The sequence below is a fragment of the Hemicordylus capensis genome, chromosome 4 (assembly GCF_027244095.1).
Source record: "Hemicordylus capensis ecotype Gifberg chromosome 4, rHemCap1.1.pri, whole genome shotgun sequence".
Lineage (NCBI taxonomy): Eukaryota > Metazoa > Chordata > Lepidosauria > Squamata > Cordylidae > Hemicordylus > Hemicordylus capensis.
The window spans coordinates 80,497,954-80,786,311 of record NC_069660.1 but is presented as its reverse complement, the minus strand read 5'-3'; the positions used below and the strand labels follow the sequence as shown (position 1 = coordinate 80,786,311).

The window sequence follows — 288,358 nt, the reverse complement described above, 5'->3', positions numbered from 1 at the left end:
TTATTTAGCAGGGGGAGAGTAACTGGCCCTATTCACCCCCAGCACAGTACTTCCAGTGACTGTTGCTGGTGTCTATCTTACGTTTCTTTTTAGATTGTGAGCCCTTTGGGGACAGGGAGCCATCTTTCTTTATTCTCTATGTAAACCGCTTTGGAAACTCTTGTTGAAAAGCAGTATATAAATATTTGTTGGCTGGTTGTTTGTTTGTTTAGGTAGACCGCCTAAACAAACAACATTTTTAAACAAGGAGATTTTTCAACCAATACCCTTCTAAGCACATATCTGTATAATGAGATGATATGGTGATATGAAGCATGCTTGCTGCCATCCAAAGATTTTCAGGCAAACATGGAAGGTGGCAGGAAGGAAGTGGCTTGGAGGGCTCAGGACTGTGGGCCAAGGAGGCATACCGGGTCTAGAACAGGGGTCAGCCACTTGTAGCATGCATGCAAAAAGCAGCGCATGAAATGATTTTGAGTGGCACTCACACTGTTAGGAAGTCCAGTTGCTACAGTGCCCACTGCCTGCTTCCAGCTGGTGTGTCACTGCTTGATGTAGCAGGCAGTTTCAAATTATAAGTTATTAGTAAAAAGCTAAAAACTAAGAACTAAAAAATTAAAAAGCTTTTAAAAAACCCTACCAGATATAAGCAGCAGATAAAACATTTAAAAACTTCTCTAAAAAGATGTGTCTTTAATTCTTTTTTTAAATCATTGTGGGAGGGTGCATGGCAAAGCGCTTCCAGGAGGGTGTTCCAAAGTTGAGGGGTCACAATAAGAAAAGGCCCTGTCTCTAATCCCCTCTAATTGGCTCTCTATTACTGGTGGGGTCCTGAGCAGGTCCTGAGTTGCCGAACAGAGGGCCCTGGCAGGTTCATATGGGCAAATGAGGTGTGACAAGTACCCGGGCCCCAAGCCATGTACACCTTTGAAGGTCAAGACCGGCACCTTGAATCTAGCCCAGAAGTGGTCCAGTAACCAGTGAAGCTGCCACCGGATGGGTGTAACACATGTAAAGTGAATTGCACCCATGAGCATCCTTGCAGCAGCATTCTGGATCAGCTGAAGCTTCCAGCCCATCTTCAAGGGCAGCCTGACATACAGCACATTGCAGTAACCAATCTGGACATCACCAAAGTATGGGTGACAGAGCTCAGGTCTGACGTCTCCAATTAGGGTTGCAGTTGGCATACCAGCCATAGCTGGTAAAAAGCACCTCTACACACCGCCACCATCTGTGCCTCCAAGGACAGTATCGGGTCCAGAAGCACCCCCCAAGGGGAAGTGTTACCCCGTCCAAGACCAGATTTACTTCACTACTCAGATGATCAGTTCCACGAACTCAGAACACTTCTAACTTAACTGGATTAAGTTTAACTTGTTTGCCCCCATCCTGTCCAGAACAGCCTCCAAACCCCGGTTTAGAGCATCCACTGCCTCCCTGGTGTCTGCTGAGTTAAATGATAGGTAGAGCTGGGTGTCATCAGTATATTGATGGCACTGCAGCCCACACCCATTGATGTCCTCTCCAAGAGGTTTCATGTAAATTTTAAACAGCATAGGGGACAGAATAGATCTCTGTGGCACCCACAGTCCAAAGGCCAAGGGGTGGAACACGTGTTCCCCAGCACCACCTTCTGAGTATGACCCAACAGGTAGGAGCGGAACCACTATTTAACCATGCCCCCAAGTCCCAACATGGAGAGATGACCCAGAAAGATACTATGGTTGATGGTATCGAAAGCTGCTGAGAGGTCCAGGAGAATCAACTGAGTCACATTCCCTCTGTCTATCTCCCAACATCCACCAGGGTGACCAAGGCAATTTCTGTTCCATATCCAGTTTGGAAGCCAGATTGGAGAGGATCTAAGTAATCAGATTCATCCAGGGCAGCCTGGAGCTGAGATGCCACCACACTCTCCAACACTTTGCCCAAGAAGAGATTAGAAACTGGTTGGAAGTTATTTCAATCATCTGGGTCCAATGAGGGGTTTTTGAGAGGGGCCTAATGACTGCCTCCTTCAGCTGAGGGGGCACCACACTTTGCTTCAGAGAGGCTTTTATACCTGCTTCCCTTGTAAACACAAAGAAATATTGTGCAGGTTTAACTAAGGCTTTATTTAGAAGCAACTTCATTTTTTTATCCTTCATCTTTCCCTCCTTTTTCTTTCTGACTCTACTCCACACACTCTCTACAGGATCCACCATGGGACAAATGTCCAAACAACAAAACACAACAGATTACTAGACAGAATACAACAGAAGCATTCACCACCCCCGCCACCGATTGACTCAGTCCCTCCCTAGCAGACTTCACAAACTATGAAGGCAGGGGTGTATCTAGGGTAGGGCAGGCAAGGCACGTGCCCCAGGTGCCACTTGAAGGGGGGCGCCATTTTGTAAAATTAATTTTTTTTAAAGGCTGCTGAAAACAAAATGGCCACCGCGCATGCTCAAATGGCCTCTGTGAGGCCCTAGGCCATGCCAGGCCTTGCAGAGGTCATTTGAGCATGCACGGTGGCCATTTTGTTTTCAGCAGTCTTTTTTTAAAAAAAAATACTATTTTTAAAAATGGCCACCGCACATGCTCAAATGGTCCCTATGAGGCCCTAGAGGCCAGCGGGGGGAGGGCAGACCCCCCATGGCCTTTAGGAAGCCCATTGAAGGGGCTACAGGTAATTTTTTTAAAAAGACACTGTACATATATTCAGATTGGCACTATGTACAGAGAATCAGGGCTTGAGAATAATGAGCTGAAGTTTATGAGCTAGGATTGTATTCATTTGCTCTTACTTTGCTTCTTATGATAAGTGAGTTAAATGTGAAGTCTTAATAATATGGTTATTAATGGTGAGTTTGTCTTTGAATCAGTGTGAAATCTGTCGTATTATGGCCAACTGGGAGTTTCTTGCTCTCTTTCTCTCATTTTAACTGTCTTTCTGAAATACTAGAATATATTCCAAGCAGTGACACAGTTTACTCTGCATATCCTTTAATTATTTTCAGAGTATCTGGGAAAAGTCAAATTCTCCATTTATTTTTAACTTATGTAATGGTGATGCTACAATACATAGTAGAGAATTAGACAGGCACTTCTGTTTAGTTTTCCAAGTACACCTCCACATAGTATTAGGGTATTTAATGAGCCCCAGCATACTGAAATTTGTAGTTCTCCAGCATTTTTTGGTCTGGCTACATCCACTGCTAAATAGTTTTTGAAATATTAAAAGATTAACAATTTTCACTTGTATTTTTCAGCTGATATTATGGTGAAGTTATCTGAAAGATGGGCGTCAGAAGTTTGGACAGGGAGTGCAATTTCAGTGTGTGCCCTAGGCACTATTTTCCCTAGATACGCCTCTGTATGAAGGACATGCATCAAGCATGCACGATAGGTCTCAGCCTTCCAAGCAGCTTGTCCACCTCCTCAGGCAACACAGTGTGAAAACCATCCAATATAACAAGGCCAGATGATGTTTTGGTAACATCCAGTTCTGGTGCTGCAAAAACCTTAGCATCCAAGTCAGATCGGATATGAGCGATTTTATCCACAAAATGTCACTGCAGCATTGTGACCTGACAATCCTAACAGGGGACAAGAAGAACCCCAAAACAGTGGCTGACATGATGCCCAGGGTTACAGAGTTGTAGCGCTGTGCCTAGATTGCTGTGATCTCAGAACTCAGCACCAATGATGGGAAGAATGGGCAGTAGCACAAGTAGCTCTTCTGCGGGTTGTGTTTGGGTTTGTGATTATTTAGCAAAGCACCAAGGAAGCTACCACTCCAGTTGCAGAGTGCAGAGTTTAGTTGTTGCAGCTATTTAAGTAACACACATGGAGATCACTGTAGAGCCTAAACAAAATAGGCTTATTAGTGAATATATTTGGGATAGGAAAGACCTGTCCTATCTATCAGCTACATAATGAATAGGTAGGGAGAAAGAGAGATTTTCCCACTTTCTCTCTAGGAGTAAAGGAAGAGAACTGACTCATTACAGAAAGTACCTGAGAAGTCAAGGCAGGGGTCATAGAGCAGAGGAAAGCAGGGACAGGTAAGGAGAACCTGTGGTCATTAGGATAGTTGGTGCAAAAGGTCGATGCACTGGAACTCTGTCTCCAACACCCCTTCTCATCGCCTGTTGCACCGGCTCATGACTCTCATGTTCTCACGAAGTTCTGGAATCTGTCTCCGGGCAGTGGCTTAGTCAATCCATCTTCCACCATCTCTTCTGCTGGGCAGTACTCCAACTGGACTACCCCTTTTTCTTGCATGTCTTGAACACAGTGATACTTTATAGGAATGTGTTCAGTTCAAGACTTCATCTCTCCATCTGGGAGGTCTGGATACAACTTTTGTTATCCTCAAACATTGCTGTGGGCTTTGGTTCCTCAATCCCAGGCTGATAGTAGCTGGTGTATCCTTTCCACACTGCTTCCTTGCATGCTTCAGCTGTGGGCATCCTTTCCATATCTTGCCATGTGGTGGGTTCTTGAATCTCTCCTCCTTTGGTCATGAGTGAGAGTCTTTTGGGTGGAACCCCTTTGTTGGGCCTCTGTGAGCAGAGGCGGATTAACATAGTAGCAAATGTAGCATTTGCTACGGGCCCCGCGTTTTTGAGGGCCCTGCATGCCCAGCTTCCAACTGGGAATTAAAGTTAAAGCTTTACCTGTTTTATTTGGTCCATATTAGATCAAATATCCCTTTTCTGCTAAATGCGCCTTTTAAGAGAAGGCCCAGCACAGCATCTGTGCAGTGGCTGTGGCTGGTGCCTACCACATTTTTCTTTTTAGAGTGTGAGCCCTTCGGAGACAGAGAAGCATCTATCCACTCTTTATTTTTCACTTTGAGAATTTTGATTGAAAATCACTTTGAGAATTTTGATTGAAAAACGGTATATAAATGTTCAGTGTTGTTATAGTAAGTGTGAGTTTGTGGCTTGGTCTCTCATACTCCAAAATATAGCAAATGAAAAAAATTGAATTACTTTACTATGCAAGTAAATAATTTACGTTTTAATATTTATGTGCATTTTTTTAAAAAAATTAGGGCCCCTTTATAACATATGCTACAGGCCCCGCACTGGCTTAATCCGGCCCTGTCTGTGAGCACCTTGGTTCCAGCTCAGGCTGTGCAGCCCCTTCTGAACCTGCTTCTGGTTCTGGCACAGATTCCGTGGGTTCAGTGTCTGGCTCTAGCTTCATGAGGGTCCACTCACATGGCTTCTCTTTCACCTGGAACAAGTTTATTTATTTATTTGATTTAAATATCGCCCTTCCAAAAATGGCTCAGGGCGGTTTACATCAGTTCCAGTACATCATCTCTAGTTGGCCCTTATCTCTCATCAAAATAAACCACATTGCAAATTCTGACCTTTCCACTCAGAGGTCAGGATCAAGGATTCTGTATCCCTTTTGGCATATCCGACCAACACTCCCAGTTTGCATCTGCAATTGAGTTTGGTTCTCCTGGCCTTTGGGGTGTATGCAAAAGCCTTTGATTCAAATACTAACTAATATGGTTTATAGAGGGTTTGCGCTAATGCCATAGTTCAAAAGGTCTTTTGTCTATTGCTTTGATTGTCAATCTGTTTTGCAAGTAATTTGCAGTCATCACTACTTCAACCCAGAATTTATTTGCCAAGTAACATGCATCATGTAACATGCATCTGGTCATTTCTAGTAGAGAGTGATTTTTCCTTTCTGCCACACCATTAAGTTCAGGTGTGTATGTGGGAGTAGGTTCATGTGAAATCATGTGTTCCTTTAGGAATCTTTTCATGTCATTTGACGTGTATACACCTCTATTGTCTGACCTTAGTCTCTGAGGTTTTCTTCCAAATTTGTTATTGACCAGTGCAATATATTCCTTAAATCTTTCAAACACTTGACTTTTCTCTCTCAGAGGATATACATCTTGAAAAATTATTTTAAAATGTATGTAACGATTGCCACCCATATTATTTTGGGTGTGCATGGAACCGTCTGGCCCGGTTTGGTTCGAGGCTGGACCGGCCTCAAACAGAACCGGGCCAGTTTGGTCCGGCCCCCATTGAAACCCCTCCCCGGTCTGGTCCCGGACTGGTCCATGAACTTAAAAAAAATTTTTTTTAAAGGTAAAAAGGAACTACCTGTAGCCCCTTCAGGGGGCTTGCTGTAGCCGCGGCGGGGGTGTGTGTGTGTTCCGCATGGGTTCCCTCTACCCCCGCTGGCCTCCCTCATTACCGCTGTGACCAGGTAAATGTAGACTTTTGGGCCTCCGTAAAAGCGAGTGGCCACCATTTTGGCCACCACCATGCATGCGCAAATGCCCTCTGCGAGGTCGTAGGCCATGCCATGCCATTTTTTCTCATATGTTGCCTCTCGGGCTCGGGGGTCTCTCCAAGATGCCCCCTGTGCTTAAACGGGGCATCCTGGAAGTTCTGGGGGTCGTGCAGCCCCCAATCCCCGCAGCCCCTGCTGGATCCATGATGGAGCCAGCAGTCGTGTGGGTGGCCGATCCGGCTGCCCAGGTCTGCCTGTTGATCATCTGCGGGGAGAGCAGGCTAAGCCCACTCTCCCTGCAGAACCCCTCTGGTGCTTCACACCGTGTGAAACACCTCTCTGCCATATAGCTTTTTTAGTTTTTTCAACACCTCTGAAGCAATTTTAGTCTCTTTGAAATGTATTAGAAGAATGAAACCATATGCTCTGTAGTTCTGTGAATCCCATTTCTTTTGGGCAATCGCCCCATTCGTTGGTCTTGGTTCTGTGAGGGCTTTTGCCTTCAGGAGGGCTTCCATTTTCATAACCCATTGTTCATAATTCCTTCCATTTAGCTTGGAAAAGACAGGGTTGCTGGAACTCCATCTACAACAGGTTTCCCCCTCATTGCAAATGGGGGGAAATGCAGAAGTGCTCCTGCCCTACTGCCCATTCGTACCGGCATCAGGGCTGCCTTATGAGATCGCAGCAGTCCTTGGCATAGCATTACAACTCTGTAGCACTGCACATCATGTCAGCTAGTGTGTGTGTTTGCGGGGCAGGGTGGAATTAAGGGCACTTTATATGAACTAGCCAGCCAGTTCTTTGGCTATAAGCTTTTAGCTGAAACATCAAGATTTAGAATTTTCATGTATTTTGTATGCAGATCATGGTCCAAATTCATTTCAGAGCTGGGTGTATAGAAACTTTCTTCTATTTTTTTAAATTAGATAATGCTATCCCTTTTCAACATAACACATTGCATTTAGTATAAGCCATACCTCCTTCTTAATAAAGCATCAAGTGCATCTACACTTACTCTTTAAAGACAGAGGTAGAAAAGGCTGCTCTAGTGATTATACCGTGGCATAAAGTCCTTCTTTGGTTTTCTTTACTTGTGACAAGTTATGGCAAGCTGTGACAACCAATGAAGGAACTGTAGGAATTGATTCATGCATCACTCCTCTCTCCATCCTGTCAATAAATCAGGTTTTAAGTGCATGTAGTGTTGGTGCCTTCCTGATTTATGACACTTTCTACTTACACCAGTGTATGTATTAAACTTAATAAAGGAAAAGAAATCTCTTGGTACAGTTTCTATTTGTCACTCTGGGATCCCGAGGAAAGGTAAAATGAGGGGAATTCTATGAAGCATATGCAAAAGTGTGATGCTTAAGAACAGCCCTGCTGGATCAGGCACAAGGCCCATCTAGTCAGGCATCCTGTTTCACACAGTGGCCCTCCAGATGCCCCTGGAGAGCCCACAGGCAAGAGGTATGTGCATGCCCTCTCTCTTGCTGTTGCTCCTCTGCAACTGGTATTGAGAGGCATTGTGCCTTTAAGGCTAAAGGTAGCCTACAGCTACCAGACTAGTAGCTATTGACTGACCTGTCCACAATGAATCTGTCTAAGCCCCTTTTAAAGCCATCCAAACTGGTGGCCATCACCACATCCCATGGCAAGGAACTCCATAGATTAATTGTGCACTGTGTGAAAAAGCACAATGCTTCATTGTACTCATACACAGCTAAAGGTCACATGCAGCTTGAAATAACAGTTATTTTGCAGTTGTTTTTACTTTTGGCAATAGAAATTAACTTTTAAAAACTATAAAGTGGTGGTGTAAGTAGAAAAAAGATTGAGTGGAGCCAAAAGGCCATGAAATGTAAGAGTACAGTAGGTCCATGACTTTCTATGAAAAACCTGGGTGTATACAAGACAAGAGGAGCGTATACATGATAAGGATGCCTGTTCTCATCTTACAAATACAAATATGATGAATATTTACATACTGCTTTTCAACAAAAGTTCCCAAAGTTTCCATAGATAGATAGATAGATAGATAGATAGATAGATAGATAGATAGATAGATAGATCAGATTAGATATAAACAAGTTGTTCTAGTAAGAACTAATCAGCCTACTTTCCTTTCACTGTATCTTCATCTGGACTAAATTTGGTTCAAATTGAGGTCCACAAGTTAGATCTCTTGCACCTCAAATGTTCATGTGTCTGCCATCTTGGATTGTGTGTCACTCACTACAGCTGTTCCAAATTTGGTTCAAATCGATTACAGTCCTTAAGTTAGCACACTTGTGCCTTAAAAGTTTACACGTTAAACTATATCACTCAGGTGTCCCTGTGTGACACTCACTACAACTGTATGTAATTTGGTTCAAATAAGTTAGACAGTACACAGGTTAGCCCACTTGAACCTCAAATGTTCACGCATCCACCATCTTGGATTGGGGTAGATGACATCATCACAAACTATGCCATTGAGGTGCCCCTATGTGTCCCTACAGCTGCAGCAAATTTGATTCAAATTGGTTAAGAGATTCACAAGTTAGCCCATGTGCCTAAAAAGTTTACACATCCACCATCTTGAACTGGCATGGATGACATCATCACAAACTATGCCATTGAGGTGTCCGTGTGTGTCACTCACTGCAAATGTACCCAATTTGGTTCAAATAGGTTAGGCAGTCCACAAATTAGCCTGCTTGCACCTCAGATGTTCACATGGCCACCATCTTGAACTGGAGTGAATGAAATCATCACACACCAAACCATTAGGGCATCCCTCTGTGTCCCTACAGCTGTAGCAAATTTGGTTCAAATCAGTTAAGCGGTTCGCAAGTTAGCCCACTTGCGCCTCAAAAGTTTATGCATCTGCCATCTTGGATCAGGGTGGATGACATCATCACAAACGACACTGTTGAGGTGTCCCTACAACTCTACTCGATTTGGCTCATATTGGTCCAGGCATTGAGAAGTTGGCACACAGGACGGGACACACGGACGGACACAAGGACACACACACGGAATGCTGGGTGATCTCATAAGCCTACTGGAAAGTAGGCTAATAAAAAGGCTCCCTGTCCCCAAAGGACTTGCAATCAAAAAAAGAAACATACAGTAAGATAGCCACCAGCAACAGTCACGAGAGGGAATATTGCATACATTCACACTTTGCCTGGGAATGCCACAGACCTACTGTACCTCTTACTTTTTCATGTTTTTTTCATTTACTTATTCAGTCTTTCCCTTTGCAACAGAGTCCCAACACAAATGCCCCTCCCAACTTCTATAAGATAATACAACTGGCACCTATGAAAGTTCTTCTCCTCCAGGGCTCATAGCAGCTTTGTGTGTGTGTGGGGGGGTGCATTTTCATCAGGATCATACTGGAAGAGAGAGTTGATGGTTTAACTCTCTCCTTTCTGTCCCAAGGCTCTGAGACGGCCATCATTGACAATGGTCGAGAACTAGGAGATACTCTGTCTTTCGCCACTTTGCCATTTCCTCTCTCTTGCCTTGTCCCATATAAATAGTGCACAATCATAATGACACATAGTGTTATGGCTCCATAAATCTGCACCCAGGGCTGGTGTAGACCTGGAATGCAGCCCTGAAACTGGTAAAAATGGGCAGTTGCAGAAGCAGCATTTCTGCAGGTTTCCCCATATGTGACAAAGTGGGAAACCTGTGGAACTTCTGCTTCCACAACTGCTGCATCTGAACAGCATCAGGACTACCTTAGAAGTCCACAGCTGCATGATAAAACTGTAACACTGCATGTCATGTTAGCCAATTTCCCTACCTCCAAAGATTCAAAAAGTTGTTAGTGAAGGCAACACTGAGCCTTCCCCAGAGATAAGGCTGGTTCACATGACCATTAAAACCAGGATAGGAGCTGGATTACCCTGTTTTGCAGGATTGTAAGAACTCATGCATATCCCTCCAGGTTTTTCTAAGCAGGATAACCCAGCTTTTCTGCCCAGCTCTTAAGTGAGGGTGGATTCTCTGGTCGTGATAATTCATGCAGCTCTTCTATTCAGCCATTGGATGGAGCATGCCCTTCCACCTCACGGGAACCATAGAGTGTTGTGGCTATAATGGCTGCTATCCATGGATGTGCAACTCTGCAAAGCACACTCTATGATCTTGAAGTTGGAGCCACCAGCAGGGCTGTCTCCCCCACCTGCTCCTTTGTGGCCAGAGGGCATTCACTGACATTATAATTATAATTTCAGTTTCTATACCGCCCTTCCAAAAATGGCTCAGGGTGGTTTACACAGAGAAATAATACATAAATAAGATGTATGATTATGAAGCTTTCCTAATCTGCTGGCACTGCAAAGCATGTTGGGAAGGCAGAGAAGCCTTTGGATAACTTTCCAGGGAGGAGTAGAGCTTGTAGCTGCCAATTTCAACAACGAACACCACAGCTGCCTTGCTTGTGCACCCAAACAGAGGTTCTGGTCATGTGCTGCTAATGGGATAGGAGTTCTCCAACCCATGCCCCAAAAGGTCATATGAACAAGCCTGTAGTCTTCTTCTTTACTCAGGTGACTTCCAGAGGGGGTGTTTCACCCAAGATTGTCAAGCTTTCTTCACTTATTCTTTACGGGGGTTCATACAACATTATTATCCATCCGCTATTAGCCTGTACTTTCCCCATGCTTAAATCATTGCATTGTTTAACAGAGTTTTTCTGAATGTTTTCAAAACAGTGGCACAGCTCAAGGGTGTAGCTACAACTGAACAAGGGGTGACAAATATCCCGGGTCCCTAAGGGAGAGAGGCCTACTGAATGGGTGACAGCTTACTGTTTGCTCTTCCCCTTGAAGAGGAAGGTAGCAGGGTTAGTGCCCATTTTCACTTTTTGTCCCAGGGCCCTCCCAAACCTTGCTACAGCCCTGGTTCAGCTACACAGTGACGACTACATGTATGGTTTGGGGCACTACATTTCCCCCTTTATATGCAAGCAGTATGTTTTTTGGATAGTACTAAAATGCACACAAAAACACACTGGTGTGAAAGTAGCAATTCTACTTCCATCTCAAAACAGAACAAGGACTGGGACAATAAGATCAATAAAGAGTAGGTCTAGAAGTACCCTCAAAGAGAGAGCGTAGTCAATAGATGGTTTACATTATGTGTTGTAGTTAGAGCTTAATGTTTAGCATGTTGTACATAGAGTGTTATCTGTTGTATGTGCACACACAGTGGCAAGTACTTGCTTTATATCAAGCAGATCTTTGTTGTGTTGATAAAGTGTGAGTTTCTATGCACAAGATGAAATTAAGCATCTATGTCTCTATCTCTCTAGCTAGTTGTTGTTCTTACTACATTTGTATGTTGTGCACCGCCCAGAGGCATTTGGATGGGGTAGTATATAAATGTAATAAATACATACATACATAATAAATAAATACATACATACAATTCCACTTTTCTTAAAACTCATGGGATTCCTAGGTGGTTACCCACACTGACCAGACTAGGTACTGACCCAATTAGCTTCCGCAAAGTTCTGCATCATGTGCCCTCAGACCAAGCCCTGGGTAACTAGTGTGCATACTGTATATGGTGTATTATCATAGATGTTTGTCAATAATACAAGCTGAAGGAACTTGCTTCCAGTGCTGCCTAGTTCTCCAATGGATTCCTGCTTCTCTAGCATAATGGGAAAAAGTTTCTCTGTTGCTCAGAGTTCCATGTCCACAGAATGATAAACCTTCCCCACCCCCCGCCAAGTAATTCAGAGGACTTCTCACCCAGGGCTTATGTTGCTATGACAGATGGAGTTATGCTCATCTCACATTCCTGCTGGTGATTGGAAGTACCAAGAGAGACATTACTCTTTTTGCTTCGGACTTTCTCATCAGGGAAAGAGTGCTGATGCACCAGAATGAACTGACATTTGATTTAATATGCAGAATCCAGTACTCAATTCCAATCATTACATATGGCTTCAGGGCCAGTCAACTGAGACTGTACAGGACTAAGGGTTGCAGCCTAGTTCTGCAAGATTGTTTGTTTTTGGCAAATCAGCACAGGTCTCCTAGCTTTAAAAGCAATGAACTCCACAGCACTGTACCTAATATTTCTCTGTTTCAGATCAGAAATCCAGACCACTTCTTTTTTTTTTAAGGTCTGCCATTATATTTCAGCATGCCTGGCTCACAGAGGGATATGGCATGGCCATTTAATTCACAGTAATTTTTCTAAAAAAGGTTAATTTGATTAATTCAATTTCCTTTTTGACATTAATTTTCTAAAATGTATTTGAATATGTATATTTTGTTATATGTTCATAGGTGAGTTAATGGGAATCCTCTGTGTCATAACAGAGCTTTGGACTAGACATGCTGTTAAGCCAAATTGCAGGCAATATTCTTTTGGAGGTATGTCTCAGGTGACCTCTCCCACTTTATTAGTGTAAGGCTTAATAGTGTGAGCTGTGTGTGAGGCAAAGTCTATTGCCTCTCTTTTAGATTGTGAGCCCTTTGGGGACAGGGATCCATCTTATTTATTTATTATTTCTCTATGTAAACCGCCCTGAGCCATTTTTGGAAGGGCGGTATAGAAATCGAATTATTATTATTATTATTATTATTATTATTGTTGTTGTTCAAATTTCACATTAGTCAGGCATTAATTACGTCACTGTGTAAGCTACCATCTCTCAGCACTGCCCTCTTCCCTACCAGATGGGATAACAAATACTGGCCTACCTTACAAGCCTGTTGTAAGGATTGCTGGGACTGTATGTGAAATACTTTGAATCCTTGGAATGTGCTACATAAATGCTAATTATTATTTTATTATTAAATTGACACCTCCCCTGAACCTAAACGTGTTTATTCAGAAGCAAGCTCCATTGATTGAATGGGTCTCACTCCCAAGTAAGCATGATTTATCACCCTGTCTCTATGAACAACACAGCAGGGAGAGCTGGGGTCAGGAGAGCTACTCAGAAAGGGGGTGTATAAGCCAGAGAACCACTGTCTCCTCTCACGTGCCCATTCTCTTTCTAGGCAGCATCACAGGGAGGACTGAGCCCCACTGCACTGCCCAGAGAGACAGAGGCGCAAGCAGCCCTCTCAGTCACAAACCCACACTCTATCTCTGGGCAGCAAAACAATAAGTATTGCATCCACTGGGGTCAACATCTCCCCCCCCCCATGGTACCCAAGGAGAAAACAGGCATGAAAGTGGAAAGAAGTGGCTGCTAGTACGAGGTCACGCATGCTTGTGTCATTTTCCATTCTCCATATGGGCGACACAGTGATAGGGAGGATTGGACACCACCACCAAGCACCCAGAGAAGGTGAATGAGCTGGCAGAGAGAATACCACACAGAGCAGAAACAGCAGCAGCTCCTGTAAGCAGTCAAGGAATCTTTCTTCCAGCTCAGTTGCTTGTTCACCCTAAAAGCAACCAGGTAAAGAAGGAGAAGGAAGGGACAAGCAAATAATCAGAAGCAGCCAGAGGAGCTTCCTACAACCAGTGTTCCTTCTAACAGGGATCCCCAGATGTTGTTGACTACAACTCCCATAATTTCCAAGCAACAGCTATTTCAGCTAGGGATTCTGGGAGTTTTAGTCAACATCTGGGAATCCCTGTTCGAGGGAAAATTGCCTACAACCATCACTCAAGCATTCCTTGCCATGCTGCTGCTGAGAGACACAAGTTGAGCAAATGTGCAGAGCTAAGTAATTGCTCACTAATCTCCTTTTCTTCTGTACTGGCCATCTCCTCTTCCTCCATATTGGTGCTCCCTTTGGGTGGTACAACATCAGAATCCACACTACTGTGTCATCCAGAGGGAGAACACAGGCTGTTGCTGCCAACTCTTGGTTATTCACCTCGTAACACCTCAGGGTGGTGCAGAAGAGTGAGCAAACGATGCTTCGGATCACTCACCTGCCCAAATCCCCACTGCCACATCACCCAGAAAGAAGAGAATAAATGAGTGAGCAAAAGGATGTAGGTTTAGCCACACCTCTGTCCACCTGGGAATTCTCTCTGGATAAGCCACCTAATGGTGCAGTGGGGAAATGGCTTGACTAGCAAACCAGAAGTTGCGGGTCCGAATCCCCACTGATATGTTTCTCAGACTATGGGGAACACCTATGTCGGGCAGCAGTGATATAGGAAGATGCTGAAAGGCACAATCTCATACTGCTTGGGAGATGGCAATGAGAAACCCCTCCTGTATTCTACCAAAGACAACCACAGCGGTCTGTGGGCGCCAAGAGCCAACACCAACTCGATGAGACACACACAGCAGTGTGGAATGGAGACAGAGTGAATGCAAGCAGAGCAAACACCTTCCAGGAGCAACCACAGCCTTTGCCCACTAGCTCACAGGGCAGTCCTGCTGGACCCAAACATCCTCTCCATTGCGGGAGGCCACACCGGGCCTAATCCTACTCCCTGTTACCTGACCCAGGGAGGGAGAAGACGAGAGAGTCTGCAGGGTGGCGGCGGCTCATGCTATTCTGGGCAGCGCCACTGGAGATGAATGAACCCTCTCTACTAAATTGCCCAGGGGACGGCTCCAGGGGCGCACGCCCCAGAAAAGTGCTTGCCGCGCCGCTCTCTGTTTCAGAAATCTAATATGTGGTGCACAACTGGCCCATCCATAAAAGGACTTGCCCCTTTTGTACGCCCCCCCCCCTCGCCCCCCTTCTTCCAGTGCCGCAACTGAGAGCATGCCAGGCAGCTGCCGGCGCCAGCACAGTCCACTTGCCGGGGCGAGGGGGGAAATGGGGAGACCAGCAGAGGCACAGCGCCGAGCACCCCGCCCCCTAAACTATGGCAGAAGTCAAGTAAAGCCTAATCTTCGCTCTCCCTCTGTATTGGGAAATTCGAAGAATCGTGATCCTACTGAGCCGCCGTCCAACTTTCCCTCATCCTCCACCCACCCTCTTATCACGTGAATACAGATCAGCTGACAAAAAATCTCGTGGATGCGGAAGAGGCTGTAGATCAGGGCAACATGGAAGGTGCACTGGAGCATCATTTGGAAGATACGTAAGTCCTGGGAATGTGTGCATGAAGGGCTTCTCTTGCCGTTGCTGCTTGAGCAACTCGGGGGGCAGAGGGGAATGATAATGTTGATATGGTTTTCTCCTTTGCTGTGTTTCTTCATAGTAAGTTTCTGATCTCTGCCTTCCCCTCTTTCTCTAGAATGAAGAATCCGTCCATTGCAGGGGTCCTGTGCACCGATTCTCAGGGACTAAATATGGGCTGTACGTAATATAGAAATTCTATTATTACCAAGTGCGTTCTCTTTGTGCTTTCAGGGATACTGTCAGGATTTAAAAGCATATTAGCTCCGGCTTTCCTTTCCTTGGTTACCACTTCCTTTTACTTTCTCTCTTAGCACCCGAAAATCTCTCTCTTCCTGCTTAAGCAGCTGACTGCCATGCTGTTTAACTGTCATTTTCACAACAGCAACAGAAATTCAAATCTATGAAGAATTGTCTCAACCCTGTCCTAAACCATGTGGCAACTGCTCCAGATTTCAGGCCAGCCTACCTGAATTGTATGGCATGCACAACTAATATTTATTTATTTTTATTTAGTGCATACTGTTATCTCCCTGAGCCTTTTTGTAAGGGCAGTATATAAATCGAATTGAATAAACAAAATCTCTTTTGTAAGTTTGCAGTGTTTCCTTATCTTACACAGTTCTAAAATGCATAATTACGAGTTGTTTGTATTATGCAGGCCAAACTTACCTGAAGTCAAACAATGATGAGCACTATTGTTCCCATGCCTTCCAAATGCTCTTGTGTGTGTTCAGTTCAAGGTTTAGTACAGTCTATGACCAGCACAACACGGAAGCTCTTGTGCATGAGAAGTGTGAAGAAAGGGCAAATAAAAGGTCGTTGCCAGCTGATCATCACTAATATAGGGCTACAGAAATCTCACTGCCACTTTTTCAATTGACCTGGAATTACTCCAGGAAAAGGCAGGAAGTCATACTTCTTGGCTCTTGTTTGTGCCAATATGTACATACTCTTTCTCATCCAGCAGCCTCTTCTCCATTGCCTATTTCTCACCCAGCAATCTTTTCTCCATTCCAGATCTAGAATATGTATTTCCTCCTTCACTTTCCCTTCTGTTGTTGCCTGAGATGTACAGAAACAAACTTGTGTCTGTCCATCCCAAGGAACTAGCTGGTACTCCCTTTATTTGACACCTATTCCTTCCCAGCTAGTTCTATTGTTGCCATTCTTTGGCAACAAGAAATAAGGCAAGCTAGGCAGTCTTGCAGGAGTGGGGAGAAAAGAGGTTAAAAAAATTGCAAAAGGGCATGAGTATAGAATGAGAATGAGGAAAGTGGAATGGTGAAAGGACAGAGGATTAGATCAAAGAAGGGAAAATGAAGCAGATGGAAGTACTAGAAAAGAGCCTTTTACAGCACAGCTTTATTTATTTATACACTTATATCCTGCTATTCCTCCAAGGAGCTTAGAGCAGTGTGCATGCTTGTTTATCCTCACAACAACCCTGTGAGGTAGGTTAGGCTGAGAGATACATGACTGGCCCAGAGTCACCCAGTGAGTTTCATGGTTGAATGGGGATTTGAACTTGGGTTTTCCCGGTTCCTAGTCCAACGCACTAGCCACTATGCTATACTGGTTCTCCTGAGCCAGGCTTAGTCCTGTTTCATATATTTGTAATAAAACGTGCTTCATATATTTGTAATAAAATGAGCACTTCTGAACATGGCTTTTGCACTGAGTACTATTGTCAACACCCACAAACTAAAGCTTCATGTGTAAAGAGGAGTGTGAAAAGTAGGGAAACTTTCTGCTGCTATTACAGTATTTCTGCTGCAGCCAGAAATAGCATAATGACACCAAATAAGTGTCCTGCTCTAAGCTATGGGGCAGGTGGGATGTAATATAATACAATACTTGTATTCTTACATTTCTAAGCTACTTTAAGGACATGATGGCTGAAAAGTGGGACATAAACTTAATAATCCATTTCTTTTGTTTCCAATAGTAGCCAGTTAGATGACCCTAGGAAATTTATTCATGAAGGTGTCAAACCTTTCATTATTTGTTCACAGTATCTGGAAATTGAAAAGAACTGCCTTTTGGACTTGGAGGTTCCACCTAGCCTTTGACAGACTTATCATCCATGAATATCTTGCTCTATTCTTAAGATTTTAAGATTTCTTTTTTAAGATTCTTCAAATTTTGTAGCTGTGAATTTTAGTTGTGTTATATGAAATAGTACTCTTCTATTTAAAATATAGTGAGACTCAATCAACACTTCTGTTACATATACTTCCGTTATAGATTTAAAGTATAGGATTTGGGTGAGAGCTCTTACTTGTGCACTATGGCTTACTTTAAGCTGGCGTTTTTAAAAAGTGGAGTGGGGTTAGAGGAAGGTCTTGCAAGTCAAGCTTCCAGTTTTCTTTCCTCTGGGTTAATCTGTGTGAGTGTGTTTTGGGTTGGTTGTGTTTTACTAAAAATATTCATAGTAGTAGTGCTAAATATAGTGCTAAATACACCAGGTGAAAAGAGAATCTTGGCTTCGGTTCCTACATTTTATTTAAAAAGTTGCATTCTGAACTATTTATTTATTTGATTTCTATACTACTCTTCCAAAAATGGCTTAGGGCAGTTCACACAGAGAAATAATAAATAAAATTGAACCCTGTCCCCAAAGGGCTCACAATCTAAAATGAAACATAAGATAGGCACCAGCAACAGTCACTGGAGGTACTGTGCTGTGGGTGGATAGGGCCAGTTACTCTCCCCCTGCTAAGTAAAAGAGAATCACCACGTTAAAAAGGTGCCTCTTTGCCAAGTTAGCAGGGGCATTTGGTATTACATTTGCTATTCATTTAAAATGATACCTGATTGCCTTCTAGGTCGTGGCACCCTTTCAGATGAACATGCAGGTGTGATATCTGTTCTAGCACAGCAGGCAGCCAAACTAACATCTGATCCAACAGATATTCCTGTGGTGTGCCTGGAGTCAGATACTGGGTAAGCATGTACACTTGGATCTGTTACTTTTAATTTCTTAATATCCCATCACTGGATACTGTGTGCTACTGTATTGTATCTTCTTGAAGGCATTCTTTAAAGTTATTTCTTTTGTGTAAAATAGCTCAATAGGACCACTGCTTAAGTTGCTTTCTGATGCTTAAATAAGCTGGTAAACTGGTTTGCTGCTTCTGGGATAGTGTCTTCTGCATATTTGGAAAAGACTGCTTAACTTCCTGCTTGTTGCACTAGAAATTTGACAAACGGAGCAGATAATTTTGCAAGCCTGGATTTTTAAAAAATCATTGATTTTGTATCCATCCTGTATAGCACACTTAGCCAGGAAAGCACAAATTGTTTGCCATAAAAATGTTAAATAATAATAAAATAGTAATAATTCTGAATGAGCTGGGCTCCTGTAATATGGATATTGTGACTGGAGGATTCTTCCTTCGTGCATGTGGCTTGATTCATGATAGTTCTACAAAACTAATTCTAGCTTTTAAATGTACACTTCAAAAGCTAGAAGGGGGAAAACTTCTGTAGGAGGGAAGAGCTAATAATTGCAAAATGCATAGGTATAACATCCAGACAATAGAGCTACAGTATTAATATTTTGAAGCTTGGAACCTTCCTCCTGAATGTCTCTAGTAAGAAGTAGTCGAATATGGGGCAGCACCCACAGCTACTGAATGTTGCTTGGGTTTCAAACTTTCTATAAAAGTGTCTTAATTATAATTTATCTCCAATCAGAAAAGTCTTGTTTGATATGAAAACAAGGCTATCTGGGTATAAGATATTAGGTCACCATCCAAGGCCCTAATATAGCATAGAACTCCTTTAACCCTTCAGAGCTGTTGATATTAGATTCAACATGATCAAGCACTTTAAAAAGGGGGGAATGCTGAGCTGCGATAAATTCCTGCTATTTTGGTTGTTTAGGACCAGTTTCAAATTATGAATTTTTTTGTGTGTGTTAACACACATTCCCTTTCCCCCCTCAGGAATATCATGATCCAGAAACATGATGGCATCACAGTGGCAGTACACAAAATGGCATCCTAACCTCATACACCTACAACATTTTCTGCTGTTTAACAACTTGCCTTTGTGGAACATTCTAAAGATCTAACATGCCTTGAATGGCCATTGTCACTAGGCAGTCTGACTGTAAAGATTCTCTTGTGAAAGTTGGCAGGGAATTTGGTTACTCTTATTTTTTTGGAACCTCATACTATTAAGCCTGGAATGCTTTCGTGTCTTGTAGCTGTAGAAACAGGACTTTAGGAGGTATCATCAATCCTAGAAATCAAATAAAACAAAATGTATTGTGCAACTTGGCTGAATGCTGTTTTTTTTTAATCTTGTATCTCTGGCTGTGCTCTGGGGTCTGAATGTAGTGTAGTGCTCTTCAGAGTGGGGTCCTTCCTTGGTAGACTGGAATCCCTGATGCTTTGAGCTTTCACAGCACAAGTTATCTGATATTAAAAAGGGATGTTAACAGCTGTGTAACTTCTATGCAGTTGTTGGTCTTGATAGCTGTACAAACAATCTGGATAGTTCTGTTACCCATTTTCTAATTTGAGTTTCTTCCTTTGAAGGTTTTTGAGTTGTCCCGACATAGATATATGAATAGATTTGGCACTAAACCAGGACACCAAGTGCTAATTCCTGAAATCTATGATGACAGTAAAAAAGCACTCAATCCTGAACTTAGAAGATAGCTCAAAACTGTTATTTCCTTGGGTCATAATTCTCTGGGGACTACCCATCAAGCACATAAGCAAGACCTGGGCCTTGGGATAGACACTGTATCTGCCAAGATAGAAGCAGACTGGCAAAATAGCAGCTTCAGGATGAAGCATTTGCAATACTTGAGCTTGTGGTGACCAAGCTCCAAAAACTTCTGGATGACATTATCTCCATTTCATTCTGGCTTCCAACCTTGTTCTGGGGCTGAAAATGCCTTAGAAATGAAGAATGTGCCATTGTTGTTCATGCCCTGGCAGCTTCAAACACTAGACTTCTACAATATACTCCATGGGATTGCTTCTGAAAAAGACATGGAGATGACAAACACAGCAGTCAGCTACATAAGCAGGATTTGCTCCAGTGAACTTGCCATGCCTGTGTGCTTAACTTCTCTTTCAGTTGGTCAAAGTGCTGGTATTTATCTTCAAAGCCCTTAACGGCTTCAGACCAGGATATCTAAAGGGCTGCCTATTGTAGCCAGATGCCCTTGCTGTCAGAGAGACAGGCAGCGAGCAGCAACAGGGCCTTTTCTGTAGTGGCATTAGACTCTTCTCTCTGGAAAATTCTGTTCACCCCCTTCTCATTTAGAGGGCAAGGGAAAACTAGTTTTATTTAAGCAGGCCTTTTGAAGGAATAAGGAAAAGCAGCAAACAATGTATTTTGTCTTCCTTGTGTGATATCCACCTTGGGAAGGGGATAAATACTTGTTAAAAGTATTTTAACAAGTATTTATCCTCTACTGAAATACAATCCTCCCCATCTCTGAACATTTTTTAAAAGCACTTGAAAATTCCCATCTTCACCCAAGCCTTTTCAGCTTTTTAAATTTAAGTTTTAATCTGTTTGATTATTAGATTGCCTAAATTAAGATTTGTGTGTTAACTTGTTTTATGTTATTGTTAACCACCCAGACACAAGTTTGGGGTGGTGTACAAATTTGACAAATAAATAAAATAAAAGTACTGCTTCCCACAAAAGGTCAGGAAGTTGCATGCCTGTAAGATGAGAGAGGGGAGAGAATGTGCATGCTTATCCAAGTGATATCTAAGGTTTTTGTACACCCTTTCCCAACCTTTTGGGAAAGGGTTATAACAGAAAGGCATTGAATTATTGGTGGAACTTGATAACTAGCCCCTACTGAAATTTCAGTGGGACTACTTTTGAGTAATTCTGCATATTGGCCAGTATTTTGATTCATGGACAAATGGTTGTTTAGAATGGCTATATTCTACTCTATTCTCCCTCTATATTCTGAGGGAGGGCAGGATGCCTCCTTGTTTTAAGGAGGCAATTATTAGACTCTTCTAAAGAAGCCTGCATTAGATCCCTCAGTTGAGCAGTTATAGGCCTGTTTCCAACCTCCCATGGCTGGGTTTCCCCGAAAATAAGACAGTGTCTTATATTAATTTTAGCCCCAAAAAATGCACTAGGGCAATTAGCGGTACATCAGAAATTACTGCTAGGTCTTACTTTCGGGGTAGGTCTTACTTTCGGGGAAACAGGGTAATTGAGAAGGTGGTGGCCTCTCAGCTCCAGACGGTCTTGGAGGAAACTGATTATCTAGACCCATTTCAAACTGGTTTTCGGGCTGGCTATGGCGTGGAGACTGCCTTGGTCGGCCTGATGGATGATCTCCAATTGGCAATTGACAGAGGAAGTGTGACTCTGTTGGTCCTTTTGGATCTCTCGGCAGCTTTCGATATGATCGACAATAGTATCCTTCTGGAAAGTCTGAGGGTGTTGGGGGTAGGAGGCACTGTTTTACAGTGGTTGCACTCCTACCTCTCAGACAGATTCCAGATGGTGTCGATTGGAGATTGTTGCTCTTCAAAATCTGATCTTAAGTATGGTGTCCCTCAAGGCTCCATACTTCCTCCAATGCTTTTTAACATCTACATGAAACCGCTGGGAGAGATCATCAGGGGATTTGGAGCTGGGTGTTCAACTTCGGCCCTCCTGCAGATGTTGGCCTACAACTCCCATAATTCCTGGCTATTGTCCACTGTGACTGGGGATTATGGGAATTGTAGTCCAAAAACAGCTGGGGGGCCTAAGTTTAGCAGGCCTGGTCTAGATAATCAGTTTCCTCCAAGACCGTCTGGAGCTGAGAGGCCACCACCTTCTCAATTACCTTGCCCAGCCATGGGAGGTTGGAAACAGGCCTATAATTGCTCAACTCTGAGGGATCTAATGCAGGCTTCTTAAGGAGGCAATCATTAGACCTCTTCTAAAGACAAGGAGGCATCCTGCCCTCCCTCAGAGAAGCATTTATGATTTCTACCAGACTGTCTACAACAGCCTCCCTGCTGGATCGAACAAGCCATGTTGGACAAGGGTCAAGAGAACAAGTGCTAGGCCTCACCTCCCCAAGCAGCTTGTCCACATCATCAGGAGTCACAAACTGAAACCGATCTAGTCGAATCGCATAAGAGGAGTTGCTGACACCCAGATCTACTCCTCCATGTCAACTTCTTCAGGAGCTGGCATATCCTCCCTAAATGCCTGCCTAGAAGCAGTAATGGGCTGGATGAGGGAGAATAAACTGAAGCTGAATCCAGATATGACAGAGGTACTTATTGTGCGGGGTCAGAACTCCAGAGACGATTTTGATCTCCCTGTTCTAGATGGGGTCACACTTCCTCAAAAGGAACAGGTTTACAGTGTGGGAGTACTTCTGGATTCACACCTCTCCCTGGTTTCTCAGGTTGAGGTGGTGGCCAGGGGTGCTTTATATCAGCTCCGGCTGATACGCCAGCTGCGCCCATTTCTCGAGATCAATGACATCAAAACAGTAGTGCATCTGTTAGTAACCTCCAGATTTGACTTCTGTAATGCACTCTAAGTGGGGCTGCCTTTGTACGTAGTCCGGAAACTTCAGTTGGTTCAGAAAGCAGCAGCCAAGTTGGTCTCTGGATCATTTCGGAGAGACCACATTACTCCTTTACTGATGGAGCTACACTGGCTGCCAATAGGTTTCCAGACAAAATACGAAGTGCTAGTTATAACATATAAAGCCCTAAACGGCTTAGGCCTTGAGTATTTAAGAGAGCATCTTCTTCGCTATGAGCCCCAACGCCCATTGAGGTCATCTGAGGAGGTCTGCCTCCAGTTACTGCCAACTCATTTGGTGGCTACACAGAGAGTCGCTGCCCCGTGATTGTGGAATGTACTGTCTGCTGAGATACGATCCTCCCTATCTCTGGCAATTTTTAAAAAACACCTGAAAACCCATCTTTTCACCCAGGCTTTCCCAGCTTTAAAAAATTGTCTGTTTTAATATTATGATCTAGGCTTGAGCCCAAAATATTTTGGAGGACATTATAAGGCCTCCGAAATATTTTGGCGCCGGCAGGGGTGGTACTTTAAGGGTGGGGGAGGGTGTATTCACCCTTCCCACCGCATTTCTCCCGCCAGCGCTCCATTATTTTTAAGCCCCTCTGAGCGGCAGCGTTCCTCCCTGCCGCCCCATTTCCCTCATCGGCCAGAAGTAGTGACTGCGAGTGTGCCCGTGCATGGCAGACGGGCGTGTGCACGCAATGGGCAAACACGTGGTCGCTACTTCCGGCCACTTCTGGATGATGAGGGAAATGGGGTGGCAGGGAGGAACGCTGCTGCCCAGAGGGGCTTAAAAATAACAGTGTGGTGGGAGGGGTGAGTACACCCTCCCCCACCCTTAAAGTACCACCCCTGCTGGCGCCGAATAACATTTGGCCACATCCCTATTATGGTCTGTTGAACTGATTTTAAGGTTTTAAAATGTGTTTATGGAATCTTACTGTATTTTAACTTTTGTAAACCGCCTTGGGATGCCATATGAGTCAACCTTGAGCCCCTGGTGGCACAGTGGTAAAACTGCCGCCCTGTAACCAGAAGGTTACAAGTTCGATCCTGACCAGGGGCTCAAGGTTGACTCAGCCTTCCATCCTTCCGAGGTTGGTAAAATGAGTACCCAGAATGTTGGGGGCAATATGCTAAATCATTGTAAACCGCTTAGAGAGCTCCGGCTATAGAGCGGTATATAAATGTAAGTGCTATTGCTATATGAAAGGTGGTATAAAAATTGAAAAGAAATAAAATAACTTAGGAGCCAGATCGAATGGAGAGCTGAATATCTGTGAGAGGATTCTTGTTGCTGTGATCTGGTCCCCTTATCGCTACATCCGCCCCCCAGCTGTACTTGAAAGGAACTAGAGTATAGGGCTGTCTCAAAATCATAGCTAGCAACGTGGGACCTCAAAAATAAACTCTAAAATCTCACATTGACAGTAGTATGCCTAGCTAGTTCTGAAAGCTATGTTACTAAGCTAGGAGACTATTTACTTGCATCTATTCCTGGAAATGGATGAATGCTGACAATTTTATAGATAGTCTCCTTTAAGGGGGGTGGGGTGGAGGGTGTACATGCTAAATTAGCTGCATAAATTCAGTCTTTAGAAACTGTTTCTGCTCCAGAGGCAATTCTAGAACGCTTGATTAGCTTCTAGGGGCTGGCCTTATTTAAGAGGCTTAGTTTCAGCCAATGGCAATAACTCTCCAAGCCCTGACCCTGGGGAGTCTATCTTAATGGAACTTTAGGCTTCTAAGCAAAAAGGTTTTCAAATTTCGGTGTTTACCACTTCAAAGTTACAGAAGGGCTATTAAGAGAAGAGAAAGGTAAATACATTTTGGCCTGGAATTGTCATCTTGCAATTACTAGCATTATAAAACAAGTGATTTCTGTACCAAAGGCCATTTATTTTGAAATGCTTCCTAGGAGCATTTGCAATTCCCTTGGCTTCTCCTTATGGCCTCCATGATAAAAAGCTTCCATTAAGCTCCCTTTAGCAGTGCTGCTGATGGGATCTACCTGGACTGGAGAGCAGGAAAGGAACAGGAGATAGTTAGGCCTCTGGTGCTAGCCCACATCTGTCTCTGTTTTGAGAGCACAGTAAGGCAAGCAGCGCAGAAAGTTTGAAGAGCTGAGTCAGGAAAAGAATGAAGTATTCTTGGTTTTCAAAAGTCTCTGCCATTCAAGGTAGCTTAATGACTAAACCAAAATAAACCACCCAAAGAACAGATGGGTGTGGAAAAAGTAACAGTAACAGCACATCAGTACACAAATACAACCAATACACAATACTCTGGATATTGACTTCAAATGCCTACCTTTGTAGGGTAAAAATTTGTTTGCACTGCAGAAGGTAGTGGGACAGAGTTAGCTTGTAAACTGAGCCTTTTACTTTCAGCACAGGGGAAGATCAAGACAAAGCAACCTCAACTCTGACATTCCTTTTATGAAAAAGGAATCTACAACTGCCAAGGACAACAATTAAGAGGCCCATCTTGGTGACAGTTGTCCCCTTAGTCAGTTGCCTCCAGTACCTAATTCTTAAGGGCAGAATACTTCCCAAGTTTAAGAAACTTGTGGTTAATCGTTAAGAAGGGTACAGGGTACAGATCATGTTAAAGCAACAGTGGAAGCTTTTTTTTTGTGAGAGTACGCCTGTGCTGAGAAACAACTAGGCTTTGCATTTAAGGGGACTTTGACAATGCCAACTGCAGCTGCTTGCAAGAGCCCAGAATGTGCCACAACAAGAACAAAGAGGCCAGAAAGTCAGCCAACAGTGCTAAACAGCAGCAAAGACGACAATAGTATGGATATTCCTGACGGAGGGTGGGGATGGATGATTGTACTTAACTTTTTTCTGGTAAGTAGGAAATGGGGACAAAGCTGTAACTTCTTGTGGGTTGCTTTTGTTTGCCCGAAAATCTAAATGGTCTTATTCAGGCTGTATGTAATCATCTGACTGGTCAGAATCCTTGTTTATTTATACTGCCCTTCCAAAAATGGCTCAGGGCAGTTTACTCAGAAACATTTCTGAAATATGTGCAAGCAAGTTGATCTCTTTATAGTTCATTTGTATCTTGAAAGCCCTAATTTCTAGCACTAGGAGACACGTTCCAGAGGTTTTTATGCTAGCTGTAGCAAGTTACCAGTCTACCCAACAGGCAGGGGCAAGTGTGGGCTGTACAGTACTCATGCCCAACTCCCTTGTGATGAATGTGGGAGCATTTGACCTTCCCGGAGATTTCTTCTGTGCTCTTGATTGTGTGGTACAACCATTTGGGGGCATGGGAAGCTACCATCTGAAAGAACTTAGCCACCTCACACATGACATGTTTTGGGTATACAAGCAGGGCTCGCCTTAGGGCAGGGCAAGCAGGGTGACCATCCAGGGCCCTGCTCTGTGGAGGCCCCTCATGCACTTGTTGCAGCCATTAAAAGTAGCTGGAAGGGGTCCCTGCACCCCACAAGCGCTCTATAAGGACAGTCCTGTATAGACATTTCCCTTCATATGTTTCCTGATGGAACCAAACAGATGGCTGCACACCTGTGTCTTAAGGGAGGTCACTGCTAACAGTAGTAAAGCAGCATAGGGGATACAGCAAGTGGGAAGAGGTGCTGAACCCCTTTCTCTGGCCATCACCCTACTGCTCGCCAAGCCACTTCTCAGAGATAAGATTTCTGATTTTGGAGACCAACTGGCATCTGCTGCATTATACAATTTTGCCCTCTCTCAAAACAGTTACAAATATACAGGGAAAAGCCCACCTGCCCCAATTGCAACACAAATGGTTTTCTAAAGAAAGTAATGGGTTATTTATGCTGGCCAGGAACAAGTGGCGGCCAGCAGTCCATTTTATGGTGCAGTTCTTTACTGATATGTCTTGTTCGGTTTAAGGTAAATGTGGCTGTCATGGGAACACTGAAAAGCTTTGCTATTTTCTTTGTGGTCTTTCAAGAAGATGTTGGTGGCTCTTCTGAACACATCAGTTGGATTGGCTCTACTATGTCCGCTCTTCGATTCCTAGCAGGTCAGCATAAATATATTTCTTTAAACAGATGCTGCAAAGATCAGTTCTGAAGTCTTAAGGAAGTGTTGGTACCAAGACAATCTGAGGATGCTTGAATAACTAGTAACATTAAGTTACCCATGCAGCACTCCTAAATACATTTGAATGTTTATAAGATGTAATGGCAGGTGAGGAAGAAATCATTGTTTACTACAACCACACAATCTAGTATTGCCAATATCTACAATGCAGCATTTTCCTGCTAATATTTCTTGGGAGCCATTGCAAAGCAGCAGAATTCATATATTCACTTAGCCAATAAAATTTACTTGCTGACCTTGGACCAGTCACTTTTCTCAGCCTGGGAGAGGATAAAATGGGAGAAATATTGTGTATGCCATTCTGAGTTCTTTGTGGAAAGATGTTATACAAATGTGATAAGGACACCACCTTCCCATCTGTCCTTGGTCTTGTCCCAGTAAGCATTTCATCTTCCCAGTTGTTTACACAGCACAAGTTCTCCATGTAGTCCTACTACAGCTACAACAAATTCCCATATATTTAACACAGGGGTTTCAAAATACAGCTCTCCAGCTGTTGTTGGACTACAACTCCCATCACGCCAATCACAATGGCCAGTAGCCAAGAATGATGAGAGTTGTAGGCCATTTGCAAGAGGGCTGCAGCTTGAGACCCAATTTAGTACTATGTTAAATTCAATATTCCTGTAAAACCAGCAGTAATATCATTTTTCCACAACAGCCTCCCCTACCAACTGCTTCCACGCTTTCACAAGCTATGACAGTGTCATTTTTCTGAAGTTATGTTTTTCACCTACCTGTGTTCTAGCTCCACTGGTAACCACAGCATGTGAAATACTAGGGGAACGGAAGATAGCACTGATTGGGTCATGCCTGGTTGGTGCTGGCTATCTTATCAGCACATTGGCCACTAGCATCTCCTTCCTTTGTGTGTCTATGGGATTTCTAGCAGGTGAGTGTTCCCTGCTAACGCGACTGGAAAGAAGCCAGTGACAGACTTCCTCTCTAGTGAAAATGTATGTGAAGATTATCTGCTTAACTGTTTATGTTGTTACTAACTGGCTACTACAGAGATAAGGAGTGGGGAGGCTTATGGTTTTTTTCTTTGCATGTTTCCTTCAGAAAGGATTATCTCCTTCTGCTCTAATGTCTGAAAAACAAAGCAGTGTTCTGAGACAGTTAAGCATGCATGGGTCCAAAAGGACAAAAATTGTGTGCATTTTCCCTGCCAGAGTTGACACGGGGGGGGGGGGGCACTTTAGATCTTTCCCATTGTTCCTAACAGCTTTTAAAGAATATTTGCAAACTGAACTTGCATAGTGAAAAACCATAAATAAAGGACCCAGTAAAGTTACAGAACACATTGCTATCTTACCTCACTTTGTTGCTTATTGCAACATTTGATTTGCCCCTTGATTACATAAACCAGGTTAATGCAAGATAAGGGATTGTTACCTCCAGGATAAGACAGAATATGCAGTATTGCCAAATCCTAAGTGAGCTACTATACTGCCACCTGCTGGAGATCCTAGAAAGTAGGGTAGAGTGTGTCAAGTTCATACCCTCCTATTGCAATCCATATATTGATGCTTTTAAAGAGAGAAATAACCTTGCAATAAGCACATACATTGACGGAATGTGATTACAGTAACCCCCAAGAATAAAAGGTTCTGCTTATTCATTATGCTGCTTCTCCACTTCAGGACTGGGATTTGCTATCTTATATCAGATAGCAGCTGTGATGATTGTCAAGTACTTCAAGAAGCGGCTGGCTCTAGCCAATGCCATTGGTCGCTCAGGAATGGGACTGAGTGTTGCGCTAGCACCTCTTGTTCAATTTCTGATAGATGTTTATGGTTGGCAAGGTTAGTAAGCCTTCACTTCCCTCATCTCACTTTCATTATCGACAAAACCATGTCAGGACAAAATTGTCTCCTGGCTTTTTAGCTTCTGCCATCTTATTTTTGCTTTAGCTCTAAAGTGTTGCATCCAAAGGCATCTTATGGGAGCAGAAAGGCGTCTCCACTAGTGCAAGCCCCCCCCCCCCGCCCGCAACCCACCCATGCACCATCCTACACTATTCTGGAGGGACCATCAACCCTTGAGAGTGATTTAGGAAAGAATACAAGGGACAGTCGTAGGGAGAAGGGGACAGGAAAGCAGAACTCTTTGCTCTTTTGAATATAAACTGTCATCTGGATTGTTCTCCACTGGCATTCATAAGGACCGGGTTCTGCACCGGGACCTCATGGATGGATTACACATCACCACTTTGTGGGAAAAACTGTGTGTATAGTACAGCATTTCTCAAAGCTTGCTCATCCTTAGCAGTAGTGATTGCTATCAAGAATACCACTTTCAGAGTAACCATCTTTTAACGTTGCCTCTTCTAAGGATGTGCACAAACCGATTCGGAGGTCCAGAGTTTGGGCTGGTTCGGCGGCAGCGGGGGGCAGGGCAGGCTTACCTTTAAGGAGCCAGGGAGGGTGCTTATCTCCCCCAGCCACATTTCCCCCACCAGCGATGTCTCCAAAACTGCCAGTGTGAGGTGGCAGCATACCTCCATGCCACCCTGGTCAGTGTCAGGCTGGAAGTGGCCGGTGCACGTGCACATGTCAAGGATGCGCATGCGCACGTACACGGCCACTTCTGGTCCAATGCTAACCAAGGCGGCAAGGAGATATGCTGCTGCCCCATGCCAATGTTTTTGGAGACAGCGCTGACAGGAGGAGGGATGAGCACCCTCCCTGCTCCTTAAACGGTAACACCCCACTGCTGAACTGGCCAAGCATTGGTTTGTGCACATCCCTAGCCTCTTCTAGAGGTTCAAAAGGACTCTGTCAGGGAAGACAGAACTAGCAACAGACTCCATTGTTCAATGGGTTTATGTATAGGTGGGTAGAGATTGTTCAGACCTTTGAGAAATCTTTTGCAGGCAGACTGAGAGAACTGTCTATCCCATCCTGTGTGCCTTGAAGATATAGCCACAAGATGAATCTTTAGTGACACATTAAAAACCTGCAGATTGCTAAGCCTGCAATCTTCAAAGATGTCATATACAGCAGAGCTTGATGTAAAGATGCTTTGTGTTCTACTAAAAAGAACTGAGGAGGGGTTTGCTCCTTCCTGACTTAAAACCTAGGCTAATCATCATAGTCCTGCTTCGGAGTCACGTGGGTCGCATAACCCCACACGTGAGATGCCCTTGAACCCCCTGCAGCAAAGAGGCTTTGTGTTCTAATGCTGCCCGCAATCACATACACACTTAAAACGTTCCCACTTACACCCTTTTTCCTAGTAGATGGCTTCCTGATGTTCAATCTCTTTTAGAAGCCTATTCTCCACACTGTCAATCTTGGCGTTTTCACATCTGGGTGTAGTATTGCCCCCTAGCTCCTTGCGGCATCTAGTCTGGGTTGTTTTGCCTGTTTCTGAATTGCCCTTTTTAGCAGAGCAGTTTACAGAACCAAGAGATTGGCACAAGTTTGGCAGTACTCCTTTTTTTCACCTCTGATTATCTTATCATAGGATGTCACTGGAAAATAAATACCATCACAAGAATAAAAATAGTTGAAATGGAAAAAAATCAGGCTTTTATAAGAACTAATCTTTTTGCCAATTATAAATATTAAAAATGTTAACTATTTTACTTTCTCTGATTTGTTTTGAATGGTAAATCACTTTAGTCTCTTTCCATTCAATTAGGTTCCCTAGTGATATATGGTGGTTTGATGTTGAACCTTGTACCTTCTAGCATGCTACTCCGACCAATTAATCTGAAACAAATGAAATATGTAGCTCCAAAAAATGAAGACAACCAGAAATGCATACATGGTACATTTCCACAGAACAGCTCAAATGAAGTATGTGCTATGGTGGAATTCCCTAATCAAGAATGCTCAGATACTAACAAGCTGCAACTGGCTGGAGAAGTCCAACAGGTAGCCCCAGTAAACTACAACTGTTTGGAAGCAACAGAGAAAGATAACATGACAATCAGCTATCCAAGTAGGAATGAGAACCAAGCTAATAGTCCAAGCTATTTTCCTCCAAGCAAGGGTGGAAATTCCAAGCCACAGCCTTTTTTCTGCAAGTGGTGTCATTTAGATTTTTCGGAGCTGAAAAACCCCTTCTTCTACATTTTCACATGGTCTTTTATGTTCAGCCAGCTAGCCTACTTTATTCCCACCTTTCACCTTGCAGCCAGAGCCAAAACACTGGGCATAAACCCAATGGACTCCGCTTATATCATTTCAGTGGCTGGTAAGAAACACTCTTTTAATGTCTTTTTCCCCTTATGTGGCTTTAAAAACCTCATTGTATACAATTTACCTATCCAATGTATTGGGGGGGGTCACACCCAATACATCAGTCACACCCACCCAATAGAGGAATGGGGCACTTAATTATAATCCCTGTAGATAAGAAACTAGCATAAGATACAACCCTAATACTAAACAGCTGCTTACGGTTCAAGACACATCACTTTATAAAAGAAGCCCTGAAACCTGTTGATCATAAGTTTGACAGCAGCTTACAAAAGATCTGAGAAATATAGGAGTGGGCAAAATTAGATGAAATTTGATTTGAAAAAATGAACCTGAATTCTGGAGTACTAGACAGCTCCCTAAAAACATCAATCCAAGTGCTAAAACACTAAGAGCAAGAACATTAGGAAAGAGAATAGTGAACCCACACAGAGCATCTGTGCAGTAGTTTACTTTTTTGGGGGGTTTGCTGACCCCACACAGAGCATCTGTGCAGTAGTGCACTGAGCCTGTGGCATCCCCCCACCACCACTCTCTCTCATTCTCCCCTCCCCACCACTCTCACTCACACTCTCCCCACACCACTCGCTCTCTTCTTCCCACCACTCTCTCGCTCGCACTCTCCCCACCTCTCTCTCGCTTCCCCCCCCCACTCTCTCGCTTGCACTCTCCCCACCACGACCACTCACCCGACTCCGGCTGTTGTCCTTCTCCCCCCACACTCTGCCTGTCCTCCTTTCCTCCCCCCCCCCACTCTGCCTTTCCTCCTTTCTTCCTCCATCCTCCACCCCTCAATTCTGCCTCCCTCCCTCACTGCCGCTTCCTCCCTAGGCAATGGTTCCAGGCATCCAGATGCTCTGGACACATCCGGACATAGTTCTCTTTCAGGTTGGCCGTAAGAGAATCATATATATATAGATAGACATATTACTACTACTACTACTACTGTCTCAAATTACATATTGACTAGTATATAAAGTGCTGACAACCCATACAGAAAAACAAAAATATATATACTAGTTTATAATGTCTTTAAGATAAAATTGTGCTCAACAAAATCTGTTCCCTCCTCCTTTGACTTTTAATTATAAAATAAGAAACCAACTCAAATAATTAAAATGGCTTTATTGAACAAAATATTGATTCTCAGTGAAATCAATTCTTCAGATTTTCACTTGCAGACATGAATACAGAATAGGAATTGGCAACTTGAGGTCCCAGAACTAACCTAGTCCACCTGAAAATGATACTTGTCTCCCTCCCTTCTGCCCAACTGCCACATAAAAGGTGAGTGAGACACATGAAGAATGGCATCTGTGACAAGGACTTACCCACAGGCCATTCTGGGATTCCGTCCTAACCGCTCATTACATTCACAGAACAGCTCTTCAAGAAATCTAGTTGTTGAACAGGGATCTAGAATAAAGGGAGTAACTTAAAGCGGATGTTAATTAAAAGCAGCCAAAATCCTGAAATGTAAAATTCACCAGATATGCATATGCAGCTGAGGTTTTCCTTGCAAAAAACATTCTTTGCATGCGTGCAATCTTCTACACCCAGGAAAATGAATTTCCGCAGCTGCATGCAGTCTTTTCTATTTCAGAGAAATAAGAGTCAAGGCTTTTGGGAGCTTGATATTGGTTCATAAAATGTTTCCTAAATTGTGATTGAGTTGGTGATTGCTGAGACCTTTATGGGTGTATCACCAGGTAATCAGTATTGGCCAATGATGAAATATAAAATAATGGATAGATGACTTAGTCAAATTAGAACAAATGAATCCTGAACAAAAAACAAAGGTCTGGGAGCTAATGAGATATATCCTAAAAATAAAGGTATGCAAATTGTGAAGTGCATAAGAAGGACATTGTTTAAATTGCTGGAGGTTTTTTGTTTTCCTTTCCTTTGGATAGTTTAGCCTCCCATGAGTTTTAATCTGTTCCCCCCCCCCATTTCACTAACAATCTAAGGGGATTCTGACTGTTTTAATATTCTACTTTACATTAACAAGCAGTCTATCCTCCACCACCACAAGTATTGGATCTGCACGGGAGAAAAGCAAACATTAAGGGAGGGGAAAAGTTCTTCAATTAACATCCCCTTCTATGATGTGTATTATCAGCCTTTTTGAATGCCATTTAAAATTTTTACATGCACTTTATAGCGCTTGTATACAATATACCCTCAATAGGTACAGTCCCTCATCAATTGCAGATTTCCCAATCACGCGATAGGGAAATTGTCACCGCCCTCGCCAATCACAACCTGAGTATTTGCAGTTTAGCACCTTTTTTCAAAAATTTGGGTGGTTTCGGGGGGGTCATTTCTGAGGGTCAAGGGGTGGTTTTTCTATTTTTTCTTCTTTTTAGGTACTTTCCCTGATCACGATTCCCCTAACCCGTTTCCCATTCATGTCAATGTCTCGCCTAACGCACATTCGCCAACCGCAAGGGTTTTCAGGAACGGAACCTTCACGGTTGGTGAGGGACAATTAATGGGTACAAAGTTCTCTCCAGCCCTTTGTTAATTTTAACAATTCTAAGGAGATTTTTGTTTAGACATTCATGAGTGTCTTTCCCTCCCCTTTAGCAATAATAGAGACAATCTGCCTATTGCTCTCTGGATGGATTGCAGATCAGAACTGGATCAAGAAGTATCATTATCATAAGGCATACCTCATTCTTTGTGGTATTACTAACCTGCTGTGCCCCCTGGCCACAACCTTCCCACTACTTATGGCCTATTCTGTAACTTTTGCTGTTTTCAGTGGCGGCTACATGGCTCTGTTGCTTCCTGTGCTGGTAAGTAGGGAAAAGGTCGTTAAAAGCCATAATAGTGGGGCAGCACTTCTCTACACAGAAAACTCTGGTCTACTTTTTTAAAAGCACGGAGTATCCAAGACTCTCATTTACTTCTATACTCAAAGATGAAATAATAAATTGAAGATGACATATTTTAGTCCATCTTCAGATGTAAGTGTTATTTTAAGCTTTAGCTCATACTTCACAGCATTCCTGTGCCATACTGGGGACACACTTAAAGAGCTGCTGCAGCAACAGTTTGGTTGCAAACAGTAATGTGTAAAGGCAAAAGCACAACAAATCAGAAATGTTTGGGAGGAAAAAGAGTGAGAACATTCCCATTTAGAGTTATTCTGGTGATATTAACGAGGTACAGGTTGAGTGTCCAGCATATGCTCAGCCTCCGCAATCCACATATACTGGGAACTTTGGAGAGATCACACTGGTTACTTCGAGCTCAAGATGCTGCAGACAAAAAGGCAACTGCAGAAGCAGCAAAGGCCATGCAATTTGCAGGATAGGATGAATATTCCTGATGCAGGAAAAAAGCAACAGCTTTTCTCACTTGTTGCTCTTCCAGTTCCAGATGACAGTGCCAAACAACTCAGAAGCGGTTGGGTTAGATGTACTACCAAATCAAGCAGGTCTATACATGCATTTATCAGTGAAAGACTTGTAGAAAATGTAACATTCTATGGAGCCATTCACACGAGCAGGCGAGCGGGAGTAGAGCACCACGAAGATTACTTCCCCCCACAGACAAGCCAGGGACTATTGCTGGGAGCGTGAACTAGGCTCCCAGACTATCTACTGCTGCACCAGGCAGCGTAGAGCTCTGGGAGGACACTTCACGGCCTCCAGGTATCCCACAATGCACAGTACATTGGATTCCCCCAGGAGACAGGCACTCTAGGCACCCGTCTATGTCTCCTAGGGCTAAACATAGCCCAAGGAGACACATGATTCCAGAGTCTGGGTTAATGACAGGCTGGCACCATTAACCCAGGCTAACAGCTGCCATGCCAGGACCCTGCCCGATCCCAGCAGTTCTCACACACAGCCTAACCCAGGCTGGGCCTCTGTATCTTCTTGCCTGTGACATAATTAAATGTGCTTAAATAAGAGTAATTTTGCATCTTCCAGTATGTATATTCTCATAATTCTGCAACTTACCTTGGTACAATTAAAGCATCTTACCTTTCAATTGGATCCATAGTTTAAAACAAAATTGCTTTACAAAATATGTCTGACCAATAGGTACTATCCAGACCTTTAGCAGAGTGGTGCTCCATCAGCAGAAGCTCCTTCTGTTCACAGAAAGGGACATTGTGCTCACCAAAGGGGTCCTTGCACGAGGGGTACATTTGTGAATGGAAGGAGCTCCAACTGATGAGAACTATCCTGCTAAAAGTCTGGATGCTATCCACTGCTAATTTTAGATTGCTTACATCAGTGATAGTCAACACTTTTGGCAAGTCCAACATATGAGAAAGTACCACTCTAATCCAAGCTACATGTATCTGCAACTCTCTGTACCTTGGACTGGTTTCTCCTCTGGTCTACTGAGCTGGGGAAACTGGTAACAGTAGGATACTGGAGAAGCATGCTTGGCTATTAGCCACAGAGCCAGAAGTTCTGAATTGAAAATCCTGGTGTCAAAATTCCAATTTTCAAACTGGAAGTGAATGAAATACTCAAATTAGTTTGGAAAGGAATGATGATGAGTGACCATAGCATTTATAAGCAACACTATAATGTGCACAAGGAACAACAAACACTGGTCTTTTCAACAGGTAGATCTCGTAGGTGCCCCTCAATTCCACACAGCTTTGGGACTTGCCTCATTCATTGCTGGATTTGGAGTCATCGCTGGGCCTCCCATTGCAGGTAACACAAGCAGCAATCTTTTTCTCCTTCCCTTGAACTAATGCTACTGATTCCACTCTGCCAAAAGTAAGCCGGAGAGCAAAACTGAGAAGCATCTTGTATTGTATTGCATTTTTTTCAAAATGTAACCCACTGTATAGGGCACTCTCTCTCTAGACTTTGATTCACCTATCAGTAAGAGTCACCACAAAAAGGATTTTAAAAAGATCTGCAAAATGTCCAGGGAGGGAGAAAATAGAATATGCATTAGAGTTCTCCATATTTTCTTCTGCCCTGTAGCATACAGACAAGCATTCTGGGAGGGGGGGGAAACCCTAGGAAGTAAGAATGAACTTCAGCCTAGCCAGTAGAGACAGGAGCAAGAGCAACTGCATACTATCACCTACTTAATATTTAAATATTGTCCACTACAGACTAGGCATCTGCTTGCTACCCCAGTCTTCAGTCCCTCTTTCACACTTATATTCTCTCCTCAGCTTTCTTAAATTGTATATCCCTTTTCTTATTCTGTCTCTTCCTTTTGTCTTATTCCTGTCTTTCTTAAAAAGGAACTGAAATCTGTCTACTGCTTGGCAAATTAGGGCCTCATTCTTTTAGTGATCATAATTTGTCCTAACTTCCTTCTCTCAGTCCCATGAGAGGCAAAAAAGAAGAAATCTGTAGCATAACCTGCACACCATCAAGAAAAATAGATATACCAGTTGGTCTAATTGGCATCAAACTGAAAAGGTGACTAGATAATCCAGGAATGTTAGGCAGAGAAAACAAGCTTAGCTTCTATTTTTGTGCATTAACTGTGGTACTTCTTTGACATTCAATATATCTGGTTAAAAATGTAAAATGTAAAAATGCTAAACCACTTGGGAACACACTATCTATCTATCTATCTATCTATCTATATGAATGAGAGACAGAGAGAAAGAAAGGAAGAGAAAGAGAATGTGTGTAAATGTTCAGGAAGTTGAATTATTTAAAAGCTTAGAGAAAAGTATTTATATTTGGATGCAAGATATACAATGTTATATTTTTAAAAAGTTTAGATAAATTGTATACTACTGATCAGAAAGGGTATGACCAAGTCCAAGAATATGTATGCAAAATGTATTTAAATATATCAAAAATGTATACAAAAATGTATTTAAATATATCAAGAGTAGGAAATCAGCCAGGAAGGTACCTTTAGGTGTCAATTGTGCAAATGAGTACAGGAAGCTTGCAGAGAGGGTAAGTATTGATCTTCTTTGTACTGATCTTCATTTTTGAAGAAACTGTAGAGACACCCACATCTGAAAAGTTGCTTTTGGAGAGGAGCTATGTCTAACAGAGACAATAAAGGATCAAGTTTTAGAGCCAACTGACAAATTACAAATCTACAAGTCACTGGAACCAAAAGGCATCCACCCAAGAGTTTTTAAAGAAGTCCAATGTGAAACTGCTCAACTTAATTAAAACATTTGTTTAAAACATTGGTATTTTGCCTTTTAGTAGAATTTTCAATCGAGAATAAATTCAATTCAGATAACTTAACACACTTTAATATTTATAAATAAATTTATATTTATAAATAAATATTTATAAATAAAAATAACATACAAAAACCAATAAAATAGCGAGAAGCAAAAACAAACCATTAGAACACTAGATCAGCAAGTAAGATTAGAGATATACCAACAATTAAAAGCTCAGGGAAATAAAGTTGTACTGTCTTGGCACTTAAAAGTTAGCAAAGTAGACCCTGTACAAGTGTCTCTGGGGAGGCACTTCCACAACTGGAGCACCACTACAGAAATATTATGCTCCTATCATTACTTCCCTAACCCTTTAATGTGGGGGCACCTACAGTGCTGCTGCTCTCAAGCAGTGGCCAAGTTCATATGGAAGGAGGTGGCTTACCAAATTGGGAGCAGTCAATCCAACATCAGTTTTTAAAGAGAGGTGGAACCTGGAAATGAGACTTTAACTTAACCTCTGCCCTAGCTTAACTGGCAGAAAGCACTGTTAAAGCTGGAAACGATAAACATACAGAACAAGTCTTGCTGAAGGAAATCAGCATGGCTTCTGCAAATGGAAGTGCTTCCTTCAACTTTTAGAATTATTTGAGGATGTCGTCAAACATGTAGGCGGGGTGATCAAAACAGACTTTATGTACTTCCAAAAAGCTTTTGAAAATGTCCAGCAAAGAGGACAGATTGTTAGGATTAATATTCAAACAAGAAGTAGTAGAGGGCAGGAGTATATGGATGTTTGAATAATGGAAAGAAGCTGTGAATTTTCTCAAGAACCTGTAAAAATATTAGCATTAAACATGCTGTTTAACTTATTTATAAATGGGTATAAATGGGTATTTAAGAGAGCGTCTTCTTCGCTATGAGCCCCACCGCCCATTGAGGTCACTTGAGGAGGTCCGTCTCTAGTTGCCGCCAACTCATTTGGTGGCTACACAGAGACGGGCCTTCTCGGCTGCTGCCCAGAGATTGTGGAATGCGCTCCCTGCTGAGATACGATCCTCTCTCTCTGGCATTTTTTTTAAAAAACACCTGAAAACACCTCTCTTCAACCAGACTTTTTCAGCTTTTTAAAAGTTGTTTTTAAATGCTTCTGATTATTTAATTGTTGTTTTACGGTGTTTTTAATTGTTAATTATTGTTTTTATGCTTTATAATTTTTGTTTTAATTATTAATTGAATTTAATGGTGTTTTAATGTAAACCGCCCTGAGCCTTTTGGAAGGGCGGTATAAAAGTTTTAATACAAATAAATAAATAAATAAATAAATAAATAAATAAATGAATGAATGAATGATCTGAAGTCAGGGATGAGCTGTGAGTTAACCAAGTTCATGGACAACAAATTATTCAGGATAGCAAAATCCAAAGCAGACTGAAGTTTTTCAGAAAGATCTCTTTAAACTCGACAAATGAGAATCAATCTATTAAATCCCAAAGTGATGAATGGTAGGGCAAAATATCTTAACTTCATATATACAGTACACTGATGGGTTTTGAATTTGCTGTGACTGTAGCTACTAGGAAGGCTATGTTGGGTTGTGGTGGGCAAGTGAATGCAAATATCTCAGTATAAAGCAGCAGTGAAAAAGGCAAAAACTACTGGGCATCATTAGGAATGGGACTGTAGTCTTGTCACATCTCAGAGTAGACCACCACTGAAAAAGGTACAGAACAGAGCAACTATAATGATCAGGAGGCTTCAGTGGTTGTTGTTTTTTTAAGACAAATAGGGGGACTATAAACAGGTTTATAAAAGCATGCATGGTGTGGACATGCATAAGGTATACAGAAAGATGTTTCTCCCTCTCATATTATTAGAAGTTGCGGTCAAGCCAGTGAAATTGGCGGATAGTACTTTTCCCATTCTGATTCTACTGCTTCACAAAATGCATAGTGAATGTATGGAATACCACAGGAAGTGGTAATGGACTCTAGCTTAGCCTTTTAAAAAGTTTAGATAAATTCATGGGGGCAGGCTTTTCAATGGGCATTAGCTATGATAGCTAAATGTAAGCTGCATATTCAGAGGCAGTATATTTCTCAATGCCAATCATCTGATATTGAGACATACTACAGGGGAGGGCTGCTGCCTTCATGCTGTGTGTAGGCTCCCTGGAGGCATCAAGCTGGCCACAAGAGACTTCAGTCTAATCCAACAGGTCTCGTCTTATGTTCTCCTTTGTTGTGATTTGATGATTGACACATGGAAGCACCCCATGAACATCAACCAGATGTTGTCCTGTCTGGAGCCCATTAAGACTACATCGAAACAGATTCCTACCATTGCCACGTAGAAACAGTAAGATATGAGCCCTCTGGTGGTACATTTTAAAACAGTTTGCCAGAATATGGAAATACCATCATGCAAAGAAATAAACCTCTGCTCTTACCAAACACGGCCATGGGGATTCGTTTGTGTACACCAAAGAACATATTTCACTCACTACAATGCAGTAAGCTTGGCATGTCATGAGAACTAACTGCAAAAATTAGAAAATGTTAGGGGTGGGATGAGACAATCATTTTTATGAAGGCATGCAGTCTTGCAGAAGAGGAGGAAGTATCGCATATTTCTTTGCCTTTTTCCCATTTCTGTTAATATTAACATTCTATGAAGTATCACATTAGAAATGTCACAAATATGGCCCCTGACCTGTTACCATATCGTTAACAATGCTCACTAGAAGAGAATTTGGTTGCTAAGCAGCAGGTTGTTTCTATGAGTTCTGAAGTAGTAATACCATGGAAGAGGTAACAAAACAGATGGTTGTTAATGGGAATATTTTCAAGGTTTTCATCTTGAGTGAAAATCCAAATGCGTTAATAACTGAACCCTAGTCTCTTCCTTACAGGTTGGCTGTATGATTACACTCAGACTTATGCCTGCTCCTTCATTTTTGCTGGCACCTGCTTCCTTGTTTCCCCTGTGTCACTGTTCCTTGAACCTTTAGCCCAAAAATGGAAGCTAAGGAGAGACTGAACAGACTACTTAAGCAAGCAAAACCTTGCAGCAATGAGAAAACAGATCTTGCAGAGTTTGTAATAAATGTAGGACTGTAATAAATGTAAGACAACTGTTTGGACCTGTTGTATCTAAACTCTTCCACATGATAATAAATTTATACATTATGCTTCAAATCAAAATAAGTCTATTTCATTTCCTAAACCCATACCTGAGTTACAGACTAAAATGCCTCTATCACTACTAGACTCTTCCCTACAGTTAGTATAAATCAAAATACAGGCTAAAATATTTTTATGTTCAGGCAGCTGGCCTAACAAGCCCTGCTTCTCACCCTTCCACAGATCCTGAGAGCTGATTGATCACTTGTTAACATCCTGAAAACATTAAACTTCTCTCTGAAGACCCAAACTCTTTTATCCTAGAAATGACAATGTTTAATAGCACAAAAGGCATGCAAGAAAACAGGACAGAAATTTTACCGAAGAGGATGAAGAAATTTAAAATGCAAAATAATAGTACCTCCACTTAAAGGATATCGGCCAAGCACAAATCTCTGGAGAATGTGGACAGAAGACAACACTGCTGGTTTTTATCATGCTGCCTCCTAGAAGGGACTGTACAAAAATGTTAATAGGACATCAATATTCACATTTAAAACCACCACCACATTTTAATGCACTGGGTATTTTCATTACAGAGAATGGCATAGAGGCCTTTTGGGTCATCTAAAAATGTAAATATGGAAAGAACGGTGGAAGAAAACAAACAAGCTTTCATATATGAACCAGTTTGTAAAAAGGAGGCAAAAAACCCTACTTTGCAGAAAAGCATCTTCTTTGGCTTAATAAACAAGGATGATGCAAAAAGAAACAAAGCTGGAGCAGGGGGAATCCAGCACTTTTATCTGTTAGGATTGTTCACACAAAAACTGGAAAACCTGTGAACAATTATAAGCTGTTTAGTTTATAGGTTACAACATTTGTGCTATGTCTGCAAGTAGACTGTCATATTTCATGACAGCATGTAGAAGTGTTTCATTGTATATGTACATACTGAGTGCCACTTCCCAACATATGTATAAAGTGAAACACTCATATAGGATTACACATGACGACCTATATGTATAGCAGATATTACTTTGCACATAGGAAATAAGTGCCTTTCATGTCAGGAATCTTGTTACATGTGAGGTATCTCTTTCTAGCTGGTGAATAGAAGCATTTTCATATTGGTCAAGGATAAAGCACCTAACTAGTTCTGGAATTTTACCACCTGTTAATCATTGCTGTGAATATTCCACAGCAAAAACTCAGTTAAATGCCACCTGCATTAAAACAACCGGCAATCCACTCTTATTACAAAATATATTTCATGGGGAATGGTATACACGGAGAGGTGGCTGTTTTTCACTAAACTTTACGTGAATGTTAAAACTGCCAACTTCCTAGCAATGAGGATAAAAACATGTTACCAAAATATGAGGACAAATATATTTAAACCTTGCCAGGTGACAACCTTAACTATGTATCCATATTCAGGTGGTTCAAGTCAATGCTAGAGCATTTCCTTTCTGTAGAAGAGATCCCTGGCAATTCCTATTAAGGATCAAATGCAGCCTTCCAGCCATATACTGTGGCTTGTGATGTGCTCGACAAGCTATTTTTACAACCCCAGGCAGGCAATTTCAGTCCCTGGTGTGCCACCAGGCCTAGTAGGTCTTGCATTGTGTAGGGTCAGCCACAGATGGACAATACTGAGCTAGATGGTCCACTGATCATCATTTCCCTCATGTAGTTCTGGCTAATTGTATTGCACAAGCTGTGTGCTGCTCAGGCCATTCCTTTTCCCAAGCATGAATGTACAACTAACTTATACAAAAGAAATGAGAGGTATAGGTATTTGTCTACTGTTCGAATGGCAGGTTTCAAATCTTCTTTACAGGTTAACTTTGAATTGGTCAACTTCACCCGCCCCCCACCAACTTTGAATTTGGATTTATCTAAGTGATGGTGGAGTGATATAAAGCTAGTGGTAGGAAGGCACACAGAAGGGGACCTCATTATCAGCAATCCCCAGCAAAGGGGAAGAATTCCTGACTCAATACCATTGGAATAGTTTTAGTTTCACAAGAACGCCAAGATACATCTCCCCATTTTTTTGCTGTAATAGTGGGTCTTGGTTTTTATTCAAGATGTATGCTCTAGGAAGACTCCTTAATCCCAGATTTTCAGCTGAAATGTGGCAACACAGAGCAGTCATTATGGTCAAATATCCTGCTTCACTTAAAAGGTATACCACTTCTATAAGTCTCCCACTTGAGCATTTAGTAGCTGTAACACAGCAGGACCTGTTTTTTAGTCGTCATTCATGCTTATATATAAATACACACACCTCCCAAAGTTCAGAGGCAAACCCTCAAAAACATAGGGTCTAGTACTGCTTTTTGGAATTTCATCACAACAGAAAAGGCTCTGGCTCATTAATTAACATACTACCAGCTATTTCCAGAGCTGTCCATAGCTTAGGTATCCAGGGAATCACCAATTCCTTATTGTCACCGCAGAGAAATTCAGATCAGCAGATTAGTTTGTTTGCTTCCTGAGCTGCCAGCAATAATTGCATGAGAAAGTGCAGTCCAAATAGTAAATCACCCTTTTTTCTACACTTTGCTTCACTTCTAGAAAGCTTGGGTTAAAGAGGTTCAAATGTTCCCACATCGGGTATAAAATAAAACCTCCTTCCTGGCCACTGCAACCAGCAGTCTCATGTTGTCAAGACTATACTGCATTATTGAATTTGCCATAGATACCATGCCTATTTGTTTTACCAGGTACTCATCTGGCTGCTTTACAATGCTGAAAGCCAGCTGCTTCAGTCTTGCCTAAAGCCCCCATGGCCTCTCTTTTGGCTTATTTCATTTAGTTCAGAGCAGCCTGGATAGGTGCAATTGCACAAAATCACTGTTATTTTAACAGAGAGAAAACCCAAGGATGCAACTGGAAACATGAAAGAACACAAAAAAGGTGATATTATGCTTGGATCACATTATTTACATTCTCTCAGATCTGCCTGACCTGAGGCTATGTAAAAAGTCACTTGCTAGTTGGACTCGAGCATTTTGTAGCATGAAGCATTATTAAAGCTAGAGTTGTTAAACGTACAGAAAAGCAAGCTTGTGAAGAAAAGTCAGCATCACTAAGGGAATGTTGTATGCTTATGCTAAACCGACTGAGGTTACAACAAAACCATGGGAAAGTGTGTGGTTTAAACACTACTGTGGGAGCTAATATACCAAAAGATTTTTTGAGTAAAGCCCACATGCAGTTACAAATGGGTGCGATTTTCATCAAGACAGCAAGATCAGGAGAGCTTTTCCAGCAATGGTAGATTATGAACTTCACAGCAAGGTAGATACCAATATGAATATGGTCCTGTAGAAGCACATCTCAAAGCTGGTCTCTGCATTAAGAGCCAATTCAGTCTCTCATCTACACACAGCATTGGGCACATGCAACCCCCTATGCTGCTGGTACAGGAGGGACCACTGAAGGGGATTCCCATGTATATAGCTACGGGGGAGTGGCTCATATCCTATACGTTTTATCTACAGCAGCAGACATGATGCTCAGCCCACCGTTGTCTTAATACTCCAGCCTGGGGCTGCTGCAGACACATAAGCAGTCTCGATGCTGTTCAGAGCCAGCAGTTGTGCAAGCAGCTCCACCACACTTCCCTCCATTTGCTGCAATGGGGGAAACTGCAGCAATGCTACTTGCGTAAGTACGGGTTTGGAATAGCCCTGGGGGCAAAGCATTACCAGTGACAGTGGACTGCACATCATGTTGGCCAGCATTTGTAAACACTGACTATTCCCTTTTAATAGGGGATAGTTTTTAATGTGTTAAATTTTAACTTGTTTTAACATTTTAATTTTGTTTTAATTTCTATTGTTTTATTTGTAAACCGCCCAGAGAGATAAGTTTTGGGTGGTATACAAATATGTTAAATAAATAAAAGTACTCCAGTTTAAAAAATACATTCAAAATCCTTGTGATTTGCTTCTATTTCCTGAACTCATACACTAAATTTTCATAATAAATATAACAGAGTTATCTGAACTCAAATGTTGCTTCTCTCTTGATTGTCCAGTATTTTGAAGGCCTCAACTATTTTCTTCCACCACCAATAGTGGAGCAAAAAGGGTATATCCACAACCAAGAAGCAAGGACATCTATAGTATCTGTGCCACTCAAATGGGTTCATTCTTGCTAGATTTTACCTTGCTTTCTGATTGTAATTGTTGAGTTCTTTTGCAAGCATCTTAATTCTGCAATAGTTTCCCTTACTTGGTGTAATTGTGCCTCCAAAAGCCATTGCAAACACAACACACTGGTCTTCCTTTAACAATCCTTAACTATGGTTAAGGCTATGTCTGCACTGACATTAAGGCTAACCAGATCCCATTGTTATCAGAGTTTGAAAAGCTGCTTCAAACCTTGCTTAAAAGGAATGCTGATTAGTGTTCTACCAGGTTAAGGATGGCACAGACATAACCTTTAACCATAGCTAAGGCTACTGGGTGAAAGGCATTGGGCTACATCAGAGACAGAACTGCAGTTAGATACTACAGGTCTGTAATGTCCTAAATCTCCCATGTATTCCTTTTTGTTGTAAATTGATGTTACAATGGATACTTTGCAGTCCTCTGGTTAAAGAGGATTAGCTTAGTGATGTTAGGCACTGGCTCTTTAGGCTAATTTATTAACAATGATAGGAGAACTACCTGCTCTCTTTCTTTCTTTCTTTGAGATGGAGAAAGGGAACTAGAGGGTAGAATAGTTATAATATAGCCTTAGCAAGCAGAAGAGTCCCAGTTATCTGTACTGGGACTAGTGCTATTCAGTTTATTCGTGGATGATCTGGAATTGTGGATCTGGGCAGCCAAGACAAGAAGATAACTCAATTTATTCTGAATAGGAAGTAGGTCGCAAAGAAGTCCAGAATGATCTTGCTAAATGGGGTGAATGGGCAAGGAATGCAAAGACTATTCAACATAGGATTTTTGCCACCACATGCATCACCTAATAGGCTGAGGGGCTATCACTACTCAGGAAACTCCATGGAGACACATTAGAGATGTCACTGAAGATCTCAGCTCTGTGCACTACAATACTGAAAAAGCAAGATTAGAGTAAGAAATAATTAGGAAAGGTTTGAAAATAAAATTAAAATTAAATACATATTAAGAATAGTGTGTAATTCTAACCTTAACTAAAAAAAGATAAATGTTTCGCTGGAAGTAGTACAGAAGACAACTGAAATGATTTAATGGTTAGGAAGTCTTCACCTAAAAAGAAATGCTAACATATCTGTGGCTTTATAGTTTAAAAGGAAATAAGCAACGGGGAAGAGATGAGAGAGAACAGGTCCATGATGGATGTTCATAAAATTATGAACTTTGTTGAGCCAGTAGATACCGTGAACTGCTTCTCTCCTTCCTCATGAGAACTTGGAACCACCTAATGAAGCTCTCTGGAAGGACAGACATAAGGAATATTAGATTAGAAAGACAGTTTAAAGATTTAGGACAAACATAAGGAAATGTTTCTTCACACAATGTATATTTAAATTATGGATGTTTTGTGGTAAGATATTACGACCACTAAATAGAATTTTTTTCAAGAGCATTGGACAATTTTATAAGCATCCTAGGTATGGCAGCACTGCAGATATATACCATGGCATAATACTCAACTATTTAATTTCAATCATTTTTAAATAGTTAACACACAATTTACTTTTTCACTTCAGTATGATTTCAGTAGTGTATGTGTAAAGTTAGAATTTGTGTTTATCCCAATGTATATCACCATTGCACTTACAGAGGATCTCATCTGCCACTTTACTGCTAATTTCATTATCATGAATAATTTGGTGTCATCAAACTTGGCTTCCTAACTGCCCCAACTCCAGATCATGCTCCAACCTGAGTTGTTCGGTACTCACTATTATTTCAGTCTTGTTTGCTGAAGAATTTGCTTCTCAATGACCCTTTTTGACCAGTGTGAGCACTGGAAACTGTATCTAGGCTGAATGAGGAGAAGAAATAGGGTTTCTATATACAGGTGGCACCAAACACCATGCAACCTTGCCCAGCAGCAAAGATGGTGAAGGAACTAGAAACCAAGACCTATGAGGAACATCTGAAGGAGCTGGGTATGTTTAGCTTGGAAACAAGAAGACTAAGCGGATATATGACTGCCCCTTTTAACATCTGAAACATAAGAGCAGGAGCAGACTTGTTCTCTTAAAGGCAAGACTAGAATCTAGGGCAGGGCTGCTCAACTTCAGCCCTCCTGCAGATGTTGGCCTACAATTCCCATAATCCATGGCATTGGGCATTGTGGCTGGGGATTAGTTAAAAAAGAGCTGGGGGGGGGGATGTGGTAAGCAGGCCTGATGTAGGGATTGAAATTACACGGAAACAAATTCCACCTAGACCAGGGGTTCTCTGAGACCACCTAAAATAAATAAAGTTATGTGACACCCCTTGCCCCCAATGATTAAAGCTACTCATAAGAACAGCCCTGCTGAATCAAGACCAAGGCCTATCTAGTCCAGCATCCTGCTTCACACAGTGGCCCACCAAATGCCACTGGAAGCCTACAGGCAGTTGAGGACATGCCCTCTTTCCTGCTGTTACTCCCCTGCAACTGGTACTCAGAGGCATTCTGCTTTTGAGGCTGAAGGTGGCCTATAGCCCTCCAACTAGTAGCCATTGATAGACCTCTCCTCCATAAAGTTATCAAAACCCTTCTTAAAGCCATCCAGGTTGTTGGCTGTCACCACATCCTGTGGCAGAGAATTCCACAAGTTGATTATGCATTGTGTGAAAAAGTACTTCTGTTTGCTGGTCCTAAATTTCCTGGTAATCAATTTCATGGGATGACCCCTAGTTCTAGTGCTATGTGAGAGGGAGAAGAATTTCTCTCTATCCACTTTCTCCACACCATGCATGATTTTATAGACCTATCATGGCTCCCCACAGTAATCTTTTTTCTAAACTAAATAGCCTCAGGTGTTGTAGCCTTGCCTCATAAGAAAGGTGCTCTAGGCCCCTTATTTTGTTTGCCCTCTTCTGCACCTTTTCCAGTTCTACAATGTCCTTCTTTAGATACTCACTCACATAGTGTGCAGCGCAACACAGATGGTTGGAGTACTATCTGTGCTGCCATGCACATGTAAACACAGTCAATCTTGTTACATCCCATGGCAGCTCCATTCCAGCATTAAGTTGTGCAGTTGCACAACAGGGCACCCGTTAGAAATAATGTCCTGTTGCGCAAAGTTTTGCACTTGCAAAACTTTGCACCGAGAGGAGCAACTGATTTGATTAGGTAGGTATAGTAAATAAAGCACATTTGCCTTTTCAATGGGAAGGGCGCCTGCTAAGTTTTTCAAACCTGGGCTTCATATTTGTGACTGCCAATCTAATTGCAAGCTCCAAGTTCCACTTGTTTTTATTAAAAAAAAAAATTTATATTAACAATGCTGAAAACCAATTCACACTATTAGGATGTTACGAAAGGAATTTCATAGCTTTGTACTCAGCTTGGATTCTAATCCAAAATTCAGGAAGCTACATCATCAGGAACTTAAAGCAGTCCCAAAGAGCAGCTTCAGTGTCTCCAAGGCATGGGGAGGTAGACAAGAAGAAAAGGCTTACAACTACTCAGCTTATCCACCACACACAATGCCGAGTGCAGGCACAACAGTGGTGTTTCTTTGGCTGACAGGCCAGAAAAGAGCCTTTTGGAAGGGCGGTATAAATTTTTTAATAATAAATAAAAGAGCTTCCTCTCAGGAAACACTCACTGGCACCAATTCCCCAAGAGTGAATTCTCTTCTGACTTTTTGGCAAAAGAAGCATCACTGCTGTGCCTGTCCTCATCTTTGTGAGCAACAGGAGTCAGGTGGTTGTTGGTCCCTGTCTTCCTCTTGTCACCCCTGACTGTCCCCGTGCCTTGAAGTCATCCAAGGAGGCCCTAATTCCAGACATCTCCCTCCTGACCCTCAAGCCCTTTTAAAAGTTACTTACAAAGCCACAGTCTGAGAACCCCTGGGGTAGATATTTGGAAGAGCTACAATTCTAAGAGTTGTTCAACTGTGGAACAGCCTGCCTTATGCAGCTGTGGACTCTCCTTTGCTGAAGGTTCTCAAACAGAGCTGGGCAGCCATTTGACAGGGATGCTGGAGCAGTTTCCTGCATTGGGCAGGTGGTTAAACTAGATTACCCCTAAAGTCCCTTTAAACTCAAAAAGTATATGATTCTAATCTCATCAACACACTGAAAAAAGCGATGGCACAGGATAGAAACCAGGACGACTTCACAGGAAAAGTCCCAGGCAGGTGATGAGCAACTGCCCATCACTCTCTTGGACTTTCCCAACACATTAGCTTCAAGTTATAGAACCCAGCTTCTTCTTATTGACTTTTGTCAGCCAGGATGGGCAGTAGGCCAATTGGCAAGAAACCTCTGACATACCTTCAAATCCTGAATAGCCAAACAAATCCAAGAACAGGACGAAACTAAATTACCAATATTCTGTATTGAAAATATATGCCCTCGTGCCAAGCTGAATGACATATTTTCTTCTGCATTATATCACATTATGATTAGAATGGCTCAGTTCCTGGTAGGTAAAACTCAAGATTCACTCTAACCATTTAGTAACTGAAACTTTCTGCCAGATGATACTTAGCAGAGAAAAGCAGCAGAAGAGGCCTCCTGTTGCCATTATTCAGCGCTGGTCTTAAACAACTGCTTGGCTTCAACCCAACGCGTACTCTCTCGTCTCCCTTCTCAGTAATTTAGATCCTCCATAAACCAGAACCATCTATATATAACTGGTGTTAAAGAATGCCTCCCCCACCACAAAATTACACTGATGACCCATGTTGATTCTACATATCAGCAAAGTAAGTGGGAATATTCCCCTAGAATTCTGAGACCAACTCCTTTTCAAGTCTTTAGGCAATGATCAGCCTAGTTTGTTTGTCCCACAATTGGGACTGAGGAGTGGCAGCGGCGTGTGTGTGTGTGAGAAAAAACAAATGAACAGATAATGGTGTCACCTCAATATCTGTCACCAGATTACCCATTCATGCAAGGATAAGATACAGATTTCTAGTGTATGTGATGGGCCAATCTGCTTGTGATGGGCCAATCAAGTAGGAGGGACAGATCAAGGCTGTCATGAGGCCCAAGGAGCCCCGAGTCTTCACTGCCTTACCATTTATTGAAACCATCCAAAGCAGCGAGTCTGGAAAATTTCTAAAATCAAGACAGCTCGGACGATGACACACAAAGCAATTTCTAGTCTATTCAGATCTCTTCTATGGCCAAAGCATCTTTAAATACCACTTGTATTTCCCCCCATTTTTGGTTGCGTATCGACCTGACACCACTAGGGCAATGATTACCCCTTACACAACCAGGTCTTGTAATAAATAGTTTCATTCTTCACTCACAGATGGCTGTTTTTTGTTCACCACTGATCCAAGTTAACCAAAGCAGCAATAAAATAAAATTCAAAGATGGTTCAGTATCACCTGTGCCACGGCATGTGTTTAAAACACAGTCAGGTGCCGTGGAACAGGGCTATAGGCAATATTTTAGACACATGCAGGGACATGGTCTTGGGTCCAAGGTATTTAAGAGAACACCTTCTTTATAGACCCCGCCACCTATTAAGAGCGGCCCCACTGCAGTTGCTACCGGCTCAGTTGGTGCAACTCAAAACTGGACCTTTTATAGGGTTGCACTGGGACTCCAGAACGCACTCCCTAACAAGATAAGAGCATCCCCTTCTTTGGATGTTTTAAAGAAAAATCTAACATACCTGTTTAATCAGACTTTTAATTTATAGTTTTAGTTTTTATCTGTATTTAAAATTGTGTTGATGTTTTTATTAGGGATGTGTAAAATGTTTTGAGCTCGAAATGGGCCATTGTGAGTGTTCTGAGCTCAAAACAAAACACCCTTCAAATGAAGGACCTGCTTCGAGTTCAAAACAAAACAACCGTTTGGATCGGAACATTTTGAGTGTTCCGGGTGCCATTTTGGAGGGCTGTTTTTCCAGCGAGAGCTGGTCTAGTGATTGGGGTTGGCTGGTAGACAGGGCCACTGCTCTGGACATAGAGCGTCAGCTCACCTCAGAGGACCTGTCTTCCTGCTGATTCCAATTGGTAGATCAGCTCTCCCTGGAAAAACAGCCCTCCAAAAATGGTGCTCAGAATGCCTGAAACGTTTCAAGTTTGTTTTGTCAGAACAGCCAGCTTGGCCACTGTTTCAACAAAATGTTTCAAGGATTTTGCATTTTATTTCAAGCTCGAAACAAAAAACAAAATCCATTTCGTACACATCCCTAGTTTTGACTGTTGCATTTTATATTGTAAACTGCCCAGAGATTTGTATATGAGGCAGTATAGAAATGTGCCAAACAAGCCCGTTTGTATGTCAGCCACTGACAGGCTGCTAAACACTTCAAAGCAGGGAACTAGGTCGACAAGACCTCTTTCTCTGCCCTGTGTCCTCAAAGTGTTTTCCTCCCTATGCTGCCATGTCTCCCATTACAACCGCAAGTGGCTAATTCCCTTCCACTCTCCACAAAAGCCATTTGTCCTCCTGGGTCAGTCATCCTCATAAAATCAGCAAGATTACTGTAGTGTTATTGGATGGAAAGAGGGTATCAAGCTGTGGTTCTATGGCAAAGCAGGTTATGAAGTGCCTAGGGATGAGTTTAGCCCCCCACCCACTTCCTATTCTCCATGCACTGCCTATTATCCTTCACCCTTCAACAGGCTGACTACCAAAGAGAGATGGCGCTCTTCCTGAAGTGCTGTACCTGGAAAGGCAGAAAACTACCAATTTTGTGCTGTATTAATTTCCAAAATGGGATGCTACTCAGTTCACCAAATCGTTGGTGTTCAAAACACAAAGCATAAAGGAGAAATGCAACATATTGCTAGTGAAATGCAGGCATGAGGACTCCTTCAAAACTACAGTATAAAAACCAGCCAGAGATCAGAGGAACCCACCCGGTCGGAATCAGAAAGTCTTGCCCTGAGCTACAAAGCTCAACAGCTTTGCAACTAGTTCAAGTTTGGCTATTAGCCAGGGCATAACACAGTTCAGCTGCAGTCAGCATCCCATCTGCCACAGTCTGATGACAGAGGGACTAGCTTTCCCCCACCTTTCTTCTTCAATTAGATTTTTATTCTTAACTTCAGAAATTGAACCACTGCAACTACAAGTTTACTTCAAGTATGCAAGGCAGTCTGGAATGCAGAAATAGATATGCAGGGTTAACTATGCAAGACTTCTTCATAAGTGAATCTGAACTGTACCCTTGTACCTGAAAGGATGACTGCCAAGCACTTTTCATATCCTGACCCATTTTATACTTTTCATTTGATGTGAAACCACATTACAAATCTCCCAAGTCAACAACCAGCCAACAACTCTGATCACTGGCCACTGTGGCAGAAGATGACGGGAACTATAGACCAACAGAGCTGAAAGAGCAAAGTTGCCCTGTCCTAAGTGGTGGAAGATTCTTATACCTACAACCTATAGCATCAGAAGCTATATCCATCTGACTTGTTTTTGAAGACTAAACACCAACGTGTTCAAGGCAGGCTCCTGAAAACAGGCACTTGCTGATTCACGCTTCCAATTACACCACAGGTCCATCTAAAATGCAGAAGCTGGTCAGGAAGTATAACAAGCTGACCAAAAAATAAAGTGTTTTATTTTCTTTATAATGGCTGACATACTGCACAATGTTATATATGCTGTGGAACATAAAGTTTGTGCAGTTGTGCAAAAGTAGAAATTTCACAAACTGAATTGAGTAACAGTACAATCCACACACACACAAAATTTATATACGGTAACAGAAGATATCATTATATATAATGGTTACACTGTCACAGAGCTCCATTTGTGCAATTTCTGCCCTTGCACAACAGCACTCTGCCCAACTGTGTCCCACTGAATGAGTAATGTTGCACAGCATGCTAGCCACTTTCTTGTATCACAAGGCTGTTCAACTTCAGCTCTCCTGCAGATGTTGGCCTACAACTCTCATAATCCCTAACTATTGGCCACTGTGGTTGGGGATGATGCGAGTTGTAGTCCATAAACAGCTAGAGTGGCAAAGCTGAGCAGCCCTGTAATGTAACCTCTGCTGCCATAGACAGTAATTTCTGACTAGGTGTAAATGAAAGACTTTTTTTTTAATTTCACCAATTAAAAATAAACCAGAATAATATAGCAGGAAAATTAAGTGTTCCTACCCAATAAATTATACACATACACAGTGCTTTGATTAGTCATGAGAACATAAGAGCCCTGTTGGATCAGTCCAAAGATTCATCTAGTCCAGCATCCTGCCTCCTTGTGCTCAACTAGATGCCTCTTGAAAGCCCACAAGCAGAATATATAGCCATATATAGCAATCTCCTGCTGTTGCTTCTCAGCAACTGGTATTCAGAGGCATGCCACTTCTGAACCTGGCATCATGACTTGTAGTCTTTGATAAAACTTGCACTCATTTATAGACTTCTATAAAGGATAGAATTTATCTTCACTTCTTTTAAAGCTATCTAGGTTAGTGGCCATCACATTCTAGGACTGAATTCCACAAATTAATTTTGCGCTGTCTGAAGTAGTACTTTTGGCTCATCCTGAATCTCCTTGCAGCTATCCATTGGATGACTCTGGGTTCTAGTATTATGGAAGAGAAAGAAACTCTCTATCCACTTTCTCCACACTTTGTATAATTTCATAAACCTCTATCACGTTCCCTCTTAGTCACCATTTTTCTAAACAAAAAAGCTCCAAATATTGCAGCCTTTCCTGGTAGAGAAGATGCTCCAGTCCCGGTCGTTTTGGTTGTTATGAAGAGCTACACAGGCCACCAACATCCCACCTACTTATCAGTGGAAAGTCTATTCTCCACCCCCTGCAAAACCAAAATACTCTAAAGGTTGTGGCAGCACTGCCCAAGCACTTTCTAGTCCAACTTCAGTCCCACAAGGGTAGAAACCATTTTTTTTTTTAAGTTAGAGGTTCTCAGGATACTGCCTTCTGCACTCAATACCCAAATTTTGCAATTGTGCAGAATCACAGCATGCACAAAGCCCTGAATACATTTTCTGTTGGCCATTAAGACAGCAACAACACGGATGCAGCATTTTTTGTAAGACATTGCATATAATATAGACAGTAATTGGGTGCAGTTACCCTCCTAGGTTTTAAAAAGATATCTGTAATTTAAATGATTTCATTATGAATCCTAACATTCAGGTTTGATTTCTGACTGAAAGCCACTTAGTTACATGAGGCCGAGCAAGGCTTGCACCACCACCCACAGGTAATCCCAGCTAGTTCATGTTTGGTATGTCCTTGAAGCAAGAAACCTGGCATACCTTATCAGTGCTCCCTCTAACAGGAATTCCCAGATATTGTTGCTTACAACTCCCATAATCCCCAGCCAAAGGCCACTGCAGCTGAGGATCAGTGTTCCCTCTAAGGCATGTGCTTGCACTCACACATTTTTTTGATGTCTGCTCAGTTAATTTTAGATCCCGCTCAGGTTGAATCAGGAAGGCCTCATTCTGAATACATGTGCGCGCACACTGCCTGCATACTGCCACCAAGAACAAATCTAATTCCGCAAACAGACAAGAAAGATTAGAGAGAACACTGTTGGGGATCCTGGGAGTTTCAGTGAACAACATCTGGGAATCCCTGTTAGAGGGAACACTGTATCCTATGCACCCATTCTGGCTGCCTCTAAAGATTTATTAAATAGAGATGTGCACAAATCATTTTGGGCAGCCACAGGGTGGACATGGGGTAGTTTTAAGAATGAGGCACGCAGGTCCTTTCCTGCTCCTCCGCTGCCCCACCAGTTTTGGTCATGGTGCTGTCCTTCCCAAAAGGCCATGCGTGGACAGTGCGGCAACCAGCACAGTGACATGGCAGCAGAGGAGCAGGAAAGGACCTGCATGCATCATTCTTAAAGCTACCGCTCCCCACCAGCCACAGAAACATTTCGGATGCAGAAACAATTCGAGCACATCCCTAATACTAAAGGAATCCCATTCATTTGCCAACTCAGATCACCAAATCAAGCTGCATCTAGTATAAAGTCCTCACACTGTCAACCTGCCTAAAACTGAATCCTTAAAGAGTTTGATGAATCTTCAGTGGTTAGCCTAACACTGACACCAATTAATGGAATTGTATCCAATAGGTGGGTCAACTTCAGTCTTGCACAGGCTTAGCTACTTATTTTAAAACGTGATTTTAAATATGCAAAGGAAGAGTGTGCACTCAGGTTATCTTAACAGAGAGCATAAATGCCTTGCTGGATCAAGACCAAGGCTTATGCTGAGTCCAGCATTCTTGGCAAAAATTTCAGTAGCCATAGTGACTCATCAATACACCTCAGACTATCTTCTTCTATAGTTAATTGATCAACTTCTTCATGGTTAACTAGTTTTTAATATCTCTAGGACTTTCTTTTTGACATCTAAAACATTCAACAATAAATTTGGGACATAATTACATAGGAGAACCCTACTTACACTCATACCTCTAAAATGTTCCCATGGTTAAAACTGTTTAATTTAAATACATGGGCTGACATCCTACACAGGTGATATAGACCTTCCCACATTGCTCTGTGCATCTAAACCGAGTGTTACAAGGTACAGGGCTGATGCCATTACGTGTTCCCTCTATGTGCATGTCCTCACATGTTTTTTTAATGTCTGCTCAGTTCATTTTAGATCCCACTCAGGTTGAATTAGAAGGGCCCCACTCTAAATGCATGTGCGCACAAACTGCCTTGAATCTGCCACCCAGAACAAAACTCATTCCGCGCACAGATGAAAAAACATTAGAGAGAACACTGCCTGTTACTTAAAATGGAATTGCAGTTGTGCAATAACAGTTAAGTATGTTGTCAAGTCAATTTCGACTCCTGGCACCCACAGAGCCCTGTGGTTTTCTTTTGGTAGAATACAGGAGGGGTTTACCATTGCCTTCTCCTGCACAGTATGAGATGATGCCTTTCAGCATCTTCCTATATCGCTGCTGCCCGATATAAGTGTACCAGTGGGGATTTGAACCGGCAACCTCCTGCTTGTTAGTCAAGCATGTGCCCGCTGCACCACTTAAAGTAACTAGCTGTGCAATACCAAGTCTATTATTTTCAATTCATGTAGCATCGTGCAACTACAATTGCGCAATCCTCCTTTCATGTTTACCAGTTTACTGCAAAGCCTATAGTTCTCTGTAGGTACACAGTAAGCTATTTTGCACTCCATTTGCTATTGTTGCAAATGAGTAACAGAAAACCTAACTCTCCTCTGGTGTAAATTCTACAGAGATCTAAAGGATAAATTGATCCATCCTATAATTGAAATTTTTTCTTTCCCCAGTTCTTCCTCAAAGACATACCTATTGGGGAAAACAAATAAATATTATTTTTGCTTATTTGGCAAATATTCAGAGATAGGAGAATGGAAAAGTAACAGTGTTTTGTACAACTGTTAACCATCTCTTATTGAGGCAGCAGTATTTGAGGTTGTTTGCTATGTAATATATATTGTTGGTCCATATTTTAATGAAATGTTTACAGTATGACGATTTAAAACCCAGAATTTGTTAGTTGTATCTTAGTCATATTTTTGAATTTATTGTATTTTATAAATGAGTTTCCCCCTTTATTACAAAATAGCTAAACACAGGGAATGATTTTAAGACCCACTGATTTCAATAAGTCAGATGTAACAGCAAACCAGAGTTTGCTATTACAAAAATAAGCAGCCTGGAGCCTTAGGCTTGCACACTTCCCCCTTTGTCCCTTGTGAGGGGAGATAAGATATGTCTGTTCCTGGTTTATGGTTTTTATTCTTTCACCCCAAACCAACAAACTATTGTTTGCAAAACCAAGATTTGATTAGATTACAATGTGGTTTGCAGGGTGTGGTTTATACAAGTCATAGCTTGCCAGGTTTAACAAAACAGCAAACTATGGTTTGCTGCAAACCAGGAACAGAAGCTTATCTTCTTCCCTGCAGGTGAAAAGAGGGAGTAAGCCCAAGGTTTGTGTCCATTCATGGCAAACCAGAATTTGCCAATATGTCTGAATGCAGCCAATGGAAAAGCTAAGAATATGCTGTTCTCCCCGCCCCCTCTGAATTAAATAGGCCTTGACTACCTTTGGTTGGTCACACCTTAAATACATGAATGACAACAACATTGTGCTTTTCAGCATGAGTAACAAATCTCAAAGATTCTTAGCATATAAAAGACATAGCTCTAAAGAAACAGGCATAGCTCTCAAAGAATTCCCTACACCTGGTCAGCATACTTACACTTGCATCCGTCCCCCCCCCCCAAATATTCTGATACCCCAACAGCCCAAGCCAACTTAAGCAGCAACATCTTGGTATTTTAAGAAAAGCATACAGTTACCTTTCTGACAAAGATGTCCCTCTAACCAATCGAGAGGGGCTGACCAATCCTGCGAAGAAACAACTCACTATTATGGAACAGCCACTAGAGCATCCCCAGCACCACACAAAATTGCAGTTAAAAATTACTGGGGTAAACAGTAAGAGGGAAAATACAATTAACTGTACAATTCTGATTCAAAGTGAATCTGCTCAATTCACGTAAAGGATCCTCTGAAAAGTAGATTCCAGAGGAAAGCTGCATGTACATCCAAAAGTGAATATCTCCAATTTGCTAGATCAGTTATACCATTCACTCCATCAAAATCTTCTAGAGGCCCTAATTAATTTGGACTGTCACGAAGATGATATTTACTCCTTTCATTCCTTCATTAAAATTAGCTTTTTTCTTACCATATTAAAATACACTTGAAGGAGAATTCCAGTTACTTGCTAAAAATACAACAGTGGCAAGAGAAATTAGAACTATGCCTGCTTATATTTAGTTTCATCCTAATTCATTCCAGGATTCCACAAGCAGATCTGGTGTGTCACTAGTCAGATTTTCATATGCTCAATTTTAAAAAGCTCTAAATCATTTAAGATTGAAAATCTGCCTATTCACATACAAGGATCCTCCTATCTCTATTCTCCATGCAGTAAAGTCCACAATCATGTGAACACGTGTGTTTTGCTATGTACTGTACATACACAGCAACACACACACCTCTTCACATGATGATACACAGTTTTCCTATATTAAAGGCGGCACCCATGTATGAAGTCATCATGGTGAAGCAGCCCTTTGGCAAGGCTAAACAGCAGTGCTCAGAGTTGCCCAACAGAAATGTCAACATTATTGGAATTGATATCTGTCCCCAACTATTTACATGATTATTAAAAACGAAAAAAACTTCAGGAACCAACTAAAAAGCAACATTAAACAACAAGTTCAAATTAGTACTCAATCAAGCTGCAGTCATATGGGGTAAAAGTGAGTTAGTAAGAGCTAATCATCTAAGGGCATGGAAAGGCTGTAATTAAGGTGATCAAGCTTAAAAACAGTAAATCCAGCTCCCTAGAATTACAATGTAGTTTGACCTCTTAAAATCCCCTTACCTGTTTCAAGAGTTTTATACAGCAGTTTGCCATGGGAACACATAATTTGCAGAACAATCGTTGCTTCTTTGGTTGATAAGCACCTGCTGCCTAGCAATCATCCTGCAAGCATACAGGACTGTGCTAGTGTTCTTTATCCACAATAGGTTAAACATTTCAAGGCAACCAGGGCAAGCTTGCATTTCAAGGTGTCTTCCATCTGTTTGTCAAATGGCAACTAGTTAATTCTAAGACAGACTGGCAAACAAATGCGGTTTCTGCAGCCACGGTGCAGGTGCAGCACTGTTCGCTTCCTCTTGACCTCTGGTGGCGTGTGGTCAGCTGTGCCCCGAAGTCTCCTGCAGCAAAGAACTGTACTCCTGCACAGTGGGACCAGCTTTCCAAAGCTCAAGAGCCCCAAATGCAGGAATTATGCACATTTTTTCAAAGTGTCACCACTTTTTCCTCATCATCTGTACTACAAACTACAAGTTTGCAGTGGTACCTACGAAACGATCAAGGTTGCATGCACATCCAAGGTGTGTAGAGCATTTGCTTCAAAACTGGTCAAGTAAGAGCACCAATGACAATGGTACAGGTTTTAATGACAGCACTCTAGCTCTCAGGAACTCTTCATCCATTCAGAACTATACCCAGGACTGCATAACTCTGGTGAAAAGCCCCTGGAGGTGGAGGAGCTCTTCAAGTGTGTCTGGAAACGTGCTATCACTTAACTTTATGAGTTACTTTTTCTTTTTTTCAATTTGGTGAAAAGGTGTTATGCGCAAGATGCAAAGCAATTTCACACTTTCTTCAAACTAAAATCAGAACTAAGGCCAAACAAGTTAGGTGAACAAAACAAATCAAGAACTTAAAATTCAGGAACTCCAGCTCTTCAAAATCAACAAAGTCCCAGATTTGTACATTGTTCTGAGACTTAAGATGCTTTCCCTGCTTCTTGCATGCCAGCAACAGCACCATTTCCTCGTAAAGCTGAGGAGATAGCAGCCATTGATCCCCATTCACTGTAAACAAGGGGACACAGCAACACAACAGACTAGAGATTCTTCAGATCTGATACAACAGGATGGTCAATATCAAAGCGAAGGTCTCCCTGCTTCTTGTTTTGAGACCCACAACTATCACATCGATGAGGAGGAGGAGGAGCAGCAGCAGCAGCAGCAGCAAAGTACCCCCACAGCTGCAAACAAAGGGGTCAAAGGTTTGTAGTCAATTCATTTCCAGGCAGAAAAACCATTTTCCTCAAAAGAAACAATTTATTTAGAATGAAACAAAATCAGCTCGACTGTGAGCGCATGTTTTGAGTGACAGCTACTTTAAGCTGTGTGAGCCATAAAAAGGTTTTTTTTCCCTTTACTTTTGCAGAAATCTTGTGTACACAGCACAAAGCAAAGAGGTCAATTTTCCACTTAAAACACGGGCATTGGCATCACAATAGCAGATACACAACTTTTTTTTAAAGCTGCCATTTTAGTAAAATGCACAAATACTAAACAGATAAGCTTTCTTCCATGAGGCCCATGTAAATTCCACACAAGCCAAAGCTTTTCTTCGCAAAGGTCCATTAGAACTTGGAATCCCTTGTCATCTTCGGCAGTTCACCAGCTTTGCTTTCAGGAGGAAAGAAGAGGTTATTCAGTACAAATACTTACAACAGATTTGTCCTCCCCCTATGTTACAGATATTTTTTTAGAATTACAAGGCTTTTTACTCCATATTCTAGGTAGAGTCTGAAAGCACCAATCACCCCTCACTGACACAAATCCTGAAATGAATCAATGTCTGGGTACAGATACACAATAAGCAGTTTAGGGGTTTCAAAACGCAAGTTACAGACTGAAAGTTTTTCACTGAATTGATAAAAAAGGTAAAAACCCAGGAGAAAAAGCAATAGAATTATTTCACAATTCATGCCATTTCTCTCATTTCAAAAAAGCAATTCAAACTAGAACATGTAATTGAATGTTCCATTTGTGTATTTCTTTTCCTTACTTTGCTGTGTATCTCCAGCAGAGCTCAATAGTTACTGGAGAACAAAAAAAAAAAAAAAAAAAAGCCAATGATGTACACTGGATTTCCCCCAATCCCTCTGCATTTTTTGGGGGGGGGAAATTCCAGCTTTTCCAAAATACTGTCATTTTGATAAGCATAACTGGAAATATTTATCATCAATTTACATATCCGGAATATCAATCCTTATTTTTATCTACAGAAAATAAATGGAAGCCAAGGGAAATTATACATATCTAGGTATTTTTACAATGACTTTTTCACTTCCAATTACTTTTCAAGTTAAAACATAATGTTTTAGTTGAACCCCTAGCTTTTCCATTTATCATCCAACACCAAGAGGTCTTTGGATGTATTCTCTATAACCTTTTATTCTAAATCATGGCCACACTCCCGCTATTTAAGCTGTCCAAGGAAGTTGCTTCTTTTCTCCACTGACCTCCTTGGGGGGAAAAAGATCCACATTTAAGATTGCTTTAAAAATGCAAGCCTTGCCTCTAGTTTCAATGTTCCCCTTTAGACTTCTCAAAATAGGAAGTCACTATTATAGAACACAGAAGCGGCTCTCACAGTAATGAGGTAGCCTTAAGTTCATGCCATACTGCCAGCCAACAGCAGTCCACACACTGAACTTCCAAGCATGCGCCGTCACTGGTTAACAGTCAAAACAGCTGTTTAAACTTTCCAATTGTAAAACTGAAATCTTATTGACAATATGCCACTTAAGTTTTTTCCCCCAAGCAGCAAAAAGAGTGGCTATTAAATGATATTTCCAGGGTGGGCATGGGGGTAGGTTGGCCATTCTAATGCAATACACTCTAATGGATGGGAAAGAGACGTGTGAATACATGCAACATTCAAGTATTTCTTGCTTCTACTAAAGCTCCATAATGCCATGTACAGAAAACAATTCTCTGTTTTCATCTGTGTAGAAGTGGCATTAAACTCTTTTTTTTTTTTTTTTGCTAGTGCTGAACTCTTGCCAGGATTGCTTAAGTGGATACCTGCATGTGTTTGCACATTTGGAGCAGATACAGCCCCTCCCCACCCCACAAAAACATGTTTTTGTTTACGGCAGCTGTGGCTAAGTGCTGTGTCACAGAATGTTGCTTGTCAATCATTTTACCTTATAGAGGGCTCTTACAATTCTAATGTTCCTCTTTTAGCTACAAATTGACCATATTTTTTAACCGAAGCAAATAATTTGAAATAAGTATCTGGAAAATCTTAAACTGCCCATTCCATTTGACCATTGTACACTTCAAGTCATGAAGATAAGCAGCAAACAAACATAATTTGTTTCTGTTTTCTAGGAGGAAAAAATTTATGGTGTGGCAATTTCCTAACACCAGCTGCCAGCATATATATTCAGACAATTGACCTCAAGCTCAAGTTCTGTAGGGCTCTTAACAGGGAGGACTCCATATCAGAATTAATATACACTATTGTTGACAAACCTGACTTTTGAATTTGAAAACACAAAAATATAATATTTTTTTTTAAAGAACAGCTATGCAAGTGGTCATCTCTAAATGGTTCATCAGTCCAACATAGAGATCAGACCTCTTCCTCAAATACATACAGTGAGGGAACATGTGCCACTGGTGCTTGAAAAATGAAGTGACACAGAAAACCCAGCAATATTGTTACATAGTAACATGTGGCATACACCTGTCCTTACATTGTTTAGAAGCAGGTAGCTTATGAAACACTTCCCTTAGGTTAGTGTTACTATTTCAAATTACACAACTCTCATTGTTAATAAGAAAAATGGCTGGACTCTGTATTTAAATTGAAGTGATTAAGTCCACAATTTGAAGTATTCTTCCCTCAAGCAAATATGTTCAATTATGCACTAACAATTATTCCAAAGAGTATGGAGCTTCTTCTTGCAGGCTGCTATAGCCATGTTTTTTTTTTTTAAAAAAGGAAAGAACAAGCTTGTTTGAGAAGTGGGGCACCACTCTAAAAAGCAACTTTTAAGAGTAGTAACTGCTTCTCAACATACTGCACATTGTTTTTACATCACAGTTTAATCCTTTAAACCTGGGCAGAACTGTTTTACACACTGTGGAAAATAACATTGTTACCCAGAAACTGATACAATGTCTGAGAGGACTAATATAAATTTGGACCAGTGAAGAGATGAGGCAAACAAAGCCACACATTTGAATAGCGATTTTTTCCTAGGCTTATCGGGGAATTTTTGTGGAGCTATTAAAATAATGCTCGTTTTCAAAAAAATTATGTTCTTTGAACAAAGTGAACTGCTTCCTTAACATTTGGAACAAGATGATTACAAAAATGTCAAGATTAAAACAGTGCAATCCAGACGACTATAAAACCTTGCATAATGCCCATTATACTTTACCAGAAAAATATCTAGCAGGTAGCATTCCTTTCTGTTATCAAGGGCATAAAACAATATTGAAAGGGTTGTGTGGCAGAACAAGAATTAAAAGTCATCTCTGAAAGTTATGGTTTTCAACATAACTTTTGGAATTTACTGTACCTACCACACTTAGTAAAGGGCAATAAAGAACAAAAATGCAAGTAATCACAGTTGTCTTAAAAGCACCTGCTTCTTGCATATTGAAGCACAAGATGTTCATGGATTGTAGTAAAGCTCTCAGCTCTTTTATCACATAACTACAACCCCAAAATGCATATAAGGTTCAAGCAAACAGAATAGACCTGTTAAAAGCATTCTTTGTGGGCATGCATTTCTGTGAACTTGGCAAAAAAACTAATACCCAGTGAAAGAAGTCTACAGTATACCACAAAGGCTTAAGTGTCAGCTGCCTCAGGGAAGTCCACCTTGAGTCAATTCAACTCTAATTTTAAAATCTCTCAAGTTGTTCATGGAGGGGTTTTGATTTTAAATCTCAAGGCCTTCACTGAAGCCAAGGGCTCAGAATGGGCTTTTGCTCATCTTTTTAGGCATGCAACTCTATATGAGCACGGATACTTTAAATCTGGCCATTTAGATTTGAAAATGTAGGGAAGAAATTTTCATCTGCTTTAAAGTTATGAAATGAAAAAGGACAAAAGCTAAAAAAAGAAGCAAACTTGTTCTGGGTTTCATATTGTAGTTGAAGCAGACCTTTCTCTCCTGCTACCTACACATATGTGAGATAGTCAAAGTTAACCTAGTCATCCTAACAAATACCTAACACATTTGCCTTCTAAAGTGTTTATAGAAAATGAGGGTGGGGATGGGAAGGTAACAGCTACAAATCTAATTAAAAATTATACTCAGGGAGCTGGCTAAGGCTTATCGCATAGCACCTGGCAGACACTGGATCAAGGGGGCTGTGTGAAGCAGCAGGGCAGAGCACAGAAAGCATTCGGGCTTTAAGATGCACCGCGGACAATGATCATGACCAAATAGTCATCCTCTGATTTAGCCAGGGCCTTGGCTGTAGAATCCAGGAACTGCTGAGAAAAATCACAGGGTGGGAAAGCATGCAAGACCCCGCTGTTTTCTTTGTCTTTGTTGCCCCCTACAGGGAGGCTTATCACCCCAGCTGCCTGTTTTTGTTTAAGATAGGACACCAGGTTTCTGAGTGGCCGCTGTGTAGAGGTGGTGTTAGCTTCACCAGCCCCAGATGAGGCACGGTTGTCTGTGGTACCAGGCACAGCCAGGAGAATGGCATATCCATTGGGCCCCGCCACTTTGATACGCCGGGTAACCTCATCCAGCTTAGGCTGGTCCAAACGGAGACGCTGAGTGATCTTTAACTGGGCCACTTTGCCACCAGTTGCTCCTTCCACCAGGAGACTGCTGGCCACACTCAGATCCCCTTGAAGTAAATGCATGTTAGATGGAAAGTTGCTGTTCTTCAGTAGAAGCATTCCCTGCCAGGCCAGGCACAGTTTGGGGGATGAGCCAGACTTTGAGGTTCCATCCTGCTGCTGCTGTTGCTTTTGGGGTGGCGGTTTCAGTCGAGCACCACCACCACTGCTTCCTTCAGAAGCATGCTCATCCTTTTTAGCTGGGCTCTTGCACTCTTGGGTGGCAGCTGATGTGAGCGTGCGATGTTTTCTTTCCCTTTCTGCTGAACTCTTGTGGTCCCGCTTCTCACTCTGGCCTCTCTCCAAGCTACCCCTTCGTGGCTCTCTAATGGGCGAAGGGCGTTCAAGTAGGAGCAAACGGGAGGATGGTCGTTCCGTATCGCTACTGTAGCGGTCTCTGCCCATGCCTGGCTCAGGACTACGGTCTTGTGGAGAGGCTGCTGCTGGGCAGTGCCGCTTTCGGGATGAAGATGACCGCTCACTGTCTGGTGAACGGTCCAAATGCCGCCCCCCATCTTCCACTAGTCTCCGCTTCCTGGGGGGATCCCTACTGCTGCTGCCCAGCTCCCTCTCCCCTCGAGTTCTTTCTAGAGACCAACCATCTCGTCGGCGTTCCAGACTTTCAAGTGCATCATAAATGGTTGCTCTGTTACCTCTGTCTCGAACTGGAGGTGGGGGAGGCACCCACTCTGTCTCAGGGTAGAGATCTCTGTCACGATCACCATACAACAGTGGTGGGGTCCTATCTCGAGCACTTCGGAGTGGATCTGAAGGAGCTCCCCGATGTGCCCCAAAAGCAGATGTTTCTGCTACCAAGTCATAGTGGGTAGGAGGGGGAAGTGGCAAAGGCTGCAAATAGGGCTGCTGATAGCGATGTTCAGTGTCAGCAAAGTCCACCCGCAGACGGCGATCTGGCCCACCCAAAGGAAAGCCACGCATATGGGTACAAGCAGCCTGTGCAGCATCCAAGCTCTCATACTGGATGTAAGCCCATGAGTCACCTTTACGATAATCAATGGTGCGAATAGTGCCAAAACGATCAAACTCCCTGGCAAGGGCAGCCAATGGCACCCAAGGCCCCAAGCCACCCACCCAGAGTCTTGTGGTAGGGGTTGCCTTACCATAGCCAATCTTGATAGGATTACGCAGCAGCACTTTACCAGACATAGCTAGTTTAGCCCGATGGGCCATATCCAGGTTCTCAAACTTGAGAAATCCATAGGTGCTAGTCTGACCTCGGGCTGACCGCTTGATGTCCACCTCAGTGATAACCCCAAAGCGGTCAAAAGCCCGGCGGAGGTCTGACTCACTCACAGATATATCCAAGTTGCCTAAGAAAAGTGTGCGATTGGCTCTCTGGTCATCCTCCGGGCTGATTTCCTCCTCACTGGCAGTTCCTGTGCTGCCAACCCCACGAAACCCAGCTGCTGCTGCAGCCACCCCAGCCACTCGATCCAAGCTGTAAGCAGGCCTTACGCGGTCATAGAAGCCCCCATAATCCCGTTCTCTTTCCAACTCCCTAGGCAGTGGAGGCGGTGGCAGGCGGCCCAGGGCGAGCTGCTGCAGCCTGAAGTCTCTGTATCCCAAGCCTGCTCCTCCCCCAGCTGGGGAGAGCGCCCGCTGGGTAGCCCCTGCGGGAGGATGCCGGAGGGCTGCGGCGGCCACGCCTGCTACGCCTACCGCGGTGGTGCCGTAGGGAGATTCCTTATCCAGAAGAGCCGGGGAACGACTGCTGCGCCGCCGGCCGCTCCCCCCTCCTCCGCTGCTGACCCCCACGTAGACAGCCTCGATCTTCAACGGCCGGTCGTAGAGGACCAAGCGGCCGCGAGCATGCTTGGCGGCGCGGGCGTCCTCAGGGCGGCGAAAGTTGACGAAGGCCACCCGCTCGTCGCCCGCCCCGGTGCCGGGTGGCAAGCGGCTGATTTTGACACTCACGTCTCCGAAGCGCTTGAACTCGTGGAAAAGCCCGTCCTCGATGGCCTCGTCGCTGAGCGCCGAGCCCAGCTCGCTGATCTTGAGCGTCTTGTACTCACTGCTGCTGCCGGAGTCGGAGGGGGGCGCCCGGGAATCCCCGCCTCCACGGCTGCCGCTTCCCCGCGAAGTCGAGGAGGACTCCGCATTCTTGCTGCTGCTGTTGCTGTAGCCGTGACGGCTGCTGCTCCCGCCGCCCCCGGAGCTGCCCACCGTGGCGGACTCATACTCGCGGCTACCCGCCCGGCCGCTCTTCTCCAAGTGAAGGCTCCGCCGGCTGCTGCTACTGCCGCCGCCGCCGCCGCCCTCTCCGGAGCCGCCACCCGCCGATTTGCTGCCGCCGTTACTGCCGCTGCTCGGCTTCTTGCTGCTCCGCTCGCCCCGCGCCGACGAAGAGTCCTCGCCACCCCGGGATCGTTTGGCCTTGGCAGGAGAACGCTCCTTGCCCTTCATGGCGGCGAGCGCCAGCGAGAGGGAATCGCGCGCTGAGTATCGCGCCTCACGCACCCACCGCCATCTTGGAACCGCCTCCAGTTCCGAACTCCGCCCACCCGGCCTCCATTGGACAGCTTAATCGAAGCCTATCATTCTCATTGCACCAAGCGTCTGTCAGTGTAAAAAGGGGGAAAAAGTTATCTTGCAATTTAGAGCCCCGGAAGCGGAAAACCCGCCTTTTTAATCGCTCAAGTTATATGATTAGAGCAGGCGCCAGTCGCTCGAAATATTCTCGCGCTCCGATGGATGGAGTGGCAAGACCGCCACCGCATAGGTCTGCTGTAGGGAGGGTAAAAGCGAGAGCTGGGTTGGAATTGGACAGGAATTCTATCAATCCCATCTATTTCTCGCTCCGTCATAGTCCAAGTCATGCGAGCATCCATTGGCCATTCTCTCTGCATCTGCGAATCCACCTCCCCTGCTCGGATTAGCCAGCTTTAAAAAAAGGTCTCCCGCAGCATATTTGATTTGATTGGATGATGGCGATGCCTATCGCAACCGTCTCAACGGGCGGCTGTGATGACTCCGTAGCCACGCGCTCATTGGATGGATCGCCGACGGTTCTCGCTAGAGATTAGGCGAGGCCTTCGTTTGTCTTGGCTGAGGCGTGCAGGGAGCGACGCAGCGCAGGCTCGGCTAAGGGCGTGCATTGCCTAGTTTGAGAGCTCTGAGAGTCTCTGACAAGAGGAATTCAGAGGAAGGACGGGGAGGCTGGAGAAAATGGAAAGAACAGCGAAGAAAGGGCTTCACAGCAGCACAAACCTCTGCGTGGTTACCCGGGAGTAAGCCCCACTGTGTCCAGGCTACAGATGAGAAAGACTTTCCGAACCCCTTGTCTCCTATTTCATCATCCACACTTGTCCAGTGGGGCTTTCTTCCTGATAAATGTGAAGAGGATTGTCGGCCCGTCCTGGTGCGCAGTTTGTGCACAGACCGACCAGTTGAGAAGAACAGCGCCTCGGACCCTTGACAGGCCATGGAGCTCCTCAAAAAACATGCCTAAATCTTCCACACGACATATCCTCCTTCCGCCAAAGGAGGATATGTCATTGACACTTCGGAAGGCTGCTTGCATGACCACCCCACTGCATCTTTCACATGTGGGTTAAAAAAAAAATCTGTCTTGGTGAATCAGTTGGGGGTCGGGATAGAAGGGCCATTTCCCCCACAACCTCACCTGTACACCGCCGCCCCCCCCCACACACCTTACTTTGGGTTATCAATAAGTAATGTAGCTTGCAGCCCAACACTTTTCTTGGTGGCATCTCACTGGCTTACATGATCTGCATGGCTTCTAGTTAGACTATGTAATTCTAGAATTATGGACACCAACAAAAAGACTAACAGTAATATTAACCTGGCTTGCTACATTGCATGCATACTAGACCTGTAATGCTGTTGAGGCAGCACAAGCCCCAAAGAAAATTGGCATAAAATGTAAATCACATATAATAAAACAAGTGTGAAAAACAATTTAAATAATTTTAAATAGTTTGTTTTTCTCCAAAGTTGCTACAAATGCTTTATACAATAGTTCCATGCAGAAGTCCCCATAAACCAAGAAAATAAATGTAACAAGGGAATGACAGTGAAAAGGGAATGTGTTAAAAGTGACACAAATTCACCAAACAAAACTACAAATTTTAAGAGGTAGATTGCTTTTTAAGTCAATATAAATCTTTTAAGACAAAATAAGATGAAAAATTTAAAAATAGGGTGCACAAATGAAAAGTAGCTGCTTTTTACCAGTTGAGTGTATTTTGTGGGGTGGGGAAATTGCTGTACAATGAGGAAAATTGAAGCTCCTATTATTTGATACCTATACATCAACTAATTAGCAGTAATTTCATTGGTGTAAACTCATTTGCACTGTACAAGATCATATGGTGAACAGTTAATTCACAATAAACTGGTCAACATGAACTTAGATATTTCAGAAATGGATGCCAGAAGTAGTGACTGGAATAAATCTTTCTCCCATGTATAGACCTGGGACAAACAATGCTAACATCCAAGCCTGCTTCCATGACCCTCCCCACCAAACTCAAGTGTGGAAGTGAGTGCAGGAGTGGCAGAGGAAGGAATCCCCCCTCTTTAATCAGAGAGTCTGACTGGCTGGTTTAACACAACAACTTTAAAGAGACTGGATGTGTGACCTAAATATTTTGGGTGCAGTAACATTTTGTCATCCCTGAATATACTGGGGGTTTCTGATGAGAGAATGAACCTGCTTTTCATATATTTTGGTTACATCATCTCTCATTTTCAAGCACTTCCAGTAAAGGAGTCTTAAAGGCAGACTAGGGGAGGAATGTGGTCCTGGCCCCACCCAGAACTTTAGAGAGAGAAGCTCTTGGGACACATCCAAAGGAGGTATACATTTGCAATGGGCATTTTCTAAAGCAGATTCTCTTCAACAACTCTCTGAAAAATAGGGTTGAATGTGCAAAGATCATTGCTTCTGTTGTTCCTGAGGAATGAAAAAGAAATTAGGAGTAGATCAATGGAAGATGTCCCAAGGAAAGTCTCCAAACTAGTTTCTGGATCAGAGCAAAGGAGGGAAATGGACATCTTTCCATCTCCAGAGAAGTGGGTCCTCCAGAGGGGACAGGCCAGCATAGAAGCCAGGTGGCCTACCTCCTTACACAGCCTAAAATTGCATGACACCCTCCCTCCTATATAGAGGAATAAGAGACAGTGTTCTGTGTAAGAGGGATTCCCAGATGTTGTTGACTGCAATTCCCATAATTGCAGAGAGCCAGCGTGGTGTGGCTAGAGTGCTAGACTAGGACCAGGGAGACCTGTGTTCAAATCCCCATTCAGCCATGATACTAGCTGGGTGGCTGGGCCAGTCACTTCTCTCTCAGCCTAACCTACTTCACAGGGTTGTTGTGATGAGAAACCTAAGTATGTAGTACACCGCTCTGAGCTCCTTGGAGGAAGAGCAGAACATAAAATATAAAAATAAATAAATTAATTAAATAAATAAAATAATTCCCAGCCAAAGGCCATTGCAGCTGGGAATGCTGGGAGATGTCAACACAGCTGGGAATCCCTCTTACAGGGAACACTGATAAGGGAGCTGAGAGAGACAGAAATAGCAATGGGGAAGGGAGTGAACAAAGAACTCCCTGACCTGATCCACACTCTGGAGATTATTTTCACTGGGCAGTATCTGCGGTGGAGAGGCACTAGTTCCATCGACAGAGGGTGAGAAAGGCTATTCCCCATTGCCTGTGTCACTTCCTCCTTGGCAGATTTGAAATCTTTCAATTGCTTCAGCTGGGAATTTGGGGGACAACAATAGAAGTATTTAATATTTAGTGTTCTGTTTTCAGTATACCATGGCATCAACTAGAATACATGGGAAGAGGAGAGAGAGTTAATTATTCCCTATTTAATTTCACTTCAGAAAAGCAGGCATCATCTATATATATAACAAGTATTTTTCAGCCCGTTAATTTAACGGGCGCTAGTCTCTGCCCTCAACCGCCGCCTCCTCCCACCCGGGCCCACCGCCTCCTTCGGCCAGGGCCGGTGCCATCCGGGGCCGCTGCCGGCCTCCGGGGCCGCTGTCGGCCTCCCCGGCCGAGCCAGGCCCCCCACCACCTCAGGCCTCCCACCTCAGGCCCCCCGCCACCTCAGGGCTCCCTTACCCTCCCCGCGGCCAGGTTGGTTCTGCGGCCGCCGCCTCTGGGCTTCCCGCGGCGGCCACCGCCGCCAGCGGGCTCAGTCTCCCTGCTGCGGCCGCAGCGTGCTCTCTGGCCGAGGCCGCGGCTCTGCCGTCGCCTTGGCCAGCTTCCCCCGCCGCCTCCCCCCCCCCCCCCCGGCTTCGGCAGAGGCCGGGCTGGTCCCACTGCTGCCGCCTCTGCCCTTCCCGGTCCCCGCTTCTCCTGCTCCCAGACCGGGAGCCAACATGGCCGCCGTGTCCCTGCGGCCGTATCTTTCACGGTCGTTCTGGGCATGCGCTCCGCGCATGCCCAGAACAGCCGAGAAAGACACAGGCAGAGACACGGGCGCACACCTTACCACTTTATTATAGAGGATTCTCCTGGGTGTGCCTTGGAATGTGCGTCCCAGCACCCAGCTGATTGGCTGGGCAGCGGATGTGCCTAATTGGCTGAGGCGCACCCAGGAGGATTGGTTGCCACTGCTGCAGTGGGCCTGGCCCCGGAGGCCAGAGGTGGCGGCGGGCCCGGACGCGGAGGCAAGGCACAGGAGTGCGAAAGAAAGGGGGGGGCAGAAGTGGTAGTGGGGAGGAGAGACGGCTGGGCCCGGAAGCGGAGACTGGGGCAGAAGGTGGGGGGGAAGAGGTAACCGCCAGCCCCAAAGAGCGCACTGATGCTCTGTGCGGGTCGGCTAGTATTTATTTATTTATCAATCATATTTCTATACTGCCTGATACAGAAACCTCCAGTGTAAGACAGGACTTAGCCAAACAAAACCATATATGTGGTTTAATATATGTGTAATTAGCCAAACCATATATGTGGTTTAATGTGTGATATTGTAACTTCTCTCCTCTGCCCACTCCTTTTCAAACCCAGACCCATATCTCTTTGCTGAAACAGATCACCTTTTGATTTTGTAACTGCTGTTCCCCAACCATCCCGCTGCGTTTCCCCCGCTGGCGCTCCCTTGAAAACTGGACCGGCGGGGCAGCAGTGTACCTTGCCACCCCATCCCCTCATCCTTGCCGCCCCGTCCCCTCATCGGTCTGGAAGTAGCGTGCGTATGCCGATGTGTGCACGCTACTTCTGGTCACTTCCGGATGGGGCAGCAGGGAGGTACGCTGCCACCCCGCCAGTCTGGTTTTCAAGGGAGCGCCGGCGGAGGGGGGAGTGCACCCTCCCTCATCCTTAAAGGTGTTCCTGCCCACGCGCTCAAACCGGTTCAAATGCAGGGTTCCGAACCTGTTTGGCATTCTAGGAATAGAACACCGAACAGATTCGTGCACATCCCTATTGACATGTGCCTCCTGACATCTGTTTCTGAAGCATGTACTAAATTCCACTGGGCATTTAAATTTGATTTTATATATTGAGGAAGATCAAGGGTTCTTCTAGTTCTAGTGGTTCATGCATGTTCACACTTTTGGGTTGACAAAGAAGTCTCCTTTAGGAACATTCTAAAGTTTAATATGCAGTTAAAGTTTAACTGCAGCGTGGAGGTAGGGTGAGTCATGTGAATATACATGAACTACTAGAAGAACTACATTTACAGGTAAGAAACCTGGCTTTCTTTTGCATGGTTCATGTGATATTCACACTCATGCGATCATACTATGCAAACACAACTGGATGGAGGGAGCAGAAGTACCAAACTTGGCATGTGCCCTGGATATAAGATCCAATGCATAATCTTTAAACCCCTGCTAACAAAGCAAAGAGGCACCTTTTAAAAGTGGTGTTTCTCTTTATTTAGCAGGAGGAAAGCAACTGGCCCTATCCATCCCCAGCACAGCATCCTTCCAGTGGCTGTTGCTGGTGTCTCTTATGTTTCTTTTTTAGATTGTGAGCCCTTTGGGGGCAGAGAGCCACTTTTAAAAATGTATTTATATCTATGTAAACCACTTTGGGAACTTTGTTGAAAAGGGGTATATAAATATCAGGGGTGGGCATGGAACCGACTGGTCCGGTCTGAGTCCAAACTGGATCTGAACCGGACAAGCCCAGTTCGGTCCGGCACCCCCTCAAACCCCTCACCGGTCCAGTCCCAGGATAGGGATGGGCCCGGACTGGTCTGGAGGCCATTAAAATAGCCTCCGGACTGGTCCGGACCTGGGCGGTCCGGTTTGGGTGGGGGGATCCCTTTAAAAGCGGCAGGAGGGTTTCCTTACCCCTCCCGCCGCTTTCCCGATCTTTCGCCCGTAAATCGTAGAGTAATTGGGGCGGCAGGACACCTCCCTGCCGCCCCTTCCCCGACGTTGTTTCAAAAGACTCCCAGGAGTCCTTTGCGTGCTCCTCCTGGGAGTCTTTTGAAACAACGTCGGGGAAGGGGCGGCAGGGAGGTGTCCTGCCGCCCCAATTACTCTACGATTTATGGGCGAAAGATCGGGAAAGCGGGAGGGGTAAGGAAACCCTCCCGCCGCTCTTAAAGGGACCCCCCCACCCCAGTGCTGGACCGCAATTGGCGGTTCCGTGCACACCCCTATCCCAGGGGTGGTGGTTCACGAATATTTTGTTTTTCATTTCAATTTTTTTAAACATTTACCCTCTCCAGGGGAGTTGTCCAAGGCAGCGGGGGGGGGGGGGGTCCGTGTAGGTTCCCCTCCCCCCGCTGGCCTCCCTTATTCAAGGAATCAGCCGGGTTTTGGCCTTCTCCCCCTCGACACGGTGGCCATTTTGGAGGCCGCCACACCTGCACAATAGGCCTCTGTGTGGCCTGGGTGCACAGGGCACGCCTCCACAATAGGCTTCTGTGTGTCCGCTGTGTGGCCTTTCAATCCCTGGAGATGCCAGAGATTGAAACTGGGACTACCTGCTTGCAAAGCAGGCCTGGAGGGATGCATGGAAACAGGAGGGGATGTAAACTAGGATGTAAACTTGCTGGGTAGCAATACTACTCACTGCTCTCAACCACTGTGTCCTTGTTATTTTCTGCTGCTACTGTCACCACTGGACCTCCTCCCACTGAAAGTTTCAGCACCAAATCTGTTACTGGAGGGTCAAGTGTCTGCTTTTACTCAGAATATGTCACCATGTCAGAGATGAAAAGCAATCTTGACCCAAATGCTTATGTTCCTTACTTGCAAAGAACAGCTACCTCATGGGAATACTCAGTGTTTGCTCAGAACAGCCTTTTGGCATAACAATCACCCTCTACAGTAACTGCAAGCCAGCTTATACCTGTTTACATTACCAACCAATATCATTTTTAGCCTACTTTCCAGTAGGCGTATGAGATCACCCAGCATTCTGTGTGTGTGTCTGTGTGTCCCTCACTATCAACTTCGCAATGCCTGGACCAAATCGGGTTCAGTTGTAGGGACACATAGGGACACCTCAACGGCATAGCTTGTGATTATGTTATGTACCCCAATCCAAGATGGTGGATTCGTAAATATTTGAGGCGCAGCTGGATTAACTTGAGAACCACTTAACCAATTTGAACCAAATTTGCTACAGCTGTAGGGATGCAGGGATGCCCAAATGGTGTGGTGTGTGATGATGTCATCCACTCCAATTCAAGATGGTATCCCCGTGAACATCTGAGGCACAAGTGGACTAATTTGAGGACTGTCTAACCAATTTAAACCAAATTAGGTACAGTTGCAGTGAGTGACACACAGGGACACCTTAATGGTGTAGTTTGTGATGATGTCATCCACCCCAATCCAAGATGGCGGATGTGTAAACTTTGGAAGCGCAAGTGGTCTAACTTGTGAACTGCTTAACCAATTTGAACCAAATATGCTACAGCTGTAGGGACACATAGGGAAGCCCTAATGGTGTGGTGTGTGATGATGTAATCCACTCTGATTCATAATGGTGGCTGCATGAACATCTGAGGCACAAGTGGGCTAATTTGTGGACTGTCTAACGCATTTTAACCAAATTGGGTACAGTTGCAGTGAGTAACACATGGACACCTCATTGGCATAGTTTGTGATGATGTCATCCACACTGATTCAAGATGGCAGACAGGTTAACTTTTGAGGCACAAGTGAGCTAACTCATAAACCGCTTAACCAATTTCAACTAAATTTGGTACAGTTGTAGGGACACATAGGGACACCTCAATGGCATAGTTTGTGATGATGTCATCCACCCCAATCCAAGATGGTGGTCACTTGAATTTCTGAGGCACAAGCTGGCTAATTTGTGGACTGTCTAACCCATTTGAACCAAATTGGGTACAGTTGCAGTGAGTGACACACAGGGACACCTCAATGGCATAGTTTGTGATGATGTCATCCATACTGATTCAAGTTGGCGGACGCATAAACTTTGGAGGTGCAAGTGGGCTAACTTGTGGACAGTCTAACCAATTTGAACCAAATTTGCTACAGCTGTATGGACACATAGGGTTGCCCCAATGGTGTAGTTTGTGGTGATGTCATCCACCCCGATCCAAGGTGGTAGACGTGTGAACCTTTGAGGCGTAAGTGCACTAACTTGAGGACTGTCTAACCAATTTGAATCAAATCTGGTACAGTTGTAGTGAGTGACGCTCAGGGACACCTCAATGGTGTAGTTTGTAATGATGTCATCCACCCCAATCCAAGATGGTGGATGCATGAACATAGGAGGTGCAAGAGATCTAATTTGTGGAACTCAATTTGAACCAAATTTAGTCCAGTTCTAGAGATGGTGAAAGGCAAGTAGGCTGATTAGTTCTTACTAGAACAACTTGTTAGATCAATTGAAACTCGGTGGATGGTTTCCCCTGGAATTCCTGAGAATGATTGTTTGCTGGTGGTGCTGTGAGTTCTTCATTAGGAATCCATTATTATTTAGTCCTTGTGCTGCAGGTACTGGGGGTGGGCTGATTAGACCTGGCCTTGGATTCACTGATTCTTTATTTCAGTTGTTTAGTATGAACTCCTTGCCACTTTTTGCAATTTGTGTTTTAAATGCCCTTTGAAAGAGAAGTTAGGACTTTTCTTGATGATTTTTTCCTACTGGGTTGAAACTGTAGCTTAGTGGGGAAACATGTTTTTCAGGCTCCAGGATCTCAGGCTCAATTGCTGGCATCACTAGATAGGGCTGTGAAAAAAGCCCATCTGGAACACGGGGAAGCTGCTGCCAGTCAGAGCAGGCAACACTGAGCTAGATGGACCAATGTATGACTCAGTAGAAGGCAGCTTCTTATTTTAATGTGTCCTGTATAGCGATCAGGTCTGTTTACAAACAAGATGTACACAATGTGGGAAAATTATACAAGGATCTATTTGGATGTAATGGTACTAAGTGAGGGCTAATGAAAACATACCAGACTTGGCCTCTGAGGGAGGAAAAGACCCATTCATTCCAAACATTATTTGGGGAGGGGGGATCCCACTGAGTGTAGTGACATTAATAATGTAATATCCTTGGGGCAAAGACATGCCTTTGGAAGAGTCACCCCCCAAAAACTTAGGTCACATTCACATATAACGTGGACCCAAGGTTCCATGCCCCTGCTCTCCGGTCCGAATTTGGACGTTCTTCAGTCAGCAAGACTACAGGGAAGCAGAGGAACTGGCTGTGCAGGCTCCCTTCTTGACAGACAATTGGTTGGAGTTGAGGGAGGAGGTTCCTCTCTTGACTCCAGTTCCAAGGCCATTACAGCCTGCAGTTCTGAATTCAGACGTGCTGAATTCAGGCTTCTTAAAGCCTCGAGTTGAGCCAACAAAGCTTAATTCAACCTGAGGGTTCAGATTGGAGTCCCAATCGTGAACCCTCAGTTTCATTGCTGTGCCTGACCATGGTTCCCCACATTCGGATGTAACGTTCCCTGGAACTGCCTATTCACCCTATTCAACTGCGGATCCACGTTATGTGCAAATGCGGCCATACACCTTTCATCCCAAGAGGTTCTCACTTCCTCAATTCACAGCATAGCCATTGCAAATGGGGTGATTGCTGCTCATGGTCTTGCAAGAGAAAGGTTCAATTCCTAGTCAGTAATTGTAGGGTTGAATTTGCATTCGCTCTAAACACATCACCATTCCAGGGATGGTACCCGAATTAGGATCGGCAGCTTCTCCCATCCTAATGCTGATCACGAGAACAGCCCTACAGGGCTGTCCCTGGACTAAATGGCAGAGGGACATGGTACCCAAAGCAAGGCTAAAGTGTTGTGGCGGGGGGGGGGAGGTCAACCTTGTGGTTATTATCCCATTCTGCTCCATAAACATTATACCCTTTCCCCAGTTTGGGGGGAAATATTCACTGGCAAACACCATTCTATGCTAGTGTCTTAATATGCTGTGGATTATGGGCTGGTTTTTAGCTAGTACACTGTGGATAATGTCTGTCTCAGTTATGTCTTTCATTGCTGTTTTGGATCTTCTGTTGTTTGTCTAATCTACCATTGCTGTGCTGGAACTGGTAAGCTCTAAATAAACTTTTAAAATTTTATTTCTGTTCTTCATCTCCCATTCAGTTGGACAACTGGCTAGGACAGGTTCCATCCCAACAGCCAAGCCCTGTGGCTAGTCAAGGCTGAGAGAGAAAACTAATTTATTAAATAAGGGAATTAACACAAAGTCCCTATAGATAGAGATTAAGACGCAAGGCTGGCATAAAACCAATGCCCCATTTGCCAGCACGAGAGCATTGGTCCCTTGGAAGGGAGCAGAAAAAATAACAGAGTCCCCACCACCACCCAGAGTCTGAAGTTCAGTCCCTGAAATATCTCATTAAATGATTTCAGGCAAGAAATCTAAGAAAGCACCCTGCCTGAGAATTTCAAGATGTGCTGCCACCCAGGTAGGATCTTTCTTATCCCTTGCTAATTCTGCTTTTCATCCCCCATTGTTAAAGTGAAGAATGTAACCACCTTGGTGTTGGAGATAGGGTTGTACACGAACCTGTTAGGTGTTCTATTCTTAGAATGCCGAACAGGTTCTGGATCCCTGCGTTCGAACCAGTTTGAACGCGGGGGCAGGGGTGGCTTTAAGGATGGAGGAGGTACACTTTACCCCCCACACACACCACCATGTTTCCCCCTCCGGTGTTCTGTGGGTAAATAGTCCGGCGGGGTGGCAGCGTACCTCCCCCATCCTTAAAGCCACTCCCTCCCCACCATCGGTTTGAAGGGAGCCGGTTCTGTGCACATCCCTAGTTGGAGATGCAGCTCCTGATGGCATCGATTCTTTGCACCAGCAACCCTATTGATCACTAGGGCCATTAGGGGTAGAGATATCCAGAAAGGGCATTTCCCCTCTGACCATGCTTTCTCTACTCTGATTCCCCTTTGTTAGTCTCAGGTTTCATTCTCTCACCTGAGAGAGGGACTTCCTTCTTCTCCCTTCCCCCTCTTCCTGAATATAACTAGCAATTAGGCATGTAGGTCTCAGTCTATCTCCCTGGTGGATTTCCTGAACAAACTACTTTACTTGGAATTTTAACTCCATGTCTCCAGACAATATTAATTAGCAGTACTCTCCTTACCTGTGCACTTCTACTGTACTGGGACAGACAAAGAAATTTCCTCTCTTGAGCTCTCTAATACTTGCAGCAGAGGAGTGTCTTTGGAAGGCTTACATGCAGAAGCTTTAGGAGCTCCTGCTGGTGTTGCTGGGCTCCAGTTCTGGGCACTTAGAGCCCCAGTGCCTGTTGCTGTCGCTGCCACCATTGGACCTGCAGCAGAAAGATTCAGCACCGGGTCTGTAACAGGAGGGTCAATTCTACATTTATTTAGAATTACTACAATTCCTGGATGGAAGAGGAAAGAAATCTGGGCCCACATTCTTTTAGGTTCCTAGAAGGCTCCAACTTGTGGCATTCTAGTGGCATCTTGGGCATAGGAAACTTTCCTTCTGTTTCTTCATTTCATGCAGCAAATCCCCATAGGGAAGGCATAGTAGCCACTGGACTCTCTCCCCTGACAGGAGCCAGGCAGTTGGGCTTGGACTCTGTGATCAGAAACACTGGGACACCAGCATCCCTAATCTCAGGAAGGATCTCTCTTGGGGTATCATGCTTGTTTCTTCAGACAGCCATTGTAATCATGATTGGTGCAGGGCACTTGCCTTCAGCTGGTGTGACTGTATATACTGTTGTCTATTACTGTATACGATTGCAAGAATACCTGTACAGGGCTAGTGTGCTGAGAAAATAGAACAGAGTGTAGGGAACTGATACATACAGGGGTGTAGCTATAATTGAACAAAAGGGTTCAAAGAACACAGGCCCCTAGCTCCTGAGGGCCCTCCAGCTCCACCCCTCCCTATTTTCTTCATCATCTTCCTCACTCTGGAGGGGCCGCCAGAGAGAGGGATGAACACAGGCCCCCTCTCCCCTAGCTACGCCCCTGGATACATATATATTGCTGTGTGTCTGAAGTAGTTAGCTGTCTGGAAATTCTTTTGTGACTAAATCTCTGGTTGATGGGCCAGAAGGCAACATGAATGATTCATTAACTATTCTGAATGATCTGGAATGCCTTCCGTTCTGGAAAAGGAGGCCAAGAGAAAACCTGTGAGTGTCGCATACTTCCCATCTTCTGGCAGAGACCCATGGGACAGTATAGGATAGGATTGCCTCACCCCCTTTCCCCCCTCCCCTGAATGTATCCGTGGCTTACTGAAAGAAACACAGGCATTTTCTATCAGAGGCAGACTCAAGGAAGATTCTAGAGAGAACTTGGAATGGTGCCGCCAAGGCAGGGAGCTGCAGTACCTCAGGATGTAGAGTTTAGCCTCTGATATCATCTGCTACTGACTTCTGTATCTTCCCAACTTCATCCAATGCTCAACCTGTATGTCTATGTAAATAAACCAAATGATATGAAGATACCATATGTCTGCAGGGGCTCCCTTTCCCCCAAGAATCTTAGAATAGCAAATGACCTCTATGACAAATGTGGCTGATAGTAGGTTGGGCTGATGAGCAACCATGACTTGTCCTAGGCTAGCCAATGAACTCATTGAGCAGAGAGCTGAACCTGGGTTTCCCATAGCCTGACCATTGAATACTGGTACCAGTTTAGATGGCCATGTTCAGCATTAACTTGTAGTTGTACTGTTGCCACCTATACTGAAACTGAAAATATCTGCTGGTGACTGCGATTCACAGCTAAGTGAAGTCTGAGTAGTGGGACTGAAATATAATAATATGCTGGTTTTACATGTGTAATATCACAAAGGAAAGAAAAACTCCCATTGGAATTAATGGGGAAATTGTATCCAATTTAGTATTGGGTGCAAGGGTCCCACTGGGATTCTTGGACCCTTTAACTAAAGTAAAGGTATTCTACTTTAACTGGTTAGTGGATTGGCTTATAAGTTTGTATTGAAGTCTTACTCTGTATTACTCTATTGGGGTTAGAAATCAGTACCAATAATTTCACATTTCAACATAGGTTACTTTCTTGCAGATAAAGCTCTAACAGGCTGTGTGGGAGACAAGCAGAAGAACACACTCAGTTACACTGGGTGTCATAGAAACGAATTAATGGTTAGCATGAATCTATTTTCAAATCACATTGACAGATCCTCCATTAATTTCTATTTTGAGCTACTTTACTGGATTTGGAGAAGGATGACATAGCAGAAGAACACACACAGCTTGCTTTGATCATAATGGAATTTAGACCAGAGTCTCATCTCCTGTAAACGGTTAGTTATACATTCCTTTTGAACAGTATACAATAATCTTACTGAATACTGTGCAGAATCTGTCAATGGAACAACCATTTCTCTCTGTCATCTTTTTCTTTTAGTTGAAAATGAAAATGCAGGTAATTACCTAAGTCTTGAAAGATGTTAGATGACAATCAGTCACTGAAAATTTCAAAACAGATTAGCTGAATCAATTTCTTTCAATTCACAAGATAATGCAACATTCAATATGATTTGATTTTTTAAAATTAATTTGACATCTTCATCCAGGATAACTTCTGTCAAAACCATAACTGAACATTTATTCTTCCCTTTTGTCTAGTGCTAACACATGTTCTAGTACATTTTGTCATCAGGGCCATGTTGAAAATAATGAAGATTTCCACCAATCCTTCAGTGTCCCAACAGGAAAGAGATATGGAACTATAGCTTGCCTTGCCTCAACATCCACTGATACCTTGTAATGCTGTCATAGACTGAAGGATGGATCTAGCTGAACTGCTTCTTATGTCTTGACAGTTTGGCTTTTGATAAAGTAGTTAGACATTACCAAAAATTTTCTGAATGTTGAAATGCACCAGATTCACTTGCTTTCTTGTGGTCACTGCCATTGATAAGTGAATCTAATATATTCCAACATTCACAAAATCTGGTAAAATCTAACTACTTTAATCAAAAGCTAAGTTGTCAGGACATAAGCAGGAGTTCAACTAGATTAGTCTTTACATTTGTGACAGCATCTCAAGGCATTCATGGAGGTTGAGGCTTTGAGTATTCCCTCTTTGTCCTCTATGATATGTGGATGCTAATTGTTGCATGGTTTCTCCCTTGTGATTTCTTTTGGGTGAGGGAATCCTGCTGTACTCTGACAACCCTATCTGGGAAATGTGAGTCAGTATTTCTTGTGTATTTACCTAATGGATTAGTATCACCATTTTACCTGCAGAACATCCTTTAGGAAAAAACATCCAGAACAGCTATGATTGCAGAGATTTATCCAAATAACTTGCTGTGTTCCCCTTTTTTTAGTATGGTAGCCAGAATTCAAATTACTTAAAGCAAAAGAGAAAAAAGAGGGCACCAAGACCAAAGCCAAAATAGAAGTAATCCGCTGGTGCTTAATTATCATCATGGTCCTTTGAAACAGTGTTATGTCTTCATTCTTTTCCCCTGATGAAGAACATATATTGTTTTATTACTTAAAGCAAACCTTAGTTTTCCATCTGTGTATACCTAACCTCATTGGCCACATTCAGACATAATGGCTAACCAGAAGTAAACTGGTTGCACACAGACATAATGGCTAATCAGAGGTAAACTTGGCTAAGGTTTCAATTTGAAACTCCAAATCACACCACAGACAGTCACCAAACCATGGCCCGCCAAATTCCAGTTGCAGGAGAGGTGAGCCCCTCCCTGCTGCTCAGCCTCTGAGGCTGATCCCAGCCAGCAACATGGCCAGACTGTCCCAGACTCCACAATTACTGCAGTGTCTGATGTGGAGGTGTCTAGTGACTCTTCTTGTGTATTTAGGCTGGATCAATTCCAGTTTGTGACTCTTGAGGAAGTGGGCAAGCTGCTTGGAATGGTATGGCCTACCACCTGTTCTCTTGACCCTTGCCCAACATGGCTTTTACTATCTGGGGGGTTGTTTAAGAAGACTTGGTAGAGATTATGAATGCTTTTCTGAGAGAGGGCAGGATGCCTCCTTGTCTTAAGGAGGCAATTATTAGACCTCTTCTAAAGAAGACTGTGTTGGATCCCCTTAAAGTTAAGCAAATATAGGCCTATCTCTAACCTTCCGTGGTTGGGGAAGATGATTGAGCGGGTGGTAGCCTCCCAGCTCCAGGCAGTCTTGGAGGAAACTTATCATCTAGACCCATTTCAGGGTGGAGAGTGCCTTGGTTGGCCTGACAGATGATCTCCAATTGGGAATCAACAGAGGGAGTGTGACTCTGTCGGTCCTTTTGGATCTCTCAGCAGCTTTAAATAATATCAACCACAGTATCTTTCTGGAGCGTCTGAGGGGATTGGGGGTGGGAGGCACTGCTTTGCAGTGGTTCCTCTACTACCTTTCAGGCAGGTTCCAGATGGTATCACTTGGAGACTGTTGTTCTACAAAATCTGAACTTTTGTATGATGTCCCTCAAGGCTCCATATTGTCTCCAATGTTGCTTAACACCTACATGAAACCGCTGGGAGAGATCATAAGGGGATTTGGTGCAGGGTGTTATCAGTATGCTGATGACACCCAAATCTATTTCTCTATGTCAACATTGTTGGGAGAAGGCATAATTACCCTAAATGCCTGCCTGGAGACAGTAGTGGGCTGGATATGGGATAACAAACTGAGGCTTAATCCAGATAAAACGGAGGTACTTATTGTGTGAGGTCGGAACTCGGGAGATTTGATCTTCCTGCTCTGGATGGGTCACACTTCCCCAGAAGATACAGGAACGCAGTCTGGGGGTGCTTCTGGATTCTAACCTCTCTCTGGTTCCCCAGGTTGAGGCAATGGCCAGAGGTGCCTTCTATCAGCTTTGGCTGATACGTCAGCTGTGTCCATTTCTTGAGATAAATGACCACAAAACTGGTACATCTGCTGGTCATCTCCAGACTTGACTACTGCAATGCGCACTATGTGGGGCTGCCTTTGTACGTAGTCCAGAAACTGCAGTTGGTACAGAATGTGGCAGCCAGGTTGGTCTCTGGGTCATCTCGGAGAGACCATATTACCCCTATATTGAAAGAGCTACACTGGCTGCTGATAAGTTTCCAGGCAAAATAGGTGGTGCTGGTTATCCTCTATAATAAAAGGCTTGATTGTGATCCCGTGTCATTTCTCGGCCCGTGTCTTTCTCGGCCGTTCTGGGCATGTGCAGAGCGCATGCCCAGAACGTCCGTGAAAGATACAGCCGCCCAGACATGGGCGGCCATGTTCAGCGACAGCAGGAGGACCAGGAGGACAGAGGCAGCAGCGGGAACCTTGCCGGACGGGAGGAGGCAGCGGCGGGGGAAGCCAGCCGAGGTGGTGGCTCTGCCGCCACTTCGGCCAGAGAACACGGTACAGCCGAGCAGCCGCGAGACTGGGCCTGCTGGCGGCCGCCGGCGGGGAGACGGGCCCCGCTGGCGGCAGTGGCCGCTGCAGGGCAACTGGGGTCAATGGCGGCGGAGGCAGGGAGAGGACTGGGCCTGGCCCGCTGGCAGCGGCAGCCGCGGCGGTGGGCTGAGCCCACTGGCGGCGGCGGCCACACTCGGCCCCGCCAGAGACGGAGGGAACGGGAGGTGTGTGTGTGTGGGGAAACGCTAGCGCCCGTTATTTTAACGGGCTAAAAAACACTAGTAATCTATAAAGCCCTAAACAGCTTAGGCCCTGGGTATTTAAGAGAATGTCTCTTTGCCATGATTCCCACCACCCATTAAGATCATCTTGAGAGGTTCATCTACAGTTGTCACCAGCTCGTCTGGTGGCTGCTCAGGGATGGGCCTTCTCTGTTGCTGCCCCAAGGCTTTGGAATACACTCCCTGTTGAAATGAGAGCTTCCTCATCTCTGACAACTTTTCAAAAGTCTATCAAGACATATCTGTTCACCCAGGCTTTTAATTAGATTTACAGTTTTAATACTTTTAACTTGTTTTAAATTGTTTTCATGTTTAAATTTTGGCTTTTTTGGTGTTTTTATTTTGAACCGCCCCGAGACGTAAGTTTTGGGCAGTATAGAAATTTGTTAAATAAAGTAAATTAATAAAGTGTCATGACATTAGCAGGGTGGCCACAATTGGCCATGATCTCAAAGGGGGCATGTCAAGTGTAATAGTGCATTTTTGGAGTGCTCCACCCACCCTTGGCAGGGAATGGCCATTTAAAGCCTTTTAAATGCCCTGCAATGCCAGCACTTCTTCTGCCAGTGATGGCACCACCACCACTCCAAGTAGCCCTGCACCCTGAAAGCACCACACAAGCATGAATTCTCCGGTGGTTTTGGTCCCGGGGTTAAGGTAGAATTCTGATTTCATTACAGCAGGGGAGGGTAAAAAACATTTGCTAGTATGGAATATGCATATGGGGGAGGGCAAAAGATGCTAGCAGGGTCTGTCTCACCATAACCAGGGAAGATGTCACAAGGAGTGACCCTAGCAAAGTGGGCCACGCAGACCCATTCAAAATCTGCTATCTGGCAGCTTGCTGCCGAGGGGCTAGACTTCTCATGAGAGGGCCAGTCTACTGGGAATATGGCTGTGCTCTGCCCATAGAAGGACAATTCCCAACCCATGGACTGCGAGCTCACGAGTATAGCCAGCCCACTTACCCATCAATGAGCCCAAGGGCCCCCCACTTTAGTATGGCCCCCAACTCTCTATGTTAAAAATCAGAATTGATTCTCTACTACCTCTTTCCCCCCCGAATCCCTCTGAAGCCTTGCATGCACCCCAGAGGAGATTTTGTCACCTTGTGTGTCCTAGACTGGCCATGTGTACAGTTGTGGAGTGAGCCAACAGAATGTACATTTACACAAATTCATAATTCCCAGATCCGGTCCATCTTTGTGCTATATGCAGATAAGCGGGCATGGGGAATCATGGGAGAGAGCACTTTCCTCTTCTCCCCCGACCCTGGGGCAGTGGGGTTGACTGCAAGGGCCACAGGTGAGAGTGCACCTCTGCACAGGTGTGGATGGCCAGGCAGGGGGCATGTTTCCACAGCAGCTTGGCCGCTGTCCCAGGGATCAGGAAAGCAGTCTCTGGGATACCCCTGCCCACTACTTCCTAACACACATCAACACAGCTCTACTTCGAGCACCCATGGACTAACACTCTTGTGAGCGGGCACAGACTGTGTGGGCTTTGGTACCCGTTGTTATAGCAGAGGAAGAATTGTTTCGAAACCTGGATCGATCCTGATCCTGCTGGCCCTGCGCATGAGTAAGCCTGGGTTGTAAACACCCCACCTGCAGTGGGAACTAGCTGGGCCCCACTTCCCCACCCTTTCTTTGGAAAACATAGAACAGATTCCCCTAAACCTCCCCACCCTCTTCCCCTGTGCAGATCTCATGCACCCAAAGGACATCCAGACACTCCATGGGTCATTGCCTTGATGCGTTTGCGGAGGGGAAGGGGAGACACTGGGATGGACCTTTAAACCCAATCATTGTCCTGGGTCCTGGTTCATCATTGCAACATCTGCCAATCTGCTGGCATGGGGAGCCCCCATTTTAAAGCCACCCCGGGATAGCGGGGTGGCCATCCAGGGCGGTGGCAATGGTGTACATGTACATATGGGTGTGTGGGCTGGCAGGGGACACAATTTCTCAGCAGCTTGTCTGCAGTCCCCAAGACAAGGAAAGCAGTCTCCAGGGTTCCCCACCCCCATGACTCACCTACACACAGAGACCTGGCTTTATTTAGAGAACTTGTGGCCTGACACTCTTGTGAGGGAGGTGTTAGTGGGAGAAGGGGATGTTCTGCCATCTGTATTCATTTCAAATGTTTCTGGGCAATTCTTTCCCCTCCCCTCTGAAGGTCCATCTCATGAGTTGTCTGAGGTGTCCCCATGGCCTTTCCCTCGCCTGCCTGGCTAGTGTGCCCTGGGTTGAGTGGCTGTATCTTTGAAGGTTTTCCATTTACGCAGTACTGACTCAGGTGACTGGCCTTGATCATGAGTAGGCCTGGGGGACACAAATACCCCAAAGGGCAAGCAGCTGGGCTCCTCTTCCCCAGCCTTTCTGTGAAAATAATAGAACTTGGTGCTCAGGAATCCGTGCTGGGGGCTACCTTTCAAACCTTGCCAATAGCACCCCACCCAAACTATTTGCATGGAGAGTGTGGACATTGCACTTTGGCATGAACCCTTAAACCCATTCTATATTTCTGGGTCCGACCCAGCATGCCACCATATGCAGATCTCCCGGTGTGGGTATTGGTGGGGGAGGGGATGCCCGGTTTCCATCTGCCTTGGGAGAGCTTCACCACCCCTGGGGGGTGTGGGCAGGGGTGCACATCTCCACATGGGCTGGCTAGCAGGTGGCGCATTTTTTGCAGCAGCTTGGCCACAGTCCCCAAGATGTGGAAAGCTGTCTCCAGGGTACCTCTCCCGACAGCTGCCATCCACAAAGCAATCTTGCTCTATTTAGAGCCCCAATGGCCTGACACTCTTGTGAGAGGGCTGTCTGTGGGAGAAGGGGGTGTTTTGCCACCTGGCATCAGTTGTGATTTATCCCTGCAATTCTTTCTCCTCCCCTCTGATGGTTCTTCTCATGAGTTGTGCCCCATGGCCTTTCACTCTCATGATTGAGCACTGTGCCCCGAGTTGGGTGGCCCGTTCCTCATGGTAGTGAGATAGTCTCGCCTGGTACTGGGGCACTACTGACCCTGGCGACTGGCCTTGATCATGAGTAAGCCTGGAGAGCAAGAACCCCCCAAGCAGAAGGGACTGGGCCCCATTTCCCCAACTTTTCAGTGACAAAGATAGAACTTGGCAGCTCCAGAATCCCCACTTGTGGCAGCCCCTTAAACCCAGACAGGAGTGCCCCCCCTCAAAAAATATATATATTTGCTCCCCCGGCCAGAGACGGGATGCCCTGCTCCTGCTGGCTATCCCTGCCTTGAGGGGGCCCTTTGCCAGGGCATACCTGCTTGAGTAGAAGGTGTAGACACAGGGGTTGGGCACAGACCTTTAAACCGGTTCAAAGTTCCCGAGCTGGGTCAGGTGTGGCACCGAATGCAGATCTCCCCAAGTGGGGATTCCCAAGAGAGAAGAGCCCTGGTTTCCAGCTGGCCTGTGACATTGGCTTCACCCTCCAGGGCCATGGGCAGGGGTGCACATCCAAACATGGGCATGCGGGCTGGCAGGGTGCCGGGTTTGACAGCAGCCTGGCAGTAGCCACCAACAAAACCAGGACAGCACCCGCCAAAGTGCCCATCCGTGCAGCTTTCCTGCATAAAGCATCCTTGCTCCCCTTAGTCTGACACTCTCGTGAGAGAATGGTCTGTGGGATAATAGGCTAATGAGAATACCACCGCATACATTTGAAATTAGTGCCCATAGATGGTTCTTTTCATGAGCAAGACTAGGGAGCAATTATCCCCACCCAGGGAAGGGGCTGGGGCTCCCTTGCCCAACCTATCTGTGGAAAAAAAACCAGAACTTTGCTGCTCCAGGTTCCCAGATTGGGTCTGCCTTTTATATCCTAACACGGGTCCCCACCTCCTGAAAAATATTCCCCTACCAGCACTGTGATGGGGTACCCCGCTTATGTTGCCACTTGGAGTATTTGTGCTTGTGGACATACATGACTGTTGCTCTCTTCTCAGGGAGCAAAGCACTTAGTGCCCATCCTGTCATCCTGTGCCCTTTCCCTACCGCTTGCCAGGTGGGGGGGAGCAAGGGGCAGAGTGGGAAGTGGGGATGCCCCAACATGACAATGCAGATTTACAGGCTGAGCAGTCAGGATGGGGCATGGCGGTATTCCTGTAGCCTGTCAACTCCATAGCTGCATAGACAGGAGGGCCGGGGCTGGTTTTCCACGAGGCAGCCAGCGAAAAGTGCCAAAAGCATGAAGCAGACTCGTCCTCAGGCAGGTCTGTGCTGCCACCTCTATGATTGCGGTTTGAAAATTGACACAAAACCATGGTTATAGCTGCACCACGTGTTTGGCATTTCGGTGGCAAAACCTCAGGTCTCAGCAGCGAACCTTAGAGATAACCAAAGGAGTTTGGCAAGGCAAACTGGAGGTCACTTTCACGCATCTGGGCTTAATGGAGTTACAACCTCGTCCACATTTAACTGGTTATCCGTTATGTCTGAATGCGGCCATTGTAAATCAGCAGTATGTCTACGGGGCAGATTTCCATTGACAAACTAGTCCTGAGCTACTAATATAATAGTATGGGAACAACCTACATGTTCTCTTTACCATAGACCAGCAGAGGGCAGAAACTGTGTAGGAATCTCCATGATGATTTTCTGAATGTGCAGTTCCATCTCTTGTCAGTATCTGACCTTAGATAATAGCAGTAACAGCCTCTAGAATCAGAACTGTTGAAATTCTCTTCATAGCAGAGTAATTCACTCTGATTGTATCAGTCCCAGCAATGTTTTTCAATCAAATGGTTTATTTTAAATAAACAATGAGGATAAATAATGAGGGAACATTTACACCCATTAGTGCAATAATTGGTCACTTTCCTTCTAACATTCTGAGACTAATGGGGAAGAATTCAAGAGTGGCAAGCTAGCTAACCACAAGAGCTGGGGAAATTGGCCCCAAAGCAGCTGGAAAGATTGTGCAAGTTCCTTTCCTAAGAAAGTACTGAAGAATGGGGTGGTGACTGACTACAGCATCTGTCTAGAATGTGTTGCTGGATTTCCCTGTATCATTCTGTAAGCACATTTAAATAAAACTACAAGTAAGAACTCTCCTATTGTGTCTGTACTAACAACATTATTATTACTGTTGTTGTTGTTAGCTTACTTATATTAAGCTTATGACATTACCCAGGTGTGTGTCTTCACAATGCCTGGACTGATTTGAACCAAATTGGGTACAGTTGCAGGCACAAATAGGGACACCTCAATGACATAGTTTGTGATATCATCCACCTCAATTAAAGATGGTAGATGTGTGAATGTTTGTGACATAGGTGGTCTAACTTGTGAACCATCCAACTGATTTGAACCAATTTGGATACAGTTGTAGGGACACATAGGGGCACCTCAATGGTGTAGTTTGTGATGATGTCATCCACCCCAATTCAAGTTGGTGGATGCATGAACATTTGAGGCACAAGTGGGCTAACCTGTGAACCACTTAATTTGATTTGAAATGATTTGAACCAAATAGGGTACAATTTTAGGGACATATAGAGGTCATTCTCAGAACCAAAAATTGTGTTCTACCTGGGTTTGGAAGCTGTGTTCTCCCAGCTTTTGGTTTTGTGGAAGCAAGGTAAGAGGAAAACCTGGGTAGAAGTGATAGTGTGGAAGCAAGGTAGGAGGAAAAGCTACCCAGGTTTTCCTCCTACCTTGCTTCTACACAATCACTTCTACCTAGATCTTCCTCTAAACTTGCTTCCACACAACCAAAAACTGGAAGCACACACAGCTCCCAAGCCTGGGTAGAACAGTTTTTGATTGTGTGAATAACCTCATTGGGGCATCTCAACAACATAGTTTGTGATGACATCATCCACTCCAATTAAAGATGGTGGATGCCTAAACATTTGAGGCATAAGTGGGTGAACTTGTGAAGATGGTAATTATCAGTTAAGATTAAAGTGTAAGGAAAGTAGGCAGATTAGTTCTTACTAGAACTTCTTGAGCCTTTTCTCAGAAGCAGTGAGAAAAGACTGCAGGGTTTGCAGGGAGGAAGCCCTGGAGAGCTTACCTCCCCCGCAGACGATCCAATGGCTTCCCTTGGGTGAGCAGATCGCTTGCCCAGACGAGCACCAGCTCCTGCCAGTAGCTCCAAGGGTCGGAGTGCCGGGGCACATTGCCTCACATCACCCCACCGCCTGGAGCTCCAATAGTGCACCGCGCAAGTGGGCGCTGCATTATGGAGATCCCCCTCCCCAAGTCTGTCAGCTGTGGCTGACACACAATCAGATAAACTGGGTTAGGCGAGTGCTCGCTCTCTTAACCCCCTTTAGAAGGGTGGCTGCACAAGTGGGTTTGCCACTGTGGTGCCACCGGGATTGCTTCCGATCCCAGTAGTTCATGCACGTGTACAAAACCAGGCTAGACTCCCTTAACCCAGTTTTGCACACGTGTGTGAATAGCCTCCTTGTTTGCTCTGATTCTGCTGTTCTCAGATCTGCTGCCTAAAACCATAACCACATAGTAAAGCTGCCTTTGTGCCAAGCCTTATAACCTGGAGGGTTGGTTTTTGTTTGTTTGTTTGTTTGTTTTAATATATATGCCAGTTTGATTTTCTTTTCATTGCAATGTTAAAGTTTGAGGATTACTTAAGCTGGAATTGTAAAATTCTTTTGATACCAAAACAAGATTTGTTTTAACAGTGTTACTTGGGGCTTGATTGGACACATTGATATGCATTTCAGAATTGAAAGGTTATTTTAAAATTTCTGACAGATTACAAAAAAATGTACTGAAATTTTTCAGGCATGACATCACTACAACTAATGTCTCTTGGTTTAATTTTGTTGCCTTAATTGAGTGTTTTCCTGGAGATGCAGATCAGTTTCTTCCATTTATTTTCTCATTAGGGCTGAGCTTGAATCTTGCTAAGTCTACATTTATGCTGAAGTATTTCTGTCATAGGTCACTCTTAAGGTGGGCATTTGCCATTAAATACAAGTGGCACAACGGGGAAATGTTTGACTGACAAGCAGAACGTTGCTGGTTCGAATCCCCGCTGGTACTATATCGGGCAGCAGCGATATAGGAAGATGCTGAAAGGCATTGTCTCATACTGCATGGGAGATGGCAATGGTAAATTTGGCATTTCTGGCCAGGGAAGAAGCATAACAAGACCACTGTCCAGTCTCCTCCTCCCCTGCCATCAAAAGCAGTAACTTCTGTTTTGGGACTGGCCTGTGCTAATGCTGATAGAGCTAGATATGGAGGAAGGAAGAGAGAAAGAATATGCCTATATGAGTATGGTAGAGATGTAGACAATACAGCTGTTCACATGAGCAGCCCTACCCAGACTTGCACAGCCTTAACTGGATAGGGTTGCTTGTGTGAAGCACCGGGATCAAAGCTGATCCCAGCCCTACCAGGTTTCCGCCAGCCTTTTACCCAGGAACCCCTTCTCCCTGGGTTCCTGGTCGTGTGTCTGCTCGGGCTGCTTGCAGGGAAATCCCTCATTTGAGGGGATTATCCAATGAGGGATAACCAGAGGCCAGGCTGCGTTCACCCAGCCTCCAAAACACCACACTGCCAGGAGCGGTGCAGCTTGTGTGGGCACACGATCTGCGCAATCCACAAGAGTAGGAAAATTTTCTGGGGCGGAAAGGTAGGTTCAACCTTGCCTGCCCCCCTGCTCCACGTAAAGGTCATGTGAATGTCCTTAATGTATAGATAGGACTGTGGGTTTTGGTGAAGGTTGCCAATCAATTAAAGAGCAGCTTCACACATTATACAGCAGTCTTGTTTGCTGCAGTTATATTGGTGTTTCCCACTGCAAATGCATAGAGTCTGAAAAGAAGAATGTGTCTTTTAACATCCACATACATATGCCTAGGAGCCTTGACTGAGCTACAGCTCCATGATGCATGCAGATGGCTAGTTCAGTTTTATCTGTTGTGCACACTTTGTGTCTTTTTGTGGGAAACACCAGCAGAACAATGGACAACAAGATGGCTGCTTAAAGTATGGAGATGAGAACTAGTCTTGTGCTAGTGAGCATGAACTGTTCCCTCTGCTAACCAGGTTCTGCCCTAATTTGCATTTGGATGGGTGACAACACGTGAGCTCTTTCTGCTGTAAGATATTCTTTTTAGGTTATGGTGCTGTAGCCCAGTAGTAGAGCATCTGCTTTGCATGCAGAAGGTCCCAGGTTCAATTCCTGACAGCTCCAGGTAGGACTGGGAAATTCCTGCCTGAAACTTTGGAGAGCCATGACTAGTCAGCATAGACAATACTGAGCTAGATGGACCAATGGTCTGATTTGGTATAAAGTAGCTTCCTATGGAGTGTTAGAAGTCTTTCCTGTCACATGGATTCCAAAACAATGTCACAGTCAGGGGCGTAGCTATAATTGAACAAAAGGGTTCAAAGAACACGGGCCCTCAGCTCCTGAGGGCCCTCCACCTCCACCTCTCCGTATTATCTTCATTATCTCCCTCACTCTGGGGGACTGCCAGAGAGAGGGATGAACACGGGCCCCCTCTCCACTAGCTACGCCCATGGTCACAGTAACTATCAGATAGGTACATCATACTGAAGTCACAGTTGCCACAGTGATAGAAACAGCTGGTTGGTCTGTGAGAGAGGGGTGAATGTCCCATGGCTGCACACAGACAGCTACTTATGGAGATCGTGATGCAGAGCTATGGCTCAGTCATGACATAAACTTTGCTCTGTAAGCCTTCCATAGCATCTGTCCATGCTTCGTCAGGGAACTGTTGTTCTGTATTCTTATAGGTAACTCCACACCAACCAGATCAAAACGTGTTCTAAGCAGAGAAGAGGAAGAGTGTGCCACACTGGAAGTACCTATAGGACAAGGAGCATGCCAACCAAATAAAAATGACTCAAGCAAATGTGACATAAGATGTCATGAACATCAACAGTTGAAACAACTCTTGGGTTCTAATTGCTGGTTTGCATGTTACAGCCCCTTTGGGGACACCACAATAAATCATTCCACATGGTGGCTCCATCACAGCATCACATCAGACTGAGCAATGATCCTGAATATCATGGCAAAGATCTAAAAGAGAAAGGGTTTGCGGACATTTGGAGAACAATTGGTCAACCTGCATGATGAGCCACTATACATAAATGGTCTACCATATGGTAAGAGCCATATGACAAAATTTGTGACATGAACTGTGTGTTATCCATAATATGCAAATCAGCCTTACATCAAGGCATCCAAGGGAAAGGAAATTTCCAACTAAAACCTTATCCAGAAGGCTGACTGCAATGGCACTTGTTTCAAAGTGCCTGCACTAAACAAAGAAGTCTGGACTAACAATTAAAAATAATACAAGAACATGGTGATGATGCTTAATGCAGTTTGAAAGGAAAAGACATTTTAGACATTGTTTCTCTGAAAAATTTGTTTGAGCTTAATGTAAACAGATGATTATCTTTTTATTTGCTTTGTTGAGTGAAAGTGCATCAAAATTAAATATGTCCCCTAGTCAGCATTAGAAATTGCAAGCACAGAAAGACATTTTGAGCTATATTGACTATGAGTATTACAGCTGTTTTAAGGCTTCTGTTCTTCAGTTGCAGTTTCTCCCCCTGAAATACACTTTGCTCGTGTGACTGAGTTCAGCAGTGTGCTTGTATTTCCTTCCCTCCCAATCAAATTCAAGTTCCCTCCAGCTTCGTCTAATTATCCTTTACACCCCAACTTCAATCCATCTGTTTCCATTCCAGTTACATGCTAGGATACCGGAAGGTTGTTCACTCTCCTATCAACGCAGAGCAGCTGCTTTGAAAAGTAGCCCTTGGCAGGAAGTAGTGGAGTTTATGGGCAGCCAGCAGGTCTTCCGTTCACTCTCAGTTCTTGTGACATGTCCCTGGACTGGATCTGGGATGTGAAGAAACCATGTGAGAAAATTCCATGGACATTTCTTCTTGGGAAGAACTCTTGACATTAATTCCAGTTTCTCCTTGCAAACAACCCTGAAACACTTTTCAAATTTCTTTGGAAGAGAAATTTCAATTCCAGCCCTGTACACCCACCTGCAGCGCCAAGCTTATGGCAGCAAGAGGAGTTCGCTAATCCCCCTGAGAACCATCCCTAGCCAGAAGCAATAGATTCCTCCCTTTAGTACCATGCAAGAGCAGTATAAGGAGAGGAAAGCCTGGTTTTTTTCCATGCACCAATATTCCTAAACTATTGGGACACACTGGCATTCAAAATAGAATCTATCTATTCTGCAAGAAAACATACTAAGATTGTTCACACAACCAGACCTACCTAGGATTGCATAGCCCTACCTGGCTAAGGCTGGTCGTGGGGAGCACCAGGATTGGTGCTGATCCTGGTGCTCTTCAACCAGGTATTTTACCTGGGCTAGAAGTGAGGTAGAAGGGTGTGTGCACCCTTCGACCCCACCCCTCCCAGTCCTGTGGATGCTTGAACTGCCTGCCATCTATAGAGCTGGGCAGCAGGAGCACCCAACAGTGGGAAAATCCCCCAGTGTATCTCACACAGTGCATTGTGGGATGCCAGAGGAGGAAGTCCTCCAGATCCTGGCTCTGTCGCTTGCCATCCCAGTGCTCGTGTGGGCATGCGAGCAGCAGAGGGATGAGGAGTGGCAGGATCGTCTGAGGGGAGGCAGGTAGGAGCCTGCCTCCCCGCCAGCCCTCCCCAGCAGCAGAGAAAATGTTCACAACCTTGTTATCTCCACCAGACATGTGTAAGTAGCCAGATCATTTTCTCAGTTCAAACCAGGAGGCAGTTAAGTTTGGTACTTAATTGCATTTGAGGACCAACGATTTTGGGCCCCAGAATATTTTTTCAGTGGTGTCAGGCTGCAGAAAATGGCTGTTCTAATTTTGTGCATTAACAGGAATTCAGTTTCTCTGTACTCAGGTCTAACTGAAGAAAAGTACAATTGAGTATGTTCACAGTGCTTTTCCTCATCCCAGATCAACCAGCCATATGCATACTGCATAAAGGGCTTAGTGGAACATTGTGTATGGGTCAAATGTTATTGCTTCTATGCTAGCTTGTGCTCCAGTCTAGTTCATTGTATAAATAAATGCTAGAGATTACTACCTAGGAATGCTCAGCAAGAAAGGGCACCTTGGTCTAGTTCAGATAGATACAAGGAAAGCAGACCAAAAGTAACTAGCATTACAATACCAGTCTGAGTGTATTCACACTTACCTTTTCAAAATGGCAGTTGTTTACTTCAACAGTGAAGCACTTCCGTTTTGTAGTGTTTACACTAGACTTGTAAAAGAATATTCTCTTGCATTGTTTAGCATTATGAGAGAAGATTTCAGAGAATTATTCTACCCATTCTATTAAATGTGTTGAATATTCTTTTACAAGTCCAGTTTACACCATCACCACTTCAGTGAAGAATAAACAGTGGGTATTCTACTCTGCTTTGTCTCTAAGCTGAATGGGAAAAAAGCAGTTGGTATCCCGTGTTTGATTGCACTGAGTTAAGGAGAACAGGTCCTGCTTTTTTACATCCTACCCATCTACAGTATTTCTCGCAAAGAGGATCGAAAGTTATACTCAGTTCCCGAAAAACTCATTAAGGTTGTTCTCACAACCGTTGGTTGGGTGTGGCAGGCAGGCAGTGGGTAAGGCAGGGTTGCATCTACCTTCCCTCCAGATGATCGTCCTGTTGCTCTGAGCAGCATGGATTGTCAGAGGCTGGGAAAATAAGTCCCGGCCTTCAGGTATCCCACAATGCACCACATGACATGTGTGGTAAATTGGGGGAATCCCCCGTGGGTTGGGCGCTCTACGTGCTCAACTCTGTGTGCACTCGGGCACACAGAGCACACACACAACCCCAGCCCTGGAGTTGAGGGCGCACTCATACCCTCTAACTCTGGTTGGGGTGAAAAGTCAGGCGAGTGGTGATGGAAATGGCAGGATCGGGAGCAATTTTGGTGCTCCACACAAGCAGCCCAACCCAGGTTGGGCTGCCCTAACCTGGGTTGGTCTACTTGTGTGAATAGCTTTGGCGTCTTTCATGAGGGTTGGAAAAATAGCAGGAAACCCCCTCTGGATCTGCCTCCAGTAATGTGACACCAAACCACCAATGATGAACATAGGAAGCCAAGACAAATTATTGGTCCATCGAGCTCAATATTAGGCTCGTTCACATGACTGCCAGCAAGGTAGAAGCAGCATCCATCCTGGATAGGAGAGCCAACACAATCCCAGTTTTTGGTTGTGTGCCAGCAAACATCAAGGTAGGAGGAGAGGCGTATGATTATATACAAGGCAGTACCTGGGTAGGACAGTTCTTCCTATCAGTAAAATGCTGGGAACAGCATCAGGATAGGGTGTGCTCATCTTAACCAGCTGCCTCCTACACAACCATGCTCTCTTCCTCCTCCCTTGATGTTTACAACCATACACCTGAAAATTGGGAGCATGCCAAGCTCTCCTACCCAAGCTGGGTGCTTCTCTTACCCTGCTGGCAGCCATGTGAACAAGCTTAGTGTCTACACTGAGTAGCAGCAGCTACTCAGGCAGAAATCTTTTCCAGCCCTGCCCAGAGGTGCTAGGGATTGAACATGGAACCTTCTGCATACTAAGCAGATGCTCTGTCACTGAACTACAGTCCCATCCTAGAACTGCAAAGAAACTACTCCTATAGCAGTCCGAACACATCCAGCAGTGGATAAAATGCCAGTGTGAATGCACTTATAAAAGGCTTCCTTTCCGATCCCCACTTCAAGAGCATGCATGGAGATGATTAAGGATCTGCCCAGCTTATCCATGAAATCCTGGATAGATCTCTTGACATTTTGCTCTTCCAGTCAGGAAGAACTGTACTGAGGTCCATTTTACCTGGACTAGCTGCTTTCCCCAGTCTTCTGATAGGAGACCAACCAATGTTCAACATGGATTGGATCTGAACAGAGAGCAATATTTTCCCCAGTCAGTGAACCAGGATGTAGAAAATGGCTCTCATAATCTAAGCGCATAGCTGCACCACTCTGTTTTTCCTCGTTGCTCTCCTGCAGCATCAACCCTCGTTCATGTCTCTATCCCAGAGGCTTGTGCCACATGCACTAAGTTTGCCTACGTTGCTAGGAAACCATGGTGCAGATCCATAACTAGCTCTGAGGTCATCCCATCATTGCTGTTCGAAAAGCTGCTCTCATGACAAACAACATGCTTATGATCTTAACAGAAGGACGGCATTGGAAAGTAGTTGGCCTAGTACAAGATATGCAGAGGTTCCCACCCCCTCTTCTTTGTCAGCCTGCATCCTCTTTTTATTTTCTTGTCATTTCTGGTCCTCCTTGCTTTCTTGCCAGTCTTACTGGGGCTGAACATTATCTCCTTGAACAACCAGATTGCTTCAGCTCCTATCTTTGGCTGACAATTCACTGGAGACAACAAATGTATAGTTGGTTGTATGTATCCAATCAGAAATCAAGTTTTCCTCTGTCAGATAACAAAGGTTAAAATGATAGGTTGGACTAACTAGCCAGCTAGTAGCTATCCATTCCTTTCAGACTCCCTTTTCTTTGCGGGGGGGGGGATGGGGGGATGGACAGGGTTACTAAGATCATCCAGTGTAGAGGTCTGCCTAGGATTACTAAGGTCATCCTGGGAGGTTCGCCTACAATTGCCATCAGCTCATCTAGTGGCAACCCAGGACTGGGCCTTCTCTATAGATGCCCCAAGATTTTTGAACACACTCCTGGTTGGAATTAGAGTTTCAGCATCCCTGACAGCTTTTAGAAAGAACCTCAAGATACACCTGTTTAGCCAGGCTTTAGGTTTGTTAAATAATTTTTAAATGCTTGTAATTATTTTGCTTGTTTTAATCATTGTGCCTTTATTTTGAGTTGTGTAAACCTCCTAGATACACAGGTTTTGGGCAGTATGTCATTTTTAAAGATAGTCATAGAAGATAGATATAGAGAGATATAAAGGGAGAAGTCTTATTCTCCCTTTATAGCTCTCTCTAGAAGTGCTACTTGGATGATGCCATCCTGGAGAACAGGAGGCCTGTGAGGACTGAATGCCAATTGAAATTTTATTTATTTAACACATTTTTATACTACCCAAAATGCAAGTTCTCTGGACAGTTTACAAGAAGACCATAAAAGCAACCAATAAAAAAATTTAAAACATTAAAACTATTAAAAACACAATTAAAATAGCATCTAATTAAAAGCCTGGATGAACATATGCATCTTGACTGCCTTTTTAAAAGCTGTAAGACATGGAGAGGCTCTTATTTCAGCAGGAAGCGTGTTCCAAAGCTTCGGGGGCCTGTCCCCGAGTAGCCACCAGACGAGCCGGTGACAACTGTCGATGAAATCTTGGAGATGCTTCTCTACCACTGCTGCTTCTTGCAGAGAAGGAAGTTGAGCAAGTACAGAAGAGGAAACTGAGGAGAGAGACAAGATGAAGAGACCAAAACAGGAAGTGGCTATGACTTTGCCTTTTCACCTCAGGCATCAAAACGTCTAGGGTCAATCTTTCCTAGTGCCTTCATGTTGCCTGTGACAGTTCATTTCAAATAGCTGAGTTTCAAATGGCCTCTAAACCACCACAGCAGTTTGTGTCTTCTTGCTGCTGTTACAATTTAACATGACTTCTTTGAAATGTGTTTGTTGTCTGCACACACAGCCTCCTTCAGAAAAGAAATAACACCATTTCCTAAACTGATATTCTCACCTTTCGCCAAAAAAAGAAAAAACAAACAAACCCGCAACCACACAACAAAAAAACCCCACAGCCGTTCTTGTTAGCATATACTTTTGATGAGTCTGAAATGCCACCACCATCCTCAGCCTCAGATGATGAAATGTGAAAACAGCAGGAATTGTGAGCTTATTGTCTGAGTGCAAATGACAGCATTTGAGCTAAAATGCATGGTCCCCACAGCTGCAACTGTCCTGAGGCAATAGGAAGTTACAACAATGAAAACTGAAAACAGTTCTTTACATTCTGTTGACACTGCAGTCCAGTAGAATTTTGAGATGGCAATGCTGGAGAAACGACCCCCTGCCCAATGTTCATGATGTGGTGCAAGTGAAAGACAGGGTAGTATTCTGAGCAGGTGAGAGGCAGGAGGGGTGGCAGAGGTGGAGTGGGAAAACATTAACAGGAAATTAGAAGAGACTAATGATGGAATCAGAAATATTTCAAAGGTGAGGCTCCCAATCTGATTTTGTTTCTTCTTCTCATCAACATAATGTCTATTATGCCTGGATTTATAGCTGGCTGAGGACCAATTCATACATGCATGAACATCACCTTGTTAGGGGTAATTACTTATATAGCAGGAGCTAACTCACTCCCATTACAGCAGAAGTTAACAGGGTCTGGGGCAACAACTTGTAAATGATAAGCATGGAGATTCATGTAAGGTTAAACTAATCTACTTTATTCAGAAGTACATGATGATATTTATTTATTTGTCAAATTTGTACACCACCTCAAACTTTCATCTCTGGGCAGTTAACAACAAATTAAAACATACACAAAAATCTTAAAATAATTAAAGCGATCTAAAAATTAAAAACAGGTTAAAACTTAAAAATCTGGAAAAGCTTCGTGGAAGAGGTGGGTTTTCAAGTGCTTTTTAAAAATTGTCAGAGATGGGGAGGATCGTATTTCAGTAGGGAGCTCATTCCAGAGTCTCAGGGCAGCAACCGAGAAAGCCCGTCCCCATGTAGCCACCAACTGAGCTGGTGACAACTAGAGACGAACTTCTCCAGACGACCTCAATGGGCGGTGGGGGTCATAATGAAGAAGACGTTCTCTTAAATATAAGATATTTAATTAAATATGATAAGATATTGATAGGAAAAGACCTATATCTAACAGCGGGCTACATGTTGGTCAGAGAGAGACCTATAGAAGCATGGTGCTCAGAGAGAGAGCTAGAAGCATTGTGAAGAGAAGGAGGAGGAAGTCTTCCAGGAAGTTCCTGAGTACATTCTATCTATGGAGAGGGGTCACAGAAGCAGAGATAAACAGGAAAGAGAAGGAGACCCTATCTATCTATCTCTACTCCCAATGCCCCTAGTGGTCATTAGGGTTACTGGTGCAAAAGGTCAATGCCATCTGGAACTGGATCTCCAACACACCTGATGTCTCATCACCTGCTTACACTGAAGCAGGTGATGAGCACCTGACTTTCCCCTGAATGTCAGAGCTGCCTCTGTTGAAAAGCATGTATTTAAGGGAAATTTTAAAATTCTGTGCTTTATCATTTGTGATGGCTCTTTCACATGTGCAGGTTATCAGCTGATGACATAATCAGCAAGTGATGCATGTAAGAACACTATGAGGTATTTTTTAAAAAAATTGTATTTAAAATTTCAACAACAGTCTACAAAATGAGTTACGTAGCAAAAAGAATGAGAAGATGGTTCCCTGTCCCCAAGGGCTTACAATGTAAAAAAGAAATTAAATGGGAGACACCAGTAACAACCATTGGGAGGGACGCTATGTCGGAATGAACAGGAACAGTTGCTCTTCCTCTGCTAAATATAAGCAAGCCACCACTCCATTAGGTGCCTCTTTGCCCAATGTATTAGTAGAGGTATGTCCACACCACCTGAATTTTTGTGGATTTGTGCTAGAAATAAAAAGATCTTCAGTCCTTTGAGTATTTCACACTGGACGCAATAGCTTCTGGTTAGCACTCCCATGTTTCTTTGCACAAAAAAGCAGTGGCTGACATCTAGTGCAATGAACTGTTTGTGGAATAAGCAAATTTGTGGTACTCCAAGAAGTTAACATAGTTGCCCCAAAATGGAGATTAGTTCTCTCACACATTAAGCAATAGCACTATGGTGCTCTTGCACAGAAGTTCCCATTGAAATAAATGAGGTGTGCTGCAGCTGCAGAAATATTGCATAACGACTTGTGGTAGTGTAACACTAGTCTGGAGTGCAATCTCCAGACTTAGCGCTACTAGCTAACACAACAGTTTTTTTGCTAGTGTAAAGTCCTTCTACAATTGTTTTATTGCTCTGAATGTCAGCCAATATTTATGAACCATTTACCAACCTTACACCACCAACTGTGGTGTCTTGCATGATTACTTGGGTGAATATCTCATAATGCCTCTAATCTTTGCCACTGTTACACTCCTCATGCTCCTTTAATTAAGCTTCGCTGATAGATGCACATTTCATTGTGTTTTATATGTCGTTCCATCTTTTTGATCCAAAAGGAGGAAGCGCATTTGAACTCGCATAGGAATATCAAGCAACAATGGAAAGGAACTCAAATTAAGTAGTAAGAACTGTGACAGAGGGGCACCAAATATACCTTCACTCAGACCACACCCAAACTCATTGTCATGGATCCCACTGTGCTGTTACCATATGTCACAGCCTGGTCTCAAAAAGCTCCGTGATCCTAAGTTTCACCACTGCCACCAACAGACTTTTGTTTTTGTTTTGTTTTTCTGATTGGGTCTACTAAAACAGCTTTCCAAACCTCTGTCTTATTTAAACTTAGGTAGGGTGGAAAGGCTTCCAAGCATGGGATGGAGAAAAACAGATAGCAGCTACAATTATCATATTTTTATACTGCCTGATATGTAAATCTCTAGGCGGTGTACAAATCCCAACATTAAAACCACAGGTTAAAATATATAATACACGATTAAAAAAACATAAAACAAATTATTAAAATTCTAATTAAAAGCTTGCAAGAACAGGAAAGTCTTGAGGGGGTTCCTGAAAACAGAGAAGAAGATGCTCTTAGTTCAGCAGGGAGCATATTCCAAAGCTCTGGGGCAGCCACAGAGGAAGCTCAGTCCTGAGTCGCCACCAGACAAGCTGGTGGCAACCACAACCGGACCTCTCCAGAAGATCGTAAATGGCAGGTGGGTGTATGACAAAGGAGGCACTCTCTTAAATAGCCTGGTCCCAAGCCGTTAAGGACTTTAAAGGTAATAACTAGCACTTTGTATTGTAAGGCCTGCTCGGCTCAATTTTATATTAAATAGATGTATGGATAGATTAACCACATTGTATTGAATAGATGCTTGACATGAGTTTTGGTTGACACAATTTAGGCCCTGGTCTTGGCTCCTATGAGTGAAGGCCAGGTTCCTCTGTTGCAGCAAACTTTCCATGCTGTCAAAGGCGGCCCCCACCTAGTGCCTTTGTCTAATATTAGTGAAAGTCGGCCTGTCGGCTCGGACACACTTCCTCATTTTCCGATATCTCAGATCGAAACTGGCCAGGGCTTGATGTTCCATTGGGAGGAGGGGTCGTTTGGCACGCACCTTGTTCCTCTTTCGCATCTCCCCTGGCCTATGACATCTTCCCTAGCCAATGGTGTAAAATGTCAAATGGAACGGGTTAGCCATGGGTCATCAATGGTCAGGACCCCTCTCTCTGGCCAATCACCATCGGGTGCGTGGGCAGATAGGGTGGGATACTTAGGGCCCTGATTTGGAGCTCAGAGGGGGTGAGAGGGGTGAACGCTGAAGCCGAAGAGAATAGAGGAAGATTGCCCAACTCGACACACCCGAAAACTTTGACAAGAAGGGAAACATCAGTTTCTCTCTTGGTAAGCTCAGAGGGTAAGCCAAAAAGAGTGAAGTGAAAGCTCTGATTATCTATAGGGTGTCAGTTAGATTTTAATTTAGTTGCTGTGAGAGAAAGGAAAGCCAATGTGTGTATGTACTGCAGTTCATCTGAATATTGGTAAGAAAATAAATCTGCTTTGATTAAATATAATCTCTTCACTTCTCCTCGTGTCTTCTTGGATCTTGGGGTTCTTGACAGTCAGCACCATAAAAAGAACCCATTGGTAATGTGAGGATTTTTGGAGTCTTCAATTATTCCTGGTTGCAGGGATTTTGGAGGGTCAAAAATCTCTTACAGTATTTCACCCGGAAACATATCAGCAACCAATGCAGTTCTTTCAAAACTGGTGTTATATGGTCCCTTCGTGTTGTCCCAGAGACCAATCTGGCTGCTGCATTCTGCACCAATTGTAGTTTCCAGACTACGTACAAAGGCAGCCCCACATAGAGCGCATTACAGTAGTCAAGTCTGGTGGTTACCAACATATGTACCACTGTTTTAAGGTCATTCACCTCTAGAAATGGACGTAGCTGACGAATCAACCGAAGCTGGAAAAAAGTGCTCCTGACTACTGCCTCAACCTGAGAAACCAGAGAAAGCTTGGGGTCCAGTAGCACTCCCAAGCTACCTACCTAAACTTTCAGGGTGAGTGCAATCCCATCCAGAACAGGCAGTTCTAAACCATCTCTTGGGTCCCGACCCCCCAGTCAGTACTTCCGTCTTATTTGGATTCAGCTTCAGTTTGTTATCCCTCATCCAGCCCATTACCGCCTCCAAGCAGGCATTTAAGGAAGATAAGCCATTTCCTGATGAGGTTAACATGGAGAAGTAAATCTGGGTGTCATCAGCATATTGATAACACCCTGCACCAAACCTCCTCATGATCTCTCCCAGCAGTTTCATGTAGATGTTAAAAAGCATTGGAGACGGTATCGAGCCTTGTGGAACTCCATACTTCAGTTCTCGCTTTGCAGAGCAACAGTCTCCAAGCAACACCATCTGGAATCTACCAGAGAGGTAGGAGTGGAACCACTGTAAAACAATGCCACCCAATCCCAACCCCCTCAGGCAACCCAGAAGGATACCATGGTTGATGGTACTGAAAGCCACGGAAAGATCCAAGAGGATCAGCAGAGTCACAATCCCTCTGTCGATAGCCGACTGGAGCTCCTTTATCAGGCCGACCAAGGCAGTCTTTGCCCCCCCATAGCCCACACAACCCCATAGCACACACAAAAGCCAGTTTGAAATGGGTCTAGATAATCTGCATCATCCAAAACCGCCTGGAGCTGAGAGGCCACCATCCGATCAATCGTGCCCAACCATGAAAGTTGAGAAACAGGTCTGTAATTAGCTCTGAGGGATCCAGTGCAGGTTTCTTCAAGAGTGGACAGATAATAGCCTCCTTAAGACAAGGAGGCATCCTGCCCTCCCTCAGAGACACATTTATAATATTTACCAGACCCTCTCTGATAATATAGTTACCAGATGAAATAAGCCAAGTTGGGCAAGGGCCAGGAGAACAGATTGTAGGGCACGCAGTCCGAAGCAGTTTGTCCACTTCCTCAGGAGTCACAAACTGAAAATGATCCAATCTAATCCCATAAGAGGAGTTGCTGGGCACCTCCACAGTAGACTCTGCAATAACAGTGGAATCCAGCTCGTCCTGAATACGAGAAATTTTATCCACAAAAAAGATGTTTAAAATGTCACAGCAATTAACTGATGGTTCCAAGTTTAAATTCAAGAGGGAGGGGGTACATACTAGCCCCCTCACAACCCTAGACAACTCAGCTGGACGGGAGTTTGCGGAAGCAATGCGGACAGAAAAGAACTGCTTCTTTGCCACCCGCACTGCCAGAGCATAGATCTTTAAGTGTGCTCTGTGTTGTACCAGATCAGACTACCGCCGAGTCTTCCTCCACTTGTGCTCTAGTCATCTACCTCGCTGCTTCAGCTTGCAGAAATCATCCGTATACCACGGGGCTGTCTTTAAAGCAGGTTGGAGAAGATGCTTAGGAGCTATTGTGTCTACTGCTCTAGTGAGTTCATTATTCCATGTTTGCACCAGAGCATCAACAGAATCACTAGCAGAGCCAACCCTAAACCCTTCCAAGGCTTCTTGGAATCCTATTGGATCCAATAACCTCCTCGGCTGGACCAACCTAATAGGTCCTTGCCCCCTGCAGAGGTGGGCAGAGCCTGTAAGTTCTACCTTAACCAGATGGTGATCCATCCATGACAAAGGGGAGATGACAGGAGTCCCCATCCACAGAACACCACCCTGATCAGAGCAAAATACTAAATCGAGCATGTGACCAGCATCATGTATTGGTCCAGAGACCAATTGGGATAGGCCTAGAGTTGTCATGGCTGCTATGAACCCTTGGGCTGCTCCCAACAACCTGGTTCCAAAATGATCATTGAAGTCCCCCACCAACAACAACCTGGGCCACTCCAAAGCCAACTCAGCAACAAGGTCTGTCAGCCCAGTTAGGGACTCCACTGGGCAGTGGGGTGATTGGTACAGCAGCAGAAGTCCCAATCTATCCCTGGTCCCCAGACTTAGGTACACACATTCAATATAGGCCAAATCTCTGACAGGGATCCTGATAAAGGAGATGGTATTCTTATAGACCACAGCTACCCCACCTCCCCGTCCACATTCTCTTACCTGCTCTACCATAGAGTACCCCTCTGGGAGAAGCTGGAACCAAACCGAACCACTAGCCTCTCCCGACCAGGTCTCAGTAGTACATACCAAGTCAGCTTCTTCATCCATGATCAAGTCATGCATTACTTCAGGTTTATTGTGAACCAACCTGGCATTACAGAGTAATAAGGTGAGATTCTGTAAGTGGTTGGCATTGCTCTCCAAGGTCAGAGAGGTAGTAGGCCTGCTGGAAGGGGCAATAGCAATAAAAATTCTAAATTCCCTTCCCCTATAATGACCCACTAGCCTACCAACACCATATCTTCGTCAATTACCCATCACCACTGGTATAACTTTCCCATGGTCATTCCCCACATCCCCATCTCTGTTCAACAACTTCAAAACAATAGAACTTTGCTTTAAAATAGTACAGTTCAAAACAATAGTTCTTGTACAAAACAGCAACCAAATAAAGACAAGGAAGAAATAAAATATGAGGAAAACACATCTAGTGTATCCTGCACTAATACTGGGCCACAGTTCTGAGTCCTTACCAACTACCAAGCATCCTCTTGCAACCACTCCTAGTTAGCTTCTGCAGCAAGCCTGGCTTGTCCCTTGCTCATCTTCAGGTCTTGCTCTTCCTTCCCAGTTCTGGGGGTTCTTCAGTGGCTTTAGGAATGATTTGGTCCTCAGAGAGTCACAGCTTTCCCAGTGATTTCTCAGCTCTCTTTCCAGCACCAGTTCTGATACTCTCTTAGGCTATGACAGCAACTCTTTCTCTTGAACTCTCTTCAGCTCTCCAACTTACACTACACTAAACTCTGCTGAAGGCAGCCTCCTTATATTCTCTTTTACCCTACAATTCTTTTCAAACAAACCAATCAACAGAACTGAAGTTCCCTCCATTATTTAAAAACATACCCAATCAAATCAAACTCTCTCTTCCCTCCAAAACAAACCAGTATATTTCTTCTCCCTCCAGAACCAAACTGCAGAACAGGAGCTATGAACTTTTGACCCCTGCTCAGCATTTTAACATAGGGAGTGAGTAATGCAATTAAGTAATGCAAAAAACCCAGAAATCTTATATACAACAAGAGGAGGTTCAAGCCTCGTTCCTTCACACACCCATTTTGTTTCTTTCAGTGGAACACCTGTTAACATCATCATGTTGTATCGCGGCCTGTGAGGTCTTCTCAGTTGGCCCTCCTTAGTGTCCCAGGCCCTCGTGTAGTGTGTGGTGCCTGGGCCAGTAAGAGGATCTTCTCTGTGAGTGCCCTCTTCTTTGGAACACTCTTCCCCACCCCAGATTCATTCAGCCCCCTCCCCAGCTGCTTTTAAGGCCCTTCTTAAGATGCATCTGTTTCACCAGGTGTTTGCCCTTTAATTATTATTTTATTTTATTTTAATTAATTCTTATTGGTATTGTTGTTGTTCACCACCTAGGGTCTTTGGAGGAGGCGGTATATAAGAAAATTTTAATAAATAAATAAGAATGAATGAATGAATGAATGAATGAATAATTTATAGAAAGGGATAATAATGCTGCATCATCACAGCTGCTTTCTTTTCCTTAGAAATACATAGAGGGCATCTGTACCTGCACAGAAAACTCTCCAGTAAGTTGTCACTATCAAGAGTCTGATGTCTCTTGCCCATGTTTATGAAGCCTGGTCTATACTCACAGCAGAATAAGATGATGAATCTGTGAAGACTGCACCACTTCGGAATGAAATGAGATATGCTATGTTAAATGCTTCCCCACACTGGGGGAAAAAATCCTGCAAGTAGAACACTAGCATTGAAGAAGCAGACCAAGCTACCTCACTTTCAGATGGGCTTGTTCTTTACTTGCAGGGATTCTTTTCTATAGGGGAGTATTTAAACATCTGAGCCCCGCCACCTGCAACTGCAAGTGGTGCAGTCTATTGTACCGCTTCACTGTCCTGCATGTGTAGACGAGGCCTCCTCTGAAGCACCCCAAGGGCTAATTCCGACAACATGGTTTCCAAGAATAGAATAATTTTGAAAGGATTTAGTTCAAAACAAGGTTGCAGCTCACAACGTTATCCAAGGAGCAATGTTTGTGTATAAACATCCACATTCATACAGCAGGTATTCAGTCAAAGGAATCACTTGCAGCAGCTGTCCTTTGTCTGAATATCTTGCTTGTATAAATTAGCTTTAACCTTGCCTCACTTGTGAGCTCTGATAAGGCCATAGAACCAAGAAGGCTTTGGTTGCTGCAGATTAAACCATGTCTAATATGAAAAATGCAGGCAGCAACCTCAAGGCTGATACAAGACCCAGTGCCTTTGAGACAGCCACTTCAGCATGCTTCCATATGTCCAGTAGCCTGGGTTATTGCTCTGTTGGAGACACATTTGTTGTGTAACAAAAGCTAAGCATTGTCTCTGTAAGGATAGTGTCAATCCTGTCACTTTAGAGGCAAATGCTTTTTAGACTTCAGTATCCAGTTTGATGGTTTCCAAAGAAAAGGGGAAATCTTTAATTAGATGAAAGCAACCTTTTAGGGAATGGCATGTGGTCCCCCCACCCAATTTATTTTCCTTTCCTTTTATTAAGTCATGCCCACACATTGTTTGATATCACACTCTTTTCATTTGGAAGCAAGCACAGAACCGACGAACACTGGCAGGCTTAATTCAAGATGCAACTATAGAAGTTTCTTATCCTGCTCTTGAAATGTTTTCTTTGTAATGTGAAATGTTTCAAAGCTACTCTGTTGCTTAAATATTTTTAATGATGTGTGCCTTGTCACCTCCGCTTAGAAGTGAAGGCCTTTAATGTCTGAGTTCTATTTTATTACACTGTGGGAATAAGGTGAGTGCTCCCCACTCTTCCAAAATAAAGGAGCTAAATTTAGCACAAGGCAGAGACAGTATGAACTGCAGGAGGAGGACGTGGAAAAGAGAAAGTACAGAAAACCAAAAATGTTTCACTTTCTGAAATCACAGGGAAATGCAGCTTATTAGCAAACTTGTTCTAAGTGCACTTATTCATGAAGTTCCCTTTCATGAGTACTGTTGTAATCTTTGTGCCTAAACTACAGTTTAGAGCCAAACCACATTAAATGTATCAATTTCCTTGATGGGCAGGTCCACCCTTTACTGGTGGAGGTGGATGGTGATGGTGGGGAATTGGGGCCATTGCCTGAGCCTGGGGCCATTATCGAGTCTCATCCGGGGTGCTCCCCACTGCTCAGTGGGACCAGCAGTGACAGCACAGAGATTCCTGCCTGGAGTCTCCCCACAGTGGCTGGCCCCAGAGCGTGGCTCTTGCTGCAGCAGGTGCAACCCAGCTGGGTGCCCACGATGCATTCTACTCAGCTGTGTGCAGTAGTGGCTCTGTCCGTGTGCCGTGGCAGCTCCTTTCCATGCAAAATTGGCTTCCATGTTTGCCCAGAGTGCAGCCCAGCTAGAGCCACCATTTCATGTGGCCAAACAAATGCATTCTGGGGGCACTGTGGACCAGAGTGCAGCTGCTATAGTGGAAATCATGCTCCAGGGCCGACTGCAGTGGGGATACTCCAGTCAGGAATCTCTGTGCCGCCTCCTTTTCATCTGGAGGAGGTTGCTCTGGATGGGGAAGGGGTGATGGTGTGGGGCCCTTTATATTTGGAATGGCCCGTGTGACAACCCCCCCATACACACCCCATTTGTCCTAGGCCCCACAGACCCCTAAGGACAGCCTGCTGATGGGCTTAGTTGTCTTTAGGCAATACCAGTTATGGGGCCTCCAGTCTTAATTAGGACCATGACATGGGGGGAGTGAGGCTTCAGCCCTTTGCCCCTGCCACAATTATGATCTAGATTGCACACACACACACACACACACACACACACACACACACACACACCTGCTTTTGCTGCATGAGGGAAGTGCTCATTGGTGCTACATCTGCATACTTCCTACTGCGCCAGACCTTACACAGAGACACTCCTACCCCAAAGGAAAGGGCCTTTAGATCATACTCATCACCTCAAAAGCAGCAATCACCACATGCAACCCCCAGGAACAGTACCTTGTCTGTCATGTGCACTAGAATTCTGTTTGTCAACAATCCTCATTTTGATGACATCACTGCTTTAATCTCTCCAGTTTGTTTGCCTGAAATGGGAGAGCTGCCTGCTTCCTCAGTGGAGTCTGTATGCCAGAGAGAGGTTTGGCGGCCTCTGAGCTGAGAGCTCAAGATGCCATGCTTCCATCATTTCCATGCCAGAATCCTGATGATATTGATCTCCTGTCTCAGTCTGATGCATCGCCGGAAGTACAGCTGGAATTAGCAGCAGGAGAACCCACCCGAGAGACTATCTCCCTTGACTGTCTGGCTCCCTGCATCTAACCCATCACTACTCCATTGGGAATTCCTACACTGGCCCTTGCCAATATCACTACAAACTGACATCCAAAAGACCAACATAAGGTCTCCCTCCTGTCCTGGAATGTGGCCGGCTGGAACTCCAGCTGTAGGGATGCCTCCTTCATAAACTACATCTCCACGCATGACATCATAATGGTGCAGGAAACCTGGACATCCGCAGACCTAGCACTTAACAGCTACAGCTCACACTCAATGGGAGTAGAAACCAGTGTGGGCAGGGGCAGACCCAGGTGTGGACTGGAAGTGTTAGTTTCTTCCACCCCATGTGCATCATCAACAAGACTTCCCCCATTCATGCAACATGCTATGGTGGTATCAATTCACTTCAGACACTGCATCTTACAAGTAATTAATATCTGTCTACCCCTGCAGAGACAGAAATCTCTGGTCAGGAAACTGTGGCATGAACTAGAACACCACCTGATTGACCTTCTCTCCTCTCTCACCAATGCCTACATCATGATAGGAGGTGACTTTAATGTCAGGCTGGGTTCCAACAATGCTGCCTGCCCCACACCAAAGCACACCGTTCAAAGGACAAGAAGTCAAATTTTGCTGATTTTTGTCTAGCCCAAATGTCTAGCATGCTTAATCTACACATCCTTAACAACTCCATTGAAAACGACCACCCTGCAGAATTTACCTTCTGGGCTGGGACTAAAATGAGTGTTATTGACTATGTAATTGTCTCTGGGAACCTGCTCCACTCTACAGACCACTTCAAGGTTACACCTCAGTTTGACAGTGACCACTTTCCAGTCACCCTACACCCGGCAGCTCCATGCAGAGGCTTTTTACCAATTTCATATCCTACCAGCAGGAAAAGCCTGCTGCATCAAATGGTCCACCACAACACAATAATGGAACAACTCTCCTCAGAACACTTTTGATCCATTTGCCTCTCCCTGCTCTCTGCAGATTCCTCTAATTTAATCCTTGAAAGCTATAGCAACCTAGTACAAGAACCATAAAAGCACCTACCCCACAGAAACAACAGCCACCCCAAGCCACACCTGCATTGCTCCAAACTATGGTTTGAATGCATTGAAGCAAAAGAAAAAAAGAAGAAAAAAAGCTCATCGCTAACTGCAACATCTACAAAGTCAACACAAGTCTAATGATGGTGCAGGACCTCCTCAAGCAGAAGAGTCAATAGAAACAACTACTCAAACACAAGAAAAGAGACACTATGAAAGTCACTTGGTCACACGTTATCCAAGCAGTCAGGACCAAAGGCTCGGCCCTATTCTGATGTATCATGGTAGATTACCCTAGCAATGGCGTGACACACCTGGACAGCTTCATTTCACCTGAGGCTTGGGAATGGCATTTCAATGAACTGTATAAAGGCAAAGAGGTGGATCATGTGTGCTCTCAACAAGATGCAGAGGATTTGCCTCCCTGGCCACCGGTGGCACCCGCTGAGATAATGGACCTGATCTCCCAGCTAAGAACTGGGAAGGCTCCTGGTAATGACCAAATTCCCACTAAGCTTATAAAAATAACCCAGCATGGTGGGCTCCCATTCTGGCTGTGCTGTTCACATCCAGCAACAAGCACAGACATATCCCTAAGGACTAGGGGCTTGCAGTCATAGTTCCCATCTTCAAAAAAGGAAGGAAGGATGACGCAGCCAATTATAGACCTATCAGCACAGAGGTGCACTAACCCCCAGACCTTGGGGACCCAGTCCTGTCCTCCAAGGTCCGGGGGGCGGGCGCTCCAAATGGCCAGGACTGGGGACCTCCGGCAGCCACCTTGTGTCTGCCCCACCAAACCTCCGCTGTTTTGTTTTGTTTTACATTGTTCTTATTCTTACTGTGGCCGAGGGGTGGCTGTGGGAGCGGGAGAGCAGAGCAGTCCTTCTCCCTTCTCCCCCACTCCCCTGGTGATGGAGAGACTGGAATGACACTGGTCCCTTCCATGTGGGCCAGCATCTTTAACAAATTGAGAGGTGTACCTGCGCAGCTTAGAACTCATTGCAAGTCCATGACATCATGGGCTTGCAATGATCTCAACTGTGTGCAGGCGTGCCTCGCAGTTTGTTAAAGATGCTGGCCCACATGGAAGGGACCAGCATCACTCTGGTTCCAACTGCTGCCGGGGGAGCGGGAGAGATGGGAGAAGGACTGCTCCACTCCCCTCACCTACAGCCACCACTCAGCCGTGGTAAGAATAAAAATAAAACAAAACAGCAAAGGTTTGGTGAGGACGGGCCCCCCAAAAGGTGGTTTTGCGTGTGGGGTGGGGGAGCTCGTGGCTGGGTGGTCCAGATGCCCAAATTACCTTGGTGTGCCCCTGAGCACAGTCAGCAAACCTTTTGCCAGACAACTATACTGTCCATTCCAGACAGCTATACTGGAAACTAAGGGACTGGCTGAAACAAGAAAACATCCTGGCAGAGGAGCAGGCTGGATTCAGGAAGAGATGGCCCACAATTAAGCAGTGTCTTGTACTTCAGCACCTAATAGAAAAATACTCCACTCACAACTCAGTCTCCCTGTATGCAGCCTTCATTGATCTCAAGTCTGCTTTTGACTCCATCTCATGACCCAAACTATGGGAAAAACTAGAAGCATCCTCAACCCCTGCTAACTTGGCAAGAGGGACCTTTTAATGTGGTGATTCTTTTGATTTAGCAGAGGGAAAGTAATTGGCCCTATCCACCCCCAGCACAGTACCTCCAGTGACTGTTGCTGGTGTCTATCTTATGTTTCTTTTTAGACTGTGAGCCCCTTGGGGACAGGGATCCATCTTTCTTACTTACTTACTTACTTACTTACTTACTTACTTACTTACTTACTTATTATTCCTCTGTTTAAACTGCCCTGAGCCATTTTTGGAAGGGCAGTATAGGAATCTATCTATCTATCTATCTATATATCTATCTATTGACCAACACACACACTTTCTCATTTGTACTTTGCATGATGACACATCCCTGAGAGTTAGATGCAACTCAGCCCCCAAGGACACTTATCTAACACCATCCCAACCCATAAGGGCATCAAATAAGGTTGCATACTTGCTCCTCTCCTGTTCAACGTCTATATACATGGTGTGCCACCTAAACAACCCAGACTTCCACCCTCTGAAGCTGGCAGAGAAACACATCTCTACCCTGCTCTGTGCTGATGATGTGGCAATCCTCTCAATAAACTGCATAGGACTCAAAAAAGCACTGAGAGCCCTCATCCAATACTGCAAGGAAGACCTTCTGGAAATGAATTACCATAAAACTAAAATCGTGGTCTTACTAAGAGACCAAAGACACACTCTGGAGACTGAGTATAAACTGGAACAATATTAACCAGTTCTCATGCTTCAAATACCTGGGGGTGGTCTTCCACACTTCTGGGACTAGAAAAGCCCATGGCAGCTATGTTGCCCCAAACACCCAGAGAACAGCTGCTGCCATCTTAAAAATTTTCCAGTCAAAATGGGACCAATAAATACCTGCAGTCCTTAAGCTATCTGAAGCTAAGTCGATGGCACAACTTCTATACGGTGCCCAGCTAGGCCCCTTTTCCAACTTTGCCTAGAGTTCGTCCAATCCAAATTCCTAAGAGCAGTTCTGCAAATCCCCTGTTGTGTCTCTAACGCTGGTCTACAACTGGAAGCAGGCCTGGTGAAAGTGGAGGCCAGAGTATGGCTGTCTATACTCAACTACTGGCTGATACTATCCCACCTCCCAACGGGCCTAGCCCCCTCAACATTGGTAGATGCCTTCCAGTCTACATGGAAGTGTTCTGTATCTGTGTAACTATCCTCACTTGGACTCTTCCCTTCCCACCAACTTTCTTTGGGTTATGAGAGGGCCAGAACATTTAACGAATAGCACATAATGGACACAGAACTCCAAACTGACTTAGATAGGTCCCCGAACTCTCTTTTCTCTGAAAGTTTAAGGTATATAACACAATGCTGGATACCTTACACAGCTAGAAGTACCTAACCACAGAAGGGCCTTTACCCTGGCTCACTGTGACTGCCTTCCCTCAGCTGTCCTTGAAGGAATATACAGGAAGACCCTTTACCTGGAACGTCTGTATCCCTGTGACTCAGGGCAAGTTGAAACTATTGAACATGTCCTCCTTCACTGCCTATTTTATAGAGGCATTGGTAATGCCCTTATTCTCCCACTGCCTGACAAGTCACCAAGACACTTAGGCCAATCCTACATCTTCCTGTTATTTTCAGACTGTAATCTCTCGGTAACATACAATGTTGTCAAGTTCTGCATGGCAGTGTGCACAATTCGCTGGGCTCTGACCACCAGCAAGAACCAATTATTCAATTATTCAGCCCTACTGCTTTTACCATCTCAGTTTATCTTTCAATATTTTATAGACATTGTTGTACGGGTTCTAGCGTTGCAGCAGTTTTATAGCATGTAACATTTAACAGCATCTTATAGATCTTAGCCCCATTGCGACTTTATAGTTCTCATACTATAATTTTAGCAATTTTACAGTTCCTTTACAGTCACCCACAGACTTTAGCCTTAGAGCAATCTCACATAAATTGTATAGTAACCTCACAGTTTGTATGCCAATAGGCATAGGCTCTATTGTTTTTAATCATTTTTAATTGCTTTAATTTAATAGCACCTGTTACTGTGACTCTATAGTTCTCATACTTCTGTTTTAGCAATTGCACAGTTCCTTTTTGCTTTTAATACCACCTGTTATGTGTTCCTTTTACTTTATTCTGGTCTAAGACCATAATAAAGATTGATTGATTGATTAGTAATGCCTTCTCCCTCCATACTGCAATTCCAATCCTCCCTCTGTGGTTGCTATTGATTAAAGAAAAACTAAGACCTTCAGGATCAAAGATGCATTTAATGTCACCTCTTGTTTGGCCCTTAATGATGTGCTTCTCTTTCTGTTTCATTCTAAAATAATGTATTTGGCTCTTCTGAATTTAGCAGAACTATTTGGATCCACCCAATGCAGAAAGAAAGATTGTGAAGGCTTCACTGTTGGAAATATCTTCATGGTTGTCTAGTCTGACTTCTGACACTATGGTACAACTTGCACTATGGCACTTTATACTAAAATCACATTACCTTTCCCATATATTTTAGTCTATACTTGAGGCTGAATGAATTCCACAATCCCATGGAAGTGCCAGAAAAGTGCAGAATTGGATTTTGGCCACTGAATTCAGCATATAATTTTTTTAAATCAAGTTTCTAGCTCATGGTTTGGAAACATGTTGACAAATATCTCTTGAAACCTTTAGTTTCAGAGAAAAGCTTAGAGGGATTTCCAGGGCTCATCAGATAGGGCTTCAGTGCCCTACATAGTTCCTTGCTTCTCCTTCTAGAAAGAGATTAAATTATACAAAATAAGAAAGCATGCAGATTTGCACAATCTATATAGTTTACAGATTGGTGCAGACTGCAGAGTATAGATTCCTTAGTATGTTAACCGCAGCAGGAAAACATGATTGAGATGTATAAAATTATGCATGGAGTAGAGAGAGTGGTCAGAGAGAAACTTTTCTCCTGCTCTCACAACCCTAGAATTAGGGGTCATCCCATGAAACTGAAGGTTGGGAAATTTAGGACCAACAAAAGGAATTACCTCAATATTGTGAGGAGGAGCAATTAACTATTAATGTTCATAAATCTAAGGTCATGGTGTCTGCAAAAAAACCTAAGCGGCACATATGGAGGATCAATGAGGAGGTTATTGAGCAAGTTCGGACTGATAAATATTTGGGAACAGTATTCAGTGAGAATGGGTCCTGGACGGCACATCTGGACCATGTTACAACTAATGCCCAAAAATGTGCCTCGGCTATTCTAAGGTTCTTCCTCTCCAGAGGTGGCCATCACATTCCTGCGGCAGTCAAGGTGTATGGAGCTAAAGCTCTTGCGCAGATATTGTATGGCACTGCTATTTGTAGTCCACAATCATTCAAGTCAATGGAGCAGGTTCAATCCAGGTTTGTGCGTTTCTTATTCTCTGTGCCCCGTTGTGTATCTAATGTCATTTTGCAGTTTGAGGTTGATCTAATGATAGTAGAGGCCAAGGCCTGGAGGTATGCATTTATTTTTTGGTGTAAAATTATGTTTTTTCCTAAAGGCCTGGCCCCCTTCATGTTGTAAGATAGTTTTAACTCTACCTGGAGAAATTGTATTCATGATATGCTAGGCAGGTATGGTCTCTCTGTTCAGCTGTTAAGATCTTTGGGTCCTGATAATGCTAAAAGGCTTATTAAGCAGCGTATAGCAGGTGTTGAAAAACAGAGTGATCTTGCACAAACATCTGCAAGTAACTTTTTTGGCAGCTTTACAAATTACCCAAAACCTGCACAATATTTATTTAATTTAGTTACCAAGTCTCAGAGAAGAGCCTTCTCTCTTGCATGATTTAATGCATTACCATCAGCCGTAGTAGAGGGCAGATATAAGAAAATCCCTATTAATAATCGGCTCTGTCCTTGTGGTCAAGGTGTAGAATCGGTGGCTCATGTTTTGCTGTACTGCTTATTTTACAGGGACATTCATTCTGAATTGATTTCCTCCTTTTTATCGAATATCCCTGGTCGAACAGAGGATGAGTATGTTTCTTTTCTGTTAGCAGACTGCAGTGAACGCATAACACTGAAGGTGGCTAAATTTTGTGCATCAGCAAGTAAGATTAGATCCAAATTGTTTGAGTATTGAGTATACCATGTAAATGGTATTAGAATGATTGGTTAATTAATATTTTCTTGTATCTTGTGAAATGAGCTGTATTGTGTTGTTTCTGTTAAGGGTCATTGACCGTAATAAAGATTCATTCATTCAAAAGGAATTACTTTTTCACACAGCGCATAACTAATCTATGGAATTCTCTGCCATGGGATGTGCTGATGGCCACTAGCTTGGGTGGCTTTAAAAGGGGCTTAGACAAATTCATGGAGGACAGGCCTATCAATGGCTACTAGTCTGGTGGCCACCTCCAGCCTAAGAGGCAAGATGCCTCTAAATGCCAGTTGCAGGGGAGCAACAGCAGGAGAGGAGGCATGCACTCCTGCAAAGAGCAGAAAACAATAAAATGTATCTGACCAGAGCTAATTTCAAGGCACACATTAGAAAAATCAAGTCCAGATGGATGAAGCAGAGGAGTCATGATGCATGTTAAAGTAGAAAGATCTGCCCTTCCCCCACCATATGTCATCAGATAATCTGTTCTGGAAGAATACTTTTGTGATTCTATCTGTCTGTCATTTGTTTGTTTAAAGACTTTGTACATGTAAGCAAGAACCATTTATCAAGGATTCAGAGAGTAAAATTATTCCCATTACATTGTTTTTATTATATTGTAGATAAGGTTTTGTACATGTGTCAACTGGCAAACATGTTAGACATGGCTATAAGGAGTAGAAATGTGCATGAATTGGATTTTGATATTTGATTTGAGCTCGAATCAAATTGCAAAATCTTCAAATTGATTAATTGAAACAGCAACCATTGCTGGGTGGTTTGGAGGCTGGCAAGTGGTGGTGAGGGGAGCCATAGCCGCCCCCTCTGCCACCCCCAGTGTCACTGTCGACCATGCAAGTAAGTAGCTCTCCCGCACCCTCTAGTTCTAGGAAGCCCCCCTGCCCCTTTACTCGTAAAAGGGGAATCCTCACCCAAGTTCCACCTTTGTCAATCTGAGATCCAGAAAAAAACAAACCAGATAATAATTTAGAAGCAAAAGCACAGCATATTATACTCAGTTCTGAGAAAGAAAACCAAGTGTTCCTTGATTCCTTCCTTCCTCCTCTCCTGAAGTAACATCTTCAGGGGCACTATGCCTCCACTCCTCAGGCCCTTTGAAAACATTTTGAAATCTCCTCATTTTTGTTACCCCTCCCTCCTCCTCCCCCCAGCCAATGGCAACACTTAATTTGTATGATAACAAGCCAACCAAGAAGCAAGGAGAGCTCAAGCAATTTGGAAGCCAATGCCAGAAAACCATTCAAGGGGAGAAAGCCTGCCAGAATGGTGCTCAAATCACTCAAATTGCTTCAAATTTGACTTGGGGTCATTTTTATTCAAACTGGAAAAAGGCCCCTTATTTTAAGGGTGTTTTGTTTCAAGTTGAATCACTTGAAACAGCCTGATTCAAGCTCGAATTGATTCTAACTTGAATCAATTTGCACATCCCTAATAAGGAGCCTCTAGGTTATGAGATAGTTTAATGGGGAGCATCAATGGGAAAAGGATGTTGCCTATAGCCCTGTTCAGACATTGCATTGTACAAGTGTACAAATGTCTGTACACTCATACATGTGTTGTGTGAATGACTGTACCTGTGTTCATTGTAAAAGTGAACCTGGGTACAGGCCCCTCAAATGCATGGTACAGATTGAAGGTTTTCTGCTGAATGTGTGTTCAACATAATATGTGAATAACTGTACCAGTGTACAGATCTGTACCTGTGTACATTGTATACACATTGTATTATTGTTTACCATAATGTCTGAACAAGGCGTATATGTTCTAATCGAATTCTCAGGGGCATCTGGTGGACCACCCTGGGAAGGAAGATGCTGGACTTGATGGACCTTCAGTCTGTCAAGCGGGGCTCTTATGAACATGCCAAGCCAGTCCTGGAAGCTTGGAATACCATATTTGAAATAGAAATTACCTGTGAGTGTTGGAAATAGCACTATTTAACTAAGAAGCAAAAAAAATAAGGAAAAGCCATTAAAAATCAAACAAAGTAGCATCACTTTCAGATTTGGCACTTATAGATGCCACTCCCCCCTGCCGCGCCCCCGCAGGTGATAGCCAGCACTCTGAATCTGAGCACAAGTCATCCACAGTCCACAAGTTCAGGGTGCGAACCAATCCCCTTTCATTTCATTGCTAGTCTAAGTGGACTAATTGTATCAGGACAGACAGCACAACAAGCATCCAGTTAGTATCAGAATGGGAACTCTACACCATTCCTGCCATAGGAGGCATATCTTCCTTATGCTTCCAAGTTGCACTTCCTTGTTCAGCGCTATTGGGGAGTAACATCTGGAAATGCCTTTTGACTGCCAATTACAGGAGTGCTCTAGCCCACTGCTTTTATAAAGCCATCAATTCCTGTCCATTCTGCCTTGGAGGAAGAAAATGGCCAATTCATTTCTTAATAGTGTAAACAGGAATAATTGTATTTTCATTTGTGTATTCAGAAAAGGTGACTGAGTCATTAAATTTCTGTTAAGGCAATGAGGGATAGTGTTAAAGCCTTTGGACAGCCCTTTATACAAAAGCTTTTTCCCCTTCTTGACATATTTTCACCAGTAACTCATGTTTTTAGAAACCAGAATCTCATAAGTAATACCAGATTGCAGGTACCTAAGTAGGTCATGTATTGAAGTGTTCTGTTCTAGAATGAGGGAATATAATGTCTCCAAACCTTTATAATTATTAAAAGAAGATTCTCTAATGCACATAGGCAACAGGAAGAAAAACATCATTTTTGGTTGGGTTAGAACAGGGATAGGCAACCTTGTCCCATGATGGCAATTGTAATCAACAACAGCTGAAGAGCCAAGGTTGCCTACCTCGGATTAGAAACTAGGAGTAGGTAGACATGAATTGCTGATACTCAGTCTTCTGAATCAATCAGAAAGTTTTTGAATGATTACATTATAGCCACCAAAAAATAGAAGAAACACAAGAAACCAACGTGACCACATAAGAAGCTGTTTAATTGGGGGTGGGGGGGAGAACGGAATCAATAGACCTATAAGCAATGGATTATAATCCTAAGAAAGTGAATAAAGGACTTGTCCATTCTAAGTGAAGATGCATCCAAACATACCTAAAACCAGCAATTTTCTCTCCCAGTGAGGCAAGTCTGGCTTCTTTCTATCTTGGCATTGTTAATAACCAAAATACCTACCAGCCATTTGAACTCCAAGAGTCTTATCCCCCTGCTGCCACTTGTTTCAGGTGGGCTGTCTGCCTTTGAAAAGCAAAACAAAAGGTAAGCATTACCTTAAACAATGGAAAATGAATATGTGAAATATCACACTTGTCTGGGAAGGGGGATAATGATGTTACAGGCACCAGTCAATCAGTACTGTGCATAGCTGGCTCTGCTGCAAAACTTGTGCAAGCGATTTCCTGAGTTGGATCTTGCAGAGCATGTCTGTTAACAACCTGGTTTAAGCATTGCCAGAGCTCAGTGCGCTGCACAGTGGCTGCTGCTTTTTGTATACGTGTATGCACCTTTGGATCAAATGAAAAAAGACAAAAGAACAAAATGGGTTCACAAAGGATAATGAAGCAACATGAATCAGATATAAAAGTATGTTAAACATGAGGGGGTCAGCTTTCTAAGGGGGAAGGTGAATTGCTAACAAAAAGAAAGAATTGCTCAGTGCTAACTTTGCTTCTCGTCACAAAAATGAAAAAGCCGAAGCCATAATCAGCAACATTAACAAAGTAAGGAGGGGGAAAGACTTGCGGTTCATGAGAACAAAGTAGCACAAAGGATATTTGACACATTTGAATGGTTTTAAATCACAGCTTAGAGTCAAATAAATGTTGAAATGACTGACTTGAGTCTCAGAAGCACTGGCAGTTATTTTGAGAATTTGTGGAAGACAGACATGGTGCTGGGAGACCGGATAAAGGTAAATATCATTCCTGTGCTTTGAAGTGGGGGAAAATATAATATAGAAAATTACAGACCAGCCACCTAAACTGCAGTACTTAACAGTACATTAGAATTCAAAAAGTTGATCCCTATGCATATAGAGCAGGCCTGCTCAACTTAGGCCCCCCAGCTCTTTTTGGACTACAACTCCCATAATTCCCAGCCACTGTAGCCAATAGCCAGGGATTATGGGAGTTCTAGACCAACATCTGCAGGAGGGCCGAAGTTGAGCAGGCCTGATATAGAGGTATCACGGCATTGTAAATGCCATGTAGAGCCATTGTGACTCAAGAAAAGCCATTTCTGCACTGTCCTGTTTGCATAGTCCTCTTTTAGCTGAGAACAGCACCCGCTGTTGGGCACTCCGTGTATGGCCTTCACAGCTCCCCTCCCAGTTAAAACAAAACTAGGCATAACAATGAGATTATTGGTTTCCAACTTGTCTGATGTGGGGTGGGTGGGTGGGAAGTGAGAGCGAAACCCTTTAAGGCCTGAAACAGTATATTGGGGCAGAAGGGATACTGATGTGGCTTGGAGATATCTGGGATGGAAATATCAACTCTACAAGCTGTTCTTTTAGTAAGACCCTCTGGGAGAGAGAGATGCAGGGAATTTTGGAACTTGTTTTTGTATTTTCTTTTGCTTACTACATTTGCTACTGGCCTTTTGTGCAACTGCAACCCAATGCAATGTGTGCCTTGGCGTGATGTCAATGATGGTGTTTTGATGCTGCTTTTTCATTTTGCAATAAAAGAGATACTGGGGGGAAGCGTCCCTCTTCGTCGTTTTTTTACTTGTCTGGACTATCCTTGGCCTAGCACAGCCTGGGAACATAGGTGTTCACTTTGTTGGCCGAGAGGCTGGGGCTCAGCTGGCACACCCCTCTCCCCCTCAGGGGTGTCATATACATGTCAGGGGTGTTTAGGAAGGGATGCCATCCCTTCCTCTCCTTCACCCACCACTTCCTCCAAGATCATAATATAGTTATTATATTGATAAATATAAATAAATATTTATCAATATTTATTTAAATATTGATAAATATTTATTATTTATTATAATAAATAAATCCATTTATTATAAATGGATAATACATTTATCCATTTATTCACTTGGATAAATGGATGTTTTCTCCATTTATCCAAGTGACATAGAAAATTATTACATTTCTACTAGTAGTTGGCACAGCTACATTTTTGGAAATTCCCCCAGTACTATTAATAACTGTAATGCCTCCCCTACTCAGAGTCTTGCACAGGGGCACAGCAAGGTTGAAGTGGGCCCCAGGACAAAAAGTAAAGATGAGCCCCTAGGCCCCCTGTCTTCTCCTTCTCCCTGCCCTTACCATGAGGCAGAAAACATCTGCTGCAAATGATAGTTGTTAGTTAAATATGTTAAGTTCTTAGTTAAATATTTTCAATAAATAAATAACACATTTGTTCACCCAGGCTTTTAGACTCATAGAACTTACATTGTTTAAAATTTTAAGTTATTTTAATGTTTTAATTTGTGTTGTTTCAAAGTAAACCACCCAGAACATGAGTTTGGGGTGGTATATAAATATGTTGGATATAGATATAGATATAGATATAGATATAGATATAGATATAGATATAGATATAGATATATAGTTTGCTGCAGAAAAAACTACATGGACATAATGAAAAACATACATTATCAGTATGTTCTTTCTCTCACTATGCAAATATCACATACTCCACACATTCCAATCAGGAGCCAGGAACTTACCAATGAGTCAGGGAGACATGAAGAGTGGTCTCTTTCCAAGCTAGCAGGCCTTCTTCCTTCATGGACTCAGGGACATTTGTCCTCCCTTATTCAATTATAGCTAAGCCCCTGCTCTTGCATTATGTTCAGCTTGACCCACAGTGACAGAGCAGGACATGAGCAGATTAATCTATTTTCTGATGACTTGTAAGGTGCTGGAGGGAGATATAATGTCTCCTGAGGTCTTTAAGAATAACTTTAACTGATGGGCATCTTTGTTGGCAAAATGATTTACTTATATGAATGAAAATGGTACCATTCCAGAGAGATGGAAATTGAGCATGATTTCCCCAATTAACAAGAAGGGAGATAGGTCATGCCCTTATTGGACATCTGCTCTAAAATCTATAGTTGCTTTCTGCTTCAGAAGTTAATACAGTGGGGGAAAGAAAATTCTATTTTGCACCAAGAGCAGAATGATTTCAGAAAAGGCCACAGCACAACAGTTCAGATCTTTGAATTGCATCACTTGAGCCAGTAGTAAGTACACAAATGGGCCTACAAAAGAATTGTATGCAGCTTTTATCCATTTATCTTCAGCCTTCAGTTTATCAGATTGGACAGGCCTTGTTTCTCAGACAAACGTCTCAAAATCAATGTCAATAAGAGATTATTCGCGCTCAACCAGGAATTATATACGAATACCAAAATAAGAGTCAGTCAGTCAAGAGAGCCCATTCTCAGCCAAAATACAGATAGTTCAAGGGGTTAAACAAAGTTGTTTGTTAGCTCCTTTTTAATTTAATTTTTACTTAAACAACATTATTACCTGCTCATCTATTAACCTGCTCATATATTAACCAGCACATTTTTTGTCTCCAGCTGTGGAGGATAGAAAGACTGGTGTCCTATTGTACATGGATGACATCATTTTGTTATCCTTGACTAAGATTGGCTTAAAGAGAATAGTAACCAAATTTGATGTATGCTTTTAAAATGAACTTCTCAAGGTCAACTACTCTCAAACAAAGGTGATGTTATTTAGTAAATGCCCAGTCAGATATAATTGGGACATGGGCATGCATAAAACAGAACAAACTTCTTCCTTCAAATACTTGGGAGAAGTATTTCTTCTTTCAAATACTTTCTCTTTTTTAATGAGAAAGGTGCACAGAAAACACAGTTGCAGAACTAACAGTTCTGAAGTAAACTAGAGATATTCTGAAGTTTTATTATTCTAAAAGAGATGGATTAGTGATCCCAGCCTTAAAAGTTTTTTGATGGGAAAGCTATTGTTCAAATTCTATATGGCATTGATATCTGGGGGGGGGGAGTCAAACATCTTGAAGGAGGTCTGCCAAAATTCATCCTCCTTCCATCAGCCAGGTGCCCATCTGATGAAAGAGGGATATGTGCAGCCAGGTGAGCACGGCCAGTGGAGATGGCTGGCTACAGCAGGCAGTTGAAGGCAGAGGGTGATGGCTGCGGTGGGGGGCCCAGCCTCTGGGAGGGGAGAGTTCTGTGGCTCATCCCAGAGGCTCAGTGGCTCCCCAGTGAAATGCTCAATGGGTTATTTGAACCCATTGGCACTATTACAGCTCTGCCCTTATTCTTAAGGTCTATCTTATGATTATCAATTTTTAGCTTTTAAATTTTTAAATTTGAAATTTAATACTTATTGTGGTTTTTATCCTGACTTTTAACTTGTTTACTTAATTTGGTTAATTTTATTGATTTTATTGTATATTGTATTTATTTTATTGTTGTGAGCCACCCTGAGAAGTGTACTGGAGGGACAGGGTATAAAGATTTTAAATAATACATTAAATAAAATAAATAATTCTTTTAATATCTCTGGATATAACAGGAAACAAAGGGACTGGCTGTATGGGCTAGACAGCAGTTAAGATATGGATTTAATTGTATGCAAACTTCTCTTTTTAGTATGTTTTGTTTAAGGGTAATCAAGAACATGCTCATTATCTACAAGGTCTCTCTTTTGCACCACTAAGAATTGCATTCACAAACCTTTGGTTCCAGAACATGCCCTCTGCTTTTTTAGATGGAAGATAATGGCAAATTCCAAAAAGATTCCAAGAATTCAAAAATTCCAAGAATTTTGTTTCTTTGTTTTTTTAATGAGATTGAAGATATAGAACATTATTTGCTGTTCTGCCCCCTTTATCGAGATCCATGAAAGAGGTTTCTGGGTCATATTTTGCATTCAATTAGAGACAAAAATACTAAGGAGAAAATCTACTGGTTACTGACTGATGATGATGTTGCGGGGAAAATCCTCTAAAACCGGGCCCTCTTGTTTGATTCAGCCCCTTGTGTTCATCCTTCCATCAAGTCTGACAAAGACTGGGGTGTCTTGCCAAACCAATGAAGATTAGACCAGGTTCCCACAATTGACTTGTTGCCTGACTGACTGAAGTTCAAACAACAAGGGTGCAGTGCTCAAATAAAGGCAAAAGTACAGGTCAGAAAGTCTGGCAAATCCTCTGCTCTGAAGCCATACAGTTGGCTAGCTTATATAGGTTTCAAAAGAAACAAGTATATCAGTAAAGCAATTAATACATGTTATTGGTTATTAAACATACATATTCCAGAGGTGCCACCTAGATCCTGGGAAGATGAGTTACTACCTGGCCTTTCTGACAACTTGACTCCCTATCGTATCTCCCAGTACCAGCAAAATCCTCTTTTCTGCTGACTGAGGAATTTGGCTAATGGCCTGTATTTGACAGGTTCTGGTACCTGTTATCTCTTGTAGGCCTTCCATCTCACATTCTTGAGAGGGGTCCATATTCTTGGCTTTGGCATCCGTTACCTCTTGGCTGAGAGGTCTCCCAATTCTGAATAATTCTTATTTCAGTCCTGCTGGCTTTATATTCTATTAGGGACCTGAACCAAACCAACTTTGAATCATACTTTGATACACACTTTTACATACTTATTTGTAGGCCTGGATTAAACAATTCTTTGTCAATGACACATAGGTCACATATCAAACTGCCATGTTTGCAAAAGCTGTCAAATTTATTCAGCTGTATTATTGGAGGATATTGCTGTAAATTGTAATGCTATTAAACAGAATACTTTTAGTGTTTTTTATTTTGTTCTGACAACCCAACACCTCAACCCCATGTATTAAACAAGTTTAAAACTTGTTTTGTAATTACTTGTAGTAATACACAATGGTACTGGCACAAGATTAATATCAACAACATCTATGCAAGATTATCAGGATTAGGAGAAGAGAGCTGGTCTTGTGGTAGCAAACATGACTTGTCCCCTTAGGTAAGCAGGGTCAGCCCTGATTTCATGTGAAAGGGAGACTTGGGGGCTATTCTCACAATTCACAAAAATTGGGCTAGGAGAGCCTAGCCTGATTTTTGTTAATCGTCAGAACCACCGGGCTCGGCTGCAAGCCCAGTGGTTCTAGAGCGGGTAACCCACTCTGGAACCCCTGGTAAAAAGCAGGTTTGTGGACCGAGTGCTCCGTAAACCTACTTTTTACAATCATGAGTAGCCGTGGCACGCCTTCGCACCACGCCTACTCATAAGTAGACCCCTGGCCGGGAGGCAAAAAGCCGCCTCCCAGCTCCAGGGTCTCCCCAGTATGCCCTGCACACTTGCGCAGGGCATACTGGGGCCTGCAGGGGCCGTGTGGCCCCCAAGCTCCCCAGCCCCCACCAGCTCCATCACGGAGCCAGCAACTGTGTGGGCGGCCGATCTGGCTGCCCAGGGCTCCCTGCCCACTCTTCTGCGGGGAGAGCGGGCTTAACCCGCTCTCCCCGCAGTTTCTAAAAAAGCGGGTCTCATGGATCATGAGACCAGCCTCTTGATGTGTGAGCACTATAAGATATTCCCCTGAGGGGATGGAGCCACTCTGGGAAGAGCAGAAGGTTTCAAGTTTCCTCCCTGGCTTCTCCAAGATAGGGCTGAGAGAGATTCCTGCCTGCAACCTTGGAGAAGCCGCTGCCAGTCTGTGAAGACAATACTGAGCTAGATAGACCAATGGTTTGACTCAGTATATGGCAGCTTCCTATGTTCCTATGTTCCTTATCAACTCTGTTATCCATATAACTCTACTAACCATCCCAGTGTACATAGAAGATGTCTACAGCTCCTTTGAGCACTTTGAGTTACCACTCTGTTAAAGAAAAATATATTATATGTATCTCCTGATATGTATAACCTAAAACATCTATCTCCAATGTTGTAAACAACTCTGTTTTCTATAAAAAGCAATCTGGGGCATCAAACAGAAAGAAAAAGAGAGAGATTATATTAGTGTCAAAATGTGTCTAGCTAATAACTTCAAAACTTTTGTTTGAAGTCTTTGTCATCTCACCCGAGTTCATCTGAAAAAGACCCTACTTCCTAACCTCATTTATAAAGTGCCTGTTTAAGATTACTACCTGGTTTCTTCAACTTAATAAAAGGAGTCACACCTGAGTCATCTTACCCACAGGAAATCCTGTTAAAGCCATCTATCTGGTTATTCCTTTAGTGAAGAGTAGTCTGTTATCCTCTGGAGGATAAATCAAAGGTCTAGGAGATTGTAAAATGCGTTTTTTACAACACAGGTCCCTTTTCCCCCTTTTTCCCCCTTTCCTTTTTTTTTTTTTTTTTTTGGTATTTGATACACAATCCAGGACAAGAAAGCAGAGTTAGGATGGAGATAGCTGCTTTAGGTATAAATGGAGAGGGAGGGAGGGAGGGAGGGAGGGAGGGAGGGAGGAAGGAAGGGAGGGAGGGAGAGAGAGATCATCAGCATCCTACATGTTTTTGATATTAAACTTGTATGTCACTTCGATAAATGGAAAACATCATTTGTGAATTTTAGGTTTGATATATTACAGGTTTTTTTAAAAATTGAGAGGATAAAGGTAAAGTGTGTCGTCGAGTCAGAGTCAACTCCTGGTGACCACAGAGCCTTGTGGTTGTCTTTGGTAGAATACAGGAGGGATTTACCATTGCCATCTCCCGCACAGTATGAGATGATGCCTTCCAGCATCTTCCTATATCGTTGCTTTGGAATACTGCATGTTTTTGAGAATATTACCTGATAGTAAGGTTGTTCACATGACCAGTAAGGGTGGCACAGGAGGAGAGCTGGCAGGGAGGCAGGCTCCTATTTGCCTACCACATGCGATCAAAATCAGCTGTAAGGCTCTGCTGCTCGCGCAGCACACGAGCCGCACCACACCAAGCAGCAGAGTCCTCCGGCATCTTTCAATGCATTGAGTGGTTTCCCCAGAGCTGAGTTCTCTTGCCACCTGGCTCTGTGCATGCTTGGGCTGCAACCAGGGACCAAGGTGGAAGGGAGCACTTGTGCCCTTCTACCCAGGTAACAGCACAGAGTGGGGGGTTCCTGGGCTACCTGGAGGGGCAACACTGGGATTAGTCTCGATCCCAGTGCTTCACAAGCCTGGGTAGGGCTGCTCATGTGAATAGCTTCATTGTGGTGTTATTTTAAGGTTACGTCTTTAAAAGAACATGTCAGGCACTTCCTCAGTGTTCAGTGTACAGGGCTTTTTTTAGCACTTAGGTCTCCCCCCACCCCCCACTTCACACATACACCCCCAGCACTTTCTTGCCCATAAGTCCTGTTTGCATTTCAAGTCACACCCAGCCTGCTTTATATATGAGTGGGGCAGATGTGTTCTGCCATCACCATGTGTAGTTTGCCCCTTTAGTCCTCTTCCTGCAGTTAGTTTTGTGAGTAAAGCTATACAGCTGGCTAAGTTGAAAAGCACATAGTGTATTTCTAGATCGGGCAGTAGCAAGGGAAATGTTCATAGTGGCGATTAGAGAAGCTATTGGTTCTGATATAGTATGTTAAGCCTCAGGGCAGAAGGCTGGGTGTATTAGCATTCTTAAGTGATCAACTTTGTTTCTGTTGCTCTAATTCTCAAATTACAGTCCTTATTCTAACCTTGCCACTTGTGTTTTTAAAATATCTTCTTCCTATTTCAGTGAAAGGCAAATCTTGCAATAAGGTCTATGACATCTCCTTGTGAGAGTGTATTTCGTTTTCTGGAACTAAAAAGAACGGGACTAAGAAAAAAAGATGAACACAAGAGAAATGATGTTTCAAAGAAACAGTACAGGCAGTTTCAACATGTGCTTTTGAAAACCTCGTCCCCCCTGGGATTTTCAGACCACCTATCCTAATTCTAGTTTAGCCTATATCTCCCCGATGGGGTTTAGTAAAGATGTTTGCTTTGTGAAGATGAACTGTATGACATTCTCTAAGCTGCTTAGGTTTCTGTTGGGCCATCTTTCTACCTGTGTAGCTCTTTCTGACAGGAAGTTCTGTTGCCCTGGAGCCGAGTCTCCATGGTAACTCTTGCTTTTCAGACACTCAATGGAAAAATGCTGGTATGGAGAGATTCATGCTGGAATACTGATTCAGCCCAAGTGTCTGTAACACAGACTGAATTTTAATACCACTCAGCTACCCTGTTGGCTAAAAATACACACTGTTCATTCTCTTCCTGAACTTTAAGCATCTTAAAGTGACTCTGCTTCTGCTGTAGCTGCTCTTGAGTCTTGGAATTTCTATGAATCAGCTACAATTAAGCCTGACTAAATGTTTGGGGAAAATGTCCGGCCAGATCATCCCAGACCTGATTAAGAACTTGCTATTGTTCTTGGAGAAATAGGCTCCTATACTAGAAATAGGAAGGCATGGTTGGAATTTTGTTCCTAGCCTCATCTAAATCAATGATTATTTGTTTACAGTATTACTTGTATACTACTATTTTTGAACAATAATGGTTCTCAAAGCATTTTCTGTTCTTGCTGTGAAATCTGAGCCTGGGTGTCTAAATGGAGTGTTCTCTCATCCTGCAGAGTAGTTGACCAGAAAGCACTAATTTAATGTGCTATTTTCCCCATCCTTAACTTGCATTGTTAGCAGGAATAAAACTATTGGCCCTAATCCAGCTATAAATTGTCATGACTAGATCCCAATGATGCATGATAAAAGCAATGGGAAAGCCCAACTGATGTTAGCTGGATCACGGTCAATTATTGTCTCCAGCAATGTCACGGAGTTTCAAGTTGCAATCAGTTCAGACACTGGCCCTGTTTCTGGTTTCCATCTCTATGTGTGTCAACTAAGCACAGTGAAGATATATGAACTAAAACAGAGTCTTTCTTCTTCTCCTTTTAAGGAAACCTGAACCAACGGAAAGTCAGTGACATTTGGAGTGGTAGTACTATTAAACATGACAAGCCGAACAGATCTTCTTGGGCGGTTTACACAGTTTTATGAGTTTCTTTACAGGTAATACGCTCCCGTTATTTCCTCCATTGTTACTACCATCATGTGTTTCATTTATTCAACTCCTTCACAGTCTCTTCAAATCTTATGGAAGTCATTGACACTGGCAACTTCAGATGCAAGATTCTGTACTGATGTAATAATTTTGAAGGTCTTTCCATGAATGAATATACATAGACAAGTTGCATCATAAGAACATAAGAACAGCCCTGCTGGATCAGGCCCAAGGCCCATCTAGTCCAGCATTCTGTTTTACACAGTCAGGGCCGTCCCTAGGGGGTTGCAGGGCTGGGGGGTGAATCAGCATGTGCGGGGCCTCCTTAATATTTCATATAATTACAGAATCATATTGATTGATGACATACAGTGTAAATAGTGTGAGTGAGGTTTTTGGACATGTCCAACGAGCTTGGCCATATAATGCATTTCTAAAGAAATAAAAATAAAAAGCACAACATATGCTTCATAGTTCTCAGATGTTCTGGGTTACAAATCAACTTGAACATAGTGCGTTCATAAAACAAACACATTATATATTGTTTGTTCCAGAAGTTTTTGTAATTTTCTGCCATGAAACAAGCCACTTATAGGACTTTTTTGGATGGTTTTTTTTAAACCTACAATTTGTCCAATCCATTTCAATAAAAATATACATATTCCTCCCACCCTGCCCTACATCTCTGCTCAATACCAAAGCCCCATGGCAAGCCAATCCCTAAATATTCAAGATGGGGTGGGGGGGTGGGAGATAACCACAAAAAGAAATCACATCAGACCTCCATTACTAAGGCAGGGCTGGGCAGAGGGTCTGCAGAGAGCTCTGGTGCTGGACACTCTCTGCCTGCCTGCCTGCTTCTTTCCTGAGCTTCAGGCTTCAGGGAGGCCTGCACTGAGGCCTCTCTGGAAGCCCTGCCCACCCGCCGAACAGCTGAAAGGCAGGGAGAGAGGGAACTCTAGCAGTTTGCCTTTCAAGCTGCACACAGACACAAAAGATCGGCTCTGGCTGGGGAAAGATGAGTGGGGAAAGATAAGTGGCTGGGACTGGGAGAGAGAGGAGGGCAGGCTGCACTGCAGTGTGTCCAGAGCAGGGCCTGTGGCAGCGCGGGCCTCGGGGCAATTGCCCCAGTCGCCCCACCCTAAGGATGGCCCTGCATGCAGTGGCCAACCAGATGCCGCTGGAAGCCTACAGGCAGGAATTGAGGGCATGCCCTCTCTCCTGCTGTTACTCCCCTGCAACTGGTACTCAGAGGCATCCTGCCTTTGAGACTAGAGGTGGCCTGTAGCCCTCCGACTAGTAGCCGTTGATAGACCTCTCCTCCACAAAGTTATCCAAACCCCTCTTAAAGCCATCCATGTTGTTGGCTGTCAACACATCTTGTGGCAGAGAATTCCACAAGTTGATTATGCATTGTGAGAAAGAGTACTTCCATTTGTTGGTCCTAAATCTCATCGGATGACCCCTGGTTCCAGTGTTATGTGAATTTCTCTCTATCCACTTTCTCCACACCATGCATGATTTTATAGACCTCTATCATGTCTCCCCGCAGTCATCTTTTTCCTAAACTAAATAGCCCCAGGTGTTGTAGCATTGCCTCGTAAGAAAGGTGCGCTAGGCCCGATCATCTTGGTTGCCCTCTTCTGCACCTTTTTCAGTTCTACAATGTCCTTTTTTAGATGTGGTAACCGGAATTGTATACAGTACTCCGGGTGTGGCCACACCATAGTTTTGTATAAAGGCATTATAATATTAGCAGTTTTATTTTCAATCCCCTTCCTAATGATCCCTAGCATGGAATTGGCCTTTTTCACAGCTGCCACACAGTGAGTCAACACTTTCAATTACCTGTCCACCACAACCCCAAGATCCCTCTCCTGGTCAGTCACTGACAGCTCAGATCCCATCAACGTATACTTGAAGTTGGGTTTTTTTGTCCCAATGTGCATCACTTTACACTTGCCAACATTGAACTGCATTTGCCATTTTGTCACCCACTCCTCCAGTTTGGAGAGATCCTTTTGGAGCTCCTCAAAATCCATTTTCGATTTCACTACCCGAAAGAGTTTGGTATCATCTGCAAATTTGGTCACCTCGCTGCTTACCCCTACTTCTAGATCATTTATGAATAAATTTAAAAGCACCGGTCCCAATACAGATCCCTGGGGGACCCCACTTCTTACTTCCCTCCATTGTGAAAACTCTCTATTTATACCTACCCTCTATTTCCTGTCCTTCAACCAGTTAGCAATCCACACATGTACTTGTCCCCTTATCCCATGACTTCTAAGTTTTCTCAGGAGTCTTTGATGAGGAACTTTGTCAAAAGGTTTTTGGAAATCCAGGTATACTATGTCAACTGGATCACCTTTATCCATACACTTGTTGACACTCTCAAAGAACTCCAAAAGGTTTGTGAGGCAAGATTTACCTTTGCAGAAGCCATGTTGGTTCTGTCCCAGTAGGGCCTGTTCTTCTAGGTGCTTTACAATTTTATCACTGAGGATGTTGTCCATCAATTTGCCGGGAATGGACATTAAGCTAACCAGCTTGTAATTTCCCGGATCGCCCCTGGATCCCTTTTTGAAAATCAGTGTTACTTTTGCTACATTCCAGTCCTCTGGACCGAGCCTGATTGCAGGGATAATCAGGACCTCCTTTAGCAAGGAGGTCAGCAATTTCACATTTGAGTTCACTGAGGACTCGTGGATTGATGCCATCCTGACCTGGCGATTTGGTAGTTTTCAGTTTTTCCAGACAATTTAGAACATAATCTCTTGTCACTGCTATATGACTCAGTTCTTTAGCCTCCGTCCCCAAAAAGCCTGTTTCAGGAACAGGTATATGCTCAGTATCCTCTGCTGTAAAGACGGATGCAAAGAACTCATTTAGCTTCTCTGCAACCTCCATATCCTCCTTAATAATCCCTTTCACTCCCTCATTGTCTAATGGTCCAACCACCTCCCTGGCAGGTTTCCTGCATCTGATGTATTTAAAGAAGTTTTTGTTATCCCCCTTGAAGCTTTTAGCTGAATGTTCCTCAAACTCTCTTTTCGCTTCCCTGATTGTCACCTTGCATTTCCTCTGCCAGAGTTTGTGTTCCTTTCTGTTCTCTTCATTTGGGCAGGCCTTCCAATTTCGGAAGGAAGTCTTCTCCCTTTTTATGGCTTCCTTGATAGTACCTGTTAGCCATGCTGGCATCCTCCTGGACTTAGTGGTACCTTTCCTTCTTTTGGGTATACAATCTAACTGGGCTTCTAGTATTGTGGAACAATTGTCCATGAGGTTAATGAAAGACATATTCTGGACAATTGTCCATTAGGTCTATGAAAGACGTATTCTGGAAGCAAGGTCCTAGATTTTTGTTGCAATTTCCTTACCCATCAGACTGGATGAGACCTACTTTAGAGAAGAAGTATCAGTTTGGCTAGGCAACAAAGCACATGACTAGGGCAATTTGCACAATTGGAGCAAATGTCATCCAATCTTAGATAGAATGTATTTTGTTTGCAACAGAGTTGTCAACTGACCAGGGGGGAAAATGACCCGGCTATTTTTTGAGTGGTGGTATTGTTGGCTTTAGGGCCTGTTGCCAGAAAAGCCAAGAGCGAGACCCTTTTTACTTTTAAAGGCGTACATCAAGGGTTAATAGCTTTTCCACTGGGCTTCATCACCTCCCAGAAACTGCTGAGTTCTACCTGGGCCTACCAAACCACTGGTCTTTGTGGCTCAGCTCCTGAGCACATTCTAGGCTCTGCTCCTTGGCCCAGAGATTTTGCCTCCTACTCCCACCTAGGCACCAGCAGTTTTTATTTTAAGAGTTGGTGCTCCTAGCTTGCAACAGGTACATGATTTTCTCTTTATAGAAAGGATGTGAAGCATGCAGTGTTTATTACCCAGACCTGTGTCTTCAAGGCCAATTTCCTTTCTGTAGTCACAGTGGGAGCTTGCTTTTGTTTGCTGCTCCATAAACTCCTTGCTCTATTCAGTTCATGCTTACCATTCATCTTAATTCTACATATTGCTGATGATGTTGATTGTTTACTGATACATTCTGCTATGTGATTGTTAGACCCAGATTGGAGTGGATCTAACCCACATACTTTATCTTAATATCTCCAGTTCCTGTGTGTATGTGTGCGAGACTGCAATTTGGTCACTAGTAGTCTTGTGCCCTTGACATCCAGCTTTTCCTGGCACTGCTTACTTCAGATCCCCCTGCTAACTGGGCACCTTTTACCATGGTGATGGTCTTTATTTGGCAGGGGGAGAGTAACTGGCCCTATCCACCCCCAGCACAGTACTTCCAGTGACTGTTGCTGGTGTGTGTCTTATGTTTCTTTTTAGAATGTGAGCCCTTTGGGGACAGGGAGCCATCTTATTTGTTATTTCTCTTTGTAAACCGCCCTGAGCCATTTTTGGAAGGGCGGTATAGAAATCGAATTATTATTATTATTATTATCATTATTATCGTGTGAACAGGATGGACTTTGTTATATGGGCTCCCCTTCCATGATAAGTCCCTCACTTACTGGTGTGGGTTGTCGTCGTCCACACGCTATGTTGCAGTGGCAGATTTGAAGTTCATTATCAATGTTTGTGTTCAGTTGCATGATGCAGGAGATTTGTTGGGACTCTAAAATACAGCGTAAATATGTTGGTGCCCTTCTTTCTTTCTCTGTTGTTCTGTTGCCCTTGAAAGGCACTACTTGTTGTTTGCAAGAGAAATTCCCTTTGTGATTGGTAGGGTCTCCACCTTTCCCCTAACAGAGCCTTTAACACCTGCTTGACATGCAGATATTCCACAGATGCAGCTTTCCTCAGCACTGAACTCTAGACTGTGGAAGACTGCACCTGTTGAGCATGTTGTTAAAGCTTTTAAAGACACCAATTTTCCATTAGGAAAAGCATGGAAACACTAATGCTTGGTGTTTTACTACAGTTAGCCATGATAAATTTCCCTTCCACTCTATTGTGCTTTTTTGTATTCATTGCTTGTTTTCCATTGGCAGTACCCAGAATGGATTCTTTTTAATGTTGTATGTGTTACATGATTGGAAGCAAGATGGTATCTCATAGGAACATAGGAAGCTGCCATATACTGAGTCAGACCATTGGTCTATCTAGCTCAGTATTGTCTTCACAGACTGGCAGTGGCTTCTCCAAAGTTCCTGGCAGGAGTCTCTCTCAGCACTATCTTGGAGATGCTCTTAGGGAGGGAACTTGGAATTTAGATGGTCTTCCCAGAGCGGCTCCATCCCCTGAGGGGAATATCTTACAGTGCTTACACATCGTCTCCCATTCATATGCAACCAGGGCAGACCCTGCTTAGCTAAGGGGACAAGTCATGCTTGTGACCACAAGACCAGCTCTCCTCTCCATCTCCTCTCCTCTCTTCTCCTTCCTGGGCGCTTTCCAGACTGGGCACTTTTCAGACATGCCATGCACCTTAATATATATGCTCTCTTTCCCAGAAACGATTCCTGCGATGTAGTGTGATATCACTGTGATATCATTGGCAATTAGGCAGGTGCTGCTTCTCATAAGCAAGGTTTGTGTCAAAACCCCAGCCTTGAATCCCTGGTTAAAAAATCTCTAGTAGAGATAAAGGATGTTCTAATACTCAGCCTTACCAGGGCTAGGGATGCATAGACTGTGTTAGGCTGCACGTGAGAACCATCGGAACAGCGCTGCTTGGCCCAGCTTTTAAGCTCAGCTGTTAGCTGAGGTTAAGGGAGCAAGTCAGGGGCGTAACTACTATTAGGCAAGGGGAGGCGGCTGCCTGGGGGGCCCCACGCCTCGAGGGCCCCCCCAGAGCTAAGTCACATGTGAAGTGTGTGTGTGTGTGTGTGTGTGTATCAGCGAGGGGCCCATTTTAAAGTTTTGTCTCTGGGCCCACTCCAGCCTTGTTACGCCCCTGGAGCAAGTGCTCCCTTACCCCTGGCTACCTGCTCATGTGCAAACATGGGCTGCTTCCAGCCCAGCTACACACAGAGATGGGTGCCCAGACTAGAGTGCCTGTCTCTTGGGGCAATCTCCCAATGCATCACACATGTAACACAGTGCATTGTGGGCTTCACAGAGGCCAGGGCATTAAGTCCCAGCCTCAGATCAATCCGCCCTGCTCCACACTGCACGGAACAGGGCTGTTCATGTGGGATAAGGATGTGCATGAACCTGTTCGGAGACCCGAAACGACTGATGGTTCAGCTGGTTTGAAGGCGGGGGGAATACCTTTAAGGGTGGGGGAAGGTGCTCTTACCCCTCCCACCGTGTTTCCACCACCGGCGTTGCATTTTCAAATGGTCCAGCAGGGCGGCAGCGTACCTCCCTGCCGCCCCATCCCCTCGTTGGACCAGAAGTACCCGGAAGTACCCTGTGTGCATGTGCACGCATGTCACGCTCATTCGCTCGCACATCGGGCATGGCACTTCCAGGTACTTCCAGCCTGATGAGGGAATGAGGTGGTAGGGAAGTTTGTTGCTGCTTTGCTGTACCATTTGGAAATGCAGTGCTGGCAGGGGAAACGCGGCGGGAGGTGTAAGAGCACCCTTCCCCGTCCTTAAAAGCATCCCCCCACCTTCGAACTGGCCCCTACAGGTTTCATGCACATCCCTGATGTGGGAGTGTGCTCCATGCTCCAACCAGCTAAACAGTGATTGGGGGGGGGGGGATGCAAGGTTTGGGAAGTCTTGGTATGTTATGTGAATGGCACCATAATCTTCTTCTGTATCTACCAGTGGGGATCCTTGCATTCATGACAGCTTGTTTGTCCCCTTGAAAGAGCTGAGACCCAATGGAGCTGCACCTCTGAGCCATCCTGGGAGCTTCCCAACAGGAGAAATTTATATCAGCTGAGTTAGTGCAGAATAGTTGCCTGACTATTCTTTGATTGACTAAAGTTTACGTTCTTTTCAAGCAGCTGAGCTGCCCCACAAAACTGTTGAGACAAATGGACCATTTTTGTGTCACTGAAACTTAAGGATACATCTGGACTGTGTTTTCTTGAAAGGTAATGATGTGGCATTTGGGGGAGGGCAGCATGGGAAAAGAATATGAGGCGGGGGGATGACTCAATTCCTGGAAAAGATCTGTGGAGAATGTTGTTAGTTTGAGTGTGCTCAGAGCAAATTTGTACATTTCACAGGGGAGGAAAGAAGTAAACACAACTTGTGCTTCTTTCTTTGCTTCTGCTGCAGAGGCGTAACTATAGGGGGCGGGGGGGCACGTGCCCCGGGCGCCATCTTTTCTGGTCACGTGGGGGGCGCCGCCATGACAAAAAATGTTTTTTCATTTTTTTTAAATTTTTTGTTAATACAAATGTTTCCTGCTCAGTGCAGCAGCGCTGCAGCAGTCAAGGGAGCGCGTTGGCGCCCCCTCCCCCACGAACGGTCCCTTCCACGCCACCCGTGCCCCCCCATTGCTTTGCTGGTGCCTGGCGGCCAGTCAGTGGCCTGGCTTGGTGGCGGCGGGTGCTTGTGAGGAAAAACCTAAGTATAATGTAGTATTTGGGGGGGCGGGGGGCACGGGGGGCGCCATTTCAGTGCTTGCCCTGGGCGCCGTTTTCCCTAGTTACGCCTCTGTTCTGCTGTAATAAGTGGGACTTGTGCATCTTGCCTGCAGAGAAATCCAGAAAAAGAGCATGATCTTACCGCTAGTGATATCCATGAGCTCTATTCTGTAGAAGCAGGGAAAGCACATGTACAAGAAGATGTACACATACTACCACTTTCCCTGTTCAAGTAACATTTGAACAGCATTTTTGATGAAATGGGTTAACACTTTCTGCAGAGCCTGCAAAATGAAATCATGAAGTACAATTTGTTAGCATTATGTTGTCCGTTCACACCCTTTCCTCAGCTGCATTATTTTAGTTCTTCCCCCCTACTCTTAAACAATCGGAAATCAGGAGAAGAAAGGATTTCTTAGGTACTGACTTTGTTTTCATGTCTCTCCCATTCTATACAAGCAACAAGATACTTAGGTTAACATGTAACATCAATTCTTCTTGGAATATATTTTAAATGGATTTTAGTGGCCCAGTATATTCATGAGACTCTCTTGGGACCAAATCATACATTACTCTGATGGTGTGGTTGCCATGGGAACCTAAATCACATGACAATCATTCCACATAGTTAGTTACTTGTGTGAAGTAGTACCCATGTGGGGCTCAGTTTAGCCAAACCTCCTCATTTTCAGCTGGCTTCACTGCATAGTTCAGCTTGGCTACAGAAATTTATTTATTTATTTATTTATTTATTTATTTAACCTCACAATTTATTTAACTTCCTCAGAGCAATGCCGACGCGGATGTCTTCGGCAACAGCCATGTGCTTGAAATGATATATGAACTGGACCCAATTTGTTTATACTTACCTGAAATATAATATTATTAATTATTATTATTATTATTATTTAGAGTATATACTGTGTTTCAAAAAATCATTACCAAAGTGCTTTACATAGAATAATAAATAAATAAGATTAATGATGATGATGATGTTTCCTAACCACAAAAGTCTCACCATTTTAGAAGAAATGCAAGGGAGACACCACCACCACCACTGAGAGATGCTGTGCTGGGGTTGGATTAGGGTAGTTCTTCTCCTCTGCTAAATATAGGGAAGCCACTACCTTTAAGAGGTGTGTCTTTGTCCAGTTAGCAAGACTAATATATTATAATTCCTGTATTATATCTTGTTTACACAGTCAGACAGGTGTTATTGACTGGTTTGTTTTATCCAGACATCGAGTCCTTCCCAAAGACCTGGGATGCCAGAATTTTATTGTCAATGCTGTTGCTGTTGTTATAGATATCGTCGCAGAATATGGGCTGTTCCCAGTAAAGTTGCTTTTTGTAATTGGCTGTTGTTGTTGTTGTTGTTATTATTATGCTATCTTTAATTTTTCTTTAGTTATCCTAGACCTTTGGAAAGGGCCCGATAATTAAAGTACCAAATCCAGTCAATAACATCTGGTAGACTGTCTGTAAATAGCATAATAAAAACACCTTCCATTAGCAGGAATGGTGCAAACAGAATGTCATTTTCCCACCAGGGATGCTGAGACTTTAAGTTCCCTTTGGGGAAAATCCTCCACTAGGGCTAGATCACCCACTGTTGCCTTCCTTCTATCCCAGGCTAAGTTTCTGGGAGGCCTTGGAGCATGGAAAAGAGAAGAAGGTGGCAACAGCTTGCCGGTTTGGGGTAAACACAGCCCTGGATGTCCTGCTCACAGCAGATTATGATCATGGCTGTATTTGCCACTCAAGCAGCAGCTATTGTTGTTGTGATCGCCCCTGCGCAAATGTTTGCAACATCCCTAAGCCTAGTAGCACATGCAGAATGAATGAAATTTAGAAAGTCAGAAAATCAGAACATAGTAGGGTTTTTTGTTTCATTTTGTTTTTTAAAGGCTTGTCTCCAAAAAAAGGGGTGGGTGGGAATCTGTGTCAAAGCCCATTAAGAAAAGTCATACCAAGACTTTTAAAAGAAAATGTTATTGCAATCTGTTCTCAACATTGCCAGAAATCTATACAAGCAGCAGTGGGTTTCTCATGCCATGCCAGGAAGATTTCTAAAGATGCAATCAACCCTGCAGTTTTTCATCCTACCTTTGACCAAAAAGTACAGGAGGCACCAAATTATATCCCATGTTCTGTCGCTGTCCAAATTCCACTTCCTGGTTTTTTGTTTTCATGCAAGTTTGTACAGGTTTGAAGAATAGAACAATATCGGACCTCTGAAAAGTATACAGTGTACTGTGCTTGATTGGCCAGCAAACTCGCCTGACCTGACCCCATAGAGAATCTATGGGGCATTGCCAAGAGAAGGATGAGAGACATGAGACCAAACAATGCAGAATTGCTGAAGGCCGCTAATGAAGCATCCTGGTCTTCCATAATACCTCATCAGTGCCACAGGCTGATAGCATCCATGCCACACCGCATTGAGGCAGTAATTGCTGCAAAAGGGGCCCAAACCAAGTACTGAATACATATGCATGCTTATACTTTTCAGAGGTCCGATATTGTTCTATTCTTCAATCCTTGTCTTCTTGGTTCCATGTAATATTCTAATTTTCTGAGATTGTGGATTTGGGGTTTTCATGAGCTGTACGCCATGATCATCACAATTATAACAAATTAAGGCTTGACTTATCTCGCTTTGCATGTAATGCGTCTGTCTCATATATCAGTTTCACCTTTTAATTTGCATTACTGAAATTAATGGACTTTTGCACGATATTCTAATTTTCCGAGTTTCACCTGTATATGAAACTCCTGGCCTTTCATTTGGCTAGCAATGTTATGATTTCATGATCACTTTTAAATTTTAAGCAACTACATTGAAGTTGATTAAGTTTTCCCTATACAGAAATAATGTAATGCAAGAAAGGATTGGTTAGGCTCAGATTTCAGTTTCTTTCTACCACTACTATGAATATTTATCTACCACATTTCAACCCAAGTTCCCAAAGTGGTTTACATGGAGAGATAAATAAAGAAATAAAATGTCTTTCTGGCCCCAAAGGGCTCAGAGTCTAAAAAAGAAACATAAGATAGACACCAGCAACAGCCACTGGAAGGATGCTGTGCTGAGGATGGACAGGGTAAGTTGCTCTCCCCCTGCTAAATAAAGAGAATTGTCACTTTTAAAAGGTGCCTCTTTCTCTTTCGCTTTCTCTTATACACTATTGTGATTCAGAAACAAATACTGTGTTCATTTCTGGTTGGAAAAATATTTCTGAACTGTGAGTTGGTTCAGAGAGGAAAAACAAACTTGACATCTGTTTGTTTCAATCCCATTAGACTATGATTGGGCTGTTTTCCTAGATTAAAAGAATTTGTCTCATCAGCACAGTTGGGCCCCTGTCACAGTACTTTTATTTACTAACATGCTTTCATTATATTCAGCAACTACTCACAGGTTCAAATCTAAGCATTCTGTGACTGAGGATGCTATTTGGGGGTTTTCACATTCATTCTGTTCCTTTCTGTGCTTTATTCTTGCTCTCTTTCTGTATCTTTCATTGCCTGTCTTGCTGCCTTTTATCTTGACTTCTTTGCCAGCTCCTTTTTTGCCTTCAGGTTTTCAGGTCTTTTCTCTTATTTCTTTCCCTTCCTCCTCCTCCAAACACTCTCTGTAGAATTCAAACATTCTCAAAAAACTATTCATTCCACTTTTGCCAGTCCACTCACTCTCTTGCTTCCTTGGGAATTGAATCAGGACTTTTGCCTGCTTAGCAGATATTTACTCACTTCCTCATTGTCTGGGATAGATTTATTCCAAGAGACAAGGAGCTAGACAATTCCAGTCAGTCAAAAATTTCTTTTCCAGCAGTTTTAACTTGCCTAGGGAGCAAGAGGTTGCTGGTTCGAATCTCCGCTGTTTCCTATACTGGGGAGCAGCGATATAGGAAGATGCTGAAAGGCATAGTCTCATACTGTGCAGGATATGGCAATGGTAAACCCCTTCTGTATTCTGCCAGAGAAAACCACATGGCTTTGTGGTCTCCAGGAGTCAACACCAACTCGATGGCACAACTTTACCTTTAGTGGAGAGGGAAGATTCAAGTCCACTGCTTTTAAAACTTCCTCCAAACTCTTAGATGGATAGAGATACAAGAAAACTGTAGGCACTTCTTTGCTGCCTTATTGGAGTGCTTGGTATTTTAGATGCCAAACATAGACAGCCAAGGTCTTCCCAACGAGAGGCTGCTGTCCTAATCAGAGGAACTTTCAGGTAAATGTGTGTTAGTGTAACTGGTGAGTAATTCTGATGTGTACAAATAGGATTTCTGAGCTAATCTACATATTTTGCAGAATGAAGTGGCAGGCTGAGATGGTAGAATCTGCAGGCCAGGTAATATTTTTGAGAGCTCTTCCTCATGAAAGGGGGGGGAGGCAACTCCAGAGGGTGGCAAAGTCAGGCTTTGCCAATGTCCTGCACTTGGCAAAGGGTTCATCACCCAAGGGCACCACAGCTATCGTTGTGTATGAATTGCATATAGGAAGGTCAGAGACAGCACAGTTGCGTGCACTCCACCTCTTTTGGGTTATGGGTGTTCATGGAGAGGACCTTGCCCAAGGGTCTGCAAAATCCAAGTGTCAGCACTGTAAAACAAAACCTCTTTCCATGTAGTTAAAGTAGCACATCAGATGGAAAGGTTTAGCATGGTCCTCTTCCGAATGGCCCAGTTTTACATCCAAGGACTTCTGTAGGGGGTAAATGAGATTCCTCATCTGTAGTGGTAAAACCTGTTCTGCCAGTTTACCACCACAGTCTGCATATTGTGCAGAACAGCTGCCTGTTAGGATTGTCTAACTGTGCTACAGCATACACATTTTACATGTCTTCAATACCACGACATGACACCCTGTGTACACAAGCTATGAATGCAAGGAGAATTCTAACCATGATGTTAGAGGGATGTGTAAAAGTACTTTCCAGTCCAGCAGCTGTATCAGATTTCTGCAGATACTGTACATTATTTAGCACAATAAAAATGTAGCTGTCTTTGTATGGCAAGGCATGAAACCCATGTGGTTCTTTAATTCACAGACGCTCCCAACTTACTGTAGAATGGATTGCTAGCAAAATGCTCTCCTTGGAGAAATCTGTTATGTTGTGTCTCTGGCGTCCTTCAAGAGGGAGCCTCATAGGAGAGCCTCACTCTCCCACGTGGCTTTTAGTTAATTTTTAGGGTTTTTGTCTTAAAATCTGGCACTTATTATTTTGTCATTTTGGAGTGATAATTGAATATTTTATGTAATTGTGCTTTCCCCCCTTTTCCTATTAATTACCTTGTGAGGCTTTGTTAAAAGGCTGGATAAAAATCTAATTAACTACAGTAATAGTGGCTTTAGCCACTGGCTGGCATTCCATGCAGCATTATGCCCATAGGAGAGGGGTGTGTGTGGCTTACAAGCCAGCTGTGTGTGCACAGAGCCTCCACTGCCAGTGAAGATGGGCTCTTAGCTGGCTTGCAAGCCACATGTGTCTCCCTCTTCTGTCCCACCACACTGACTGTGCAGCATGCCAACCAGTGTGTTTGAGTGCAAAGGAGTCCTAATGCATTTTCTTCTTTACATTTAAAGCTAGCAGGACTAGAAATTGCCTTCTCTCCTTTTCTCACAATAAAAGCTGAGTTTGAGAGTACCAGCTTCCATGTCAAGGCTATTCATGTACATATGTATGTTTATAGATGTTGGTCCACACACACATATTTGTGCAAGTGGCTGGAGTGTACATGCATTCCTTTTTAAAAGTGAACCCAACGACTGGACCTCCCAAATGTAGGTTACAGATTGTGTGCACTGCTGTATCCACATTAAACATAAGGTGCAAATAACTGTACACACTTACAGACCCACACACAGATTGCACACGCATGCAGTGTAATGCAGTGTAAAGCAACTTTCATATGAAGCTGTTTCATACTGAGCAAGACCATTGGTGCATCTAGCTCAGTATACAGCAGGGCTGCACACAATGATGGCCCTTCAGCCTATGTTGGACTCCAGGTCTCATCATCCCCAGCCACAGTGGTCAACAATAGCCAGGGATGATGAGCTGTCCAACAACAGCTTGAGGGCCAAAGCATTGTAGCCCTCATCTATTCTGATTGACAGCAGCTCTCCCGGGTTTAACCTGGGACCTTCTGCATACAAAGTATGTGCTTTATTGCTCAGTGAGGAGCATATGAAGCTGCCTTATACCAAATCAGATCATTGGTCCATCTAGGTCACTATTAGCTACACTGATTGGCAGCAGCTTTTCGGGGTTTCAGACAGCAGTCTGTTTCAGCTACCTGCAGATGCCAGGGATTTAACTTGGGGCCTTCTATATACAAAGTATGTGCTTATCACTGAGTTCCGCCCCCCTCCCCCCAGATCAGGTGCATGGAACATATAGTATATGTAGGAAGTGTGTAATGAATAGGATGTTGCCTCAAATCCTGTTTCTTGTCACCACAAGATGTGATCCATTTAACATACAGCATGTCAGGATCTTCTAGTATCACATCACTATGCTCTAGCTTCCTGTGAACACGCATGCACCCCAAATCCCTTTTCACCCCACTAGTCCTCCAAACACTCAAATACACACAAATGCAGCCTAATAAGTATGTGTGTGTACACACAAGTGAAATATTACTTTTTCAAATATAGGCACTTGTCTGTCTTAATTTATTCCAGTCCTCTGGTTGTTGCAATCTAGCTTTCCGCCAGGACCTCACCCTGCTATTATCCTCATCTCAATTATGTATAATTGAGGGATATCATGCAAGCTATTTCAACTCCAACAACCAGAAAGCTTTTTGGCGTTTGACTGAAGCATTTAGATGTGCTGGTAGGTGGCAGGACTTTTAAATGTGCAAAGCTAGCAAGAAAGGGGTTCTTTGCCACTACTAAGTCATCTGGCAGGGAGTGAGGTGTAGGGAACACTCCAGTGGCAGCTCTTAGAGGTATGCAAATGTCAGTTGGCACAGATGATCCTGCTGGGCAAGGGGTTTGTTATACAGAGCTGAATATGATTCCTGATAACTTACCATTTGATGCAAAAATCTATTTCCTCCGCAGAGATGTCTGTCGGGCCTTGTACGATTGCAAACAGAGAGGTGATAGATGCACAGTCTTCTTTGGAGCATGCCGTTGCATAGTCAGAGATGACGTGGATCACAATGAAAGTTTACACATTCAAGCTCTGATACGATCCAGGGACACCTAGTCCTTGCATGGGCAATGACCAACCTAAAGGGAGTCTGGCAGACATTTCAGTGTAGGGCTGGCAAGGAGAGGAAGGGGGAAGGCATGGGAAAGTTCAAGCAGCAAGAGATGTACAGGATGAAGAAGGACAGGGATTCAGGAGCAGGAAGACAAGAGCATAGTAGTAGCAGTAGGCTAGCAGGCAGGAAACGACTTGGGCTTTCAGCTTCCCTGTCCCTGGAAAGGTCCTGCGGTTAGGGAGAGGGTTGCCATTAAGTCGTGGAACTTGGACTGCATCTATGTCCTTACCTGACCAGGCAGGTGCAGACCACGCCTTCCTCTCTGTAAACCTCTTTCTTATTTTCTTGCCTATTAAAGTAGCAGACAACCCACCCTACTGGGAGCCAAAGTCCTCACTATTGCCTGTGGGATCCCATAATGTCAGCTCCACCACACCATCTTGGTCTTCCCTGCTTGATCGGGCACACCCTGGAGTTCTGACTCGCACATGCTTTCATACCTGATGGCAAAATTGGCAGCAGTGCTTCTAGGGCACAAGGTGGGGCTTCCAACAGGTACTAACTCTAACACTTACCTGCTTCTGCTTCTTGCACATTATTGCCTAATTATCACTGATGTCTCAATCAGTATTTGCCTGTCTGGTGACATTAATTGTATGGCTGCATCTCAGGTACACGAGAGGTATATGAATTGAATATACATACATACAATTGAATATAACAAGCTCTTAGACAGACAGACAATTAAATCAGTGCCACTATCACCTAAACTCATCAGGGGAACCTGGTTCCATGTGCAGAATGACTCCGTCTTTTCCCAGACACAGTCAGTCGGAGCAGCTCATATTGATCAGTAACTATTTTGGAAACAGGCCCTGCTGTATAATAATATTAGTGTCCCAGCAATGCAGTCAATGTCATTACGGACCCAGCAGTGCAGCTTTCAGGCCATCCTGACTTACGAATGGTTTCCCCCCGTCTCAGTGGAAACTCTACAGTTTCTCTTTCTGCCTTGAAGAGAGGTTTTATCTGTAATTGATGCTTGGCCATCAGCCACAAAGCTCAGATCGCTCCGGATTTGATGCTGTTTTCCTTTCCAGTTTAATTGAGGACCTTGGCTTCAGATGAGCAGGGCTGGTGCCAGCAGCCAGACAAACTGGGCAGCTTTCCAAGGCTCTTGGTCTTGTGGGGTGGGGTGGGTGGAGAGAGAAGATTACAAGGGCTGATCCCAGCCAACTATTGTTGCTGCCAAAGATGGAGTTCAAATCAGGAGTGAAAGAGAGTGTGGTCCGGCTCCTCTCTATAGCACTTCAAATGCTTGCCCGTGGCATGGGGTGGGTGGGGGCTTCAGTAGGAGAACACCAGAATAAAACTCTCCTCAATCAAGGTTTGGCAGTGTTGGGAAAAATACAGTCCCATATATCACATCGCACAACAGGCATGTTGAGAGCACACAGTTGTGCAAATGCGAGAATGGTGCTGATGCATTTACACAAGAGTAACACTTATGCAAATGAGTTTTGCACCATTCTTGTGATTATGCAAGAATGCAGTTGCACAACTGCATGCTTGCAATGTCACAACATGCACTTTGTGTTGCCTAGTATGTGGGCCACCATCCCTTACTGGACACTGGAGCTTGTAGTATAACTCCTACACACTGGAATCTAGTGGTGTGTGTGTGTGTGTGTGTCTGCTACTCGAATGAAAGCTACTACTTTCTCTTACTTCATGGTGAGTAGTAGATAAGAAGCGGAAAGGTATAAAAGCAATGCCTTCCGGTGGTCAGTCCCATTGCTTGAATGGGATCCAGCTGGCTAGGGTTAAGTAAATATGCAGCCAACCTGCTGAGAAACACTGAATTTAACATACAAACAAGCAATTGTATCACATTACAACCTGAATGAGCTGGAGCCAGATTGCCATGTAAAAGGAACTCTTACTTTGCAAACAGTCTGACATTGTAGCTTTGGGTCCTATAAACTGCTACAGTAATCTGCTGATGCTGAAACACACAGGTGGCAGTACAGCTTGTGGTTTAGTTGTCTGTGATGAAGAAGCTCAGATATAACCTAATATTCATCTGAGTGTTCCAAAACACTTCCATTAACTTTATTTGTGACCGAGGCAATGGTGAATATTAAGAAAATAGGATTTTTAAAAAAATATTTTAAAAAAGCTATTGTAACACTTCCATTGTCTAAGATCTAATTTTTGGGTTGTTTCTTCTTTTACTCTGAGCATTTGCAGGGTTAGAGGATTATCCTTTGATGAGAAGAATCAGAATGTTAAAGCAAACAATGATACAATTAAACAGAGCAGAGACTAATCATCCATATGAACCAACAATATAATATAATCAATCAATACTGGATCCTCCCACAGCCCCAATATTTTGTTTTCACGCCTCACACAAATGATTAAGGCAGTTTTTGAGCAGTATGGGGACAGGACAAATAGGGTGGCAGTGGACCATCTTCATACAGAAACACTGACTGAATTCGTTTTAAATGGGTTAGCTGTATGATGACAAGTTAATTTTGTAACTAGAAGTTCTTCAAACCTTTTCATAGCAAGCATAAAGAAATGAGGAGGTTGACTGTCCCTCCTGGAAGGATTCAGAGGATGTCTATGCAGCAGCTTTCCCTATTCCCAGTGGAGCATGAAGCACTAAAGCACACAACCAGAGCACAGGGGTCCTGGAAAATATAGGACGTGGCTTTTTCTTTGGAACACTACTGCACCCCAAGCTGAAACCACCTGTGCACCTGTATAAGCCAAACTACCCCCACAGCCAGTGTGGGTTACCCACTGTGCTGTTAGTACAGTTCTGTGCAGCGACTAGAGGGTTATATCTGGATAGGGGAACCCCATGTGTGAAGCTCCTGCTCAGTAACAAAGCTCACTGAGTTGTCGTGGCCCTTCCATGAAGAAGGGTGAAGCTTGGGTGCAAGGAGCACTGAGACTACCACCAAGGGCACCACCTCACAGACCTGCCTGCGGCTACCACCCATTTTCATCCTACTGGGGCATGTCGTTCACTTCCCTCTTCTCACCCCACTAGGGCACAATTTTTCTTTCCCCTCTTTCCTCCCTCCCAACACAAACTAGGAATGCCCCTGCAGCCACTGCCTGGCTAATGGCATCTTCTGAGTGCTTGTGCATGGCTGCTGCTGCTGCAGCTGTATGACCTCAGAGGGCAGAACACCCACCCACAGCTTTGGGGGTTCCCTACTGTCCTCCACCTCGGACAGCAAAATGTCATAGACTACACCAGGTTACGAAGCTAAAAGGCTACTCTGAAATCCTTGAAGGAAGGGTAGAAGACAAATGTGACAAGTAACAGCTAGGTATGCATGACCAGGGACAGGTATGAAGTGTTAGACAGCCTTGGCTCTCCAACTGTTGTTGAAGTACAACAGCCATCATCCCCAGACAAAATAAATTGTGGCTGGGGGTGATGGGAGTTGTAGGTCCAGCAACATATGGAGAACCAAGGTTGCCTACCCTTTCTTGAGTCCATACCTTCCCCTGGTCATGCGCACCTAGCTGTCATTTGTCGCTAGGGGTTCCTAACTGGTGGTCCTCCAGAGGTTGCTGAACTACAACTCCCACCATCCCCACCTACAATTTATTGTGGCTGGGGATGATGGGAGTTGTAGTTCAGCAACATCTGAAATACCAAAGGTTGGGAATACCTGCCCTAGACTAAAGTCTACCCACACATAGGCTATAGTGACTGGACTATTGTAGAGGCCCAAATTCAAAGTGACCCCAGAGATCCATAAATAGGATCTCCCATTTTTTAAAAAACAAATGTTTAATACCTGCTGTGGGAAGGGAACAATTTCTATCATGACAGTGGTTAATTGCACATTTCCCCCAGTTTAAATAGACATACACACTGCCAAAGCTGCACTGTGCCAGAAAACTTACAGGTGCCAATACCCTGCTTACTGGGCAAAGAGGCACCTTTTTAAAGTGGCAATTCTTTTTTATTTAGCAGAGGGAGAGTCGACCCTATCCAACTCCAGGACAGTGTCCCTCCAGTGGCTGTTGCTAGGGCTTAGCTTATGTTTCTTTTTAGATTGTGGGAACTGTTTGTGACAGGGAGCCATCTTATTTATTATTTATGTTTCTGTGTAAACAATGTTGAGCACTTTGGCTGAAAAGCAGCATATACATGTTCATGGTAGTTTGTGGGGTTATATTGCAAATTTTCAATGATGGGGCCATTTACACCAGGAAAGTAGTACAGGAGAGAGAGAGAGTTAACCCATATCCCCCATTGTCATAGTCCCAATCCAAACAGGAGGGCCCCTGTAGCTTTAATACCTTAATAGGTCTAACCTACCTCGCAGGATTGTTGAGAGGAGAAACAGAACTATGTACCCCGCTCTGGACTCCTTGGAGGAATAGCGGAATATAAATATAAAAATAAATAGATAGATAGATAGATAGATAGATAGATAGATAGATAGATAGATAGCTTTGAAGCTATTAATAAGAGCTTTAAAGACAATATCCTATTCACAGATCGCCTGTGTAATATCTAGTCTGGCCCTGAGAGTGTACCTCTTCCCAAAACAAACAATAGGTCGATACATCCACAAGACAGAACAGGTTGGCAGGGTTCATAGTCATCCCAGGTATAGGACCAGGCAGATCTATGGAAAAGGCAGGCATATGGTGTTTGTTTAAAGGTCCCCCTATGCGAGGTCCTAGGATGCAGAAGAGTCCTGTACCAAACAGGAAGCTGCTGCATTGGGAGATACATAACCAACTGTTTTACAGAAGGGGACATGTCTATAATTTGCCTCCCGGTTGAATAATGACAACTTCAGGCCCGCAGGAGCTTCTCACACCTCCATAGGGAGGCCTGACTCATGCTGATGAGATTCTTGGCTGTAGACAATTTCCCTGCTGATTATTTCAGAAAGAGCCAGCATGTGGTGGTATTCTTACACAAACACTTTCAGTTAGGTGAGGTTGTCAGTCAATTAACATATGAAGCATATAAATATAAGTTGATGAGTGCTTATGCTTCTGCAACAAGAGTATTACTCAACCCAGGTGTCTGGCCACTGAACCTAGGGACTCTGTTGTAGAATACAGGAGGCCATGCTGCCGACTGAAGAATCTTGGCTACATATGAAGCTGTCTTATGCTAAGTCAGACCATTTAGCCCAGGACTGTCTGATCTGACAAGTAGCAGCTTACCAGGGTCTCCGGTAGAGGTCTTCCTCACCACATCTATCTATCTATCTATTCGATTTCTATACTGCCCTTCCAGAAATGGCTCAGGGCAGTTTGCACAGAGAACTAATAATACACATGCCATTTGATCAGGGGCAGATCTACAATTAAGCAAATGTGTGCAATGAACATGGGCTGCCAACTTAAATGATATTTTCCCCATGTGAATCAATGGGAAACTTTAAAAGATTAATAACTCTGAATGCATAGTACCTCATTTTTTGCACCTCGTGTTTTAATTCCAGAAGGGCTGGGTAGAAAGCTCTGAAATTTCACATGGTACCCTATGTGATGATAGCATTAATTGTCTGAACATTCAAGGAGATCAGTCCACCCAATGATTTTTAATGAATTTTAAAAAGTTTTTAAAACTTTTTAAAAAAATCATTAAAAATCAATGGGTAGACTCATAGCACCATATGAATTTTGAGGACTTTCTGAGGGGGGAAAAAGGGTACTACTCCTATCTGAAGGCAAGGGGCAGTTTCCTTCATATGAGCTTGGATGAGGGACAGAGTTGAGGATTCGCTTCCAGAACATTTTGTAACTTTCTGCCATGACAAAGCAGTTATGGCACTTTTAAATATGTTTTTAAAAATTTAAATTCATTAAAAATCAACAAGTGAACAATATTCTTGAAAGTCTGCATGTTTAATGCTTTCATGTAGGAACATCATGTGAAATTCAGAGTTTTCTGCCCAGCCATTGGGAATTATTAATCTTTTGAGTTTCCCATTGATCCCTATGGGGAAATTATCCAATGGGGCCCATGTTCAATGCTTGCACACAGTCCCCTTCAGAGTTTGCCATGCACTGCCTCTGATCTTTTAAAATAGAGGTTCCAGGGATTGAACCTGGAATCTTCTGCATATAAACAGTTCCCCTAACGCTGAACTACAGCCCTTCCCTAAGGATTGTACCACTGTTGTGATGGCCCAGCAGAACATCATGCCAGCTGTGTGGTTGCCTACGCTTTCCCCAGAACCAAGAATAAAAGAAAAGACAACAGCGAGAATAAATAGAAGTTAGATCGCAGCTCCCAGATGTCTTTATTGGGACTCTAATACAGTTTTGACAGGAAGAGGCATGTGTACAACGCAGAAGATAATGGTACTAAATACTGTCTGGGATGCAGTAACAGTACTAAAAACACACATAATCACCTCTCCAGTCTAAAGATCCTGCCTCTTTTGCATTAGACTCATCCATCAGCTATGTTGTCAGGAAGTAAAGACTTCGCATTTCTTGGGTTCATGTCCCCAAACAGTTCCATGGATATCATTTGTAGAAAGGAAATTTTCCATTGAAGAAGTTTGAAACACACAGTTGAATCTAAAAAAATAAGATCTGCAGACAATGCTTGGCACCTACATATTGAAGCATCTGCAGGAGCCTGCAGGAAGGTATCTAAGATTAGCAAGGTCCATCTGTGACAAAATCCAGGAACCGTGTAAGTTACTACAGTGGAACAGCAGCAGCTATGCCAGCCAACAAAGTCAGTCAACACAATAAAAAGGGGGAAGGCTGCTGAGCTGATGGAACAGTTCAGGTATTTGCAGAGAGTGTGTGTGAGAGAGACCATGATGACACTTGGAAGTGTTGAGAAATCCTGGGATGTCTTGGACAGGTTTTTATACATTGAATACACAGCAAGCAGGATTACAGCAAATAGTCAGGTTCTCCCAATTTACATTCGCCCTGTTTACATTTCTAACAGGAAAATTGCTTGAGCCATTCCAAGTTTCTAGTGACAGTCACTGAGGATTCAACAGTCCTGCAAAAATAAGGATCTTCAGATTCTTTTCCAGTAAAAGATTCCAAATAGCAAAAAGAAAAAAAGGAAAAGAAGAAGAGTTTTACAACCAATGCTTTTTTGTCTCTCTGTCCCATGGCCAAAGCTTGCCTCGGAGCTAGTTAGACAAGAGCATCTTTCTGGCTCTTTCCATTTAAGAGACTCGGCACTGAAAACACAGATACTTTTTGCTTCTCATCGTTTCCTAGACATGAATGGTTTTAAAAAATATATAGTAAGAGAGAAAATGAGATCTGTGCGCTGAAGGATCCAGAGGAGCTTCAAAGGGAAGAGCGGTGGTGATTCATTCGGCCTTCTAAAGGCTGGAGAAACTGCCCAGACAGCACATAGGGCAGCTTGGCTGAGTCAGAGGGAGAAGACAAAGGCTCAGTGGAAACTGACATCACCATGTGCGATCAACTACAGAGAGGGTCAGAATACTGTCACTCCACCCATAGGATGCGCCTGAAACTTGACACATTTCTAACATGGCACGTTATCATCCCTTGGGCTAGGAGTAGAACCTGATGAGATCAAGCCGGACTATAGCATCTGTGGATAAAAACCATTCCCCACCCTGTATTTCAGAAGACATATGAGTATTCCTCAGGAGCATGCCTTTTGGTGGCTAACTCATTGGTTCTGCCCAGAGTAATTTGAATTTTATACAGCATTGAGCCAATGTGGTGTAGTGGTTAAAGATTCAGACTAGGACTGGGGAGACCCAGGTTCAAGACTCCACTCAGCTCATTTGGCGACTTTAGGCCAGTCAGTATCTTTCAGCTGTTGGGTGAGGGGATCATATATATTACCCTGAGCTCCTTGGAGAAAGGGTGGGATGAAAATATCATTAATAATAATACTGGCTTTAAAAAAAGTTGAGACAATTAAATCAGCCTATGTAGTAGGCATGTAGGCCAGAGGCACAAATCCTTTATCTATGTATTTTACAGACTGGAGTTTGATACACCATTATTATGGGATATAAAAAGTAAATACTGCTATGCTTTTAAAATTCATGGGGTGTTTTGTTTTTTTGTTTTTTGGACATGTAACCTTGAATATATGCAGGAGCTGGTTTTCCAACCTTGCTGAAAATCTTGAGATCCCTTATAGGAATCTCTTCACCTCCCCTACTCTCCACCCTTCACTGAAATCTGAAGTTAGCCCTGTTGGCCATCTTGAAGCTCAAACTGAGAAACGTGAACAACACTGACTAGATTATCATTCTGAAGTAATCTGGAACAAGTACCATGGAGAGCAGGGGAATGTCACGCTAGCAGAGTATCCTGGAGGCAGATGAAATAACATTTCTCTATGTGATTTCCCCAGGGACTTAAGCACTGTCTTGATAAAGCATCCCCAATACTGGTTCGGACATAAACTCTTTTTGAGACTGAGCCCATGAAAAGTATATAGGACAAACAGGCCAAGTCAATCAATATCTTAGGTGAGTATCCAAAGTGAGGGTTCTGATCATCCTAACTGAATATCTGCACTTCCCCACACCACCATTTTCCCTTTCCCCATCATGGTACATTTCCCCCACACGTTTACTCCCTATTAACCATTCAGAAAGGTTATGTAGTGATAGAAACCATAAACACTACATTTAAAAGAGTTATCTTTGAGGTGTAAACTTTAAAGCGAATTTGATATGTTAAAAAAATAAAACCTCTCTAAACCAGGAAAATGGTTCACTTTGAAAATCCATATGACGTAAGTGAAGATCAATTTTGCCCATAAACTCTTTCTATTTTGATAAGAAGGGTCTTGTCGGATGAATATGTCCCATCATATGTTTCTTTAATAAACCTAGAATTGGTCCTTTAAAATGTTAGCATTGCACAGTTCTTAGCCTCTCGGTTCTGAGTGACTATGGCCCAAAAAAACAATTGACAATTTACCTCCTGCAGAAAGCTTAGCAATTTGGACAAGAGTAAATTACTGTGCATATCCCCCCCACTCAATTTATAAACAAGATACTTAAGGATAGAAGAATGAAATGACTTGCTCAAGCTTCTATTATGGTATGCAATTGATAATTCAATGCCATTACCCCAAAGCTTTAAGTTATAACCAGACTTTGTTCATAAGTCAAATGGAACTCACCAATGGTTGTACTATTTTCTCTGCCTTTTCTGCCACTGATACCACAGCATGATCTATTATATAGAGACAGTGCTTTCAGCCTCTTTTAGCCCCACCTCTGATGAAAGCATGTACCTTTAACTATTTTCTGACAGATATTCAACAGGTGTTGCTCTCCATTACTGCATTTCTATGCAATGAAAGCTTCACCTGTTGGAGTTCTGCATGACAGGCAGTTGTTGAATAGCATAAAGGCTTAGTCAAGAAGAAAGCAACAATTCCAGTGTGGGACGGTACTGTTAATGAGCTGCCTTCTGTGTAGTAGCAGCAGCAATACTTTGCATTTCCAACTTCCATTGCATAATAATAGCTATGATTTTTTAAATGACCACATCCTTCATTAGAAGAAGTTAATTCACACATGCATTTACATCCATCAGTGTCTCATAGAAGGTAATATAAGTGTCTCAGTGGAAGGTAATATAAATTACCGGTGTTCAGACACACCACTGGTGTGTCATCTGCAATGGCTATTTCACACATGCATAGCACTAGGGGCGGTGCACAGATCAATTGTTGCAGTTCAGTTTGAATTCAGACTGAATTTGAACTGAACTGCTGGTCTGCAAACTGGTTCGGTCGAACCAGCCAACTCGACTGAACCAGCTCGAACCGGTTTGGTGGTTTGAGGGGCTGTTTTTGTAAAGGGGAATCTGGTGAAGATTCTCTACAAGCAAAAGGGAGGCCAGGTCAGTTTTGGAACTGTACCGCTACCATGCGGGCGGGCTGCTGGGGGGGCAGTAGTGCCGAGGTTTCAAGGAGCGGTAAGTACCTTACATCTACTTTTAAAAGTGCCCTTTTGCCACCACAACCCCAGCTGCCCTTTAGAAGCATTTTCCAGCCAAGATTCCCCTTTGCTTGTAATGGAGAATCTTCACTGGATACCCCTTTACAAGCATAGCCCCTCGAACTGTCAAACCAGTTCACCATGGACCAGGCTCGGTTTGATCACGGGCCAGTCTGCCTCTCCTGGAGGCTGGTCTGGTTTGTGATCAAACTGTTGAACTGACCCCATTCACGGTGGACTGGTTTGCTGTTGAACAGTTGGTGCACACCCCTACAAGTCACCACTTAATGTGCAGTCATCACATGTTGAACAGACATGTGTGAACTGACTGTAATCTGCTCAAGGGTGCTCCTAATCTGTTCAAAAGGACACATCCACACAAATCTAGAAGCTAAGTATTGCTTCCTATTATCATATCATATTAGAACCTTTGGATGGATAGGGTGGGATAGAAATGTAATAAATAAATAATAAAATAAAAATATTTGTAAGGAAGTGGAAATCTTCCTCCACGCAGAGATAGGGAGGCTTTCTTGTTACAGCAGCACTTCTATCCAAATATCCACTGACTATATGGATTTACAGAAATTATGTGAAGGCTCAGTATTTGACCTACCAAGTCAGTAATCTTCAATATTTTTCCAAGCCGGGGAAAAAACGTTTAACAAAAAACCTTCAATGTGAGCGAGTGCCGTTTCCCACAGTGCTGACACCTGCACAGTACTGCGCTTTTCTCCCTGTTGAAAGGGCCTTTTAAGAGAGACAGAGCCCTCTCTTAAGAGTCCTAGGAGGGAAGCACTGGGAAGGGGCACACCTCCCAGCACTATTTGCATGCCTTCCAAGATGGTGCAGGGGCTCCAGAGGGCTCCATTTCCCATAAAGGAGCCCCCCGCAATGCACTACTGCACGGTAAGAATGGCCATCTCTACATGGTGCAGAGTATTCAGCTTTGGCTGAAGCTTCACACAAGCCCAGTAAACGGTTAGTCAAGGAGCAGCAGTTATGGTTGATGGGGGCTGCCACTGGTCCCTGGGCTTTACAATGAAGTCTTCAAAATGTATGGAGACTTCAAAATGTCAACCTTTTAGGGACTGCTTCACACATGTCGTTTTCTTTACAAGAGGGTAAGAGGAAAAGCATAAACCAACATGCATACAAATCACACAAGTGCCCGTTTAGCCATTGTACATGTGTTTGGAAACCTCTGCATGATGCAACTTCCAAACACACATACATGTGACAAAACAGACACTAGCACAACAGCCACAAATGACGGTGTAAGTGGGTGCTCACTTTCTCCTCTACATCTGTTCAGGAAAAATGTGAAGCAGGCCTCGACCGCATTCATTACATCACTATTTGTGAAAGAAGACACCCAGTCCCACTGAAGGCAGTCTGGAATAAAGAGGGGAGCCAAAAGGAATGTAATGAAATCTGCCTGGGTTCCAAAACCTCACAGAAAACTGAAGCAGGGAGAAATCCCTCTTCCCTTCCTTTCAAAGCCGAGAACAAAAAAGGAAAGAACAGAGATGCTATGATTTAAAGACACCTCAAATCCGCCTGGACCAATGTGTGTTTACTCAAAATAAGCCCCACTGAGTTCAATGAGACTTAAGCCTACCCCTGCAATTTGATGCACACTTACTTGTAAGTAAGCCCCACTGAACACCATGGGAGTTAACTCCTGAATCTGAGTCAACATGATTGTGCTTTAATTGATAATCCATTCCAGCCTTGAAAAAGACAGGCAGAACTGAGCTCTGTGCGTGCCAGTTGCCATCTCATGTGAACCTGCCTTGTATCAAGTCAGACCACTGGTCCATCTAGCTCAGCATTGTCTGCACCAGGGGTAGGCAACTCTGGCCCTCCAGCTGTCGCTGACCTACAACTCCCAGTTTATTGGGATGATGGGAATTGTAGTTCAGCAACTGCTGGAGTGCCAAAGTTGCCTACCCCTGGTCTACACTGACTGGCATCAGCTCGCCTAGCTCTACCTGGAAGGGCCAAGGAGTGAACCTAGGATCTTCTACATACAAAGCATGTGTTCTACTACTGAGCCATGAGCCATTTTCTTTCCCTCCGTTTCCTTCTGTCTAATGCAAAAGCAAAAAAATTACAAGCAGAGCATGAAATGCATATACATTTGACTGTGCTTTGTATTACCAGAGGCGCTCTTACCCCTGGACTTCGGGGCCAAAGTCCAGGGCCTCCACACTCCCTGGGGCCCCCCAAATCCTCTTTAGTCTGTCCTGGGTGGTGCGGTTTATGCCCTCAAGAACCTACATGTTAAAAAATTATGCTTAACATGCATCCTAGCTGTACAATTCTAAGGTTCTATAAATGCACAAGGAGTTAGGGTTAGAGAAAGAGAAAGTCTGCCCTTTATGTTAAAGTCATATTTGATTCTACTGCTGTTTTACTTCATTAAAAGAAAGCCTTACTGGTGTTTTAATTCGAACTGTAAATGCAAAGGAAACGTGCCAGCAAAGCAAGACAGCAACTAGTGCAGATGATTTCTGGGCAGCTCCATTATTGCTATGGCATATAAACTTCTTGGCCAGCAAAGACTTTGGTCTTTCCATTTCCCCTACTCTCCTAGGGCTCCTCTCAGAAAAAGAGGAGCAATTCTGAGAAGTGTAGCAATTGTACTGGCACAATATTTTGCTCATACCATGCTTCATTGGACCAAGGATCTCAACCCAAGCTAAATCTTAGTATCCTAAACAGAAAGGTCTCATTCTGCTTTTGGAAAAGGATGAGTCAAATTTATAGACAGTCGTCATGACAAGCCACATGGACCCTAGGAATCTCCATTATTAGAAGCAGTGCACCTCTGATGACTGGGTTGGGGACTGACAGAAGACACAACAGGGCATGCCTTATACATAATATCCTGCCTGAGAGGTTCCAATGGATATGGCCAGTCATTCTGTTGGAAACAAAATGGTGGACTAGATGGGCCCTTGGTTTGATCCAATAAGTCATTTCAAAGGTTCTCATTATATGCAACCTGGGGACACTTGCAGCAGAACAATAAATGTATACAGATGCTGACATAAGAAAGACAAGCCAATGAATTTGGGTTTGTTTGAATTAGAAAAAGGATCTTTGCTTTCACACAGCTGTTCCCTTGCATTAGAGAACAATTAAATGTAAACTGTGAGGAACCAATCAATTGATTTCCAGCTAGAAGGACTTTAATTTATCATCACTGATGTCAGCAGAAGCAAGTACAAGCTCCATAGGTCAATGAGTGGATTGGATCCCTATTGCTTGGCAATGGAAAGATCCAGGCAAAAGATCATATCTTACGAGGAGATCTGAACTTTCTGCATTCCAGAGAGAAAGTTCTCCTTACCTTGCTGCCACCAGGAGGGACAAAGATTACCTTCAGCCTGGAGAGCATACAGGTACTTGCCTTTCCATGAAATGGTAACATGTGGAATATTGCAGAGAGCCAAAAAGTCTCTGTTCTTGATGTTGCTGAAATATATCTATTGAATTTGCAAAAACAAAATCTAACCCAAGTACTGTATGTGCAGAAGCATTCATTACTCCATATATTCAACTGCAGTTGCAATCACAAGTCTAATGTATGAAGAAAAAGTCCAGAACTTCGAGCAATAGAGAGGGCAGATGGAGGCTGGTCATTAGCACAATGTGACCAGCTGTCACACTGGTTTTTGAAGAATGCAAAATACACATAAGAACTAAGTGTTTTTGTTTTTACTCAGTCAGAACAACTCTGAAGCAGAAGTCAGGCACCTTTCTTTGATATGTAAGTATATGAAATACTTCAGCTAGAATTTCTTTTTCCTTTCTTTATTTAGGAGATTAAGTTGTTTTCCCAGGTCAGCTTCTCAGGAACTGCTCTGGAATCTGGATTCAAACCTCCATCATTTGAATCATTTGTCACTGATTGGTTGCAGGCAGCTGCATCCTGCTCCCTGTGATGGGTCAAGAGGCTAGTAGTAGCACCCAGACCCTCAAATAAAAGATCAGACAGCATTGTATGGATTACAACTCCAGGCAAAGCTTTGTTAATTAGATTTCCATCTCCATAGACATGCATTGGCTCCATAGGAAATAACAGAGTGCATTTTCACCTACTGACCTGAATTGCTTATTGCTCTGAACTATGAGTTCCAGTCAAAGCAATTAAGCTATTAAGGTGAAAGGGAACACAGTGTTCTTTCTGAATGGAAAGGTTCAGGCAATGGTTTCCTATTGAGCCAATGCATGTCTATGGAGCCAAAAAATAATTTTTTAAAAACAAACAAACAAATAACAATTCCTATCAACTTGGGGGTACCTCGGGGGAGTTGAGGCCAGCCCTGCTGTGCCTCCAGATCCACTTTGAGGTGTTCTGGCACCCCTTAAAGGTGGGGAATGGAGCATCATCAAATCCCCATTATTCCCTATGGGAGGAATACAAAAGTTGAAAAATACTTCAACAATTCACCAATAATCAGAGAAGTGTCCAATTGCCTTGGGGTTTGGTGGGAGGTAGGCACCCCGGGTGCCTACCACCCACCCTTTTTTTGCCCCTAGGTATTCCACATAGGGAATAATGGGCAATAATAAAATTTTTCAAAAAGCATTAAAAATCATAGGAGTGTCTGATTGCTTTGGGGTTTGGGAGGTAGTTGGCACCCATGGGTGCCTACCACCCAACCCAGTTTTGGAGGCTAAAACTGGTTTGAACCAGTTCAAACCAGGTTCAAATCCGAACCAAACCAAACCAAAGGGGGGTTCAAGCAAAACCAAAACCAAACCACCCTATCCCGGTTTGAACCTGGTTCGAATTCAAACCAAACCGGGCAAACCGGTTTTGTGCACATCCCTATGAGGCAGGCAAATCCAAAAAGGGGTCAATTCCCAGACACCCTGGACAACAAAGCCCTAAGAGGCTGTTCCATTGAGACTGCCCCCCCATCACAGTACCTCTAGTTGCTCATGGATGATAATACTGTGGTGATTCTCTTGTATCCACACTCATTTGCTATTGTAACCAGGGGTGTCTCTAATTAAGGCACCCACAACTAACAATTAGAATGCCCAATAAACAAGTTCAAATGCTTAACCCTTTCCCCTTTTGAGCTGAAATCACTAAGCTGCAGAGTCACTGTTGGAAACCAGGATCGTGTGATCCAGAATTATGAGAATCACTGCTTCTGAATGCACCTTGAATGGGACACTTGTGTACTACCTTGGCAGTTCTTGGGCACTCTCCCTGGGAACTCTCTCAGTAACAGACTTCCATGAGGCTTAATACTGTGTGTAGACTGGCTGAAGAGTCCAGGACTCTCTGAGCAGATAACCCAGAGAACCCTTTTAAGGCTGAATATCTCCCAAGGTGGACTCGCCCCGCCCACCATGTTCTATAACCGTGCTTGACTGCCTAGGCTTCTCCGATTGCTGCAAGCTCAGGCAGAGTTGTTCTCATGGGAGCTCAGGCTGTTGGAAGTTAAGGTCTTTGCACTGTCTCTTGTCTCAGTGACATAGGAGGACAGACTAGTGAGTCAGAGGGCTAGAGGGTCAAGACATTGGTCATCTCTTCTCTACTGCTCTGACACTATCCCTTTGGAATGTGGATTGCTATCTCAGGGACACTTCCTCTCTCTTCTCTTCCTGTTTCTTCTACCTTGCAACATGGAAGCAAGCTCCTCTCCCTGCACCATGTGTGCAGAGAAGATGCAGAATCCATCTGCATCCAGCTAGATAGATAGATTAGAGATCCTAACTCCTCACTTTCCTATCTAGAATGGAGTTCTCTAATAAATGCCTTATATATTTATTTGAAACTATGAACTGGCTCCAAGTTACTTTACTCTCAGCATACACGCATGCCTAACTAAATCCGCTGTGTTGTGCCTCTGTGCACTCTGCTATAATTGAAAAAGGGTTTCTCTACCAGAGAGAATTCCAAACACAGGCTGCCTATCCTTGCCCTCTGCTGGGAAGACCTGAAGAAGGACCCTCCTAACATCGTTTGACATTGTAATAAGCTCACCAGGATTCAGGAGAGGTTCACCGCCTAGGGATACACATATCAGGTGGTATAGAAATATGATAAATAAAGAAATAAAATACAGAACTGTCTCATTTCTTCAGTAATTATGCTCTTTTCTTTACCCCCGTTCCCCCCCATTCCTTTTGCTTTGCTTGCTTTGTTCCTAATTGCATTTCACTTCTTAGCTTTTTGCCCACAGAAGTGCTCTGCATTCTTGGCACAGGTTGCCAAATACTCCCATTTTACATTGTGCTTGTTACTTCAATAAACTTCATTTCTCTTTTCACAAAGCCTAGCCTCCGAGTCCATTGGTATTAGGGGTATTCTAAGACTGATATTTGCCTGTGCCTAGACTGCAATCCTTTGTTACTGCACACTTGAGATTAGTGTAAAAGCATGCTTACAGATTACAATAGCTGACATGTGTATTAGCAAGTATGGTAACACTTGATAGTCTCAGAAAATCTTAAATGAACATGAAAATCAAAACTGAGCTCTCACAGACTGGCAAGACACCAGCAGAGAGTCAGTTTTGCTGTAGCTAATGGGTGGGTGTATGATAAATTGCAGCTGGGGGTTGTAGTCCAGCAGCTGGAGAGCCTCAGTTGGCCACCCCTGGGTTATAGCATTGTCAGATTGGTTGAGAATGAGTGTTTAGCTTTATTACATGGACCAATCAAGCAAGAGAGGAGATAGTTGCAACTGCCTGTGCCTGCTTCTCCGCTGGATCTTTTGTCCAATCCAGACCACTCCACTATCTGCTGTAGGGCAAACTGGAGTCCTGCTCACTGCTGCAGGTATACAGAAGGCAGCAGATGAAAGGAGAACAAGAATTCCACAATTAGTACATTTAATTGCTCATTCTTCAGGTTGCAGCCTGGCAACCCTACAAACACAATCATGAACATCTGAATCTTCCCCTACACTCAGATTCTCTTACTTTGAAGCAAGGCATGCAGATTTCAGTGGAAATTACTTCCAAGTACATAAGCCTAAGACTGCAGTCTTGAACTGGAAAAAAATGATGAAAAATAAGGGTTTTAATTCACCTTTTGCAGCTGTAACTCTGTGCTGCTGAACCTCTCCGTTTTATTCCCTGAATATTTCTCCATAATTTGAGTACGCCCTCTCAACAGATCTCTTCAGAAAGATCTGTTGAGAGAAAATGTTTCTACAGAACATTTTGCACTGCCAATGCATAGATATAACAGGCCCACCCCACATTTTACTTGCTTGGGAAGAAAAGAAGGGGAAACCCTATAGATTTCACAATATTATGAAGGCCTACTATGCTTCTTGGTATCTCACTCCCTAATTCTGGTTTTTGTTCACACAGCAGCAGGACTATTAGTCATATACCACTGCATAATGCCAAGTCTAAAAACTGCATAGCATAGCTGCATGTCAGTTCCAATAAGCACTGCCTGAAACAATATTATCCTTGCTGATTAGGAATACTTGGTCCTCTGTGGATTTTCCATGTCAAATAGCAACAGGCTTGTCCTTGGTTGAAACACAAGCGGATTCAGGCCCCCAGCTGTCCAACACCATCCTGTAAGCAAACAACAAGATCCATCTGGCGACATACACACTGATTATTGCTCTCAAACCTACCTCAGTGAAGAGCCAAAATTCTCTGAATAGTTATCAAAATGTTTAGCACACCAGTTGAGTTCCATCTCCAGCCTCAGAGGCAAGATGCCGCTAAATACAAGTTGCAGGGGAGGAGCAACAGCAAAAGAGAGCTTCTGTGGGCTTCTTGGAGGCATTTGGTGGGCCACTGTTTGAAACAGGATGTTAGACTGGATAGGTCTTGGGCCTGATCCAACAGGGCTGTTCTTATGTTTTGTTCCCAATTTTTTTCCCCATTACCCACAAACTTGCTGCCTGAAGTTGGGCAAATTATTTCTGAAGCATACGTTTGGAAACGGCAAAGGAGAGGGCTCCTTGGGGTAGTCTGATTTGACACCCAGCCTTCCAAAGGCCACAGCTGTCTAATCAGTTATGGTCATGGCTGAGCTAAACCCATGTCCTCAGGGCTTGTGCGCACGCTATATTTTATCCTTGATTGCTGTGTTAACAGGTAATTGCTACTTACCTACTGAAAGCTAGAGGCCTGCCTCCAAACAGCAGTTAGAAGCAATTCTCTAGAACTGAGAGACCCTGTCAGTGAACCGTTACAGCCCAGACCCACACAACTTCCAACCCATTAAGCCAAATACCACAGACCATGTACAGAGGCCTGCTAGAAGGCTTGATAAATGTCTTGTCTTTTCCTGCCTACCTAAGAGTGCCAGAAAAGGATTTTGTCAAGCACATAGCAGAACTCAATGGGCTGGTTCTCATGATCACTCTGCTGCCGAATACTGGGAGGCAGGGGGAGAAGGAGGCACACGTGAAAGAACTGCAAAATGCTCAGATCCTTTTAGTTCATGTTACTGCTTTCCCTGAGGTAAGGGCCCACTGCTTCTTTCCTTGTTGTTACGTAACATCCAAACTGGAGACAAGTTCTACATCTACCTCATCTATCGATCCACAAGAATCCTGACATGGATTCAGTGCTACTGCACGCAAGCAAAAGTGCTGGCAACATTCAAAAACTCACAAAAGCACCTGCCTTTCCTCAGCGGACATCATACACTAATAGCAAGAGGACTGCACAGTCCACCCTGGTTAGGGATGTGCACGAACCGAGGTGCACTGGTTCGGTGCCACAGAGAGGGTGAGGGTGAGGGTGATCTTTAAGCAAAAGGGGAGCAACTCCTTACCTACTGTCCACCTCCACATGCAGCTTCCTGCTGTGGCAGCGATTGTCCAGTGCCAATCAGTGCCAGCATGCGCATGGTGTCTACGCATGCACCGGCACCATTTGCATGCTCAGCATGGTGTTGCTGACCACGCAAATGGCGCCCAAGCATGTGCGAACACCATGTGCATGCTGGAGCCACATGGGGGTACTTGGGACAAGTGCCACTACAGCAGGAATCTGCATGTGGCTGTGGAGAGCAGATAAGGGCCTGCTCTCCTTTTTCTTAAAAATCCTGCTTGCCCTCCCACTCCCAGTTTGGACCTTGTCTGAACCGATCCAGTGCCGAACCAGTGCATGAACTGAGTTTGTGCACATCCCTAACACTTCTTCCAGAGCAGACCAGGATATGAAGAAACCCCAGCTCAGGTGAATCTCAGAGTTCTGGGGCAAACACATTTTTTAAGAAGGGAACACAGAGCCCCTGTACCTTAATAGTTGTGCAAAAGAGAAAATATTAGGAAGTGCAGCTTAACCCACTAAAATGTCCTCTTCTGTACCACTGTCCTGCTTTGCATCTGGGTGCTTTCCAGATTAAACACTACAACAGGGGTAAAAATGCGGCGGTTTGGCAGGAGCTTATCGAGAACAATCTGCAGAATCTCGAACTCCTACAACAGGAAAATACAGCTACTTTTCTGCGATGCATATGCAACACTGTAGTATTATATTGCAAAGATGAAATCCAAAAGAAAGCATCGGAAATGTGAATGGCACCTTGCTGTCAGCAGAGGGACTGTGGTGTCACAAGTCCACAGGAAGTATGGAAGCACACTTAGCAGATCCGTAGTGACGCTGTTGTAGGGTTTAATCTGGAAAGCGCCCTGGTCGCCTTAAGCACAGTCAGTCTCTGAAATCACTACTGTGGGGTTTCTGAATTGTAAGACTATCATTATCTGGGCTTCCCTTCTATCCTGAGGTGCTGTGTGGTTGAGTCTACTAGAGATTAGGATATTCTCAGATGCCGCAGTGACAAGAGCCATCTTTCAATGCTGTATTACGATGAGAAGCAAAAGCTATTTTGTTTCTAATGTAAAAAAAGGCATACAGAATTAAGCATTTTTGTTGCTTAACACAGTAAGTGTCAAGAACGGCAGCATTAATAGGTAAATGAAGACTCTTAAATGCATAAATCACACGTGCAAACTGCATCCCTATGGAATTAGTGCCTGAGAAGCCTACTAGAGGTAAATAGCAGATTATTCACCAGCATGGAAGGTACAGAGTTCACAGCTTCAAAAGCAGAGGAATCACAAACTGATGAAATTCCTGGCATTTATCTTTTCCCCTCTTCAGACTTTAGAAACAGGAAGCTGTACTACATGTGAGAATGATTTGACATTAAAGGGGCATGTGCAGCTAAGAAGGAAAAGCCAAAGAACCCTGCAGTTCAGGCCTTCTAACAATCTGAGATTGTTATCAAGGTAGACTGTTTTTTTAATAATATTGTTAGTGTGCTAACAGTTTTCACTTACTATACTAGGCAGTAAGTCCCATTTAGATTTGCTGTCTGGAGATGGTGCCCGTACTTTTAAGGCTACAATCCTATGGACACTTAGTTGGGCATAAAGCCAATTGAACACAATGGGACTTGCTACTGAGAAAACATGTGTAGGATCAGGCTGCATATGCTCTAAAGCAAGAGTAGGCACCCTTGGCACTCCAGCTGTTGCTGAACTACAACTCCCATCATCCCCAGACACAATAAATGAAATAATGGGAGTTGTAGTTCAACAACAGCTGGAGTGCCAAGGTTGCCTCCACCTGCTCTAAAGCACTGGCCTGCAATTGGTAGCTGAGGACCCTCAAGGAGACTGCATCTTGATGCAAGGAGGGTCACATCAGAATAAGCATGACCACCCCCGCCATTTCCTTCCTTCCTGGTTTTGCGTTTTCTTAAGAGGCTCTGGGAGAGAGAAAGAGGAAAAGGAAAGGGAGAAAATAGGAAAGAGAGAGAGAGATGGAGATGAAGAGAAGGGAAGCAAAGAAGACCAGCATACATGGTAAAATAAACAAATGGTCATCATATTTGAAGTTGGAGGCTAAACATGCATGCCTGGTCCGAAAAGGGCACGCTTGCTACTTTAGAAAAGTAGCCAAGAGAGAATGCGGCCCCTGCACTCTATGCTGACCAGGCGCATAACAACGATCTGGCAAGGGGAGACAGTTGTCTGGGGGCCCCACTGCCTGGAGGGACCCCCCAGAGGCACCTCACGTGACTCCCCATTGCCCCTGCCCAGCCCCAAGGCCCCTCAGCCACTTGCCCTGTTCGCCGTCTCTCCAGCTTGTTCTCCTGGCCCGCAATCCAGGCAGCAGACAAGCTGCAAAGAGCTCCTTTTCTCCCGCCTCTCAGCTGATCAGCGGGTGGGCGGGGCTTCCACGGAGGCCTCCCTGTAGGCCGCAGTGAAGCCTGAACTCCAGTAGGGCCCAAGCCAGCCAGGAAGGAGGAGGCAGCCAGAGTGGCCACCACTGTTCTCTGCAGCAGAAGACCCCTTGCTGCCCTGCCAAACCCAGCATTTGCCAGGTAGAGTGTGAACTCCTTTTTGTGGTTACCTTCCCCCCGCCCCGGATATATAGGCATCTGCTTGCCATAGGGCTTTGATATGGGGTGGAGGGACTGAGAAGTCTCTGAATATTTATTTTTAAACAGCTTGGAAAATTTGCTGGCTTAAAAAAAACTATCTAAAAAGTCCTATAAGTGGCTTGTTTCATGGCAGAAAATTACAAAAACTTCTGGAAGAAACAGTATTATATTTATTTTATTCATTCATTCATTCATTTATAAATGCACTTATGTTCAAGTTGTTTTGCAACCCAGAAGGTCTGAGTGAGAACTGTGAAGCATGTGTGGTGCTTTTATTTTATTTTATTTTTCTTGTGTGTGAACTGCTCCCCAATAACTTGCAGGGACTTCAGGGTAAATCTGGCCAACATGTGAATGCAGCACCTCTATTCCAGAGGAGATGTGTGTTAAAGGGCTTTAAAAGCCTCCTGTGAAAAGCCTCCTGGAATCAAACTTGACTGAATTTGTTCAGAATTCTGAGAAAACAAACATAGGCTCACCCTGCATGGTTGAAAGTCTCCTTTGCTAATCTGCAGCGAGGGGGCCATTTTAATCATTCATCTTTCTAGTGTGTTCTAGGCATTAAAAGTAAAACAAATGTATAGTACTCAATGTATATCACTATATATTGTGATGTGTGCGTGTGTGTATTCAGTGAAATGTATTTCCAGGCAGCATACTTATTTTGGAATATCAGACTTAAATCCTTGGGGGCCTGGGGTGTGTGGAGGCCCTGGACTTTGAGTGGGGGGCCCCATTTTAAAATCTCGTCTCTGGGCCCACTGCAACCTTGCTCCGCCCCTGATGCTGACCATACCTCCTTGCTCATCCTCTCCCTGTCCATTTTGTGGCAGAACGGGGACCCAAGTGGGCAAAGGAACCAGGGAAGGACCAGGGTGTGGAAGGGGGAGACCTAGCATGATGGGGTCCAACTGCTTCAAAGTTTATGTCCAGTGTAACCTAAATAGGAAGCAGTGATCACAGTCCAAGGCCGACAACTTCATTTTATGCCTTGGACTGTGTCCAACGAACAGCTACCCATACAAACAGCTTCCCATACTCTGCACTTATAAACTAAACTGTTAAGGCCAAACTGCACATGATGTTAAGTCGGGCTTTAAAAAATGGGCTCAGTGCAGAAGGGGACCAGAGGTACTGTAGTCCTTTTATCTTTAAAAATCAGCAGCACCCCTACCCCCAGAGATGGCCACTTTGGGTGCAAATTGCTACTTTGGAGGGTGATTTTTCAGGATGAAAATGGAGCTGGGGGGTGTTAACCCTTTCCTCACAGTGCACCACACTTCCAGACTGGATTGGGTGGGGGGAAAGGCCACTGTTAATGCCCCCTTTTTAAAATTAATTAAAATATATATTTTTTAAAAAAATAAGAGGACCACTGGTCCACTTTTAAGCTAAGCACAACTTTTAAAGATGGGTTTAACATCACATGTAGTTTGGTCCTTAGTGTGGGAAGCAAATGGAGCAACTCCTCTGAAAAGAGTGGACTCGTTGCAGAATATAGTTATACCAATACCACACTGTCACCTCTATGTCCATACAATGGCTGCTGTTGTGACATTTCTACAGCTGGCATTGGATGCCACCAACACTCATCCAACCTGCATCCTCCTGAAAATGCCAGTACCACGAGGCAGGAGCTGCAGGTATGGTCTTGGCATCGAGCTACACTGAGGCAGGCTGCAGCCTTTGTCAGGAAAGCAAAAGTGAAACTTGAGTACAGACACAGCGGATGAGAAAATGGCAGCACATGATTCCAAGCTACTTCAGAAACATCCACCATGAAAACTGGCAGATAGTTGTGAGAAGCCGTTTGCTCTGTTCATTGCCATGAGTATGGCTTAGCTCAATAAGCAGCTCTCCCAGCTACACAGCTGATGGCTGAGGTCACCCTAATTGGTTAAAAATGGACTTGTTTGTTGCTAAGGAGCTGGGGAACTGCATTTTATACAGAGATCTGTGCCACGAGGAAGGCAGCTGATATTATTCTTTTGTATAATATTTCAGAGGTTCAATATTCTCCATGTGCAAGCACTTGCTGCACCGAGGCACACCTATGCATCAATGTATAGCAATGTGCCTATACTAGAAGTTGCACACGTGTGCATAGTCTTATGATGAATTATTCACTTCTACCGTCAGGTATGTATGTTCAAGATTTGCATCATCAAGCTTAAGTAGGATTACTTGAATCAATAAGGCACAGGGCTCCAGTGACCGCTGTAGCTGACCATGAGATAATGGGAGAAGCCGGATATGATAAATTTCTCAATTCTGTACATGAATTAGAAGCACAGGACAGGAGCCCCATCATGTACTGAATTCAGGACCCTTCTTATGTTCTCAAACAATCCTTTGCATCAGATACCCACTGTACTTACACAGGCATGAATCTGTGCATTTGTACTGAACATCAAATTATGCAAATATGATGCACATTCATCATAAACTTACCTGCATATGACTCACATGCAGTACTCAGTTTGCTAATTTGTGTTTGAAATATGGAAAATATTCACATCCAAAAAAGCCCATAATCAGGCCCTTTCCAAATGATAAGAAAATACAGAGGCTGACATCCAGACAAAATTACTCATGAGTGGTACCACTGAAATTAATGGATCAAGTTAGTCATGAATAACTTGTCCCATTGATTTCCCATTGACTACTCAGGAGTAATTTCATCTAGCTTTCAGCCAGAATACGTTAAGCACTTTACTAGCAACAGCCCACCTTGTACATAGAGCAGTCTACCCAAACACATTTCTTAGTCCCCATCTAATCTGCAAGTCCTAGAGGCTATTCCCATGGTCAGCCGAAATCGGGCTAGGGGAGCCTAGCCCGATTTCAGCTGATTGTGGGAGCCACTGGGCTCGCAGGTGAGCCCGGTTGCCTCCCGGCAGTTAACCCACCAAAGTAACCCTCCCCTTAAATCCATTTTTAAAAAATCATGAGTAGCCGTGGCATGGCTTCACGCCGGGGCTACTCACGAGTAGACCCCTGGAGGGGAGACGAAAAGGCCACCTCCCGGCTCCGGGGGTCTCTCCAATATGCCCTGCGTGCTCGCGCAGGGCATACTGGAGCTTCTGGGGGCCGTGTGGCCCTCGATCCTCCCAGCCCCCGTCAGCTCCATCACAGAGCCAGGAGTCGTGTGGGTGGCTGATCTGGCCGCCCAGGGCTCCCACCCTGCTCATCTGCGTGGAGAGCGGACTTAACTCGCTCTCCCTGCTTACCTTCCCAAACTGGGTCTCACTGATTGTGAGACCCGACTCCTAGTCTATAATGTCATTTTAGTCACCATCACTATTCCATAAATGCGTTAAAGCTTCTCTGGGAGTTTTCTTTGTGATGATGGTAGCTTCTGACATTCCCAGTTGCATATTGCAGAGCTCAACCAGTTGTTCAGGAATTACATAGGAACCTAGGAAGCTGCCATATACTGAGTCAGACCATTGGTCTATCTAGCTCAGTATTGTCTACGCAGACTGGCAGCGGCTTCTCCAAGGTTGCAGGCAGGAATCTCTCTCAGCCCTATCTTGGAGAAGCCAGGGAGGGAACTTGAAACCTTCTGCTCTTCCCAGAGCGGCTTCATCCCCTGAGGGGAATATCTTGCAGTGCTCACATATGGTCTCCCATTCAATTGCAACCAGGGTGGATCTTGCTTAGCTATGGGACAAGTCACACTTGCTACTACAAGACCAGCTCTCCTCTCTTGTTTTGAAAATGGTACCCACCCATTGGGACATCCCCACATGCTCATAATGGGATGCCACCCACGAAGACTGCACATCCTGAACTGGCTTCTGTCAGTTATACAAGCCAGCAATGACCAGCACAGGCAGAATTTGGGACTGCTGGAACCAGCAGGCACTGAAATAGGACTTTGCATTCTTTCCAACCAATTTGGAAAGGGTCCCCTCCACCCACACACTCTATTTCTGCAAGAGTAGAGGGTCTTTTCCAATGAAGAGATTTTTCCTGACTTGCTTAACCAGATGGTCAGGGATTTTAATAGACAATAATATGGGTTCAAATGGAACCAGAGATGTCCTGTGCTTCTAATATGTGTCTAAAACAGATAATTTCATCAGAATTCATATTGCCTTTTGCCATTCCAATGGTTTATTTAAAAATGTCACCTGAGAACTAGCCTTGGGTTAGAATCAATTCAGCTATAGCAAGTCTCATGTCCCAGACATGCTTCCTTTATCAAAGCAACTCATGAGGTCAACAGTCCTATCTGGACATCGAATAAGTTATTTCCTCATTTTATGTTATCTGACTTTTGCTCAGCATATTCCTACCTGAAGAAGAATCTGTTGAACTCAGAAGCTTGCAGTGCTTCTTAAAATAGTTGATCCCCAGTTTGTGCATGAAAGCCCCTCTGGGTCCTACCCATAGGGTAGTCATGCCCTGTTGTTGTTGTTGTTGTTGTTGTTATTATTACATTTATATCCCGCTCTTCCTCCAAGGAGCCCAGAGCAGTGTACTACATACTTGAGTTTCTCTTTCACAACAACCCTGTGTAGTAGGTTAGGCTGAGAGAGAAGTGACTGGCCCAGAGTCACCCAGCTAGTTTCGTGGCTGAATGGGGATTTGAACTCGGGTCTCTCCGGTCCTAGTCCAGCACTCTAACCACTACACCACGCTGGCAGGCAATACTCTAGATCTAAGCAGATATGGCTTTCTTTTCAGCTCCCAGCAAAATGAGGCAGAGAGCCAGGAGATCTGTTCATGATAATGACTCAGTTCTATTTGATTATGTTTTGTCAACTGCCTATCTTAAAAGTATCTCCATATACAGTAGTTGCAGGCTGCTAGTGATTTGCAAACCAACAAACTCAGCCAAGTCCGTTCCTGACTGTGGATTCTGTTAAAACTCAGCTACCTGCTATTCTTTCCCCATGCATCCTAGTGTAAATCAAAGTTTAATCATACTGCATATGACGGAACTGAGCAGGAAGAAGATGTGTAAGTCAGAGGACAATTTGCCTCCACTGCTAATAACCTTGACCAAGCCTACAGTCAACCTAAAAGTGGTGGGTCCTAAGTGCAAGCGACATTTAGTTGTTGTTGTTTAAAAAATTATATATATATAAAGAATTTAGCAGAGAAAATTTTAGAGGAGGCTGGCTAGGCCTGACCTATCCCCCACCAATGGGTCCGAGCTTGACGGAGAAGGAACAGAAAGAAGCTGGAACAAAGGCTGGCAACCACAAAGAGAACAAAAGATGGAGGTTACTAAGCTGGTAGTTGGTCACAGTGGATTAAACTGATGGGGACTGGGTAAATAGATTTAGTCTGACTGCATGAAAAGCTAAGTCCAGAATGATCTAACTAGCTAGATGGTCAGCTGCAAAAAAACAGCACAAAGTTAATTACTGACAAAGAAGAAACAATGACAGAAGATGGAGGTGATGTCACTAAGGAGACAAAATGTAGATCCGTACTAGTCGTTTTTCACATGGTTTTATACCCACATATACTGCTAATAGTTGATGCAATCTGTGCCTCATCCCCTGTGCTGTTCCAATTAATGCTCCATTTTCAGGTTGTTTGAGGTTGTTGATTTTTGCAGAAAAGTTTAGTATTTGATTAAGCAAGAACTAACCTTCATGTGATGCTCCCTGTGCACTATGTTTGTGTGCACTAACATATCTCATTGATGTTTGTGTGCACTAATGTATCTCACAGTTCTCGTCATTATCTGATCTATATCACTGCTCCCCCCCCATTTCCCCCCATTTCCTTTAGAAAAATGCTGGATGTGTGCATTCCTACCCATGCACCCACTAAATAGTGGCCCACATACTGCACAGTGTCCCATGGGTGGTTTATGCATTGCTTGTGCTTCATCGGGCATTTAAAACAAAACTGATGAATTTGCGCAAAAGCACCATTATACAAATGCTGAGAAATTGTGCAAACACAACAGATATTGGAAATCATGCTAATAGTGTCATAGAACTGCGTTTGTGCAGTTTTTTGGCATTTCTTCAGTAGAGCTCTTGCACAGCTGTGTCTATTTTGTTTTAAATGCCCGAAGCAGTATGGTGCAGAAACTGGTGCGGAAACTGCCCACAGCAGATTGTACGGAATGTAGGCCACTAATTACTGAATTTGTTTTTGATGGTTTTTCTGAAGCTACATCCTCTGCTACTTCTGAACTCTACAGAGATGGAGTCTGCTGCCTCCTCTCTTTTTTTGCACATTGGCATGAATATGTGTAGGAGTGCATAAGAGTTATTTGTGCATGCTCTGTATTTGAGGGGGAAATTCTAACCTAAAGAACAGTCCACAGTTTAGGAGGAATCACACAGAGATAGGAAACGACATCAAGGAACAACCAAGGAAAAACCAAAATAAAAGAAAACATGAAGAACCACCCACCAAGGGATTCAGTGCAGACATATCCAAAGGAAAAAAAAAGAAATAAACAAATTAAGATCAAGGTGAACAGTTCCCAAAGCTTTATGAAGACTGGGTGAAAGGAGGCAGATGAGAACCACAAAATCTCACCTTAAAAGGTAAGTAAGGTAAAGTGTGCAGTCAAGTCGGTGTCGACTCCTGGTGATCACAGAGCCCTGTGGTTTTCTTTGGTAGAATACAGGAGAAGTTTACCATTGCCTCCTCCCGCGCAGTATGAGATGATGCCTTTCAGAATCTTCCTATATTGCTGCTGCCTGATATAGTGGCAGCAGCGGGGATTTGAACCGGCAACCTTCCGCCTATTAGTCAAGCATTTCTCAACTGCACCACTTAAGGTGACTTAAATATAGCCAAAAAATATTTTCTAAAGACACCAGTCACAGCGCCTAAATGGATGGAGATGTACTATAAGCTTGCAAGTACAAGGCACCATTAAAGATGTCTTTGGCCACAGATAGCATTTTTTGATGACCTATTTGGATATGAGAGGAGGGTATTGCTCCCAGTACTATAACTGAGCAGCAGCCATAGTATGGGGCTCCATGAGCACCATAAATTAATTTCAAGGTTGCGATCCAGAGTATATTCCTATACTTTTAAATCCCTCAGTGAGGAGGGACGATGAAGCTGCAGTTTCTCCTGCACATTTCTCCTTGAGCCTCCTGCTATGTAACACACTGAGAGTATTGCTTTGCCACAGTGGATGCAGGGAGGAGTCAAGAGGACCAAGGAGGGAAGGGGAAGCTACAGCTGCTTTGTCTGCTGCCGCCGCCTTATTTCCTTCATGTTTAAACTGTGGTGACAGGGAAGTGGTCCAGCTAGGAAACGTGCCTTATTAATATATCTTGTCCCCTCCATCCCCAACCTCCACTCCATCCGCTGTTATGTGTCTCTGGGTCTCAATCATACCTTTCCGGATGCCACCATCAGCAGCACAAGAGAAATCTCCAGCGTTCAAAAGAAAGCAGGTGCCTGCTTTCTTGTTTTTGTCCCTGGTACTGGAGCGCCTCATGGGCTGCTTCTCCTCATTCGATGATGAAAGAGGCTGCTCTTCATCTGACAGCACCACGTTCGCATCGCCATTCTGCTTGGTGTCTTTGGAACGAAAGAAAATAGGAAAGATATCAGCTTTGGAGATGAGAGGAGATTGACTCTGCACCTGCTTTGGCAATAGGAAAATAAGCAGGAAACACACAGCATCATGAAAAGTACTGGTGGGCACAAAGAGAGATTCCCCCTCCTCCCAGCTTGAAGATCTTGGTACGGGGCCACTGCATACACAAGGGTTAGTTAAGACTCCCTGTCTTTCTGGCCGGAAAATTCTGTGGGGTGGGACAGAGACAGTGAATCTGGCCAATTCCATTTCTTAAATATTAGGCACATATACTTGTTATATTTATTACGGTTACAAAGGAGCAAACTAGACATGACATTGGGAGACCTGCAAATTGATCTCTTGAGGTTTTGGTTTTTATTTTCTTTTTAAAGATAAATACAACAATTTTGGAGGGAATTTGAATCTCATTCAGGAAAATTTACAGATACCTATATGATATAGGCTTTTCCTGTGGGGTAAATAGCAACTTGAGAGAGAGATTTTTATTGGAGAAAGGTTAAACTCCTCCTCCCCTCCAGTGTTTTGATCCTGATCTAAATTTACCTCACACAGCTGCATTTACTTAAATTAAAAAACAAAAAACAAAGAAAGCAAGAGATCTAATCACAGATCCCACAACGACACATAAATTTGTTCTTAGACTAAATGCTATATGAGAATATTTATGGGAGTTTCCTTATATTTTTACCTCTTTGCTCCTTCAGTTGCTTCAGGGCTCCCAGGAGGTATAACAACACATTTCCTCAGGAAGCTGTTCATTGGCCTGCCCTTGAGATTTAACTGGCTGCCTCTTTAAGGATGTATGAAGCCAAAACTCTATAGACAATTTATTTTGTCTTCACATGTACTTAGACAACCATTTAAATCCCAGTTGCAGGCCTAAACAGCTCCCTGAGGGCACATCCCACATGGTGAGCAAAAAGGTCTGGAGACAGCGAGGCGTAAGTGGTCGCAATGTAAAGAAAGATGGGTGTTGCTCTGTTGAGACTGATGGATCTACAGCAGTTTAGAGACTAACTACAATCCTGGGACATCTCCAATATACACTACAATCAAATGTGCATCTTCTAGATGGTGGTTCTGCTATCAACTCCTTCACCACTCTTTCTTACCAAGATGAACCCATCAAAAATGCATACTAATAAACAAAGAGTGAGGGAAATGGCCCTACAAGTTACACATTTGTAGAAAGAAGGGGCCTGCAGGAACAGCCTGCAAGGATGTCAAATACTGATACTATGCTGATGCTTTCTAGAGGTTTCCTGTAAACCGTCTTTGAAAGAGCTTCAGGGACTATAAATAATAACACGTGCCATTGCTAACTCACTGCAAGGCCCTGGAGCCAGTGGCAGCTTCCATCAACCCTAAGCGTGGCTCCCAGGCGAATTGTTGTTACTTGGTCTGTGAGGAGTTTCAGCTGAGTCTGAATACACCACACAGCCCCCTGGCACTTCAGAAAAGCAACTGTTCCCACTGTGCAGTGACCAGCAGAAGTGGGGCTCCTTTAAGGAAAACTGAGCCATGCTGAGTCCCAGCACAATCTTGGAAAGTGCACGTGGAGCTCTGGAAAACATGACACTACCCAGCGCTCTGTTCACACCTTCCAAGGTGGTACTGGGGCTCAAGAGGGCTCTGTTTCTCTTAAAAGGGTCCCTTGGGCACCAGCAAAAGCAGAGCACTGCGTTAAGGGAAATGGCTTTCACACGGAAGTTTTTTTGCCAGAATGCTCCCCCACTTTTTAAAAAAGTGAAGATTACTGCCTTACCTCATACCAGTGCCTTAAGCAGTGTCTTAGGAAAGCAAGAAAACTATTCAACCACCATACCTCAAAGTTCAGGTTTCAGCAAGAAGGTCAATTAGTGCTGGTTTGGCTAATTGTGTCATATCAGGGTCATCTTTCTGTTGAGAATAGAGCTTAAACCCAGCCGCCATCTTCATCTGGGTGGCAAGGCTGGCACCTGAAGATGACTACGCTGCCATTAGCCTGCCATTGAGCCTATTTGATTTGCCTGCCTGAAAGTTTCATCCGGCCATTAATGAGCTTAGGAAATTGAACTACTAACCTCAAGAAAAAATAAAAGGGTTGCTTCCTGTTAGCAGCAGAGTTGCACTGGGGCAAGCTAAATGCTTCTTGAGCTTAAACCTTTTATGCTGTTTGGATGTCATTTGTTATGATCCAGATCTAGAGAGAAGCCATTTGAGCTTCAGCTGATGTAAGCTGCCCTACTTCCACCCTCTGATTTTACACACACAGAGAGAGCAACCTCCCCCACTGTCTCTTCAGGAATTCTTTACTGGAAGGCTCTTGTCTTTAGTGGAAATGCTTGCCTCTTTTCTGGCAAAGACAGGGAAAGCACAATATATTTTTCCTTTAAGCACTGCTGTATGCTTAGGCGCTCCATGGAGGTCTCAGAGCACTTCCCTCTGCTAGCCAAGAGTCTGTAGCAAGATCCCCTAAAGAGCCACAGCCCTCTACAACTACAAGCAACTACATCTAGCCTAACAACTGCCAACTTCTGGAACAAAAAGACACCACACCAATTAAATCACCTGCATCGATGAATTTCTTTCTTTCATGCTAATAAGGTTCACACATATAATATATATCATTTGTCTGACTGACTTTGGGATGCCAAATGATCACCCTTAGGTACTCTCTGCTGAAAAAAAAAAGGTAAAACTGTTCATCATTGCCCAGGAATAAAGTCCAGCATTCAAACAACTCAGGCATTCTGGCTGCAGTTCTTTGTACATTTATCATGGAGTAAGCCCCACTGAACACGGCGGGGCTCACTTCTGAATAAACATGCATAAGATCATGCTGTAAGGCAATTAATTGATTTTAAACTTTTCATCAATCAAAAAGGTGTCTCTAATTAATTAGAAACCTTTTTTACAGTACTTGTGCATACTTTTAAACAAAAGTACTTAGAGAAAGTTGAGATGACAGGTGCCATCTCAGAAGAGATTCCAGGAGATTCAGAAGAGATTCCTAAATCCACAAATTTAGGCTTCGCTCACTGTTATTTATTTATTTATTTGATTTATATGCCACCTGACTCTAAAGGCTCTAGGCGGGTCACAAAAATAAATACAAGAAAAACAAAACGAAACAAACTGTTAAAAACAGCAATTTAAAAATTTAAAACATTGAGAAATTTACTAAAAGCCTGGCTGAAAAAAACCCTTAGCTGTCAATTGCATTGGGAGATAATAAAAAACAGTGGGACCCCTCTCCTACTGCTCAGAAAGGATTCCTGCTGCTTCTTACCTTCTCAAAAAATGGCAGTGGAAATGAGACCTCTGGGGAGAAGAACTGGGTGGTCCTGGATGTCCTGCTCACCAGAGGGCAGGTGGCACTAGCCACTGGCGAGCTGGTGAGTGGATTTGTAGATGCCTGTCCCAGGGTATGGTCTGAAGGTGAAGCATGAGGAACCTTTCTGAAGCTCAGTAGGTTGGGAGACTTCTGGGAGTTTTGCGATAGAAGAAAGGAAATAAACTAAACAGAAGACTCATTCCTCACTCTCATACAACACATCAAGAGGTCATTTTAACAATCAAAAACTGTGTTCTACCCAGGTTTGGGAGCTGTGTGTGCTCACAATTTTCAGTTCCCCCAAAACTGGGAGCACACACAGCTCCCAAACCCGGGTAGAACAGTTTTTGATTGTGTGAATGACCTCAATGCCTCTTCTAAAATGATGCCTACTTTGATGCATACACTTATCATTTAAAACAAAGAAAATCATGTTTTTTCTTTTAAATCACATTTTCTTCATTTATATGCAAATATATGCAGATTTTATCAATCAGTTAAATCTCATACAATTAATCTGAGAGAACCAGGATCCAATCCTGATTATCCATCCTGGTTAAATGTGGGTTAACCACAGCAGTTTAACCAGGATTGCCTGGAAATTCTGGGTTCTCACAATCAGCTCTGCAGGGCTCAGCTATTCTGGTTAACTCTTTAACTAAGATCACTATGACTGGGTGAACACAGCCCGAATGACAGTCCTAGTGATGAAAGATTACACATCTTGCCACTAGGAAGATGAACAAATGCTGCTTTTGATTTATACCAAAAGGGCAAAAAGTGATAGTGTAAGTCACTCATGTACTCTTTTTTCAATATTTCCTACCCTGTCCCAAGCCATTCTGCACTGAGAGATTAAAGCAATTGGAATGATACAAGACACTTGATTGTCTCTCCGCCATGATTCAAGGAATCTGTGTTGGCGATCAACAACTGGAACTTTAATGCAAACAGGCCACTGATGAAGAGACTGCCCCCAAACACTGGCTGATGTACTATGCAAAGAAACACGAGCAGTTGGAGCACTGCCCACACAGCTGCATCAGTGTAAACCCTGCAGACAGTGCTGAGGAACACGGCAGTTGCGCTCCATCGCAAAGTTGTGCAGACACAGTTGCACAACATGACACCTATGGGAAATAATGGGTGTCATGTTGCACAACTGCGTTTGCATAACTTTATGATGGAGCAGAAGTGTCCTGTTCCACAACACCGGCAGTGGTGCTTACAGAGATGCAGCAGTGTGGATGGTGTTCCAAATGCCCAAGTTTCCTTGCATGGTATGTCAGCCATTTTCTCTTGCCTCCACAATGAAACACTAGCCCTAATTCTGACAGTACACAGGGATATTAAAAGAAAAACACAATAAAGCTACTTCTTTTTTACATACTAAGGTTTTTATATCCATTTCTAGTTCTAGAATGAGAGACTGTGCTTCATACTGTTGTGTTTTGGTTAGATGACTAGAATCCCCTTCATCCATGGACATTAAAAAGTCACCTGTAAAAAGGGATGTGTCAGGAAAATTGGTTTGAGCTGTCCTCTGTTTTCCCTATGACTCTGGTATCACGACAACAGGGTTCTAAGATCTAATACTAAGATATGCATGTTGTAAAATACGCTCTTGAGGTGCCAGAATGAATTTAGTTGTATTCAGAATTCTACCACCAATTCCTCTTTCCATCTTTGACAGAGCCTGGAATCTTGCATCTCACCTGATCTTTTTCTCTCCACCACCCCTGCTGCTGTTGCTGCCACCAGGGGGCTGTTATAACTTTGAATGCTGTTGCGAGGCGAGTTGTCCTCTGACTTGCAATATGTTGGAGAGTCCAGTGGTGCTGGACGTGGTATGTGCTTCTTCTTTTTCTTTGGGAGCTTCTGCTTGGCCATGGCCAATGAATAATACATTCCAAAGTTGTTGACAATGACTGGGACTGGCATGGCAATGGTGAGGACACCAGCCAAGGCACAAAGAGCCCCCACCAGCATGCCTGACCAGGTTTTGGGGTACATATCACCATAGCCCAGTGTCGTCATAGTCACTACTGCCCACCAGAATCCAATGGGAATATTCTTAAAGTGAGTGTGTTCACTTCCACGAGGGTCAGATGGCTTGGCTCCAATCCTTTCAGCATAGTAGATCATGGTGGCAAAGATCAAAACCCCAAGAGCCAGGAAGATGATGAGAAGGAGAAACTCATTGGTGCTGGCCCGGAGTGTATGGCCCAGCACCCGAAGCCCCACAAAGTGGCGTGTCAGCTTGAAGATCCGGAGGATCCGAACAAAACGCACTACCCTCAGGAAACCCAGCACATCCCGTGCAGCCTTGGATGATAGGCCGCTGAGTCCCACCTCCAAGTAGAAGGGCAAGATGGCTACAAAGTCGATGATGTTAAGAAGGTTCTTAACAAATACCAATTTATCTGGGCAGCAAACAATGCGCACTAAAAACTCCAAAGTGAACCACAGAACACAGACTCCCTCAATGTAAGTGAGGATGGGCTCTGTCTCCATCTTGCGCATCACAAGGACCTCTGTCGTGTTGCCCACCACCAGCGTTTCAGTCACATTAACATCTATGATGAAGGCTTCATGTGTCTCTAGGCAGAATGTTGTTATGGACACCAGAATGAAAAAAAGTGAGGCAAAGGCAATTACCTGGAGGGAAGGGAAAATAAGTGGAGTGGTTAGAACTAATAGGCCATGGTCAAAGAAAATATCTAGAAGAAACACAATGAATTAAAATGAAATGCCTTCTGTCTCTTTCCCACCTGCCTTTATTAATCCCTACAAAGAAATCACATGATGAAAATGCACTCTCTACCCAAACCTAGGAAGAGAAATAATTATGATCAAAAAACATGAATGATGTTATTGTTTACATATTTCTTATGGCTCTAGTCTTCTTCTCATTGTTCATTATAGCCCATCAGTGCAGAACACAAAAGCCTTTTCTGAATGGCTCTAGTTCTTCATGGATGGATCCTAATTTTCAGTTCCAGTCACAATCCTACCACTTACTGCAAGCACACTGATAAGTCTAATAGCCCAACCCAGTGCATACAGTATTTGCTCAGAAGTATGCCTCTGAATTAAATTGGATCTACTCAAGCAAGTGTATATTGCAGTCTGAGTGACTTTATAAATTCAAGCAGCGGGAGAGTGAAGATGTTGTGATTGCCTCTAATGTTCATATCACAAAACTGTAGGCCTGCAGGCAAAATTCATATCTGTTTTGTTTTGTTCTATGCTGTGCCTAGTCTTGGAGGAATACTACTACTAACAAAAATGTGTTCTGCTTGTGCTTAGGCAAGGACCACACAGGCCAACCTCCACTTTTCTTCTTCATCTTCATCATCATCATCATCTTTATTATCCTTTTCAGATGCAAAGTTGGGCAGCATGAAGTTTGCCATACCACTGATTGCAATGAAACATGTTGGCAGTGTTGGGTTCTGTTGCATCCCAAAGGCCAGTCTAACACCTTCCCCTGATGCTAACAATAGAGAGGAAGATCTCAATTGCTCAGCTGGGACTGCTTTGTGTTTTTCTTCCAACCTCATTCATGTTCATTTTTCTCTCCACATTAGTTTGCCAACAAAGGCAATAATTAAATCCACACAACTGCAAGATGGGTGTTTCTCTGCTTTGATTCATGAAGATATGGGGCAAGGCTCTGGCAGTTTCACTAATCAAGCAAAAAGTCTGATTTAAAGCATTGTTTTAAGTCAAGTTTTCTATTTTGCAATTCATATATTACTTTGTAATAGTAATTAAAATGTTGGCTTGCAACTAAATGGAGCCTTCATACTACCTAGGATTATATTCCAGAACTGTTGGTGGCTTTTGCACCACAGAGTCAAGAGTGGAAGTTGTGAAATTGATTAATTTCTGATGGGTTTTTTTCCTGTACACATGGAAGGCTATTAAGCAAGATCATTTCCTTTAAGACTAAGGCCAGGATATTTATCAAAATGGAGTGCAAGGCAGTTTTAGGCCTGTTTTTCCTCAAGCAAAACCCTACATGTTACATAGTAAACTGTGTTTTTAAATTGAGGGAAGTTTTCAGAAGTGATGATCACTTGTGATATGTATGCCATGTGATGAGGGATTATCTGTTCAGTTTAAAAAAGCAAGGAGGGGGGTGGTCTACTGAGCTAGTGCAAGCCCTGTGTGTGAATCCGTGTGCTGACAATGAAGGAGGCTTGGGACAGGGCCTTCTCAGCTATTGCCCCCAGGATTTGGAATGCTCTCCCGGTGGGCATCCGCTCTTCAGTCTCCATCACAGTTTTTAGAAAGCAAGGGAAATCTTGGCTTTGTACCCAGGCTTTTATATGAGTGTTGTTTTTGTTGCTGCTACTCTGTATTTTATGGTCCTATTGTGTATGTGTTTTAAATTTTTAATTAGATTAGATTTGTGTTTTTATATTCCAATTTAATATTTTGTGTAATTGTTTTATAGTCTTATGTTGTTTTAAATGTTTTGTAAGCCACCTTGAGATTGTTTTAATGAAAGGCGGTATACAGATTTAACGATAGATAGATAGATAGATAGATAGATCTAATTTACACCAGGAGCTGTATGTGTGAAAGTGCCCAGATTTTCAAACGCAAGCACTTGTAGTTATGAGGTAGAACTGTTTTTCCTCAATGAGATAGAAATAAACGCCCATGCTGTTTGGTTAACAATCACAAATATCCATAATTTGCCATGAAGACATGATCTATTATGGCATATTTATGATAACTGACCCCCAAAATCACATTTTCCCCTGTTTAATCCTCCATGCCCCTGCCATTGAAAGGCAAGCTTCAACAGAGAGTCCAGTTCGATAAGATTATTAGTGCAGGATTGTAACAAATCTGTTTATATTAAATTCAGATTTCATTCAAAATGAGGTTATTTTTTTAAAGAGGACATGTAGGTCATGTTCCTTAGGCCAGTTTGATCCTGGTTTGACATCCCACCTTATTCTTACTCTAGTTAGTTGACAAATCAGTTCCCCAAGTTCATGCTATAAGGAACTGTGGTTTGTTCTTAAAGGGCAGCTTCACACAATTGCTACCAAGTCTGGAAGCCAGGAACCAAACAAGTACATGTTCCCAGTGGGCACATTGTGCAAACCCACAAACTGGTGGTTTCCAACCTGTCTACCCGAGATTCTACCAACTTTCCCCACCCAACTTCAAATCTTGGTTCCATGTGGATGGAGAAAGATACTTGGGTGGATAGCTTGGGAACTGCCAGTTGGCAGGTTCAAATGACATGCCCATCAGGAGCATGTCAGTGTAATGAACCCTTGGTCTGACCCCATAGTATCTGGGTCTGACACTGAAAACTCTCAGGATGAAGTGGTCATGAACCCTGAGCCTGACTCCATAATACCTGGGTCTGACACAGAGGAATTACCGGATGAGACAGGGTTTGAGAGGGCTTCTGCCTCTGACCCCCTCAACACTCTTATAGGGACATACATAGGAACATAGGAAGCTGCCATATACTGAGTCAGACCATAGGTCCATCTAGCTCAGTATTATCTACACAGACTGGCAGCAGCTTCTCCAAGGGGTTACAGGCAGGAATCTCTTTCAGCCCTATCTTGGAGGTGCCAGGGAGGGAACCTTGAGCCTAGATGTTCTTTCCAGAGTGGCTCCATCCCCTAAGGGGAATATCTTACGGTGCTCACACTTCTAGTCTCCCTTTCATATGCAACCAGGGTGGACCCTGCTTAGCTAAGGGGACAAGTCATGCTTGCTACTATAAGACCAGCTGAGTCCTTTGACTCAGAGAATGAAGCAGCAGCACTACAATCCCCATCAACAGCTACTCAGCTCTACCGGTAGCCAGCACCTGGCACCTGGAACCAGCACCTTTAAGTCCTGGGACATTCCAGTTTCAGGTGGGGCTGCACTCCGGGCTGCTCTACTTAAGGCTTTAGTTTGCCTCTTCCTTTTGCTGAAGCCACATTTTTGTGGATGCACTCTGACTTGTTCTGGTTCCCTGCTTTTTTGGATGCTTGGCTCCTGACCTCCTGCTTGTTGTGGCCTTGACTTTGCTTGCTCTTGACTGGCTGGTTCCTGATGCTTTGTGTGCTGTGACTTTAATTTAGCTTGCCCTAATGTGCTTTAATCCCAACTCTTGATCTCTTGATGGATCTCTCACCTCCTGGCACAGCTGCCCTGCCCAGGTATGGCAGTTGGGGACCTCTGGTTCCTGTCTTCCAGGCTTGGTGGCAATTATGTCAAGCCACTCAAAGTAAATGTAGAATTATTCACTCTCCTTTGAGCATGAGGGGAGGAGCAGGGAATGCAAGACCCTACAGCTCTTTCACGTAGCACGAAGCCACAGATAGCAAGTCATCATGTTAGCAGGTTTAAAAACAACAACAAATAATCAGATAGAAAGTCAGATTTTATTTTTAATTGATGATTATGTTTATCCACCCTGGTTATGATGCTCTTTGACACCCCCATCTCCTTAGGCTGACAGCCTTTACATCCTACATGCTAAAAAAGAATCAATATTCTTGGCTGCAGCTCCGTAAGATGAAGGATGCTTCACAAACTGAATAACTTGAACAAATGTGAAATAAGCACAAGGCACGTGTGCACGCACAAACATTTCCCTCTGAGCTACTGGGTGCTTTATTGGAAAAATCAGTCCACTTAACAATCCTGCTGAGCAAAATGTAGCAGCCTCATAAGAGTTCTCCTGCTTGGCCCTGGTTAAGCCAGCCTGACACTGGGTGTTTATTGATCACAATTCAAAGAGTGACCTGTAAACCCTGTGATACAAAAGAAAATGTAGGGATGTGCACAAATTGATTCAGCACATCCAGTAGGGATGTGCCAAATTGCTTCGGTGCAGTCCACCAAATTGTTTTATCAGGGTGGGGAAAAGCCGGTCCTTACCTGCTCTTCTACGGCCCCACCACATTTCGTGGTGTGGCATTTCCTGGTGTGGCACAAGTAGTGTGCCACTGTGCCACTCAGAAGTCCACATGTAGCTGCAGCATTGCACCTAACAGCCTGCGCGCAGTGGTGGAATGCACATGGATGCTGCGCATGTGTGGTGATCATGTGCATCCCACCGTCACACCATGTAGGGTACACATGGATGCAGTCAGACATGGATTTCTGAGCAACGCAGGGCCGCACCAGGAAATGTGGTGGGGCGGTAGAAGAGTAGATAAGTACCAGCTTTACTCATACTTAAAAGTACCGCTCCCAACCCTGCTGAAACTATTTGTGCACATCTCTAAGCAAATGTTGATTTCAGAATCCTTTGTATGGGAATCAGCTCTAGGCACAATCCCATTAAATTAGTCATCTTCTCCATTCAGATCTGTGGTGCAGTACTGATACCCATCAGTTCTGAATAGTGGATTAATGCTTATGCTAAGGAAACTTCACACTTAAGATGATTCCTTCACCACATGACAGGAGATCTTAGTACAAAACTTCTTTTAAATGAATGTCATTATCATAGCTTGTGGCAGACAGGCTATGAGGGCAGAACGGCCTCCTAAGCAAAGGAGCGTACCTTCCCCGCCTTTACCAACACCACCTCCATCACAAGGATCCTGTCAATGGAAGCCAGGCTGTAGTTATGAAGGCAGGCCTTTTGTCCCTCAGTGGCCTGTGTAATGCTGACACTGATGGAAGCAGTGACTGAGAAAGGAATATTGAATTTGAACAGCCCTATTCAGCCCTGTTACATGTGCAGTACAGATGTCTATACACATGCGCATGTGTTTGTGTGAATGACTTTACATGTGTTCACTTCAGAAGTGAACCTGGATACAGAGTCCCTCAAATGCAGGGTGCATGTACAGACTGTACTACTTTATGTGCTTTAGACGTAATGTGTGAATAACTATATGTGCATACCAATCTGTACATGTGTACACGGTACAGAGACTACACATATGTTGAACATAATGTATAAATAGGGCTTACCTTTATGGAAGTATGGCAGGAGAATGCAGCCTATCTACAGTATCTGTCTATCTGTCTATCTACCATATTTTTATACCACCTGATATGTACATCTCTGGGCGGTATACAAAATTTAAAATAATATTTAAAAGTCAATACAGATCAAAATACTCAAGACACAATAAAAACAATAGTAAAGTAAAATGTGCCGTCAAGTTGGTGTCGACTTCTGGTGACCACAGAGCCCCGTGGTTGTCTTTGGTAGAATACAGGAGAGGTTTACCATTGCCATCTCCCACGCAGTAAGAGGTGATGCCTTTTACCAATCTCCCTATATTGCTGCTGCCCGACATAGGTGTTTCCCATAGCCTGGGCTCTGTTCTCAACCACAGGGCTCTGTGGTCACCAGAAGCTGACACCAACTTGATGGCACATTTTACTTTACTATTGTTTTTATTGTGTCTTGTGTATTTTTCCCATAGCCTGGGAAACATACCAGCCGGAGATTCAAACCGGCAACCTCATGCTTGCTAGTCAAATCATTTCCCTGCTGTGCCATTAGGTGGCTAAAAAGAAACAATGGTATAAAACAGTTATAGAAACAATTAAAATTATTAAAATTAATTCTAATTAAAAGCTTGCAAGAACAGGAGAGTCTTGAGGGTCTTCCTGAAAACAAACAGAGAAGGAGATGCTCTTATTTCAGCAGGGAGCATATTTCAAAGCCCTGGGGCAGCCACAGAAAAAGCCCAATTCTGGGTCGCCACCAAACGAGCTGGTGGCAACTGTAACTGGACCTCTCCAGAAGATTGTAATAGGAGGCAGCATTTATGACAAAGGAGGTGCTCTCTTAAATAGCCTAGACTCAAGCCATTAAGGGCTTTATAAGTAATAACCAGCACAGAAACATATTGGCAGCCGGTGCAGTTCGTTTAAAACCGGAGTTATATGGTCCCTTTGTATTGGTCTCTGGAATCTGGCTGCCGCATTCTATACCAAATGTAGTTTCCGGACTATATACAAAGGCAGCCCCACGTAGAGTGCATTACAGTAGTCAAGCCTGGAGGTTACCAGCATATGTACCACTGTTTTAAGGTCATTTACCTCCAGAAATGGATGTAGCTGACGAATCAACCGAAGTTGATAAAAAGCACTCCTGAGAAAACAGGAAGAGCTTTGGGTCCAGGAGCACTCCCAATCTACATACCTGATCTTTCAGGGGGAGTGTAACCCTATAAAGAAGAGGCAGATCTAAACCATCTCTTGGGTCCCAACCCCTCACAGTCAGTACCTGCATCTTATTTGGATTCAACTTCAGTTTGTTATCCCGACCCTCATCCAGCCCATTACCACCTCCAGGCAGACATTTAGGGAAGATATGCCATCTCCCAATGAGGTTGACATGGAGAAGCAGATTTGGGTGTCATCAGCATACTGATAACACTTTGCACCAAACCTCCTGATTATTTATCCCAGTGGTTTCATGTTGATGTTAAAAAGCTTTGGAGACCGTATGGAGCCTTGTGGAACGCCACACTTTAGTTCTTGCTTTGCAGAACAACAGTCTCCAAGCAACACCATCAGGAATCTACCAGAGAGGTAGGAGAGAACCACTGTAAAACAGTGCCACCCAATCCCACCTCCCTCAGGCAGTCCAGAAGGATACCATGGTTGATGGTATCAAAAGCCGCAGAGAGATCCCAAAGGATCAGCAGAGTCACACTCTTTCTGTTGATAGCCAGTTGGAGATCCTCCATCAGGCTGACCAAGGCAGTCTCAATCCCATAACACACACAAAAGCCAGTTTGAAATGGGTCTAGATAATCTGCATCATCCAAAACTTCCTGGAGCTGAGAGGCCACCACCCGCTCAATCACCTTACCCAACCATGGAAGATTAGAAACAGGTCTGTAATTAGCTGACACCAAGGGATCCAGTGCAGGTTTCTTCAAAAATGATCAGATAATAGCCTCCTTAAGACAAGGAAGCATCCTGCCCTCCCTTGGAGAAGCACTTATAATATTTACCAGACCATCTCTGATAATATGATTATCAGATGAGATAAGCCAAGTTGGGCAAAGGTCAAGAAAACAGGTTGTAGGATGCATAGTCCGAAACAGTTTGTCCACTTCCTCAGGAGTCACAAACCGAAAATGATCCAATCTAATCCCATAAGAGGAGTTGCTGCACACATCCACAGTAGACTCTGCAGTAACTGTGGTATCCAGCTTGGCCTGGATTGGAGATTTTATCTGCAAAAAAGTCATTTAAAATGTCACAGTGAGTGACTGATGGTTCCAAGTTTAAATTTAAGTGGAGGAGGTACATACTAGCCCGCTCAAAACTCTAGACAACTCAGCTGGACGTGAATATGCAGAAGCAATGAGGGCAGAAAAGAACTGCTTTTTGACTGCCCGCACTGTCAGAGCAAAGATCTTCAAATGTGCTCTGTGTTGTGCCCGATCAGACTCACATCAAATCTTTCTCTGCTTGCATTCTAGTCGTCCATCTCACCGCTTCAGCTCCTGTAGTTCATCTGAATACCACAGGGTTGTCTTTAAAGCAAGTCAGAGAAGACGCTTAGGAGCTATTGTGTCTACTGCTCTAGTGAGTTCATTATTCCATGTCTGCACCAGAGCGCCAACAGAATCACTAGCAGAGCCAACCCTAAACCCTTCCAAGGCTTCTTGGAATCCTATTGGATCCAATAACCCCTTGACCGGACCAGTCTAATAGATCCTTCACCCCTGCAGAGGTGGGCTGTGGCTATAAATTCTACCTTATCCAGATGGTGATCCATCCATGACAATGGGAAGATGACAGTAGTCCCATGGAACACCACCCTGATCAGAGCAAAAGACCAAGTCGAGCATGTGACCAGCATCATATGTCTGTCCAGAGACCAAATGGGATTGGCCCACAGTTGTCATTGCTTCTATGAACTCTTGAGCCACTCCTGACAACCCAGTCCCAAAATGAACATTGAACTCCCCCACCACCAACAGCCTGGGCCACTCCAAAGCCAACTCAGCAACCAGGCCTGTCAGCTCAATTAGGGACTCCACTGGGCAGCGGGATGATCAGTACAGCAGCAGAAGTCCAAATCTATCCCTGGTCCCTAGACTTTGGTACACATATCCAATATAGGCCAAATCCCTGTCAGGGATCCTGGTAAGGGAGATGATATTCTTACAAACCATAGCCACCCCAACCTTCCCACCCACATCCTCTCACCTGTTCCACCATGAGTAACCCTTTGGGAGAATCTGGAACCAAACCAGACCACTAGCCTCTCCCGACCAGGTCTCTGTCATACATACCAGGTCAGCTCCTTCATAATCAAGTCATGGATTACCTTGGATTTATTTTTAACTAACCTGGCATTACAGAGTACTAAGGTGAGGTTCTGTGGGTGGTTGGCATTGCTCTCCAAGGTCAAAGAGGTGGTAGGCCTGCTGGAAGGGGAAACAGCAATTAAGTTTCTGAATTCCCTTCTCCTGTAATGGCCCGCTGGCCTACCAATGCCATATCTTTGTTGATTCCCCACCACTACTGGTATAGCTGCCCCAGGGTTGTCACTTCCCCATCACTGTTCAACCCAAGACACATACCTATACCAGGCCTAAACAAGAACATGAAGTGAGCAGGAATCTTCCTTCCTGCAGTCCAAGACAATAAGTTGGCCCCAGCCCTCAGTCTCACCCCTGAAGGCCGCCACCAAAAGCCAGCCCACTTTGACGGCGTGCTTCAGTGGCCACCTGCAAGCGGCCTGTGCCAGCAGCTGCACACCTAACTGCTGCCCACCCTAATAAGCCTAGAAGATCAGAAGCCCAACAAATCAAGCCCAACTAGAAGCCCAACCACCCCCACCAATCATGCCGCTTGGCCCAGGTGCAGGATATCAAAACACAATTAGAGTGAGCTCAACCCCAGATAGCAAACGGGCTGAAAAAAGGAGAAAAGGAGCACAGCAAAGCCTCTGGCTCCCAGAATATGTATCCTGTATCTTTTTTAATCAATTGACCCTAAGGATGCCATTTTGATGTACTTACCAAGGGTGAATACATTTGGCTCCTGCTTTGTTTGAGTTTACTTTACAAATATGTAGAAAACTAATACTGAGTCCCAAACTGGCATTCACACTCAGCCTTCCAAAATATTTCCTTTTTCAGCCACTGAGCCTCCATGCTATGTGGATCTCAGGGTTTAACCACAAGATATGATGGCAAGGATAATAAATTTGTATGTTGCCATTTTTACAAGTCCTTTTCATAAGGTAGTGAACAGTAAAAAAATTAAAATCCCCTAACACACAATAATACAGGAACTACAAATCACAGCATCACAAAAACAGGGGCAGGTGCCAGGGGAGGGGGAGACTCCAGCAACAGAACAAGTCAAAACAGAATTTAAAATCCAGCTTAAAGATGATCAAATCAGTTATTAAATGCAAAGTGAAACTTGGGGGAAAAAATCAACAGATCTTGAAGTCTCTCTTAAAAGCAGTCAAAGGAAGGGTGTTACAGTCTCCCCAGGGAGCAGAATTCCACAACCACAGCACCACCCGTAAAATGGCAGAGGAAGGAAGAAGATGTGCAGAAACTCCAGTGGTTCCAGTGGTGCAATACAGGCTTTGAGGTAAATCTCTACCTGATCAACTTACTGGGTTTTTTTAGAGGCAGGCACTAAAACACCGAGCACTAGAGTAGGCTATGCTAGTGCAGCATTGTCAAAATCTAAATATCAGTCTCTACAAACCCTGAAAGACTCAATGCTGTGGCATAGCTCATTGAGGTTGCTGGCAACGCTGGGGCACAAGCTGTCCTGAGGGCAGTGAATTCCCATTAGGTGCAATGAACAACTATTTCTGGTGACTTCTGCCTAATACAGCTCATGCTTCACCTTCCACACAATCTGTAAGTGATTTGCTGCTCTGGATGCAAGATTGATGTCTGGCTGAGACTGGGGTGAAAGGTCAGCTTTCATTTGGGGTTTTTACCCCAAATGCCATGTTAAGCAGACTGCTCAAGTGCTCCATATCATGGCATTCTGCCCCAGCTGGGTGCTATGTTAATATGCTGCCCCCTAGTCTCTGCATTTAGAACTGCCTTAATTGTCCTCCTATAAATTTTCTGGCAATTTAAAAAAACACACACCTTAAAACCCATTTTTTCGCCCAAGCTTTCTCATCTTCCTAAAAAAAAATTTGGGGTTTTAATCTCTAGTTTACTTTTAAATTGTTTTTAAGTTATTTGTATATGTTTTTAACTGGTTTTATGTTATGGTTAACCACCCAGAGACAAAAGTTTGGGGCGGTGTACAAATTTGATCAAACAAACAAACAAATAAATCTACTAGCAACTGATTAGGCCTTACTGTTTATTATCAAGCCATGATGTGCCCAAGCAGTCCAAGCCTTGCATTGTCTTTTCACCTCACTCCCATCTCATCTGCCTCGTTTGATCCTGTTCAGCCTTGCATTTGTCACCTTCCCACCGCCAGGTGCTTAATTTTCTGCATTTAAAAGGTGTTTGCTGTTCTAGCTCTGCTTTCATTAAAGTTGAAGATTGGTTGTCTGAAGTTGTGAGATCAAGCTGAGTTTCACTAACTGGGAAGACATACAGCCTAATGTTTCGAGGCCAGGACAATGGCAGCTGTCCGTGTGAGCCTCTGGCATGTCAGTTCTTTGTTCATCACTGCAGGGATGCAGTATGGCTTATCAGCCTCAAGCACTGGTTCCTACTGTTAACTCCAAAGCCAGACACTTCCGGCAGCCAAAGGCAGCTACGCAGCATTTTCTGCCTTTCATATGGAGCTAATGAGGCCTTCCTGCCTCTTGCGTCCTGGAAATACCTTCCACCAAGGAGTGAAAAGAGCCTTCCAAGTGGAACCCAAACCTTTGAAAAACTGGGCAGAGGCCCAGGCCGCTGCAGAGACCCAGCTCCAGCCAAGGCATTGACACAATCACACCTTTTAGTGGTGCCGCACCAGGTTCTTCTGTACTCTGGCACAACACAGCTTTGTGGCATTAGACAACATAATGATGCTTTGTGGATAGGGCACGGACAGGACTGGAGGCAAGTGCTGCGTAAAGAGAGCTGGCCTGGCAGGGAGGGCTTTGATTCAGTGTGTTACAGAAGAGTAAAGGGTTGATAAGACAGGTAAGGTAGAGCTCGGCTACGCAACTTTGGCCCTCCTGCAGATGCAAGGAGGGCCTACAACTCCCATCATCCCTGATTATTGACCACTGTGGCTGAGGATGATGGGAGTTGTAGTCCAAAAACAGCTGGAAGGCCAAAGTTGACATGCCTAGGGTAGAGCTTTCCACAGTCGAGGTGCAGATTTAACTTTTGTGATGGCAACAAAATTGCCATCATTTTTAGGATCAGGCTGCCTCATAAACAGGATTGGCTCTTCCCATCCAGCACATTTAAACCCATCATTTCCCCCCAACACCATTTGTGTGTAAATCCCATACATTCTGACATAGCAGTGAGGTATCAGTCACTATGATCATAGCCAACATTTTGGCCATTAAGAACCAATTTCACCGACTACCACCCCTCTGCTGCATGTTTTCACAGAGACAGTTGCAAAGGCCCAGATCTCTTGAGCAAAAACAGGAGTGTAGCAAAACTGAATGGCATCACTTGATGATCTTTTCCCTATGCCTTGTTATTCAGGAGAAATGCATTGTTTAGAAAATATGTGCTGTCCTGATGAAGCTACTCCTCATTTGCAAAGGTTAATAAGAAGATCAACACCATTCAGCTACGTTTAATTGACTCCTATGGCGAAGAAGAAAGAAGCAATGAGGCTATTCTTACAAGCAGCCTAACCCAGACTGGGGCAGCCCAGCCTGCTCATGTGGATTGCTGGGATTGCTCCCAGTCCCGGAACTTCCGCCCTGCCTAACCCAACTTTTTACCCCAGCATTTAGCCAAGGTTAAGGGAGTGAACGTGCCCTAAACTGTGGCACTGGAATCGTGTGTGTGCTCGGGCTGCAGGCAGATGGGGGATTTCCCAGTGCACACTGTGCTCGTCAGGCAGTGCATTGTGGAATACCTGGAGGCCGGGACTAGTTTTCCAAGCCTCCAGCGATCCGCGCTGCCAGGAGCAGCTCAGATTGTGGGGGTGCACAATGGCGCACTGAAGAGGAAGCTGCAGATCATCTGGGGGGGGGGAAGTAGGTCCAACCCTGCCTTCCTGCCCGGCCACCCTCCCCGCCACTGCTGCGGTCATGTGAACGACCTTAATGTTTGTGGAAACATCTGGGCAGATGCCACGGGTAATGCATTCACACTTCTTTCCTTCATAACAGAAGCCCATTAAGAACAAGAGTTATTTCTGTACCACCTAGTGAAGCACAAGGGCACTTTCCAAGACAACTCATTCATATTTTATGAACCGTTTAAACACCCTTCTCAGCACCAGCAATGCATGTAAGATTAGAAGCACAGGTATGGGTCACTTCGATGGTACAAATTGAGATAACCTTGATGAACTTCACTGAAATCGGTTGAATTGCACCAATTTGCACCATGGGAGTATCCTTACCGCAGTTGGAAGAGAGTTTGGAGGCCGACAAAAACCAAATCGCTCTGTTGTCAGCTCCTATAGAGTACAGCAACACCTGACAGGTCATGCCCACTAGATGCCAGCCAGATCTGAATGCATTCTGCTTCCTTTAATTAAGATGGCTTAGGAAGCCATTGTGGTGTGGCCCGGTGCCTAGATAGCTGGAAGGGAAAAGCCACATTCCCTGGCAGATTATCTATCTAATATGGACACAGGGCTACTTAGCCTTGCTTTCCCCAACAACCCTCTGCCAAAAACCAGGTACTAAGCAATGGGCGGAGGGTGGGATTGAAGTGATCAACTCTTAAAAGGGGTTGCAGGAAGGTGGTGAGGACAGCTGTCCTCATCATAGCTACTTATTAGATACTAATAATCATAATTAGGACAGCCCTTTAGTGCCCCAGTAACCATCGTCATTATATCACAAGGTATCTCTGAGGTCAATAGCCGAGGAAAACATTTTCCAAGAGAAGAGGAGAGACAGGCAAGTGCAGTGTGGGAAAATCCCTTGAGGCTGTTTTCAGCAAGTCTATTTTGGACCCTCTCATAAACTGAGAGCAGCTTTGGAAATCTAAGACCTTTGAGACACAGAAGGGGTCTCTAATTCCATTCTTCGGAATGCATCTTTTTGGAAAAAGTTTGGCTGCCGAAATTGCCTGATTGCAACATTGTACATACTGTATAGTAAAACTCACCTTCCCTAGCACATTCATTTTGATGTGAACTCTGCCAGAAGGCAGCCCAAGCTCAGTGTGTTCCCTTGCATTTTTTACACCTCTAAATGCCAGCAATTCTTTTGCATCCCAGGCGTCTGCATGTGAGATAGAGAACGAAGACTGTGTGTGTCTGTGCCAGCATTTATGCTCTAGGTGTGACTAAGGAAATAGATATGTGGACGGCTGTTTCTCGAGCACGGAAGCAAATGTCTTTGCCTCTATGGAAAAGAGACGAGATTGTGAATTATGTGTTGGAGCTGTGTACACAAAAAAGTGAATGAATATGGATATCTGCCATTGTTAATTTGCATGGATTTGAATGGGGATGTGGTAGGCGTGTCTCTATTAGTATGCATGAAAAAGTGTTTGTGAAAAGGAGACAGCAACAGTTCTAAAGGCAAGGAGTGTGCAGATTTCCATCACGCTGCATTTCAAATGCAAACACTTGCAAAATGGCAGGAGCTCTGGCACTGATCTGTTTGCAAGTTACCATTATCACAATGAGAAGTTACTGCTGTAATGGGGATTGTTGGGGTGACCTCACAGCTGTCTAGACCAAGGAAAGGCTTGCTTTTGACTGGTTAGAATACTCAGCAGAATACTGTCTAGAATACCTACTACTTAGGATACTCACTTGAAACGACTGCCCTTCCCAAGCCTGTAATATTGGAAGTAAGTGCCAATTGTGGCCCCCAACTTCTTGTAAGGGTAAGCCCCCCCCCCCACATTCTGCACTTGTGTGTACATGCCTACATGTGCAGACATAAGGCAGGGGGAGGGATCATGTGCTATTGTGCTGTATACCCAACAGTAAATCTATGACACGGAATGCTCTTCTGAAGCATGTAGATGCAGATAGACAGCAGGAAAAAAAGAAACCCTTGCTAACCATTCTGGTGTTCTACTAAAACTCCTGGTGGATCTTGAATTCACTGGGTGAGAGAGGGAGATCAACGCTGAATACATTCAAGAGAGTGCCTGCAAGCTCAAAGTGCTGGGGCACTTTATATAAGGTATCCTAGGCGTAGGCCTTGCCTTTGCCTACAGAGAGTTGTGCTGTGGTGATCAGTCTTCAGGGGGCAAATCACACCTAGGGAATCCACCATGAAACAACTCTGATGAGGTGCTCTACATATACACAAAATAAAGAAACAGACACACATACACACATACCTGCACACACATTAAGAAGGACTGAGAGTCCCCCTATTACCTGCATGTCAGCAGGGGAAAGTAAGGAGAGAAGGGAGGAGTGAGAGAAGGAGATAAGCAGAGAAAGTACAGCAAAGTGATCACAGTGAAGGGGAGAAGGGGGAGAAAGCTCTAAGCGTTACTGATTACCTCTATTCTGCTTGGCCGGAGCTTAGCTATGGGGCTCAGGTTCTTGTTCACTGCTGCCCACTGCTTAGAAAACGAAGCACAAACTCAAAGGATAGAGGTCAAAAGCCAACAACTGAACAAGAACCTGAGCTCCAGCCAAGCAAGGCTATCAAGGAATATTGGTAATCAATAGTTCTTACATTCAACCACCTTTGGCCCTGGGTGAAGTGTGAAGGAAGGACCTGTTCTGCCTCAAGGGAAACAGGAGGCGGGAGCCAGCAGGCAAGAGAGGCATAACTGAGTGGCTGGAGCTCATGTGTACACACACGGCTGACCAAGAAGGCCTGGCAAGAGGAACTGGCCCATCTCAGCTCCACCATTCCCCGACCTGCTCCCAACAGTTGCTCACCAACTCACCCGGGCTGCCCTGGATGAATAGGGATCCTCAAAGAGTGCCCACATCTTGGGCTGCCAGTTGCGGCAACAGCCTCCTCCTCCACCAACGGCCCCAGAAGCTCCAGGCGGCCTGTCATCCATACCCAGGCGCTGAAGGGTCATCTCCCTGGCCCCTTCGTCCTCAGTCTCCTCGCCAGCCACCCCAGCTCCCGGCTCCGGGCTCTCAAAGATATCCAGGGCTTCCTCAGCATCGCGGTGCTGGCGGTAGGTCATCCAGCAGCAGGGTTCCACGTCGGTCTCGTCAATGCCCCAGTAGGTGAGCTCCTCCTCGAAGAGGGGTCCACAGATGTCGGCGGGGCAGTGCAGCTTGCCTGTGCGGTAGTAGTTCAGCACATAGGAGAAGATGCCTGGGTGGCGATCAAAGAAGAACTCATTGGTTTGCCCATCAAAGTCAAAGTTGCTCTGGGCATCGGGGTCAGCCAGCCAGGCCAGCCGGGTGCCGGGCAAAGTGCGCAGCGTGCTCTTGTAGGTCTCATGCCTGGTCCCCCCCACATTGATGGTGATCTTGTCCGACTCTTCCCCCTTGCCCATCTCTTCCTTCAGGCATGATTTAGAGGGTGGCTTGTTCCCCGATTTGCGCCCACGGTAAGATGAGACACACACCGAGCTGATCATAGATTATGTTAGGTGGCCCAGAGGTGCCCTCTAATAACCCTTCTTCTGGCAAGAAGCTGGGGGAGGGCCCTGTCTTCCTGACCTTCCTGACAGCTCTGCCCTTTGGCTGCCCGGTCTATCTCCAGGGATCTGCAGCCCGAGCTGGCAATCAGTTGCGAACAAGCAGGCAGTCGTCCGTCGTCTGTTCCAGGGGAAGGCAAGGAAGCACTAGCAAGGCTTCTGAGCACCACCAAGCTGCAACAAGTACATCCACACAGGGAGAAAAAGACCAGATGTGAAAGGAGTCTGGCCTGGGTGACCAACCCAGATGCCCAGAGGATGCCGCTTCCCTTTATGCAGACTGGGACACAGAAACGCATAGAGTTTTGGAAGGCTGGTTAAACAAAAATCAAATCAAATCAGGACTAATGAGGCTATTTCAGCAGCCTCAAATCCTCTCCCCTTCTGTATTTTCTTCTCCCGGTTCTCAGCAGGTTGCAAAATCACTCAGAGTCTTTCCAAAGTGGAAGTGAGAGCTCGACTTGACTTCAGAAGAGATTTTAAAGTTTGAAAGAGCTCCCTAGACCGAGGCGCATCAACACCCTCCTTCCCTCCCACCTATAGACACAATGGCACAGCCAACCACCTGGGTCTTGCCTCTCCCCTCTTGCTCCCGGGCTGTTGCCTGATGCTTTCGTCCTCTCCTTTCCCGCCCAGGCAGCAGGGTCGCAATCAATAAACAAAAAGCATGGACGTTTCCAGCGCGCCAGGAAGGAGCCGTGTTTATTCCCCCGACGTGAGGAGCCGGCAAAGGAAACCCGATCCAACAAGGCGCATCATCAGCACTTGCTCCTTGGCTGAGCTGGTTCCACTCTAGCGGTCCCAAGGGGGGGTCCAAGCAGGGTTTGGTTTCCTCTCCTCGGCTTTCCTCCTCCTGATTAGGAAAAGCGTTCAGGCTCCCGACAGAAACCGCTTCCCGTCGGAGCTCGTCGGATCCAGGCGGGATCTTCCAGCAGCCCCAGCCAGGGACGGCGGTGCCTCTTGCCCGCCTGCGGTTGCGCTTGCGAGAGAGCGGGAGGAAGCGGAGCCAGCTCGGAGCTGTCTCATTTTCAGACTGGGGCGGGGAGGGGGACCGAGAGAGAGGGAGTGGAAGTACCACACCGCTTGGGCGACTTGGGCTCTCTCCCTCCCTCCCTCCCCTCGCCAGCACTGGGAGGGGCTGCAGGGGGAGGGACTGATCACTTGGGGCAAGGGGCCGCGGGGGCGGGAGGAGAGAATCGGTGGGCAGCTGCCCCGTTACTTGCTCAGCCCACAGTGCACCCTGTTGCACGATCTCCGGCGGCGACGTACAGGCTCCGCACAACAAGCGCCGGATCGCCCCGTTTGGCCCTAGGAAGGAAGCAAATGGGAGCCGGAGCATTCCGCCTTTTGTCCGGAGGGGGCGCTCTCTGGAGAACTGCGCCAACAGGACTGCTTCGGCGGCTTTCCAGCAAGATGCTCCCCGCCGCAGCCTGTTGCCCGGATACTCGGCGACTTGCATCCCCATCCCCGCTCAGCCTGTCTTCCAAGCCTCGCAGGAGCGCTATTATGTTAACCCCGTCAGTGCTGCTGAGCGTTTTACAGCTCCCCACTGGAGAGGGTGTAGTAGATAGAGGCGGGCATCTGCCCACTTGTGGCTTGCCGGCCGAGCAAATGGGGTGGACTCCTGAGGGGGCCATAACGGATATTAAGTGATTCCAAGTGCAAAAGAGCTTGCCCAAAACAGAGGTGGTTTGGGAAGGCGCAAGGTTATCCTAACTCAGCTCAGCTGTATGGGACTGGGTTGCCTCTGGTGAGAGGAACATTGCCACAGCCTACCACTTGTTAACCAAGACATCTCCTCCTTTCTAGCTAGGTCTCAGCAAAAGCACAGTTGCTGCCACAGCACACGCTGCTTCTCTACCCTGATTCCGCAGTAGGAGCCGGCCCCGCCGCACAGCACTCACTGTACTGGGGCCGGCTTATATTATCTAGTGGGGCTTTAGTCCTCCAGCCTCGTTGAAGCATATAAAGCCACAGGGCAGAGGAGGAGCAAAAGAGCAAGAAGAAGGTTGAGTCAGGGGTGTGGCTATAACTGAGCAGATGGAGTTCAAAGAACCCCGCCCCGACCCCGCTAGCTCCACCCTAACCCTATTTTCTTCATTATTTCCCCAAGGCGCCGCGGGGGAAGGGGGTGAACAGTGCCTACCCCTGGGCAGAGTAGTGCCAGCTGCTAGCTAGCTTGTGTGCAGGGTGTCCATGGCAGATTCAAAAGTCCGATTTCCAAGCCTAAAAGCTGATTTTAAATCTTGAGGAGTTCAGCACCACCAATAGCATCAAAGGGACCTCCCCCCCCCTCTCTCTCTCTCTCTTTTGCATGTTTTTATTTATTAGGAGAACATATATCCTGCCTTTCTATTGTACAGCAGTTAAGGTGGCTAGCTAAAAGAGAAGATTAAAAAAACAATCAAATAAGCAACCAAATAAAATTGTGATTAAAAAGTCAGAGACCCCAGTGAGGCACAATTTAGCCATGGATTTATTTAATCTATTAAACAATTTAATATTTAATATTTGAACAATTTAGCCATGGCACAATTTAGCCTTTTCACCCTATAGCTTAACCTTACGCACACTTCCTTGGGAGTAAGTTCCACTGAACTCAGCAGAACTTGCTTAAAAGTAAAATGGGTGTGGGATCCCATCTGGCTGCAATATGATTGGTTCATGAGCTAGTATTATTACTGACTATTCCCGGGCCTTCCAGAAAGGGGAAGGGTGTGTTCAGATATGATGCTTAAAGCATCTTGGGTCTTCTTGGTATGTATGTTGCAGGCGTGGAGCCTAACCTCCAGCAGCCCATGTGTGGCTGTGGCAACGGCCCCGCTCACCCTGCCCTCCACGTCTGATGTCAGATGTGAGGTGCATGGTCTGGCTTGCAAACGGAGCCGCGTGGCTCTGTTTGGGAGTTGGAGTCCGGCTGGCACTGCGTCCACAGCACCGGCCATTTAACCCCAGAAGGGGCCGCGTGGCCCCTTCGGGAGCTAGACTGGGGCTGGCGCTGTGTTCACAGCGCAGCCAGGAGCGGCTCTTCCCTGCCTTAAAAGCAGGGAAGAGCCGCCCCTGGCCGTGCCGTGAACGCAGCAGCCATTTAACTCCCAAACAGGGGATGTGCGGCCCCCGCTCAGGAGCTAAACCAGCACCCCCGTGTCTGACGTCAGATGGGGGGCGTGTCAGGGCCGCAAAGCACGGCCCCTAATTGGGTGCGGCCCGGATTCTTTGAACCCGTTTGCCCAACAGTGGCTCCGCCCCTGGTATGTTGTTAATGTGAACTAGAAAGTGGAAGAGAGTCATTTTAAAATCAAATGTATGTTTTAGTCAATTTAGGGCTTGTGTTCAAATTACAGATGTGGGGAAAGCAAAAACAGTGCTATAGCCAAGACATTTGCTTATGCTGTGCTGGTCTATATCAAGTCACAATTGGTAAGGAAAGGACAGAACTACATGGAACTTACTTCTCAGAGCTGAGCTGTTTATCCATCTGCTACAGCACTATAAGAAGATGCTGAAAGGCATCATCTCATACTGCATGGGAGGAGGCAATGGTAAACTCCTCCTGTCTTCTACCAAAGAGAACCACAGGGCTCTGTGGGCACCAGGAATCAACACGACTCGATGGCACACTTTACCTTTACCATGCAGGTCATGTCTTACTAGGCAGATGGACTGAACTTGGGACCTACTCTTGAATGGCTGTATGCTACCTCCAGGTTCAGAGGCTCAGGCAGCATGCTTTCAAATACCAATTGCAGAGGAGCAGCAGCAGGGGAGGGACCATGCCTGCTTGTGGGCTTTCCGGAGGCATCTGATAGGCCACTTTATGAAGCATGTGATTTTACTAGATAGGGCATTTTTCAGATATTCTTTAAAGCCTAATATGGTCTGGGGAAGCTTTTACTTAGCAGAAACATACCAATCCATCCATATGCTGCTCTAAGTATGCTCTTCCCATCAGTCTTGATGGGTCTTGATGGATAATGTACTTCTAAAGAACAGAGAGTCCTTGGAGGAAGCTTAAGTCAAGGGATGTCGTCAGTAGAAGCTTTTAAAGCAAAATCTAGAAAAGACCATAGATTGTGCTCACACACAGTGCATTTAACATACATTGATTTTGCAGCATGAAAACTCAACATCTGTATTTGCAAGATGCTAATTCCATACTTTAAAATTATGCAAATCTGTACACTCTGTGTGCAGTTTTTCTCATTTTGCATAAACTTGCTTAATTTGCATGATTCTTAAACAGAACATTTTTTAACCAGGTAGGCAGAGAAGTATACATGGGTATGAGGAAGGGAAATATCTCTAGAAAACTGGAAATTTGTTTAATAGCTGGGATTCTCTGGAATGCAAATTCTGCATCAAATAGCAAATTCCAAGCTATTCTCAACACAAAGACCCCACCCCTTTCACAATGATACTTCCCCAAATAGGCTAACCTCTGGAATTTCAGATTTTGGGAGACGAGGAAGGGATTCTCAGGAAGGTATAAAGACCCACTCTTGAATAGATTCAAGATGAGATTGCAAAAGAATACTAGATAGTATTTCATCTGGTTACTTATTATGGAGTCTACTGGGAATTTATTCCAACTTTAGTGCAAATTCCGATGGGCAATGTAACAAGCTGCCCAGATGACATATACGGATGTTGCATAAGTTTTTAGCAATCTGCTGACAATCCATTAAAAAGCTGTGTCTTTTCAAGTTAGAATAAAAGTAATATTGAAAAGATTGTCAGCAGATGGTGTTAGAATGTATGCAGCGTCCTTGAACATTATCTGACACCAGAATTTGCACTGAAGTTGAAACAAATTATTGCCTAGAAGCGCCCTCTAATACACAGTAACTATAGCAATGTTATCAGCACAAGTCAGTCACCCTGTTTTGTTTTGCTTTGTTTTGTTTAAAGCAAAATGATCTGTACCTTTGGTACACACTCCCTTAGCATATAGGTCAATTTAACTGTTTATAACAATGCTCACCAGTCAGTCTATAGAACCAGCCACTAGGCCAGAGATAAGATAGGTGCTTCTGAAAAATAATCACATGGTCTGAAATACAGGTGAAAAAATGACCCCTCCAGACTTCCCTAAATTAATGATTTTATTAAATATATTTATGCTCTTAGCATTATATCAAAGCACCTAACAAAGTATAATATAGCAATCATTCAAAACACATACCACCAAATAATAGATAAATAAATAAATCATTGTTAAAGTAGCAGAAATTACTCATACAGTCATAGCCAGCACAGAAACATGTTCAGTTAAGAACACCTTCTGAAATTAAAAAAAAAGATCTTCACCTTTTCCTTAAAGACAGCCAACCAGACCTTTCTGGGAAGAGAGATCTATAACTGTGATGCTGCCACTGAACAAGCTCTGTCTTTGGTACCCACTAAATGAACTTCAGTTAACAGAGGGTCAGAGAGGAGGGACTCTGTGACTGATCTTGGCACATTCATATGAAAGAAGTTGGTCCTTAAGGGTAAATGGGGTCAATTATACCCCTGCCATATTCACATCAGAAGAAAATTGTGTCTGTTTGAGGTTTGCTGGCCCATAAAGCTGGAGCTGAACGAGGTTCTGCACATTTCTTTGTGGATTGCAAGGACTGAATAGGAATTTAGCGCTCCTGATGCTCTCTGTTTAAATGATGATGCCCGGATTGCCCTCTTCTGCCTTCTCTCTGAAGTCAGGTAGCCCAAGCCACATTCAAGCTAGCTCACTGCCTGCTTCAGTGTGACTCCTCAGTCAAAATACATGCATAGTTCCCAGTTTCTTTCCCTCAGAGAAGCAAACCATTTTTAAAGATCATAATTAAACAAGTCAATAAAGGGCAGCCCAGATCTATGTAATAGAAAAGCTTCCACTTGGTTCAGCTTGAGCTGAAGGAGCCTGGTAAATGGAAGAAATCAAATTAGCAGAGCATGGATTAGCAATCCAGGCAGACACAGCCTCTGCATTTCAAAGTGCAACTCAGCTTCCCATTAGCACATATGGAATGATGAGCAGCAAGCCAATGTTACTCATTGTTAAAGGCACAGAAACTGGCCCCTGAGACTCAAGAAAGAATCATCCGACATCATTACAGTTATATATAGGGAAGAAACCATTGATATGATAAATCAATTAAGAGAAGTATCTACCAGAAATACCATTATTAAGTGACTAATATCAAGAAGCATCTACCAACAAAAATAAAATTAAAAATGTAACATTGAAAGGGTACAGGTATCATTACAGTGCTTCAAATGTAAGTCATGATTGAATTATTTGCTGTTCTGACTATTTACTGAAAGTGGTACTGCCCTACTTCTTTGGGCTGGCAGAACATTGAATTCAAGGACAGCAAAATTAACTCAATTTTTAGGTATGGGTTTTAGACATATTTTATTAATGTTATTATTCTTTTAGATTCTGCCACAGCCCCCCACAGCCCTGGTGCTTAGGACAAATTACAATATGCTCTTATCTCTTTTTATTCTTACTACACTCCAGTTAAATTAGGACAGTAGTCTTAGAATCCACCCTCCCCCACCAAAAAACCCCATGCATGATGGGACACACTCATTCTCTCTCTTTCTCCCTCTCCCTCCCTTGCTTCTTTATTATCAGTGTGTATAGTGGTAACACAACCTACCTTAAGTCAGTTAGTGACCCAGTTCTGGGTCCTAACCCACCAACTAACAAGCCAGGAGACAGAGATGTGTCCAAGTGCACTGGATAGAAAGAAACTAAGATACAATGGAGACAGAAGCCCGATCCAGACATTATACTGTACAAGTATATGTCTGTATACTCGTACATGTGTTTGTGTGAATGACTGTACTGTGTTTATTTTAAAACTGAACCTGGATACAGGCCCTTAAATGCATGGTGAAGATAGGAAGTGTGCTTCTGTACCTGCATTCAGCAGAACATATTAATGATTGTACTTGCACACAGATCTGTCACTGTGTACACTGTAGATTTGTTGTACATTTGTTGAATATAACATGTGAATGAGCCTAGACTCAGGACTGGGTTGGGGGCTTACATCACTTGAGGAGACACCAAGAAGGCACTGACCCAGATAGCATCAGGGGGCGACCCCAGTTTTGCCTCGCTCACTGCCCTTTCCCCTCTCCTGGCTGCCTTATCTTCCAAGCACACCAGAGTTTTAAACTGTGGGTCATCAGTGGAGGTGGCAGTGACAGAGGTGAGCACAGAGTTTCTAGCATGAAATGCTGCTCACTGCAGCCTCTTTGCAAGCTGAATGGCTTTCTCTCACACTCTCTTCCCCCCATGCCTTCCACCAACAGGCCCACACACAGTTTTTTGTTCCAGAAATGGAGCAAAGTGTGCAGAAGTCTGTTGGTGGAAGGTCCAGGGGGAAGAGAGCAAGAAAGAACATGACCCAGCTCATGAAGCAGAGGCTGCCGCTCCAGCTAGAAGCTCTACCCTGGCCTCCACCACTGTCCTGCAGTTTAAAACCCTGGTGTGCCCAGAAGGTAAGGCAGTCAGGAGATGGGGAAGGGCTGCGCCAGTGAGGGAGGCAAGGCTGGCATCAGCATCAGGGCTGGGCCAGTATACAAGGTAGGGGGAGGGACAGAAAGCAGGGCAGTGGGGTGGCGAGCTGGGGAGAGCAGCAGGTGAGAAGACGCCCACAGGGGTAGGATGTGAAGTGGGATTCCCACACTTGCCACTCCAGGGTGCAGGCACCACTTGAGGCCATCATCTCAACTTGCCTCATGGGCAAGCCGCCCCTGAATGGAAGGAAACCTATGCAAACAACACAGAATCCTGCACAGAATTTAATGCATGATTTGTATTTCTGAAAATCTCTGCTTTAAAAGCAAGTTTATAGCCTTTCCAGTTATATTCTTATATCCACATCATGTTTATCTTCTGGGGGAGTTCATCTGAGTGTGCTGCCAGCTCATCTGGAGATGACTCAAAGGCGAGCCTTCTCTGTAGATGCTCCAGAGCTGTGGAACACACTTCCAGCTGAGGTTAGAGCTGCTCCATCCCTGTTGAATTTTAGGAAACAACTGAAGACACATCTCTTCAGCCAAGCTTTTTGGCTATCTAGTAGTTTTTATGGGCAACTATTTTAATTTTAATTTTTATATGTTTTTAAATTTCTTGGCTTGTTTTATTGTTGTAAATAAACCACCTAGAAGTTTCAGTAGTGGGCAGTTTACAAGTATGTTGGTTACATACATACATACAATCATACAATATCCGGCTACACATCTCTGTCCCCTTTACCAAGCCTGGCTGGGCTCACCAGGGCTGGCCTCAGAGCATGGATGGGGAGGGGGTTGAGCATCACCCTGTGCCTCCTCCATCCCAGGCTACTTGCTCCTTGTGTCTGCCCCTCTCCGCCATCCGCCAGCCTCTCATCCCTGGCCAGCTCCTTATATGCCTTCTCACAGGCTATGCATCACCCACCCCCAATTATGGAGCCAATGCCCCTCTTTATTCCCTGTAGTTGTCTACCTTTACAGCTGCTGCCAATGTCTCCCCTTTCTCCCTCCTGCTGCTCAAATTCCCTCTCTTCAGGAGATGTGCTGATGATGTTATTCTCACGCAATTCCCCTTCGGCTCTTTCAGGGCTCTTCCCTTCCTCTGCTGGAGCCGAGTCCCTGCCCGCTGGCTGTCTTTCCTCTGCTTCTCCCCGGCTGCCACCCGTCCCTGTTTCCTTGGGCCCCCGCACCACTCCGTCCTTGGGGGTAAGGTCAGCTGGCGACGCCGGACAATAAATAAGGTGGCAATCCTAGACACATTTACTTGAGAGTAAGCCTTATTGAACTCAGTATGTTACTTACTTCTAAGGAAACAATTAATGGTGTCCCATCCCTTGTTTTGGAGCTAGTGGACAATTATCCTGTTTTTATAATCTACTACAATGATTCAAGTGGACTTCATGTGGAAGTCCATCTTCAAGTGGACTTCATGTTGTGGATTCATGTGACCTAATATGGCCAATTACAATAGAGCTCCTTTATCTTTGGATGAGGAGTTGTAAGTATGATGGACCATGAGCATCATCAAACCTCCTCTACACACTAACAATCTCTTCCTCTCACTTGTCTTTTCCTCTGATGTTGTCCTGATCTCCTCTGATCATGTCACAGTAGACCTGGCTATGAAGATTTCTCACAGTCTTTGTCCTGCTATTGCTTCCATGCTTAGACATTATTAAGAGGATTGTTCAGAGTGGTCTGGCACCTTAGTAGTGCTTAGGATGACTTTGGAGCTCACAGGACCTGAATTTTGAGATGTGTAGCATCTGTGTGTAAAACATAGCACCTATTCCCTGGACTTTTAAGTGTCATCTTCTGTAAAGCTGAGTGATCTCTGGCCCATTTGATAGTTACAAACACATTCTGAGGTCATTCACACAATAAAAAGCTGTGTTCTATCTGGGTTTGGGAGCTGTGTTGGCTCCCAATTTTCAGTTGTGTGGAAGCAAGTTAAGAGGAACACCTGGGCAGACATGCTTGTGTGGAAGCAAGGTAGGAGGAAAAGCCACCCAAGTTTTCCTCCTACCTTGTTTCCACACAATCACTTCTACCCAAGTTTTCCTCCTACTTTGCTTCCACACAACTGAAAATTGGGAGCACACACAGCTCCTAAGCCTGGGTAGAACACACTTTTGGCTTGTGTGGATGATCTCTCTGTGTTTATATCTCATCTTTAATATGTGTAATAGTTGTGTAACAGAGGGAATTTCTGGAGGTACATTTTTCTCCCCGAAACAGCACTATGTCATGACAAACTGCATCTACCAAAAACACCTCTTCTGCTTAACAATTGAAGGACCAAAGAGTGTTACTCCAGACAGTTAGAGGACCCATCTTCTGTGTTGCACCAAAAGCTAAATTGTGTGCATGCACATAAACAGCTCCCATAGCTGGAAGAAGCTGCAAAACCTCTCTGCTTTTGCTGCGCAAGGACTAAATAGTTGTGTGAGTTTGGCAGGACCTCTGAAAGCATAACATGGTCTTTTTAAGTTGCCTAAAAACAGGAAATATTTCAATGAAGCTAAAACATGTTAGTAACAGGTTAGTAACTCCTCATATTTTGGCAAAGAGGCACCTTTTAACATGGTTTCTTTTTATTTAGCAGAGGAAGAGTAACTGGCCGTATCCACCCCCAGCACAGTACCTCCAGTGACTGTTGCTGGTGTCTATCTTATGTTTCTTTTAGATTGTGAGCCCTTTGGGGACAGGGATCCATCTTATTTATTTATTATTTCTCTGTGTAAACTACTCTGAGTCATTTTTGGAAGGGCGGTATAGAAATTTATTTATTTATCTATTTATTTATTTATATCCCGCTCTTCCTCCAAGGAGCCCAGAGCGGTGTACTACATACTTGAGTTTCTTGTCACAACAACCCTGTGAAGTAGTTTAGGCTGAGGGAGAAGTGACCGGCCCAAAGTCACCCAGCTAGTATCATGGCTGAATGGGGATTTGAACTCGGGTCTCCCTGGTCCTAGTCCAGCACTCTAACCACTACACCACGCTGGCTCAAATTGAATAAATAAATAAATGTTAGTAGCCTAGAATATGTGTGTGTGCACATGTGTGCACGCGTGCACATGTATGAATAGTAATTTCCTTGACTTCCCCTTGCTTGATTCACCATGGCTGGCCCCAGTGGGTAGGAAGGTGCTGGGGGGGGGCAGGTGAGCAAAGAGGTGAAAAGCCCATTGTGGGCTGCCTCTGCTTGTGGTTGGAGATTGTGAAAGGTGATTGGGGTGGGGGTGAAGCAAAGGAGAGAGAAAACTAAGTTGCTTCTCCCTAGAGTGCACTGCAGTGAAGGGAGAGACACCCACTGAGGAAGGATATGTGAGGATGTAACTAGTTACACTTTAGGTGTTGTTGTTTTTGTGGTGAGGGAACTGAAATCTCTTTAAGGAAAGAAAAGGTGAGCAGCCCAGCTTTAATTGATTGATTGATTAAGTGCCATCAAGTCAGTGTTGACTCTTAGCGACCACATAGATAGAGTCTTTCCAGGATGATCTGTCTTCAACTTGGCCTTTAAGGTCTCTCAGTGGTGCATTCATTGCTGTTGGAATCGAGTCCATCCACCTTGCTGCTGGTCATCCTCTTCTTCTCTTTCCTTCAACTTTCCCCAGCATTATGGACTTCTCAAGGGAGCTGGGTCTTCGCATAATGTGTCCGAAGTATGATCGTTTGAGCTTGGTCATTTGTGCCTTGAGTGAAAATTCTGGATTGATTTGTTCTATGATCCATTTGTTGGTTTTCCTGGCTGTCCATAGTATCCTCAAAAGTCTTCTCCAGCACCAAAGTTCAAAAGCGTCAATACTTTTTCTGTCTCACTTCTCCCAAGTCCAGCTTTTGCATTCATAGAGTGTCATATTTTTACAATTTGTAAAAATATAGTATTTTGAATATTGGGGTTTGTTGTTGTTTGTTTGCAAAAGAAATAACTGTCATAATATGTTCAGGAACACATGTGTTCCTCACTTCAAAATACTTTGCTTATATGCAAACTGTTCATATAACTCTCTGAAGAGCAATTAAACTTCTCCTTGCTTGAAGTATGTGCTTCAGTTAGCCCCCTGCTAACTGAGAAAAGAGGTGCCTTTTAAAGCAGTCACTCTCTTATATTTAGCAGGGGGGAAACAACTGGTAATCAGAGAACCCAACACCAGAGAATCCATACGTGCTGGATTCTTTGATGCCACATAGATTCTACATAGGGATTCATTATGTAGAATTTATGTGATCAAAGAATCTAATCCTCATTATTCCCTATGGGAGAAATAATAAAACTTTAAAAATCTTCTTTAAAATCATTAAAAACCATCCCTTTGACGAATTGCTTTGGGGCTGGGTGGTAGTTGGCACCCATGGGGGCCTCAGATTATTCAGACTGTTTAAAAATGTTTATTCATTTATTCCATAGTGAAAGATTGCCCCCTTTTGATGTGCACAAGCATTCACGCAGGCGCAAAATGAGGGCCCCATTTAAAAATCTCGTCTCCAGGCCCACTCCAGCCTCGGTATGCCCCTGCTTTCCTAACTCTGTTTACTGAAATTCTTTGATCTTCAGCTGCTAGGGACTGAACTTGTGATCTTCCATAGGTGAAAGTGGTTGCTCAGGGGATGTTAAATCTCCCATGAGGCTTCCTGTAAGAACCCTAAGTTATATTCCAGGCCAAATTCTGCTCTTATGAATGTCATAAGAACATAAGAACAGCCCTGCTGGATCAGGCACAAGGCCCATCTAGTCCAGCATCCTGTTTCACACAGTGGCCCTCCAGACGCCCCTGGGGAGCCCACAGGCAAGAGGTACGTGCACGCCTTCTCTCCTGCTGCTGTGGCTCCCCTGCAACTGCTTTTGAGAGGCATTGTGCCTCTGAGGCTGGAGATGGCCCACTGCCACCAGACTAGAAGCCATTGATAGACCTGTCCACCATGAATCTGTCTAAGCCCCTTTTAAAGCCATTCAAGCTGGTGGCCATCACCACATCCCATGGCAAAGAATTCCATAGAATAAGAACAGCCCTGCTGGATCAGACGCAAAGCCCATCTAGTCCAGCATCCTGTTTCACACAGTGGCATCCTGTTGGCCTTTAGTGTATTTCCCAGTGGCACCAATATTCTTCACACCTAAGCCTTGTGTCTTAACAGCTCTCTGCTGTTAAAACAGTAAATAAGCTGTATATCTAGCAGAACCAATGAAAGTCCATGAAGCAGGAGAAAGCTACCAGAGGCCGCTCCAGGGTCTGGGAGTTGTCTTGTCACCTGCCCCTTCCCCTCCTGCCAGCCGGGTGCTCTCCACTGCCGCCCTGCTGCCCACTGCTGTTATTGCTTCTGCCCCCACCCTCACCGCTGCTACTATCACTCCTGTCTCCTTTGCTGTTCACTTTCACTATCACTGCTCTTCCTCTCACACACACATATTTGCAATCTGGCTCCAGGCTAGTCAGAAGCTAGATGGGAATGAAGACACAGGGCACATGCATGCTCTCAGTTCCCATCGAGCTCGGGGCTGCTGGGAAGCAGGGAGGAACTCCAGAGAGGAATTGAATGGGGCCTCCCAGCTTCCCGGTGCTGCCCCCCTCCCAGCTAGATGGCGGGCAGCCACACAGTTGGCAGCATAAGGAGCAGCCTCCAAGAGTGGCAGCAGCCTGCAGAGGTGGTGGCAGCCTGCACGAGTGGCTGTGGTGATGGGATCATTGCCACCGCCGGTAAGGGGAGGAGAGGCCCGCCACCAACAGGTGGCCACACACCACTGGTGTGTGTGTGTGTGTGTGTGTGTGTGTGTGTGTGTGTGTGTGTGTGTGTCAAACACAGTCCACCTCTGCCCTCATTATGCCAGTGCCATGAAGCTATGCTGGGCAACACTTGTTGAGATTATGGTTGTCAAAGTAGTCAATATTGTCCTACAGCCCTTGGGAAAGAATGTCAGATTGCCACAGTTGAAAAGATGTGGTCCTGCTTTGTTACAAGATGTAGGATATCTGTGCTCTTTCTGTTGAAGTAAAGCAACTACAAAACAAGAGAAGGAAGGAAGGAAGGAAGGAAGGAAGGAAGGAAGGAAACTTAGAAGAGCTTTTTCCAGCTCCCAGGGAGCAGGGAGACATCTTGTGGTTGTCCAAACACTACAGTGATGTCATTTCTTCCATGGTTTAACCAGGCCAGCTATCCTAAGGATGAGGTTGTTATTAGGGCTTTACTCTTCCACAACATTTGTGGAATTGGTCAGAAGAAAGTCATGCTGAATTCAATAGAGCTTACTCCCAGCTAAATGTGCATAGGACAGCGGGCTTATCCAAACAAGTTACTAATCCATTTTCAGAGAAGCATAGTTATTATTAGCCACAGAGAAAAACAAGCCTCTCTGTTGTATAATATCAGGCATGCTGGACTTAAACAGGTACAGAGGACTGAAAACTAAAGTCACTATTAGTAGCTCATCCTAACAAGCCAGGGGGTGCCAAACAGGGCACAACTGCCTCTGGTTCCCAGCAGCACTGATTGCTCCTCTTTCTGCCATCCTGCCCCATCCCAGCGTTAATGAGAGCCATGCTGCCTGCAGGCTTGCAATTCATCAGGTAGAGCTGTGTAGGCTGGTAAATCATTGACCAGCAGCACATGCAACTTGACCTGACAAATGGCATGTCTGCAGGCAGCACGGCTCTTGTTAATACTGGGGTGGGGAGGAATAGCAGAGACAGGAGTGACCAGAGATGCTGGGAATCAGAGGCAGCTGCATCTCATTTGGCAACCCCGGTTCGTTAGGATGAGCCACTACTGCCAGAAGTACAGGGGCGGCCCTTTCATGAGGCCAAGTGAGGTGGTTGTCTCAGGCAGCAGATGACTGGAACACTGGCAGGGTAACAAGATGCCTCCTGCAGCTGCCATGGGAGCAACTGCTTGGGACCATTGCAAACTTTGCAAAGAGCACCTCTCCTCCTCGGAAAACTTGAGGCAAGAAGCACAAGGAGAAAGAAGAGGCTGACAGCAACCTCCCCTTCTCCCTTGTCTCAATGCACTTTCAAAGCTTAGAAGAGTTGGTTTTGAAAGGGGGCGGGCCACCACCAAGGGCATGGGCACAGGGCTTCATTTTACACCCTACTTCAAGACTGCAGTACCTTAGGCCAGCCCTGCAGTAGCACATCCTCTTCTGGGGGAAAGGGTTCTCTGAAGAAGGCTCAAGTGTCCTCATTCCTGTGTAGTTTAGAACCAATCAAAAGCATTGCAGCCTAAAGCTTACAATTCTATAGTGCTGCCACCAAAGTATTTGTGTATGTGAGAGGGCAGAGCACAAATATAAACTGTGTTTTTAGACATCCAGTTGGCATCATGATTGTCTTGAAATAGCTGCCCCAGTCCAGATGTTCCATGCACGTAAGCAAGCAGTCCAGATGTGTATTGCTTGCTGTTTCAGGAACTATAGGAATACACTGAATGTGCTTGCAAATGCACACTGGAATGCATATGAGTGTTGATGCTGTCTGTTCACATGGCCTTACTTTCAAGGCAATGCTAATTAGAATATGAGTTTCCCTCTGCATTCTGGCACAACTTATATAATACTTTTTAAAGCATGGTAGCAGTTACATCAGGCAAGCACGTTTGTGTGGTAAATAAGTTGTGCATCCTAAATTGAGGTTGCCAAATATTTACTCCAAGCTAAGGATGTGTGAGCTGGCTCAACTTCAAGCTGTTTGGCTCGAGGGGGTTCATGTTGAGCTGAACTGTGCCCAGTTCAGCGCAAAACCTACTGGTAAAGGGGAATCCACTAAGGATTCCCCTTTACCAGTAATCACATCCAGCAAGTGGACAGGAACATTCTGATAAGATACAACATGGGGGATTGGGATTCAGAAGTTGTAAAAGTATAAATTCTGGCCTATTACAGGTGGATTTAATTTGCTCCATTCTCAGCTATGACCAGGCTGTGCAGAAAGCCAGATCTTCCAAAGCAATAAGGAAGTTATTACAAAAAAAACACCAAAAAACCACACCAAAAAACCAAACAAAAATCACCCAACCCTCCCCCTGCCAAAAAAAAATACACCCCACCACCGTGGAGTGTTAGCTGACATTGGAGGCCCCTACAATTCAGCTGCTTTCAATGAGATATGATGGTATCTTAGCTATCTCTGCAAAATCCTCCCAGACCCAGTGATATTTGAGGAAGAAGGGCCTGATGTCTTTACCGGTGGGTGTGAGGAGGTAGTGTCTGAGGAATAGGAAGGCTAGATCAGCACTGATCAAATGTGCAACTACTGAGCATGAGTGCTGACCAGCCAGCAGGATCCTGGATCCCATTGGTCCTTTCACTCGGTTTTGTCTACACTGACTGGTAGTGGCCTTCCAAGGTTTCAGGCAGGAGTCTCTCCCAGTCATACCTGGAGATGCCAGAGAGCGAACCTGGAACCTCATACAGATGCTCTTCACTGAGCTATGGCTCCATCCCCTAAGGGATCTTACAGTCCTCACATGTAGTCACTCATCCAAATGCAAACAAGTCAGACCCAGCTTAGCAAAGGGGACAATTTGTGCTCACTATCACAGGACCAGCTCTCCTCCCCTTTAAGCAGTACCATATAAATAATACAGCTACAATGTTCTAGACTCTGCAGAAATACATCATATGTGCAATCAGACAGTCTTGCCCCAGACCATACCCTTCACCAAGAGCTAGTGAAGACTGTTCCCGCATGCTCTGATACTATGCACATGAAATAAAGGAGACCCAGGAGATAATGCATGGTAAAGAATAAGTTCTTTTAATTGCAGGCTGCTATGGGTTTTCATAGTTATTTCTCCCATACAACAGAATTCTCCTGCTGACACAGGGTGCATATGGTTAGTTACGCCAGCTACAAAGTATATGAGACAAGTCACTACAATCTGTGCTTTTTTCCTGTACAGTAAGATTTCATCTGAGGCATGTGCTTTCCGAGTTTAATTGCTTCGTGGTGTTTAAATTAGGAAGATTTCCTAGGCCCACCCCAAGTGCTTTTTCTTCACCACAGCTAGAAATATCCCTTTGGTGATTCAAGGCCCTGCTACTCAGACCAGACCATAAAGCATAGTAGATCAGATTCAAAGGCACTCTGACCCTTTCCCTCTCTCTTGTCCCCAGGGTGCCCCAGTTCTTCAGGTGAATGTTTTCAGATGACCCCTCAGTTGTGGATTCTGGGAAAGGCCATCTCTCAACCTCTGCCATTCTGTTGAGGTACAAAGTTTTTTTATATTCCCAGAGCAAGAAGTTATCACGGTTTGGACTTGCTTTTAGGAACCACCTTTGAACTGCATAGGCCAGCTATGCCCAATACACAAACATGCCGAGGGCTGAGCACTGGGGTGAAGAAGAAACTCTACAGGTGGAACCAAGAAATCCTTCAAAATGAATTTGCTAGGAGTGAAGTCGGACACATTCAGAGTTCCTGACTTGTGCCAGGTGCCTCTTGTGGCTGCTTGCTGACCACCTCCAATGGCACATTATACAAGTCCAAAATACAAGACTGTAGCATGAATATCCTGTATGTGACTAGTCAATTTGTTCTTGCATAAGATACCCAAGGGGATAAAAAGAGTTTGCTAAGAAGGTCAGCAACTTCCCTCCATGTGGCATTAACGGCTATCTCTTCTCAAATGTTTGATTAGAAGCTGTAGGGCAATGTACTACAGACAGCCTGGTCTGTATGTGGGAGCATTTGCTTGAACATAATATAGTCCTGAGACAAAGTGAAGAAAAGCAACACCCAGGACAGGATTCTTGGGGAAAGGACAGGATTCTTGAGAAGAGTACCCTGGGCTCCTCCCAGACCCATAGCATTTATGGAGCTAGCTCAGTTGGATGAAACTAAGGGGTGGTCATTTTTGACTCATTTTCAGGGTGGTACAGACTACCCAGTTTGACTACACTTTATGATGAACCCGTCGTAGAGTTGATTTACAGGCTGATCCAATGCAAAATCAGGCATAGCAAACTCTGCATAGGATTGGGCTGTTAATATTTTGTTACCATATCCACAGTCAATCCGTTCTGATGTCATTAGGTATCAACTGGCATATTGGTGACATTGCTGTATTGACTTATCACACCTTTATCCAACACTGATTTTTGAAACATTTTTTTAGGACACAAATTGCAATTTGGAGTTGAACAGAAATGATCTTGTAACAGGCATAATGTGATACAGTACATTTGGGCTCAGTTTATGATGTCCCAAATGAGCCAGAAATGGTTGGGAGTATACGTCCTGATTAACACTACAGATTATGTATAGGCTTTCAGATTTGAGATATAACCACATTTCCTTTGGAGCATTCCTAAAAGCTCACCTCCCACTCTTTAGTTAAATCAACAAAGATACAATGGTTAACATTTGAAGGACTTGCTTTCAAACCACTTTCACAACAAGATAATGTCTTTGGAGCCTATCACCCCCATCTAGCTTGTCACTCATGTTTGTACTTAGTTGCAACACATGTGGATGGGGATAGACATCCAGTTGAAAAGCAATGTGGTGCAGATACACAACATCCACATTTGGATGAGCATCTCAGTGTGCATCCATTTAAGCCCACAGATCCTGATCCAGAGAAGTCTATGGAAGCCTGCTACCATGTGTGGATTTACTTCTCGGGATTGGGGCACAAATCTCCTCTATGATCAGTACTATTTATCTAGTTACAGTATTGGCTGCTGGCCACACTGAATTAAGAATAATAGCAATAGCACTTACATTTATATACCGCTCTATAGCCGAAGCTCTCTAAGCGGTTTACAATGATTTAGCATATTGCCCCCAACATTCTGGGTACTCATTTTACCGACCTCGGAAGGATGGAAGGCTGAGTCAACCTTGAGCCCCTGGTCAGGATCGAACTTGTAACCTTCTGGTTACAGGGCGGCAGTTTTATCACTGTGCCACCAGGGGCTCTTAATAAACAGGTTAAGTGTGCTTATCAGAGTTATGACTGGTATTCCTCCATAGGATAACCATTTCAGTATTGTGTGGCTGTATCAAAGGTGGAAATCTGATGTGATTTGATCATGTCCACTGAGCCAAAATATAGAAAGTGTGTCAAGGAAAAGTACCCCACCAACTGGATTCATTTTGCATTCTGGGCTAGCTCCCAGGTACTTAGAGTGAAAATACAATAATTGTGGGATATGATCCAGGTAGGCTGCATTGCTGGGAGGAGTACTGGAATGTTGCTTTTCCCTTCTGGGATTTTGTGCTTCATGGATGTGTAGTTTGTGCTAGAAGAGCCTATCTGAAGTGGGCAGATAAGGTATCAGATAAGGAGGAAGCTCAACAGCAGATAGGGCATTTTCTAATAATACTTTCAATTGGTCCATTATCAGTTAGCCATTGTGCTGTTTTTGCAGAGCTTGGACCCATCTGATAACAACATCTAGTATTCAACAGGTGCTTTCCCATGAATAAAGGCCACAATACCCTTCCTACACTAAAAGCCAAGGTAGAAATTCTATTTTGACTTCAGAAGCTCCCTGTCTATTCCCAGCCATCTCTATATTTCAATGCTTTAGTATGTGATCATAATTTTTGGCTCATTCTTGAAGCTATGAGATATAGTCAGAGCATGGTCACAAAACCATGTAGTGCATCAGTTTTATCCCTATCTGAATAAGCCATAAATTTGAGGAAACCAGGCCATGCTCACTATCAGAGAATATCATAATAACAGAAGTTACAGAATGGCCTAGAAAGTGACTGGATTATAGGAAAAGCTAACCCTAATGTAACAAACATAAATACAACGTCAGTTACAAGCCTTAACACAGACACACACACAGACTCAATGGAGCAACTGCTCAAGGCAACTAATATGTAATCCCACCACTTCCCAAGTCTAATACCTAGCAAAATGACACAATGTAATACTGTTATAGTTCCACAGAAATAATGAAGGCAGTGCCCCTCTGTGCTCCCCCCCCACCCCCCTTGTGGACAGCTCAGCAGGGTGTGGTCACCAATCATACACTAAAAAAATTATAAATATATATCAAAGATACAATAAAATAGATCTGTACAGCACTGAGAATGAAAATAGTTCACGGATCACTTTGGAATATGTCTGTCATTAACAGAATTTACACCAACATTTACAGAATAAATATACAATAGAAATAGAATCTCTAGATTATTTTCTCTGTATATACATAATATAGTGTTTCTTTGTCTTCCCATTGCCACTGGAACTACACCACATGATGAGAGAAGGAAATGCAATGGGCCCACTGCAAAATCATAAGCATGTCCCACTAGGTGGTGGCCAAGATCTATTGCAGCATGACATGGATCTGCTTCATTTGAGGATCTGATCCACTGACTCCAGTGCATTGATTGCCATTAGCCTATGTCTACCCCAATGAACTCCATAAGTGATGTGCCGATGTACAGAAGTTGAGAATCAGCACCAGCAGAAAGACACTTATACTGTACAGATCTAGAAGCCCTCCATTGTCCATCTTTGTTCTAAAGAAGTACTTGGAAGAGAGGAGGAGGAGGAAGGGGCATAGATAGGGAAAGAGTAATGAAGCTCATAATGAATTTCCTCAAGAGAGTGATTTTGCTATGCTCACCTTCTTCTGAAGTAGATATCTATGGTTCCCAATAGCCTAGCATGGCTACTTCCTGGTCCTGAGCACCATAGTTTATTTCTGAGGCAGGAAAGGGAGGCAGGAAAAGGGGGCGGGGGGAGCGCAATACAGAAAGAGGAGGAGAAAATAAAAAGAGAAACCTTCCAGACAGCAATTCTTTCAGCTGAATCCCTTCCCTTTCAAGATTCCCAATTTGCCACCACAAACAATAAGCAGCAAGCTCAAGGCATTCTCATTTGTCTAAAATGCCAAGCCTCACAACTGCTTCACAAGAGGGTCAGTATACCAGGGATAATGTTCCATTTAACTGCGCAGATTCCAAGCCCAAGGAGCCTCTGCTTGGATCTCTCAATTCCAGCCATACATATGGAAGTCAGCAGGGATAAGAACCAAATGTCAACTAGAGCCTCAGTTGCGGTTAGATAGCAAAACTCCACTGAGACCAACCATTGTAATACCAGGTTGTGCCTGTATATATCCACCCTTTAGAATCTGAAGGAGCCACTTCGTAATCATCAGATTCCAGTAATGGATATCAGTTATACCGTATCAGTTGACACCTCACAATTCAATAGCACCCTGATCCTTGATATGGTGGAAATAAGTTTCAATGAAATTAAGTTTCATTGAAATAGTAATGTATTTACATTAGGGCGGAAGCAACATGAAGGAACTGGCTTTGTACACATGATTTGTGCCATGTTCTGTCATAATGATAGAGCCTGTGGTGGCATCCCAGCTGCAGAGGGTCTTGGATGATACAGATTATCTGGACCCTTTTCAATCTGGCTTCCACCTCGGATATGGGACTGAGACTGCTTTGGTCGCTCTAGTGGATGACCTACACCAGGAACTAGACAGGGGGAGAGCGTCCCTGTTGGTTCTGCTGGACCTCTCAGCGGCGTTCGATACCATCAACCATGGTATCCTTCTGGGCCACCTCTTGAGTATGGGAATCGGAGGTACTGCATTGCAGTGGTTCCGGTCCTTTCTTGGGGGGAGGGTCCAGAAGGTGGTGCTGGGGGACTCCTGTTTGGCCCCATGGTCATTGGCCTGTGGGGTCCCGCAGGGTTCAGACTTGTCCCCCATGCTGTTTAACATCTACATGAAACCGCTGGGAGAGGTCATCCGGGGAATTAGACTGAGTTGTCAGCAATATGCAGATGACACTCAGCTCCATCTCTCCTTGTCACCTGATCCTAGGGAGGCGGTGGATGTCCTGAATCGGGGGCTCGAGGCCGTGATGGGTTGGATGTAGCTAATAAACTGAAATTGAATCCAGACAAGACGGAGGTACTGTTGGTCAGTAGGAGAGCCAATCGGGATGAGGAGATTTTATCAGTTCTGGATGGGGTTGCACTCCCCTTGAAGGAGCAAGTACGCAGCTTGGGGGTACTACTGGAACCAGCTCTGCTTTTGGAAGCTCAGGTGGAGGTGGTGGCCAGGGGTGCCTTTGCACGGCTTTGGCTAGTGCGCCAGCTGCAACCCTTTCTCAAGAAGGCAGATCTGGCCACATTTACCCATGCCTTAGTCACGTCACGGCTGGATTACTGTAACGTGCTCTAAGTGGGGCTGCCCTTGAAGAATATCCAGAAACTACAGCTAGTGCAAAATGCAGCAGCTAGGGTTTTATCTGGAGCTGCCCGGTGGGAGCACATCACACCCATTCTGAAAGAGTTGCACTGGTTGCCAGTTCATTTTCAGGTCCAATTCAAGGTGCTGGTTTTGACCTTTAAAGCCCTTAACGGTTTGGGCCCAGGGTACTTGAGGGACCACCTGCTCCCAAGAGTTGCTGCCTGCTTGACAAGGTCATCTGAGGGGGCTCTGCTCCGGGTGCCGACAATGAGGGAGGCTTGGCTGTCGTGCACTCGGGACAGGGCCTTCTCTGTTGCTGCCCCCAGACTTTGGAATGCTCTCCCAGTGGCCATTCGCTCCTCTGACTCCATCACAGTTTTTAGAAAGCTTGTTAAATCTTGGCTTTTTATCCAGGCCTTTACATGATTGTTTTTATTGCTGCTTCTATGTGTTTTACTTGCATATAGTTTTTATGTTTGTATTTTATAGATTTTAAATTAGATTGGTTTTATATTTTTAGCTTAATATTTTTATTGTCATTTTTATTGTATGTTTTTAACTTTTGTAAACTGCCTTGAGATTGTTTTTAATGAAAGGCAGTATATAAATTTAACAATTTTTTTTAAAAAAACATACAGACATCCAAGCTCCTCACATTTTCTCCATATGACTGCATACAGAGATACTTAGTTACATGGAGAATTGGGGACGGGGCTGTAGCTCAGTAGCAGAGCAACTGCCTTGCATGCAGAGAGTCCCAGGTTGAATCCCTGGTATTTCCATGTAGGGCTGGGAAAGACTTGTGCCTGAAACCCAGGAGAAGCCTCTGCCGGGGCTGCTCAACTTTGACCCTCCTGCAGATGTTGGCCTACAACTCCCATAATTCCTGGCTATTGACCACTGTGGTTGAGGATTATGGGAGTTGTAGTTCAAAAACAGCTGTGAGGCCTAAGTTGAGCAGGCCTGAGACAATACTGAGCTAGATGGACCAATAGTCTGACTATGTTCTTATGAGAAACATTTGTGTGAAACAGGAGATATATGGAGAAAGCCTCAATCCCCATGATCTGACACAGAGCCTTGGAAAAGTGCCACCTCGGTTGTGGAAATGGCTGCATCTGTATCTATGTATGGCCTGATTCACATTGTTTCATTACATCATATAACCATACACTACATGAAGAAAATAAGCACGGCTTGAATATGTAGACCAGCCTTTAGGTTGGACATAGTAAAACAGTGCCACCCACTGGCACGCACTTGGTCAGTTAGGCAAATGCTAGATTTAATCACCCACTGAATCAAACTGCCAGTAGGTAGCAGTCCTTCAAATTCATTCATACCAATAGAGCTATCTTGGTTCACATACCAGCAGAACACCCAACTTATTTCTGATCTTTAGCCATTCCAGTACTGTGACAGAGTATGTCTTATTTTGTGTCTTTTATGTCAAATAACTGCCTCTGTGAGGGTTATTTGCAATATGTTGCTCTGTGATAGGTTATGCATATGGAACAAGGACAATACAGGTGTCCGAAATACAAAAAGAGGATCGATTGACCATTTGTATATGTATGCAAGCACCCTCCCTGTGTTTAGACTGCATTGTTTGTCTGTGGCAAATGGACTCATTTAAATAATCCAGTATGTGAAATGGAGACACTTAACAGTAACTAAGCATAAGTATTTAATAGCACTTGGCCAGCCTGAAGCCAAATGAAAAGCTGAGTTGTCAGAGAGAATAAAAAGAGGAATTGTAAAATGTTGTGAGCTACTAATGTGCATACTCTGGTGATGTCACAGTGATGCTATTTCTCAGCCTGGCTATTCTGTCCAAATAATCAGTTAACCCTCTTTTAAAAGGTTCTTTGTTTTAAGAACCCAGGACATCTATGAATCCGGACAATAGAATGTCCTGCTTCAGATTACTGTGCCCAATGTTCTTCCTACAGCCCCTCACCCCTTTTTGAATGAGCTCCACAATGAGAGAATAAAGATAATCTGGTCTGTGGGCTACTGGCACGGAAACTATTACTGTATTTTGATAAAGGATTTCAAAGGAAGTTCTCTTGGCAGCTGTATTACTGTCCTTAAACCACATGGATAAAGATAAAGGCCTGTGGTAGAAACCTAGGCTTCCACTCTCAGTTCTGTTGCTGATTCACACACTGACACAACAACTTGTATCTCTATTTTCCCACTTGCAAAGGACTTGATAGTTAATTTTTGCAAAATGGGTTCAAAGGCATGTGCAATAACCTTTCCTGAAGGGCAAAGGGTTTGTATCACAGTTTCTCAGCACCTAAGGTCCTGTTCAAAGGGACCAAAATGCTGTTCAAAGCAAGTCAGAGACAAATCAAATAGTCCAGAAGAGGCCAGTGGAATGAAGGGAAGCTGCAAGAGAGTTTCAGAGCCTTTAAAGACAGAGAATGATACAACCTGAAGACAAAAGCAGAAACTGGGGAGAAGACCTTGCATATCTAATGAAGGTAAGGTAAGTCAAGCCAAAGCATGTGCTGGCATAAATGTCTTTCCAACTGAAATGAGGAATTCCCTTCCTCCAATAGGATCTAGGAAGTGTCATAGACTGCAAGCTAAGGGGAAGTGCTGAGACTCTGCAAATAGTATCCATTGCTAACAGGAAGAACACCAAGAGATTACAGACACAAGACAAGGTGCTCAGGTCAGGTCAGGTACACAGGAAAAGGCTGCCATGCAGCGGTTTTAAACAACATTCTTTGGCAGTGCAGCAAATTGTTCATGTGCAATGACTCTCTCTGGGAGGTTTTTCTTGCACTACACGAAGACTTTTGATGCTGATGATGATTTTAATTCTTTTTTTTTTTTAAGTCTCCAGTGGTTTGGAGCAGGGATTCTCAACATTGGGTCCTCAGATGTTTTTGGACTTCAACTCCCATAATCCCCAACAAAAGGCCACTGGGACTGGGGATTATGGGAGTTGAAGTCCAAAAACATCCGGGGATCCAACGTTGAGAATCCCTGGTTTGGAGAACATCCCTCAGTCTGTGTTATGGCCAGCTTCTGTGCCCAAGTAGCTTGCCACAAGGAGGCAGCCTCTGTGGGAAGTGATATAAAGTGACTTCCACAGGGTTGCTGGTTGCAAGAAGGGACCAGTCCTAATTCTGGAACCAGCATTGGTGCTTGCTGCAAGCTGCACTTCCTGAGTCAGGCATTAAGGCCTAACTTAAGGCCACTGAACTCTGGGAACTTCTGTTCCCGAGGCTGAGAATAAGACTCCCCAGTGGGGAAAACCAAGGGAAGTTTTGGCCATGCGTCTTTCTGCTGGGAGTACCCAGTCATATCCAATCACCTCAACTTTTGCACCCCACTCTCTCTGCACGAGCACTTAAAGCACACACTGTTTACAAGTTAGCCACCACATAATGATTCCACCAGTGATCTTGCAGCAGCAACAGCACAAGGTTCCTTTGCATATATCCTCCTTTTTGTGGTGGGAGAAAGGGAAGGGAATAGGTCTTATATTCACCACTTGAAGGTTCAAACATTATGTGGCACATCTGAACAACTTTTAAAAGACTCTCACTACATGAGCCACATGATTTGTGCAGCAGAGAAGTGCACATGTTCCAAGTAGCTAAAATAAAATAAAAAAATAGGAAGCATCCAGACTAGTTAGTCGTGAGTAAGCACCACTGAAATCAATGAGACATGTTAGTCATGACTAATCTGAGTCCCATTAATTTCAATGGATTTAGTTGTGACTCACTTAGTCTGGATGCTGCCCAATAATAATATAATTTTAAAAAGAAAAAGGCAAAGCACGTCTGAATCACCAACTGAACAGGGCTGAGCATAGACAAGAACGGTGTCTTTGTCATTTGTAATGGCATCAGCTCTATCCAATAGGTGACTGTGACATGTAAACAATCACATTCCACACTGCAATTACAACAGCAATGTATCGGAATGAAGCATTACATTTCCTCAGAAATTAAGCACATTGTTCCAATATTGTGATAGATCCTACACACTTGTGCTACCTTGAATGAAGATGTGTGGCCTGCACACTGGATTTTTTTTTTTAAACAGTGCTTTTAATACCCCATAAATTTATATGTGGGAAGACCCTGACCTGGACTCCATGTCCCTGTAAAGAACAGTTGCTATTGGAAGAGTTTTCATCCATATAGCATACCTGATAAAATGTCTGAGGTCAAAGCCAAGAACAAGATGTCAGGAGTGACACCATGAATGCTCAGAACTGACACTGGTGCGACAGATTTGAAATCCTGACCTTACATGCCTAGCACATTCCTGAATCTGTGCCACTGCACAGGCCAGCTTTGGGTAGAGGAACACTGTGAGTAACATTAAGAAGTGTGCCAATGCAAACTTCACTGAAACAAGATCCCCTCCACCCTTACACGTTTTTGATCCAACATCAGTAATGCCATGGCAGATATCATGTGATGGTACAGCCAGGCCTTGTAAATGTGCTGCCTACATCAAATATATCTTGGCTCAGACTTGTAAAAAGTCTTCACCAAGGATGTGCATTTTGGATATTATCAGCGTGTAAAACCACAAGTGGTCTGCTAGTATCCATGTCAAGACATTAATCTTTATGGTGCTATGAATAGTGGTGGCTAGGTATACTCAGTGGAATGAGGCAATCTCTTCTCCCAGCTAGAGAAAAAGGAAGAAGGACAAGCAGAGAGCTCCAGGAGACATGAAACCTTTGCTTTGGCTGCTGCCCTAATCTGACTCCCTTTTCCAATCTCCGATTGCTTGAACATGAGTAATATTGTTCAGGATCAATTGGCTAAAAACTTTCCCTATGCCCATAAAATTTATTGCAATGTCTTATTACTGTTATTCACTGAGAAGGGATCTGGTATTTTATCTGGAAATTGCCAGCAGGAAGGCCCTATCCCACCTTTAAACTCCCCTGACGTCACCTGGCTCATGGCAGCTGCAAATGCTGGGAAGGGTTTCTAAAGCACAGGTTCCTTCTCTGTGACCTCCTCTCCTTCACCTGGGAAGTAAGAGAGTGTTGCTTGTGGACTGTCACAGTTCAGATTCAGGGGTGGTGGCCATGAGGTACCCACTGCTATAGCGCCCATTGGCAACACTGCTCATCTCCATAGGGGATGTGTTCCCTGGGCCCAGATAAGACCGATGCGTAGGCATTGGGGAAGGGGTCTCGCTGGGTACTTTGCTCAAGATGAAACGTGTCTCATCATTGTCTTCCAAGTTGGAGATGTCCTTCATCATACGTCCCTTCTTGTATGTGACAGACAGAGCATTGGAACCGTCGGACACCAGGTGGAACTGACGGAGGATGAAGATTACAGGAAGAGGAAGGGTGGCCAGGATGATCAGCGAAACAAGGATGCCCATAGCCCACTTTGGGTAATAGAGATATTTCTCTGCAGCCTGGAAAAGGAACAGATATGATTTATCAACCTCACTGCAAGTACAACTCTAGAGTTGATTAGGTTAGTAATTTAGTGATGTAGAAAATACTCCCCACCACACACACAAACCCCTCTGGCTAGGCTCAGAAACCTAACCATTTCCCTCAAAATCTGGAAAATAGCTTAGTTTATTCTGACCTACATTCTGAGTCCAGTTTGGGCCCACTGTGCTCTTGATGTCAACTGACCCCTGCAACTCCCCTGTGTACTCCTCCTCCTTCCTACTCACCCTCATACCTGCCCACTCTCCAAATCCTCAGGCCCACTTATCCACTGCTTTTCTTTACTGCTCTAGCAGTGGCAGTATGGAGGAAGATCTCTCTCTCCTTCCTTCTCCATCTGGCACACAGGCCTGGTGATATGAGTGCTGGGAAATGTAGTTTTCCCAGTGCTATTAAACACTACATTTTCCAGTGCTCCTGGAGCCTGGTTCACAGCCATAGCTGCATGTGAGGTACAACTGGGGGAGTGAGGAGAGACTTTTCTCCCTTCCTCCATTCTGCTGCTATCACCCCAGAGAAGCAAAGAAGGCAAGTGGGGGTTTGGAGGTGAGAGAGAGGTTGGTAGGGAGGCTGAGTGAGGAGACCTTTTTCTTCTCCAGCTAATATTAAAATCTGAGTCAGAGCATTGCTTTCAGGTCTGTAATGTTCCTCTTATAGATAAGCTGGGAAATATAAGTTTCAGTGACATCAATAGTTAATATTACTTTGGCACCAAGAGAAACACATACTTGTCCTCCATCTCCTAGGCGAGATGGGAAAGCATGGACAATAAGGGGAAATTTTATTCAATGAAAACTAACAGAAGTTATTTTCATTCAGAAAAAAACACCACCCCACATTCTGCTCTCTCTGTTGCACGCACAGGCTGAAACACCTTGCAAGGGATTCATCTCTCAAGAGAAATGTCAGGACATTTTGTTCTTGCAGTGGGTAGCCAGCCCTACCAAAACAAAATAAGCAGGTTCAGCTGCTGCTGCACAAGGTTATAAAGCCAGGCCAACAATTTCCTGTAGAATCAGTATATGCATAAGTGAGTTCCTGAGGCCAGATCACACATGCTGGACTTTAACCCTGGATTGGTCCCCCTCAAAGCAAGAGAATTTGTATAATTCTGGAGCTCCAGCAGTTGCCATTCTATGCTGAAAAGCATCTTGCTCTCATCTCCACTTGGATGACCAGAAACCCAATCAGCCTCTGCCTGGAGTCAACTCCTGTGGGAAATTGGCTAGCTGGGTTTTAGGTTGTGTCTGCAGTCTCCACTGCCACAACTCTGGAAGCAGGAAGAAGGGTTGCAAAGTACTTTGGGCCTCTAAAACCATAAACTGTGTGCCAAGGGATGTAACAATGATAACACAGCAATCATCCTAGTGATCATAGCAGTTTGCATTGAGGCTCCTGTGGCCTTATTGTACAATGGCAGGCAGCTCATGTTCATCTAGTATGCAGCATGGTGCAGTTTATGGGTTGGTTGCATATTAGTGCCCTGTCTGCAGATCTGAGGCCATTAGGTTCCATTCCTACACACCAACTCACCTCTTCTCTGATCCAGGCATTGTAACCTGGGGGACTGACTGCTAGCTGGATTATGCTGGCTGTCATTAGGCCAGCCATGCAGATGGGAGAGATATACTTCCATGTGTAGAAGTAGAACCGGTAAGGTCGAAAACCCAGCATTTCTGTTAATTCTTGCATGAATCTAGAAAGAAATGAAAGCAAACAGATGAAGCACAAGAGCCTGGTTCTTTGCTCCTTACTTCCCCAGACTGGATGGAGAGTCTTAATTCTGGAACACTGATGGGGCCAGCAGTCCAAAGAAGCACCCTGATATCTGAGTGCTTCAGGAGCAATTAAGTCCTTTACACATGTCACAGGTATGAAGGTACAGCATCAAATGGCAACAGTTTTAAGAAACCAGCCAGGCCAATAAAGGAGGAAGTGGGAGTTCACATTTCGTCTGCCTTGGTTCTCTTTGAAATAACTCTTACTTCTTGGTACCATAAATCCAAGCCACAGCAATGTTCTCCAGGATCACCACAAGAGTGAGCGGCAGGGTCGCCGAGTAATCATCAAACATGTTGACGAAGTAGTTGCCTGAACGCTGCACAAAGATCAGCCCCACAAGGAAAGCAAAGATGCAACAGCCAACTGCAAAGAACAGATTATAACTGTCAGCACACGGCCACATGGGGACACACAAACCTTCTCCTGTGTGCAGAAAACAGTATCTACAGGATAATAAATGTTTTAATAGGGCCCCTCAAGTATGAGTTGATGGTGAATATTTTAAAGGTCAGGAATCAAAGAGACAGTAGAGCTATTCAGACATACAAGATGCTTGTCAGTGTAATGTTAGTGAAAATATCTGCTATGAAAGTGAAAATATCTGCTATGAGCTACTAAAGAGATCTGGGAGCACGTGCAATCAACTTCTGGAAAAATGTTATTCAAGTTATACATTATTGCTCATTGTGGTGCTGCAGGGCGGGGAAGAACTCTTCTCCAGTAAGTGTTATATAGGTTGTGAAGACAAGCACACCTTAAGATGTGCCGAACATTAGATTCCATATCTGCAGAGCAGTTTCTAAAAAGATATTATTTTAACTTAAGCTTATATTGAAGAGTCGAGCTAGGCAAACTTTTTCTTTATTTAGCCAGGTGACATTCTCATTTTTTCAAATGGGGAACAGCTGTGGTTGACGGTCAAACTTTGGCTACAGCTGACCTGATATTTGAAGTGATCTAGCAACATGCCTCACCAGAGCTCAGGACCAGTCTAGAACTAGATGGACCTCCTTGAAGGTGGATCTCATCATTGTCCCTGTGGTGATCAAGGGCAATCAGCAAACACTCAAAGCAGCCCTGAGAGCACCACTTGGAAAGGTGCCCCACACAAGGAAGTTGCTGAGTCAGAGGACCTGCCACACCCTGTGCTGGTTTCCTCCAAATCCACCCCATGAGCCCAAGAGAAGAGGTAGTGGAAAATAGCCTGGGCCAGGAGGCGCAGTGCTCATTTTGCATACCCAAGTCTCCCATACCTTGATCCACTTAGAAGGAGGAGACTAGAATCAATGTATGTTCTGGATCAAGATCTTGCTGATGTTTTAGGAAAGGCTGAAGCAACAGTTCTGGCTATTAAGTTGTTCAGGACACCACACACAGATCAGCTTTTGAGTGACTTCTCAGCTAGACAGCAATCCTGTTCTTGTGGAAACCTTGCTGCTTCATGTGCTGGACAGCTCCCCTGGGCTCTGACAGGGACAGTGGGTTAAAGGTACCCTCTCCCCATGCTATGATCCCAACCTGAATTAGGCCCCCCTGAGCTTTCTATTTACATGTTTTAAAAGCTATGCAGGACTCAGTGGCATGAGTAATGTCACATGTTATGTTCCCTGAGCCACATAGTACTGGTGGCAGTAATGGGATCTTTAGCCTGAAATCCAGGACTCTACCTTCAATTCAATCCATATTTAATGCACCACCAGTGGCGCCCCCCCACCAAGTATTCACGGACAATAGCAGCACTCTCCCCCAGCTGTTTCCATTTGGTACTGGCACAAAATGGCATCTGCACAAGCATGGAAGCCATTTGTGTGCCGGTGCCATGTGGGGGCAGCTGGGGAAGACCGCAGCCAGTGCACATGGATAGCTGGGGGAGAGCACTGCCAGTTCAGCAATGGCAGGGAGCAGAGAAGGAGCAGGGATAGACCTGCTCTCCTCTGCATTAAAGGGGCCGGGAAAGCCCTCAGTATTAAAGGGATTGTGCTGTAATTTGGCTTCCAAATCCCACTTCACACACATGCCAAGTTGTTTCAGCACAAGAACTGAAGTGCTACCCATGACTTTAGGCAGTGAATTTTATGGACTACAATTTGATATTGTCTGATGCATAATCTTGAAGCATTTATCTTTGCCAGAGCTAGGCAATGTCTGCATGGCATGCACAGCAGTAGTGCTGTATGAATAGTTTTTTGAGTTCCATGAGAAAAACCTTACCTGTTAATGCTTCCTTCCGTACTTTGAACATGTCAATGATAGGTGTGGTGATGCCAGCCATGGTCCCAATCATGCTTCCCAAACCCAGATTTATCAACATCAGGAAGAACATGACTGACCAGAAAGGAGATGCTGGGAAGTGGGTCATTGCTTCCGTGAAAGCTATGAACGCGAGGCCAGTTCCCTGCACTGACTGTACACAGACAAAAGGAGATGGTTGTGTTACTCTTAGCAGAAAAGACCATTATAAAAGCAGATGCTATGTATTTATGACCATAGATTTCCATCTGTAAACTTGCAGATTCTCAGAGTCAAACAAGTGAGCAATTATATGAACCTTCCTGCATGGATAAATGTAGGGGAAAGCATGCATATTGCATGTAAATCACCACAGGTGATGACAGCACAAGGATCTATTTCACATGTACTTAGGAACATAGGAAGCTGCCTTATAACGAGTCAGACCATTGGTCCATCTAGCTCAGTATTGTCTTCACAGACTGGCAGCAGCTTCCTCAAAGTTGCAGACAGGAGTCTCTCTCAGCCCTATCTTGGAGATGCCAGGGAGGGAATTTGGAATCTTCTGCATGCAAGCATGCAGATGCTGTTCCCAGAACAGTCCCATCCCGTAAGGGGAATATCTTATAGTGCTCACACATGTACTCTCTCATTCAAATGCAAACCAGGGAAGACCCTGCTTAACAAAGGGTACAATTCATGCTTGCTACCACAAGATGAGCTCTTGCTTTAAGAAGCCATGGTTAGCTGTGGTTTCCTCTGGTAAACACAATGGAAGGCACAGTGTAAAAATTCACACACATGTAGTGTTTCTCAGAGTATACCAGAACCTCCTGATTATGGGAGGAAGTGAGAAAAGGGCCTTTTTTACTCACTGAGGAGGAACAGACCATGTTACTCCTTTACTGATGGAGTTACACTGGCTGCCAATAAATTTCCGGACAAAATACAAAGTGCTAGTTATAACTTACAAAGCCCTAAATGGCTTAGGCCCTGGGTATCTAAGAGAGCATCTTCTTCATTATGAGCCCCACCACCCATTGAGGTCATCTGAGGAAGTCCATCTCCAGTTACCGCCAACCCGTTTGGTGGCTACACAGAGACGGGCCTTCTCAGTCACTGCCCCGAGATTGTGGAATGCGCTCCCTGCTGAGATACGACCCTCCCCATCTCTGGCAAGTTTCAAAAAACACCTGAAAACCCTTTTTTTTTTTCACCCAAGCTTTCTCAGCTTCCTAAACTTTGAGGTTTTTAATATCTGATCTATTTTAAAATTCAAAACCCGATTTCAGGGGTTTTACCCTTTTCCCCCGAAAGTAAGACCTAGCAGTAATTTCTGATGTACCACTAATTGCCCTAGTGCATTTTTGGGGGCTAAAATTAATATAAGACACTGTCTTATTTTCAGGGAAACACGGTAATTACTGTAATTGTTTAATTGTTGTTTTAAAATGTTTTTAAATTGTTAATTGTTATATTGTTGGTTTTTTTTATTTGTTTTAGCTCTTTACTGTTTTAGTGGTTTGTTTTAATTGTAAACCAACCTGAGCCATTTTGGAAGGGCAGTATACAAATCAAATCAAATCAAATCAATAATAAAAATAATATTGTTCTACTACCAGTGCAGACAGCAGCTGTGCAAACCCATCTGGGATCACATCAAAATTCTTCTGCTGTGTCCAATTGCAGCATCATGTTGTGATGCCATCGTTTGCCTTGGGTGCTCAGGGCATTGTTTCACAATAGCACAAGAAAACAGTGCCATCAGGAAGCACTCTTAGAAATTAAGTTCTGTGATAGTCTCATGGGGACAAGAATTCCATAAGCTTAAAAAGTTGGAAAAATGTTTGAAGATATAACCTGATGCACCAGAAGTGTCCCTTTGCAGTAGGAAGTAGGGATGTGTACGGAACCGGTTCCGTGCACTTCTGGGAGGGTGGGGAGGTTGCTTTAAGGTGCAGGGAGGATGTCCTTACCTCCCCTGCTGCGTTCCCCCCACTGGCACTGCTGTGGGGCAGCTGTATACCCTCTTGCCGTCCCAGTGAGTGTAATACTGGAAGTGGCCGGCATGCGTGCGTACATCATGCATGTGCATGCACGCTGGCCACTTCCAGTTTGATACTGACCTGGGCAAGAGGGTATACAGCCGCTCCGCAACAGCGATTTTGACAGGAGTGCCGGTGGGGGAAACGCAGCGGGGGAGGTAAGGACACCCTCCCCGCACCTTAAAACAACCCCCTTCCCCACCGCCAAACCAGCTCGAATGCCAGTCTTTCAAACTGGTTCAGAGGTCTGTGAATAGACCCCCAAACCAGTTCGTGCACACCCCTAGTAGGAAGTTTACCTCCTGGCCTCTCAACACAAAAACTGAGAATAATTTTTGGCCTTTTTCTCAGAAACTGTATGCTGTTGAACTAAAGATGAACCTAAAACGAAAGGGCTGGCATACTGCACAAGGTACATCAGCCTAGTAATGTTGCATCCATGCAAGCTGTGCATACAAAAAAATTGCACAAACATTATGCAAGAGTAAGCCCAGTGGAACTAATGGGCTCATTCTTGTGCAACATCATTTGTGCAACTTCTGTGCACACAAAGGTTCTTGCACAGTATGTCAGCCAATACGTTTTATTTTCTTTGAGAGGTCAAGTGGATAGGCTTTGCTCTCCTCAACAGGGCCTAAGGATCAGTTGACAAATAATGGATACCACATGGAAATGGATTTGAATAACATAAGTGGTAGATGTTACCATGCAGTGAACCATTTGTATGCAGAGAGACCATTTGTCATGCCATGGACCGGGGAGTTTTCACCACACCACTATAAACATCCAAAGAGAATAGCTCTATAATACATGATGTTCAGCCCACACACAATCTGTGTACAGTGTGGGTTGAACATCCCACACATTCAGATCTGTACAAATTTACAATTTATTCACACATTATGTTCAATGCACATACATTAGTATGCTTCCTATCTGTATTTTGAATTTGAGGAGCCTGTACCCAGGTTTGCTTTTAAGAAAAACTCATGTATAAGTCATTCACACAAAAACATGTACATGTGTACAACAAAATCTTATTTATTTATTTATTCATTCGATTGCTATACTGCCCTTCCAAAAATGGCTCAGGGCGGTTTACACAGAAAAATAATAAATAAATAAGATAGATCCCTGCCCCCAAAGGTCTCACAATCTAAAAAGAAACATAAAATAGACACCAGCAGCAGTCACTGGAAGTACTGTGTTGGGGGTGGATAGGGCCAGTTACTCTCCCCCTGCTAAATAAAAGATAATCACCATGTTAAAAGGTGCCTCTTTGCCAAGTTAGCAGGGGTTCAGAATGTTTTGTAGTGGTGTAGTGAAAATCTTTGGTACACATGATGGATTGCTTCATATGAATAGCTCATCACATGGTAAGAAAAGCAAATGAGAGAAAAGTGAACCAAGTACTGTATTATAATGTGAGCCCAAAGATTGCTCACCAGAATAAAGAACAAAAACCAAAAGAGGTTTTAATAATTTGTGGCTGTATAAACAATAAGGAACCATACAAAACCCCCCACAAATTCTAGAAATTTTAAAGTTCAAAATCTCAGTAAATTGCTGCAGCTATATTTTCTTTCCTGGAGTGAATCTGATTTTTCACATCTTCAGTTATATCTATGCAGGGTTTTGGACTTCCAACTTCCTTGGCAGTTCCTTATTGTATATGCAACTTCATGAATTTCTTGAACAACTTGTTGCAGTGCATGTACGGAAATGGATAAAACTATTCCAAAAGATTTAATTCCTTCCCCCACTCACCACAAGGCAATGTATTTTTTAAAAAAACAAACTTTTGGAATAGTCTTATCAATTTTCATCCATTAATTAGGACTCATCACCACATGGCAACAAATGCCACACCAGAGTGATCTTAAAGAGCAGCCACAAGAGTTCTGGCTACCTTCTCCCTTATGCGCTAGATAGATGTACCAATTTTCTACATGCAAGGACGCTTTATTATTATTATTATTTTGAGGGGCATTTGATTTTATGACCTCCTGCATACTGAAGGGGTACAGTCCTAGGAGAACTGTACTAGATGCTCTTCTGAACACGCAGATTGACTCCCTGTCTTCCGTGAAGTACTAGGGACTGGGTGGATCTACTGAGACTCAGCATTTTGGGTCCAATATGACTGCAAAGAGCAAGCCTGGTGGCAAATATACCTTGTCAAGCTCATCTTCCAGTAAACAGGGATCCAGTCCCAGCTCCTGGAAGTGATCTGTCTTTACCATCTTGATCACATCATACATCTCACTGTAGTCCTTGGCCGTGAGATGGGAGAAGTTCACTTGGGGTGGAATAAGTTCATGGCTCAGGATTTTGGCGTTCAGATAACCCAGGATCTTCTCAGCATTCCTAAGATGGAGAAGCTAAAAGTCACTAGAGAGCCATTTCCTGGCTTTTTTCACCTTGTTCTGGGCATAAGGTGAAAGGCATCTTCTTCCTGCAAAATAGGCAAGGTGAACCCCCAGCAGCTGATGCGGAAAGAATTAGTCTTATTACTCCACTACACCTTCTGCAAAAACAATAAGGTGAACAGCGACTTCCCTCTAGATCCCCACCAAGTAATCTGACAGGAACAAAACAATAATTTCAAGCTATCAAAACTCTAGTCAGGAACAAAACTGCACCAGCTCTTTATTTAGAAAGTTACAGATACCTTGAAGAATTTACTATTAGTGTGATTACAAACCTCTCAAAAAGCATCTTGGACAAAAGCTAGAATTAGTACTTACTCAATCACACACTTCTCATTCATGACGTTGGCTTTGAAGCCCAGCACAGCAAAGACTACTAGTGTGGCCAAGATGGAGGTGAAGAAATTGATGAAGGAGACCAGGGCTGCATCAAAGTGGCAGTTATTGTCCTGTTTGTTGTAACTGGAGAAAGCAATAACTCCACCAAAGCCCAGTCCAAGGGCAAAGAAGACCTGAGTGGCTGCTTCTCGCCACACCTGGATATCCAGCATTTTATCAAGCTGTAATGAGAGATGAGAGGAAAGCCAAGTCATCCATTCTGCATCTTTGATGCTTAAGTTAGTATTCATTTGGTACCCTTCAATGTACATAGAGCACTTGGCATCGTCATATGTATGTGCAGTTAATAAGGTGATATGTGCAAGAGACAGTACTATAACTTTCTTCTTCTGTTAACTAAATTACAGAGGACCCTACAGGCACAATCTAATAAACGTTAGGTGTGCTTATGTGCTTAGCATGCTTAATTCTTGATTGCACCCTATACCTTCATTGTCTGTGTATTTGTGGGCTCACCAGTCAGTGGCCAACATGACAGGCAACCCTCCGTCAATGGTAGGGACCTGCTGGGGTCGTTATGCAATTTGAAAGGCAGACTCAACATCGCTGTGTGATGGGGTTGCAGCAAAATGACTTAAAACCACTTCTGGGCAGCCGCACAGCACATCATCTACTGGAAACATCCTCTGCATGTTGGCCAGTATCTTGAATATGTTGACATATTTTTAAAGGAAGAAAGCAGGATTCTAGCTCTCATGATTATTGAGGGGGAAAGCTTTAAAACCTAGGCAGTATTTAAATGAAGCTTAGAAACCAGAGATCCACTGATTCAAATTTACCCCTACCAATTCAAATCAACTACTTTAACAAAAAAACAACAACCCAAAGTGGATTAACCTACCACTTAAAAACTTGCAGCCCTACAAATTATACTTTACAGAATATTTAGGATAGCCACAGTTATTTTAGAAAGCCTTTTGGATACCTTTCGTGATCTATGCTTATCTAATATAGGTAATATATTGTGCACCTTACACCTCTTTCAGCCCACCATTCTACATGGCACTAGCCATGAAGTACATCTAATGACTTACCAAGCTATATGCTGATAATGAGTAGCATTACCGGTGGGACATTTTGCATGCTAGAATTGAGGCAAATTTGACAGAGATGCCATTCACAAACAGTGATGTCATTCATAGACTTGCTTTTGGTAGATGTATGGTTCTGTTCTCCAAATGAGGAGAACAGAAAGGAACACAAACTCTGGCAGAGGAAATGCAAGGTGACAATAAGGGAGGTGAAAAGAGAGTTTGAGGAACATTTAGCTAAAAGCATCAAGGGGAATAACAAAAACTTATTTAAATATATCAGAAGTAGGAAACCTGCCAGGGAGGCGGTTGGACCGTTCACTCCAACGGGGGAATGAAAGGGATTATTAAGGAGGATATTGGAGATTGCAGAGAAGCTAAATGAGTTCTTTGCATCTGTCTTCATGGCAGAGGATACTGAGCTAAAGAACTGAGTCAGATAGAAGTGACAAGAGATGATGTTCTAAACTGTCTGGAAAAATTGAAGACTAGCAAATCGCCAGGGCCAGACAGCATCCATCCAAGAGTCCTCATAGAATTCAAATGGGAAATTGCTGACCTCATTGCCAAAATATATAACTTATGCCTACATTCAGGCTCTGTACCAGAGGACTGGAAAGTAGCAAATGTAACACCAATTTTCAAAAAAGGATCCAGGGGCGATCTGGGAAATTACAGGCTGGTTAGCTTAATGTCTGTTCCAGGCAAACTGATGGAAAGCGTCCTCAAGGATAAAATTGTAAAGCACATAGGAAAACAGTCCCTGCTAGGACAGAACCAGCATGGCTTCTGCAAAGGTAAATCTTGCCTCACAAACCTTTTGGAGTTCTTTGAGAGTGTCAACGAGTGTATGGATCAAGGTGATCCAGTTGACATAGTATACCTGGACTTCCAAAAACCTTTCGACAAAGTTCCTCATCAAAGATTTGTCAGAAAAATTAGCAGTCATGAGATAAGGGGACAAGCACATGTGTGGATTTCTAACTGGTTGAAAAATAGGAAACAGAGCGTAGGGATAAATGGAGAGTTTTCACAATGGAGGGAAGTAAGAAGTGGGGTCCCCCAGGGATCTGTACTGGGACCGGTGCTTTTTAATTTATTCATAAATGATCTAGAAGCTGGGGTAAGAAGAGAGGTGGCCAGATTTGCAGATGATACCAAACTCTTTCGGGTAGTGAAATCCAAAACGGATTATGAGGAGCTCCAAAAGGATCTTTCCAAACTGGAGGAGTGGGGAACGATAAGGGCAAATGCAGTTCAGTGTTGGCAGGTGTAAAGTGATGCACACTGAGACAAAAACCCCAACTTCAAGTATACATTGATGGGATCTGAGCCTTCGGTGACTGACCAGAAGAGGGATCTTGGGGTCATGGTGGACAGCTCGTTGAAAGTGTCGACACAATATGCAGCAGCTGTGAGAAAGGCCAATTCCATGCTAGGGATCATTAGGAAGGGGACTGAAAATAAAACGGCTAACATTATAATGCCTTATACAAAATGATGATGCAGCCACACTTGGAGGACTGCATACAATTCTGGTCACCACATCTAAAGAAGGACATTGTAGAACTGGAAAAGGTGTAGAAGACAGCAACCAAGATGATCAGGGGCCTAGAGCACCTTTCTTATGAGTCAAGGCTACAACACCTGGGGCTTTTTAGTTTAGAAAAAAGACAACTGAGGGAAGACATGATAGAGGTCTATAAAATCATGCATCGTGTGGAGGAAGTGAATAGAGAAATTCTTCTCCCTCTCACATCACACTAGAACCAGGGGTCATCCCATGAAATTGATTGCCAGGAAATCTAGGAGCAACAAACAGAAGCACTTTTTCACAATGCATAATCAACTTGTGGAATTCTCTGCCACAAGATGTGGTGACAGCCAACAACCTGGATGGCTTTAAGAGGGGTTTGGATAACTTTATGTAGGAGAGGTCTATCAACGGCTACTAGTCAGAGGGCTATAGGCCACCTCCAGCCTCAGAGGCAGGATGTCTCTGAATACCAGTTGCAATGGAGTAACAGCAGGAGAGAGGGCATGCCCACAATTCCTGCCTGTGGCTTCCAGTGGCATCTGGTAGGCCACTATGTGAAACTATGTGAAAAGGATGCTGGACTAGATGGGCCTTGGGCCTGATCCACCAGGGCTGTTCTTATATTGCAAAAAAGCCTCTTTAAGAGAAGAGCTAATGGTTTTGGGTTTGTGCTTGTGCTTTTTATACTTCATATTCAAAATTAATCAGGATTAATGTCTCACATCAGCAACACAATATGAATCATCTACATCTTTATTTAATGAATAAATTAGCTAGCTAATTAATTTACATATTGCAGCTGTTCTTTTACATCTCCAGTTAATCTAACACAATGCATCACCTGTCAGGAGTGGAAGAAATCATAAAACTGGCTTTGGTTGCACTGCACAAAGCAATTACGAGTCATTACTTCATTTTAAGAAGCTGTCGGGCCAGTGGCTGACATCCTAATTAACACAGCACGTGGGCAGCCAAAAGGAACAGACATCGAGCAAATGCACTCCTGCTCCTGAAGCACAGGTGCTTGCACATGTGGCGGGGGGATTTTTACCATTCTATGCAATGAGCAGTTATGTGGTGGAAGGCTGCACAGCCCTCAGGGACATAATTGTGACTAATGAAAATAACCTCCTGCCCACATGCAAACAACTGCACTTCAGAAGTGGGAGCGCACCTGCTGCATATGTGCTTCTTTTGGCTGCATGCACACAGAGTTAGGATGTGGGCTGTTGGCTATAAGGGCCAAACTATAAGTGATGTCAATCGTGTGATTTGGCCTTGAGGGTTTGTTTGTCAAATATCAGTCCTGGTGTAGAGGAGAATCCAGCCTGGGGCCACAACAGGGGCGATTACAATTGTTCTTGTAAATCCCTTTCTCGCCATTCTGTAAAATAAATGCCAGTCACTCCGGAAAGAAGAATTTCAGCAGAAAACTAAAATCTGTTCAGCTGAAGGAGCTCTCTTTTTGTGATACCAATGGTTCAAAGAATGCAAAGACATTCCCAGATCAGTTGCGAGATATCTCATTGGCATGACAACTCACACAAGTCTTTCTGAAATACAAGAAAACATACAATAATGCACTTGATTCCCAAGGCACAGCACTGACGTGGTGTGCTCCTAGTAGGGGAGGGCTTTCTCCCACCTCAGTACTACAATTATCACACACAGTTTTGTACTAAGCTACAGATACTGGAATACAAAATATATGTACGTTTTGCTAGTAGTGAAGAGTGAATGCAATGCTATACACAACTTGTTCCCATATACTACATGGAAGTGGGGCCTCAGTTCTTCCCCAGTTATTACTTCCATGTCTTTCAAAAATAATCCCTGCATGCAGCCTTCCCAACAGAAGTGGCACTCATGTATCTATGTTGGAATACAAAACACTTTGTGAGAACTGAGTCTGACTGGTGTAATGGCTTCAGGCAAGGATGACAGACTTACCTTGGGAGTGAGCATGTGCAGGATGCCATCTATTGCTCCCCTCAACAGCAGTCCTCGGACCAGGAAGCAAATCAGCACCACATAAGGAAAGAGGGAGCTGAAATACATCACCTAAGAGAGGGAGAGGATCTTACTTGTGATAAACTGGCAGTAGCCAATATACATCTATCATATTTTTATACCGCCTGATATGTGCATCCCTAGACGGTGTACAGAACACAACAAATAAAAAACAGAATAAAAACAGTTAAAATTTCACAGAATACAAAGTAAAAAACAATCTCATAAGAAAAAAAACAAATTTAAAAGTTTAAAATGAAATAATTTAGTTTAAAAATAAAAATAATTAAAATTATGGATGAACACTGAGGTCCAAGCTGTACTAGAAACTTAAATCAGTCCTCTGACACTTTAAGGGTCATCTCTTCCTGCAAATAATTCTGGCAATTGTTAACTGGTGAGGTGCTTAGAAATCCCTGGCCCTTCACTAACAAAAGAACTGTGGTTCTCAGGGGAAAGAGAGTTATTGATAACCTGTTTAAATGAGTAACGTGGATATGATATGAGACAGCAAAACTGGACTGCTGTGCTCCAGAGGAATAGAGCAACAGAGCCATAAATAAATAGACAGACAGAGGCTGTGAGTGCCACTGGGCACTGCTGGATGTGGCACCACCTCTGGACTCATTCCCACTGGATTCTCACACAGATTCTGCTCCTCTCTTTCAGATGGCTTCTGTGGGACACAGAGCCAAGCAAAATGGAAGAGGCATCCTGATTTGGCATTTGGGTATACAAAATCTGCACCCTCATCTTCTTCCTGGCTGCTCCGTGGTTATTAGGGCACTAGAAGCTCCTCAAGATGTATGGAGGTGGCTTCATGCATGGTTTCTGGCTGAAGATTATAGTACTATTTAAGCAGCAGCTATTGACTGCTAATACCTGTTAGGAGTTACATGAAGATGCACCACTTTAGAGTGTATGTGAATCTGCTGTGGACTCTAGCAAGTTCTGTTCTATTCTGCTTCTGGCTGCCACCATCAACAAGACTTACCTTCCCTGAAGACTGGATTCCTTTTATCATGGCCAAGCACACAATGCTCCAAGCTGCCAACAGGCATACAGTCATTCTCCAGTTGAGCCCACCACTCTCTGAAATGGAGTCGGAAATATCCAGGGCTTCACGGTACCAGAAGAAGGTAGTAGCAGAGCTTTTTTCACATTCTGGTTCCACCACTGAAAATGATAAGAACCTTTGGCTTATACTATCTACAGTCATTTGCACTGGCATCTCATAAAGACACGCTTAAACCACAGCAAAGTCAGACAGTAGTTAAAAGCTAAGGAGGACAGACAAGCATTATAGGATAGTTCAGGAAGGATGCCTAAGTTTGTTTTGGAAGGGGGGGGAACCATGAGATCGTGCCAACTGCAACTAAAAGTTAAATAGATGGGGCAATTTATACCCACTATAAAAGATTCATCTATACTCTGGGAGATGTTCAAATTCTATTAAATGCTCCATTAACTTCAAAAGCATCTCCATTGAATACTTAGGAAAGTATCCACGTCCTGCCAGCTAATGTTCAACTCTATATCACAACAGCTGGAAACAAACCTGAATGACTGTCACTTCTTGGACTAGTCCAGGGGTAGGCATGGCAACCTTGGCTCTCCAGCTATTGTTGAACTACAACTCGCATTATCCCCAGCCACAGTTTATTCTGTCTGGGGATCATGCGAGTTGTAGTCCAGCAGCAGCTGGAGAGCTAATGTGGCCTACCCATGGACTAGGGTTTTGTTTCCTTCCATTCCTCTCAACACCACTAGGGAAAGTGAGTTGAATGACTATAGGGTAGAGGGCAAATGAACACAGGGACAAAAGGGACATAGGAAGCTGCCATATACTGAGTCAGACCATTGGTCTATCTAGCTCAGTATTGTCTTCACAGACTGGCAGCGGCTTCTCCTAGGTTGCAGGCAGGAACTTACTAGCCTTATCTTGGAGAAGCCAGAGAGGGAACTTGAAACCTTCTGCTCTTCCCAGAGTGGCTCCATCCCCTGAGGGGAATATCTTACAGTGCTCACAGTTCTAGTCTCCCTTTCATATGCAACCAGGGAGGACCCTGCTTAGCTAAGGGTACAAGTCATGCTCGCTACCACAAGACCAGCTCTCCTCACACTCTTCTCTTTGTGTCCCATGAAGATAGGGAAAGGAAGTGAATGAATCTACCCACCTGTGCTGTGTGACATCAGCCATCACTCCTTACTACTGTAACCATCACCCACATTTGAATTCCAAGTTGCTGGAATACCATCAGTATCATTCCTAACCCAACAAATGCTTGCTTCATCTCCTCTTTCCCACATACTACTTACAGAAAAAGGAACTCACCTGCTACTGTGCCATTTTTTAAGATGGGGCACTCACTCCAAGGCAGAGGGTACTGGAAGGATTTAAAAAAGTAAAAGATGCTCCATCCTATGATCACATTGTAATAAAGTCCAACAAACAAGCAGACCTGGCAAAAGGAGAATGAAACAGTGATTCGATCCTCTAATGACAGAATGTCCGTCAAACACACTTGGTTGTACTTAGCAGGCTTGGGATGCAAAGTTACCCATGATCATTTGGAAAGCAGGAGTTTGGTGCCAATGGGGGCTTTCCTCTGGGGCAAAGAGCAGCCACGGGAGGGCTGATCCAGATCACCTTCTTGCCTCACCCCCACAGCTGCCATTTACTAAAAGAAAACTAAGAATGTCAGAGCCAATGGCACATTTAACATGTAGAGGCTATTGACACAATGGTAGAAAATCGGGCTAGCCTCCGCTAGCCCAATTTTCTACCATCGTGAGAACCACCGGGCTCAGCTGCAAGCCCGGTGGTTCCTAAGTGGGTCACCCACTTAAGTAGCCCAGTGCTTAAACCAGATTTGCGGAGCGAGCAGACTAGTAGCCATTGATAGATTGATCCTCCATGGATTTGTCTAAGCCCCCTTTTAAAGCCATCCAAGCTAGTGGCCACCACCACATCCTGTGGCAGTCACCACATCCTGTGGCAGTCACCACATCCCATGTCATATTGCACTAGCACAACAGAGGCAGAGCTACCTCAGTGGCCCTTAGGATTCAACCCAAGGGGCCTTTGGATCTCTTCCATTTGCTTCAGGAAAGATGCTGAATGGCACAACTGTAATGAGCAGAGGCTGGGGAGTGAGCTGTGCTGCTGAGCTTGGGTTCCAATATCAGTACAAAAAGAGTATACACTGTGTATATAAGAGTACCCTACCTCCTGGTTTCCTGGGCCACTATATCAGCTAAGTGTGTCATTAGGACTGGCGACAACAAGAATAACTGTTGCTATGTTATTTTGCTAGTGATATACGTTTATAGTGAATCAGATGCTTAGGGTACATAACTATATATTCTTTGAGGATATATCTGGTCTGCTTAACTGCATATACAGGTGAAACTCGGAAAATTAGAATATCATGCAAAAGTCCTTTAATTTTAGTAATGCAAATTAAAAGGTGAAACTGATATATGAGACAGACGCATTACATGCAAAGCGAGATAAGTCAAGCCTTAATTTGTTATAATTATGATGATCATGGCGTACAGCTCATGAAAACCCCAAATCCACAATCCCAGAAAATTAGAATATTACATGGAACCAAGAAGACAAGGATTGTAGAATAGAACAATATCGGACCTCTGAAAAGTATACAGTGTACTGTGCTTGATTGGCCAGCAAACTCGCCTGACCTGACCCCATAGAGAATCTATGGGGCATTGCCAAGAGAAGGATGAGAGACATGAGACCAAACAATGCAGAAGAGCTGAAGGCCGCTAATGAAGCATCCTGGTCTTCCATAACACCTCATCAGTGCCACAGGCTGATAGCATCCATGCCACGCCGCATTGAGGCAGTAATTGCTGCAAAAGGGGCCCAAACCAAGCACTGAATACATATGCATGCTTATACTTTTCAGGGGTCCGATATTGTTCTATTCTTCAATCCTTGTCTTCTTGGTTCCATGTAATATTCTAATTTTCTGGGATTGTGGATTTGGGGTTTTCATGAGCTGTACGCCATGATCATCACAATTATAACAAATTAAGGCTTGACTTATCTCGCTTTGCATGTAATGCGTCTGTCTCATATATCAGTTTCACCTTTTAATTTTCATTACTAAAATTAAAGGACTTTTGCACGATATTCAAATTTTCCAAGTTTCACCTGTAGGGAATTGGCCCATTTGGTTTAAGGGTAGACTTAATGGATACACTTGATTCTCTTGTATAGATTTTGGGAAAGAACTGTTCAAGATATAAGCCTCGTGGTCCTAGCTAGTCAGTTTCACAGTTAACATATTCTAATTTTATTCTGCAGTGGTTAACCATCCTTCTTGGAATTGAAAATGTGTTAATTATACATATGTCTGCTAGACAGCCCACACATAAACCACCTGTTTGCAGTCCACACACAACCTTCCAAAGTAGTCATGAGCCTCACTTACAAGGCAACTGGCAAATCCAATGCCTCCTAACCGGGGGCAGACATAATTCCAAACTCCTATACTGCCCCGGCGAATCCTCTGGCCCACAGCCAACTCCAGGAAGAAGAGTGGAATTCCAATTAGGATAAGTAGTACCAGATATGGGACAAGATAAGCACCTGTCAGGAAAGAGAAAGACCATTAGAGATGCCCACCTTGGACTATATGGGGCAAAGAATGACAACACAACAGTGGACTGCAGATAGAAGACCTTCTATATCAGCTTCATATATTTTATCTGCTCATCAGTTCACTCCACAGCAAGGGATCTTTCATCATGTTTGTGTTTCACATATTCACTAGTCTGCATACAACCCATAGCACGAAGGAAAGTGGTAACTCCTGCAATTCAAACATTCCATTTGAAGGGAGACTATGAATTTATCCTGATAATGTAAGAATAGAGGGAGAGTTTATACAACCATTGCACAAATGTATTCATGCAGGCATGTGCACGTGCACACACACCCCTTTAATATTTCATACACACACACACACACACACACACAGAGAGTTACAATTAGATGCTGCCTACCCAATTGTTGTTCCAGTGCCAGCTCTGCGATTAAAGAGAAAAATTCCTGGAAGAGCTATATGAGAATGCTTCAAAAAGGACTTTCCTTATATAGCAACACCATTATTCTCTGGTTAATTGGAAGGATTGGAAAGAAATGGGCAGTCTGAGAAGCACAAATAGCTGACCAGAGAGGCCAAGACGACTCATATTGGTGGTCTGTGCTGACCAATGACTCAAAGCAAAGAATCAATATTCCAGGCACGTTCATAATACTGACAGGCAGAAAAGCTGCAGAGGCAGAATAATTTTGATATTGCTTCATATTCAGGGGAGCCAGATAAGCAGGCTGGAAATGATTAGGCACATCCGCTGCAATATCCTCAACTTAATTTTTGACAGAATTCACAGAATTTCAGTGAGTTACAAAAAATTCTTCCTCACTGTGTCAGCTCTGAGTACAATGGCTGACATATTGACTAAATTACTTGATATAAGTCCCACTGAAATTAAATAGACAAATCCCAGGTGCCAGGGAGCCATGGTGCCTAGAAATTTAACCATGACACCTAGTCTAGGATATTCAGAAGGAGAATTATTTAGCAAAATCTTCATTTGCCCCGGGCAGCCCTGTTTCTGTTCTAAATATAGTACCTGTAAAGGTGACAAACACAAGTCCACCTCCCACCCATAATATCCTTCACAAAAACTGGTAATTTTGTCAAGTGCCCATTTTCTGGCTCCTACATTTTTGGGCTGGCTCCTAGATCCAAGGAAAATTGGTCAAGGCCTGATTTAGAGTAACCCCTGAAGAGTACTACTGAGTCTACTTAGTGTAGTTGTCAGCCACCAAATCCATGAAAAGTCACCAGAAGTCTTTGATCAAAGCAAATGACAGCCATTTCTTTCCCTTTAGAAAAAGATCTCCGAGACAAATACAACCCTATGAAAACAGCAAGCATAACAATATATTAACACTTACTTCCTTAAACTGAGCCCCTGTGCTCTACATAAAATTCATGGTAAGAGGATAATTTACAACTGAAGAGTGCTACCAAATGTGCCATGAAAAATAGTCTTACATGTAAAGCTTATGGGATTTTCCCATCAACTTTGGGGCTATTCACACAACCACGTGGACGGGTGGTGGGGAAGGCAGGTTTCAACCTACTTTCCCCCAGACAATTGATCTTTGTCCAGCATGTGAGCCATGCACCCACAAGATCCGTGCTGATCCCAGCAGCATGGATCAACAGAGGCCAGGACTCATTTTTGTGGCCTCTGGATATCCCACAAGGCATCATACTATGGGCACAGTGCCTTGGGGGATTCCTCCTTCAGAATGGCACTTGAGGCACCCATCTCTGTGCCTTCTTGGGCTCAGAGGAGTGGATGGGTTAAGGGAGCACTTGATCCCTTATCCCCAGCTAAGAGCTGGGCTTAGGAGCAGGGTTAGGCTGGGCAGGAGCGACAGGATCTGCATGGATCCCAGCACTCTACACGAGCAGCCTAGCCCAGGTCATGCTGACTTAGCCTGGGCTAGGCTGCTCGTGATAGCAGCCTCATTGTCTCAGTTATTTGAATGGAGCATGCTTCTCTATTTTAATGTGTCTGTGTACTGGCTTGGGGGTGGAGTCACAGTGTTTGTTTGTCTGTCCTTCGCTTGCTGCCTTGGATTCAAAATGAGAGATTCTCCCACTCTGTGTATAAGAGACAGTCTGATATTTATTACTAACTAAACACAGGCTAAGAAAACAACAAACAAACTCCTGTTTCTCAGTTAAAGTTAGCTTCCTGTTCAATTATTTATAGAGGATAAGTAATTGCTCTGCAACACTGGATTATGGGCCCAGTTGTGAAGCAATAAATTGAGAGATAAAGAGTTTGTAGGCAAGAAAGCTAGACAAGATGACTACTTTTGCATCTGTGAGGAAGCATGAAACAAAACTACAGAAAATGGTCCTTCAGATGTTGCTGAACACTTTTGGACTATCTTATGTTCTAGAAGAACAAAGACCAACAGAGAATGAAGAGAAACAATGAGAATGGGATTCTGCAAACAAGCAAACCATGGGACACATATCTCTGACCATAAGTGACTAGTTAATCTATTATATAGAAGACAAAAATATAGCAAGAAAGGTGTGGGAAAGATTGAAGGAGATCTTTCAACAAAGAACAATGAATAGTCCATTTTTCTAATGCTGCAGTTGTGTGATAAAATATTCATAGAGGGAGTGAGTTTGCAAGAAAACATATAAAGAAAATGTAACTTTGAGTTTTGTGCAAGAGTGTTTGCAAGAATTTAACTTGAAAAGTCAAACAAAGGAAGGAATCAGTTAAAAATCAAGCCTACAAAGTTCCTGATGGCAGGCAATGTTTTATATGTGGAAGCACCTTGCATTTAAGGAACGCATGTCCTAATAAAAAGCAAGGGAATTATGCTCAATAAAGAATAAGATTAAGTTCCAAGAAAAAAGACTGTCTAACAAACAAGTTTGCCTATGCAAAAATGATAGCAATGAAAACAATGCTGGAAATGATGAAAAATTGTGTGCTATAAAAGAATCATCTATAGAGTTGATGCAATTCCAAGCAGAAGTAAAATATATTTGGATAATAGAGCTACTTCACATTTCTTCAATACATTTGCAAGATTTCTCTAAGATAAGCATGGAACACAACAGTCCAAGATATCTTGCTAATAGGCAGAACATTTTTGCAGAAGGAAAGGGACAGTGTATCTGATGTGTAATCTTGGTGCAAATAGAGTGAATGGTGTGTGTATTCAAGAGGCATACTATGCTCCAAGTTTGCAAAACAGTTTAATGAGTGTAAAAACAGCTACAAGGTGTGCATGTAAAATTCTTTTTAGAAGGCACCATTGCTTTATTTTCAAAGGAGGAAAACTTCTGATGAAAGGTGTGTTGAAGGATGATCAACTATATGAAACAGATTGCAAAAGAGAGCAAGCTAATGTTGCAAGTGAGTGTGCACACAAAGATTGCATGAATTTATGGCATCACTGATTTGGGCATCCAAGCAAGATTTAAATCATGCAAATCTGAAGTCAAATGCATTGAATGTATTAAAGCAAAGGCAACAAGAGGCACATATTCATCACCCACAGAAAGGCAATCCAGTGAAGCTTTGGATTTGATTCAGAGTGATATTTGTGGGCCTTTTCCAAAAAAGACACCAGGAAAGAATCTCTACTTCCTGACTATCACAGGTGGTTTTTAGATTTATAGACGATTCATAGAGTAGGCAACAAGTTTGGAAGAAAACCTAAGACCTGGTACTCTGATATTGATGGGGGATATACTAGGAAGGATATTGAACAACACTTTTAAAAGATGTCTTAAACATGAGAGAACAATACTTTATACTCCAGAGCAAAATGGTGCAGCAGAGAGAAAGAATAAAACTTTGAAATATCTAGAAGTATGCTTCTTGACGCAGGCCTGGAAAACAAATACTGTGGAGAAGCTGCAATGACGGCAACCTATTTGCAGAATAGACTTCCAGCTAAAGCCAAAGGAGTAATACCTTAAAGTGTGGGATTATGCTTCAATTATGAAAGTCTCGGCTTATTTACATGGTATGTCTACTGAATCATTCATGTCTATTTGGGAACCCTTTATAAATTATAATATCTGTTATGGTCAAACTTTGTTCCCATTTTCTGGATTTGACTTATAGTGTTTTGGGTATGTAACTCTCAAGAAGCGGATCAGATCAGATTTTACCATTTTAAGAGTCTGAATTTCTTTTGCTTTATCTTGTTCTAGATATTTTTTTCTTTACTGATGTAATTAATTAGAAAAATGAGGTTTTTCATCATGAAAAATGATTGGTTTTAAATTGTTTTTATGGTGATTTGTTTGTGTCCTCTTTGCTCTATTTCTTAATTAAAATTCTTTTTAAAAAAAGAAAAAAGAAAAAGAGTAATACCTTTTGAACTATTACCAAAGAATACCTTTGGTGGAATGGGACAAAACCTAACTTAAAGCATATTAGAGTATGTGAATACAAAGCATATGCATATATTCCTAAATAACTAAGAGGAAAATTAAATTTCAGAAGTGAAGAAGGAATATTTATAGGATATTAAGTGAGTAGCAAAAGCTACAGAATACTGAATCCTATCACAGACTCAGGGGCGTAGCTAGTGGAGAGGGGGCCCGTGTTCACCTTCTCTCTGACGGCCCCCCAGAGTGAGGGCTACTCCCTTAAGATAGGGAGGGGTGGAGCTGGGGGGCCCTCAGGAGCTCGGGGGCCTGGGTTCTTTGAACCCATCTGCTCAGTAATAGCTATACCCCTTCAGAGACTCTTAAACTGCTCAGCGTTGCACTGTTGTGAGGTCCAAGATCTAGGTGTGCACTCTGGGCATTTCCCTTCATCTTCCCCTTTTCAAAACAACTGTTTATTTGGAGTACTCTTAAGTCCTGTTCAAACATCATGTTTTCTGTGTGTATGGATGTTTGTACACATGAACATGTTTGCGTGTGAATGATGATGCATTCATTTTAAAAGTGAACCTGGGTACAAGTCTCCTTGGGACTAAGATGTAAGTTAGAAGACAGCAATGTTTTAAGCCAGCGTTATAGCCCTATTTGGGCATTCTGTCACTATATGCACTGTACGTGGTTACAATGCCATCTGCAAGCTCCACCCACTGTGCTGACATGCTCCATAGCCCCACGCTGCAGTACTCAGCACCTAGTGCTTCCAGTCACAGGGAGGATAGGGTATAGTGTTTGTCTCTGCAGACAAGTGCTATACTTGTGGCCAGCTTGGCAGGGGACAGGGCTTGACATTGGCATTGCAACCACACATACTGTGCATGGTTACAGAACACCTGCATAGGGTTTTTCCTCACAGCATGCCACAATGTAAGCCTATGTTTGTTGCACCCAGCATATCTCTAATAAGTCAGATTTTTGAAACTACATAATACAAAGTATGCATAAATTCAAGAGGAAAATAGACATTTTGTGATGTGATCAAGGGATTCATTGATGGCAACGAGCAACTCAAGTGGAGTCAACCAACATCCTTTACCAAAGAACTGAAGAAATATTAACTTCAGAGAATGCATTTCCTACTACTAAGAAGACACAATCACATGTTTAACATCATACATTTATGTATTTGATGGGCAGATAATATCCCACTCTCCAGATGCTAAAGTTTTCAGGATTTCAAAATCTAGCACACATTAGTAAAGTGGTATGGCTCAGTTCCCAAAACAGATAAGCAGAAAAAACAGCTGGCAGGTAAACTTTGGAACTAGCTACAAATTCAGTACACATCAGTAAAAGAAATTGGTACTGTTAGCTGTTTAACAGGTGCAGTTAGAAGGTACTGATTTGCATTCCTAACCTGGGACTGGGCTGAGCAATTGTGATCGTGTATTTCAACAAAGTTCAATCAATCCAACACCATTTTGTAAGCTCTTTACACAGTGTTCTGATAAATTGGCCAAGCATCACCCTCTTTCTAACGGAAAGCTGTTCTTGATCTAACAGGCATGTGTACACTTCATTACTTGAAAATTAAAAAATTTGCTACCCTCATATATAACAGTGTTTTTAGCACAAAAAGGCTTGTTGTTTTAAGTAGCAGAATCACAAATCTCATAACTGCATTCCATCTGTGAAGAGTTCAGTCCTGTGACATGATACCCAACTGATACTCAGTCTGCACACTCTATAATCCACATTTAAGCATGTTTGTTAATATAAAGCAGCCAAATATGAGCTAAATATGAACTAAATATGAGCCAGCGTGGTGTAGTGGTTAGAGTGCTGGACTAGGACCAGGGAGACCCGAGTTCAAATCCCCATTCAGCCATGATACTAGCTGGGTGACTCTGGGCCAGTCACTTCTCTCAGCCTAACCTACTTCACAGGGTTGTTGTGAGGAGAAACTCAAGTATGTAGTACACCGCTCTGGGCTCCTTGGAGGAAGAGCGGGATATAAATGTAAAAATAAATAAATATAAATAAATGTGTTATTTATTTATTACAGACATTTATATTCTGCCCTTCCTCATAAAATGAATGGCTAATAAAATAGTATTAGACAAACAATACAAATCTGACAACTAAAAAATAGGTCTAATAGATTTTCAAACTGAGCCCATTAAAGACTGAACACTGATCATAAGAACATAAGAACAGCCCTGCTGGGTCAGGCCCAAGGCTCATCTAGTCCAGCATCCTGTTTCGCACAGTGGCCCACAGATGCCAAAGGAAGCCACAGGCAGGAGTTGAGGGCATGCCCTCTCTCCTGCTGTTACTCCCCTGCAACTGGTACTCAGGGGCATCCTGCCTTTGAGGCTGGAGGTGGCCCACAGCCCTCCGACTAGATAAGAACATAAGCAAACCCCATCTGATGGCTTCACTGAAGAATCCAGCCGCAGGACAATGTGCTTTACACAACAGCATTCTGTGGGATATGCCTTTAATCTGATTTTTCACCCACAGCCTTTTTCTAAAGTAGTATCAGAGAATCATATGAAAATCTAGCAAAAATGCAAATTTAACAGCATCCAGATAGCTGACATCTGAATTCAATAATCCCAGTGGCTGACATCCCAACATTGCACTTGTGCAATGAACTAGCTAGTGCAAGTGCAGGAAGATTGAAACTGCATTCACACTAATCTTTTCTGACCAATATCAGTGTATTTGGTGTCTCTGCTGAGAGCACACAGAGTCACCCTTTAACTGAAGTTGGTTGCTTTCAGTGGCCCCTGCTAACAGAGCATAGAGACAACTTTTAAAGTGGTGACTCTCATAAATTTAGCAGGGAGAGAGCAAGTGGCCCTATCCGACCCCAGCACAGCCTCCCTTCAGTGGCTACTTCTAGTATCTGCCTTATATTTCTTTTTTAGATTGTGAACCCTTTGGGGACAGGGGACCATCTTAATTAGTTATGTAATATTTATTTTTCTCTGCTATCTGCTTTGAGAACCTTGGTTGAAGAGCGTTATATAAATATTTGTAGAGGTAATAGTATTAGTAGTGTTGCAATACAGCAATGTGAAGCAAGGGAAAGAAAGCTAAGAAATGCATGAACAGGCCCAGAAGGTGAAGACAAGGGAAAACATGCTAAAGAAACCAAAAGGTATTCTCACACATGGAGATTCCTTAAAATGCCTGAGCAGAGAAAATGCTGAATTACATACTGGGTAACTTCGGACAATCATTGGGGAGTCTGGTTCCTGGGGAGTGTGTGCTCTCAGAATGTGTGTTCTCTGAACCCATCCAAATCCAGTTCCCAAGCCTCCTGCCCAACATTCGGCTGACACGCTCCACTCCAAATATAGGTTACAAGTGGGCAGAGAATTCAGACAAATGTTGAATGGAAGGCTTGGAAACTGGATGTGCTCGGACAGCACGCCTACTGGGAGCACACATTCCCCGGGAGCCGGACTTCCCAGGAATCATGTGAAGCTGCCCAATAAAAAGAACAGTGTCCTATGGAACATGAAGGCCAATGAATTTATAATAGCATAAACTTGTGTGGACTAGCGCTCACTTCATCATGCATTGGGTGAAGTGGGCTCCAGTCCATTAAAGCTTATGCTATAATAAGTTTGTTAGTCTTTAGGATTCTTTGTTGCTTTTGAGATAGCAGATTAACATGGTTACCCCTGTGGCAAGGATTATACACTGTGACAAAAAATGGAAGGGAACAGCTAGAATGGAATCCCCCTTCAGTGCTCCATATATGTGAATGGGAAGTATATTCCTGGTCTCAGGGGCGTAACTACTATTAGGCAAGGGGAGGTGGCTGCCTGGGGGCCCCCATGCCTCGAGGGCCCCCCCAGAGGCAAGTCACATGACTATATATTGTGAAGTAAGTGTGTGTGTGTGTGTGTGTGTGTGTGTGTGTGTGTGTGTGTGTGTGTATCAGCGAGGGGCCCATTTTAAAATTTTGTCTCTGGGCCCACTCCAGCCTTGTTACGCCCCTGCCTGGTCTCCTGTCATGTTGAATAAATTCTCCATCAACAAATCTAGCTCTTAAGAGAAGGGCTGAGTAGGAAGTGGCTGGTCAAAAAAGGCTTGCTGCTTCAGCCCTTCTATACTTGGTGATGGAGCAGTGCTGCAGCAAGAGGGTTCTTTAAGGCCAGCTCTTCAGAAGTTCCAGGTAGGGCTACCACTTGTTTCTGTGTGACAGGCTAAAGTTCAGCAGCTGAAGCTTTCCACCATCACTGCATCGCCATAACACCTCTTATTTATTTGGCCTGTTTTGCAGCCATTAAAGGCACAGGAACCCTTCTATTTTAAAAAGCTAACAATCCAGCATTAGGTGAGTCACCTGGACTCCAAATGGCAGGCACTCAGCAAAAGTACAATCAAAGTCTCATGGCTAGCTCAATAGGCAGACTGGTCACTTGAATGAAAACGGCCAAGAATAACTTGACACTGGCTCTACCATGGGTTTTGGTGCTCATGGGCTAGATGGGAAAGTCTTGATGACATTCATCCAGAGTTGAGATAGAAAGCTTAAAATCCAAAATCAGCTACATTACACATATTTTGTATGGAATAAACAAGAAATGTGTGAGTGGTGCCACTTCACCACATCTGGCTTATTGTCATTATCCTGACTGTAAAACAAAACCAAGCAAGAGGAAAATAACATTTTCAATTCTATAAGAGCATTATTCATTTGTGTTATTTCTGGCAATTATCAACATGAATATTTTGGGCCAGTTCACATGACTAGATCAATGTACAATAAATGTTAAATCTCAGATTTGTGTGGCACACAAGCTCCCAGTTTCCAGTCACGTGAACCTGGACATTTTAAGTGATGTTGAGTTGTGATTGTACCAACCCAACGTTTATCTGACATCAATAATCTAAGATTTAAACTCCAGCTATCACTGTCAGGCATATGTAGGGTTGGTGTTCTGCCGACCTGACATTGCCAAAAAAATTTGGGTTCACATAACCGGAAATCAGGAGTATGCATTCTGTACAAATCTAAGATTTAACAAACCACACTTTGTTCTAATCATGTGAATCAGCCTGCTATCAATCACTTGCTACTCCCCACTCTTCTGTCTAGAATATTTCATTTGGTTGTTTCCCCCCACTCTGAAGTTGAACAATTATACTCTTATATTACAGAGGGAGAGAAAATTTGACTATAGCAAGGGAAGTGGTTAAGAAATGATGGATCACAAACTATATGTCTAAAATGTTACTAGATCCTATATAATATTAGAAAGTACAGTTGGACTACATGAACATATTACCAACCTTCAGAGAAGTGCCTTTAATAATAAAGGTTTGTTTATGCAGTCATATATTACTTAATCTCTACTTAATTTGCCTCAGCCATGGATTTGTTAGCAACAAATGAAGCAAGAAAGAGTACCAGAACAATTTAGTTATCTCTGATTATCTCAATTGTTATCTTAAAGTAACTGACTGCAAAAATGGTACATGTATACCAGACAGACCAACAAGAAAGGGGATGTGCTTGCTGAGTGTTATGGAGCCTCAGAGTAATCTGGAGAAATAACCTTGCTTGTAAAATAAATAAAATAAGGAGTTTAATTAATTTCAGGATAGTAATTTGTTACTGTCTTTTCAATGAAGCCCCTTGATAACAAGAACAATTCATTGGAGCAAATACTCTAGGAACCAGCAGAGTACATGACTTAAGCCAGGGCTGCTCAACTTCAGCCCTCCTGCAGATGTTGGCCTGCAACTCCCATAATCCCTGGCTATTGCCCACTGTGGCTGGGGATTATAGGAGCTGTAGTCCAAAAAACAGCTGGGGGGGAGCAAAGTTGAGCAGGCCTGACTTAAGCTCATGATCCCTTCCTATATGTTACAGCAGGAAAGCAGAAGGTATGCCCATAACTGATACATTTTATGTTCCGCCTTGTACCTTCTCCTATGCTTCTCTTACCTCCACCATTCTTTTGACACAAATATGGAAACCGCCAGACGTTCCCCAGCCCCACAGAGTAGCCAATCTGAGCCAGAATGTACTGCAGTTTGCTGTTCCATGCTGGCCTGTCCTCGCCCACTGCCTCTCCATCCTGCTGCTTGTTCCAGTTTTCTGCAGCCACATTTAAGATGCTGTTTCTGTAGTCCACGGGCTCCTCAAGAGCCAGTAAGTCAGCCACTGATTCTGTGACAGGCTCATTACTGTGTTCCCGCTGTGTCACTTTGCTGTTCTTAGGCATCGAGATGATCTGGTTCAGTCACTCCGACTTTAGGAAAGGATTCGTGGGAGCAAGATGGTAGCTGTAAGGGCAGGCACTACCTTTGGAGACCAGCCCTCAGATCTTGATCATCTGTGGGCCCTGCAAAAAGAACAAAAACAGAAATTAAAACATGGAATTTCTTCTCCATCTTTTGGTGTAGATATATCCCGGAATGTGTATTCCACCATACTACAAATGCACCATATCAATACGGAAACTGGTGTTTGGCATAGTGGCCAACATTCTAACTAATGCTATGGGCATGCAGCCAGAAGATACATGCTTGCAGCAGATCCATTTCTGAAGCATGGATACTCACATGTAGGGACAATTTCTGCCAATCTTCACTTCACCTGGAAGCACTCTGTGCAATGCACAATTATGTCCCTGTGGGCTGTGCCAGCCCCACCCCCATGCATGCAAACACCCACACTTTAGAAACAGGAGCTGCTGTAGACATCTGGCTGCACACCTGCAGTGTTAGTTAGGATGTCAGAAAGCATCCTGAAAAACTCAGCTCTGGGTTTTTTAAAAATGACAAGTTTCTAGCCCTTATGGTTTGGAAGTGTTCAGGCAATGCCTGATGAAATCTTGAAAACAGATGGGAGATAGGTTTAAACAGGAGATCCAGTGGTCAGGAGCAGAACTTCAGTACTCTCTTTGCCACTATTTATAACTGACAAATGCAGAATAAATTATACAAAACAAGGAGACATATAGAAATGTGTTTTGTTTGCTTCACTGATACAGGCTGCAGATTTTCTTGGAACAAAACCCAGGATATTTCAACATTTTTTTAAAAGGCAGAGTATATAGAGCCTCAGATAAATTCAGCAACTAACTATGCAATAGTTTTATTTATTTATTATTTTAGGCAATGCTATTTTATTTATTTATTATTTCTCTGTGTAAACTGCCCTGAGCCATTTTTGGAAGGGCGGTATAGAAACTGAATTAATAAAATAATAAAATAAAATAAAATAAAATAAAATAAAATAAAATAATAATGGCAAGTCATCATCCAGCTGCCCATCAAGCTCTCTGCTCCTGATCATATCTTGAGTACATGAAGGTCTAAGGACTGGCAATAGTTTACTTCTGCGACTTCTGTTTTACATACTTTTAGTGCCAACGATGTGTCAAGAGCTATTTAACTTAAAATATTGTGGCACTAAAGAACTGAGCAGGCTTTGGCAGTTCTTCTATGACAGCAGCAAGCAAGGTTATCTTGTAGTAATGGCATTATCGGAAGAGCTAGGATGGCCAAGACGCTCCGGTTAAATTGCCCATGACAGTTTTACAACAGATAGGATCTGCAAAATATTTGGCACCACATGCAAAGCCATCGATTACTCCAGTCTCTTCATTCAAGGGCTGCTGCCTCTCACTGGAGGCCCTCAGCTAATGTAAACCAGCACAGCCCCACTGACTACATGAAACTCTGACAGTTTATTCTAAGCAAGATTCTGACTCTGAACTATTTCAAGAGTTATGCCATATGGTTTCCTTGAAAGTAGGACTAAAAGAGAGAATGAGAAGAAACGTCTTTCAAAAGTAGTTTTCACCAGAGCATTCCTGACTGTATGCTGGGTAAATAGCAGTTCAGGATCTTGAATGTAATAATGCATAGCAACCCCATAGACATATTCAGGAATTATCCAGAACTAATTGATTATCTGTTTTGATTCTATACTTTAGTAAGCTTATGTCCAACACACATTTGGGCCCACATACAGGATCACTTAACACTTGAGGCACCTTATTATACTCCTAAACAGGGCAGTTGAAAGTGTGGAGCTTCCCTTCTGCATTTTTCAATGCACTTATGAGTGGAATGGGGCTCTAATGCTTTAATGTCAATGGCATTAGCTGGCATTAATTCCAGATTATTTAGCACAGAATATACACAGCCTGAACTGATTCAAGACCAGAAGAGGATGAGATCAGCTTCAGTGAGTTCAGCCACGCTTTATGATTCCCACATGTGTGTGTCCTTGCAATAAAGTTGTATGTCTCGGGGCAATTTAAAAGAAGAAAACTACCATCAAACAATCATCAAAACACATTTTACTTATGGAGATGCTAATATAAGCAAGTGGAATTGTTTCCCAGATCATGCAGCATCTACTAATAGGGCCCTGCATCTCAAACAACTACAATATTAATTGGTGAAGAGTCTTGTTTATTATTACCAAGCATAGTTCTAACATAATGAGAGGAAGATTTGAAAAATAGCTCTCTTCAACTGCAGCATCATTTCCTTTATTCACTATTGCTGTTCCATAAGCAGGAAGCAGCATCCCACACATTCATACCCAGAGATACAGCCAGATACAGAAATGTGCACACATAATATAAATGTCGTTGCCTTAAAGGTTACTGACTACCACCTGCTTGTGGATTACGGACCTCTCTGTTTTCTGTCTTTTGATTTGCCTCCTCTCCTCTGTCCTCGACCTGACTCATCTGCTTTGATTCTTTGAGAAGCTTCAAAATTTTACCAGAATATAGAATATAAGAAGAGCCATGATTCCAGCCTCAAACAAAGCTACAAATCCCAGAGCCACCCACACCACTTGAGGACGTAAAAGGGAATTTTGAAGCAGAAAATGTGCCTTTTCAACTGAAGCCATGGAAAGCAAAGCAGCTGATTGAGTGCTCCCTAAGGTGCAAAGAGGCCATAACACAGTCTGTCTCCTGCCCTCATCCAGGTCCCAGGTAAAGGAGGGAGGAGGAGGGGGAAGAGAAGGGCAGCAGAAAGACAGGGCAGGTCCAGTCTGACAGACATGTCAGTTATCCATAGAGTTCTGGTATGACAGTAGGCAGCTTCCAATGGTTCCTACTTGTTGGAAGCAATTGGGAAGAGAGCTGGTCTTGTGGTAGCAAGCATGACTTGTCCCCTTAAGCTAAGCAGGATCCGCCCTGGTTGCATACAAAAGGGAAACTAGAAGTGTGAGCACTGTAAGAGCTCCCTTAGGGGATGGAGCCACTCTGGGAAGAGCATCTAGGCGCCAAGTTCCTTCCCTGGCATCTCCAAGATAGGGCTGAGAGAGATTCCTGTCTGCAACCTTGGAGAAGCCACTGCCAGTCTGTGTAGACAATACTGAGCGAGATGGACCTATGGTCTGACTCAGTATATGGCAGCTTCCTATGTTCCTTCCTATGTTTGTTCCTATGTCAGAGGCCCCCTACTGTCATGACAGAAGTCCCTCCACAACACTCTACAGAAAGCATGACACTCCGACATTTCTGTCAGACCAGCACAATTGCCCAGTCCTAGTAATAAGCTAGTGAATTAGCTACTGAAATTCAACTGGACACAGGACCAAGATCAGAGGCAATGAGGTTTGCAGTCAGTTGGGTACTGATCCAACTGATCCCTGGGGACAGCATATACATGAGTTAAACAAATGATCCCCAAAATTTCCCAACAAGTTCATATACTGAGAAGTGATTGAAAACACTGGAATAATCTCCGATGACGACCTTCCTTCCATTAAGATATAAATACGACTGAGTGAAAATTCTAATACTTTTTCCAGGACCATTTTCATAGAATCTAGTTTCAAGCTCGAATGGCTGAACAAGCGAATAAGCAATGCATCTGCGTGTGTTGACAGGCAAGTTTGTATCCGGTATCCACTGATGAAATGAGATCCACTATACAGTACATCTGAAACTGAAGTTATTCCTTACTAATGTTTTTTTGTCTTCTTCTATCGGTACAAAGTTGTTGGTAAGACTATTGTGTAACCACCCTCTGTACTGTGATAGAAGATTTCTTGGCTATTTGCCATTTTGGCCTATGAGACATGAGAAAAAAGCCTGGAACATACAATAAGGGAAGCAGAATGTGTGTTGCTACATCCCACTGATTCATCATGGAGTCCCTAGATTCGTTCATCAAGCTTGGGACAATTTATTCATTCATTTATTACATGCAGAAACTCCCAGGTTCAATCCTTGGTATCTCCAGGTAAGGCTGGGGAAGACTCCTGCCTGAAACCCTTGGAGAAGCTGCTGCCAGTGTAGACAATACTATGCTAGATGGAACAATAGTCTAACTTGGTATAAGGCAGCTTTCTATTTTCAAGTTTATATCCCAGTCTTTCTCCAAGGACCTTAAGGTGGAATATGGAAGAAGAGAACCCAGACCAGGGAAGCTCCATCAGCTCATATAGTATGGCTGCTCAACTTTGGCCCGCCTACAGATGTTGGCCTACAACTCCCATAACCCCTGGCTATTGGCCACTGTGCCTGGGGATTATGGGAGTTGTAGTCTTGAAACAGCTGGGGGAGCCAAGCTGAGCAAACCTGTCCTATAGGAACCAATCATGACTAACTTATTTATTACATTTATATCCCTCTCTTCCTCCAAGGAGTCCAGAGTGGTGTACATGGTTATGTTTCTCCTCACAACCACCCTGGGGTTAGGCTGAGAGAGAAGTGATTGGCCCAGAGTCACTCAGTGAGTGTCATTGCTGAATGGGGATTTGAACTTGGGCCTCCCCAGTCTTAGTCCAACATTCTAACCACTACACCACACTGGCTCTCTTGTCCCATTAATTTCAATGGAACTACTCATTCATGAGTAGTCTGGATTTAGTCTGGATGCTGGCCAGTATTTTTTGCTTTACTTGACTAAAGAGATTAAACCAGCAAACAAGATACTTGGAATCTCAGCACTGATAGAGCAAGGGGAATCTGAAGCCTCTATTCATATAAATAAATATAGGAAGTTAAATTTCCAAGACCAGGTCCTGGTAATGTTGTGGTGAAATGAAGCAGGCATTAACTACTACAACTTCTTGTGGATTTAAACTGCCCTGTACTGGCAATGACCACAATGATCTCTTGTAGCTTACCTTTCCCAGAAATCTGCTTTCATGTGACCTATAAGTAGGACGGCTCTTTTCAAGGAAGCATCTCCATTGCCTTGGAGCACTATGACTTGAGATGACTGCCAGTGCAATATGGTAGAAAGTCTTCCTTATCACTGAGATAGCCAAATAGTACATGAAGTCTATACATAAGCCACATTTCAAGCCAATATCAACCACAGGCAACTGAAAGGGATGAATCGATGAGAACCTTCCACCAAATCTGGTGGGACTTATTTTCACAAAAACATTAGCTATTTAATGTGCACTGAGGAAGAAAGAGGTTCTTCCTGATCTTGTGATGATCTTGCCCTGAAGTGAGAGATTTCATGGCTCTCAGAAAAGGTTACACTTTCTGAAGGTGATTTATCCACTGAAGTGATTGCTGTAAGCTGTGAGAGAATGAATTACACATTTTAACCAAATAAAATCTATTGTAAATTCTATTTTAATTTGAGAAACTACTTAAATTGATTGGATATATCAGACACAATGGATACAGAAAACCCACAGAACTGACAACGTATCTTAGCAACAGGCAGCTTAAAATAGCATTTTGAATAAAAGCAGGAACTGGACGGTTGAACTGTGAGTTCTCAAAAGGCAGAAAATAATGAGGTGAGGAAGCAAAACAGTCCAAAATATCTCACTGCTAAGCATTTCTATTCCCTCGTGATGCCCTCTAACCCCACAGGAAATTCATTGGATCTTCCAGAAGCTCACAGTTAATGTCTGGGCTGGTTTCCACAAACATTACCAGCCAGAACTGGGACTCTAGTCTCAGCCAGCAGTCACACAGACCAAGTTTAACTTTAGAATAAACTCCCAGTATTGTCCAATGTTCATATAGGCAGTCCACTTATCATTCATTCACTGTAACCTTGAAGAAAGTGGAGTGAATAACATACAAAGCTGCCTGCCTTATACGGAGTCAGACCATTGGTCCATTTAGTAGCTGCTCTTCAAAGTCTCAGGCGGCAGCATCAGACAAGGGGTCTGTCTGATATTTCACTCTTTGTGCCTCTGAATAGTAAATGTGATTGTGAGTAAAGATTACACCAGAGTAAAGGGGGAGAATTAAACCCATAGTACAGACTTGCAGCGGGGAAGCAGCTTGCCTAGGGAGCAAGAGTCTATTAGTTCGAATCCCCACTGGTGTACTTCTCAGACTGTACCTGGTAAATATATATTTGCAGTCACCTGTATCAGGCAGCAGCAATAAAGGAAGGTTCTGGAGGCGGATGCTCACTTCAGTGACAACGGCAAAGGCATCATCTCATACTGTGAGGGAGGAAGGCAATGATAAACCCCTCCTGTATTCTACCAAGGAAACCACATGGCTCTGTGGTCGCCAGAAGTCGTCTACGGCAGGGATTCTTAATGTTGGGTCCCCACATATTTTTGGACTTCAACTCCCATAATCCCCAACCAAAGGCCACGGGGGCTAGGGATTATGGGAGTTGAAGTCCAATAACATCTGAGGACCCAACATTGAGAATCCCTGGTCTACGGCACAATCTTTCCTTTTTATCTTTACAGACTTGGAACACAGAGAGTGCTGTCCTTGGTGCTGATCCTTCCTCTTAGAGCTACATATTGTTATAGTTGCAAGGAAGACAGTTTGAAAAGTAACTTTTTAAAAAGGGATCACAAAAGCATTATGTTCTACTGAAGCAGCTTGGCTATAGTTTGCTGCATATCATGTAGTCCTTTTTGCTATGCATCTGCTTGCTAAATGATGTGGCCTCATTTGGAACATTTTGATTACCACATCTTTTAAAAAGGATATTGTACAGCTAGAAAAGATGCAGAAAGGGGCACACAAAATAATTAGGGGACTGCAGCACCTTTCTTACAGGTTACAGTACTTGATGCTTTAGTTCAGAAAAAAAAAGAAAAATTAAGGGGAGCCATGACTGAGGTTTATAAACATGTATACAGTGTGGAAAAAGCAGGTAGAGATACCTCTCTTGCTCTCCTGTAAAACTAGAACCTGAGGTCATCTAATGAAGCTGATAGGCAGGAGATGCAGAACAGACAAAAGGAAGTACTCCATCACACAAAGCATAATTAACTTGTGGAATTCACTGCCACAAGATGTAATGATGGCCACTAACTTAGAATACTTTAAAGGGGGATTAGACAAAATCATACAGGACAAGTCTGTCTGTGGCTACCAATCATATGGCTATATGCAACCTCCAGGTTCAAATGCACTAGGCTTTTAAATACCAGTTGCTGGGCTGCAACAGCAGGAGAGGGCTATTTGCCTACATGTCCTATTTGTGGACTTCCCAGTGGTATCTGGTTTGACTAGATGGACTTTTGGTCCATCTAGAAGGTGCTGGACTAGATGGACTTTTGGACTGCTCTAGCAGGGCTCTTCTTATGTTTCCCAATGACCTACATCCTCAATAGGAATGTGTGAACTTAAATCTTACTGTGACTACATGGATGGAATTTCATATATTCCTACAATAGAGGTGAGTGAAACTGAAAAAGCAATATGGAAGCCCTACAGCCAACTTTTGGGGGGCGGGGTCCACCACCAATGCAGTGGTTTGTGGTAGCTTTTGCTACCACCAAGGATCTAATCCAAAGGGGAGTCAATGAGGCTGTTATCACAAGCAGCCAAGCTCCAGGATTGTGTGTCAGCACAGGCTGCGTTGATACAGTGATGAGTGCCTAGAGCGCTGGTCTCCCAGGGGAATCCCTCAATGCACCGAGCTCATCGTGCAGTGCGTTGAGAGATTCCCCCGGCCTCGAGAACACTGCGCCGGTTCCTGCCATGGTGATCATGTGCATGACGTTGCAGCGCAGCCGAGGCCAGTCCAGATAGACTGCGGGGAAGGTAGGCTTAACCCTGTGTCATGCTCCTCCTTAAATTGTCCTCCTGCAGTGGTTGGCACAGTCTAGAAGGGCTCAGCCTAGCCTCAGAGAGTCTGCAGGAGGAGTGCTCCCATCCCCCGTGAGGCCTTGTTCACTCCACAACACCCTCAGGGAAAGGATGGCACCCTGAGCCTCAGGCTGAGTCACAGAGCTCTTGCCAGGGTGAACTCTCCTCGGAATCTGGCCCCTCATCATTGGCAGGCTGGCCTATAAATAGTCCCTGACAAGTGGAGCAAATCTCGCGAGATCTCAACTCCAAAGTCTCGTGAGATCTCCCCAGGATCTTGTGAGACACCTCCAGTGTCCCATGGGACAGCACCATTCTCCAGTGTCACCTTGCTATTCTCCCCGAGGGGCCAAGTTGTGTTGGGTGGGGCAGTGCAGCCCTTACAGTTGGGGCTGCTTGGGGCTGATCTTCGCAGAGGGCAGTTGCTCAGTCGCTGTGGTGTTGAGCCCTTTTACCTGCCCAATTCCCCCACACCCTGCCTTCCCCACGCCCACTCATGCGATTGTGTAAAAGGCCCCAATATCTAACAAAATATGTTGAAGCAAAACACAAATCATCACTAGACATAACGAGGAGTATATTATAAATAACTACATGCCTGTGGCATGATGGATTGTAATTTCATTCTCTTATAAAATACCATCCCTGCTCTGCCTTCTTTGTTCTTTGATTTCATCCTTAATCTTTCTGCCTGCGATGTCTCTCTTGAGCCACTGGTTGATCTGCTCTGATGTCACTGCTCTGATGTTTGCAAGCAGTATATCATCGCCCCTCTGATTGCTTTTGGTTGAGCTGCTCTTGTGTCATAAGAACATAAGAACAGCCCTGCTAGATCAGGCCCATCTAGTCCAGCATCCTGTTTCACACAGTGGCACACCAGATGCCACTGGAAGCCACAGGCAGGAGTTGAAGGCATGCCCTCTCTCTTGCTGTTACTCCCCTGCAACTGGTATTCAGAGGCATCCTGCCTTTGAGGCTGGAGGTGGCCTATAGCTCTTCAACTAGTAGCCGATGATAGACCTTTCCTCCATGAAGTTATCCAAACCCCTCTTAAAACCATCCAGGTTGTTGGCTGTCACATCTTGTGGCAGAGAATTCCACAAGTTGATTATGCGTTGTGTGAAAAAGTACTTCCATTTGTTGCTCCTAGATTACCTGCCAATCAATTTCATGGGATGAAGCCTGGTTCTAGTGTTATGGGAGAGAGAGAGAGAATTTCTCTCTATCCACTTTCTCCATACCATGAAAGATTTTATAGACCTCTATCATGTCTCCCCGCAGTCATTTTTTTCTAAATTAAATAGCCCCAGGTGTTGTAGCCTTGACTCATAAGAAAGGTGCTCTAGGCCCCTGATCATCTTGTTTGCCCTCTCTGCACCTTTTCCAGTTCTATAATGTCCTTTTTTAGATGTGATGACCAGGATTGTACACAGTACTCCACATGTGGCCACACCATCATTTTGTATAAGGGCATTATAATATTAGCAGTTTTATTTTCAATCCCCTTCCTAATGCTCCCTAGTATGGAACTGGCCTTTTTCACAGCTGCCGCACACAGAGGATCTCAGCAGCCTTGGCCAGGCAGCTGAGTACCAAGAAGAATTTAGTAGATATTATTATTATTATTATTATTATTATTACATTTATATCCTGCTCTTCCTCCAAGGAGCCTAGAGCAGTGTACTACATACCTGAGTTTCTCTTTCACAACAACCCTGTGAAGTAGGCTAGGCTGAGAGAGAAGTGACTGGCCCAGAGTCACCCAGCTAGTTTCATGGCTGAATGGGGATTTGAACTTGGGTGTCTCTGGTCCTAGTCCAGCACTCTAACCACTACACCATGCTGGCAAAGATATTAGAGTTGGAATTCCAAGATCCATAAGAAACTGCTATTAAATTCAACCCTTGCATGGTAGGCCAATATTATTAACTCTTAGGGACTGGATTAGAGATGGATGTGGGGGTGGGATAGGATCCAGACAGATAGCAGGCTGCCTAAAGCCATCCAATGAATTCACGGTACAGCCGAGGTCAGAATAGGGGACTTCCAGTGCATACTAATCTTAACCACTTCACTGCAGTCACTTATCAAAATGTGTGCTTTGTTCTTTCCTGTAGCCATAGAAGATGTGCCTATGCAGAGCTACTCAAATGTCAAAAGCAGTGCTGAGGAAGGGAGCTTCAGGGGCCCATGAGAGTCATCTCAAAATATATGCTCAGCATGGACTGAGCATGCAGTGGGAATAAGGGACAGTGGATCACAACCAGCTACACATAAATCCATGGAGACAAGGATGAATTGGCTTCTTGAAATCACACAGTGCTACTGGTGTTTCCTGGCTTCACCCATGGGTATGTTTTACATATCCCTAGTGGACCACTTTTGTTATTCGTTGCCTAGTGTCATCAACAATCTGTATTTCTTGTGTGTATATATTGGTGTTTTCTTGGAGTATAGCCTTTCATAACTATCATTAAGTTATGGCCACCAGCTTGGATGGCTTTAAAAGGGGCTTAGACAAACTCATGGAGGACAGGTCTATCAATGGTACTAGTCTGGTGGCTTATAGGCCACCTCCAGCCTAAGAGGCAAGATGCCTCTGAATACCAGTTGCAGGGGAGCAATAGCGAGAGAGAGAGCATGCCCTCACCTCTTGCCTGTGGGCTCCACAGGGGCATTTGGTGGGCCACTGTGTGAAACAGGATGCTGAACTAGATAGGCCTTGAGCCTGATCCAGCAAGGATGTTCTTATGAATTCTACAATACTGTGACTGCATAACTCAAAATGAGAAACTGGGATTGGGCAAAACTTTTAACATCCAGAGAATCCCATCTTTTATTTGGGGGGAAAAAATTCATAGACATTAAGTTATGAAGATCAGCTTGAGAGCAAGTGGACAATCCCTAGAGAAATCTCAGAAGCCAAGAGTGTTACTGAGCAGGATCTCTAGTACTGTAGTTATGAGCCTTTAGTGCCTTGTATAGTTCTTTGCCCCTCCCTGTGATTAGCAGAAGCAGAATACATTATACATAGTAAGCAAAGATATGTAGATTTGCTTTATATGGGGTGATAGAATTTATTTCTATTGGTGAAGTATTTGGGTTACTCTGGTGAAGAATATCTATATTATCCTGTATTTAGCAGGGGGAGAGCAATGGGTCCCTTTTCATCTGAGCATAGCAACAGTCCACTGTCTGTTGCAAAGGTCTCCTGAATGTGTGTTTGTTTTAGACTGTGAATCTTTCAGAAAAGAGAACCATTTTCTCATACTTTTTGCTATGTGAACCACTGAGAACTTTTATTTGTTTGTTGAAAAAGGCATATACATATTTTGATGATGATGATGATGATGATGATGATGATGATGATGATGGATGATAATTAATAATCACAAACCTGTAGGGTAGGTTACTATTATCCATGTTTTACAGAAAGAGATTTTGGGATGTATTTAACTTAAGGACACTCACTGTGAATTCATGGTTAAGCAGGGAATTTGAGCTCTGGTCTTTAAAATCCAAGATGCTGGCCACTGACCTGAATTTTTAGTCCTACACATAGACGACCCAAGCTACTGGTAGCAGTGTCCAGGGATGTGTATACTTTCTGCTTTAAAATGCAGACAAAAGTTAAGCTCTTTTCATACAAAAAGTACCACAGACATTTATTAGCAATCATTTTATTACTAATACTAAAGCAGCACCCTTGCACTTGAGGGCAGTGGTACCAAGGCCCCAAGATACAATATTATATTGCTTGTTAATATAGCTAATGTCTGTTTAATAGAATAAACTTCTGAGTGTCCAGCAGAGAGGGCCAGGGAGTTAAGTTCATTACAAAAGCACATCTGAACTCCCTCTATATACACATTAATTGCTTTCATAAAGGTCTTTTTTAAAAGAGAGAGAGAGAGAAAGAGAGAGAAGCCAGAAAGTGAATAAATACGATCATTTATCTAGGCCAGTCAATTTTCATTTCTTGTTTCTCATAACAAGCAGCACACATCAGCAACAACAATATGACCCTGTATTCGAAGGCAGAGAAGGTTGCTAATCATATGACTCCCTTAATGCTACTGAGTGCATTCACAAGATGTTATTTTTCTACTTAAAGGTCAAGGACAAATCAGTAATTAGTAGAAAAACACAAAGCTAGCTCCCCTCTGAAAAAGAGCAGCAGGGGACAAAACAGGGCCACTCCATCACATAAGACAGCACCACCATTATTCAACATATTCCAATATGTACTCACGAGAATAACCATCTCCTCCCCCTGCCCCAGCATATGGTGAGTGAGGTTTTCCTCCTATCAGACCTAGGATCGCTGCACTGTAGTAAGAACGGGAGTGGGTGGGGAGAAGACTCTGCTACCCCAGTGGGATTGGTAAAGCCACAATCGAGGCACAAAGATGAGAACAGGAGGCCCAGAGCCACTGGAAGGGGAAACAGTGGCACTCTTAAGGAAAGGTGAGATAGGAGAGAGATGACTTCACTGAATGATGTCAGGACTCCTGAGGCCACCAGCAATGCATTCTTCATTATCAATAATGTATATAGCACATTTAACTGTACAAAGCACTCTGCCATTTTAAACTCATTCTCTCCACTGCCTCCTGTGCATAACACAAGACTGTGTGACTTCAATTGCAATTAATCAGATTTTACAAATGGGGAACAAGTCAGGGGTTGCTCAAGGGCACCCACTGAATCCAAGTCTAAGCTGGGACAGGAACCCAGACTTCCAGCACCCAGTATTCCAAACGATGGTCCATACTGACTCTCAATATCAGAGAATGAAGATTCTAGAGAAAACTAGAACATATATAGACAGTATGGCAGCATTCACAGAGCATCATTTTTATTTATTCATTCAATTTATATACCACACTTCCTGAAATGACTCAGGGCAGTTTAGATTAAAATCATACACAAATAATTTAAAAAAACCAATTTAACTCATGTTAAAATAAAAACTAGATATCATTAAAAGCCAGGCTAAAAAGATGGGTCTTTAAGGCTCTCCTAAAGGGCTCCAAGGAAGGTAATCTTCTTATATCCAAATGGAGCACATTCCATAACCCAGGGGCAACCACTGAGAAGGCCTTTTGCTGCAGCAGCAGATGAATGGGACATTACTTTTGCTGTCCAGGCACAGCAAGGAGTGAATGAAAGATGGATGACTTGATGCTATGATAGGAGATGGAGCTGAACGTGAAACATAGCTGGTTGGGTAGATACAGCCCATCTTTTCACACAGTATGAGGGAAATGAAAGCCAGGAGCCCAGCTGAGATAGTGCAGGGAGGAGGGTTGGCTGGCCCAGCTACAGGAAGTGGGGTTAGTGAAGGAGGGCTCTCAGTAGAGTTTGACAAACAGGACCAGGCAGGATTGATAAGCTCCAACGTCAGGAGTCCTGGAGTACAGTGAAGAGGAATTGGACCATTTAAGTATTTCATCTAGGCACCTAATTACCTTTAGTGATGGTACATAGCTCCAGTTACAGACATCTCTGAGATAAGAATTTGCTCTTTAGGCCATAGCTCCACCAGGGCCCATTCTCCTCTTAAACCTACATAAGCCAAGATCAATACTAGAGTTGCTTCAAATTCACTTTAGTTTAACCATTAGTGCCATCTGAGTTTCACACACTTGCTTCCAGTTGCCCATGTGAATTAAGAACGGAGACTGTTGTTTCTGATTTATGCTTCTTAAAGCAAAGCCTTTTGCACATGGAAATGCCAAGATCCCACGTGTACCTGCCAGCAATCATAGCAAGTTTAACTTCCAAGCCCCTTCAAATGAGTCAAGAGCAAATGTACAGGATTTATGGGAAAGGAGTGCATCCCTTCCTTCCAAAACAAATTATGTCAATTAACAGCACAGGTAAAACTGGCCCCACTTGGCCTCAGCCTGAGGAGTCAGATGAAGGCAGCTTATTGCTGCTCATATTTCTGCCCCTAAACTAGGCTTCTCCTGTGGATTGCCAGAAGAGTGGGAGGGAGAGGGGGGTTAATTCTAGCTCCAGCGTTTAATTATTCACGAGGGTGGAGTGGTTTCTGCTTCCTCTCCCAATGTGACCATCAAGGTCACGCTTCACTCTGCATCGATTTCGAAAGGGGCTCAGAGGATCTTTGCACCCCGTTTTTCTGCCCCTGGCAGCTCTACCTGAGCCCCATCGAAGGGAGCAGGCAATTCAATGTGTTCTGGCTTTCGGAAAGAGCCATTTGTCCCCCAGCACGCCCTACTTCTCTCAACCCAGCAGCCGCTTGTGCACGCAAGGTCTGGACTGGCGTCCTTCCGTTCCGCATCGCTGACATCTTTAGGTTCAGGTGATGCCCTGGTTGGTTCCTTTAGCCCAGCCCCTCTTTCCTCTCCCCTAAGGGGAGAGACGAGCTCCCTTTCCCACCCTCGCCTAGCAACTAGGAGTTGCTCCTTTCTTTCTTTCCCTGCTTCCTCACAAGCGGCAAGCAAAGCCTACCTGTTTGGGGGAGGGCGAGGCAGGCAAAAGAGGAGTTGCGGAGACGAGGCACTGGGACTGTGCGCCCACCAAGAGGGCGGACAGGGGGGCTCCTTACCTCCGTGGCGGCCAGCTGCTGAGGCTCGCCGACCGGCCAGCAAGGAGTTCCTCCGAGCGGGGCGCAGGAAGAAGGATGGGCTGAGTTGGTGAAGCGGGACCCTCGCAACTCCTTGCACAGAAGCCGCCCAGAGCTCGAGGTTCGCAGATTGGCATGCAAAGCCGCGCGCTCTGACGCACTCGCTCTCCCCAAGTCGCCGCGCTGCGCTTGCACCGAGCCGCGCTCCGCTCTTGCGGCGCCTGCTGGCTGGCTGCTCCGGCCTCTCTTCGCCCCTCCTCAGCGCGGAGGGCTTGGCTGCCCGCTGCCGCAGAAAAGTGCTCCCTCGCAGCAGGTGCACCTCCAGCCCTCCGTGGACGACGCTCCCAGGTCGAGCGGCTTGCAAGAGAGCATCGAGCGGCTGCCGAGTGTCGCTGGCTGCTCCTCTTTCCCAAGGAAAGGAGACCGTCTTTTGGCTGGCTGCGGGTGACGTAGGTTTGAGTCACCTGGCGATGCGCGTCAATGGGAAAGCGCGGGGCTTTTGGTGGCAACCGGCTCGAGTCGCCCCTGAGGGATCAACCTCCTGGCGGGAGTCGCCGGTCCCGGGTGGCTTTTCCAGAAACAAAGCCGGCGCCCAAAACGGGGAGGTTGGGCTCGCTGCTTTCACGCCGCCGGCCAGCTAGGCCGCCGCAGACGTCCCAGAGAAGGCCAACACCTGATGCTTCTCAGAAAGGCGGGCTTTTCCCAGAATGCCTCGGAGTAGGAGCTTTGCAGTGCGGGCAAGTGCCCCTGATAGCAGCTACTAGCCGGCGCCCTGCAGGGTGAGCTGGTTTATTGACGGGCGGGCTGCTGCATTGACTTGGTTTCCATTAGGATTTGAATTCACCAGCAGTGACAGAGGGTTGACCACCAGCCAGTGTTGTGCTGGTGGTGCAACAAGTTAACACATGTATCCAGTAGCCAGCCTTTGGAGTGAAAAACAGGAAACACTAGATTCTGCCATAAATAAACAGTCTTGCGTGTTGTACCTTGAACACCAACACCAGAGAGACACCTAGGTAGGTAATATCAGAGCCTGGACCTAAAGACCTTTGGAGGCCTCCCCACCCCCCACAAGTTAAGCATCATCCCTGACCCAAACACTGTGACAGTGTGTGTGTCACAAGAATGTAAGAATATAAAACGGAGATATTTATGCAAACATGCATTAGCAGAAACATTTCAACATGCAACGTAACATATCCCCATCCCACATATGTCCCCACTGCCCACTCTGTCTCTAAAGCAGAGGTCACACTGACTTGGCGCAGGTCACAGTCACGCTTGGCCGGCCGGCACAGTGCGACCACACTACTCGGGGCAGACTAAAGAGGATGGGGAGGGCAGGAGTGGAGTCCCTGGACTTTGCCCCAGAAGTCCAGGGGTAAGAGCACCTCTGCCCAATACAGTTATTGTAGCATTAGCATTGTGGACTAATAATCCATGAAAATTTCTGCTTCACAATACATTTGTTAGTCTTGACAATTTAAGATGCTGTAGGACTTAATTTTTGCAGCAACACAGCTACCCTTCTGAAATATATTCTCCCCTATTCATGATCAGTCAGATTATGCCATATCCAGTTCATAAAACACCAGATCCGACGAACCTTCCAGATTCCACCCTGATTCCATTTCAGAACCCTCAGGATCTGCCCTGGCCCCATCCAGGGAGTCGGTAGTAAGTTTATTACGGTCTTAGACCAAATATACATTTAAGAATAGAACATTTATAGTTTACAAAATATTCAAGTTGCTAATACAATATCTACAAAGTTTGGTTGCAACAAAACAAAATTTGGCCACATTAATCACAGATTTAAAATTCAACAGCGGCAATTCCAAATAGAATTGGTCTGTATGGCCAGGATAATACTTTAAGAGAGGAGCAATTAGTTTAATACGGGCATCCCCATAAAACTGACAATAAAGAATAACATGAGCAACTGACTCTGTATCCCCTGAACCACAAGGGCACTGACGCAATGCATATGGAACTCTTTTATATTTCCCGTCCAGAACTGCAGAAGGAAAGGCATTCAAATGAGCAAGGGTCAGGGCTCTCCTGAACTTAGGTAAAAATATATGATCTAAATATTCAGCCAGTTTATGACTGAAATTTTGGGAGCCTATATACGTCCCCCTTGGTAGTTGTGCACACTCCTCCTGGAGGTCTATGTCCAAATTAATAGTCATTGTCTGACAAAACATATCACTTGATCTAAACCCTGACTAATAAGGTTTTCTTGGGTCGTGCCCAAATGATGTAGTTTCATTTTCAGGGCTATTTCCCATTTAGATGTAAAGCTGTCGATTAGCACTAGAGGCGCGAACCCAACTGGAAAGAAAACCAAATACAGCCAGAATTGATTATACAGAACCAGATTTTCATTTTCAAGGTGGTAACCCCAACCTCTGTACGGAGTCAGTATTTTGAAATGAAAAGTTGGCAACCCAAATCCCAAAGTTCCTACATGAGACAGTGATGCCAGAAAAAAGAGTGCTTGTTTGAAAGGCAAATATGTTACTAACAGCCCACTAACCTCAGGGGCAAGTGAACAGAAGTGAAGTATTTGCTTAAGCGTAGTGAGGCAAACAGGTGTAGAATCAGGTCATTATCACAAGTGTGTGATGCTTAAATAAGAACTGTTGTTGCATTGCTTGGTGTATAAAATAAATGAAGTGTCTGTGTCTGTGTACATTTGATTTTAAAATGGTTCTCCTCTCCTACACTTTCTGTTTAACAACACCCACCAGACACATATTTCAGGCTAAGGGTGCAATCTTATGCATGCTTACCTAGGAGTAAGTCCCACTGGACATAGTGGAGCTTACTTTAAAGTATGCATGCACAAGAATGGAATGTGCAAAGCATTGTTAGTATTACATGTGAAAACCCCTCAAAGAATATGAGACCTGGATCATTTTCATGTGACACATGAAGGAGTATTGCATTTCCTGTTTTGTGCAAAACAAATGGAAATTCATCATTGCCACAATTAGTCTTTAAGATGCCACCAGACTTTTTGTTTCAGTTTAAAGTGGCCACATTCAGCTTTCAATCTAACATAATGAGCCAGTTCAGACATCATACTGAACCATGATTAAAACTTGGGTACGCCAGGGACGTAGCTATAATTTATCAGATAGTTCAAAGAACCCGGGCCCCCCAGCTCCTGAGGGCCCTCCAGCTCCACCCCTCCCTAATTTCTTCATTATGTCCCTCACTCCAAGGGGCTGCCAGGGAGAGGGGTGAATACGGGCCCCCTCTCCCCTAGCTGTGTCCCTGGGGCATACTAACATCCACCTTGAGAGCCTTGGGAGTACACCCTTTTCCCCGCTACACGCACAATGCTGTCCTCCAAGGAATTCGACTTCCAATTTAGGTTAGAAACAAACCAAGATCAGTTGTGACATCCGAACTCACTGATCTTGGTTTATTCTAACCAATAGGAATGTGCACAAATCAAGGTACATGGTGTTGCTGACCACACAAATGGTGCCAGTGCATGCGTGGACACTATGTGTGTGCCGGCACTGCACACAGGTTCTTGGGACAAGTGCTGCCTCAGCATAATGCAACACAGCATGCGGTGGTGGAGAGCAGGTAAGTACAAGAAACTTGTACTTAACATATGTGCAAGAAACTTGGTTTGGTGCCATGGGGAGGGGAACAACGAGCAGGATCTTTAAAAAAGAGGTAAGCACCTGCTCTCCTCTTTTTTAAAGATCCTGCTCGCCGCTCCCCTCTCCATGGCGCCAAACCAAGTTTCTTGCACATCCCTTCTAACAAACCTCTCTAAAACAAGCCTAGATCTGAAGTCAAGGTCTGAAGCAGGCTTTTAAAATAAGTTGGTTAGAATAAATCCAGATTGCTCAGTTTGGATGTTACAACCAATTTTGGTTTATTTCTAACCCAAACTGGAAGGAGAATTCTGCTGAGGCTCATGTGAACAGGCGAGGGGGACATTGAGCAGAATCAAGCTTTAACTAAGCTTTCATGACATTTGAACCAAGCCCATTAATAACATAATTTACTGCTGTATCACTTGATGTTCTCGTGGCCCTGCCAAATTTATCATGCTTCTGTACCTAACTCGGAGTTAGGTGCAGAAGCATGATAAAATCGGTAAGGCTTAAAGAAGCTTCTGCCAGTCTGTGTAGACAATACTGAGCTAGATGGACCGATAGTCTGACTTGGTATAAGGGAGCTTCCTATGTTCCTAAGTAGTGGCGCTCTTTCTCATATTTATCAGGGAAAGAGCAACTGTCCTTCATTCCAGCACAATATCCTTTCCAATGGCTGTTGCTGGTGTTTCCTTTTTGTTTCTCTTTAGGTTGTGAGCTCCTCTGGGGCAGATAGACATTTCTCATTCCTTTTGTTATGTAAACTTTGAGAACTTTTGTTGTTGAAAAACCATATATACATCTTTTAAATAAATATAACAACAACAAATAATGTGGGGAAGCAGGAAGATTCTTCTTACCACTTGGCAGAAGGGTACTGGCCCTTCTCATAGCACATTCACACACTAAGAATGAGCTGCCTGCCACCTATGATGTGCAACAGTCTTTGTTTTCCCCTTTACTGGTGTGAGTCAGAACTAATACTGTTCAGATCAATAGGTTACATATTCTATTAGCATGCATTGACTTTGTCTCACTTAAGTAAATTAACCTAATTGGATTTGCCCCTTAATCTAGTTTGAGTCCGTCTGTAAATAAAAGGCGAATCAGCTTAAGTAGGAACTGCCCATAAAAATATGTGAAACCTTGAGGGCAAATTAGTCTCCCCTCTCTTTGTCACAATTTGTCACTCTAGTACAGATTGCTCCCCAAAAAAGCACTTCATATTTTAATGTGCAGGATTTATTGTAGTTTGTAGTTGGACACATTTTGTGCAGTGGAGGAAAATTCTGGAATGGTAACTAAGTTCTTGTACAGTTGGGCATCTGGATAATAAAGAACTTGGTTGTTTCTTAAAAAGAAATAGATGAGGATAAATACAAGAAATAGAAAGCTGAATGTTGTTTCATTTCAATCTTCATAACCTAATGTGGGAATAAAACATTCTCTATTACTATTCCACTTCCAGGAACCTGTGGTCCAAAGGCCATCTCTAGCAGCTACAGTTCTCTTCCGTGCTTGAACTAACAAGAAGTTCAGAACTTGGGTAGCACAGTCTAGTCTCTTTTAGCAGCCAGCTCAATATAGGAGATGCGCCCAGCCCCAACTCTCCTTCCAGCTCTTTGCCTTCCTTCTTCAGCTCTTTTATCTTCTCTCGATTACAGAACAGAAGCTGTACAACACAGGACATAGATCTCTCTTGTGTCATCATTCCAGAGTTCCCAGGATTCTTTGAGGCTATGTTGTTCCTGTTTACCAGTATTAGTTTTGTCTTTCACCCTTCTTGAGATTTGTAGGATCTTTCAAGCAGGCTCCTCAATCCCATGACTAGACATTCACAAGTTTCAGTTCAGCACAGGTGGTTCTTCGGGAGGCAACATCTCTCAGAGGGAGTCCCAGACTGAGACAAAGCTTTAGCTTAGCTCAGCAAACTGCCAGGCTTTACAGAATGAGCTTTGCCAGTAAGGCTTCCAGTCACACTGAAGAATAATCAGTCATATATATTGCTGTGGTTACATTTGTGCATTTCCAGAGAGCACTGTCAGTGATGTTCCTCAAAGGAGCCATTCGAGTAATTTTTAAAATAAATCTCATCATTCTATACCTAACAGATTAGAGCTAGCAATCAAATAATTTAAACAGTTATTTTTATTTTTATTTTTATTTAAAAGTATTAGCCACTTTTCAGCCAAAGGCCCCCAAAGCAATGTACAGAATAAACGAAATCAGGAATGATGATCTCCTAAAAAATAGCATTAAAACATTTTGTTAAGAGCAACTCAGAATGCCATAAACAGCAACAGAATATAATCTACCAATCAGTGGCTGACATGATGAGGAAAATTTCTCAAAGTTGTCCTATTAAATTAAAAGGAATCAAATTAAAGTAAAAATGGGCATAACCTACATTATTCTTTTAATTTCAATGGCACTAACTTTGAGTAATTTTCTTCAGCATGTCAACCACTGTCATAAACAATCAAAACATGAGGCCCATATAAACAGGGTAGTCTTTTTCACCAGTCTCCAAAATGTCATAAGGAAAGAGAGTAGGTGGACCACCCAAGAGAGTAAGATAAGATAAGATAAACTTTATTGCGGTCTTTGACCAGTACAGAAGCAAGAAGAAAAACATAATATCATACACATACAGCATAGCAACAATATAGCTTTACAAATACACAGTGGCGTGATAAATTATTCTACTACAGTGGTCATTAGTTGTTGGCGTATATTGATTGCTATTAAGCAAAATTTAGCCACGTTGTGAGTAACGTGGGTTTGATGATCTGATAAAAGAAATAAAACATATGCATCATCTCCTCCGCCTGGTAGATCCTTAATCAAAGGTAAAATTAATGATTCAAGTGAAAGTTACAATATAATAAAACATGACCCACATCCTCTATGTGCTGTGTACTACAAGGGCAGTAGCGTTCAGAGTAGGGAATCCCACTATATCTGCCATATAACACTGCTGAGGGCAGCACATCAAAGCGGGCCAACGCAAATGCTCTATGATATTTAGAGACTATTAGGGCTTGACAGTAATCAGCTGGTTTAGTGCTAAGAGCATGTCTCCATAATTTAAGTCATTTCGGGGCCTTCCACCCAAGGGAGTGAATTCCAGAGTCCAGCACCACAACTGAGGTGTCCCTACACCAAGTACCCATTAAAAGCACTTCAGACAGAGGATGGGCATGGAGTAGAGCCTTAAAAAGTGAGCAGGATCATGTGGAAGCAACTTGTCCCAGGGCCTTTTTAAGACTCTAAGAGACCCAAGGGCACAGGGGCATAACTATAATAGGGCAAGGAGAGACAGTTGGGCCCCCCAGAGGCAAGTCACATGACTGAGTCCTTCAGCCGCGCACCTGCCCGGGCTTCCTTCAGTTGTATTCATCGTCTGAAATGGATGTGAGTGTTAAGACCTGGAGCTACCAGAACAACATGTCTTTCTCTAGTACCATTAAATGACTTGCATCGTCCACAGTTTACAAAACCTTTAAAAAAATAATTTAGGATGATGTTCTGTTGTCACTCACACACACACACACACACACACACACACAATTTTACTGTGCTTTTTGTTACCACTATCCAGCCTCATTTAAGATTTCTTTACTTCATGAGCTGAGCTTCAGTAGGTGGGGGGTGCATTTTAAAATCTTGTCTCCGGGCCCACTACAACCTTGCTACGCCCCTGCAAGGGCAAAATATTTGAGCCCCACCCCCCTCTGGCCAACCTTTCTTCTGTCCTGGCAAGATACTTTACATGCACATGGTGGAATGCACCCGGTGAAACGTTTGCATAGTTGTGCAAGAGTGCTGTTGTGCAATCACAAAACTTGTACAAATGGAGTTGTGTGACAGTGCAGCCATTATATTAACTGTGGCTGCACTGTTGTTCAACTCAGTTTGCAAAATATCTGCACTTGCACTACTGCATACATGTTATGTTCCACCATATGTGTTAGTTACATTGCACAGTATGTCAGCCACTGCATCCTATGTCAATGTAATCACTCCAAATACTGAAATATTTAACGAATTAGTTTAACTTCCTGAATGAAAAGTATTGATCTGATAATTTCAGAGACTGAACCATACTTGGATGTGGGCTCTCCATATGTGGGACCCAAGACAATTGCAAACACACACACACACATCCAGGGTGGTCTTTTAAAGACCCTAACTCTACATGTACAGACCAAATGAAAGAATCCTCTTTGCCTGAGAAACTATTAAAGGATGGCAAAGGAACAGGTTGCAATGTGGTTTTTCTTTCATATATTTATGGAGAATATATTCAGCAGGTCTGAATAGTATATTAAAAATATGTAAAGGGCCCTGCTTTGAAGAGCCTGAGTTGGTATCTAAAGATTAAGAAAATTAAAGTGAATTCCAAACCGTCCTGATCTCAGCTCGATCAGAAAATTTAGAACCCTCCCTTCTCTGCATTAATTCAGAGTCTTCAGGGATTTGTATAATGCATGCCTCTAAAGAATAATCTCCTGCCCTGCCCCACCTGAGATGCAGCGAAGAAGATTAAATACCACGCTCGTCGCTCAAATGCAGACGCAATCCCATAAATTCACAAACAGCCGCCTATAAATAACTTGCTGGTTATACAGCCGCCCTCCTGTGATCCTGATTCTTACATCTTACGGCTGCCATCTGTTTCCATGGTGACAGAATCACATGGCCACCAGCCCTTCATTCATAGCAATTACAAGCCGACATAGAGAGGAGGGGAGGAAGACGAATAATCCGGGGGGGGGGGAATCATTTGAGATTTGGGGGGGGGGAACGTGAGAAACGGTGATCCTGCTGAAGGGGATCAGTGCTGAAGGGGAGAGATTTTGGATTTAAAAAATAATAATAATATAGAAAACGTTAACCTTTTTCTGGGTTTTTAAAAATAGCAACAAGAAGACTGGGTCAGAGCTAAGCTTTGCAATGCCAGCCCAACTCCCGATTCCAAGAGACCTTTGACAATTGGATTCAGCAAAGTTCAGCCTCTCAAGTTACAATGCCGAGATCGCGTCTGTCAGACTTCTCTCTGAACATCAGCGATTAAAGATTCTGTAAAAGCAGCCATGTTTAAGACCAGAAAGTGGCGATCCTCGTCAAGACCACTGACCCATTTAGACCATTGCTTTGTCAGACAGCAGGCACTCCCGGTGCATTCATTGATTCAGAAGGGAGTCAGTAAGAAGCAACGGGGCGGGGGGATCTTTTACTAGGCATCAGGGGTGAAAATCTCACCCCCAAGCATCTGCGGCGTCGTTCCCTCCCTCATTTTACGAAGTTCCCTCACACCAAACCTAATAACCTAATTTCTCCCCTTAACGTGTCTTTCTTCCCCCCCAGACAAATGTAAGCTTGCTTGCTCCTCAAGCTTCCCCTAACTGCTAGACAATCACAACTGAGAGAGAAAATAAGCACTTTGCTCTGAAGCTCGTATTTTAATGATAGGGCAGAGGTGGAAATTAGAGGCAAGAAAATAGTGCCCCCGCTGTGTTTCCTGAAGCAATTGCATCTATTTGCTCCAGCTCTAACGGGATCAAGAGGCACCACCCCTTTTTAGCAGGGGAGGGCGAGGGAGGACAACTGAACTCTCCCTATTCAGCCCAGCATGGCGATTGTATTGCTGGTGTCTCCTTTGGTTTTGTCTTTAGATTGTGAGCCCTTTGGGGCAAGGAACCATGCCCTGCTGCTGAGGTGCTGACTGAGGCCCCTTTTACAAGTAGTGATTTTCTTTATTGAGCAGCGGGAGAGCAACCACAGGATTCCTCCAGTGGCTGCTGCTGGCATCTACCTTATGTTTCTTTTAAAGATAGTGAGCCCTCTGGGGACAGGGAGCCATTTTATTTATTTATTTATTTACATCTATGTAAACCGCTCTGGGAACTTTGGTTGAAAATTGGTATAAAAATATTCATCGTTCGTATTTTCCCATTTTTGCCTAACTTTTGCTACGTACACTGCTTTGAGATTTTTTTTTTTTTTTGGCTGAAAAGTGATCTATGCACACATTTTTCATAATAATGCTATAACAATGTTTCATGGTAAGACCAGCCCTGCTCTAAACCAGCTGTTGTGTTTATTGTATTGCCAACAACAGAACCATCAACAACAGAACCATCATCTTAAGGGACGCTACACTGAAGACAGAGCAGACTCAGGGGCAGTTCGTCAAAGAGGTGATGCCACCTGAGATGCTTCAGGTGGCATCTGCGCCCTTGGGCAGTAAGCCCAGGCATCTTGCCCTCCCTCCACCACCTGCAAGTGTCTCCACACTTCCTTGCTGCCGCTGCCACTCCCTGGCTCTTCCCCACCCACCCATCCCTTGCACGCATCAAACACAGGGTACAGATAGAAAGTGGGCTGCTCTATTTGCACTGAGCATAAGGTGTGAATAACTGTACTGGTGTACAGATCTGCATATGTGTACACTGTACACAGCTTGTATGTATGTTGAGCACAACGTGTTAATGGGGGTAATGATTCTTTAGATTTAGACTGGTCTAATAGCCATTTCCTCTCTCCTCAAGGAACCCTCTACACTGCTATAGACCCTACTTATCTGAGACAGTCCCTGTTTTCTGGTACCTTTTACTGACAGATCATTGTCTCACTTTTGTCTTTCAGATAATTTGGGATGCCTTTTAAAAACATTGTCAATGAGAATAATGGAAGTTGCCATTCTGCAGGTTTTCAGTCTCTTCCATGGGTGTCTAGAAGTTCAATATTTAAGTGGGGGGAGGACATTCATGTCAATGCATGCATTGCTATACTTAAGAAATAAAACTATACTAGCTGAACCCACACTCTGTCCCCCCCACAGCTCTCTCACTTGCTGCCACCCCACAGCTCTCTCGCTCTGTCTCTCCCCCCATGCCTCTCTCGCTCTCTCTGTCTCTCTCCCCCGCACCTCTCTCGATCGCTCTGTCTCTCCCCCACGCGTCTCTCGCTTGCTCTGTCTCTCTCCCCCCACACCTCTCTCACTCTCTCTGTCTCCCCCTACACCTCTCTCACTCTCTCTCCCCCCGCACCTCTCTCTCTCTCTCTCCCCCCATCGTGCCTCTCTCGCTCTCTCTGTCTCTCCCCCACGCACCTCTCGCTCGCTCTCTCTGTCTCCCCTCACAGTTCCCTTTTTTTCATAGGGGGTCAGGAAGACTGTCTGGGGTTTTTTGGGGGGGCTGCCAGCGGCTGGCCTGTGCTTATCCCTTTGTGGGGTTTTTGGGGGGGGAAGGGGTGACTGGGAGCTGAGGGGTTTTTTTGTTTTGTTTTTTGGTGGTGTGGGGTGTGGAAGACTGGCTGGTGTTTTTTGGGGGGGCAGAACAATGGCACTAGGTTTGGGGCGGGAAGGTCAGCAGCGTGTCCTCACAGTCCCAACAGTTTTTAACAGCCCCTTATCTCCCAGCGATTTTGGGCTTCATTTGGCTTCATTTGGTTCCCGCCAGCTGCCCCCTCTCTGTGGTCAGTTTCCTCTGCCTTTCCTTTCCCTTTCCTTTCTGTTCCATCCCGAGTCTGCCGATTACCACCTCCCTCGCTGCTGCTCCCTCCCCAGGCAATGGTTCCTCCTTTCCCCTCTGCCTTTCCTCCTTTCTTCTTCTGTCTCCCGAGTCTGCCAATTCTGCCTGCCTCCCTAGCTCGCTGCCCCTCCCTTCCCAAGGCCATGGCTTCAGGCATCCACACTGCTCCGGACGCAGTCCTCAACTCGGTCGTCCGTAAGCGAATTATATATATAGATGCGTGGATACAAAATAAAGAATAATTATCAGATAGACAAAGGCAAGATGGGGATGACTGCACACATGTGTCTGGAAGGTTACAAAGGGTTATAATCTGAACATGAGTCTTCAGTACAATGACCCTAAAGAAATGGCAGCTGGGCAGCTTATTCCATACCTCTAAGCACACAAGGTAGAACAAGCAATAGTATCATGTTGAACCCTCTATATTTCTAATAAGTACTGTGGTCAGTGCTGATTTTAATTGAATTGGAAATGTGATTAGAGTTGGACCTAACCTGTGGACAAACCAAGAAGAACTATCCTCCAACACCTCTGTCATAAAAGTGTAAATTTCCCAAACCTATGAAAGTGTGTGTGTGTCCTGAATATCTGTTGGTTTTGTGTAGACCAGTTCGATGGGCTATGCTTATAAAGGGGAATCCAGTGAAAATTCCCCTTTACCAGCAAAGGGGGATCATGCCTTGAAAAGGCTTCTAAGGTTGGCCAGGTGGGGGTGGGATGCTGAGAGGGCACCTTTAAAAGTAAGTGCTTACCGAATACAGGAGCAGCCACTCCTTGAAACCCCGGTGCTTCCTCCAGTAGCCCAGAGGCGCAGTTCCATTCTCCGCACATCAGTGGAGGTCACACAAATGGCCTCTGTGGATGTATGGTGGTTGGAACTATGCCACTAGGCTGCTGGGGAGAGCATCGGGGTTTTGAGGAGTGGCTACCAGATTTGGTAAGCACCTACTTTTAAAGGTGCCCTCTTGCCCCCTCCCCTTAGAAGCCTTTTCAAGGCAGGATTCCCCTCTGCTTATAATCCTATACAAGCACTTTTCAAGGCAGGATTCCCCTATACAAGCATAGCCCCTTGGACTGTTGAACCAGTTCGTGGGCTGTCAGTTCGGTTCGAATTCCATCTGAATTCAAACGGAACCACAAAACCCGGCTCATACATGGCCCTAGTCTCAGACACCACAACTAAAAGGAGCAGTCAGACATAAAGCTGCAGCTGTAGTCACTATTTGTAGTAACTATTTTCCAGAAATGGTTTGTGGCTTAAAAAACAAAATGCTGACTAGCTGGCACAGTTAAGTGAAGCAGATGGGAACTAACTAACCAAACCATTGTACTAAAGCACCATATATTGAAAGAAACTGTTCTGTCCTGGCTCCCTAGAGGCTGTCAGTTGTCCTGACTGTACACTAGCATCTTGGTAAACGGATGAAAGGATGGAGAAACGATGTTTTCACTTCTGAAAATGTACGCTCTTCCTCAAGGCCTCTTCTCTCTCTCTGTGCTTCAAAAGGGCAGCTCATATTTCACAATTGTCATGTGAGTACTCCCCCCCACACGCACACACTATATTTTAAGCCTCTCCTTGACGTCACACTCTTCTTCATTTCAATAGGATCCTGTTCTGTGTGTTTTGGGGGTTAAGACTCTCACCTTCCAGAGTTCTTGTCTTGTTATCCCGATCACAAGACACTCAGAACTCAATAATAATAATAATAATAATAATAATAATAATAATAATAATAATGAGGAGGAGGAGGAGGAGGAGGAGAGGAGTAGTAGTTACAGCATGGGTGTAGGAGGAAGGTTATGTTCTTTTGTCCCTTTGTCCTTCAGTCATCATGAAAGTGTAATTTCTGCCTGAGTCACCATCAGGCCTTCCATTTTCCTGAACTGCCAGGCAGATGCTTCTCTTCTCAGTACTTTAACAGAGCAGGTGGCGAAGGAGGTGCTTTGGATCTATGTTTAGTAGAACAAAATGTGTCTTCCTCTCCCAGGGGCTTGTTTCTGGTTGGCTGGAGGGAATTTAGGTCAAGCTAGTATATAATTAACAAGAACTGCAGCCAGGCTAGAAGAGGTGAGGATTCTCTATGAGAGAGGGTGAAATAACCATGTGGAGCAGCATTTGGTGGGAATGAGAGTGTGGAGACTACAGATAGACAGCAATGATTTACCTTATAGTAGAGCAGGGATTCCCATCCATGAGCCCCCTTGTCATTCAACAAGATTGGGAATCCGTACACTAGAGCACCAAGAGACATCTAACAAGATCTACATACAGTACAACAAAGCAGTATCCAATTTTTAAAAATACATTTTTAAGAACCTGGTGAAACTCAAACCAATCCAGTCTGGTCCCTCCTGAGGTCCACACTAGGTCATCCGTCTGAAGTTTCATTTCTTAATTCTTGTGAAACCCCTCTTCTTATTCAAGAAAACAAGGTGTTTTCAAGTCTCTAAGAACATAAGAACAGCCCTGCTGCATCAAGCCCAAGGCCCATCTAGTCCAGCATCCTATTTCACACAATGGCCCACCAGATGTCGCTGGAAGCCTAAAGGCAGGAGTTAAGGGCATGCACTCTTTCCTGCTGTTACTCTCCTGCAACTGGTATTCAGAGGTGTCCTGCCTCTGAAGCTGGAGGTGGCCTATAACCCTCTGACTAATAGCTATTGATAGACCTCTCCTCCATGATTATCCAAACCCCTCTTAAAGACATCCAGGTTGTTGGCTGTCACCACATCTTGTGGCATAGAATCCCACAAGTTGATTGTGCATTGTGTGAAAAAATACTTCCATTTGCTGGTCCTAAATTTCCCGGCAATCAATTTCATGGGATGACCCCTGGTTCTAGTGTGATGTGTGAGAGAGCAGAATTTCTCTCTATCCACTTTCTCCACACCATGCATGATTTTATAGACCTCTATCATGTCTCCCCACAGTTGTCTTTTTTCTAAACTAAGAAGCCCCAGGTGTTGTAGGCTTGCCTCATAAGGTAGGTGCTCTAGGCCCCTGGTCATCTTGGTTGCCCTCTTCTGCACCTTTTCCAGTTCTACGATGTCCTTTTTTAGATGTGGTGACCAGAATTGTATGCAGTCCTCCAACTGTAGCCGCACCATAGTTTTGTATAAGGGCATTATAATATTAGCAGTTTTATTTTCAATCCCCTTCCTAATGATCCCTAGCATGGAATTGGCCTTTTTCAAAGCTGCCGCACTTTGATTCAACACTTTCAATGAGCTGTCCACCACAACCCCTCTCCTGGGTCAGTCACTGGTCAGTATTCTTGAAGTTGGGTTTTTTCATCCCAGTGTGCATCACACTACACTTGCCAACACTGAACTGCATTTGCCATTTTGTCGCCCACTCACCCAGTTTGGAGAGATCTTTTGGAGCTCCTCACAGTCTGTTTCTGATTTCACTACCTGAAAGAGTTTGGTATCATCTGCAAATTTGGCCACCTCACTGCTTACCCCTACTTCTAGATCAGGGTTTCTTAACCTTGGGCCCCCAGATGTTGTTGGACTACAACTCCAATCATCCTCAGCCACAAAAGCCAAGTCTGGGGATGATGGGATTTGTAGTCCAACAACATCTGGGGGCCCAAGGTTAAGAAACCCTGTTCTAGATCAGGGATTCTCAACGTGTGGGTCTCCAGGATTTCAACTCTCATAATTCCCAACCAAAGGCCACTGGGGCTGGGGATTATGGGAGTTGAAATCCAATAACATCTGGGGACCCACACATTGAGAAACCCTGTTCTAGATAATTTATGAATAAATTAAAAAGCACCGGTCCCAGTACAGATCCCTGGGGGACCCCACTTCTTACTTCACTCCATTGTAAAAACTCTCCATTTATCCCTACCCTCTGTTTCCTGTCCTTCAACCAGTTAGCAATCCACATATGTACTTGTCCCCTTATCCCATGACTTCTAAGTTTTCTCAGGAGTCTTTGATGAGGAACTTTGTCAAAAGCTTTTTGGAAGTCCAGGTAGACTATGTCAACTGGATCTTCTTTATCCGCACACTTGTTGACACTCTCAAAGAACTCCAAAAGGTTTGTGAGGCAAGATTTACCTTTGCAGAAGCCATGCTAGTTCTCTCCGAGAAGGGCCTGTTCTTCTATGTGCTTTACAATTTTATCCTTGAGGATGCTTTCCATCAATTTACCCGGGATGGACATTAAGCTAACTGGCCTGTAATTTCCCAGGTCCCTTTTAGAAAATCGGTGTTACATTTGCTACTTTCTAGTCCTCCAGTACAGATCCCGATTGCAGGGATAAGTTATATATTTTAGCAAGAAGGCCAGCAATTTCACATTTGAGTTCTTTGAGGACTCTTGGATGGATGCCATCTAGCCCTGGCGATTTCCTAGTTTCCAGCTTTTCCAGACAGTTTAGAACATCAGTTCTTGTCATTTCTATCTGACTCAGTTCTTTAGCCTCTGTCCCCAAAAAGCCTGGTTCAGGAACAGCTATATGCTCAGTATCCTCTGCCGTGAAGACAGATGCAAAGAACTCATTTAGTTTCTCTGCAGCCTCCATATCCTCCTTAATAATCCCTTTCACTCCCTCATTTTCCAACAGTCCAACTGCCTCCCTGCAGGTTTCCTGCATCTGATGTATTTAAAGAAGTTTTTGTTATTCCACTGGCCGCTTTTAGCTAAATGTTCTTCAAACTCTCTTTTCGCCTCCCTTATTGTCACCTTGCATTTCTTTTGCCAGAGTTTGTGTTCCTTTCTGTTCTCCTCCTTTGGGCAGGCCTTCCAATTTTGGAAGAATGTCTTCTTCCCTTTTATGGCTTCCTTGACATTATCTGTTAGCCATGCTGGCATCCTCCTGGACTTATTAATTATTATTATAATATTACTACATTTATATCCCGCTTTTCCTCCAAGGAGCCCAGAGCGGTGTACTACATACTTGAGTTTCTCTTTCACAACAACCCTGTGAAGTAGGTTAGGCTGAGAGAGAAGTGACTGGCCCAGAGTCATCCAGCTAGTTTCATGGCTGAATGGGGATTTGAACTCGGGTCTCCCCGGTCCTAGTCCAGCACTCTAACCATTACACCACGCTAGCTCTCTCTCTAAAGGTACTTAGTGGTACCTTTCCTCCTTTGGGGTATACAATCTACCTGGGCTTCTAGTATTGTGGTTTTAAATAAACTCCATGCACTCTGGAGCAAAGTGACTCTCCCGATTTTCCCTTTCAGCTTTTTTTTTCACCATAGTCCTAATTTTGGAGAAGTTCCCTCTTCTGAAATTCAAAATATCTGTGTAGACTTCCTTGGTTATTGTATGCCCACATGTATGCTGAATTTGATCACACTATGGTCACTGTTCCCTACTCGATTACACTGACATCACACACCAGGTCTAGGGTGCCACTCAGGATTAAGTCCAAGGTCACCTTCTCTCTGGTTGGTTCCAAGACCAACTGTTCTAGGGCACAGTCATTCAGCATATCTAGAAATCTGACCTCTTTATCATTACCTGACTATGAATCCACCCAGTCTATGTGTGGGTAATTGAAGTCACCCATTATTACTGCCCTGCCTCTCCATGAAACCTCCTTGATTTCCTGCTGCAGCTCCCAGTCACTGTCAGTGTTTTGATTTGGAAGGCGATAGCATGCCGCCAGAAGCACATTTCCTTTCAGGCCTTGTATTGTCACCCACAGGGTTTCTGTGGAGGACTCCGGTCCACCTAGGTTTTCTATTTTGTTAGATTCTATCCCTTCTTTAACATACAGTGCCACTCCACCTCCAAGGCACCACTCCCTATCTTTTCTATAGAGTTTATATCCAGGGATAACAGTGTCCTACTGATTCTCACAGTTCCACCATGTTTCTGTTATGCACACTATATCGATTTCTGTGTTAACAACCAAGTACTCCAGCTCACCCAACTTGGCTCAGAGGCTTCTGGCATTGGCATATAAGCACCTATACGCTGAATCTCTTACCTGATGCATGCTATCTTTCTTTTGACTCTTGGACCAGCTGGCACAGCCTTCTGTCTGCTCTTTATGTGGTTCTGCTCTGTCCCCTTCTGTGTTATCTGAATCCTCTGCACCCTCGCACTTTAAAGGATGGCATTTGTCGAACCAGATGCTGTCCAGTTCCTGTCGGAATTCCCCAGGCATAATTTTAAGCGCCAGAAGCCTGGTTCCATTTTGGTTCAAATGCAGCCCGTCCCTTTTGTACAGGTTGTGCTTGCCCCAAAATGTATCCCAGTGCCTAACAAATCTAAACCCCTGCTCCCGACAACAACATCTCATCTATGCACTGAAGCTCCTCAGCTCTGCCTGTCTCACTGAACCTGCATGTGGAATAGGTAGCATTTCTGAGAATGCTACCTTGGGGGTTCTGGACTTCAGTACGCTACCTATCAGCCTAAATTTGGCTTCCAGGACCTCCTGACTACTGACCATTGTTGGTGCTGACGTGCACCACGACAGCTGTCTCCTCCCCAGCACTGCCTAACAGCCTATCTAGATGCTGTGTGATGTCTGCAACCTTCGCACCAGGCAGGCAGGCAGGCCACCGTGCAGTCAACGCATGGGTTACAAACCCATCTCTTTATACTTCTAATGATTGAATTGCCCACTACAAGGAGGCCCCCACCCCCCGGAGTATCCCCTGTGCAAGAGGATTTGGGCTCATTATCCCTTAGAGCAGCAGAGCTATCAACCCTCTCTTCTTTATGAAAGTGTAATTCCACCCGTGGTTGCAAAATTCTATTCCCAAGGGTATACATTTATGCACATATGCAAATACATTAATTCATCTACACATAAGTAGAGATAAATTCCAAATGCAAGTTTACAAAAGGACAAATCACAAAATGATATGAATGCAATAATATCATACGGCTATTATGCATTTGCTTTGCTTGTTCAAGGTAGTGTGTGCCTTGCAAAGAAGAACAAAGCACCCAGGCTCTCTCTTTTAGCAATGTCCCCCAAGTACTCTTGTACTGTTCATACCAAAGATATGAAAGACAAGGAAGGCAGACATGGAATGTGCTCCTCGGCTTGTCCAAGGTCTTGAACTGGTGCACAAACTTGCTGGAAGAACAGCTGCAACAACAGAAGCAAGTTCATAAAGCAAAGTATTCCAAAGCCTCTTTCCCTCTATCTCAGATCAGGAGCCACTTGGCTTCTTGCCAATAGAGCAGACTCCGCAAGATTAAAGATCTGAGCATGCTCCACTACTAATTAAGAAATGGGAGGGGAATTCACTACACTCGTTAACTGTCAGATTCAGGGATCCTCTTTTGCTAATCTTCACCATACTTTAGCAATAACACAGGTGCTAATGGTGGGGGTTACACTTGAACAGCCCCCCCCCAAACTTCGCACAACTCCTTCCTTCTCCAGCCCCAATTAAATATAATTCAAATGCCGAAAGAAGAGAGTAAAGAGTGGGTGGCACCAGCCAGGACAACGAGCATGCAAGCAAAGTGTTCAGTGTGCTTGCGTTCTAGCCATTTGCTCATCTTCCTTGCAGGAGTTCTTCCCAGCTGACAGTTGGTTCTATGAGTCAGTCTTCAGCTCAAGAGAAGCTATGTTGAAAATGCTTCCAGATGGAGAATATTTTGAGCATCAGGCACATTAATGCAGTATTGTATCCTTCGTATCCATGAGCCAGACAGAGATCCATGCTAGTCTCAATAGCAGGCCAGTAAGTAGCAGGATCAGTGCAGGGTGGGTAGGTGCCACAATCCAAGTGTGACTGTTGTGGAAAAGCCCTGTATGGTGCCTCTCCCCCCCGCCTCTTGTTAATACATCCATCTCTTCCCATTTTCAATTTCTCACTGCCACTACAACATGAAACTCTGAGGGAGAAGCAGCTATCCAGGCAAGCTCTGTGGATGGAATAGAAGCATCGGTCTGCACAAGCATCTGATGAATATGCAGAGAAAGGTCTGCCACCTACCTTCTGTCATCAAGGCTGTTTGTTGGATGCACTTGAGCATAAAGCTGTTCTTTCTGCAGCTTCACAGCGGGCACTACTGTGCTTCTAGGTTAGGTACTTCCTCCAGCAGGGTAGAAAGGCCACAGGCCGTTTGGAATCTCTTGCTAATTTTTCAGTACTTTTTGTGGGTGAAATTGAGTACGAGGTCATTCTCATATTATGGTCCCACACAGATATGCTTCAGCTTTAAAGTACTGAGAAAGGAGATTCTACAATTCACTCAGATAATTTGTTCCAATGCTGAGCTGCCTTCATGGGATGTTAATTCTGCCTATTGTTTAACCTACATTTATTTTCCTTGCATTTAAATCAATAGCGTATTATCCTATTTTCCATGGTTGAATGAAGAAATATTCTCTCTCTTCAGAATTATTTTGAAATATTTGATGTCTGTCAGCAATCGCATGTTCTCCAGCCTAAAACATCCACAGTTCTTTCAACTTGCTTTCATAGAATAGCCCTTCTCTAAATCATCCTTTCCAGTTTGTCAAATGTTCTTGAACTGTAGCAGCCAAACACATTATTTGCAGTTATTTATGGTGCAGACCTATATCGGGCAGCAGCGATATAGGAAGGTGCTGAAAGGCATCATTTCACTCTGCATGGGAGGAGGCAATGGTAAACCCCTCCTGTATTCTACCAAAGAAAACGACACAGCTCTGTGGGCACCAGGGGTAGAAATCAACTTGATGGCACTCTTTACCTTTAGTATCCCTATATACATGTAGCCAGAAATCACATCAACCTACATGCAGCTGTGTCTGTGGAAGACCTTGGGGGGAGGGGAACTGAGCATTTTGTGCATATGAATCTACTTTGAACAAGCATCTACCATAGATGGTTTAAAAAACATAGGATTCCTGACATTGCTACGAATCATCCTAAAGAATCCTCAGGGTTCCTTCTCATAGCTGTGCAATTCTGTTGATTATGATGATGTAGGATATAGATACAGAGGCAGAGATTTTAGATTGTGAAACCTTTGAGACAGGAAACCCTATTTTTAAAAAATAATTATCTGCTGTGTATATACTGCATTGTGATCTTTTTATTGAGAAGTAGTATAGAAATATTTGTAATAACAATGGGCAGCATGCCCAACTAAGCACAACTGAAACTTAGACTCCGTCTGAATGCTGTCCATTAATAATAAAATGGATCCAGAGATGTCAGTTATATTATTGACAGATTTCCCCACCTAATCTTTTCTATATATTTTGGACCCTTAAATAATTCCAACTTCTACTGCTGCCTAAATCTTCATTCCTTTGGCCTTGATGTTTACAAACAGAATTACTACTGCATGCTAATTAAATATTCAGTTGCTGCCAATTTAATTTATTGATTCTTTACATATCCAATGGACTCTTGCAATCTCAACCAATAGTATATAAACATGGCATCAAGACTGCTTCCTATGCAGTTCCATCCTCCCATATGAAGATGATGCTTGATATAAAAGTCACTGTGTATTTTGTAATATATACAGGATGTGTCTGTGGATAAGACAGCCAGCCATGTACCTGATACAGACAACATGCTTGGGTAACTTGAGGAATGGACCACTGCTCAGTGGCAGAAAATGTTTTTTGCATGCAGAAGGTCCAAGGTTCAATCCTCGACCTCTCCAGGTAGAGCTGGAAAAGACTCCTGTCTAAAACCTGCCCACTTGAAATCCTGCTTAGGTGCCCCGCTTCTGAAATTGCATCAAGCACTACCCAATACTACATACTGGGGTACGGTGGGGGAGGGGAAATCCCAACTTCACATACACTGATGGGATCTGAGTTGTCAGTGACTGACCAGGAGAGAGATCTTGGGGTCATGCTGGACAGCTCAAAGTGTCAACAGAATGTGCTGTGAAAAAGACAAATTCCACCCTAGAGATCATTAGGAAGGAGACTGAAAATAAAAATGCTAATATGTATTATAATATGTATTATAATGCCATTCTACAAGTCTATGGTGCAGTCACATTTGGAGTACTGTGTACAGTTCTGGTCACTGTTTCTTAAAAAGGACATTGTAGAACTGGAAAAGGTGCAGGAAGGCAACCAAGATTATCAGGGGCCTGGAGCACCTTCTTTATGATGCCAGGCTACATCTGGGGCTTTTTAGTTTGGAAAAGAGGCAACTACGGGCAGGCATGATTGAGGTATATCAAATTATGTATGGAGTAGAGAGAATGGGCAGAAAGAAATTTTTCTCCCTTTCTCACAACACTAGAACTAGGGGTCATCCCATGGAATTGATGGCCAGAAGATTTAGGACCAACAAAAGGAATTACTTTTTCACATAGCGCATATTTAATCTATAACATTCTGTGCCACGGGATGTGCTGATGACCACTATCTTGGATGGCTTTAAAAGGGGCTTAGACAAATTCATGGAGAACAGGTCTATCAATGGCTACTAGTCATTGCAACAGTAAGAGAGAAGTCATGCCCTCACCTCTTGTCTGTGGGCTTCTCAGAGGTGTCTGGTGGACCACTGTGTGAAACAGGATGCTGGACTAAATAATCCTTGGGCCTGATCCAGCAGGGCTGTTCTTGTGTACACACACACTTCCAACTCTATCTTTGAACCTGGTTTTACAAGAAACCAGGCAAGCTGAGGTTTCTTCTGAGGATGTTAAATGTACTGATTCTTGCACTTGTATAGAACAGACTCATGAAACACACCTGTGAACTGGTTAGAAGTCTGGTGTTTTAACTCCCTTCCTTCTGCAGAAATTTCATTTTTCATCTTCAGCTCCAAGAACACACCTTGAGGTCAATCACACAATCAAAAACTGTCTCCTACCCAGGTTTGGGAGCTGTGTGTGCTCCCAACCTTTGGTTGTGTGGATGCAAACAACTAGGTAGGAGGAGGAAGAAGTAATTGTGTGGTGTCAAGGTAAGAGGAAAAGAGACCCAGGTTTTCCTTCTGCCTCAGTTCCACTCCATCACTTCTCCCTCCTCCTACCTAGTTGCTTGCACCCACACAACCAAAAATTGGGAGCGCACACAGCTCCCAAACCTGGGTAGGAGACAGTTTTTGATTGTGTGATTGACCTCATCTTTTAGATAGGGCAAACCAGTTTGAGCTTGGACCAGGTTTGAATTGAACCAATCCAGTTCGATTGGTTCAAACATGAACTGGCTCAGCCCTCCAAAAAGTCACCCTGCCGTCACCCCCAAGGAGCTATGCCACTAATGCACCACGTGATGTAACCTCCCACTAGGAATGTGCACGGAACCAGCTGGCCTGGTTCAGTTCAAGTCCAGACTGGAATCGAACCTGACTGGGCCAGTTCAGTCCAGCACCCCCTCGAACACCCCTCCCCCCATTTGGTTCAGTCTGGGGGGTTCGTGGACTTTCCCCCTCTCTCCATTTTTTTTAAAATGTCACTTACTCCCTCCAGGGGAGGAGTTGGAGTCTGAGGCAGTGGCGGTAGGTCTGCAGAGGTTCACCCTCCCCTACCGGCCTCAATACAGCCCATACCGGCCCGTTTGGCTGGCTCTTCAGTCCGGTTGGGCCCTCCCCCTCCATGCGGTGGCCATTTTGGAGGCTGCCACGCCTGCGCAATTGGCCTCTGAGAGGCTTGGCACGACCCAGGCCTCTCAGAGGCTAATTGCGCAGGCGTAGTGGCCTCCAAAATGGCCACTGTGTGGAGGTGGAAGGCCTGAATGGGCCAAAGAGCTGGACGAATGGGCCGGTTCAGGCTGCATTGAGGCCAGCAGTGGGAGAGGGATTTAGCTTACTAAAATCAGCTTAGCATATCTGAAGTCACAGTGGTCAGCTAGAGGCAAGATCATAATCTATTGGTGAACTGTGGTCTTCAGAGAGTGGGGTAGTTCTACAAAAGACAAGGAAAAAATCATTGCTCTTGAAAATCCATCCCTGATTGGGAGAACCCAGGGCCACACGTGTCTTTTCTCAACACATAGTACACTACTTGTGCTGAGGAGTATATGCCAAATGTAGCTTGGGGATGGCTCTTCAAAGTTTTGCTACAGCCTCAGTACAAAACTGGAAGACTCAGGCTGCCACAGTGTTGTTTGAGTTCCTGCCAGTGGCAACCAGGCATTTGCAGGCATCCACACCTGGTTTATATGCTTTTTTTATTTTAAGCATAGTTAAAATATCAGCTCAGTTTGCAACAGCTGTGAACAAGGCAAACTGCATGCTAAGGACTGTAAGAAAAGGGGTTGAAAATAAAACTGCCAGTGTTGTAGTGTCCTTATACACATTTATGGTACTGCCGCATTTGGAATACTGTGGGCTTTTCTGATTGCCTCATCTCAAGCAGGGTGGTTCAGCAACAAAAAAGGGTGCAGAAAAATCAAAATGACCAGGAGGTTGGAGCACATTCCTTATGAGGAAAAGTTAAAACATGAGGCTTGATAGAGAGAGAGAGGATGATGATGATGATGATGATGATGATGATGATGATGAAGTGGGGGAGATATGATAGAGGTTTATAAAACAGTGCATGGTGTGGAGAAAGGAGAGAGAAAAATGTTTTCCCTCTTCTCATTATCAGGACCAGCCCTACTAGGATAAATTGTGCTCTGGGTGGGGAGTGCCTTCCACACCCCACTTCACCCCTGCTTAGTTCATCTGTATTGCCAAGTTATGTTGCTTGTGCAGGATTACAAAAGCTAGTGTAACTGGCCCTACTCTTCCCAGACTTTCCCAGCAGTGCCCATGAAAAGGACCCAGAGCTACTTCGCTGTAATTTGCTGCTTTGCTGCCATTGCTCTCCTGCCCCAGTTCTCACAAGCCATATACACAGTGGTGTCACTGCAAATTTAGAAATGGAGGCCTTCTTCATGACAGCCCCCATGCCCACCCCAACAGCTAGAGAAGCTGGGAACTACCAGCTTTTAATCCCTGTGTGTTCCCCCTCCACTACACCCCTACATAGACTCAACAAACAGAGAGCCACCAAGCTCAGCTCAGAGACCCCTTCCAGTAGGCACCTTGTTCACTCACTGCTAAAGCCAGTTCTGCTAATGGTATTAGAACTCAGGGTCATCCAATGAAACTGAATGGCAGGACAAGAGAAAGTACTTCTTTGCAGAGCACAGTACAGATTCCATGATGGCCTTTAAACAGCATAGATGCTTAAGAAAGGATTAGAAAACTCAAGTCTATCAACAGCTATTTAGTCATG

At 44.0% G+C, this 288,358-nt stretch overlaps 5 protein-coding genes and 1 long non-coding RNA gene across 12 annotated transcripts; 3 read left to right on the top strand and 3 right to left on the bottom strand.

Annotated features, from left to right (window-relative positions):
• The first annotated feature begins 15,138 nt into the window (after positions 1-15,138).
• Positions 15,139-19,608, top strand: LAMTOR5 (late endosomal/lysosomal adaptor, MAPK and MTOR activator 5). Its single transcript, XM_053313687.1, has 4 exons — positions 15,139-15,288; positions 15,445-15,506; positions 18,155-18,272; positions 19,277-19,608. Exons 1-4 carry the CDS (start codon positions 15,254-15,256, stop codon positions 19,335-19,337), a joined length of 276 nt encoding a protein of 91 aa, XP_053169662.1. The 5' UTR covers positions 15,139-15,253; the 3' UTR covers positions 19,338-19,608.
• A 5,533-nt stretch (positions 19,609-25,141) lies between these two features.
• Positions 25,142-40,551, top strand: SLC16A4 (solute carrier family 16 member 4). Of its 3 annotated transcripts, none has more exons than XM_053245517.1 (8): positions 25,142-25,711; positions 26,747-26,879; positions 27,708-27,851; positions 28,603-28,764; positions 30,605-31,162; positions 33,757-33,968; positions 35,762-35,855; positions 40,215-40,551. In XM_053245517.1, exons 1-8 carry the CDS (start codon positions 25,553-25,555, stop codon positions 40,340-40,342), a joined length of 1,590 nt encoding a protein of 529 aa, XP_053101492.1. In that variant the 5' UTR covers positions 25,142-25,552; the 3' UTR covers positions 40,343-40,551. The 3 variants fall into 3 exon arrangements, with proteins under 3 accessions (XP_053101492.1, XP_053101493.1, XP_053101494.1); XM_053245518.1 differs by lacking the exon at positions 40,215-40,551 and adding an exon at positions 37,121-38,524; XM_053245519.1 differs by lacking the exon at positions 28,603-28,764.
• An 18,659-nt stretch (positions 40,552-59,210) lies between these two features.
• Positions 59,211-66,739, bottom strand: RBM15 (RNA binding motif protein 15). The gene has a single exon (XM_053245516.1). The coding sequence runs from the start codon at positions 66,206-66,208 to the stop codon at positions 63,344-63,346; it is 2,865 nt and encodes a 954-aa protein (XP_053101491.1). The 5' UTR covers positions 66,209-66,739; the 3' UTR covers positions 59,211-63,343.
• Positions 66,740-88,604: 21,865 nt separating this feature from the next.
• KCNC4 (potassium voltage-gated channel subfamily C member 4) lies at positions 88,605-193,783 on the bottom strand. 5 transcript variants are annotated; one of them, XM_053247005.1, is made up of 5 exons: positions 193,114-193,783; positions 176,860-177,802; positions 171,621-171,806; positions 118,382-118,444; positions 88,605-91,695 (listed from the first exon to the last, which is right to left on the bottom strand). In XM_053247005.1, the coding sequence occupies exons 1-4, from the start codon at positions 193,765-193,767 to the stop codon at positions 118,428-118,430; spliced, it is 1,800 nt and encodes a 599-aa protein (XP_053102980.1). In that variant the 5' UTR covers positions 193,768-193,783; the 3' UTR covers positions 88,605-91,695; positions 118,382-118,427. The 5 variants fall into 5 exon arrangements, with proteins under 5 accessions (XP_053102980.1, XP_053102975.1, XP_053102977.1 ...); XM_053247002.1 differs by lacking the exon at positions 88,605-91,695 and adding an exon at positions 92,618-92,743; XM_053247000.1 differs by lacking the exons at positions 88,605-91,695; positions 118,382-118,444 and adding an exon at positions 92,280-92,743.
• Positions 164,143-176,966, top strand: LOC128323593 (uncharacterized). Its single transcript, XR_008306366.1, has 3 exons — positions 164,143-164,225; positions 166,290-166,424; positions 176,838-176,966. It is a non-coding gene; the product is annotated as an uncharacterized LOC128323593 (long non-coding RNA).
• Positions 193,784-210,071: 16,288 nt separating the features above from the next.
• Positions 210,072-264,743, bottom strand: SLC6A17 (solute carrier family 6 member 17). Its single transcript, XM_053246276.1, has 12 exons — positions 264,048-264,743; positions 249,397-249,796; positions 238,905-239,062; positions 236,780-236,906; positions 235,439-235,620; positions 234,385-234,495; positions 229,786-230,027; positions 229,213-229,405; positions 224,976-225,168; positions 222,968-223,127; positions 222,516-222,678; positions 210,072-220,939 (listed from the first exon to the last, which is right to left on the bottom strand). Exons 2-12 carry the CDS (start codon positions 249,674-249,676, stop codon positions 220,571-220,573), a joined length of 2,178 nt encoding a protein of 725 aa, XP_053102251.1. The 5' UTR covers positions 249,677-249,796; positions 264,048-264,743; the 3' UTR covers positions 210,072-220,570.
• Positions 264,744-288,358: the final 23,615 nt, after the last annotated feature.

Coding starts and splice junctions, on each gene's coding strand:
- SLC16A4 (XM_053245517.1), top strand. CDS start 25,553: ATGCCAACTGCAGCTGCTTGCAAGAGCCCAGAATGTGCCACAACAAGA. Junction 25,712..26,746: donor TTGTACTTAACTTTTTTCTG/GTAAGTAGGAAA, acceptor GTTCGGTTTAAG/GTAAATGTGGCTGTCATGGG. Junction 33,969..35,761: donor CTCTGTTGCTTCCTGTGCTG/GTAAGTAGGGAA, acceptor TCTTTTCAACAG/GTAGATCTCGTAGGTGCCCC.
- SLC6A17 (XM_053246276.1), bottom strand. CDS start 249,676: ATGCCTAAGAACAGCAAAGTGACACAGCGGGAACACAGTAATGAGCCT. Junction 229,406..229,785: donor AATGAGAAGTGTGTGATTGA/GTAAGTACTAAT, acceptor TCTCCATCTTAG/GAATGCTGAGAAGATCCTGG. Junction 223,128..224,975: donor ACGGAAGGAAGCATTAACAG/GTAAGGTTTTTC, acceptor TGTTCTTTGCAG/TTGGCTGTTGCATCTTTGCT.
- LAMTOR5 (XM_053313687.1), top strand. CDS start 15,254: ATGGAAGGTGCACTGGAGCATCATTTGGAAGATAC. Junction 15,289..15,444: donor GAGCATCATTTGGAAGATAC/GTAAGTCCTGGG, acceptor CTCTTTCTCTAG/AATGAAGAATCCGTCCATTG. Junction 15,507..18,154: donor TCAGGGACTAAATATGGGCT/GTACGTAATATA, acceptor ATTGCCTTCTAG/GTCGTGGCACCCTTTCAGAT.
- KCNC4 (XM_053247000.1), bottom strand. CDS start 193,767: ATGATCAGCTCGGTGTGTGTCTCATCTTACCGTGGGCGCAAATCGGGG. Junction 177,803..193,113: donor ATTCATCCAGGGCAGCCCGG/GTGAGTTGGTGA, acceptor CCTTCCCTCCAG/GTAATTGCCTTTGCCTCACT. Junction 92,744..171,620: donor TGATGGTGGCATCCGGAAAG/GTATGATTGAGA, acceptor TTCACATCCCAG/ATCCAGTCCAGGGACATGTC.
- RBM15 (XM_053245516.1), bottom strand. CDS start 66,208: ATGAAGGGCAAGGAGCGTTCTCCTGCCAAGGCCAAACGATCCCGGGGT.